The sequence below is a fragment of the Schistosoma haematobium genome, chromosome 5, assembly GCF_000699445.3.
Source record: "Schistosoma haematobium chromosome 5, whole genome shotgun sequence".
In the NCBI taxonomy this organism is placed as follows: domain Eukaryota; kingdom Metazoa; phylum Platyhelminthes; class Trematoda; order Strigeidida; family Schistosomatidae; genus Schistosoma; species Schistosoma haematobium.
In genome coordinates, this window is record NC_067200.1 from 20712060 (window position 1) to 20999158 (window position 287099).

General features: G+C 37.7%; 6 protein-coding genes across 9 annotated transcripts; 5 read left to right on the forward strand and 1 right to left on the reverse strand.

Annotated features, from left to right (window-relative positions):
• Nucleotides 1–34029: 34029 nt before the first annotated feature.
• On the forward strand, nucleotides 34030–37167 carry MS3_00009357 (uncharacterized protein). Its single transcript, XM_051217721.1, has one exon. It carries the CDS (start codon nucleotides 34651–34653, stop codon nucleotides 36478–36480), a length of 1830 nt encoding a protein of 609 aa, XP_051065157.1. The 5' UTR covers nucleotides 34030–34650; the 3' UTR covers nucleotides 36481–37167.
• An 11873-nt stretch (nucleotides 37168–49040) lies between these two features.
• Nucleotides 49041–53021, forward strand: MS3_00009358 (uncharacterized protein). Its single transcript, XM_051217722.1, has one exon. It carries the CDS (start codon nucleotides 51487–51489, stop codon nucleotides 52429–52431), a length of 945 nt encoding a protein of 314 aa, XP_051065158.1. The 5' UTR covers nucleotides 49041–51486; the 3' UTR covers nucleotides 52432–53021.
• A 391-nt stretch (nucleotides 53022–53412) lies between these two features.
• Nucleotides 53413–64278, forward strand: MS3_00009359 (uncharacterized protein). The gene has a single exon (XM_051217723.1). The coding sequence runs from the start codon at nucleotides 54722–54724 to the stop codon at nucleotides 56183–56185; it is 1464 nt and encodes a 487-aa protein (XP_051065159.1). The 5' UTR covers nucleotides 53413–54721; the 3' UTR covers nucleotides 56186–64278.
• Nucleotides 64279–114015: 49737 nt separating this feature from the next.
• Nucleotides 114016–160901, forward strand: MS3_00009360 (uncharacterized protein). The gene is made up of 21 exons (XM_051217724.1): nucleotides 114016–114158; nucleotides 114201–114355; nucleotides 114388–114546; nucleotides 115991–116176; nucleotides 117329–117469; nucleotides 122634–122750; nucleotides 124897–125089; nucleotides 126778–127051; nucleotides 128384–129218; nucleotides 132867–133622; nucleotides 134502–135323; nucleotides 136707–137414; nucleotides 139612–139806; nucleotides 142779–142862; nucleotides 145629–145694; nucleotides 146614–146754; nucleotides 150156–150248; nucleotides 151824–151907; nucleotides 153825–154083; nucleotides 156352–156612; nucleotides 159381–160901. The coding sequence occupies exons 2-21, from the start codon at nucleotides 114215–114217 to the stop codon at nucleotides 159515–159517; spliced, it is 5652 nt and encodes a 1883-aa protein (XP_051065160.1). The 5' UTR covers nucleotides 114016–114158; nucleotides 114201–114214; the 3' UTR covers nucleotides 159518–160901.
• Nucleotides 160902–162315: 1414 nt separating this feature from the next.
• On the forward strand, nucleotides 162316–190587 carry MS3_00009361 (uncharacterized protein). Of its 2 annotated transcripts, XM_051217725.1 has the most exons (9): nucleotides 162316–164643; nucleotides 169392–169599; nucleotides 170498–170690; nucleotides 172533–173139; nucleotides 176540–176692; nucleotides 179358–179681; nucleotides 181201–181597; nucleotides 183011–183199; nucleotides 185870–190587. In XM_051217725.1, exons 1-9 carry the CDS (start codon nucleotides 164336–164338, stop codon nucleotides 185948–185950), a joined length of 2460 nt encoding a protein of 819 aa, XP_051065162.1. In that variant the 5' UTR covers nucleotides 162316–164335; the 3' UTR covers nucleotides 185951–190587. The 2 variants fall into 2 exon arrangements, with proteins under 2 accessions (XP_051065162.1, XP_051065161.1); XM_051217726.1 differs by lacking the exons at nucleotides 176540–176692; nucleotides 179358–179681; nucleotides 181201–181597; nucleotides 183011–183199; nucleotides 185870–190587 and having other exon boundaries at nucleotides 172215–175050.
• A 618-nt stretch (nucleotides 190588–191205) lies between these two features.
• Nucleotides 191206–236315, reverse strand: MS3_00009362 (uncharacterized protein). Of its 3 annotated transcripts, XM_051217728.1 has the most exons (15): nucleotides 235957–236315; nucleotides 221988–222116; nucleotides 221846–221931; nucleotides 217962–218034; nucleotides 216764–216814; nucleotides 214461–214512; nucleotides 210719–210867; nucleotides 206880–206930; nucleotides 204604–204687; nucleotides 201799–202144; nucleotides 198928–198992; nucleotides 196764–197144; nucleotides 194707–194779; nucleotides 192834–193507; nucleotides 191206–191994 (listed from the first exon to the last, which is right to left on the reverse strand). In XM_051217728.1, the coding sequence occupies exons 2-15, from the start codon at nucleotides 222024–222026 to the stop codon at nucleotides 191734–191736; spliced, it is 2385 nt and encodes a 794-aa protein (XP_051065165.1). In that variant the 5' UTR covers nucleotides 222027–222116; nucleotides 235957–236315; the 3' UTR covers nucleotides 191206–191733. The 3 variants fall into 3 exon arrangements, with proteins under 3 accessions (XP_051065165.1, XP_051065164.1, XP_051065163.1); XM_051217727.1 differs by having other exon boundaries at nucleotides 217962–221931; XM_051217729.1 differs by lacking the exons at nucleotides 214461–214512; nucleotides 216764–216814; nucleotides 217962–218034; ... (1 more) ...; nucleotides 221988–222116; nucleotides 235957–236315 and having other exon boundaries at nucleotides 207207–212539.
• Between the last annotated feature and the right edge of the window lie 50784 nt (nucleotides 236316–287099).

Consider the following 287099-nt stretch of genomic DNA (forward strand, 5'->3'; position numbering starts at 1 on the left):
CAGTTCTCCATAAGCTCTCACTCGACCAGTTGTGTTCGAGTAGAGAGCCTGTATAAGGTTAATGTACTTCTTTGGTACTCCTTTCAGTGACAAACACTGCCATAGAACCTTACGATCAACAGAGTCGAATGCCGCCTTAAGGTCGAGAAATACTACCATTGTGGGGCGTCTGAATGTGTGTCTGTGTTCTAGAACCTGACGTAGTGTGAATATCTGATCTATACAACCACGTCCAGGTCGAAAACCGGCCCGGTTTTCTCTAATCTGCTCTTCACGAGCTTTGATTAGGCGTCGAAGTATTATTGAAGCTAATATTTTAGACACTATATTAGTCAAACTGATTCCTCTGTGATTGTCACATGAGGACTTTTGTCCTTTCTTATAGACTGGCACAATCAGTGATTGAGACCAGTCAGATGGGATTGCGTCCAGTTCCCAAATTCTACCTAAGACCTCGGTTAATCTCACTGCTAATACTGGACCAACATCCTTAAAAATCTCAGAAGTAAACTTGTCAGGACCTGCTGCTCTCCCTCGTTTCAGATTTCCTATGGCCTTTTCAACTTCGTAAAGGGACGGAGGACCTACATTAACTTGCCATTCAGGTTGACTGGAGATCGTGGGAAACCGAAGTGTGGCTGAAGGCCAGTTGAACTGATCCCTAAAGTGTTCTGCCCATCGATCCAATCTCCTGGATTGAGAATGAATAATATGTCCATCTTTCTCTGAGATTGTTTCGCTAACGGTCGGATTCGTAATTCCGGTTTCCTTAACGAGTCTGAACAATTGTCTGCTATTACCTATTGCCGCTGCCATTTCCATCTCTCTTGCTTTCGCTACCCACCACTGTTCGCGATCATTGCGTAGACTTCTTGTCAGCTTGCGCTTAAGCTGACTCCGCTCTTCACTATGTTCAGAGCCAGGTGGAATCGGTTTCCGAGCATCTATCAGTGCGATAGATGCTGCTGAGATCCAGTGTTGCTCCCTAACCTTCTGGTTTACCTTACTAGCAGATATCACTGCTGTTTCCACAGCTTTTCGGATATCATTCCATGCTGCCTCGGGGTGGGCATCACATACATGGCTGCCTAACTGTTTTTCTAGTTGTTCCTGAAATATACTCTTAGCTTGACTATCATTAAGTAGTCCCCTAAGAGGTTTCCAAAATGAGCGACAGTCTTCTATCGAGCCCCTTCATCGGTGGCTGGTAGCAATGTGATCTATTTGGGTCCAACATTGGGACGAATTAGGGGGTCGCCATGTCAAAAGATGTTTTTCCTTGTGCTTAAAGTCAGTATTTGTAAGGAACAGGCGGTTATCTGAGCATAACTGCAACAGACGGTCGCCATCGTCTGTTCTTTGAGCCACGATGCTATAAGATCCACCTAGGTGTCTTCCTCTATCGCTTAGTTTACCTACTTGAGCATTAAAGTCACCGGCCACTATTACTACATCAGAGCGCCTAGCTTTTCGGAGAAGGTCGGAAAGCTTTCTGTAAAACTCATCTTTTACATCATCTGCGCTGCAGTCAGTGGGAGAATAGGCAGAGGCAACGACGAGTGTCCTTGTCTTTTCGGATCCTTACTGTTCCATTCAGTCGGACAGCGCACAAACGACTGTCTACTAGGATCCACTCAAAGAGAGCTAGTTCTGCCCTAAGACTCAATGCTATACCTACGCCGGCGAGGCCAAGGGAAGCAGAATCAGGGCTTCCAGATACACGAAGTGTGAATCGAGTCGGTTCTTTATTTTGGCATGGTGAGGTCAAATGAATGACGTTACTTGGATTCTGTATGCGCGTTTCCGAGACGCAGTACACATCAATGGCGTGGGATTCTAAAGTCCTAACTAAATAAGCCTGCTGTTATATTTGGCACAGTGTTCGGACGTTAAAAGCTCCTACGTGTAGTTTAGAGCGTGATTTCAGGAGACCAGGAATAGCGTTTCGCGTACTCGAACCGTTTGCCCTAGCGGTGCGAGGTGATAAAGGGACGTGAGAAGGGTTAGTCACGGAGATAAGAGAGGTATTAGGAAGTGTAGGAAGGATTTGAATGTGTGCTGTTACGGGTATGAGTACTGATATCACTTCCTGGCTGCCCACGCCGTGGAAGGGTATTTCTTGAGGAACGTGAAAAGGAAATTGGATTAGTGTTAGTCTTAACGACCTGGAAGCGTAACCGCAGAGCCCAAGGGACAACTGCTTGAGGCCGGTCGCGCACGGCCTTTTTGTGGGAGGTTTTTAATGTGTTAGCTCCGTTCTTCAAAGAGCCTTACCGCCGGAGACGGAAATCCGTGAGGTAAGGTGAGGTGTTAATTTTTAGGGCCGACCTTTTCTAACCCCACATCTCTTTGTGGGAAGGCAACATCGATGCAGATGCTGGTTGTCTGAGGGAAACACCTTATTGCTGTCACACCCCTCCGCAGTCAGCAGTACGACTTCGCTTTCAGACCTTGAGTTGCTGCTTTTAGTCTTACCGTTCTCCAATCGACCTGCCTGGCATGGTAGAAGCTACAGGAACATATGTTCCAGCCAATATAGCTCGGTTGGGTCATCACGATCGGCAAGCCCGACCACCACGTCAAGGTAGCAGCTTTGGTCGGGTTAAGTATACGACTTTGAGTCCGTCTTTCAAAACCAGGTTCGTAGCCGCCGGTGCATAAGAGTACTCCCTGACCCGGGAAAGCATAATGTACTTTTGGGAGAAAAGAAATTAGAAAGATTACGAGGATCGAATATGCTTCATATAAATAACGGTATTATCGAAGTCTTCCAGATTAGACATTTGATGGCTTTTTTCATTATTTTACTGTCATTATTTTATAACATTTTGTTATCAGGTTTACATAAACTTCAACCTACGGTTTGTCAACTTTCATTTTTAGTTGGTGGAAACAGTGGTGAGGAAAGCTCCGTTTTCGAATAGCTGCTTTGCTAACGATTTTTCAGTAAGTACTTACTTTGCCGTAAGTGAAAAGTTCCCAATCAAAATGTTGGTAACTGGAAATTCGACTGAGACATATGCTCTTAACATTTTAGCAACCTCTAATTCTCCAGAGTTGCACCAGTACTCGCTATTTTTGCGTTTGGAAAACCTGACAATAAATTAGTTGCTCACGTTTGTCAATTGACGTCTTTGGTTTATCTGTTCCACACGGCAGCATGTGATCGTTGGGTGCATTTGTGCTTCTGTAGCCGAGCACTACATTATAAGATAATTTCAGTCCCTCGGCTTTATGGCAGTCATCTGAAAGCAATTAAATCAAAGTGATTACAAAATAGCACAACGATGTAATGCTGTGCACCTTATCAAACAAAAGCGACTATCGCAATCGATACTGTCAGCAATATCAGTTGCAAATACCTCATCACGATAAACAAAAGGTTCGTTTTTCAGCGGCCTCTTATAGGGGGTGACTAGAATTGATTTTCTCCTTGTCGTGAACAAATATGTACTGTCCTGACCGATTCTAAAGATCAATGCTATAGCGTTAAAACTTATAAATCTACTACATTCGTGAACGTTCATAATACGTTCCTGGTGAATGAGGTCAACTTACTAACCGACGAGCATACCTACTACACAAACTATAATATTTTCGACAGACCTTGGGAAATGATATCACGTTATCCATTGAATTGTATATAACATGGGAATGGCAACCTCATAATGCTGTGTCGGTACACAGATACACATGAAAGCATATCTCTCGGTCTAATCCATGTCTATTCGTTGCTTACAATAGAACACCTGAATGTACCTATAGTGCTAAAGCAAAAGAACTCTATAAAGAATTCCTAAGGGTTAAAGAATGCCTTAAACCTAATCCTACCTCCATCATTAATATGTGTGATGAACCCCGATTGACGGCTTGCCATTACCACAATGTCAGGTCTGGTAGTTGACAGTTTTGAGATTCTGCAAAAGATGATTTCTCTAGAGAAATCATAACTTACCTCGGACTCAGTCACACTGTCTGACATGTTCTGGTTCAGTAGACTTTAAAAGTAAACTTCGACATACTGCTGTGCAGTTTGTTAAGCCACTGTTAGTCGTCAGTTTATTGAACGCCTAATTTTCCGCATATATTATTCAGAAGTAAAGGCAGAAAATGACTGCCACGATCAATCAAAAATGTGCTTCAAACTATGCACATTATAGACTAGGTGTTCCCTAAAGTAACAGTATTCGTAACTCAATAAGAAGATTTTCAGATTAATGTGAACACTGTTGGAAAGTTAGTGTGCAACTTTGGGTGTAATAAAGAATTACCGATGAATATAGACGTTCGACGTTTCTGTACAGTGCTAACAGTAACCTATCATGGAGAAAAACAGGACCTGAGTATAGTAAAGACCTGAATCGCGTGATATTTTTGAAAAACTGGTGTGAAGCCGACGCTTCATTGTCTCGTGTCTGTTTGACACACTAAAACAAAACCTGAACATCGGTGATGCAATAGTGAACGAACTTCATGACAATATTAGAAATCATATTATTTGTAATTTCATCCTAGAAGGTATAAAAATCACACTGGTTGTTAACAGTATGTCCGGAAAACTGCGCAGCGCGGAGTTGGTGGTATTAGACCAAAATTTCCGCAATTTATGAAGGAAGATCATTGGACGTTTGAAGATTTCCCCAAAATAGGTAGATCTGTACTGCCAACCGAAATTTATGATAACGATATGGACTGTTATCAGTGTTATGCTAAATTCGACAGTGATGTTTTCAGTTTGCAGGAGGTTTGCTCGACTGCTTACATTGATGGCCTGCTTCAGTATCTGGGCTACCTGTTTCTGCCGTCTAGATATTGCATAGTTATGTGTTTACTGTCTGTTCGAACACGTCATTATGTCTATTAATCGCATAACCTATCAAGGTGTATTTATGAAACGACTTGTCACTGTACAATTGACAAAATAGCCAAAACAGAGACATCGTGGTTGCTAGCGACATGCATCGAAAATATTGTGCATCGTTCAGATGTCGATTCCTGGACTGCTGACATCTAATTGGAGATCACTAAGTGTTTGTTGTCAAAAACGATCAACTAATTATGAGAAAAAGCTTGTTGAAATATCTTGTGATAAAATTCTATATTGTGTCAGAAATATAATATTGAATAAAGCTAACAATAATAATAACAACAACACATTGATGACTTGCACGAACGATTGTGACCCTATGCATTCAGTGAGACGGACGGAGTTCTAAGCTGTTTACTCGATGGGAAACTGATAGCAAAACATACTGAAATCATCCATGTTAGATAAAGAAGACCACAAGGAAACAATACCCTTCCGTGACAACTAACAGTTCGATTGACGATCGTGTTGTTATTGACAGGTTGATCAATTTCATCAATCGTGTTACGTGACTGTCAAGTCGATACAGTGCCTTGCAACGATGATGAAATACCGTTATGAATAACTAATCAGTTTTTAGTTGCTTGGACGTCAGCCAGTGGGAATTCGGTAGTGCTATTTTGATCCACGATTAGTGGTCCGCAAGTGTCAGAAATTTAAAATGGTTTGTGTAACAAATCATGACGGGGTGCTGAGTTTCGAAGTGCATCTCACTGTTTCTGTCATGAGCAGGTGTACTAGAAACAACTGTGTTATAGTTTAGTCATTACATTCGTGTGGTACGATAGTATTTGAATGTGGTTACTTTGATATCACCCTTGATTTCGGCTGCGTATATTATACACAAAATCATGAACGCCGTCTCCGTCGTTTGTCTTCCTACTTTATTTAACACGGTCTGCGATTGTAGACATACTTTTAGGCCATTCTACATTACATTTGAGTTATGTCCGGGATTATCGTCGAATCAAGCCAACGAATTTAATCGGTGAGACTATAATTTATGAACCTTTCAGTGACGCTAATTTGACCTTGAGAGTGTCTATCTATTTACTTGGACTACATGAGGGTTATAAAGCAGTTAGACAATAAGGATTATGATTTACAGTTGATGATTAGGGTCAGGAATTAGATTTAGAGATTTCATCACGAACTGACATCACCCATGATGCCAAGACTATATTTAGCCAAACGGGTGGATGGATTTATCGGCAGAATCTAAGACCTATTATTTTATACCTGACTGGTTCGTCCATCAATTATAGTCTCGCCACTTAATCTTCCTCATTACGCTGTTAGTGCCACCACGTACAACGGAACCCTCGTTTATTAAGTGACCTCATTTGTGGTTATTGCCTCAGAAGGAGCTTACAAGTAACATTCATTTTTAAACAGTTGTCATCATTTCACTACTTAATATACCACTTTGTTGTAAGTGCGATTTGTTAACTTTTGCTTTATTCATGAAAAGACACTTCGGTTTGTAGTGTTTCTTTTGGTATATCAATAATAACTGTGTATTGTTATATCTTGAATAAGAGTTTACTATTATCCACTACAAATATAAGGGGAAGATCAAATAATAATCAAATCCGAATGGCATACAGATAATATAATGTAGCGTAAATGTAAGCTAGGTTAACGTGTATGTTGATGTGGAACATAAAGTTAAAGGCCACTTTACAACAAAGTTTGAAATTTAAGACGACTTTTGGAACTAAAATTAGGAACATGGGAAAAATATGGAATATTCATGAGAGGTTTCCATAGTTAGCTTATCAAAATCTATGTGAAGTTAAAATAATATAAGAAAATAGTACTATTCCCAATTAGTCTAGAACTACGACAAGACACGATCAAGAAACTGAATTCAAAGTATGCGAGCGCTTATCACTTCTCGGTTAGGTATTATTAGGTAATTTTTTACTGTCTGATACTATGTGAATACCATATACTCCATTCCAGTTTTTGGTTATTCCAAACTATCCGTCCTTGCTAATTATTTGCTTATTAACCCTGAGGGTGTTTGTCACCTAGTACTTTTTTAGTTGCCCACCCCATTCGTCACATGTCTGCTATTTATTTTTGTTTAGGCATAAATATTGAGTGACGCCATGTCAAACAGAGTTGGCTCACCGCGTGTCATTTAGTCTTGCTCCATTTCGGTTACTTGGTTGTCTATTCAACTCAATGGGTGTACGAAATGAAAACAGTGGTCTTGAGAGGTTTAAGAATTATGAGAGCGCTTATCAGTTCCTGATTGCCAACACCGTAGAGGGACTCTTAAAGACGCTCCTGAAAAGAAAGTCTTGGTAAAGTTGGTCTTAGTGACCTGAAAGCGTGACCACAGTACCCAGGCGACCATTGCTTGGGGCCGGTTACACACAACCTTTTTGTTTGTAATTTTTGTATCATCTCTGTTCTTGTTGAGACCGTACAGCCGGAATCGGATATCTATGGGATAAGCCAAGGTGTGCGTTTTTAGGATTGACATTTCCTAACCCCACTCTTCCTCCGTGGAAAGGCAACATTGATGTTATGCTGGCTGTATGAAGGGAAATACTTGCTGACGTCAAACATCTGTACAGTTAGCAGTACAGTTAGGACCTCGGACCTAGAGTTAGACGCATTTGAACTTACCATTCTTCAACCGAACTGCCTGGCATGGTAAGACGTCAAGGTACGATTGTTTTAGCCAATATATCTCGAATGGTACATCACGACTGGCAAACCTGACCACCACATAAAGAGAGCAGCATCAGCCGAGGTGTATGAAATATACATATTCAAACTTCATCCTCATGTTCGACTCTATTCCTAATATCCTTAAACGTGAACTAAGTCTATAATAAATTACAAAGGTTGACAGCATATATATTTTGATAACCTCCATATGATCCAGCTGGAGTCAGATATAAAGCCCCTAAAACCTACATAATACCATGAGGATCAATCCAATACATAGTGAATTCATGGAATCATGCCAAGTTTGAATTCGCACATACATAGTATTCTTCCAAAAAAACCCATAAAAATCCACATTTAATGTGAGGTGAAAGGAGGTTTAGTTACATGATACATATTACATACAACGTGGTCAATGAACGTGGTCACTACAGCATCAGCATTGTCAACCAATTTCCAGATTTACTCATTACTCTGCATCTCACTTTAATATTGATTGATAATAAGGAGTATTTGAATTATAGTACAAACTAGAAATCCCAGAAATAACGCAATTTAATCAAGAAGTCGTGATAAGCACGAAAGAATATATTGTATTTAGAATTCAAAATCAAGCATTCAACAAGTACAAAAAAATCGTTAGTTCATACAGACACTACATCCTTGACAGCTTAAATTGGAATCTAAGTTTCTGTAATCGATTGTGGGTCTTCTTAAGTTTATCCTGAGTCTATTCGACAGTGTATTGTTTAAAGACCGTATAATTTAGAAAGTACTCATTAGTAATAGAATTAACAACCGAAATGAGAACAAACTCACCTGGTTCCCGGTGGGGATGCCATAGGTATTCGGAGTTTGACAACGCTTTAACCAGTAACACCTATTATGAAACGTACACAACAAGTGAAATCAAAAGACGGAAGCGAGGAGGTTCGAAGATATATTTGATGGGCTATCAATATATCGAGAATCGTCTGAACTAATCTGACTAACGATTGCAGTAGATGTTGAGCACGGCTTTCTCACTCGTGATCTGGTGCGGATGCATGACCGAGCGCCTTCAGTTATGTGAGTCCATTAAAACTAATGTGGTCAGTATTCAATGTCGAAAACTTACAGGACTATTTAGTTGGGGACCTATTTACCGCTACGCTGTAATTGTATTTCATCAACATGTTGGTTGTGTACTTAAATCACTGATATCTAGAATTCGTACCATAGATTTTCCGAAATTCTTCACTACAATCCCCATGGCTGGCCGAATATCATTTCCACAATAATATGTAACTTCATCAGACTCCAAAGACCTCATAATCGAACGAAGAATTCTTCCTTTTAGTGGCTTTAATGGAGTCTTTTTCGTCACAGAATGTTTAGCATTTCCATAATGCAGTAGAGAAGTATCTATTTGAAGTTATGAAACAAACTTCAGGCCACTTCGACAAATAATCAATGACTACATGTGCATAGTATTTGCCAAGAAATGGACCACAATAGTCTGCATGAATTCTCTGTCAGGTCTAAGACGACACTGGCAGTGGAGTCCACTTCGGTGACTGGTTCTCAGACTTATGACATTTTTCACAATTGCTCGCTGTACGATATATCTGCATTTATCTATGGCCACCAACATGTGAGCATTGCCAAGTACATAATTTTCTCAACACCTAACTGTCCGCTATAAAGATCACCGACGATAGATTTACGCAATGAAGGAGGAATAACAAAACGATCATTTAAGCACAAAATACCATCAGTAGTAATGGATAACTCATCCCGCATTGGAAAACAGACAGAAAATCTACGTTTCAGATTAGCATTCCATTTCCGTGTAGCACTGAGTATACATCCAAAGTATCTACGAGTTCCCCCAATGAGATCTGGACGTCTCATCGGTAAAGGCTGCACTGACGAACAGTCTGAAGTAATAAAAGGTCTATGTTATAATGATTGTCGAGAAAGTTAGTCAAAGTGTTGAATTTGTTTAGCACCTCTGTGCTGAACCGTATAGTCAAAGACACTCATAACAATGCTCTATCGTCGAACCATAACAGCTGAGGAATGTGCTAAAGATTTTTCAAGATGACAGGTGAATTTTAGAGCTTCATGATCAGTCAGTCAGCTACATCGTAGGACCAGGCACATATATGCATCAGTCCAAGTTGCCATACCTCATCAACACAACAAGATGGACACCGGATTCATAAAAGTAGTTAATTCGGAGGTGGTAATATATAAAACAAAGACTGCAATAAGGATACAGTACAGGAAGAAAGAATTAGTTCGTAGAAATAAAGATATGAAGCAATTTTAATCTCATGGTTTAAGGGGAGACAGGAAGTGTATACATCTACACCATTGTGATTGATTCTGAGCCATGTCACACACAGTCTCCAACCATTGGTTCCGATAGTCACGCGGACTACAATCAAGTAGTCTGCATCTACCAACATGGCTCAGACTGGAAGTTAGTGATTTTACGGACTTATGCCACGTTATGGTTTGGTAGCCCCTTACTTTCTTCCAACCATCCCGAACGACGGTTAGCGTTGCACGTCGTGGTAATCTGTGTTCGGGCATACGCAACACGAGTCCCAACCATCTCAGTCGATGAAGATTCACAACCTCATCGACTGATTTACCATCACTCCCTAATAACCTGCGTCGAACCTCACTATTACTTATCCGGTGATCCCAGCAAACGCCAGCAATATTTCTGAGGCATCTGTGGTCAAATACTAGTAGCTTACGAGTGTCTTCTACTCTTAAAAGCCATGTTTCGCTGCCGTAAATTAAAACAGAACGGACTGCCACGCAGTATACTCATCCTTTTAATGGTATATCTCACCTTCGCCATAGGTGACGTAAGTTGGCAGAAGCCAAGCGAGATTTTCGAATCCATGCTGAGATTTCGTCAGACACAAACCCATTAGGGCTGACCAGACTTCCGAGATAAGTGAAGTTGTCAACGCGTTCGACTACTTCACTCCCTATCCTTAGTTCAGGTGTTGACGTAGGCCAGTCCTGAAGCAACAACTTGCATTTAGAGGGAGGGAAGCGCATTCCAAACATTCTGGCATTGTTGCTTAGTGCTACCAGAAGACTCTGCATTTTGTCAGCGTCTTCACCAAACAGGACTATGTCATCTGCGTATTCCAAGTTGATAAGTGGACCTTCTGGAAGGATATCAATACCCGAGGATTCAGTAGACGAGAATGTTATTTCCATCAATAAGTCTATGATGAAGTTAAACAGAAATGGAGAAAGTGGACAGCCTTGACGGACACCACTTGAGGTTGCAAAAGCAGATGACAGTTCACCATAAGCTCTGACTCGACTGGTAGTGTTCGAGTAAAGAGCCTTCACAAGGTTTATGTACTTCTGAGTTACGCCTTTCAATGACAAACACTGCCACAGAATCTCGCGGTCTACAGAGTCAAATGCTGCTTTTAAGTCAAGAAAGACCACCATTGTCGGACGTCGATAAGCATGCCTATGTTCTGGAACCTGACGAATGGTGAATATGTGGTCGATGCAGCCACAACCAGGTCTGGAGCCCGCTTGATTCTCTCGTGTTTGCAGTTCACGAGTCTTAGTTAGGCGTCTGATAATTATTGAGGCTAGTATTTTAGATACTATATTATTTAAAGTAATCCTTCTATGGTTGTCACAGGATGATTTTAACCCTCTCTTATATATTGGGACGATAAATGATTGTGACCAGTCAGATGGAATAACGTCTAATTCCCAGATCTTAGCTAAAATATTAGTCAACTTATCGCTAAAATTGGACCACCATCCTTAAAGACCTCTGGAGCCAATCCATCTGGACCAGCTGCCCTTCCTCGTTTCAGATTCGCTATAGCCTTTTGAACTTCTACTAGAGTTGGGGGACCTACTTCAATGTTCCATTCACATTGTCTGGGAATGGAGGGTAGTTGCAGAGTAGCTGAAGACTAGCTGAACTGTTCTCTGAAATGTTCCGCCCATCGTTCTAAACGTCTGGACTGAGAGCAGATGAAAGTGTCGTCTTTTTCCGAAATAGTCTGACTTACACTTGACTTATTAATTCCAGTTTCTTTTATTAGTCTGTAGAGCTGTCTTGTGTTCCCTATAGCCACCACCTTTTCCATCTCTTTTGCTTTCGTTGCCCACCACTGCTCACGGTCGTTCCTTAGACTTTTGCCTAACCTAGATTTGATTTGTTCTTGCTCTTCATCGTGTTCAGAGTCTGGTGGGATGAGTTTACGAGAATCCATCAGTGCGATAGACCTTGAAGAAATCCACTGGTTCTTTGTAACCCTGTGGTTTAAATCACCGATAGATGTCACTGCTGTTTCCACAGCTGTTTGTATGTCTATCCAAGCAAAACCTGGGTCAGCCTCGTTTTCAAAACTACCTAATTGTGACCTCAGTTGTTCCTGGAACCTACTTTTGGTTTTCTCGCTACTCGATTCAGTTCTAATGAGTTTTTATACTGAGGCATTTTGCGTCCAGTGAGGCGCAAGCAGATGCGTGCCCGTATTAGGGTATGATCGGAGTCCAAGCAGGTACTCCAGAATGAGCGACAATCTTCTACCGACCCTCTCCAACGATGACTGATGGCAATATGGTCTATTTGAGTCCATCGTTGGTTTGTTGTAGGGGATCGCCATGTTAGGCGATGTCTCTCCTTATGCTCAAAATTTGTGTTTGCTAAAAATAAACGATTGTCTGAGCACAGTTGCAGCAGACGATCACCATTATCTGTTCGCTGAGCCGGAATACTAAAATACCCACTTTAACGCCTTTCTGTTTGGTTGAAACTACCTATCTGGGCATTAAAGTCACCTGCTACGAGTACTATGTCTGAACGTTTAGCTTTCGGAAGAAGTGCTTGTTCCGCCCTCATGCTTAGTGCTATCCCTACTCCTGCCAGTCCACGAGAGCTGGCCGTCGGGTCACCAGATACACGGAGGGTGTATCTCGTTGGCTCTCCGTTTTGCCGAGGTGAGGTCACGTGAATGACACACAGGGAACCTGTATGCGTGTTTCAGAGACACAGCATACATCAATGGTATGAGATTCTAGGGTTCTAGCCAAGGAAGCTTGTTGACCGATTTGACATAGGGTGCGTACGTTGAAGGCTCCATTGTGTAGTTTGGAATGAGGTTTCAGTAAACCTGGGACAGTGTTTTGAGCACTAGAATCGTTGGCTATGGTGACACTTGAGAGGGAAACCGAAAAAGGAAGTTTAGAGGTGAAAGTCGATGTAGGAGCAATAATGGGAAATGAAGACGGGGGTTGATTATGAATACAGTGGTCTTGAGTGCTATTTAAAAAGGACAGTAGTATTTTTCCTCGCTGAGTGAAATTCATTGTTTAGATCGTTTATTACGTATCAAGACTACTGTTTTCACTTTAATTGAATTTATTTCAGTTAAAGTATTCGACCAGAGTGCCGTTTTTACTGTTCTCTCAATTAGTTTTGTCGTTGGTACTGTTGAGTACCTCTTTTTCAACTGTATTTGTTAGTACTTTTGGTCCTGACAATCTACAGTTCTTTACTTTTTGGTCATTGATTTTTTTTGTTTCTGAGCACCATCGCATCTCGTTCCTTTTTGAAAAAGACTCCTTTTAAATGACCGGACAGTGTAAAAAAAGCAGTTGCCAACGTCCGGGTTGTCGTTATCCTGTTGAAAGCGGCTTGCAGTGTGACGAGTGCAATGGCTGGTATCACGAAGTTTGCACGAACTTAACGCCTGCGGCTTTCAAACGGTTCAGTAAGGAGGGTTGCGTACGGCTTTGTCATCAGTTCTGCTCGGATGCAAACAGCTTGTTAACCGAGGCCATCTCGCTGGTTGATGCTGCAAAGAAATGTTTCAGCAAGGGTAGTCGGAACACGTCAAACAACACTCGATCTGTCGACACACAAATCGACATGAAGCAAACTAAAGTTAGTTCGATAGTAGATGACTCACGCCGGTCAAAGAAGGAAAAGCAACCTCCAAAGAGGCCTGCGTTAAACAAAAGCCCAAGGAAAGTAGATTCTTCTGTTCCCCGTCTCCCAGATGGGATCCAACTGGAAACGCCTAGAAGCCAAAATCGCAAAGCTCGATCGGTTTCAAGCGGTAAACATAACCTGACCTCTCAGGTCGTCGACAACCCCTCAGAATCCAACACCAGGTTTGATGCAACTGTTGTTGCTTCTCCCAGCACCGTTGAGGAATGGGTACAGGTTGTAAGGAAGAAAAGTAGGGATATAAAAAAGAACCCTGCCTTCGTAAAAGTAGTTGAAAAATCGAAAGCTGATCATAGCGATAGATCAGCTATTTTTCATAGAATCAAGGAGAGCGAGAGCTCTGAACCTAAAGCTCGTTTTGGGCATGACATTGTACCGATTAGGCAGCTGCTTAATCAACTCATGCCTCAAAATATGACCGGGGTCACCTTGCTAAAGGTGTACAGACTAGAGAGTCTAGCGGACTTGAAACCTAATCATTCCAGACTGCTTAAAGTATTATTCAACTCTTCGAACGAACGTGACCTAATTTTACAGAATGGACACAACTTAAAGGGTTCAGGAGTCTTTATCCGAAAGGACTTACCGTTGGCAGACTGTGTTAAAAGACAGGAAGCCGAAAAAGAACTACAACTTAGGTTAGACGCTGGCAAAAGGACTTGAAAATTGTAAATTTTCAGGTTGTAAGACTTCGACAGAGAATGATGCCGAAGCCACTCTGGGTGAAGCACGAAGGCACTTAAACAGGCTTCGGATCTGTTGCACCAATGCCCGAAGCTTACTTAAAAAGTGATCGGAACTAGGTGTACAGATTGACTCTACAAAGCCAGACATAATCGCAGTAACAGAAACCTGGCTGACACAGGCTATAGATAGTATGGAACTTGATCTCCACGGTTTTACGTTAGTAAGGACCGACAGAATACAAAAGCGTAAAGGAGGGGGAGTAGCTCTATTTATTAGGAATGCTATCCCATTTGCCATTGTCGACAGTGTATCCCATGAGAGTGGGACGTGTCAATTAGTTAGTCTCCGCTTGAAATGCTAGGGACAAGAGCTGCTGATTGGTTTGGTCTATCGCAGTCCAAGCTGTGAGGCAAATGAGATCCTTTTAAGCAGTCTCAATACTTGATCTCAAAGTGGTCGTTGTCTAATCTTAGGGGACTTCAATGCACCTATGGTAGACTGGGAAAATCTGCGAACTAAGTCGTCGGAGAATTCTTTCGAGCAGGAACTAGTTGATGGGGTTATCACATGTGCCCTAGTGCAATATGTGAGAGAAGCGACAAGGTACGATCCGGACACTGAATCATCCTTATTAGATCTTATACTGACTCACTATGAGGATGACGTTGCAAACCTCCATTATATGCCACCCCTAGGTAAAAGTGATCACGCAGTTTTAACTTTCGACTTCCATATACCTGTCAGTCACGAGCACGCGTCAGCCCGATCCAGGCCCAACGTTTGGAAAGCAAACATACCAGACATCATGCACTCAGCCTCGTTAGTAGATTGGAAAATAGACCCAGAGTCCTCAATCGAAACGGCTTGGGACGCATTTCGAAATTCACACTTAAAAGTTACCACACCCCACATCCCTTGGACTATACCAAGTGGGCCGAGAAACTCACCACCATGGCTCAGTAGGGAGGTCCGCGTCCTTCTCCGTAAGAGAAGAAAAATGTAGGATAGATTTAGGTTACTGGGGTCCGATGAGACAAAATCTCAGTATCGTAAAGTTCGGAATACCTCTGCCTCGACCCTCCGTAAGTCTAGAAAGTTGTACGAAGAGGAAATTGTTGAGGAATCAATAGAATGTCCCAAACGCTTGTATTCTTAGATAAACCAGAGGACAAAGAGAAGAGGTAATATTCCTGCTCTATGGGGAGATAACACTGCCGCATCATTAGTGGAGGACGACTTTGGTAAGGCTTGTAGATCACCAACGTATATGATCTATGTCGAAATGATTGGAGGCCTACTCGAGTTAGACGTGAATAGTGTGACGAACCAACTAACGTCGAAGTCACACCTCGTGGTCAGCACCTTAAGTGGACTACCCCCATTGACGTAACAAGGTACTATAGATGCTTTGAAGACTGTACAACACAAAGGATGTTATTACAGAAATATATTAGTTAAAGTAGATACAAGCGAAAGTAAAACCACTGCCGCATGGGCCAGTCCATGGCATACCATTAACTAATGCGCGTTTGTTGTACATGACCTTGGCAGGGAGCGACGATCTGTTCGACATTCAGTGATCCAACTGCCGGATGATTTGGCTAGGGCTCAGTGACATTTCACTGGCCCTACAGGCTCAAGTGTTCTCGAACTACTTTAGCAACGTATATACCATAGAAGCACCCTTCCCGTCAGCGTATACAGATCCCCCCATACATACACTGGAAAGCGTGACCATTAAAAAACTGGATGTCTTCGGTCTGCTAAATAAGCTTGACATAGGTAAATCTACGGCGCCCGATGAATTACATCCTAGGCTACTGAAGGAATTATCTAACTTCTTTGCAAGCCCTTTAAGTACATGCTTTAACCTATCCGTTACGCAGGGTCGTTTACCAAAAGACTGGAAAAACGCCATAGTAAGTCCTGTCTTCAAAACAGGTACGAAACATAAACCTGAGAACTAACGCCCCGTTAGCCTGACTAGTGTGGTTGTTAAAATCTTAGAAAAGATTATTCGGAAGGAGCTGTTTAGGTATCTCGATAAAAACCGGATCCTTTCGGAGAAGCAGCACGGCTTCAGAATAGGCTATTCTTGTCTCACTAACTTATTAGTGGTTCGTGAAACCTGGTGCGCTCTTAAGGAGCAAAAGCTACATGTAGACGTAGCCTTCACAGATTTCAGCAAAGCTTTTGACAAAGTCCCGCACAATCGGCTGTTATATAAGTTAAGAAATGTCGGGATTGGAGGCAATTTATTGATGTGGATAAAAGACTTCTTAGTTGGGCGTCAACAAAGAGTAAGGGTGAACTCAAAGCTATCTAGCTGGGGAACTGTGCGTAGTGGAGTGCCCCAGGGTACAGTTTTGGGGCCAGTGCTATTCCTCTTGTATGTAAATGACCTTCCTCGTCTCCTATCATCATCAGTCTTGCTATATGCTGACGATGTCAAGATATGGAGAACGATACGATGTAAGAGTGATAGCTTAGAACTCCAAAATGACCTGAAGAAAATATCTGAGTGATCTCAAACCTGGCAGTTGCCGATAAATACTTCCAAGTGTGTCGTGATGCATATCGGTCATCAAGGTACAGATACATACACGATGAATAACACCGAGCTACCTGTCGTCCAGACATATAATGACTTAGGAGTTATCGTTAGCCAAGACCTTAAGACTACTGCACACTGCCGCTCAATAGCCGCCAAAGGTTTTAGAACCTTATGGTCAATATGTAGGGCTTTTAGTCATGTCGACGCCAAGACGTCTTTGACTTTGTATACAGTGTTCATACGTCCTAAACTTGAGTACTGCATACAAGCGGCTAGCCCCTGCTTGAAAAAGACAGTGAGCTTCTGGAAAAGGTTCAGAGATCGGCGACTAAGCTGATTCCCGGAATAGCGAAGCTTCCGTATGAAGTTCGACTGGTCAAGCTGAACCTTTTCCCCGTTGTCATATAGCAGGACTAGAGGCGACGTGATTACAGTCTTGAAATTGCTTAGTGATAAATTTGCACCTAATATGCCCTCATTTTTCTTGTCTTCCAAAACAGAGAATTTACGAGGACACTCCAAAAAAGTTCACAAGCCCAGAACAAATTACTTGTCAGCTGACTATCGACTTTCCCATCGAATCATCAACGAGTGGAATTCATAACCTCAGCACGTGGTTGAGGCTCCATCCGTCGACTCATTCAAAAGAAAGTTGGATCAACTGAGAGACCACCATTGCCAGGATTAACATAGGCCGTCAAGCCTCTTATCCTTCTCAAAGTAAAACTGAAACCTAAAGTGAATTATCACTTCGTCGTATCAGGATTCTATGGCTGCTTTGAAGACCACATAACGCAAACGACGTTATTACGGAGATGTATTGATAAATGTAGGTAAGGGGGAGAAGTCGCGATCACCACCTCATAAATCAGTCCATGGCGTGCAATTATTGGTTGATCTTGACCTTGAAGTGGATCGATGAATTGTTCGACATTCAGTGACCTAACTGCCGGATTATTTGGCTAGGGTTCAATGCTATTCCACTCACCCCACAAATATAATGCTTGACATTTGATAATCAAGGGTCACGCCACTGGGACAAATGCATACGTTTTTACTCAAACCTCCAAATAACTCAGAAATGAGATTCAAATAGTGTATTCGGGTGACTAGACTAAGTTTACTGGGAGCCACGAAAGCCATGAAAAACGTATTTGAGAGAAATATATTCGTGCGAACGAACCAAGTGATATAGATTAACTTGTCTCAAACATCTTGCATTATGAGTCGAGGTGAATGGCGTTTGAGCTCACTGTGGTATTCTGCCGCGCAGTTTCGAATTTCTTGTTCCTCAGCTGTACAAATGGCCTTAAGGCGTATATCTAAAGTAAGAACGTGTTCAGTGTTTTGTGCAGCAGAATTGTTTTATTAAGGAGTTACAGGACTTAAGTGTAGATCCTCCAACTCAGTGTTCAGCTGGACCTATTCACGATGATCGTAAGTCATTATATGTTGTATTAGTTTATATTTAGTATTTGCCTGGCAAGCCACTATTATGGGACCTGTATGTTCGTTTATTCCGTAATAATGTGCCTGTAGGCCGATAGTCCATATGAAGGTGGAGTCTTTTCCCTGAAAATACTATTTCCCACAGACTACCCTTTCAAACCCCCTAAAGTAAGCGTTGTATCACTCTCAAGCCAGCCTTGTGGCAGATCAGTTTCATGACGAAAATATATCATCCAAATATAAATCCCAGTGGTAGTATCTGCTTAGATATCCTCCGTGGACAATGGTCACCAGCCCTTACAATATCGAAAGGTAAACATTCGTATATAAATACTCAATTTGTGTCTAAATTAGTTCTACTCTCAATTTGCTCACTATTGACGGACCCCAATCCAGATGATCCTCTATGCCCAGATGTCGCACGTCAGTACAAAACAGATCGTAAGAAATACGATGAGTTAGCTCGAGAGTGGACACAGAAATATGCTATGGATCCTTGATACGGCACTACACAAAACATTTCGATAAACGTATTTTCTCCTTTCTTCTTGTACTCATTGATGACGTACGTGTTACATTTAAAGTCGGTTGTTTTTTTTCAGCCCTCGAGTAACCTTACTTTCTTATTCTATTCTTATTGGTTTGTCAGTTGTGCGTTTGTGAAAATGCTCTTAAGGTTGTCACGAGTATTTCTTCTTTTTTCGAACTAGACTTGTGCCGTGTTTAGTGACAGTTGGCGGTACAGGTTGGTTCACTCAGACGTTTTCATTTGTTTAAATATTTAATTGTATCAATTCACTTTACGAGAAATTCACTACTTGAGCAATTGCTGCTCGTGATACTCATAATCTAATCTTCTCAGAATTTAGTAATATGTTTATATTTGACCAAAGCTATTAAAACTTGTGTTTATTCAAGGGATTGATTTAAAGAAAAGTCTGATTTCATGTTGGGAAGAAGATAGCATCAATGAGAGTATCGGATTTTACGGCAGTCTAATCTTGTTTTTAAGTAGTAGTCTGTTTACTCGTGTTAAGGCGTGTATTTTCGTTAGCATAATACGCTTATTAGTTTGTATGAGGTTTTTAGTGACGATCCTAAGCATAGTTCTCTAGTTAATTCATATAACTACTGTTTCCAATTAATGTCCCTGCATGACTATCGTATTCTGACAAAATTAAAGCGGTTCATTATCTCATGTTGACTGCCATAAAACGGCCATTACTACTGTAAACTAATGTATCGTAGCGAGTCGAATAATAACTGAATCCTTTCATGGTTAGCAATTCTACTTCAGTAGACCAAATATTATAGCTTTGAGAAACGCATCAGCTCTGTTGAGCCCTAATAGAAATAGTTTAGCATAATCTAGTTAAGGATATTGTTACCGGAAAACCTTATCGAGACCTACTTTGGTACTTCTGATTTGTTTTGTTGTTAGCATCGGTTCGAAATAGTGTAGTTGCAAGTGGATTTTTGAAATCTTGCACCCATCTTCTCACCTGTTTTATAAACATAAACAACTACTTTCTTCATTTGACAGTATTTTGCCGTAGTTGTATATTTTATGGATAGTACTGTCGACCAATACAGTCCGTAATTTTTGTTACTGTGTAGTTACAACATCGTTTTTCACTCCTCAATGTAGTTATTTCTACTCAATACACAATTGGACCTGATACTTATGGTAATGTAAGCAATTTGTAACAGTCTTCCGTGTTGATGCACACCATTTGAGATGTGATTTCTAAGCTCGAATCTTTTGTTTGTTGAGATCAGAATCCACAAGTTCAAATTTTACTCGGTGATCCGCATATCTAGAACTGATTATCATCATGTTGTCTATGTATAGCTTTAACGGTCTTGCTTAACAAGTTAATTCAGGACAGGCTTTGGTCCTCTGATAGTTATCTTGCCCATTTCTTCACGCGAACTCTTGGTACTTTCGTTTCTGAAGTAGGCATAAATAGAACTTCCAGTACACTTGAAATTACGTTAATGAATATTGTTGGTTATTAATAATATATTTATGGACAAGAGAACCATGTAGTGTGCATTTCCGAGCCTTACCAAGTCCTGTCATACTGCTAATAGTTAGATTTTAGGGATCTGACGATGCTATAATGCGAGTTGGATGTCAGCACGAATGGAAGAACTTATTGTGGGTAGTGAGAACGGTAACGGCACATTTATGTTTAGGAAATAATTCTGTCTTAGCATGAGGTCGTTTGTACTTTCCGAATTGAAATATATATTTTATGCAATTCAAGGAAGTTTGTTTTGCTTATACTTTTTCGAAATCCATAGATTATAAGCTTCTGTCATGCGGTAATTCATCCACGAAAATAGCCGTTATTTTAAAGATTTCACCGTCATTAGAGTGCGACCACCCATAAGTCATGTGTCTGGAGGAAGTAATTTCCTCGAAAATCTGTAACCTACGCATGCCCTCTACTCCCTAAGATCGTTTTCTAACTATAAACTGTGCAGAGGACTAATGAGGAATATGCTCGTCCTTTGCTTAGCAGACGGTTTTCTCGCCTACGCGAAGGCTAACCAACTTTTCTGAATCCTTGACATGATTGTCATTTAACAACCGACTATGGTTCATGAGACTCCTGAGATAAGTAATGTATGTATGTTTCATCTATGCATATTTGACCGGAATAATAGCTTTATAGTGAAGAGGTTTTCAGCAATATAATTAGAATGAGTAAATTTATGGCACCTCAAAGTAACGGTAATTTTGTCACTGAAGTAAGTGGTGTATTTCCAAATTATATTGTTGGTGCACCGAAAAGTGTGATGAGATGATTCTACCACATCCTGACACTTGTTAAAGTCTCTTCGTCCGAATCTGAGTACACAGTGTTTTAGATTCGAACAAAACAGTCAGTCTATTTTCCGAACTTTGGTAGCGTAAAGTAAGAAGACAATTTCACTCGACAATGAATATTATTTATTTGCCCAATGCACTCTGAATAACAATCTGATCATATTTATTTGCAATTGATTGATCACCGGGTAGTGATCAGTGCTATGTGAGTCAAGTCTTTCTTAGTAGTGCTGGTTAAATGTGGTCACTAGTGTAAGTGGTTCGACATCGCGTGCATTATGTTAAAACAGGATGGTGTTTAGAGGTGGCCGTCAGGAAACGCTATACTTAGGTTTTGTGATGCCTGGTACTCTTCAATAAGGTGTAACTGTAATGTCACCGGTAGCCCGAATTGCGTGGTACTAATGTCCTTGATTGTGAATTTAATTGTAACTGGTGACCGGATGTGTTTTTGCAGCATCAGTCCCTTCAAAATTGCAGGCACACCTTGTTCGAGGGTGTAAGATATCACTGGACTTAGGTTAGGCTGTGGATCCTGCCGACTGCTTTCGGCTGCCACCTTAAATGATGTTACGTATATTTGTCATTTATATATGGAAGCTAACGAAGGATGAGTAATTGTGTAATGTGCTGTCATTGTGAACAACGGAGAGAGAGAGAGCGTTGTATGATGTCGATAAAATAAGTTTTTATATCATTCTAAGCATTGAAGTTGATTTACCAGGTTATGGGATGCAAGTTTAGGACAAATTATTTTTGTACTCATTGTCCTATAATCCACTCATCCTTCGATTTGCATTTATCTTTTAGTCGGTTGACATTCATTGTTTCTTCTCGCTGTGTATGTGTAAATGCCTTGAGTATATATGTGATCTTTGATGGAAATGTCTACTGTACATATATATAACACCAGGTTTTCACTGTGAACTGTCTTTTTAATAGTACTAGAAGTGGGAATTTGTGCTTACTGTCTGATAATCCCAATGGATTATTATATTAAAACTGTAAGCATTTAATTTCTAGACTTAATTGTATTTTGAGGATTTCAGAGTACTGGTGAACAAACTGTGCAGACTGTGGTTAATTCATTGTCTATATACTCTATAATTTATTTTAAACTTTACTCGAGTGGACAGTATTGAGGCGAGTTTCAGAATAATGAGTAAATCTGGAAATTGGTTGACGATGTTGGTGCTGTAGTGAAGCTTAATTGACCACGTTGTATGAAATATGTATCATGTAACCGAGCTTCCTTTCACCTCACATTTAGATGTGGATTCTTATGTAGGTGTTTTTGAAGAATGCTAAGTGTGTGTAGATTCAAAAGTGGTATCATTCCATGAATTCACTGAGTGTTGGACTGAGTTTAACGTGTAGGTGTAGATTACTTAATTAAGGTTCGAGTGGTTATCGTGACCGGCGATTAGAATTGTTGAATGACATAACTGAGAATCGGTCGCAATGATTCACGTAGGTGGATTGACAGTTCGCTTACCCATTGGATTTGCAAACTATTTTATGCTGCAATTTCATTCCTTCTACTCGAGTCATAACGTCCATGTCTAGTGTTTCGTACTCTCACTGATACTGTTACCACTTTCTTGTTTGTCTTCATAATTTCATCTGATTGTACAGACTATTAATATTTCTTTGTCTATGTACTTTGTAATTTATTTTGGAATTTAATCGAGCGTAGAATAATGGTTTGAGATTCAGATATATATAGGTCGGTAAAAGTCACAAAATGTTCTGTCGGAAATAAAAATAATTTAGGGAATCAATACTTCAATAGCAGGAACCATCTATCAAGTTTAATTTTGGTGGTCAGCTTCATGTCCAGCTTCGTGATCAATCAATTATAGGAAGCAACATGCCAAATCTGGAGGGAGAGCTTATAGAAATGCCGAAGTGTCCCTTTCAAGACGCTAGGACTGTGTGTGTTGATTATGATTCAGTGGATGAAATCGACTTCAAGGACATTAAGAATTCTGCTACATAACTTAATTATCCTAATCCGATTCATATTCAACGTCATACAGGTAGGCTTTTAATTAACGCAAATTGTCTTTCTCATGAAAATGTAGATAACAATAGATTGAAGAGTCATGAAACAGGTTACAGAGGTGATCACATGTATGGTAAATGTTTATCTTGTGGTTAATTTCACTTACGTAATTCGTCCATCCTGCGTCATGATGAGTACTTTAGGTGTGGTAAAATAGGGCTGTTCAGTTAGACGCGAGTAATACTGAACCTTGTAATTCGGATCGTATTAATTTAGGTGATTCCGATAATCATATACTATCCTTATTTAAAACTTCCAGTGGTTCACTTCACTCAGACCATGAATTGGTGCTGTTCAGTTGTGTCCCGAATTTATCCGTAAATTTACATAGTATTGTCTTGTATTTATGCTCATTGATGATTCCTGTGTACTTGATTGTGCTCTCATTACGAAGAAAATATATTCATTTTTGCTCATTTAGTTTCACATTTCTTTAATATTACTATCTCAAATATTCTTGGTTAGTATACCATTTGGAATGCTTCTGAATATCAGATTGGCATCATGATGGGGCCTGTGATTGGACAGTTGGGTACATATTCCAATTTCGAGGATTGCATAGTATGGTTTGAAATATGTAGCATGACCAAGACCGATGTCAGAGATGATAAAATTATGGCTGATACCCTCATATTCATCGGAAAGGATGACTACAGCTTCCTGAAAACTTTGTAGTTCCCAGATGAGCCCATTTAACTTCCTGACACAACTCTCAAACAACTACTCCAAAACCATGTAAAGCTTACTAATTTAGAATACCGTGAAAGAACGCAATTTCATAAAATGATCCGTCAGAATTACCAGAAGGGTAGCGAGTCAATCCTTGAATTGTAGTTACTACTTGCCTTAATGTTGTTACTGAATCGGCACCTTTCTAGAATTATATTGATTTGACTTATAATGTTTATGTAAATAGTTTAAAACAATCGACCAATCACTCACTAAGTATACGAAATATAAACTTTTCCGTTTTTACCATGTTTAACGTTTTTGGAATGAACCAATCAAATTAAAATAATATTAAAAGGAGTGAGGTAACATTCATTAGAAACCTTCTACGTAGTGAAAGTGAAAACAAGATGGATAGGTTTTTGATTATTTGACCACAGTAGCATTACCATGCACAATACAAATGAGAAAGAAACAGTTACCTAATAGCCTAATTAAATTATCTGTAGCGTTGTAAAGTCTAACATTTTGAACGGATACATCATTGTATACGATTGTACATTGATTTTAACCAATTGACGATCCATATACCTAAAGTAAAATGTTATCCTTGGTATGAATTGGCTAAATGGACAGTGATGTAGAGTTTGAAATATGGCAAAAAAACATCCGCTATAGACGACGCAAGTGACCACTTTTAAATGTTACCTTAATATGAAACAAAAAAAACTTATTCGGTTCAATGTATCATCTGTGTATTAGCGATATGTTTACTGCGAATAGTTATGGGTTGTTCAGTTAATTACATATTTTAGACTCACAAATTATGGTTATATGTTCTGCATATTTACAATTTATTTGATGGAGTAATTTGATATATTGACGCGCTGCATAACCAACACATACAATTTACAGTTAAATGTTACATCAACCAATCATAATAATGCAATGCAGTTTCATACTGTATACTTCGAATTTGAGTTTTTGATTGTGTCTTGTTGAGTTTCTGGATTTATTTTGATTGGTACTATTTCGTTATATTAATTTAAATTCACATCTACCATTGCAACACGAATGGATCCAAATAACTTGGGGAAAATGCCCATCAGCGAGTCGCCCCGGGAAGTAAGAGATTATTTGGAATACTTTAATGTTTCATGTTTGTGACATAACTTCAAGGGAGATATTATTTCAGCTCATCTTATTATTGCGATTGTGAGAGAAGCTTGTAGTTTGTTAAAGAACCTTACTTATCCTGGCAAACATATTCTACTTCCGTACAACCATCTAAAGAGGTTATCAACAGATCATTTTCACGTAACATTCGGAACATGTGAAATAACTCAGTGAGACAAGTTAGTTTATGCTCCAATCTGACTACTAGAGATTTCATTCCACTTCAGACGCTAGCTTCTGGGTGCAATCTTAGTGAACAACTCCATATACAACTTTATGACCGTGTGATTGCTGATATACATGGTCTCAAACTAGAGGACAAGGCCAACCAAATTGATTCTTGAATGACAATTCACCCAGTACATTTAGAAGTCAAGGATGATCTCATCTTCTTTAACTGTTCCAAGCAACCAATAAAGGGAAAATTAAACGGATGAAAGCGTGAGTAAACGGAAAATTCGATTTTTCTCTTTGACGTTGATTATGTAGGGGAAACGTTGATTTTCCTCCCTCATATCCTGTGTTTGGGGGGAAACTTGTGAGGAAGTATATGTAAAATACCGTGTTACGATATGCCACTTCCTGTACTTAGATCTTCATAATTATCCATAAAATGAGGTACTGTTCAATAACACGACAATAACTATCATTAGCACATGTTAAAAAATACAGACGCAGGGAATTCTCCTGGATGCATGTATCCAAGCTTCGTTGTTTGTTTAAGTAAATTGTTCCGACATGCGTGGTGGTCATCACAAATATTTCGTGAGATGCAAGTGAGTGGCGTGCTCTCTGTTTTTATGTTCATTATCACTAAATACCTTGTTTGTCCTGTAAGATTGGTCCAGTAAAAGTCAGTGAGAGAGCTTGTAGACGTAGGGCAACATTGAGCTTGTCAAGCGTTCTTGGTTGCTATAAATCGACTTATATCACATGGTGGGATAAAATGCGAACAGCTTTCATGAAAAAACCACACTCCCTTTCGATTACTCAGTTCGTTAACGAAAACTGTTTTTAGGAGTGATTTATGTTGCATTGATAGCAGTCAACACTGTGTAGCCGTAAATAAATCCCCAAAATAAATAGCTCTGTAAGTTTTCGACATTGGATGATGACCATATGTTTTAGTGGACTCATCAAGCTGAAGGCGCTCGGTCAGGCATCCGCACCAGATCACGTGTGGTAACGCCGTGCTCAACATCAACCGCAATCGCTAGCCAGATTAGATCAGAGAATTCCGGTATTTTGGTTATCGCCAAATACACTCTTCCGATCTCCTCGACTCTGTCTTTTGATTTCTCTGGGTGGTTACGAATTATATTAGAAGGTGTCACTGGTAGAAGCGTTGTCAAACACTGATTACCTTTGTCATCTTCATTGGTGAGCCCGACGTGATCTGGTACACCTTATTGCAACTGTGAGTTTGTTCCTTTTTGGGATTTTTATATATTATTGCCTTATTTTTTTAATTTTCATACATTGTGATATTTTTTCCAGGTGTCTCAGTATATCTATATTTTTCCCTCGTATTCTCGTACTTAATATACCCCTATGACTGAACAGACTCCTATGGTATTTAAGATTAAGACTATATCCCCATCCTCGTTCCAGCTCATGCCCTTCTGGCCCGACAATATCGAAGCCTGGTTCTGTTACACAGAAGCCGACTTCCACGAGCACGGCGTTAACGACACACGTGCACAATTCCTCACAGTAGTCAAGGCACTGCCGCGCGAATTCAACAGGTACGTAACACCTAGTATGTTTACTAGCGACGTTTCCGATCCTTACGAAATCTTAAAACGCTCGATTCTTAAACGAGGAGACCTATCCGATCGACGAAGGTTAGATCAACTCTTCAATAACATCGACCTGCAACACGGTTCTGCGACGGACATGTTACAAAGGATGAGAGAGGTTATAGGCCTAAGAACTTTCGACGAAGGTCTATTCAAACAACTCTTCTTGTCTAAACTTCCCCAAGAGGTGCAAGCGGTTCTGGTTTCGTTTCAGAACAACGCCTTAGACGAACTGGCCGCATCTGCTGATCGTATCTTAGAAATTACGAAATCCTCTACTACCTAGGTATTTTCAGTCAAAGAAAAGCCTCAAACGACTCAGAATGACATAACCGAGTTATATCATACACTCACGCGTTATCTTAATCTTCGTACCGACCGTAATCGCTCGCACACCCCACGTAGAAGCATTTCACGTAAGCGATCTGTCTCTAGACCACGAGAGACAGATAACCCCGACTGGTGCTGGTATCATAACCAGTATGGAAAGTTTTCCAGAAATTGCAGAAAACCCTGCAATTTTCCCAACACGAAACCGAGTGACTCGAAAAACAACTCGGGAAACTTCGAAACCGGCACGCGTTAACGGCAACCGTAGCCGGCGAACATAGCCGTCTGTTGTACGTCACAGATGTGACAACGAGAGTTCGCTACCTCGTCGACACTGGCGCAGAAGTTAGCGTTCTCCCAGCAAATCCTAACGACCGACTTCACGAATCGACCCTAAACTTACAGGCGGCAAACGGAAAACCGATCGCTACGTATGGCAAAAGGTACGTTTACCTTAACGTGGGTTTACGCAAACCCCTTCACTGGATCTTCGTTGTTGCAGATGTTTCTATGCCAATTATTGATATGGACCTTCTACAACACCATAATCTAATCATCGATACTCGCAAACGGAGGCTAGTAGACGGGAACACTAATTTATCCGTTTGCGTAACTTCTTTTTCTGGTTGCAGATTATCTACATTCACGATTAAGAATACGATAGACCCATTCTATCAACCACTACTCGATAAGTATTCTGGGATACACCAAACGCAACCGAAATTGCCGTGTGTAACCAGCAACGTTGCGGATCACGTCACTACTACAGGACCACCTGCATTCTCAAAAGCACGCCGACCAGCTCCCGAAAAGCTAAGGTTGGCCAAAAACGAATTCGACCACATGATAGACTTAGGTATCATAAGACCGTCAAACAGCCCATGGGCATTTTCGTTGCACATGGTTCCTAAAAAGGACAGCAACGACTAGCATCCAACTGGTGACTATCAGCGATTGAATGCGTAAACCATTCCCGATCGTTACCCGTTGCCTCACATTCACGATTTGACAGCTACCTTGAAAGGTACAACTGTCTTTTCGAAAATCGACTTGCTTAAAGCGTATAACCAAATCCCTATGGCTACTGACGACATACCGAAAACAGCTATCATAACTCCCTTCGGACTCTATGAAATTTTGCGAATGCCTTTCGGTCTAAGAAACGCTGCACAAACATTCCAAAGATTCATAGACGACGTTTTTCGAGGTCTCAACTTCGTACATGCGTATGTTGACGACTGCCTAATCGCAAGTCCGGAGAGAGAAACACATCTCAAGCATCTGGATCTTGTTTTCGAACGATTACAAATACATGGCATCACTGTAAACGTTCAGAAATGCCAAATTGGAACCGACTCATTAGACTTTCTGGGACACACAATAGATGCGCAAGGTATTCGACCCCTTAGGACCAAAGTGGCGGCAATTCTGGATTACCCAGAACCGACCACCGTCAAGCAACTACGAACGTTTAACGGCCTCGTAAGTTTCTATAGACGTTTCATACCGAAATGCGCATTACTCATGAAACCTCTTATCGACCAACTTCGTGGAAATACGAAATCGATTAATTTGGAGGATACCGCACGAAAAGCATTCTCCACAGTTAAGGAACTGATCGCTAAAGCAACAATGCTTGCTCATCAGGACGCTGAAGCACCCATTAGTATCGCAGTAGACGCATCCGACTCAGCAATCGGAGGAGTCTTACAACAATGGGTTAACAAATCTTGGCAACCCTTAGCATTTTTCTTTAGACGGTTGCTAGACACCGAATCGAGGTACAGAATATTCGGTAGGGAACTTCTAGCTATGCATTTTGCTGTACGGCATTTTCAGCACTACATCGAAGGCCGTGAATCTACCCTTTTCACTGACCATAAACCTCTTACTTTCTCTTTAAGTTCCTCTTCAGACAAGTACTCATCACGTGCGTCTTGACAACTGGAATACATTTCGCAGTTTACTTCAGACATTCAACACATTTCTGCAGCAAACAATGTAGTCGCAGACGCCTTGTCTTGAATAACTTCCTTCAACAGTTTCCAAGGCATCGACCTTATGAAACTCGTCCAGCTTCAAAAAGAAAACACTGATCTTCAGCACGAGTTATCCTCTACAACCCCTAAACTACGCATCAAACCGATGAGAACAGGTAAGGAAACCTTACTTTGTGACACATCTACAGGTACGGATCGCCCAGTTGGGCCGAAACTTTATCAACGCAACGCATACGAAGGACCTTTCAAAGTTCTTCAACGTGAACCGAAGTACTATATAATCGATAAGAACGGAACCAACGATAGCATCAGCATCGATCGCCTCAAAGCAGCGTATTTAGAAGGAAATCCTATCTACGTCGATTTTCCTTCGGTAGAATCGAACGACACGACTCCACTCATAATTCCTCGATCGATAACCAACACACGCGATGATACTCCGAATGTATCTGAAAATAAACTTAAAACGACGCATTCTGGAAGAAGAGTTAGATTCCCAGTACATTTAAACGACTATTGCACGTAAGGCACTACTAGACATTTGATATTATCTCGATCTTTCTTTTTACGATATATAATATATTTAAAAAAGAAAAAACAATTTTAATATGCTTATATATTTTTATTTCAAAAAACAAAAAATTTTTTCAACGATATTACGTGTAAATTAGTTTATATTCCATTTTTTCGCCGACATTGTGTTTCTACGCACATACGAGTGTATTTCGACATGCACTTGCATTTTCTTTTTTCCTTTCCAGGACGGCTGGAAAAGACGATAAAAAGAACGATGACGTTTATGAGGAGCTGAAATTTTCATTGTACATTTTCTTTTTTTACTATGTTGTACCACGGTCCCATATAGTAAGGAAAGACGACCAGACGCTGCTACACTTAGTAAGCTATCAGAAGAGTGTTTACCAACGACAAACTCGCTGGGTTTAAACTTCTAGCTGGCCACGTCTTAGGGTCATCACTAACCCACTAGGGGGAGTGATCTGTAGCGGTAAATAAATCCCCAAAATAAATAGCTCTGTAAGTTTTCGACATTGGATGATGACCATATGTTTTAGTGGACTCATCAAGCTGAAGGCGCTCGGTCAGGCATCCGCACCAGATCACGTGTGGTAACGCCGTGCTCAACATCAACCGCAATCGCTAGCCAGATTAGATCAGAGAATTCCGATATATTGGTCATCGCCAAATATACTCTTCCGATCTCCTCGACTCTGTCTTTTGATTTCCCTTGGTGGGTACAAATTATATTAGGAGGTGTTGCTGGTAGAAGCGTTGTCAAACACTGAATACCTGTGCCATCTTCAGTATCATTAGTTTGTAGTTTGTACGAATACTGCATCCACTGCAGCTTAGTTGGTGTCTGAGATTCCTGTGATTGATTGTACGTCTTCTCTTTGGGTCTGTGCCGTGTTGATACGGCTTCATATGAATAAATATAGTCTATATGATCTAGCATGCACACATTGGAAATGTAACTAACAACGGGAGTTGGAACAGGCACACTTGGACCATAGTGAACTTTTCTCAACCAAAAACGTTTTTTAGTGCCTGAATCGCAAAGCCAAAATTTGGTGAAGTTTTGAAGAAAACTTCAAGTCACTTAGAAAAAGAATCAATGACTACAAGTGCAAAGTACTGTCGAAAATTTGACCATGATAGTCTGCATTTATATACTCTCAAGCCGTGAAGTCCTCTTCGAAGGGTGATCTTTCAAAATTGTTTGTTGTACGGCATATATTTGCATTTATATCCTGCTGCCGACATTGAGGCTCTGCCAGGGATTTCGTGGAGCTGTGATATAGCTCGGCATGAGAGCATTTTCGTTTGCTACCATAACAATAGAACTGATACCAGAATTGTGGGCCTGTCACAATGTAACCACCTAGTCTATAAAATCTTACCTAAAGGTCACACCAATGTCTATACTGACTCGTTAAACCTAACAATCAGTGGTTTCATGTTCAGCATTTCTAAAAATAACACTTGGCCTGGGAATAGAATGAGATGTTTAACATTACGAGGAATGAGTCGCAAAAAATGACTACACTTGCAAGGCCAAACGGTGCCATACTAAACCTGTGTTCACGCGTAAACATTTTTGACTTCGAAGTGTTTCATGTTGAATGTCAATCTTCTCAGTATTTATATGTTCAGATTGAAATTCCATGAGGTTAATAATAAGCATACTTTTCTTCATATGCCAATAAGAAGAAAGATCATATTTCTGATGTTTCGTGACTTAATAAAAGCCACTTCGTGAGGTTAGGAACAAACACTACTGCATTTCACACCGTCAGATTCAACTTGACAATGAACTGATACTAAATCATGTATGATTGTCGCGCGCCGGGTTTTACAAAACGAATAACAAGAGTCCTTCAGATTAACTTAAAGATAAACCAAAGATAGCAAAAGAGTTACTGTAAGATCCATTTTGAATGCCTTGTGTGTTTGTTAAAATCCCTCCATGTATATACTTGCACTTTGTTCCTATTGATCCTCTTAGTTGTACATTGTTAACTTTTGGACTACATTTGAATTGTTAATCTTTGTATTTTATTATAGTTTTTGTTTTTACCACACCTTCACTAATTCCCCATGTTTCTTCCCGAACTGCACTTATGTTGTTTTACTTTATACTAAGTCTGAGCGGCAGTCATTTTGGTTGGTTCCTGCCTTTGATTGCTTGACCTGTGTTGACTGGAATTGTGCATTTTGGTTGTGAATTGAAGCACTCTTCCAGAATTGAAAACACTGTGTTATAGAGCGACCAATTATTACCTTTTGAACGAATCTGTACGTGATCTATCCAGACAGGATAGAATAACATTTATTTGTGGTGATTGGTAATTTTCTTGCATTCTTTATCAACTTTCTTATTTATTGTAGTTTAGATTTGATCAATTAAACAATTATTGGTTGGATAGCTGTGTGGTTATATTTGTTTAGGTAATAATGTATACTTAAATTTATGATAAATTATAGAACCGCTATTTTACCCAATTACCTTGTTTTGGTTTCAAACGGGCGAGGGCGCGTATCGAACTTATCCAGGCAGCTGTCCAGCAGTCCAAACGTGGTTTGGATCCTACAGTTACAGGCTGCAAATTTCAAATATTTGATTTGATTCTTAATGTGCACAGGACAAAAATCTAATCGAGGATCAGTTAATCGTCAAACCAATCGAAATTACAATCAAGGACAATGGTTTAGTATGAAGCTATTATAACAAGTCACCCTAAGATGCATAGTAATAACCGATGGTTAATAGTTTAACTTATTTAGGCGTTACGAGAGAACTGGAGACATTTGATTGATTGAGAACTTTTGTATTTGATTATAATTTTGTTGTATTTTCGATGTATCTGTTTTACTCAACATCTGAAGTTGTTTATTTATATCTTTGTCTTCGAGCATTTTGTTTTCCCTTTGTCTTTGTTTCGGTATTTGGAAGTTTTTGCTCCGGAATCTAATAAATTGAAGGTTTATTCTATAATTGTTATAGATATTACTACAACGATATTTCGGTCAATTACTTGTAATTTGCGAATAAAGTTTGGTGCCTGAATTGGAGTTTGAGTCTATTGTTATTTTTTTCGTAAGTTACAAGAGGATCGATTTAGCGTGCTTTGATAACGGAAGAGAGCAAACACGTGAACGTAAGAGAATGGTACAAGTATTTTGTATTGAGATGTAGGGCTATAAGATAGAAAAACAATCAATGTTGTAGAAATACAGAAAGTCAGATAGCCTTTATGCAAACGCTCTGTCAGTTTGTTGATTCCCAGATGCATATGGATTAGTAAGCTAACTGAAGAAACAGAAGTATAACTACGGAGAGAAAAATTGCCAACTACTTTATTAGTTAGCTGATCAAGCTTTTGCTATCTGTATAGTCACGGGAGATTCTCTCTACCTCACCACTGCCTGATTGCGATAAAAATATGTACTACTACAAATCCATATAAATTATTATCATAAATCCTTCTATTACTTAAATATACTGATAATCAGGAGAATTTCGAACAGGCGATTCGTTGAGAATGAGTGTATGCGCAATAAAAATGATCTAAGCTCATTGTTCTTATGTCCAACAAACCAAAACTTCATACTCATACTTCCCCAAATGTGGAATAAAGTAGAAATTGACTCATTTCAAATGGAGGGATTATGAGTAGTTGAATTTGGTAAAACTTATGTTCCACAAGACTTTGCATGTTATCAGTTAAGTAAATCTTTGCAAGATGGCGAACAGTAAGCAATGACTATATGATTGTTGGGGAGAGCATAAGTTGTAACCAGGGATAGGTCAACTGGTTTTGTTGAAATCAGATGGTTTTACTACACAACCATAGATCCCAACGATGAATACTTCACGAAGTAATAGACCTACTAAGCGACCTAGGATTTGCCACAGTTGTTGGTTAGAGCTTTTGAACAAAGATAGACCGTCGTAGTTCAGTTGAAGCTTCAGTTCGCTGAAACTGATTTTACGTAGGCAATTTTCTGAAACCCTCAGGAAACTTGTTTTTTTTCACTATGGTAGTAGACTCCTATTTCCAGAAACATTGGTTCTACGTTACGGCAATGATGTAATATACTTATGAAAGACATGGGAATTTTGGAATGTACACTCGAAGAATATCTAGAATTCTATATGTAAGATCCATTTTGAAGGTTTTATGTGTTGGTGAAAATCCCTCCATGTATATACTTGTACTTTATTCCTATTGATCACATTAGTTGTACATTGTTGTATTTTGATTACATTTGAATTGTTAATATTTGTATTTTTGTTATAGTTTTTGTTTTTATTACGCATTCACTAAGTTTGTGTTTCTTCCTGAACTGCATCTGCGTTGTTTTACTTGACACTTGTTCTTGGCGGTAGCCATATTGATTTGTTCCTCCTGTTGTGTGTGATCTATCCAGTCAGGATAGAATAACGTTCATTTGTTGTGATTGGTAATTTTTCCTCATCTTCTATCAACTTCTTTATTTATTGTAATTTAGATTTAATTGATTGAACAATCATTGGTTGAATAGCCGGGTGATAATATTTGTTTAGGTAATGATTTACATTAAATTTATTATGAATTATAGAACCGCTAGTTACCCGATTACTTGTTCTGATTTCGACGGGAAAGGGCGCATGTCTAAAGTCCCTGGTAGGCTATTCTTCAACATCCAAACCGTAGTTTGGATCCTACAGTTCTAAACAATTATTACTTGGCCGAAATCCTTTGGTAATCGTTCACGGATTTTCTGGAAATAATTGGTCGTGTCGCTTATAATGCCAGTTAATCGTCGAAGGAGATCAGGCTCAAAGTTCGTCGATGTTAACGAAGAATCCCCTATTGTCAAGCAAGTGCCTTTTGACGTCCTTAAGGGTCATGGTTCAGACTTAAATAGGGTTAATTATCATGGCAGTGATTCTAGCCTTAATTCGATGTCAGATGATGTAAAAATCTTAGTTTAAAGGAGGAGCAAAGGCCTGAATTACTAGGAAAGAGCATGTCGCCTATAGTCCACGTTGTTGGCCCAGAGCTACCAAAGGTTGAATTGAGTTATATCGATGGAGAGCCAAGAGGTTATTGGAAATTTATAAGGCAATTTGAGACGTATGTAGCATCAAGAGTCACGGATGATAGCCAGCGCTTGCTCTATTTGATACACTACTGTAAGGGCAAGGCTAAAACAGCTATTGAAGGTTGCGTCATGATGGAGGCATCCTCTGGCTATAAAAGAGCAAGGGAGATTTTAAAACGTTTTTTCGGACAGCCTCACGTAATTGCTCGAGAAACACTAGAGGACTTATTCAGTGCTGTGAATTTTGAGTATATTGACGGGGAGCAACTATCAAATTTGGCTATTAAAATGGAAAACTGTGCCATGGTCTTGGAGCAGATGAATTATACTTCTGATCTAAATTCCTTAGTTACCTTGGAAAGAATAGTGAGACTCTTGCCTCAACCTATGCAAGCCCAGTGGGCGGACTGGGTGGATAAATTGACTGAAGATAACAGGGAACCGACCTTCGACGAGCTCACTCAGTTTATCGCATCGCGTGCGAGAGTGGCTTGTAGTAGATTTGGACGGTTAGCAAACCGTTCTAGAAAAGGACATAACGTGAAGACGAACTGTCACGTGCAATCAGAGCAAGGGAATAGTTCGACAATGAAAACTAAATGCAGTATGTGTTCGTACGACCATGCCATTGATAAATGTCCACAGTTCTTAGTGCTTACAGTTCAAGACCGATGGTCTCACGCTAAAAGCAAGGGTATCTGTTTCGTCTGTCTTAGACAAGGACATAAGGTTAATGAATGTAAGATGACAAGGCTCTGTAAGGTTGACAGTTGCGGGAGGAGACATCACGCTCTGCTGCACACTGACTCGACAAGCAACGTCGTAAATGATAAGCCATCATGCCCGGAATATAGGAAAAGAGTTATTAATCATACCAGTAAGATACAGACACTAGAGAACGAAATACGTAAGCCTTATGACGTAGAGTTTTCAGATGCTTATTCAAGTGATAAATCATTATCAGTAGACGACAAGGTGGCTATAAAGATTGTGGAAGGTGGCACGCGCTTCGGCAACGGTCATTTTGTAGTTTCTATACCTTGGAAAAAGAATCCAGATATGAAAGTGGATAACTATGAAGTAGCAAACCGTAGATTACAAAGTTTGAAGGGTATGTTGTCGAAGGATGTCAGTCTGCACATCAAGTATATCGAAAGTACTGAAAGTGATTTTACTAAGACTTATGCGGAGAGGGTCTTTGAAATATATCTGCAGTCTTATTATCGCCCTCGATGGTATTTACCTCATCGTGCAATATTAAACATGAAAAAACCAGATCTTAGAGTGGTCCTTGATTGTGCCGCCCAGTTTGCAGGGGTTCCCCGAAATGATATGATTTATCAAGAACTCGATACTACCGTTGAGTTAATGTGTATATTATTAAGTTTTCGCAAGGAGGCAGTTGCAATCCCTGCAGATGTTGAAGAAATGTTCATGCAAGTGAATGTCCCTGAGTCTGATCGAGGAGCTTCAAGATTTCTGTGGTGGCAGGAGGGGGACATGTCGAGAGGACCGTCTGAGTTTCAAATGACAACTCATGCATTTGGTGCCACATCATCGCCCTTTCGTGCGAACCTTGCCTTGAATAAGACGGCCCAAATATTCTCTGACGATTATGATAGTTATGTCGTAGATACTGTCAAGAATAATTTCTATGTTGATGATTGCTTGATATCTATTCCCACTTGTGATCAAGCAAAGAGTTTCGTTAAGCATATAAGTGAATTATTATGTAGAGGAAGTATGCAAAAATGACCGATCTTGAATCTTGGTTCAAATGTCCTATTTTATTGCATGGCGAGTTTTATATAACAATCACTGACTGTACGGAACCTACTCTTGACGATATTGAGTTTAGAAAAACTGCTGTGGTTAACTTGAGTAGTATAAAGTACAACAAGACACCTGTTCTCTTTTATTATTCCGAGTGGTTGAAATTAGTCAGAGCTGTAACCTGGTTTAAAAGGTTCATCGAATTCCTGATGGTACTTCGTTTGCCGAGTTGTGAAGGACCCGTTCATCTAGGATGTTTAAAGGTCAAAGAGCTTGAGATTGCCAAGCGTAAGATTTTATTGATGGCTCAGAGAGAAGTGTATGGAGAATTACTTAGTGAATTTAAAAACAGCAGTAAAGTAGTAAGCCATGATGGTCTGAAAGGTTTATCGTTGATAATGCTTGATGGGTTACTCTGCGTTGGAGGTCGACTAAGATACTCAGATTTCCCAAATGCTTTTAGATATCCAGTAATTTTACCTAGTCGACACTTAGTGACGGAAATGATAATTAGACATTGTCATAAAGAACAAGGACACGTAGGAAGATCATTAGAAAAAGGGTATGGATATGTGTTTACTTGTTTGCAAACATGGGCAGTACATATTGAAATGATGTGTAGTTTGATTACTGATTCATTTTTAATGGCTCTATTACGTTTTATTGGAAGAAGAAGGAAACCTCCAGAGATTTACAGTGTCAGTGCGTCAAGCTTCGTGGGGACAGTTTCTGAGTTAAGCAAGTTTGTGCAGCAGTCGAATCAGAAGATAAACATTGAATTGTCAGCGAGGCCCTCATCCAACAGCATGGGTGGAGTTTGGGGAAGAGTGATTAGGTCTATATCACGACTGTTATTGTTCATCATCAGAGAACAGGTGAAGCAGGCCTCCTTGAAGCTTTGGATTAGTCTTTGTTGTTATTAATGTAGTTAGGTCGAGTAGGCGTACTGTTGTAAGTCCTACTCGTTCCTATGGTGTGATATGTTATATAATGAACCATGACCGTAGGCATCAAGGTAGCTTGTGTGATATGGAGGGATTTTGGGGGCCGGTGTAAGATCCATTTTGAAGGTCTTGTATGTTGGTGAAAATCCCTCCATGTATATACTTGTACTTTATTCCTATTGATCACATTAGTTGTACATTGTTGTATTTTGATTACATTTGAATTGTTAATATTTGTATTTTTGTTATAGTTTTTGTTTTTATTACGCATTCACTAAGATTGTGCTTCTTCCTGAACTGCATCTGTGTTGTTTTACTTGACACTTGTTCTTGGCGGTAGCCATATTGATTTGTTCCTCCTGTTGTGTGTGATCTATCCAGTCAGGATAGAATAACGTTCATTTGTTGTGATTGGTAATTTTTCCTCATCTTCTATCAACTTCTTTATTTATTGTAATTTAGATTTAATTGATTGAACAATCATTGGTTGAATAACCGGGTGATAATATTTGTTTAGGTAATCATTTAAATTAAATTTATTATGAATTATAGAACTGCTAGTTACCCGATTACTTGTTCTGATTTCGACGGGAAAGGGCGCGTGTCTAAAGTCCCCGGTAGGCTATTCTTCAACATCCAAACCGTAGTTTGGATCCTACAGTTCTAAACAAATATTACTTGGCCGAAATCCTTTGGTAATCGTTCGCGGATTTTCTGGAAATAATTGGTCATTTCGCTTATAATGCCAGTTAATCGTCGAAGGAAATGAAGCTCAAAGTTCGTCGATGTTAACGAAGAATCCCCTATTGTCAAGCAAGTGCCTTTTGACGTCCTTAAGGGTCATGGTTCAGACCTAAATAGGGTTAATTATCATGGCAGTGATTCTAGCCTTAATTCGATGTCAGATGATGTAAAAAATCTTAGTTTAAAGGAGGAGCAAAGGCCTGAATTACTAGGAAAGAGCATGTCGCCTATAGTCCACGTTGTTGGCCCAGAGCTACCAAAGGTTGAATTGAGTTATATCGATGGAGAGCCAAGAGGTTATTGGAAATTTATAAGGCAATTTGAGACGTATGTAGCATCAAGAGTCACGGATGATAGCCAGCGCTTGCTCTATTTGATACACTATTGTAAGGGCAAGGCTAAAACAGCTGTTGAAGGTTGCGTCATGATGGAGGCATCCTCTGGCTATAAAAGAGCAAGGGAGATTTTAGAACGTTTTTTCGGACAGTCTCACGTAACTGCTCGAGGAACACTAGAGGACTTATTCAGTGCTGTGAATTTTGAGTATATTGATGGGGACCAACTAACAAATTTGGCTATTAAGATGGAAAACTGTGCCATGGTCTTGGAACAGATGAATTATACTTCTGATCTAAATTCCCTAGTTACCTTGGAAAGAATAGTGAGACTCTTGCCTCAACCTATGCAAGCCCAGTGGGCGGACTGGGTGGATAAATTGACTGAAGATAACAGGGAACCGACATTCGACGAGCTCACTCAGTTTATCGCATCGCGTGCGAGAGTGGCTTGTAGTAGATTTGGACGGTTAGCAAACCGTTCTAGAAAAGGACATAACGTAAAGACGAACTGTCACGTGCAATCAGAGCAAGGGAATAGTTCGACAATGAAAACTAAATGCAGTATGTGTTCGTACGACCATGCCATTGATAAATGTCCACAGTTCTTAGCGCTTACAGTTCAAGACCGATGGTCTCACGCTTAAAGCAAGGGTATCTGTTTCGTCTGTCTTAGACAAGGACATAAGGTTAATGAATGTAAGATGACAAGGCTCTGTAAGGTTGACAGTTGCGGGAGGAGACATCACGCTCTGCTGCACACTGACTCGACAAGCAACGTCGTAAATGATAAGCCATCATGCCCGGAATATAGGAAAAGAGTTGTTAATCATATCAGTAAGATACAGACATTAGAGAACGAAATACGTAAGCCTTATGACGTAGAGTTTTCAGATGCTTATTCAAGTGATAAATCATTATCAGTAGACGACAAGGTGGCTATAAAGATTGTGGAAGGTGGCACGCGCTTCGACAACGGTCATTTTGTAGTTTCTTTACCGTGGGAAAAGAATCCAGATATGAAAGTGGATAATTATGAAGTAGCAAACCGTAGATTACAAAGTTTGAAGGGTATGTTGTCGAAGGATGTCAGTCCGCATATCAGGTATATCAAAAGTACTGAAAGTGATTTTACTAAGACTTATGCGGAGAGGGTCTTTGAAATATATCTGCAGTCTTATTATCGCCCTCGATGGTATTTACCTCATCGTGCAATATTAAACATGAAAAACCAGATCTTAGAGTGGTCCTTGATTGTGCCGCCCAGTTTGCAGGGGTTTCCCCAAATGATGTGATTTATCAAGAACCCGATACCACCTCTGAGTTAAGGTGTATATTATTAAGTTTTCGCAAGGAGGCAGTTGCAATCCCTGCAAATGTTGAAGAAATGTTCATGCAAGTGAATGTCCCTGAGTCTGATCGAGGAGCTTCAAGATTTCTGTGGTGGCAGGAGGGGGACATATCGAGAGAACCGTCTGAGTTTCAAATGACAACTCATGCATTTGGTGTCACATCATCGCCCTTTCGTGCGAACCTTGCCCTGAATAAGACGGCCCAAATATTCTCTGATGGTTATGTTGTAGATGATGTCAAGAATAATTTCTATGTTGATGATTGCTTGATATCCATTCCCACTTGTGATCAAGCAAAGAGTTTCGTTAAGCATATAAGTGAATTATTATGTAGAGGAAGTATACAAAAAATGACCGATCTTGAATCCTGGTTCAAATGTCCTATTTTATTGCATGGCGAGTTTTATATAACAATCACTGACTGTACGGAACCTACTCTTGACGATATTGAGTTTAGAAAAACTGCTGTGGTTAACTTGAGTAGTATAAAGTACAACAAGACACCTGTTCTCTTTTATTATTCCGAGTGGATGAAATTAGTCAGAGCTGTAACCTGGTTTAGAAGGTTCATCGAATTCCTGATGGTACTTCGTTTACCGAGTTGTGAAGGATCCGTTCATCTAGGATGTTTAAAGGTCAAAGAGCTTGAGATTGCCAAGCGTAAGATTTTATTGATGGTTCAGAGAGAAGTGTATGGAGAATTACTTAGTGAATTTAAGAACAGCAGTAAAGTAGTAAGTCATGATGATCTGAAAGGTTTATCGTTGATGATGCTTGATGGGTTACTCTGCGTTGGAGGTCGACTAAGATACTCAGATTTCCCAAATGCTTTTAAACATCCGGTAATTTTACCTAGTCGACACTTAGTGACGGAAATGATAATTAGACATTGTCATAAAGAACAAGGACACGTAGGAAGATCATTAGAAAAAGGGTATGGATATGTGTTTACTTGTTTGCAAACATGGGCAGTACATATTGAAATGATGTGTAATTTGATTACTGATTCATTTATAATGGCTCTATTACGTTTTATTGGAAGAAGAAGGAAACCTCCAGAGATTTACAGTGTCAGTGCGTCAAGCTTCGTGGGGACAGTTTCTGAGTTAAGCAAGTTTGTGCAGCAGTCGAATCAGAAGATAAACATTGAATTGTCAGCGAGGCCCTCATCCAAAAGCATGGGTGGAGTTTGGGGAAGAGTGATTAGGCCTATATCACGACTGTTATTGTTGATCACCAGAGAACAGGTGAAGCAGGTCTCCTTGAAGCTTTGGATTAGTCTTTGTTGTTATTAATGTAGTTAGGTCGAGTAGGCGTACTGTTGTAAGTCCTACTCGTTCCTATGGTGTGATATGTTATATAATGAACCATGACCGTAGGCATCAAGGTAGCTTGTGTGATATGGAGGGATTTTGGGGGCCGGTGTAAGATCCATTTTGAAGGTCTTGTATGTTGGTGAAAATCCCTCCATGTATATACTTGTACTTTATTCCTATTGATCACATTAGTTGTACATTGTTGTATTTTGATTACATTTGAATTGTTAATATTTGTATTTTTGTTATAGTTTTTGTTTTTATTACGCATTCACTAAGTTTGTGTTTCTTCCTGAACTGCATCTGCGTTGTTTTACTTGACACTTGTTCTTGGCGGTAGCCATATTGATTTGTTCCTCCTGTTGTGTGTGATCTATCCAGCCAGGATAGAATAACGTTGATTTGTTGTGATTGGTAATTTTTCCTCATCTTCTATCAACTTCTTTATTTATTGTAATTTAGATTTAATTGATTGAACAATCATTGGTTGAATAGCCGGGTGATAATATTTGTTTAGGTAATGATTTACATTAAATTTATTATGAATTATAGAACTGCTAGTTACCCGATTACTTGTTCTGATTTCGACGGGAAAGGGCGCGTGTCTAAAGTCCCCGGTAGGCTATTCTTCAACATCCAAACCGTAGTTTGGATCCTACAGTTCTAAACAATTATTACTTGGCCGAAATCCTTTGGTAATCGTTCACGGATTTTCTGGAAATAATTGGTCGTGTCGCTTATAATGCCAGTTAATCGTCGAAGGAGATCAGGCTCAAAGTTCGTCGATGTTAACGAAGAATCCCCTATTGTCAAGCAAGTGCCTTTTGACGTCCTTAAGGGTCATGGTTCAGACTTAAATAGGGTTAATTATCATGGCAGTGATTCTAGCCTTAATTCGATGTCAGATGATGTAAAAATCTTAGTTTAAAGGAGGAGCAAAGGCCTGAATTACTAGGAAAGAGCATGTCGCCTATAGTCCACGTTGTTGGCCCAGAGCTACCAAAGGTTGAATTGAGTTATATCGATGGAGAGCCAAGAGGTTATTGGAAATTTATAAGGCAATTTGAGACGTATGTAGCATCAAGAGTCACGGATGATAGCCAGCGCTTGCTCTATTTGATACACTACTGTAAGGGCAAGGCTAAAACAGCTATTGAAGGTTGCGTCATGATGGAGGCATCCTCTGGCTATAAAAGAGCAAGGGAGATTTTAAAACGTTTTTTCGGACAGCCTCACGTAATTGCTCGAGAAACACTAGAGGACTTATTCAGTGCTGTGAATTTTGAGTATATTGACGGGGAGCAACTATCAAATTTGGCTATTAAAATGGAAAACTGTGCCATGGTCTTGGAGCAGATGAATTATACTTCTGATCTAAATTCCTTAGTTACCTTGGAAAGAATAGTGAGACTCTTGCCTCAACCTATGCAAGCCCAGTGGGCGGACTGGGTGGATAAATTGACTGAAGATAACAGGGAACCGACCTTCGACGAGCTCACTCAGTTTATCGCATCGCGTGCGAGAGTGGCTTGTAGTAGATTTGGACGGTTAGCAAACCGTTCTAGAAAAGGACATAACGTGAAGACGAACTGTCACGTGCAATCAGAGCAAGGGAATAGTTCGACAATGAAAACTAAATGCAGTATGTGTTCGTACGACCATGCCATTGATAAATGTCCACAGTTCTTAGTGCTTACAGTTCAAGACCGATGGTCTCACGCTAAAAGCAAGGGTATCTGTTTCGTCTGTCTTAGACAAGGACATAAGGTTAATGAATGTAAGATGACAAGGCTCTGTAAGGTTGACAGTTGCGGGAGGAGACATCACGCTCTGCTGCACACTGACTCGACAAGCAACGTCGTAAATGATAAGCCATCATGCCCGGAATATAGGAAAAGAGTTATTAATCATACCAGTAAGATACAGACACTAGAGAACGAAATACGTAAGCCTTATGACGTAGAGTTTTCAGATGCTTATTCAAGTGATAAATCATTATCAGTAGACGACAAGGTGGCTATAAAGATTGTGGAAGGTGGCACGCGCTTCGGCAACGGTCATTTTGTAGTTTCTATACCTTGGAAAAAGAATCCAGATATGAAAGTGGATAACTATGAAGTAGCAAACCGTAGATTACAAAGTTTGAAGGGTATGTTGTCGAAGGATGTCAGTCTGCACATCAAGTATATCGAAAGTACTGAAAGTGATTTTACTAAGACTTATGCGGAGAGGGTCTTTGAAATATATCTGCAGTCTTATTATCGCCCTCGATGGTATTTACCTCATCGTGCAATATTAAACATGAAAAACCAGATCTTAGAGTGGTCCTTGATTGTGCCGCCCAGTTTGCAGGGGTTCCCCGAAATGATATGATTTATCAAGAACTCGATACTACCGTTGAGTTAATGTGTATATTATTAAGTTTTCGCAAGGAGGCAGTTGCAATCCCTGCAGATGTTGAAGAAATGTTCATGCAAGTGAATGTCCCTGAGTCTGATCGAGGAGCTTCAAGATTTCTGTGGTGGCAGGAGGGGGACATGTCGAGAGGACCGTCTGAGTTTCAAATGACAACTCATGCATTTGGTGCCACATCATCGCCCTTTCGTGCGAACCTTGCCTTGAATAAGACGGCCCAAATATTCTCTGACGATTATGATAGTTATGTCGTAGATACTGTCAAGAATAATTTCTATGTTGATGATTGCTTGATATCTATTCCCACTTGTGATCAAGCAAAGAGTTTCGTTAAGCATATAAGTGAATTATTATGTAGAGGAAGTATGCAAAAATGACCGATCTTGAATCTTGGTTCAAATGTCCTATTTTATTGCATGGCGAGTTTTATATAACAATCACTGACTGTACGGAACCTACTCTTGACGATATTGAGTTTAGAAAAACTGCTGTGGTTAACTTGAGTAGTATAAAGTACAACAAGACACCTGTTCTCTTTTATTATTCCGAGTGGTTGAAATTAGTCAGAGCTGTAACCTGGTTTAAAAGGTTCATCGAATTCCTGATGGTACTTCGTTTGCCGAGTTGTGAAGGACCCGTTCATCTAGGATGTTTAAAGGTCAAAGAGCTTGAGATTGCCAAGCGTAAGATTTTATTGATGGCTCAGAGAGAAGTGTATGGAGAATTACTTAGTGAATTTAAAAACAGCAGTAAAGTAGTAAGCCATGATGGTCTGAAAGGTTTATCGTTGATAATGCTTGATGGGTTACTCTGCGTTGGAGGTCGACTAAGATACTCAGATTTCCCAAATGCTTTTAGATATCCAGTAATTTTACCTAGTCGACACTTAGTGACGGAAATGATAATTAGACATTGTCATAAAGAACAAGGACACGTAGGAAGATCATTAGAAAAAGGGTATGGATATGTGTTTACTTGTTTGCAAACATGGGCAGTACATATTGAAATGATGTGTAGTTTGATTACTGATTCATTTTTAATGGCTCTATTACGTTTTATTGGAAGAAGAAGGAAACCTCCAGAGATTTACAGTGTCAGTGCGTCAAGCTTCGTGGGGACAGTTTCTGAGTTAAGCAAGTTTGTGCAGCAGTCGAATCAGAAGATAAACATTGAATTGTCAGCGAGGCCCTCATCCAAAAGCATGGGTGGAGTTTGGGGAAGAGTGATTAGGTCTATATCACGACTGTTATTGTTCATCATCAGAGAACAGGTGAAGCAGGCCTCCTTGAAGCTTTGGATTAGTCTTTGTTGTTATTAATGTAGTTAGGTCGAGTAGGCGTACTGTTGTAAGTCCTACTCGTTCCTATGGTGTGATATGTTATATAATGAACCATGACCGTAGGCATCAAGGTAGCTTGTGTGATATGGAGGGATTTTGGGGGCCGGTGTAAGATCCATTTTGAATGTGTTGTGTGTTGGTGAAAATCCCTCCATGTATATACTTGTACTTTATTCCTATTGATCACATTAGTTGTACATTGTTGTATTTTGATTACATTTGAATTGTTAATATTTGTATTTTTGTTATAGTTTTTGTTTTTATTACGCATTCACTAAGTTTGTGTTTCTTCCTGAACTGCATCTGCGTTGTTTTACTTGACACTTGTTCTTGGCGGTAGCCATATTGATTTGTTCCTCCTGTTGTGTGTGATCTATCCAGTCAGGATAGAATAACGTTCATTTGTTGTGATTGGTAATTTTTCCTCATCTTCTATCAACTTCTTTATTTATTGTAATTTAGATTTAATTGATTGAACAATCATTGGTTGAATAGCCGGGTGATAATATTTGTTTAGGTAATGATTTACATTAAATTTATTATGAATTATAGAACCGCTAGTTACCCGATTACTTGTTCTGATTTCGACGGGAAAGGGCGCATGTCTAAAGTCCCTGGTAGGCTATTCTTCAACATCCAAACCGTAGTTTGGATCCTACAGTTCTAAACAATTATTACTTGGCCGAAATCCTTTGGTAATCGTTCACGGATTTTCTGGAAATAATTGGTCGTGTCGCTTATAATGCCAGTTAATCGTCGAAGGAGATCAGGCTCAAAGTTCGTCGATGTTAACGAAGAATCCCCTATTGTCAAGCAAGTGCCTTTTGACGTCCTTAAGGGTCATGGTTCAGACTTAAATAGGGTTAATTATCATGGCAGTGATTCTAGCCTTAATTCGATGTCAGATGATGTAAAAATCTTAGTTTAAAGGAGGAGCAAAGGCCTGAATTACTAGGAAAGAGCATGTCGCCTATAGTCCACGTTGTTGGCCCAGAGCTACCAAAGGTTGAATTGAGTTATATCGATGGAGAGCCAAGAGGTTATTGGAAATTTATAAGGCAATTTGAGACGTATGTAGCATCAAGAGTCACGGATGATAGCCAGCGCTTGCTCTATTTGATACACTACTGTAAGGGCAAGGCTAAAACAGCTATTGAAGGTTGCGTCATGATGGAGGCATCCTCTGGCTATAAAAGAGCAAGGGAGATTTTAAAACGTTTTTTCGGACAGCCTCACGTAATTGCTCGAGAAACACTAGAGGACTTATTCAGTGCTGTGAATTTTGAGTATATTGACGGGGAGCAACTATCAAATTTGGCTATTAAAATGGAAAACTGTGCCATGGTCTTGGAGCAGATGAATTATACTTCTGATCTAAATTCCTTAGTTACCTTGGAAAGAATAGTGAGACTCTTGCCTCAACCTATGCAAGCCCAGTGGGCGGACTGGGTGGATAAATTGACTGAAGATAACAGGGAACCGACATTCGACGAGCTCACTCAGTTTATCGCATCGCGTGCGAGAGTGGCTTGTAGTAGATTTGGACGGTTAGCAAACCGTTCTAGAAAAGGACATAACGTGAAGACGAACTGTCACGTGCAATCAGAGCAAGGGAATAGTTCGACAATGAAAACTAAATGCAGTATGTGTTCGTACGACCATGCCATTGATAAATGTCCACAGTTCTTAGTGCTTACAGTTCAAGACCGATGGTCTCACGCTAAAAGCAAGGGTATCTGTTTCGTCTGTCTTAGACAAGGACATAAGGTTAATGAATGTAAGATGACAAGGCTCTGTAAGGTTGACAGTTGCGGGAGGAGACATCACGCTCTGCTGCACACTGACTCGACAAGCAACGTCGTAAATGATAAGCCATCATGCCCGGAATATAGGAAAAGAGTTATTAATCATACCAGTAAGATACAGACACTAGAGAACGAAATACGTAAGCCTTATGACGTAGAGTTTTCAGATGCTTATTCAAGTGATAAACCATTATCAGTAGACGACAAGGTGGCTATAAAGATTGTGGAAGGTGGCACGCGCTTCGGCAACGGTCATTTTGTAGTTTCTATACCTTGGAAAAAGAATCCAGATATGAAAGTGGATAACTATGAAGTAGCAAACCGTAGATTACAAAGTTTGAAGGGTATGTTGTCGAAGGATGTCAGTCTGCACATCAAGTATATCGAAAGTACTGAAAGTGATTTTACTAAGACTTATGCGGAGAGGGTCTTTGAAATATATCTGCAGTCTTATTATCGCCCTCGATGGTATTTACCTCATCGTGCAATATTAAACATGAAAAACCAGATCTTAGAGTGGTCCTTGATTGTGCCGCCCAGTTTGCAGGGGTTCCCCGAAATGATATGATTTATCAAGAACTCGATACTACCGTTGAGTTAATGTGTATATTATTAAGTTTTCGCAAGGAGGCAGTTGCAATCCCTGCAGATGTTGAAGAAATGTTCATGCAAGTGAATGTCCCTGAGTCTGATCGAGGAGCTTCAAGATTTCTGTGGTGGCAGGAGGGGGACATGTCGAGAGGACCGTCTGAGTTTCAAATGACAACTCATGCATTTGGTGCCACATCATCGCCCTTTCGTGCGAACCTTGCCTTGAATAAGACGGCCCAAATATTCTCTGACGATTATGATAGTTATGTCGTAGATACTGTCAAGAATAATTTCTATGTTGATGATTGCTTGATATCTATTCCCACTTGTGATCAAGCAAAGAGTTTCGTTAAGCATATAAGTGAATTATTATGTAGAGGAAGTATGCAAAAAATGACCGATCTTGAATCTTGGTTCAAATGTCCTATTTTATTGCATGGCGAGTTTTATATAACAATCACTGACTGTACGGAACCTACTCTTGACGATATTGAGTTTAGAAAAACTGCTGTGGTTAACTTGAGTAGTATAAAGTACAACAAGACACCTGTTCTCTTTTATTATTCCGAGTGGTTGAAATTAGTCAGAGCTGTAACCTGGTTTAAAAGGTTCATCGAATTCCTGATGGTACTTCGTTTGCCGAGTTGTGAAGGACCCGTTCATCTAGGATGTTTAAAGGTCAAAGAGCTTGAGATTGCCAAGCGTAAGATTTTATTGATGGCTCAGAGAGAAGTGTATGGAGAATTACTTAGTGAATTTAAAAACAGCAGTAAAGTAGTAAGCCATGATGGTCTGAAAGGTTTATCGTTGATAATGCTTGATGGGTTACTCTGCGTTGGAGGTCGACTAAGATACTCAGATTTCCCAAATGCTTTTAGATATCCAGTAATTTTACCTAGTCGACACTTAGTGACGGAAATTATAATTAGACATTGTCATAAAGAACAAGGACACGTAGGAAGATCATTAGAAAAAGGGTATTGATATGTGTTTACTTGTTTGCAAACATGGGCAGTACATATTGAAATGATGTGTAGTTTGATTACTGATTCATTTTTAATGGCTCTATTACGTTTTATTGGAAGAAGAAGGAAACCTCCAGAGATTTACAGTGTCAGTGCGTCAAGCTTCGTGGGGACAGTTTCTGAGTTAAGCAAGTTTGTGCAGCAGTCGAATCAGAAGATAAACATTGAATTGTCAGCGAGGCCCTCATCCAAAAGCATGGGTGGAGTTTGGGGAAGAGTGATTAGGTCTATATCACGACTGTTATTGTTCATCATCAGAGAACAGGTGAAGCAGGCCTCCTTGAAGCTTTGGATTAGTCTTTGTTGTTATTAATGTAGTTAGGTCGAGTAGGCGTACTGTTGTAAGTCCTACTCGTTCCTATGGTGTGATATGTTATATAATGAACCATGACCGTAGGCATCAAGGTAGCTTGTGTGGTATGGAGGGATTTTGGGGGCCGGTGTAAGATCCATTTTGAATGTGTTGTGTGTTGGTGAAAATCCCTCCATGTATATACTTGTACTTTATTCCTATTGATCACATTAGTTGTACATTGTTGTATTTTGATTACATTTGAATTGTTAATATTTGTATTTTTGTTATAGTTTTTGTTTTTATTACGCATTCACTAAGTTTGTGTTTCTTCCTGAACTGCATCTGCGTTGTTTTACTTGACACTTGTTCTTGGCGGTAGCCATATTGATTTGTTCCTCCTGTTGTGTGTGATCTATCCAGTCAGGATAGAATAACGTTCATTTGTTGTGATTGGTAATTTTTCCTCATCTTCTATCAACTTCTTTATTTATTGTAATTTAGATTTAATTGATTGAACAATCATTGGTTGAATAGCCGGGTGATAATATTTGTTTAGGTAATGATTTACATTAAATTTATTATGAATTATAGAACCGCTAGTTACCCGATTACTTGTTCTGATTTCGACGGGAAAGGGCGCATGTCTAAAGTCCCTGGTAGGCTATTCTTCAACATCCAAACCGTAGTTTGGATCCTACAGTTCTAAACAATTATTACTTGGCCGAAATCCTTTGGTAATCGTTCACGGATTTTCTGGAAATAATTGGTCGTGTCGCTTATAATGCCAGTTAATCGTCGAAGGAGATCAGGCTCAAAGTTCGTCGATGTTAACGAAGAATCCCCTATTGTCAAGCAAGTGCCTTTTGACGTCCTTAAGGGTCATGGTTCAGACTTAAATAGGGTTAATTATCATGGCAGTGATTCTAGCCTTAATTCGATGTCAGATGATGTAAAAATCTTAGTTTAAAGGAGGAGCAAAGGCCTGAATTACTAGGAAAGAGCATGTCGCCTATAGTCCACGTTGTTGGCCCAGAGCTACCAAAGGTTGAATTGAGTTATATCGATGGAGAGCCAAGAGGTTATTGGAAATTTATAAGGCAATTTGAGACGTATGTAGCATCAAGAGTCACGGATGATAGCCAGCGCTTGCTCTATTTGATACACTACTGTAAGGGCAAGGCTAAAACAGCTATTGAAGGTTGCGTCATGATGGAGGCATCCTCTGGCTATAAAAGAGCAAGGGAGATTTTAAAACGTTTTTTCGGACAGCCTCACGTAATTGCTCGAGAAACACTAGAGGACTTATTCAGTGCTGTGAATTTTGAGTATATTGACGGGGAGCAACTATCAAATTTGGCTATTAAAATGGAAAACTGTGCCATGGTCTTGGAGCAGATGAATTATACTTCTGATCTAAATTCCTTAGTTACCTTGGAAAGAATAGTGAGACTCTTGCCTCAACCTATGCAAGCCCAGTGGGCGGACTGGGTGGATAAATTGACTGAAGATAACAGGGAACCGACCTTCGACGAGCTCACTCAGTTTATCGCATCGCGTGCGAGAGTGGCTTGTAGTAGATTTGGACGGTTAGCAAACCGTTCTAGAAAAGGACATAACGTGAAGACGAACTGTCACGTGCAATCAGAGCAAGGGAATAGTTCGACAATGAAAACTAAATGCAGTATGTGTTCGTACGACCATGCCATTGATAAATGTCCACAGTTCTTAGTGCTTACAGTTCAAGACCGATGGTCTCACGCTAAAAGCAAGGGTATCTGTTTCGTCTGTCTTAGACAAGGACATAAGGTTAATGAATGTAAGATGACAAGGCTCTGTAAGGTTGACAGTTGCGGGAGGAGACATCACGCTCTGCTGCACACTGACTCGACAAGCAACGTCGTAAATGATAAGCCATCATGCCCGGAATATAGGAAAAGAGTTATTAATCATACCAGTAAGATACAGACACTAGAGAACGAAATACGTAAGCCTTATGACGTAGAGTTTTCAGATGCTTATTCAAGTGATAAACCATTATCAGTAGACGACAAGGTGGCTATAAAGATTGTGGAAGGTGGCACGCGCTTCGGCAACGGTCATTTTGTAGTTTCTATACCTTGGAAAAAGAATCCAGATATGAAAGTGGATAACTATGAAGTAGCAAACCGTAGATTACAAAGTTTGAAGGGTATGTTGTCGAAGGATGTCAGTCTGCACATCAAGTATATCGAAAGTACTGAAAGTGATTTTACTAAGACTTATGCGGAGAGGGTCTTTGAAATATATCTGCAGTCTTATTATCGCCCTCGATGGTATTTACCTCATCGTGCAATATTAAACATGAAAAACCAGATCTTAGAGTGGTCCTTGATTGTGCCGCCCAGTTTGCAGGGGTTCCCCGAAATGATATGATTTATCAAGAACCCGATACTACCGTTGAGTTAATGTGTATATTATTAAGTTTTCGCAAGGAGGCAGTTGCAATCCCTGCAGATGTTGAAGAAATGTTCATGCAAGTGAATGTCCCTGAGTCTGATCGAGGAGCTTCAAGATTTCTGTGGTGGCAGGAGGGGGACATGTCGAGAGGACCGTCTGAGTTTCAAATGACAACTCATGCATTTGGTGCCACATCATCGCCCTTTCGTGCGAACCTTGCCTTGAATAAGACGGCCCAAATATTCTCTGACGATTATGATAGTTATGTCGTAGATACTGTCAAGAATAATTTCTATGTTGATGATTGCTTGATATCTATTCCCACTTGTGATCAAGCAAAGAGTTTCGTTAAGCATATAAGTGAATTATTATGTAGAGGAAGTATGCAAAAATGACCGATCTTGAATCTTGGTTCAAATGTCCTATTTTATTGCATGGCGAGTTTTATATAACAATCACTGACTGTACGGAACCTACTCTTGACGATATTGAGTTTAGAAAAACTGCTGTGGTTAACTTGAGTAGTATAAAGTACAACAAGACACCTGTTCTCTTTTATTATTCCGAGTGGTTGAAATTAGTCAGAGCTGTAACCTGGTTTAAAAGGTTCATCGAATTCCTGATGGTACTTCGTTTGCCGAGTTGTGAAGGACCCGTTCATCTAGGATGTTTAAAGGTCAAAGAGCTTGAGATTGCCAAGCGTAAGATTTTATTGATGGCTCAGAGAGAAGTGTATGGAGAATTACTTAGTGAATTTAAAAACAGCAGTAAAGTAGTAAGCCATGATGGTCTGAAAGGTTTATCGTTGATAATGCTTGATGGGTTACTCTGCGTTGGAGGTCGACTAAGATACTCAGATTTCCCAAATGCTTTTAGATATCCAGTAATTTTACCTAGTCGACACTTAGTGACGGAAATGATAATTAGACATTGTCATAAAGAACAAGGACACGTAGGAAGATCATTAGAAAAAGGGTATGGATATGTGTTTACTTGTTTGCAAACATGGGCAGTACATATTGAAATGATGTGTAGTTTGATTACTGATTCATTTTTAATGGCTCTATTACGTTTTATTGGAAGAAGAAGGAAACCTCCAGAGATTTACAGTGTCAGTGCGTCAAGCTTCGTGGGGACAGTTTCTGAGTTAAGCAAGTTTGTGCAGCAGTCGAATCAGAAGATAAACATTGAATTGTCAGCGAGGCCCTCATCCAAAAGCATGGGTGGAGTTTGGGGAAGAGTGATTAGGTCTATATCACGACTGTTATTGTTCATCATCAGAGAACAGGTGAAGCAGGCCTCCTTGAAGCTTTGGATTAGTCTTTGTTGTTATTAATGTAGTTAGGTCGAGTAGGCGTACTGTTGTAAGTCCTACTCGTTCCTATGGTGTGATATGTTATATAATGAACCATGACCGTAGGCATCAAGGTAGCTTGTGCGGTATGGAGGGATTTTGGGGGCCGGTGTAAGATCCATTTTGAATGTGTTGTGTGTTGGTGAAAATCCCTCCATGTATATACTTGTACTTTATTCCTATTGATCACATTAGTTGTACATTGTTGTATTTTGATTACATTTGAATTGTTAATATTTGTATTTTTGTTATAGTTTTTGTTTTTATTACGCATTCACTAAGTTTGTGTTTCTTCCTGAACTGCATCTGCGTTGTTTTACTTGACACTTGTTCTTGGCGGTAGCCATATTGATTTGTTCCTCCTGTTGTGTGTGATCTATCCAGTCAGGATAGAATAACGTTCATTTGTTGTGATTGGTAATTTTTCCTCATCTTCTATCAACTTCTTTATTTATTGTAATTTAGATTTAATTGATTGAACAATCATTGGTTGAATAGCCGGGTGATAATATTTGTTTAGGTAATGATTTACATTAAATTTATTATGAATTATAGAACCGCTAGTTACCCGATTACTTGTTCTGATTTCGACGGGAAAGGGCGCATGTCTAAAGTCCCTGGTAGGCTATTCTTCAACATCCAAACCGTAGTTTGGATCCTACAGTTCTAAACAATTATTACTTGGCCGAAATCCTTTGGTAATCGTTCACGGATTTTCTGGAAATAATTGGTCGTGTCGCTTATAATGCCAGTTAATCGTCGAAGGAGATCAGGCTCAAAGTTCGTCGATGTTAACGAAGAATCCCCTATTGTCAAGCAAGTGCCTTTTGACGTCCTTAAGGGTCATGGTTCAGACTTAAATAGGGTTAATTATCATGGCAGTGATTCTAGCCTTAATTCGATGTCAGATGATGTAAAAATCTTAGTTTAAAGGAGGAGCAAAGGCCTGAATTACTAGGAAAGAGCATGTCGCCTATAGTCCACGTTGTTGGCCCAGAGCTACCAAAGGTTGAATTGAGTTATATCGATGGAGAGCCAAGAGGTTATTGGAAATTTATAAGGCAATTTGAGACGTATGTAGCATCAAGAGTCACGGATGATAGCCAGCGCTTGCTCTATTTGATACACTACTGTAAGGGCAAGGCTAAAACAGCTATTGAAGGTTGCGTCATGATGGAGGCATCCTCTGGCTATAAAAGAGCAAGGGAGATTTTAAAACGTTTTTCGGACAGCCTCACGTAATTGCTCGAGAAACACTAGAGGACTTATTCAGTGCTGTGAATTTTGAGTATATTGACGGGGAGCAACTATCAAATTTGGCTATTAAAATGGAAAACTGTGCCATGGTCTTGGAGCAGATGAATTATACTTCTGATCTAAATTCCTTAGTTACCTTGGAAAGAATAGTGAGACTCTTGCCTCAACCTATGCAAGCCCAGTGGGCGGACTGGGTGGATAAATTGACTGAAGATAACAGGGAACCGACCTTCGACGAGCTCACTCAGTTTATCGCATCGCGTGCGAGAGTGGCTTGTAGTAGATTTGGACGGTTAGCAAACCGTTCTAGAAAAGGACATAACGTGAAGACGAACTGTCACGTGCAATCAGAGCAAGGGAATAGTTCGACAATGAAAACTAAATGCAGTATGTGTTCGTACGACCATGCCATTGATAAATGTCCACAGTTCTTAGTGCTTACAGTTCAAGACCGATGGTCTCACGCTAAAAGCAAGGGTATCTGTTTCGTCTGTCTTAGACAAGGACATAAGGTTAATGAATGTAAGATGACAAGGCTCTGTAAGGTTGACAGTTGCGGGAGGAGACATCACGCTCTGCTGCACACTGACTCGACAAGCAACGTCGTAAATGATAAGCCATCATGCCCGGAATATAGGAAAAGAGTTATTAATCATACCAGTAAGATACAGACACTAGAGAACGAAATACGTAAGCCTTATGACGTAGAGTTTTCAGATGCTTATTCAAGTGATAAACCATTATCAGTAGACGACAAGGTGGCTATAAAGATTGTGGAAGGTGGCACGCGCTTCGGCAACGGTCATTTTGTAGTTTCTATACCTTGGAAAAAGAATCCAGATATGAAAGTGGATAACTATGAAGTAGCAAACCGTAGATTACAAAGTTTGAAGGGTATGTTGTCGAAGGATGTCAGTCTGCACATCAAGTATATCGAAAGTACTGAAAGTGATTTTACTAAGACTTATGCGGAGAGGGTCTTTGAAATATATCTGCAGTCTTATTATCGCCCTCGATGGTATTTACCTCATCGTGCAATATTAAACATGAAAAACCAGATCTTAGAGTGGTCCTTGATTGTGCCGCCCAGTTTGCAGGGGTTCCCCGAAATGATATGATTTATCAAGAACTCGATACTACCGTTGAGTTAATGTGTATATTATTAAGTTTTCGCAAGGAGGCAGTTGCAATCCCTGCAGATGTTGAAGAAATGTTCATGCAAGTGAATGTCCCTGAGTCTGATCGAGGAGCTTCAAGATTTCTGTGGTGGCAGGAGGGGGACATGTCGAGAGGACCGTCTGAGTTTCAAATGACAACTCATGCATTTGGTGCCACATCATCGCCCTTTCGTGCGAACCTTGCCTTGAATAAGACGGCCCAAATATTCTCTGACGATTATGATAGTTATGTCGTAGATACTGTCAAGAATAATTTCTATGTTGATGATTGCTTGATATCTATTCCCACTTGTGATCAAGCAAAGAGTTTCGTTAAGCATATAAGTGAATTATTATGTAGAGGAAGTATGCAAAAAATGACCGATCTTGAATCTTGGTTCAAATGTCCTATTTTATTGCATGGCGAGTTTTATATAACAATCACTGACTGTACGGAACCTACTCTTGACGATATTGAGTTTAGAAAAACTGCTGTGGTTAACTTGAGTAGTATAAAGTACAACAAGACACCTGTTCTCTTTTATTATTCCGAGTGGTTGAAATTAGTCAGAGCTGTAACCTGGTTTAAAAGGTTCATCGAATTCCTGATGGTACTTCGTTTGCCGAGTTGTGAAGGACCCGTTCATCTAGGATGTTTAAAGGTCAAAGAGCTTGAGATTGCCAAGCGTAAGATTTTATTGATGGCTCAGAGAGAAGTGTATGGAGAATTACTTAGTGAATTTAAAAACAGCAGTAAAGTAGTAAGCCATGATGGTCTGAAAGGTTTATCGTTGATAATGCTTGATGGGTTACTCTGCGTTGGAGGTCGACTAAGATACTCAGATTTCCCAAATGCTTTTAGATATCCAGTAATTTTACCTAGTCGACACTTAGTGACGGAAATGATAATTAGACATTGTCATAAAGAACAAGGACACGTAGGAAGATCATTAGAAAAAGGGTATGGATATGTGTTTACTTGTTTGCAAACATGGGCAGTACATATTGAAATGATGTGTAGTTTGATTACTGATTCATTTTTAATGGCTCTATTACGTTTTATTGGAAGAAGAAGGAAACCTCCAGAGATTTACAGTGTCAGTGCGTCAAGCTTCGTGGGGACAGTTTCTGAGTTAAGCAAGTTTGTGCAGCAGTCGAATCAGAAGATAAACATTGAATTGTCAGCGAGGCCCTCATCCAAAAGCATGGGTGGAGTTTGGGGAAGAGTGATTAGGTCTATATCACGACTGTTATTGTTCATCATCAGAGAACAGGTGAAGCAGGCCTCCTTGAAGCTTTGGATTAGTCTTTGTTGTTATTAATGTAGTTAGGTCGAGTAGGCGTACTGTTGTAAGTCCTACTCGTTCCTATGGTGTGATATGTTATATAATGAACCATGACCGTAGGCATCAAGGTAGCTTGTGCGGTATGGAGGGATTTTGGGGGCCGGTGTAAGATCCATTTTGAATGTGTTGTGTGTTGGTGAAAATCCCTCCATGTATATACTTGTACTTTATTCCTATTGATCACATTAGTTGTACATTGTTGTATTTTGATTACATTTGAATTGTTAATATTTGTATTTTTGTTATAGTTTTTGTTTTTATTACGCATTCACTAAGTTTGTGTTTCTTCCTGAACTGCATCTGCGTTGTTTTACTTGACACTTGTTCTTGGCGGTAGCCATATTGATTTGTTCCTCCTGTTGTGTGTGATCTATCCAGTCAGGATAGAATAACGTTCATTTGTTGTGATTGGTAATTTTTCCTCATCTTCTATCAACTTCTTTATTTATTGTAATTTAGATTTAATTGATTGAACAATCATTGGTTGAATAGCCGGGTGATAATATTTGTTTAGGTAATGATTTACATTAAATTTATTATGAATTATAGAACCGCTAGTTACCCGATTACTTGTTCTGATTTCGACGGGAAAGGGCGCATGTCTAAAGTCCCTGGTAGGCTATTCTTCAACATCCAAACCGTAGTTTGGATCCTACAGTTCTAAACAATTATTACTTGGCCGAAATCCTTTGGTAATCGTTCACGGATTTTCTGGAAATAATTGGTCGTGTCGCTTATAATGCCAGTTAATCGTCGAAGGAGATCAGGCTCAAAGTTCGTCGATGTTAACGAAGAATCCCCTATTGTCAAGCAAGTGCCTTTTGACGTCCTTAAGGGTCATGGTTCAGACTTAAATAGGGTTAATTATCATGGCAGTGATTCTAGCCTTAATTCGATGTCAGATGATGTAAAAATCTTAGTTTAAAGGAGGAGCAAAGGCCTGAATTACTAGGAAAGAGCATGTCGCCTATAGTCCACGTTGTTGGCCCAGAGCTACCAAAGGTTGAATTGAGTTATATCGATGGAGAGCCAAGAGGTTATTGGAAATTTATAAGGCAATTTGAGACGTATGTAGCATCAAGAGTCACGGATGATAGCCAGCGCTTGCTCTATTTGATACACTACTGTAAGGGCAAGGCTAAAACAGCTATTGAAGGTTGCGTCATGATGGAGGCATCCTCTGGCTATAAAAGAGCAAGGGAGATTTTAAAACGTTTTTTCGGACAGCCTCACGTAATTGCTCGAGAAACACTAGAGGACTTATTCAGTGCTGTGAATTTTGAGTATATTGACGGGGAGCAACTATCAAATTTGGCTATTAAAATGGAAAACTGTGCCATGGTCTTGGAGCAGATGAATTATACTTCTGATCTAAATTCCTTAGTTACCTTGGAAAGAATAGTGAGACTCTTGCCTCAACCTATGCAAGCCCAGTGGGCGGACTGGGTGGATAAATTGACTGAAGATAACAGGGAACCGACCTTCGACGAGCTCACTCAGTTTATCGCATCGCGTGCGAGAGTGGCTTGTAGTAGATTTGGACGGTTAGCAAACCGTTCTAGAAAAGGACATAACGTGAAGACGAACTGTCACGTGCAATCAGAGCAAGGGAATAGTTCGACAATGAAAACTAAATGCAGTATGTGTTCGTACGACCATGCCATTGATAAATGTCCACAGTTCTTAGTGCTTACAGTTCAAGACCGATGGTCTCACGCTAAAAGCAAGGGTATCTGTTTCGTCTGTCTTAGACAAGGACATAAGGTTAATGAATGTAAGATGACAAGGCTCTGTAAGGTTGACAGTTGCGGGAGGAGACATCACGCTCTGCTGCACACTGACTCGACAAGCAACGTCGTAAATGATAAGCCATCATGCCCGGAATATAGGAAAAGAGTTATTAATCATACCAGTAAGATACAGACACTAGAGAACGAAATACGTAAGCCTTATGACGTAGAGTTTTCAGATGCTTATTCAAGTGATAAACCATTATCAGTAGACGACAAGGTGGCTATAAAGATTGTGGAAGGTGGCACGCGCTTCGGCAACGGTCATTTTGTAGTTTCTATACCTTGGAAAAAGAATCCAGATATGAAAGTGGATAACTATGAAGTAGCAAACCGTAGATTACAAAGTTTGAAGGGTATGTTGTCGAAGGATGTCAGTCTGCACATCAAGTATATCGAAAGTACTGAAAGTGATTTTACTAAGACTTATGCGGAGAGGGTCTTTGAAATATATCTGCAGTCTTATTATCGCCCTCGATGGTATTTACCTCATCGTGCAATATTAAACATGAAAAACCAGATCTTAGAGTGGTCCTTGATTGTGCCGCCCAGTTTGCAGGGGTTCCCCGAAATGATATGATTTATCAAGAACTCGATACTACCGTTGAGTTAATGTGTATATTATTAAGTTTTCGCAAGGAGGCAGTTGCAATCCCTGCAGATGTTGAAGAAATGTTCATGCAAGTGAATGTCCCTGAGTCTGATCGAGGAGCTTCAAGATTTCTGTGGTGGCAGGAGGGGGACATGTCGAGAGGACCGTCTGAGTTTCAAATGACAACTCATGCATTTGGTGCCACATCATCGCCCTTTCGTGCGAACCTTGCCTTGAATAAGACGGCCCAAATATTCTCTGACGATTATGATAGTTATGTCGTAGATACTGTCAAGAATAATTTCTATGTTGATGATTGCTTGATATCTATTCCCACTTGTGATCAAGCAAAGAGTTTCGTTAAGCATATAAGTGAATTATTATGTAGAGGAAGTATGCAAAAAATGACCGATCTTGAATCTTGGTTCAAATGTCCTATTTTATTGCATGGCGAGTTTTATATAACAATCACTGACTGTACGGAACCTACTCTTGACGATATTGAGTTTAGAAAAACTGCTGTGGTTAACTTGAGTAGTATAAAGTACAACAAGACACCTGTTCTCTTTTATTATTCCGAGTGGTTGAAATTAGTCAGAGCTGTAACCTGGTTTAAAAGGTTCATCGAATTCCTGATGGTACTTCGTTTGCCGAGTTGTGAAGGACCCGTTCATCTAGGATGTTTAAAGGTCAAAGAGCTTGAGATTGCCAAGCGTAAGATTTTATTGATGGCTCAGAGAGAAGTGTATGGAGAATTACTTAGTGAATTTAAAAACAGCAGTAAAGTAGTAAGCCATGATGGTCTGAAAGGTTTATCGTTGATAATGCTTGATGGGTTACTCTGCGTTGGAGGTCGACTAAGATACTCAGATTTCCCAAATGCTTTTAGATATCCAGTAATTTTACCTAGTCGACACTTAGTGACGGAAATGATAATTAGACATTGTCATAAAGAACAAGGACACGTAGGAAGATCATTAGAAAAAGGGTATGGATATGTGTTTACTTGTTTGCAAACATGGGCAGTACATATTGAAATGATGTGTAGTTTGATTACTGATTCATTTTTAATGGCTCTATTACGTTTTATTGGAAGAAGAAGGAAACCTCCAGAGATTTACAGTGTCAGTGCGTCAAGCTTCGTGGGGACAGTTTCTGAGTTAAGCAAGTTTGTGCAGCAGTCGAATCAGAAGATAAACATTGAATTGTCAGCGAGGCCCTCATCCAAAAGCATGGGTGGAGTTTGGGGAAGAGTGATTAGGTCTATATCACGACTGTTATTGTTCATCATCAGAGAACAGGTGAAGCAGGCCTCCTTGAAGCTTTGGATTAGTCTTTGTTGTTATTAATGTAGTTAGGTCGAGTAGGCGTACTGTTGTAAGTCCTACTCGTTCCTATGGTGTGATATGTTATATAATGAACCATGACCGTAGGCATCAAGGTAGCTTGTGCGGTATGGAGGGATTTTGGGGGCCGGTGTAAGATCCATTTTGAATGTGTTGTGTGTTGGTGAAAATCCCTCCATGTATATACTTGTACTTTATTCCTATTGATCACATTAGTTGTACATTGTTGTATTTTGATTACATTTGAATTGTTAATATTTGTATTTTTGTTATAGTTTTTGTTTTTATTACGCATTCACTAAGTTTGTGTTTCTTCCTGAACTGCATCTGCGTTGTTTTACTTGACACTTGTTCTTGGCGGTAGCCATATTGATTTGTTCCTCCTGTTGTGTGTGATCTATCCAGTCAGGATAGAATAACGTTCATTTGTTGTGATTGGTAATTTTTCCTCATCTTCTATCAACTTCTTTATTTATTGTAATTTAGATTTAATTGATTGAACAATCATTGGTTGAATAGCCGGGTGATAATATTTGTTTAGGTAATGATTTACATTAAATTTATTATGAATTATAGAACCGCTAGTTACCCGATTACTTGTTCTGATTTCGACGGGAAAGGGCGCATGTCTAAAGTCCCTGGTAGGCTATTCTTCAACATCCAAACCGTAGTTTGGATCCTACAGTTCTAAACAATTATTACTTGGCCGAAATCCTTTGGTAATCGTTCACGGATTTTCTGGAAATAATTGGTCGTGTCGCTTATAATGCCAGTTAATCGTCGAAGGAGATCAGGCTCAAAGTTCGTCGATGTTAACGAAGAATCCCCTATTGTCAAGCAAGTGCCTTTTGACGTCCTTAAGGGTCATGGTTCAGACTTAAATAGGGTTAATTATCATGGCAGTGATTCTAGCCTTAATTCGATGTCAGATGATGTAAAAATCTTAGTTTAAAGGAGGAGCAAAGGCCTGAATTACTAGGAAAGAGCATGTCGCCTATAGTCCACGTTGTTGGCCCAGAGCTACCAAAGGTTGAATTGAGTTATATCGATGGAGAGCCAAGAGGTTATTGGAAATTTATAAGGCAATTTGAGACGTATGTAGCATCAAGAGTCACGGATGATAGCCAGCGCTTGCTCTATTTGATACACTACTGTAAGGGCAAGGCTAAAACAGCTATTGAAGGTTGCGTCATGATGGAGGCATCCTCTGGCTATAAAAGAGCAAGGGAGATTTTAAAACGTTTTTCGGACAGCCTCACGTAATTGCTCGAGAAACACTAGAGGACTTATTCAGTGCTGTGAATTTTGAGTATATTGACGGGGAGCAACTATCAAATTTGGCTATTAAAATGGAAAACTGTGCCATGGTCTTGGAGCAGATGAATTATACTTCTGATCTAAATTCCTTAGTTACCTTGGAAAGAATAGTGAGACTCTTGCCTCAACCTATGCAAGCCCAGTGGGCGGACTGGGTGGATAAATTGACTGAAGATAACAGGGAACCGACCTTCGACGAGCTCACTCAGTTTATCGCATCGCGTGCGAGAGTGGCTTGTAGTAGATTTGGACGGTTAGCAAACCGTTCTAGAAAAGGACATAACGTGAAGACGAACTGTCACGTGCAATCAGAGCAAGGGAATAGTTCGACAATGAAAACTAAATGCAGTATGTGTTCGTACGACCATGCCATTGATAAATGTCCACAGTTCTTAGTGCTTACAGTTCAAGACCGATGGTCTCACGCTAAAAGCAAGGGTATCTGTTTCGTCTGTCTTAGACAAGGACATAAGGTTAATGAATGTAAGATGACAAGGCTCTGTAAGGTTGACAGTTGCGGGAGGAGACATCACGCTCTGCTGCACACTGACTCGACAAGCAACGTCGTAAATGATAAGCCATCATGCCCGGAATATAGGAAAAGAGTTATTAATCATACCAGTAAGATACAGACACTAGAGAACGAAATACGTAAGCCTTATGACGTAGAGTTTTCAGATGCTTATTCAAGTGATAAACCATTATCAGTAGACGACAAGGTGGCTATAAAGATTGTGGAAGGTGGCACGCGCTTCGGCAACGGTCATTTTGTAGTTTCTATACCTTGGAAAAAGAATCCAGATATGAAAGTGGATAACTATGAAGTAGCAAACCGTAGATTACAAAGTTTGAAGGGTATGTTGTCGAAGGATGTCAGTCTGCACATCAAGTATATCGAAAGTACTGAAAGTGATTTTACTAAGACTTATGCGGAGAGGGTCTTTGAAATATATCTGCAGTCTTATTATCGCCCTCGATGGTATTTACCTCATCGTGCAATATTAAACATGAAAAACCAGATCTTAGAGTGGTCCTTGATTGTGCCGCCCAGTTTGCAGGGGTTCCCCGAAATGATATGATTTATCAAGAACTCGATACTACCGTTGAGTTAATGTGTATATTATTAAGTTTTCGCAAGGAGGCAGTTGCAATCCCTGCAGATGTTGAAGAAATGTTCATGCAAGTGAATGTCCCTGAGTCTGATCGAGGAGCTTCAAGATTTCTGTGGTGGCAGGAGGGGGACATGTCGAGAGGACCGTCTGAGTTTCAAATGACAACTCATGCATTTGGTGCCACATCATCGCCCTTTCGTGCGAACCTTGCCTTGAATAAGACGGCCCAAATATTCTCTGACGATTATGATAGTTATGTCGTAGATACTGTCAAGAATAATTTCTATGTTGATGATTGCTTGATATCTATTCCCACTTGTGATCAAGCAAAGAGTTTCGTTAAGCATATAAGTGAATTATTATGTAGAGGAAGTATGCAAAAATGACCGATCTTGAATCTTGGTTCAAATGTCCTATTTTATTGCATGGCGAGTTTTATATAACAATCACTGACTGTACGGAACCTACTCTTGACGATATTGAGTTTAGAAAAACTGCTGTGGTTAACTTGAGTAGTATAAAGTACAACAAGACACCTGTTCTCTTTTATTATTCCGAGTGGTTGAAATTAGTCAGAGCTGTAACCTGGTTTAAAAGGTTCATCGAATTCCTGATGGTACTTCGTTTGCCGAGTTGTGAAGGACCCGTTCATCTAGGATGTTTAAAGGTCAAAGAGCTTGAGATTGCCAAGCGTAAGATTTTATTGATGGCTCAGAGAGAAGTGTATGGAGAATTACTTAGTGAATTTAAAAACAGCAGTAAAGTAGTAAGCCATGATGGTCTGAAAGGTTTATCGTTGATAATGCTTGATGGGTTACTCTGCGTTGGAGGTCGACTAAGATACTCAGATTTCCCAAATGCTTTTAGATATCCAGTAATTTTACCTAGTCGACACTTAGTGACGGAAATGATAATTAGACATTGTCATAAAGAACAAGGACACGTAGGAAGATCATTAGAAAAAGGGTATGGATATGTGTTTACTTGTTTGCAAACATGGGCAGTACATATTGAAATGATGTGTAGTTTGATTACTGATTCATTTTTAATGGCTCTATTACGTTTTATTGGAAGAAGAAGGAAACCTCCAGAGATTTACAGTGTCAGTGCGTCAAGCTTCGTGGGGACAGTTTCTGAGTTAAGCAAGTTTGTGCAGCAGTCGAATCAGAAGATAAACATTGAATTGTCAGCGAGGCCCTCATCCAAAAGCATGGGTGGAGTTTGGGGAAGAGTGATTAGGTCTATATCACGACTGTTATTGTTCATCATCAGAGAACAGGTGAAGCAGGCCTCCTTGAAGCTTTGGATTAGTCTTTGTTGTTATTAATGTAGTTAGGTCGAGTAGGCGTACTGTTGTAAGTCCTACTCGTTCCTATGGTGTGATATGTTATATAATGAACCATGACCGTAGGCATCAAGGTAGCTTGTGCGGTATGGAGGGATTTTGGGGGCCGGTGTAAGATCCATTTTGAATGTGTTGTGTGTTGGTGAAAATCCCTCCATGTATATACTTGTACTTTATTCCTATTGATCACATTAGTTGTACATTGTTGTATTTTGATTACATTTGAATTGTTAATATTTGTATTTTTGTTATAGTTTTTGTTTTTATTACGCATTCACTAAGTTTGTGTTTCTTCCTGAACTGCATCTGCGTTGTTTTACTTGACACTTGTTCTTGGCGGTAGCCATATTGATTTGTTCCTCCTGTTGTGTGTGATCTATCCAGTCAGGATAGAATAACGTTCATTTGTTGTGATTGGTAATTTTTCCTCATCTTCTATCAACTTCTTTACTTATTGTAATTTAGATTTAATTGATTGAACAATCATTGGTTGAATAGCCGGGTGATAATATTTGTTTAGGTAATGATTTACATTAAATTTATTATGAATTATAGAACCGCTAGTTACCCGATTACTTGTTCTGATTTCGACGGGAAAGGGCGCATGTCTAAAGTCCCTGGTAGGCTATTCTTCAACATCCAAACCGTAGTTTGGATCCTACACTATATGCCTTCTTTACAGCTGTCACATTTTATCGTCTGGATTAAAAATTTTCCTAGCTGTTGCTTTGTTGAGAGATAAACAGGTGGAGACATTTCAGTAATTGCACCATCTACAATTTCTTAATAAAGAAACCTAGACTGTGCCGCTTGCTGGACTCTGTGCACATGGGACGTAATTACATGAGGCGGTGGCTGATTGAGAGATTACTGCCACATCGTTCTGTAGCCGCGGCGTTGCCTACTTCTTCACCAAATGAACGGTAGTCTTCACAGCCATTGGTCGTTTACTGATACATTTTCGCAAAATAAAATCTTAAATTTCCTAACTTTCTGCAAAGGCCGATCTAGGAATGCTTATCAGGTTTGACGCTCTATTGACTCTAAGCCGTATTTTATCACTTTTATTACGCTCTACATACAGGGACTGAGTATAATAACACTTGAATTTACCTATGGTGCTGGAGCGAAAAAAGTCAATAGAGAATTCCTAAGTGTTAACGAATGCCTTAAACCTAATCCTACCTCCATCACTAATATGTGTGATGAACCCCGATTGACGGCTTGCCATTACCACAATGTCAGGTCTGGTAGTTGAGTTTTGAGATTCTGCAAAAGATGATTTCTCTAGAGAAATCATAACTTACCTCGGACTCAGTCACACTGTCTGACATGTTCTGGTTCAGTAGACTTTAAAAGTAAACTTCGACATACTGCTGTGCAGTTTGTTAAGCCACTGTTAGTCGTCAGTTTATTGAACGCCTAATTTTCCGCATATATTATTCAGAAGTAAAGGCAGAAAATGACTGCCACGATCAATCAAAAATGTGCTTCAAACTATGCACATTATAGACTAGGTGTTCCCTAAAGTAACAGTATTCGTAACTCAATAAGAAGCTAAGGCTACACTGATAGATACGAAAATAAAATTGATTCATCCTATTTATTCACTTACTAACTAGATACGCTCACAAGGAAATCAGTTTTTCGGTGGTGCCTAAATATATCGTGTGCATCGGTTCTGATTGAAAAGCTCTTGACATATCTAGTGGTGGTTTTTCAAAGAAACTCCTACCGTGATGATGGATCGATTAGGACTTATTACGAAAACCGACATCACATCTCGAGTCGTCTTCACTATTGGAAAAAGTCATCTGACCACACAGTCGTGTCCCTGAAACCTGACATTTACCAAAGTCAGTTGTACCATTGTGTCCAAAAGGAACAATTAGCTGTCGTCAGACTGAACAGATGCAATAATTGAAGTTCTGGATAGTACAAACAACTGACATGAATCGCGTGATATTTTTGAAAAACTGGTGTGAAACCGACGCTTCATTGTCTCGTGTCTGTTTGACATACATCGTTCAGATGTCAATTCCTGAACTGCTGACATCTAATTGGAGATCACTAAGTGTTTATTGTCAAAAACGATCAACTAATAATGAGAAAAAGCTTGTTGAAATATCTTGTGATAAAATTCTATATTGTGTCAGAAATATAATATTGAATAAAGCTAACAATAATAATAACAACAACACATTGATGACTTGCGCGAACGATTGTGACGCTATGCATTCAGTGAGACGGACGGAGTTCTAAGCTGTTTACTCGATGGGAAACTGATAACAAAATATACCGAAATCATCCATGTTAGATAAAGAAGACCACAAGGAAACAATACCCTTCCGTGACAACTAACAGTCCGATTGGCGATCGTGTTGTTATTGACAGATTCATCAATTTCATCAATCGTGTTACGTGGCGCTGAGTTTCGAAGTGCATCTCACTGTTTCTGTCATGAGCAGGTGTACTAGAAACAACTGTGTTATAGTTTAGTTATTACATTCGTGTGGTACGATAGCATTTGAATGCGGTGACTTTGATATCACCCATAATTTCCAATGTGACCAAAGTTTTCTTAGACAACTAATGGGACGAGTGAACTGATAAATTTCAGAAGATGCACGATAAGAATCAATTTCAATGTTATCAAAGTCGATTGAAATCATGGACTTCAGTCATCCTCATCTGTATTTGGTGGAACCGTGAATAAATGCGGCATTTAGTATCATTCAGCCATCTGTTGAAATCTGTTTCTGTGAAATGAGTTCCATTATCCTTCGCTAGTCTATTGAGTGTCCTTCCTCGTCGCTCTGTGAATGAATTATCCATTAAGACCATTCGTGAGCATCATGTCTGTCCATTTCGAATGAAGAATAAAATGAGATTTTAAACGTGCCACAGTAATCCGCATGAGTGCGTTGCCACAATTCATAAAATGCAGGTGAAGAATTTCAATTAGGTTTATTATATGATCACTCATGTAAACAAGTACGACAGTTTTTCGATTTCCGGCTAATATCAGCATTGTTAGGTGGTCTTTTGAAATATGTGTAGCGTGATAGAAAATCCGCGTGTGTTATGCTATTAGTCACTCAGTGATCAATGATGAAATCATAACCACTGAACTCTAAACCCCATATACGGTCCATGGTGGCGGATGACCGATGAAGTGACTAAGTTGGATGGTAGATAAAGTATAAGACGAGGCGATCAGCTAAATTTGAAATGTTGCACCAAAGTGCAGCCTACGCCACACCATCCTTTGACTTCTGAGAACAACCCTACTTACTTCTTACTAATAGTTTCGAACAGGTTTCCCATTCTGCTCTACAACCGCATCTGACACCAATGTAGATGCGCTTGTAGTAAGAATAAATAATTGCTAGTATCTGTCAATCATTTCAGACAACAATGTTCCTGAATTTCCGTACCAATTTCTCACTGTTCCCGTTCTTTTATCCTCGATCTTCTTGAGCTTCTACTGCTAGACACTCAATTCCTGGCTAGTTTAATACACTTCTCATATCGATATAAGTAGCACACACCACAATACGGTCCTACCCTATCAGGTCCAGTGTTAATGTAATTTATAAACTTATGCAATATCGTAGAAAGGGCGCTTAATCCGAACGGTGGGAATTCGTATCTAAACAGCCCGAATTGTGTATTAAAATCATTAAGCTCATTGGAGATTTCATCCAATGGAATTCGCAAACGAACATTTTCAAGGTCAAATATGGTGAAGTATATTGACCCTCCTAATTTATATACAACATCGTCGATAGTACTGTGGTCTGCGCTACTTATGCTGACAGATATAAATAGTATGGTACGGGAATTTGGGGTAGAATGCTGATCAGCAGAAGAATGGAGTAAATATATAATGTGTGAGCGAGGATGATAATGATTGGTTGTCTGCTTGGTCAGATATACAGATGGCCTAACAGCTGTCAGATGAGCTTTATATTCCCCTATCCTTTTTATTATTATGACTCACTCATTATTGATTCTTCATTGTTGTTAGATTGTGTCGGGTTTCGGTGTGGAAATATATTTACGTTGTGGTCAGGCTAATCACGTGTTCTTGATCTGAGTTGTGTTGAAATCCTATAGAACAGACACTGGGAGGGAATTTAGTGTAAATAATCGTTTAAGGTAAATTAACGTCCCATACGTGTAAACCTTGGGAAACCAAACGTTATAACATTAGACGAAGTAAAATCGAGCGTTATAACAAAATAAGAGGGAGAAAAACAAAGGGCAGTCATAATACAACATGATCGGAAAGATGTTGGCCTATGTAAGGTATGTTGCGCCCGAGATTTTGATTTTCATTTATTGAGGCACAGTATGTCAATCTACTTGTAACTTACGAACCCAAATTAGCAATAGAACGGAACTCCAACTTAAGTTCCAAAGTTTATTCGCAAATTTTAAATAGACAACCCAAATGTCCTTCTCCAGTTTTTTAGGTTCCTGGAGCAAAAACTTCCAAATACCAAACCAAAAGGTTCGAAAGGAACGATGCAAACAACCAAGTCCAGAAGTTGAGTACAAATACATCCAAAAACGCATTGAAATAATTAATATTCAATATGAATTTTTTTATCAGTCAAATATTTTCAGTTCTCCTGTTAAAAAGGACAACTGAACAAAGATGTGATTAATGTAGGATTTTCATGTATCAAAAACGTATTGTTTGATTTTGCTCGAAAGAATAAATTGGTTTGCCGTATTTGAGTTTTTATCTACTAAATTAAAACTCTGTTGTGAAATCAGAGTATTCAGTTTCAAGTGGTAATTATAACAAATTCTAATTGTTTTCCATCCTCGTTCAATGTATTCACACTGAGAGTAGCCCAACCGTACAAAAACGTGGGATTATTAACCCATTCCCAACCACCTTGTTAGACTCTTTCTTAACAGCCTCTTATAAATCGTATGGAATTTGTCTACCTAGAGCAAATTACAAATATGTTCCATATGTTTTCTTGCTAACGACGTGTGTCCAAAGTTCCCACCTCCTCTTCAGGTGACAAAGGTAACTTGCTAACTTGATAGTCTGAAATCCAATTGCCACGGATGTTCACACCCAGCAAACCTCGGCAGTAGCTGCCTAATGTTAGCACTCAAGTCTGAAATAGCCGACGATATGTTCTGCAGTACAGCACACAGTCTGTCAGGACTGACCAATTATCATCTGGCTGGTCACTGACTTACAGGTGTATATCAACAGGGTCTGTTGGACAGAGAAAAAGTTCTATCCACACAAACATCTGTTTAACCGCAACCATGTGCTGCCTATCGCATAGTACGTCTATATGCTACAGTGACCAGCTTAAGAGCTATGTATTTATTGAACTTGACACTAAACAGGCCCATGTCCGTCATTTCTTTTAATTCATAAATGATATCCACAGAAATTTCGCCGAATTCTGCCGGCCCGATATTCCCTCAACATATACCTACCAATAACACGTCACTGAAACTTGGGGCAACGATGCATCTTAATACAGGCCATAAGTGTTGAAGTAGAAATTCCATCTGCATTAATATACAAGTCCAAGGTATAAAGATCAAAATCACACAATCGAAGTTCAACATATCTTAGCAGGTCGGCTTGCAATCCGAAATAGTAATAAACCCCACTGCTGATGAACTACGGTTGGACAATTGTGCACGTCCACAGGACACTTTTGATGCTGCTCGATAAGTCCAGAACGACATCTGGAAAATCATAAGGAATCCAGACAGCATTCTTGATGCTCAGACAACTATTTGCCATCAAAATCATAAATATCATGTTGCTCTGCTCTTTACGGTTTATGGGCATTTGAGAATACAAATTGACGTTATGACATCCTAGAAGAAACATATTCACGAATTCACTACCTTCACGTACAACTGTCATCCAGAAGCTTTTCACTGATGTAGCTACTGGATGTTATCATAAATGATGGAATCTCATTGCAATGAATTTCAGTTGAAGATGACACAGGTATTCAGTGTTTGACAACGCTTCTACCAGCAACACCTTCTAATATAATTTGTACCCACCAAGGGAAATCAAAAGACAGAGTCGAGGAGATCGGAAGAGTGTATTTGGCGATTACCAATATATCGGAATTCTCTGATCTAATCTGGCTAGCGATTGCGGTTGATGTTGAGCACGGCGTTACCACACGTGATCTGGTGCGGATGCCTGACCGAGCGCCTTCAGCTTGATGAGTCCACTAAAACATATGGTCATCATCCAATGTCGAAAACTTACAGAGCTATTTATTTTGGGGATTTATTTACCGCTACAGATCACTCCCCCCCTAGTGGGTTAGTGATGACCCTAAGACGTGGCCAGCTAGAAGTTTAAACCCAGCGAGTTTGTCGTTGGTAAACACTCTTCTGATAGCTTACTAAGTGTAGCAGCGTCTGGTCGTCTTTCCTTACTATATGGGACCGTGGTACAACATAGTAAAAAAAGAAAATGTACAATGAAAATTTCAGCTCCTCATAAACGTCATCGTTCTTTTTATCGTCTTTTCCAGCCGTCCTGGAAAGGAAAAAAGAAAATGCAAGTGCATGTCGAAATACACTCGTATGTGCGTAGAAACACAATGTCGGCGAAAAAATGGAATATAAACTAATTTACACGTAATATCGTTGAAAAAATTTTTTGTTTTTTGAAATAAAAATATATAAGCATATTAAAATTGTTTTTTCTTTTTTAAATATATTATATATCGTAAAAAGAAAGATCGAGATAATATCAAATGTCTAGTAGTGCCTTACGTGCAATAGTCGTTTAAATGTACTGGGAATCTAACTCTTCTTCCAGAATGCGTCGTTTTAAGTTTATTTTCAGATACATTCGGAGTATCATCGCGTGTGTTGGTTATCGATCGAGGAATTATGAGTGGAGTCGTGTCGTTCGATTCTACCGAAGGAAAATCGACGTAGATAGGATTTCCTTCTAAATACGCTGCTTTGAGGCGATCGATGCTGATGCTATCGTTGGTTCCGTTCTTATCGATTATATAGTACTTCGGTTCACGTTGAAGAACGCTTGCAGCTGATAGTGAAGCTTTTAGTTTTCGGTGAAAGCGTTCTAGCAACCCGTTTGCTTGTGGGTAGTAGGCAGTTGTTCGGAAGCGAGTGGTTCCTAAAATTGTGGTCAGACGACGGAAAAGATCAGATTCAAACTGACGTCCGCGGTCTGTAGTGACAGTTGAAGGGCAGCCGAAATTTGCTACCCATCGTTCGGCGAAGGCGCGAGCCACTGTTTCAGCAGTGATGTCCTTGATAGGTACTGCTTCTGGCCATCGAATGAAACGGTCTACGCAGGTTAAGAGGTTAGCGTGTCCATTTGAATCTGGTAAAGGTCCTACCAAATCCAGATGAACATGGTCGAAACGAGCATCGGGAGTTTTAAACGAGCCTAAGGGACATTTATTGTGCCTGATAACCTTAGATTTTTGGCAGCTCACACAGGAGCGTGCCCACTCTCTCACGTCCTTATTCATGCCAGGCCAGCAAAACCGTTCTGCTATAAGCTTGATGGTTGCACGAACACCTGGATGAGAAAGTTTGTGCAATAGTTTGAAGACATTGCGTCGATAATGTTTTGGCACGACTGGGCGATCCCTACCTGTAGATTTGTTAGACAATATCTCCATCTGTTTGGTACGCAGTTTTAAATTGTCGAGGATAACTTGTGCTGAAGACCAGTGTCTTCTTTTTGAAGCTGGGCGAGTTTAAGAAGGTTGATTCATTGAAAACTGTTCAAGGAAGTTATACAAGACAATGCGTCTGCAACTACGTTGTTTTCCCCAGGAATGTGCTGTATATCTGAAGTAAACCGCGAAATGTAGTCCACTCGTCGAGACTCTCGAGGGGAGTACTTGTTTGAAGATGAGCCTAAAGCGAAGTTATGAGGCATGAGATCGGTGGAAAGAGTGAATTCTCAGCCTTCGATAGAGCGTTGAGAGTGCAGTGCAGCATAACACATGGCTAGAACCTCCTTAATGAAGGTGCTATACCTCTATTCTGTGTCTAGAAACTGTCTAGTGAAGAATTCCAAAGATTGCCATATCTGTTTAATCCATTATTGTAAGACTCCTCTGATTGCGCAGTCGAATGCTTCTATCGCAATGCTGATAGATGTTTTGGTGTCGTAATTTGCAAGCAATGTTACTTAGGGTGTGAGCTCCTAAACTGTAGAATGCTTCTTTGGCGATGTCGTCCGTATTGATGTATTTCTCATTTCCACGAAGTTCGGCGTTTAGGGTTACCATAAGAGACGCTCTGTTCAGTGCGAATCGTCGAAAGACACCAAACAGGTCATTGAACGTACGTAATTGTTGATTTTGGTCTGTTATGGGTAATCCAGAATGACCGAGATATAGCCAGTTCTCTAGCGTTGTTTTGGAATAGGGCAAGCACAACCTGCCACTAAAGATGCCAACAGTATTAGGAGCTTGACAAAGCCTTAAGCAGTAACACCTTTACAACCGAGGTATGTCAATCCAGTCAAATCAGAAGTCAGGAATGAAAGAGTTTGAATATATATTTTGAAGCTTACAGATATATCGAGGAACTTTGGTTCAAAGCTGGATATTGGTTAAAAGGAATGTGCAATACGGCGCATCCACTCGTGATCTGGTTCGAATGTGTGACCGAACGCCTTCAGCTAGGTGAGACGGTGGAAACTAATGCAGTGGGCACCAAATGTTGAGGACTTACAGAACAATTGATTTTGGGGAAATATTCATTGATAGACTTCAACAAAACCATTTAATAACAGTGAGCAAATATGAACAAGTATATTATTTTGCTCATATTGTTTACCGAGATACTGAATGAGAACTGCACAATAGTGAAAGAAATTTAGCGGAATATGTTTTCCCATAACGTCAATGTTGTTGTGAAACGAAGCAATAAAATGAAAACTGTACCTTACTTGTACCGGGATTCTTCACAATAGCCATGAGCTGAAATTACATTTACAAGGGCTTCTGATATAATAATCTTGCTTAACCTTTGATAATTAAAGACCAGACGACTGGGACAGACGCATTAGTTTGTACTAACGATATGTCAACCTACAAATAACCCCAGATCAGCTTATACTAATGTTTTCGAGTGACTAAACTGCCCTCATCGAACTCTATTAATGTAATAGAACCGTGTTTTAGAGCGATAACTTCGTGAAAATAAACCAAATGGCTCATATAAACACGTTTCGAATATCCTGTATATTGAATTGAGGAAAATGGCGTTGGGGCTTACCATGATCTTCTGCCGCGCAGTTTCGAATTTCTTGTTCCTCAGCTGTGCAAATGGCCTTAAGGCGTATATCTAAAGTAAGGACATGTCCAATATTTTTGTGCAGCAGAATCGCTTTATTTAGGAGCTAAAGGACTTACGTCTTGATCCTCCAACCCAGTGTTCAGCTGGACCTATTAAAGATGATCGTAAGTCAATATATGTTGTATTAGTTTACATTTAGTGTTTGCCTGGCAAGCCACTATTATGGGACCTGTATGTTCGTTTATTCCGTAATAATGTACCTGTAGGCTGATAGTCCATATGAAGGTGGGATATTCTTCCTGGAAATACAGTTTCCCACAGACTACCCTTTCAAACCCCCTAAAGTAAGCGTTGTATCATTGTCAAGCCAGCCTTGTGACAGATCAGTTTCATGACGAAAATATATCATCCAAATATAAATCTCAGTGGTCATATATGTTTAGATATCCTCCGTGGACAATGGTCTCCTGCTCTCACAATATCGAAAGGTATACATTCATATATAAATACTCAACTTGTGTTTAAATTAGTTCTACTCTCAATTTGCTCACTATTGACGGACCCCAATCCAGATGATCCTCTATGCCCAGATGTCGCACGTCAGTACAAAACAGATCGTAAGAAATACGATGAGTTAGCTCGAGAGTGGACACAGAAATATGCTATGGGACCTTAATGCAGTCAATACACAAAACATTTCGATAGACATATTTTCTCCTTTCTTCTTGTACTCATTCATGACGTACGTGTTACATTTAAAGTCGGTTGTTTTTTTTCAGCCCTCGAGTAACCTTACTTTCTTACTCTATTATTACTGGTTTGTCAGTTGTGCGTTTGTGAAATTGCTCTTAAGGTTGTCACGAGTATTTCCTCCTTTTTTCTAACAAGACTTGTGCCGTGTTTAGTGACAGTTGGCGGTACAGGTTGGTTCACTCAGACGTTTTCATTTGTTTAAATATTTAATTGTATCAATTCACTTTACGAGAAATTCATTACTTGAGCAATTGCTGCTCGTGATACTCATCACCTAATCTCAGAATTTAGTAATCTGTTTATATTTGACCAAAGCTATTAAAACTTGTGTTTATTCAAGAGATTGCTTTAAGGAAAAGTCTGATTTCATGTTGGGAAGAAGATTGCATCAATGAGAGTATCGGATTTTATGGCAGTCTAATCTTGTTTTTAAGTAGTAGTCTGTTTACTCGTGTTAAGGCGTGTATTTTCGTTAGCATAATACGCTTATTAGTTTGTATGAGGTTTTTAGTGACGATCTTAAGCGTAGTTCTCTAGTTACTTCATATAACTCCTGTTAATTCATCCGTTTTAATATCGTCCCTGTATGACTTTCGTTGGCTGACGAGATTAACGCCTCTGGATTTGCTTCATTGTACTGGATCATGAACAGAATAATTATTTATCTTTCAACTTTTCTGAAATTCGTATTATGAATTAGAATTCGTTCCAATCTATGCAGTTAAGTAGAAGTGTTGGTAGAATATGTTAAACTGTTATTAACCAGCGTTGTTCCACGAGCAACTATTTAGCCAATACCAAATCTCCATTTATTACTTAGAGCCTTCTTTTGATTGCCTATTGGTTACTTTCATGACCCTATTACTCTTATGATCGCGTTGTACTCGATAAGAAGATGCTTTGGATCACATAATAAACGAGAATGTTTTTATCGCGGAACATATGTGAAAAGAAAGCTGAAGTCTGTAGTTTATGTTACTATATGGACAGTTGTTCGTTAATCAATAAGGTAATCGGTAATATTTGATACTGACTGCAAAGCTTATTTTCAGTAGTGGTTGAGAGTGTTTACAGTTCGTATCTTAATCTTCATGAATGATATTGTTGCTTATGTGTCGTCCCTTCGTCTTCGATCGTTTATTCATTGGTACACGAAAAGGTACAGGAAATCACAACTTTTATAATTGATTTGTCAGTAATTTGTATGCCATGTAGTTTCTGTCTAGTGATACTGGGTCCTTGCCATGGTAATCGATGACGCTTCACTATCTCATTAAGCGATTTGTAACATTTGACTAGTATCCTATGCTTAACCTTGAAACAAGCAATACATACAGGAAACCTATGGTCAAAATTATGTAACCTGCGCCGTCACTGAAGTATGTGGTGTATTTCCGAATTATATTGTTGGTGCACCGAAAAGTGTGATGAGATGATTCTACCACATCCTGACACTTGTTAAAGCCTCTTCTTCCGAATCTGAATGCACAGTGTTTTAGATTCGAACAAAACAGTCAGTCTATTTTCCGAACTTCGGTAGCGTAAAGTAAGAAAACAGTTTGATCCGACAATAATTATTATTTATTTACCCAATGCACTCTGAATAATAATCTGATCATATTTATTTACAATTGATTGATCACCGGGTAGTGATCAGTGTTATGTGAGTCAAGTCTTTGTTAGTGCTGGTTAAGTGTGGTCACTAGTGTAAGTGATTCAACATTGTGTGCACTGTGTTAAAACAGGATGGTGTTTAGAGGTAGTCGTCAGGAGACGCTAGACCTAGGTTTTGTGATGCCTGGTACTCTTCAATAAGGTGTAACTTTAGCGTTGAAGAGTCACCGGTAGCCCGAATAACGTGGTACTAACGTCTTTGATTGTGAATTTAATTGTAACTCGTGACCGGATGTGTTAGGGAGCATCAGTTCCTTCAAGATTACAGTCACACCTTGTTCGAGGGTGTAAGATATCACTGGACTTAGGTTAAACTGTGGATCCTGCCGACTGCTTTCGGCTGCCACCTTAAATGATGTTACGTATATTTGTCATTTATATATGGAAGCTAACGAAGGATGAGTAATTGTGTAATGTGCTGTCATTGTGAACAACGGAGAGAGAGGGCGTTGTATGATGTCGATAAAATAAGTTTTTATATCATTCTAAGCATTGAAGTTGATTTACCAGGTTATGGGATGCAAGTTTAGGACAAATTATTTTTGTACTCATTGTCTTATGATCCACTCATCCTTCGATTTGCATTTATCTTTTAGTCGGTTGACATTCATTGTTTCTTCTCGCTGTGTATGTGTAAATGCCTTGAGTATGTATGTGATCTTTGATGGAAATGTCTACTGTACATATATATAACACCAGGTTTTCACTGTGAACTGTCTTTTTAATAGTGCTAGAAGTGGGAATTTGTGCTTACTGTCTGATAATCCCAATGGATTATTATATTAAAACTGTAAGCATTTAATTTCTAGACTTAATTGTATTTTGAGGATTTCAGAGTACTGGTGATCAAACTGTACAGACTATTGTTAATTCATTGTCTGTATACTCTATAATTTATTTTAAACTTTACTCGAGTGGACAATATTGAGGCGAGTTTCAGAATAATGAGTAAATCTGGAAATTGGTTGACGATGTTGGTGCTGTAGTGAAGCTTAATTGACCACGTTGTATGAAATATGTATCATGTAACCGAGCTTCCTTTCACCTCACATTTAGATGTGGATTCTTATGTAGGTGTTTTTGAAGAATGCTAAGTGTGTGTAGATTCAAAAGTGGTATCATTCCATGAATTCACTGAGTGTTGGACTGAGTTTAACGTGTAGGTGTAGATTACTTAATTAAGGTTCGAGTGGTTATCGTGACCGGCGATTAGAATTGTTGAATGACATAACTGAGAATCGATCGCAATGATTCACGTAGGTGGATTGACAGTTCGCTTACCCATTGGATTTGCAAACTATTTTATGCTGCAATTTCATTCCTTCTAATCGAGTCATAATGTCCATGTCTAGTGTTTCGTACTCTCACTGATACTGTTACCACTTTCTTGTTTGTCTTTATAATTTTACGGTCTTCTCGTATATGCTGTGGGGATTCTTTCTTCCTGTACTATGTCCTTATATGGAATCTTTTATATATTACGACCACTGAATTAACTACGTTTATGATTTTAGTGTTCTTCTGGTTGTGTTAATATGGTATGGTAACTTGGACCGATGTACATGTGTGCTTGGTCCTACTTTTTAGCTGACTAACTGGAGATTCGAATTGATAATCTCATGTTTCTTTCTACTGATTTCCAAGTGTTATTTGTATGACATTTTAGCATTTTTCATGAGATTATTTTATCAAATTTTCATACATGTGTTCACTCCATAGTATTTTTTGTATACCAATTGTATCTTCTTGCTGATCAAATTCCTGCCGTTATATTGTGTTGTGTATTCTAGTTCGCTGTGTCATTAATATTTACTTGTAATTATGAAGGACATGATGCTCTTTGACTAATTTTATTTCTTGTCACCACGATCTTTAAATTCAAAGATGTTAACATTGGGTCCTTCAGACCAAGAGTAACCTTCTGTAATACTAATTTCCACTCACAATTGATTGTTTATTGAGTACTGATTCATTTATTCCTAATTTGTTAGGTTAATACTACAAATGTAAGCATAGTTATTTTGATTGCCTCATTGACTAACTGATAATACATTTCACTTATAATATCAACATATTAGAACGTCACTTTAAAGAGGGAGTTTATTTAGTCACTTATGTTAGAATGGTTGTATGTTGTTTCTTTTTTCTCCCAAGATTTGGGAAGTATGCCTCATTTATCTCTACTATCAACAATAGATGTTCATCAATATGATAGAAAAAGTGTTTCACAATGAAAAATATGATGCTTTTATTTGAATAATCCGATTAATTTCAAAATGTTTCACCTTATGATGAAACCCTTCATCAGTAGTATACTTATGGTGAATCTCATAATTTCTAATCAATCAATCTATCATATTTTAATAGTAATGAATTTTTCAATGAGAGTCAATTGTTATGTTTTTCTTCTATCGGTGGATAATATTTAATATGTGTTCACTAGGCGAATCACTAGTCGAACAATGTAAATGGTAGCATAAAGATAACGATAATTAAGGATTTATTTGTCGTGTGAAATGAATCAGAAATTGACAGATTTATATGAATTAAACTAAACAGTAATTGACAGTCATTATTTCATAACATATTGTATGAATACAAATACACAATATCATACAATAAGAGGTAGTAAACAGATAACCCTAAACCTAAGTTTCATGCTACTTGGCACTTGTCAGCATGGTGTACTTGTAATCTTAAGGGAACTGATGTTCCTTGACGGATTCGATCCTATTTCACTCAGCTTGGTCGATAGGATTCGATTCGCACCAAGAAGGACCTGATATACATAAGATTGATCAATCAATTTGTAAATATCATACAATTAACCAACGATAACCAATAGATATAAATAATTTGCTAAGTTATGGAATTGCTTCGTACTTCATTGCGTCAATTTTGTTTAGTAATTGACAATAATGTTTAAAATCTATTGACTTGGTATAGTTCCCGTTATATCTTCAATTACATTACTCATCAACGCTCCGATTTGAAGCAGTCAGTAATTTATTTAACGAGACTAACTGATTATTTATTGTTCCTGGATTTGATTTTTGAAAGATACATCCTAATATTGTTTCCTGAAGTGTATAACAGCTGTAAGATCTAAAACACGTGTTTCATCTTACTTTTTATTCAAAATTGTATCTGTTGTTTTGTCGAATTACTGAAATTTGTTTAAAAGTCCTAGATAATTCACTTGGCATCAGTGCTTGAAGTCACTAAATTCTGGTCTGAGCGATGTTGGTAGATGCAGACTACTTAGTTGGGGTCCGCGTGACTATCGTAACCAATGATTGGAGACTGGGTGACATGATTCAGAATCAATCACAATGGCGTCGGTGTATACACTCTCTGCTCCCCTTAAATTATGAGATTAAAATTGCTTTATATATTTCTTTCTACGAACTAATTCTTTCTTCCTGTACTATGTCCTCTTTCTTTTATATATTACTATCACTGAATTAACTGAGTCTATGAATTTGGTGTTCATCTTGTACTAATGAGGTATGGCAACTTGGACTGATGCATATATGTGCCTGGTCCTACGTTGTAGCTGACTGACTGATTTAATATTGTGATCGTGATCAAGTATTAATTTGTCCAAGGAATATGAATCCCATTCTTGCTTATATATGTTATGTTCGATAAAAATTTGAAAATGTTTTTTATTGATTGTCACCTTAGTAAATATCGAATGTTTGATATGATCCTAACACCAAAAAAACACTACTTATTACATGTCAGGAGTGACATATGACTTTAAGGCACTAAGTTGTATCCCGGACCAAGCCCCAATCGTTATTATTTGGGTGATTAAATAGGACCATGTACTCATATATGCACTGAGGGTAGATAATCTACACTTAATGATACAATCTGACGTCGGCTGGATAACTATTTGAAACTAAGGTACATTGAACAATTAAGTATTTGCATGCAAAGATGGATAGTGGCTAGCAGTGTAATCCAAAACGCGCGTTTCGTCCCATTTGCGACTCGTCAGCTGGATATATCTGTATCTTAGTTGCAGTCCTAAACACCAATGGTAAGATTCAAACAAGCAATATCAAGTGAGTTAACTATTTGGTTCTTTTTGCAAACTTCGTCAGTGCCAACACCTGAATCTAACACAGGACCTATAATTCTATTATCTCGTAAAACACTAGACAAGATTGTATTGTTTAACATCATTAACCTTCACTCAACTGTGAAACCATGATCTTAATCCAACGGTTGTTGAAAGAGTCAGTCAGTAACAACGTGGAACTTCGTACGTACGTACATCAGCTCGAGTTGCCATACCACATTAGCACAGAGTTGTAGTTGTCGACTCAAATTCCGTAGTGGTAGAGGTAGTAAGGGTAGAAGCAGTAGTCGGGAAGATTAGGGTTTGAAGATGTTATTTAAAGAGTATAATACAGTGAAATAAATTTGGAAAGAGGAAAAAAGGGACATGAAGAATTCAGAAGATTAGAATTTGGGAAAACACAAAGAGTTCATGCACTTGAGCCATTGCAAACGATTTCGAACCATGTCTTTCAGGGTCTCTAACCATTGGTTGCTATCATCTCGCGGATCCCAACAAGGTAGTCTACACCTACCAACATGGCTCAGTCTACTTGTCAGTGACTTCATGGACTTATGCCATGTTTTGGTCTGGTCGCCCCTAGCTTTCTTCCAACCTACTACTATACCAATGAGCATCGCGCGTCGAGGCAGTTGGTGGTTGGGCATACGTAACACGTGTCTCAGCCATCTCAACTGATGAAGTTTCACTACTTCATCATTTGTTTTGCCATCCTTACCTAGTACCCGTTTCCTAACAACTGCGTTACTTACTCGATGGTCCCAGGATATACGAGCAATGTTTCGAAGACGCCTATGATCAGATACTAGTAACCTACGAATATCCTCTACTCTTGCCGGCCATGTTTCACTGCCATAAAGTAGGACGGAACGAACTGCTGCGCAGTAAACCCATCCTTTGGTTGATAGACGGATATTTCGCCTACGGTTCTTGAAACTTCAAGAATGAATTTCAAAAATCGATCGCTAGTATATACATAGTTGTTCAGATAAAATTTAGTTATCATTTACAAGCTAATTTCTATAAATATAACAATTCCTTGATATTCCATCGAAATTCTCAGTGTTTTCATATTTCTTAATATACACACATATCTATTACTAAATTGTCATTTGATTATTGATTTATGAATAGGTAATTGTTTGTAACTCTATAAAATTACGTAATTGTTATCGTTTCCTACGAATATTAAAATACAAAAATGTTGGTTGGTACTTATCAATTTATTATGAAAAAACAAACAGACAGACATGTAGTGTGTATTAATGTATTGAATGGTTTACTGAGTGATTGATGATAGAAATATGGTAACAAATGGTTAGTCAGATGGTAGGTAATCGATAGATAAACAAACAAAGAATATTTAAACAAAATAGACTTAGTCTACCCATAGTTACTATGCAAGAATTTATTGACGTTGATTTGATGAATGATTCCTTTGCTAACCATAATTTTCCTACATACTAGTGTCTTTTTGCATGTCTTGATAGGTTTTCTGATTGAACGGTTGAATCGGTTTCCTAAGCTCTTTTAATGAACCCAAGCCGAATTTATACGACAACTTGAACTCTAGAGAAAAGGTGCGAAACGAGAAAAGAACTCCTTACTGTAAACTTAGTTTTTGTACAGAAAAACCGAGGGTGTTAATAGCGTTTCAAATGGCCTTTGGCTTCTGGAAGGTTCTGAAATTCCACTAAACATAGTAGCAGGATAGGTAATTATCCAATCAGATATGTGACAAGTGATGTCACTTTTTAAATGTTTATAAGGAGATTTCACGCAATGCTGACTGGATAACATGTTTCCCAGCCTTTTCAGGTCTCCTCTGGACTTTGAATCTCCCCCAACAGTACTGTATTGAAACATGTAGTTTGTTCACCTTTGTCTGTTATATCATTTCGAATGTTCGACATTTATGACATTGGAGAATATGCACACATAACACTGCATCTCCTCACGATGCTTCACTGCCTTGCGAGTCAGATCTTTAGGTCAGATGCTCCGGGTGTGGCCCCCTAAGAAAACCACCTGTTTCGGTTCGGGAGCCCGGGCAGTGTTACAGCCCTCACACAAATCTGATGAGGTCTGTGCGGCTCATATGTATGTGGTGCCCCCTTGTACTAATACCTTGGTGTTCAAATAAATAGATATTCTTGCTTATTCACATGGTATTCGTGATTGTCTGACTGACTAATGAAGTGCTAAACGCTTTAAATAATTAAATTGACGGTGACCAACAAGACTGATTTTTTCTAAAACCGGATCGCAGAATATAGAACCAAAAGTCAACCGATTGAATGTTTATAAAAAGGATCTTTAAGTTTATCACTAATATGTATTAAATATCCTCTCAAAAGTTTGTCAGTTAGTTGTCCGATGTAGAACTTGGCATACGTGTGCATCGGTTTCCATACCATGATTTCGAGTGATGTTAGAGGTATGAGTGGAGTTGTTACTCCCTTATTTATCGATGTTATGTGAGTTCCTCAAATGAAATAATTGAAAGAGTTTTGTGAGTGGTTGTGCGCGGACCAAATTGCGACACTACAGATCATCGTGGAGTAATAAATTGAATGCAATTTGTCACAATAGATAAACTATGAGAAAGAGTTATGTAACCCACTTCGACCCTGTAATCTACCTGAAAATATCTTCAACATCATACAGAATTCATACGACGGAGTACATTGCAAAGTCGTGCATAGATGACAGCTGATAGATACATCCCAAGTGAAGACCGGAGTCAGACACGACTGCTCACTCTCCCCATTTCTCTTTCTGGTGTCTGACTAGATAAAGAAGACCACATCTAAGGGGAAGCACGGAATACAATGGACAACTTGGAAGCAACTAGACGATTTGGACCTAGTCTTTTTATCAAAAATATTTATTTGAACATTGGTACAAGAAGGCACCAAATACACATGCGCAAAACAATAACAATTAGGCCAGTAGTAGTCGTCGTTGACTTATGTGAGGGATGTGATACTGCCTGGGTGTCAAAACCGAATCAGGTGATTTTCTTAAGAAGCCACACCTGAAACCTTTGGCCTAAAGCTCTAAACCATAAGATAGTAGGGTAATGTTAGGAGAGACGGTCCCATGATAGCCAGCCACAAACAATAGGTTCATAAGCCATTTGTTCATTCAGGATCTTGGATCCCGTGTGCACCATTGGTTTGGAATCAGAGTTTCCCAACTCCCCCAGGTGGACTCTCAGTATCCACCAACCCGGCTAACGTGCCAGGCATCCGCTTTTCGTCATCTTAATTTCGTAAACAATAATTCTGCCTTGAGAAGGTAGTGAGTAGGGCTTCCCTGACAGTATTTATATACCTGTAGTCATATGAGAGCATTTCGAGAGGGAGAGCAGACTTATCTCGCACTCTGCCGTACACACCAACAAATGCAGATGAAGACAGCCAGTGTAACAGAAGTTTGTGCATCAATTGGCGTCAACATACATAAGGGAAAAACCAAGGTCCTCAACACAATAAAGAGAACACTAAGCAAGTCACACTTGATGGAGAAACTCTGCAAGAAATGGAAACATTCACGTACCTGCTTCGGTTTGGGCACCCGGGCAGTATCACAGCCCCCACACATATCGAATAAGATTTGTGTGGTGCATATGTATTTGGTGCCTCCTTGTACCAATATCTATGTATTAAAATAAAATAAATACCTGGTCAGCATCATCGATGGGCAAGGAGGATCCGATGCAGAAGTAATGGCAAATATTGGGAATACAAGGGTCTCATTCCTGCAGTTGCAGAACTTATGGAACTCAAAACAGCTGTAAGCTCACATCAAAGTCAGAATCTTCAATAAGAAGGTGAAGACAGTTCTACTGTACGGAGCTGAAACTTGAGAAGTACTACAGCCATCATCAAAAAGGTACAATTATTTATAAACAATTGTCTGCGCAAGATAATCTATCCGTAGGCCGGATACCATCACCAACAGACTACTGTGGGAGTGGACAAACCAGCTTCCAGCTGAAGAGGAAATAAGGAAAAGACTATGAAAGTGGATAGGAGATACATTACGGGAATCACCAAACTGCAGCACGAGGTAAACCCTAACTTGAAATCCTGAAGGGAAGCGTAAAGAGGAAGTTCAAAGAACACATTGCACCAGGAATTGAAGGTAGATATCAAAAGTATCAAAAGCAACTGGAAAGAATTGCTTAGGATAGAGTTGGACGGAAAATGGAGGTGGGGGGTCCATGCTCCTCCATCAGGATTAGAAGGTTTCAGTTAGTAATACCATGGTAAATGTATATGGTGGTAAAGTTTTAGGTCCCGATAAACATACTTACTTACTTACTTACACCTGTTACTCCTCGTGAAGGAGCATAGGTCGCTCACCAGCATTCTCCATCCAACCCTGTCCTGGGCAATCCTTTCCAGCTCCTTCCAGTTGTAATTCATCCTTTTCATATCTGCTTCTATTATCCGACGTAATGTGTTCTTTGGCCTTCCTCTTTTCCGCTTCCCTTCAGGATTCCAAGTTAGAGCTTGCCTCGTGATGCAGTTTGACGATTTGCGTAATGTATGTCCTATCCATTTCCATCGTCTTTTCCTAATTTCCTCTTCAGCTGGAAGTTGGTTTGTTCTCTCCCACAGAAGGCTATTGCTGATGGTATCCGGCCAATGGATGTTGAGTATCTTGCGTAGACAGCTATTTATAAATACTTGTACTTTCTTGATTGTGGTTGTTGTAGTTCTCCAAGTTTCAGCTCCATACAGTAGAATTGCCTTGACGTTCGTATTGAAGATTCTCACTTTGATATTGGTTGGAAGTTGTTTTGAGTTCCATATGTTCTTCAATTGTAGGAATGCGGCCCTTGCTTTGCCAATCCTCGCCTTTACGTCTGCATCTGAACCTCCATGTCTATCGACGATGCTTCCCAGATATGTGAAGGATTCTACATCTTCCAGAGTTTCGCCATCAAGGGTGATTGGATTGCTGTTCTCCGCTTTGAATTTGAGGACCTTGGTTTTCCCTTTGTGTATGCTGAGGCCTACTGATGCAGAGACTGCTGCTACATTGGCTGTCTGTAGCTCTTCTAGAGTTACTGCCGGTCCCAAGCCCGGATAAAGGAGGAGGGTTGGGCATGGGGTTAGCGTCCCCATCCCGTAGAAAACTAACTCGCTAAAAAAACGCTTACCAGAAAAAATAATTCAAACCGATAAACATAATGAATGGTAACTTTGGGATTCTTTTATGGACCAATATGAAACGTATATTTTTATCGTATAATTGTTAAATAACTAGACTATTCATATTTATGTCCCTCTTATTATAAGTTTGATTTTGACCTATGAACTATTATTGTACGACTTATCATCCTTGAGTTATGCTCAGTCTATCAATTACTACCTCCCACATTCACAACCATATTGGGCTAATTCTTATACAAATGTTGTTTCCTATTTTATGGTAGGATGTAGTCTGTCTGATTGGTATATAAGCTCAGTATGTTTGAAATAAACGATTTCATTTTGCAGAGGCTGAGATTGGTATTCTGGACTTAACTGGCTGGGTTAGTCAGAAAACAGGGTCAATCAGAACTCTAGGCTGCTCATACGGGTTTACGCGTCATTGATCCGATCGATAAGTCACTGCTCTCTAATTGGCGGTCACAAGATATAATATAAATTTGTCTAACACTTTACGATGCTTTGATGATATGAGTTACACAGATTAGAATAAAGTTTATCTTAAGTAGTATAAAATACTACTCACTTGTATAAGTAATATAACAAATTAAGTGTTCCTTAAATCTTCTCTATTCTTATTAAATGAAAATAATATACGTGGATGTCACTCAACTCCGTGGATTGGTTGAAGTTAGACATTAACACTGTTGGATACCGGCCGGCTCAGTGGTCTAGTGGTTACGCACAGGACTGATAGTTCCTGGGTTCGAATCCCACGAGACGGAATCATGGGTGCGCACTACTGAGGAGTTCCATAATAGGGCGAAACAGCCTTCCAGTGCTTCCAGGTTTTCCATGCTGGTATAGCTTCAATTGACTCATGATCTCAACCATTGAAAATAACATATATCTCATAAAATAAGAAAATCGAATTAAATGTAATTATTTAAGTATATTTATTAAAACAAAAATCATTTACGTTATATTAATGCATATTAGTCTTTTCTGTTCACTTATATTAGTGTTGTAAAGTTATTTGTATGTAAGATTAGAATGTTCTAGTAATTCTGAAGAACTATTGTGGTGTGTGTTACTTATATTGACATAAGTAGTATATGATGTTAGTCATGAATAGAAGGTCTGACAGCAGAGAGACAAGAGGATCGAACAGTAAAGAATGGAAATAGGATGTAATTTGTATGAAAATGCCAGAACAATGAAGTCTGAGTAATTTTGAGACAATCGATTGACATTTTGCAAATTACGTATTTACTTTATGATTGTTAGATTTGATTAACAAGTGTTGTAATTTCGTGATAACTACAGTGGATTGTCCTAGCTGGTGTTCTGTTCATTACACTGTCTTTAATGAGACTGTAATTTAAGATCGACCTTAAAGCGAAGCTAATGTGACAATGAGAATATCCGCCTACTTACTAAGGCTAAATGAGGATTATAAAGCAATGTGAAGAATAAAGATTATGATTTACAGTTGATGGTTAACGGTTAAGAATTAGATTTATGGTTTTTATTACGAAATGATGTCAGTTAAAATGTCAAAATTCTACTTGGACAAATAAGTGAATGAATTCGATGCCGAAATCCAAAACCTTTTATCGTAAATCTGATTGGTTTGTCCATAAATTATAGTCTCACTCTATCTTCTATTTGGAGTTCATTCTCATTACTAAGGTTGGTTAAACTATTACCGGGATCAAGGGATTATATGACAAATGTTTTATTTTTATCTATTTTTTTTAGCAAGGTTATTTTCTACGGGATGGGGATGTTGACCGCATGCTCAACCTTTTACTTTTACCTGGGCTTGGGATGGGCAATAACTCTAGAACAGATTGTAGTGATCGGTATTCCATATAATCCTTAAACTTCGTATATAGTTCATCCTGATAACCGTCACTAGATAACACCCTAACGGTGTATTAATCAGGAGAATACGAAGTGTTGATTACATTTATTACTGCACCACGCACGAATAACCAAAATGACAGGCACGCTAAACAAGCATGAAATAGTAGTGACGATAAGCAAGTGAGTGAGAGTTTGAGTCGAATGAGCCAATCGAGTCAATGAACAGGATACACATGAATATATACATACATAGTGAAATCAATGAATCATCGAATCAATTAAGCGATTAATATTAAGGCTAGCAGAACGACTATATGCGTAGGCAGTAAGCAATGCTCAAGCATACATATTCATACAAGTGCAACAATACTAAAGACACAATGATAGAAGATAAGTTGTTATGGTACGAATAGCTCTATCCGTTAAATAAGTTAACAAAAGGGCTTAACCCAAATTAAATCTGAACAAACTAAGTTGCTTGTGAGCTTCTATAACATACATGCAAGTGCTAACTTAGAATCATGAAGGGAAGAGAACGATCAAGGAACACATTGTGCCGAGAATTGAAAGTAGACATTTTAAAAAAAATGAATAGCAACTGGAAATGATTGCCCAGAATAGAGTACGATGGAGATTCGTCGTGGGCAGCGTATGCTCTTCCATTAGTGGTAAACGGCATAAGTAATCAAGTTTTATTTCTAACCTGAAACTCTTTAGCAATTGACATATACACACACTCATTAAGTGTAAATTAAAACTGATATTTAAAAAATATACATTTTATTTGGACATTAAATGGGCATCATGGAGGAAAATTTGTAGTGTATGATACGTGATTAGAATCAAATTTCATTTTTCACAAACGATTTATATCAGCTCCCCAATGCTCTAGTGCGGCCGAGAGTGGGGAGAGTCAGGTCTCTCTCTCGAATCTCTCTCACATAGAGAGAACCGCTGTCTCCTCGTAATATTACTGGTGTTTACGATATTGAGATGACGAAAAGCGAATGTCCGGTGGTTGGTGCACACAAACAATTCATCTAGGGGAGTTGGAAAATTGATTCCAAACCAATGGTGCACATGGGCTCCAGGATCCTGATGGAACAAATGGCATTTGAACCTATTGTTAGGTCCGCACCTCCTAACATTGCTCTACTGCCTTATGGTTTAGAGCTTTAGGCTAAAATCTCTGAGTGTGACTCCTTAAGAAAACCACCTGCTTCGGTTTTAACACCTGGGCAATACCACAGCCCTCATGCAAATCGAATGATTTAGGTGGCGCATATGTATTTGATGCCTTCTTGTACCAATGTTTATGTGTTTAAATAAATAATAATATATCAGCTAGTGAGGAACCAATTTAAAAGAAAGAATCACTAGACAAATTCCTTCATCCTAGAATTCAGTGGTTCTCTTCAGTACTATCCACTTATAACATCACAAAATCATCCTATGTATCGCTAACATTATATCACTTTTAAAATCACAAAATCATATTTAGAATTTCAATATTCAATGTTCACAATATATATATACCGTAAAATACTTCGGATCCGTTGGCCGGACACTATTAGCAACAACCTACTCTGGGAGAGAACAAACCAGATCTCAGTGGGGGAAGAAATCAAAGAGAGGAGCTGGAAGTGGATAGGACACATATTGAGGAAAGCACCCAACTGCGTCACAAGGCAAGCCCCCATTTGAAATCTTCAAGAACACATTACGACGAGAAGGAAGGAAGATACAGGACAGAGTGGGTTGGAGAATGCTGGTCGGCGGCCTATGCTCCATTAGGAGTAACAGGCGTAAGTAGGTTTAATTCCTTAGTTACTAATATGATTAATGTAATCACTTAACGAATGGTCCATAATTAAATTGTTTGCTTAAGTTTAAACATTAATCAATAGAAAATTGAAACTCTCGATGTTTCGTGACTTAGTATAAGTTGCTTCTTCAGAAAATACCCAAGTAACTGAATTGAATTTACAAAATTTTATAAAAGATATAAGAAACAAAATAGAATATCTTTAGTTTAACCAAAATCAGTTTAATTATTGGTAATATCATCCAAATCAAATGAGATTCTTTGTTAGATTTATTTGTATGTATGTTAGTGAATGTAAGAAAATATGGAAGTGGAAAGTTAAGTTTATTTGTCAGTATTAAAGGTATAAGATGTGAATGAATCTAGAGCGATTGTAGGTTCGTACTTAATCAGTCATAGACATTGTAGAGCTTAACATAAGTTACTACCCTGTAAGCAGTAGCAGATTAACACAGCAAGATGTAAATATTGCAAGACGAATTCATTAGTAGTAGAAGTAGGAATGGTTAAGGGTAGAAAGAATGTATCAAGAGATTGTGAGGCTAATGAACTAACGGAATATAAAGGTTAAATGTAGATGACTATAACTAGTGTCAACTAAAATTTCTTTGGTTAAAATAGTATTGCAGATTTCAACCACGTAATGGGGATACACCTACAGGGATCAGTTCAACAGTTTACAACCAATGCCTTTGCATTGAACAGATTTCTCGGAATGTTATAAGCAGTGAAATCCAGAATGCGCGTATCATCCTATGTTCCTGCATCTCAGAGTTGATGTTCATTCTGGGACTCAAACCCAGTACTGTTCGCTTCAAACGTCATCGCGTTGTCTACTCACCTACTGAGTCCTGACAGCCATTTGCTTATCCATTAGGGTGATTCTAGTAAACAATACCAAATGAACTTTCGAAATATTGTTTTTATCCACTTGAACCTTCAGGAGTATTTAAGTCTATTTACGAAGATATACATTTTCAATTTCATCAAATGAACTCCTTTTATGATCTATTCACAAATTTTTGAACATGATGCATGTTTTGTAAAGGTGAGTTTTATACGAAATTTATTTGACTGATTGACTGATGCAACCTGCAAAGACAAACAACATCGTTGAGGTCTAGGCAGAATTATGCAACCATTTTTCTTACCTGTTTCTAATAACACTTGAATTATACATTTCTTAAACGAGATTATTTTATATTTTGTATGTATTTACCAATTCATGTGTATATACGGTCATATATATACATCTGACCGTTGCTTCTACCTTGACGTGGTGGCCGTGCTTGCCTATCGTGATGAACCAATCGAGCTGGCTGTAACAATCGTTTTTCAAGGTTCTACCATGCCAGACAGGTCAGTGGAAAAACGGTAAGGCTAAAAGCAGGAAACCCAAGTTCCGAGGGTCAAATTGTACTGCTGATTGTAGAGACGTGTGATGTCAATAATTATTTTCCGCCAGACATCCAGAATAACAGCGATGCTGCCTCTCATCGGAGGAAGAGTGGGTTCAGGAAAGGTCGACCCTAAAAACCCACATCTCAGCTTATCCCATGGATATCCGTCTCCGGCTGTACGGTCTCAACAAGTATATGGTTAACACAAAAATAGCCAACAAAAAAGTCGTGTGTGACAGGCCACAAGCAATTGTCCCTTGGGCACTGCGGTCACGCTCTCAAGTCACCTAGACCACTTGTAACCCAGTTTTCTTCTCAGGTACCTTCAGAAGAACCCTTCCACAGTGTGGACAACCAGGAAGTGATAACTGCGCTCATAACTCTAACAGCACTCACGATCGCTGTAGCTGACTGCATAAATGAGCTATACAGTTGTTGAAATATTCATTAAAACTGATGATCCAGGCTTGATATTTTTTTTCTCATATCATAAAATCAGAATTCAAAGATATTATCATAGAACTTAAGTTTTTATCAAATTATCAGCTAAGTTAGTCTTCAGCATACTCAACTCCCTTCTAGAAGTATGATCGACCTCAGGGAATTTTTAGAACAGTCCGTATGATTTTATAACAAACGTCTTAGGAGAAAGATGATAGAAAATTTCTCACAATGTAAATTCAATGTGATCAGTTATGTAATACTATGTACTTAAAGACTGATTAACTATGCATGCTTCAAATAATAAGAAATGAATAAATAATTAAATAAAGAGGGAGCTCCCAATTTTGGGGAAATGGCACAAAAAACCCCAAAATTTCCCCGAATTCGGGAGCTTGGGAATGTACCACAAATTACTATTAAATCTGCGGTCATAAGATCAAGACTGAAAAGATGGTTCTTTTTTTTCATGTAAAAAATTGATTAAACCTTTAGAGAATAATTACGTCATGAAAGTACATTACATATGATATCATTTGTTTATTGATGACTTTGATAATGAAGTTGTAGTGTGGCATCGAGTCACAGTTGACGATGATCACCACTACAGGAAAACTACGTGCTAGATAACCGATAAGATCCCCTTTTAGGCCAAATATCAGAAGGCAGTTGATGGCTGTAGTCGAGATGTATTTGTTGGCGATCTCATGGTATTGAAAGAATACCGAGATCGTGCCAGGTTACAATCAACGGAAGAATGTATGTCTTTAGTACAGTTAAGCAAACAGGTACAGTAAAACAATCCTTGGTACAATTGGTTATAATAATAATTGTTTCCATTACACCAATCGCGTTCTTTTCATAAAAGTAGGTCACTACAACGTAAATGACAAGTAATTATACTGTTTATAATACGTTGACTGTTAAGCCTTAATTTCCAGGGTGATTGAAAATATGCAAAGTACAAATTATTTTCTTTGTAGGTTAGAGTAGATAATATATTGAATAAATTTAGGCCATTCATGTGATACCTTCATCATGTTGTCATGTGCTCAATATTGTAATTACTTTATCAAGTTCATCCATCTACAACTTTAAAGTCAAAATCATTATGAATGTAAATAGAACAGTTAAATCTACATTATCATGAAGAACGTGGTAACACTGAACGGTCATTTCTTCATAGTATGGGACTTCTCAGTAATGCGCATCTACGATCCCACACGCACGAATCGAACCCAGAACCTAACGGTCTCACTGACGAACACTTAACCTCTAGACTACTGAACAGGTCTAGTTTCAATTGACTCACGAATTCAACTATTATATTACTAAAATCTCCACAAACCACCTCTCTCATTATAATAATATTCATCATGTGTTCACTAGTGACTGGGTTCATTCAAGATGTATTTTCTGGAGTTCTAGTGAGAAACCATAACCAATGGAGTTCAACTAGGTTCGTTGTGAAATAGTAACTAACTGAATACATTAGTGAACGCTGGCTCAATTTCGTGAATTGTTTGAAGTTGGACATGAACATTGTTGGATGCCGACCATCTCAGTGATTTAAATGTTAAGAGTTCGAGCGCAACACCGGATATCCTGGTTTCGAATTCTTTTGGTGAGGGATCGAGAATAGACACTGATGTGAAGTTCCATAATAGAACGAAATGATCATTCAGTGCTTCCAGGTTTTCCATGGTAGTCTAGCTTCAATTGACTCATGAATTCAACTATTAAACTACTTAAATCTCCACAAAATAAATATTTTAAAATGAATAAGTGCTCCAAAGGTACACTGATGAATGAATACAAATGTTAACATCTTATTCATACATAGTAAAGATCAACTTTCAATCAACCAATTCTAATCACAAGAATTAAATATCAACAATCAAAAAATGATGCATAATGGATTTCAGGTTTTCTTAAGGGTGAAATTATCCACAATATTAATGTCCAATACGTGTGTCTTCTACAAAACTGTTGGGCAACTTTCATTTCATCTATTCAATTCCTGTAGAATATTGAAGTGTAATTGTCGTCCGAGATTTTCTTACAAGTCCTAATGTTCACGGTTTATACCGTCAAGTAATCTTAAACTTTCAACGAGATAGCTATCAAATGATGTTTTTCTTTTTTTGTTGTTGCTTGAGATCATCAATCTATAGATATTAGACCACCATTGAAAACCTGCAAGCACTGGAAAGTCATTTCGATCTGGTATACAACTCTTTGATAGTGCGCACCCACGATCCCATACGAGTGATTCGAATCCAAAGCCTTTGGTCTCGCATGAGAACTCTTAACCTCTAAATCATTTAGCCGGCATCCAACATCGATCAATTCGTGGTCTCAATCAAAAACTTAAAAAATCTCCACAACTCCATACTGAACTTTTGTTTTTTTTTAAAAGTTTATAAGAACCATATTGAAAAGTATTGATCTAATCTAGTTGGATGTGCTTATCAATAACACAAATTAAAACTGTTGAAGTTATATTTGTGTTGTGGATGCGCAGGAATAGACCAGTAATTATCATGTTAAGTCCAATGGTGTCCTTGGACTTTAAATGGACATTTCCTATTGGTCGATATCTGTTCACTTGTTGAATATTGTACAAAATGTTGTTCTCTATTTTATGGTACGATGTGGTATGCTTGATTGGTATATAAACAAAGTATGTTTGAAATATAATGATTCATAACTCAGAGGCTGTGACTTGCGTTCTTGACTCAACTGGCTGGGACAGACAGCGAAGCAGGGCCAATCAGGGCACTAGGTCGTCCGTACATGTTTTCGTGTCACTGTCCACTGTAATCGATCAATAAATACGCTGCGCATCTATCCTGCAGTCCCACGCGTTACAACAATTGGCGACGGGGTAGAGAGAATTTTGAACCCTGTAATTGGACGAGATTCAGTATAATTGTTCTGACCAGTCAGTATCCAGATTTGTCATCGGCATCCTTGGGAGTCATTGGTTGTTAATTGATTACAGTATTTCTCATTACTCTGCTGATTCAGAAAATGACTATCCCCTCCGATCAATTGCAGGTACTACTAGGTCGCCAGCAGCAGCGTTTCAGAGAGAGCCAGTTGAGTGTTTTGGACTATATGCGCACGCGACTGCTAAGTCTCCCATGTTTCGGAGATGTGAAAGAGGTTGACGAATTAATTTCTCACCTGCATACTGAACTCGAGAATGACTGCAGGACATATCAAGATGAAAACAAAAGCCTCTATGAATCCCTTATGATCAGTAATGCAAACGTGGCAGTCGCTCATGATCCGTCCAGCGATCCAGAAGTGCCCAATTCAGAAGCATGCCCTGTTGTGGGTTCAAATCCCGCTGTGCCTGAAACATGTGAGGTATCCAGCTTACAAGAAGAACCTCTCGTGCCAGAAAATGTTTCCCGTGCATCAAATGATGGTCAGAAATCAAATACGAATTTCAAAGATGCTGTTTGTTTTAGTGACCTATTATCCAGTGATAGAATTTTGACGAGGTCTGAAGAATATGTTGCACAAGAATCAAACCTTAATGACCTCATGTCTGGTGTCGCTAATCCTCATCATCTAGTCAGTTTTAGTGAACCCTCTACTCAATGCGCGAAATATGCTTTAATTCGAATCAGACTAACTGTTACTTGGGTATATGAGGACCCAACGTTATTTCGTGGGGGAGGATGAACCCAGAAAATTTCAAAATCCGGATATCAACTCCGGATCTTCAAAAAAAGGGGAGGTGTTGTGGATGCGCAGGAATAGACCAGTAATTATCATGTTAAGTCCAATGGTGTCCTTGGACTTTAAATGGACATTTCCTATTGGTCGATATCTGTTCACTTGTTGAATATTGTACAAAATGTTGTTCTCTATTTTATGGTACGATGTGGTATGCTTGATTGGTATATAAACAAAGTATGTTTGAAATATAATGATTCATAACTCCGAGGCTGTGACTTGCGTTCTTGACTCAACTGGCTGGGACAGACAGCGAAGCAGGGCCAATCAGGGCACTAGGTCGTCCGTACATGTTTTCGTGTCACTGTCCACTGTAATCGATCAATAAATACGCTGCTTATCTAAAACCTGCAGTCACACCCGTTACAACAATTTGTATCACCATTATGTTTCTTTCTTTTCAAATCTATATATACAAAATAAATTGGCAAAACGAAAAACAACCACACTTGTGTAGTGACTCACATTTATCCCGAGAACACGACTGGTTTAATAAAAACAATTATTATTATAACAAACTGTTCCAGTGCTTGTTTTAATGTGCTTTTGTTTGACTGTGCTAATGACAGCTATATTTTGCTTCCATTCTTTTTCTTACACTTTGATTGTGACTTCGCGCGAATTCGGTTACGTTCTGTAACCAAGCTTGTATCCTGGCACGATCTCGGTATCCTTTCGATGCCACGAGATCGCCAGCAAATATATATCTCGATTTGGTCCATTAACTGTCTTCTGATATTTGGCTTCTCGAAGATTTTATGGATTTATTTGGTTACGTCCAACCTTCGCCTTCTGATTAACTTGGCACGTGTTTTTTTGGTAGCGGTGTACATAGTCAATCACGACTCGACACCACGCTACACTTGATAAACACACCTTTTATTTTAGTGCTGATTTAAATCATACGATACCTATGTGTATGCGTACTTAAGAGTGAGGCAGAATTTAGCCACGGAAGACAATGTGATTGAGCAATATCGTGGATTGATTAAGGTGAGACATTAACAGAGTTAGATGACGTCTTAGTGGTCTAGAGGTTAGGTATTCGTGCATCAGGTCGAAGGCGTTGGGTTCGAATCCCGTCTGCCAACAACAACACCACCATTTTCATCACACTACTCATGTTTGTGCGCAGTGTATTTCGACTCAGCTAGCGCATAATCTATCACTAACAGGCATCACGTTGGTCGATTGATGATTTGAATGATGAAAATAGTCAACAATCTCCACAACCCTATACTGATAATTATTATGATATACTGACTGACGACTAGTGACTAGCTTGGAGGAGTGAATTTCGGAGTTGTAGTGAGAAGTTGTGACCAGTGGAGGTAATCCGTGTGGTGTGTGAGCCAGCAGTTATCCATCAAAGACAATGTAAAGTGGATGGGCAATATAACTGAAATGCCTAAGTTCTTTTTTAAAAAATCTTTAACCAAAAGAAACCCATAAAACACCACTAGAATAAATGAGAGTGTTGTTCTCTTCAAAAACATCATTTTGACTATTGAAAATTATAAAAAAGCCCCTTCTATTTCAACTGTGAATTTTAACATAAGATATATGGAATATTGAGATTAGATGGTGGTTGGAGGTAGTCGACACGAAACCCTGGACCCGGATGTCGTGCTACTTGGCACTCGTCAGCAAAGTGTACCTGTAATCTTGTGGGAACTGGTGCTACCTGGCGGATTCGATCTCGTGTCACCCAGCTTCACAGTCAGAGACGTTACCAACGAGCTATCTGGGCCGCCATTGACCACCCGTAGGACTGAGATGTAATCACAATTGATTGATTGCAACATGGTCGATAGCATTTGATCTGCACTAAGTAAGGACTTGACACACATGACACTGATCACCACTCAGTGATCAATCAATTGTGATATATGGAATATATTTAGCCGTGGAATTCAGTAAACTAGTTTTGTCCTACATTGAAGTTATCGTCTAGATCGTAGGCAGAAGTATTCATTTAAATTCAGCCTTAAAATGATTAATATTTATCATTGTTATTTGTGTACACCTCAACGGAACTAATCAAAATCAAAGTGGTTATCAAATGTGAAAATGTGATATGTTTTTGAGAACTGACATTATTTTGAATATCTTTCATAAAGGATCTTTTATACCAATAAATAACTAGTTTCCAGCAAAATTTATTTATCAATGTGACACCGAAGGCCATTGGGTTCGAATCCCGTGGGTAGAATCATGGATGCTCGCTTCTGAGAAGTTCCACAATAGGACGAAATGGCTTTCTAGTGCTTTCAGGTTTTCAATGTGGTCTAACATCAATCAGTTCATGATCTCAATCAAAAACTTAATAAACTCCGCTACCCCATACTGATATTGTGGAATAGGTGAGGAGTTTATTAGACCTACTTATAAACGTGTCAAATCATTATTAAAGTTTGCTTTAGTATCAGGTAGTCAGTTAGATATCCTAGTCGACCGATGTTATTTGCTAGTTAGGACTTATTACGAAGTCATGTACTGTATACAGTACACTCTTAAGGAAGTGATACTGTCTGTCGGATTCAAACTTGCACTATTTAGCTCTATTCTATGAGCCGTTATCACTGAGCTATTCATTTCATAACAAACAATTTGTTAAACGGAACTATTTAAAACCGATTGTTCATTGAACAATGAAGTATGCCATGATTCTCTAATCATTCCATTCTATTAAAATTCCATTGATATTTGACCATAGTAAAATACATATTAACAATCTCGAATTCATCATCTTATAATGAATGTAATAATAACAAATAATTAACTGTATTATTCATTTCAATGATCAATAATACGTTTTACCATTGTCTTATTGTATTTATATATATGTGTTCAGTATCCAATGTTAGAAAAGGACTAGAAAGAAGTGGTAAGATCATGTGATTCAATGAAGTGATGATTAATTTGTTATTAATTGTTAAATGACATTTTGTTACTAGGTTATATTTCGTTTTGATCTTATTGTATTATGTATATATTACTTTTTGATTGAAATCATGAGTCATTTGAAGCTAGAGCACTATGGAAAACCTGTAAGTACTGGACGGATGTTTCGTCTCAGTATGGGACCCCTCAGCAGTGTATATCCACGATTCCGCAACCCGCGAGATTTGAACACAGGACCTATCAGTCTCGCGCCAGGCGCTTAACCAACTAGACCACTGATCCGGCATCCAATGGTGTTAATGTCTAACCTCAACCGTATATATTATTGATTCAACAGTGTTTACATGTAAGCGATACATATATAACATCATAGATGAGGAAATATTAAGTGTCATATACTGAATTATAGTCAGAGAGGGGTTTTGTAAAGATTTTAGTAGTTTAATAGTTAAATTCATGAGTCAATTGAGGCTAGACTACCATGGAAAACCTGGAAGCACTGAATGATCATTTCGTTCTATTATGGGACTTCTCATCAGTGTCTATCCTTGATTCCTCACCAAAGGAATTCGAAACAAGGACCTCCGGTGTTATGAGCAAACTCTTAACACCTATATCACTGAGATGGTCGGCATCCAACAGTGCTCATGTCCAACTTCAAACAATCCACGAAATTGATCCAGTGTCCACTACTGTCTTCAGTTAGTTACTGTTTCATAACAGACCTGGTTGAACTCCATTGGTTATGGTTTATCACTAGAACTCCAGAAAATACATCTTGAATGAACCCAGTCACTAGTGAACACATGATGAAAATCATTATAATGAGAGAGGTGGTTTGTGGAGATTTTAGTAATATAATAGTTGAATTCGTGAGTCAATTGAAACTAGACCTGTTCAGTAGTGTAGTGGTTAAGTGTTCGTCAGTGAGACCGTTAGGTTCTGGGTTCGATTCGTGCGAGTTGGATCGTAGATGCACACTGCTGAGAAGTCCCATACTATGAAGAAATGCCCGTTCAGTGATATGATAACATTCTTTCAAGTTCGAACGACATTTCCTGTTAAATCATCAAAATGAGGATGTCGTTGAAATGTGAATAGATGACGGCATACATTATCAGAAAGCCATCTGTTGAAATCTGTGTCATAATACATTGGGTGTACACTTCACGAACAAACGTCTTTTTCATCGCACTTTGAGTGATGTATCCTCTAGGACTGCTCGTAAGCACCATATCTAGCCACAATTCATAGAATGCAGGGGAAGAATTTCAAGTAGGTTTATTACACACTCACTCATGTAAACAAGTACGACAGTTTTTCGATTTCCGACTTATATCAGCCTAAATGTCAGGACGTTAGCAAGCCTGACGAACAAGTGATTTCATTTTTACTGCACTCAAATGGGCGCAATGAAGGTCGTCCCATATTGCAGTTCTGTGTGGGAGGGGGGAGCGGTTATTCCATCACTAATGCACAAAATAGTTCAGGATGTGAAGTTATGTCTTCTCTGCTTTTATAAAATTCAGGAAACCTTCTCTTCCACTGAATATTCCAACCACTTTTCACTTCACTTATGAGAGTTTTACGATTCTTACGAGTACCCTTCAGAAGTTCCGCCACATCAATAGGTAACAGTTGAATCAACGTACACTCACTCTCGTTAGGTGGTCTTTTGAAATATGAGTAGCGTGATAGGGAATCCGCGTGTGTTATTAGTCACTGGGTGATCAATTAAATCATAACCACCGAACTCTGAATTCCATATATGGTCCATGGTGGTGGATGACTGATGAAGTGACTTAGTTGGATGGTAGATAAAGTTTAAGACGAGGTCGTCAGTTACGATTTGAAATGTTTCATCAAACAAGTGTATGAAGTTTATGCAGTCGTTTTATGCACATGCGACAGCCAAAACCTTCATTTAGGTCCGAGAATAGCCCTATTTACTTCTTATTAATAGTCTAAAAAATAATAGGTTTGTCACTCCACCTTGCAACCGCACATAACACAAATGAAGATGCAGCTGTAGTAAGGATAAACGTTTCCCTCGGTGAAAACGGCCTGGAGAAAGCCTCAACACTTAAAAGCTGCTTGTTAGAAACTACTCAGATAATACTTTTGTAAAGTCGGGAACAAATCTGGAATGAAATCGTAGAGCACTAATTCTTAATCTGAGTGCTGAGATATTCGCAGGTGGCGGTAGATTTATGTCCACTTGTGTATCACAAAGGCATCTAAGTAACTTTAAAAGACGTAAACTATGAGATTTCATATTTTCAGCGTGAACTATGATATCTTACTGATGCAACTGTACACCATTATGTTAAATTTGTGCTGATTTTATACAAAGCTTTTCTAAATACATAATATTTACAAGTTGGAGATGAACCATCTATTGTAGAATTACGGTCTACTTCGTTATTAGTACGGCTTTAATAATAGACCTTATCCTAAAATTGTAGATTTATCATTGATGTAACTACCTAATATATAAGATCTTATGTGGAAGTCACTTCACTGTCTACACTGACTTATCGTATCGTAACAATCATCAATATATGATGATGAATACATTTAGGCTGGAGATAGAACAATATATTTAATATGGATAAAAGTTACACACGAATGACCACGTCTGCAAAGCTGGGCTATACCATCCGGTTAATTCATTAATTCCTCCCGCTTTTTCCATTGTTGCATTTTTCTCCGCTTTATATGTTGAATATCTATTTTCCCGGCTGTCTTGTGTTCAGCTTTGAGGAGTGTATGGTTAGGACCTAATACCACTACACTATTATCAATTGAAATTTACAATGTAACTTGGAAATTTAGGAAAGACTAATTGTTGATATGATCTTTGTAAGCTAGATATTTCAGTTAATATGTTGAGAATATCAGTGAGGATTTGTAGTATGGCATCGAGTCGCGTTTGACTATGAACATCACTACAAGGAGGTTGCGTACCATATATCACAAGGCAATTGGAGGTTGTAACGAGATATATTTGTTGGCGATCCCGTGGTATCGAAAGTATACTGAGATCGTGCCAAAGGAGTACAAGCGGAAACACTGAGCAAACGTAAGTGCGTGCAAGGTCACAATCAACGAAAGGAAAAATGGAAGAATAATGGACGTCTTTAGTACAGTTAACCAAATAAGTACAATAAAACAATCACTGGTACAATTGGTTTTAATAATAGTTGTTTCCATTAAACCAGTCGCGTTCTCTTCATAAAAGTAGATCACTACAGATTAATGTAAATCTAAACAGAAATCTTTGACTAGAATAAGTTTTATAGTTTCTAGATGTATACCTACTAATTATTAAGTAGCTGAAAGCATTTCTCATTGATCTTATGATGAATAGTTATGCTGTAATATTAACTGTTCGTTTTATCTGGAAAGTTGGAATTCACTAAAGTATTATGTTCGTAATAGATATATGTCGATGGTCTTAGATGATTGAAATGTACTCATATGTTGATATTGAAAGATTAAATGAATGTAAAAGTACTCAAAAATACTACACATTACAATTTTATTGAACACTCAAAAGATGAATGGTTTGTAGTGACCTACTTTTATCAAGAGAACGCGATTGGTTTAATGGAAACAATTATTATTATAACCGATTGTACCAGTGATTGATTTACTGTACTTGTTTGCTTAACTGTACTAAAGACATACATTCTTCCGTTGATTATGACCTTGCACGCACTTACGTTTGCTCAGTGATTCCGCTTGTACTCCTTTGGCACGATCTCAGTATTCTCTCGATACCTTGAGATCGTCAAGAAATACATCTCGATTACAGCCATCAACTGCCTTCTGATGTTTGGCTCACGGGGGATCTTATCGATAACTGGTACGCAACCTTCTTGTAGTGGTGATCATATTCAATCGCGACTCGACGCCATACTACAGGATATCTACATACTTATAACTTATTCAATAAGAATAAAAAGAAATTATATGATAATCAACTGTAATAAAGAGTACAGTTTTTCAATCTGGAGATTTTCATCAACTGGATTGTTATTGACATTCTGTAAATCATTTATAATCTTATTGATCTTGGCTATGCATTTACTTAAAATAAGACATCATATGAACTATGAGACATTCTAACCGTTATTGTTAAAAACAATTTAGGTCATTCATATGATAGTCTTGATTGTACTGTAAGTCGACTATTGACCGCAATCATGTGACCTATTTCATCATTTCATAATTGTGTAAACCTCTTTTTATTATAAAAGCCAATAAGAATATCATCAAATTTACTTGACTTACATCTTGGAAATTTAACTTTTTAGCTTTCAGTTCATTCCATTGTAATGAATCATGTTAACTCACTGGTATATCTGACAATTTTCAGATACAGTATCTGGGTGGAATGAATAGTGTGAGTTAATCATCAATCACTTTTCAACTATAGTTATCTAGTTTCATCAAATGTATAGGTGATTTACGGCAAAACTATGATTTATGGACGAACCAATCAGGTTTAAGATAATGGGTCTTGGATTTTGGCGCGAAATGTATCCATCCATTTGGCTAAATAGAGTTTTGGCATTATAACTGATGTGATGAAAATCTTAAATCTTATTTCTAACTCTAACCATGAATTATAAATCATAATTTTAATTCCTCACGCAGGTCTATAGCCATCGTTCGGTTCTATTTACTAGATGGACACTCTGAAGATCAGTCTAGCATCGCTCAAAGGTCGTCCATGAATTATAGTCTCATCCTGATTCATAACTTTGTATTCGTATCCTTATTGAAAACTGAAATTCATGGCTTCTGAAATGGTGAAACTTTGAAACACAGATGAATGAATTGTGCGGACATTTTTTTTCTCTGAGTTGTGTAATTTGCTTGTGAACAGAAGAACAGTGAAAGCTTCATTATTAAATCATTTAGCTCAGAGAAAGAAACTTGACGAAAACTTATGAACTTAATGAAGATTTCAGTGAAAGTAGAAACAGTCTCATAAAAAATTCTGTTAACTAGAATGATTCATTTCTGATAAATTAGTTACATGCCATTTTTACCGGTATAATCAATAGGGTATAACAAAGTTTTGCAGATAGGATAGAAGCCCAGAAGAGTTATAGAAAGATGACATTAGTAAACCAGTAAAGATTTACATCAAGATGTTCATGAAGATTTACCAGTTAAGTGTTCGTAGAATGGAAGTGTTTATTAAGTTTATAATTGTGATAAAGTAATGAGTGAAAGGTTCGTGGTATAATTTATGATAATGAAAAACGCTTACGTTAGGTTCATGTTCCAGGAGTTAGGAGATGCTTCATGAATGTGTTCTGTAAACATGGTGGTGAAAAAAAAGAGAAAGAAGGAGTAGCAAACTAGTTAGATGTATAACTTAAACAATGCTCAACCATTCGTAGTATAACAAGAAAAGGTGTGTTAACTTAGTCGATCAAACCTATACTAGCCTCCATTACTGAAATTAATCGTAGTTAAAGCGTTCAGATAAAAGAATACAGTAAGAAAGGACAATGTATTGTGACGTGTGACAAAGTGGAATAGGTTTAGATAATAGAGAAAAATCGGATTTAGAAACGGGAACACTGTTCATTAAAATAGAACATGTATCAAATCATTCATTTACCACCAAATGCCGACATCAGAGAGTGAGTTAATATGTTATAAGTTAACTTAGTAAAATAACGAAGCCAGTATAAAGTCGGAAACATGAGTCTTAGGAGAACAACATCAGTATCCCTGATTAAGCACCTTGTTCTTAATCATGCAGAGTCTGAAACTAACAAAAGTTTATATTTCATAAACATTGGAGGGTTGAAATAATCTCCCTTACCACCCATACTTGCTGGTCAGTGGCTTGATAATCAGCCACCCGTGTTCTTGTCTACACCATTATTAGCTATGATACTATATTTGTCACATAAATGATTACTTACTTACGCCTTTTGCTTCCAGTACAGCATAGGCTGCCGACCATCATTCTCCAACCAACTCTGTCCTCAACCTCCCTTTCTGCTTCTATCCAATTCTTGTTCATTTTTCTAATGTCTGTCTCCATTTCCCGGCGTAATGTGTTCTTTGGTCTTCCTCTTCTATTTTGGCCTTGATGGTTCCATGTGAAAGCTTATCTTGTGACGCAGTTGGATGCTTTTCTCAATATGTGTCCTATCCACTTCCAGCTCCTCTCTCTCTGATTCCTTCCTCCACTGAGAACTGGTTTGTTCTCTCCCATAGTAGGTTGTTGCTGATAGTGTCTGGCATTTTGCGTAGACAACTGTTAATAAACACCTATATCTTCTGGATGATGGATTTCGTAGTTCTCCAGGTTTCCGCCCCATACAGTAGAACTGTCTTGACATTTGTAATGAAAATTCTGACATTAGTGTTGGTTGACAGTTGTTTTGAGTTCCAGTTCCTGCTGTTTCATCAGATCCCCCGTGCTCATCAGAAAAATTATTTCACATAATTGATAGACCGTATTAAGTTGAACATCTATTAAACCTACTATGAGTATACAATAAAACTAGATAATTTGTTACAACAATCCATTTTACATTTGATTATACAAGTAATACACAGAACCAGAAGTCACAGCAGTAGAAATATAATTGAGTCATTTTTGATGTTAAGCTGAATAATTGATGATTGCATAATTAATTACAAATTATCAACTTTAAAAGATGTATTCAATGAATGATAAAACAAAAGATAAGATGGATGGTGGCGTGTTTCGTCATATTTGGGACTCGTCAGCTTGATGTAACTGCATCTCAGAGTTGGTTTTAACTTTGGGATTCGAACCCAGTACTGTTTGCTTCAAACCCCATCGTGTTATCTACTTATTTACTGAGTCCTGAAAGTCTCTTGCTTGCGCAATGGGGTGAAGTTTAAATTCACTTTGTATTGTTTACTTTAATCTTCTGATTGATGTTAAGGACTGCAATTGATCAGTTTCTTATTAACATATGTGCATACTGTGTGTATTGCCTCGACACTGCCCTAATTCACAAGCATTCTAAACAAAGATTGATAGTGACTAGCAGTGAAATTCAGGAGGCACGTTTCGTCCTATTTGAGACTCGTCAGTTGGATGTATCTGCATCTCAGAGTAAACAATACCAAGTGAATTTAAAACAAAAGTTAATTTACAATAATGGCTAAACCATTTTTGTAACCCGAAATTATCTGTCATCTAACCTGTTGTTTATATCTTTCCAAATACTTTAATAATGTTCACATATTCATATTTTATTGCGAATTCACTTGCTTATCCCCTATTTAGTTATACAAAGTGTAGATTTCCCGATTTTGTTTAAATTAACTGAATTCTAAATAAAAAAAACTATCCAGTATCACATATTGGTTTATATTAATTGAACAAACAACGGTATTTAAATACGACTGGTTTATAAGAAAAGATAGTGTTGTGTGACTTACTTATATTGATATGTGTAGTATATGTCGCGAGTTAAAACGTAATATCTGGCAGCAGAAGATGTGGTAAAGATCAAGAAAGAAAGAGCGAGAGCACAATGGAATTTGTAAGAAAACGCATGTACAATGGAATGGGAGACAATACATTAGTGTTTGCAACGGAAACAGTCCAGTTTGATATGATGCATTAATATTTTGCAAATTGACAATTTACTATATGGTATTCGGATTTTATTGAGATAGTCTATAAGTATTGTGTTCAGTACATTCAATTGTCCCCACCCGTGTTCTTGTTCACTACAATAGTAGTACTTCATGAATCCATTCTATATTCATTATTGAATATGTTTCTGTCATATAACAATTAGAATAATCAATGGTTACTGTTGGGGTCTATTTATGAATCAATACGATACAGGTAATTTTATGGTATACTTGTTAAGTAGCTAGACTATCTGCATATTCATGTTCCTCTTATTATAAGCTTTATTTTGACTTATAGACTATTAGTGTACTATTTGTCGTTCTTGAGTTGTGCCCAGTCTATTAATGACAGTCTCCCAATATTCATAGCCATATTTGGTTAGAACTCGTACAAATGTTGTTTTCCTATTTTGTGGTGCAATGTGATCTGTTTGGTTTGTATATAAACCCAGTATATTTCAAGTAATTGATTTATATCGCGAAGGCTGAGACAGGTGTTCTGAACTTGACAAGCAGGGCAAAGCAGGTAGGAAGACCGATAAAGACTTCAACTGCTTGTACGGGTTTTATGTATTACTGGTTCGGTTAATAAGTCCCTGTTCTGTAATTGGCGGTATCATTGCGTCATGTATTAACAGAACACAAAACCACAATTTATAACGGTTTCATTTTGATAGACTTGTTTATTTGTTTCAAATGAAATAAAATTTTGATGATGTATGATTTATCTCAACTACAAAATAGAAAGCAGAGAAGAATGGAATTCCAAACATGCATTTTGTTCAATTTGAAATTCGCCAGATGAATTTACCTACATCCCGATGCTGATGTTCACTCCTACACTCGAACGCATTAGCACTCACTTCAACCGTTATCACGTTATCAATTTAGATTTCAAGTTAAAATAGCTGTTCGCTTGTACAATACGGTGTAGTTGAAACAAAGTATGGACTTATTAGCTAAGTAGGTAAAGCGATAGCAGTGGGAGTGAACGATGCTGAGTTCGAGTCCAGGAGTGGGTATTAATGCTGTTATGCAAGTATATCCAGGTAACGATTTCTAAATAGAACGGGATGCACGTACATGGTCTCAATGCTAGCCGCCATTCATATATTCTTAGAGTGCTTGTGACCTAATAGCAATACTCAGCAGTCAGCATGGTATGCACACATACTTGAAAGAAACTGATCAGTTACAGTTCCAAATTTCAATAGAAATATTCAAACAACTGATGCATATAGTAACAGTTCATTTGATAATATCCAGTCAGTAAAAGTTCAACTAGTATAAGGAGATGAGATTAAGTACTCATTTTTCAACTTGTTTGAGACTCGTAAACTAGACTCGTCAACTAATTGTTTTCAACTCAATTAGATCAGACGATGTTATCGATGGACTCATCACTTTGGTAACCCGATATCTGACTCTAATTGATTACTATTGATATATATATCGACAATCCTCGTATATAGTTATCGACTTAACTCATGTTAGTGAATAACGGAATTAAATAAGTCAAATACGAGAATGAATATTTGAATAAGTACATTTTGTACACTCGTTGATCTGGACAGACAATCAGAGGGACGAAGGAAAGAGAAAAGAACAAAGTGAAATGACGCTCAGTGAAGAAGGTGTGTGAGCCAACTCCCTTTAATCAGGCGTTAATCGATATTTATAGTCACATAAAAAGAAGTTACAGACATGTAATGAGTAAGATAAGAAGTGCACACATACACACGCTCATATAAAAACACTCAAAGTTGATAAGTGAATAATTAACAAGGTCAAAATGTGACTTAAGTAGAATGGGTAAATTGGCCAGTATTTACTTGAAAGTATAATCAACGTGTAACTACAGGGAATATAAAGCCATTTGTAAAAAGATCGCACGTACTGAAGGATAGTGATCAGATGTAATCCTAAGTACTAACGTTGTGGAACCATAAATCCTCAAAATTAATTTTTATTCATTTGATGTCTTAGATAACCATGTAGGGAGTTTCAAACATGCCTTCATTTGTTCCAGTGGTATGAAAATCTACTAAGTTACCAATAAATCTTTTTTTTAAGATAGTGAATGTGCAATAATAAACATTCCATTCTGACACTTGGTTTACTGATTTTTTTGGTATTCTGTAATAAGCCAACGTTGAATTCTTAGGTTTGTAGCATATACTATTATATACCTATGGAATTCATCCCAGCTTTTAAATGGACTGCAATAAATCAGATACCATGTGATTACTGGGTCATTTATACCTTCACAATGACTATTCTTTTCATAGAATACTGTGATCTTAAGCATATAAACGTCTTATATTCATGTCCTTGTAAATTTACGCCTAAACGATGAATGTGAATTCATCTTTAAGCTGTATTGGTTTTGACATTTTTGCAAGCTGATAGTTATTGTTCTTGATCGCTCTCTTATTACAAACTCCTAGTATAACACGTCCAGTTGCGCACATGTAGTTCTACGTGTCTTAAATCTCGCTTTTTGAAAATTCTTACTAAGTGAATCAATTCTTTAGTTCCTTAAGTCCATCATGTTTCTTTCTGACCATGTATTGATCATAGATTCTTGATAATCTAAAATAAACACCGTAGTATTACAATTAAAAACGGAAGTTGGAACAGCCTCACCTGTTACTGGAATTGTATATGTTCAACATGTTGGTTGTGTGTAGTTAAAAATTCGGTTACTAGAATTATTATCACGGATTTTTCAACATACCTCACGACAATTCGCGTGACTATTCGAAGTGCGTTTCCACCATACTTTCGAAGTATCAACACATTATTCTATAGAGATCTAGACAATTCACCAGCGGAGGTGTACAAATACACAATCTGAAGTTTCGACAGGTTTATTTTTTAATGGTTTTCGAGATATGCAATTAACATGTTAAATTTGTTTGACACTTCTTCGGTGCATTGGATGTCCAGGTTTGCAATGAACAATTGGCACAACAAGAAAAATTAGGAATAAAATGGACATAGTATCAAAGGGCACCTACTCATAACAGGTTATACGCTTCTCAGGCCTTGTTCAAACTAACTGACAGAAGGAACCATCAATCAAAGTCATTCCTAAAATTTGTAAATTCGTCAAGAAACGGTGTATTCAATTTGTCCGTGTCCTACTGTGTTCTACTCTGAGATGATTGCCTCTACGTTATTTAGTGAATGAGATTCTAAGTAGAGTGAACCATTTTATTGTTTAATGCCAAATTACATAGCGGCCTACGGCATTATTCCTCTAATTCTGTTGTTATGTGACTGCTCTCCGATTTCTTTCCTGTTTTAGTGGCTGGCACTATGCCAAGCCCACACAGGTTATTCCAGCTTGTGTTTATATGTTAATAACTTACTCTATTCACATGTATCTGCAGCGCATTTTTGTCGAACTACAAATATCAAGTTACGCCTTGCTTCGTTTCCTTCATTTTCTGTCCACAATCACGATTATATGGAATATACGAAGTCAAAATTCACTCTCACATTTGATTTATTTAATTCTGCTATTTACTAACGTGATTTAAGTAGTTATTCATATAGAAGGGTTTTCGGTATGTAGATTTCAGCGGCAATTATCATATGATCTGACTGGATTTAGATGGAGGGCCAATAAATTGTTTTATTTAATCCGGTCTTCTGCTTCCAGGCATTCCATTTCCGATTAGTGCTACACAATACATATATCTGTCAACAAGCGTGGCCTACACCACAGTGGGACTAAACAGCGTTATTCATTTTTTCATATCACCAGCCAATCTTACGTATGTCATCACTAAAAACCGGGAAGCACTGGAAAGCTGTCTTTTACAAGTATGGAACGAATTATTACACGTCTAGCACCCACTGGAGGGAATCGAACCCAAGATAAAACGGACTAATAGACCGGAATAAACTAACAGATCTGACTTCAGTATGTATAAACAAAAAGCATTCGACCGAAGCTATGAGTTCGTTGACTGTGTCTGAAAATCGTTATCGCAGTCCTTTGTTATCAGAAAAGCGAATGAAGACTCGTGGTCCAAATATTAGACCTTGCATTATACGATATGGCTGTACAACAACACCAATTTTTATGTGTTGGCTCCCAGGCTTCTAGTGTAGAATTTATTGACCCAATCAATCAAAAGCCCAATAATACAATTTTATCTCAGCCCAACCTGTGAACCCAGCGAAACTTATGTTTAGCTGATAAATATTTTGCATCAACTAGTCCTGGTATTTTGGGGAGACTGACACCATTTTGTCAACTGAATAAGACGGATTTTCAGACATAGGTTGCTTTAGAAAGGCCAATTATTGAAAATTTGCCTAGGTAATACTACCGCTATATGCGGTGAAATTTATCATAATAGAATGCTCCCAAAATATTGGACTGACTGTACTCGTACGACGATGGCACTAAAGAAGCAAATACATGATGTAACGGGAAGATAGCGTTTTACGAAAACAATCATAACAGCAAGACAAATATGAAATCAAATGATGATTTTTTTGTGTTGAACCGTTTAGTCAATCAACTTATGAATAAGGACGACAATAAATGGGACACAAACGACTAAACAGTCATATACAGAAAATCACATAAGTAATGATGTATAAGTTTGGAGTGTTGCAGTTTTTATTAGTGTAGAATTATTAAGAAGATAAAAGTGAGTTTGTGGTCACATATTATTGTGAGTATTAATATCTACACGAAAGTTCACAAATTTCGTGTTAGCACATGATACTGTTACTCTGTATACAGGAACGAACATAATTACTTTCTAGTCAGAAGCTCGTTCTGCCTCAGTGAATAAACACCCAAAGAAAATATAGAGCTCACGCGACAGAGACCTACTATTTACTGAGAGTGTTGTAAGCTTACGTATACAACGACATGACGTTTAGACGAAACTCCATTTCACACAATAAAGCCCTTGTTTATGCATCAAAAATGGAAGAAATGGCGAGTGTGAAGCGCCTTGGAAGCGACAACTCTAAAGAGCTAATTGCTTCTCACTTCAATATGGGATGTGGAGATTGTTAAATTCCATTTATATCACGAATCATTCAAAGTTAAAAATTCAGTAAAAATTTTAGAGCACTAGACAGCTGGCCCGTACTAGTATGAGACTCATCGGCCAAGCGCATACAAAACTTTGAATCCGGGAACCAAATCTAGGTCTTCAACTTCTAACTCGAACTCTTAACCTTCGGACCTCTGAGAAGAGGTATAATGGCGTACTGGTTCAACTTCAGATTCAGATTTGTGTAGTTAGGACAGAAGGCTTATGGCCTATGTTATTCCTTTTCTAGTATGCATCTGGGAGTGTCCCGTCCTCTCCTGAAAGAGTCAATTGAAGGTGCGGACACCACTGCTTCGGGCAGGAGGTTCCAAGTATCGATGAAACGGTATGAAAACCTGTATGCCACGGGTATTTTGTTCGTTCTTGGCTTTTATACTCGCCTGCTATGTCTTCTGAGGTGTCCCGATCTAGTGGGGAGAAAAAGAGAGAATAAGGTAGGTCCGAAATCATTTCTTAGTATTCTGTACATCAACCTTAAATCTCTTCTTAGTCTGCGATAGGACAGAGTAGAGAGGTCCAGATTTTCAAGCCGCCTTTTTTATGGTAAAACCCGAAGTTCTTGAATTGCACGGGTAGCTGCCCTCTGTACTTTTTCTAGGATATCCGAGTCACATTTTAAACAGGAGCTTGCAACCTGAACGCAGTTCTCAAGCTTAGTTCTCACTAATGATGTGTATACTGTGGCGAACGTGGTAGTATCTAGCTTGGTGAATGTCCGCTTTAAAGCCCAGATGGTTCGAAACCCCTGGACTGCGACCTCCCGGTAATGAGCCGTCGTCTTAAAATCCTGACTCACTCTCACCCCTAGATCCTTATGAGACCGGACTACGGGCGATGGCACTTCCCCTATATTGTACCTATTAACCATTGAATTCCCAAAGTGCATGTAGATACACTTTTACGCGTTAAGAGGCATTAGCTACCCTTTAGACCAGTTAACCATATTAAGTCTCCCTGAAGAGCACATGCGTCTGTGTCCCCAGTTATTGCTCGCCAGATTTTTACATCGTCAGCGTATAATAACATTGGAGACTGTACTATACTTGGAAGATCGTTAACATACATTGTAAACAGTAAAGGACCTAGAACGGAACCTTGAGGTACTCCACTAAGTACTGGTCTCCAGATGGAGCACTTGGAATTTGTTCTTATTTTCTGTCTACGACCTACTAGGAAATCCTTAGTCCATTTTAAAAGAGGGCCGGCGATACCAAGGTTTTTTAACTTCAATAGCAGTCTATTAGTTGGCACCTTGTCAAAAGCCTTACTGAATTCTATGTATACAACATCCACTGAGTTTCCGTTGTCTAGCGTCTTTATCCAAAACTCCCTTACTATAAGGAGGCTCGTTGTACAAGATAGACTCTTTCTAAAACCATGTTGTTCTATGTTTAGCAAGTTATCGGTTTCCATAAATGCCGTTATTGTCCGTTTGACTATTCTATCCAATATTTTCACTACAACACTGGTTGGGCTCATAGGTCTGTAGTTCGCTGGAACTTGTCTCGGTTCTGTTTCATGTATGGGAGTGGCGATTGCGTCCCTCCAGTCCATAGGTAACACACCTTGGTCAAGTGACATATTGAATATCATAGTCAGTGGGGCCGTGATATATTATGCAATATATCTCGAGATTTTGGGGTGTAGTTCATCTGGTCCTATTGATGTTTCCATGTTTAAGGTGCTAAGAGCCTTAAGCACATCGTCTTGATCGAAGTCTACGGTGAGCAGGTGGTTTGTTGACTGTTTATTTTTGTTTGGTTCTCTGTCTAGAGGAGGTTCCTGAGTGAAAACTGTCCCAAAATAGTCAGCCATAGCCTCTGCTTTTTCCTGATCTTCCTCTATTATTTCAGATTCACTTCCTTCTTTAATCAGTTGGGAATCCAATGATGCATCCTTGTTCTGTAGTTTGTGTACGAGAATATTCTCTTGGGTTGCTTGATTGCAGATTGTGCCAACTGCATTTCATATTTTATTTGAGCTTACCGAATTTTTGTTATACACTTATTTCTTACCGATCTGTAGCGTTCCATCTTACCTGATGTGCTAAGGCGGATAGCAACATCCCAACATTTCTTCCTTTCTTTTAGTAAACGTCTAATATCCCAGCCTATCCAAGGATTACCGTGCTTCTTCTTCTTCTTTGGAACTGTTCAGGGTATGTACGGTTGAGTTGTGTGATTGTGTAACTGCCTGAAAAGAGTCCGTGCCTCTTGTACTGATGCCCTCGAGTCTATCTCTCAGTTTTCAGTCGACGCTGCGGAGTTGATTGCCTCCATATCTGCCTCCCATATATTAGGACGGGCCGGCGCGACTGTCTGACAGGCAATCTCAGTCATGAATTTGAATAAGATGACTGCATGGTCACTTCTCCCTTGTGGTGGGAGAAAAGACATTTGACCGACGTCATCACTATGTGCAAAGACTAAATCTAAAAGAGAAGAAGAGTTCCTTAAGTCATGTCTCTTGGGGTTTCTAATGTGTTGGATTAAAGTTAATCCAATCGAGGTTTCTAACAGTGTGTAGTCGAACGACATTATCGATGACCCTACTTGTAAGTTAACCCAGTTTATATATGGTGTACTAAAGTCGCCTACTACAAGGCTTTTACCCTTGTTACACCAGGACTTAAGTTTACTTAGCAGAACATCATCTGCTACACATTCTAGACTGCGATATACTAAAACAAATTCAATATATTGCCGTCTACATTTCAGCTTACATCACACCAGTTCATATGCCCCTGAAACATGTGCTACTGTCTCAGCTACTCTTATGGTTAAGGTACTTTTCGTGTACAGGATAACCCCACCTCCCCTACGGTTTAATCTATCAGCCCCACTGGTTAAAATACCAGTCAACTGAATTTCATTATCTAATACTTCTGACGTTAACCACGTTTCCGAGACAGCAATAACATCTGGTTTTTCTTTATCTACCACTGACATGAGCTTCGCCATTTTATTTAGTAGGCTGCGAGCATTTGTGTAGCATACCTTTCAGTCTGTAGAGAACTTTCCCTTACCACGCAGAGTGGTTTGGGGATCGTTTTGCTCTTTGAAAACCTGAAGTACGAGGTTTTTTTCGCCGTTTAGGCGACGCTCATTTATTTCCACTTCTGCAGCTCGTTTCCTAATTCGATCAGCTAGGCTGAGATCCTCACGGGCGTATATTCCGGATCCAATCAGTTTACGTGAGTTACCTAGAATCAGGTTTCTTTCTTCGACAGTGGCAAATGTAATCTTGAAGAGGCGGTTTTTTCGAGGACTTTCAAACTCCACCTTTTTCCTATTCTATAAAGTTTACAAATATTAACTGAAACTGTATCTGGGAGTAGTTTGCTTATTAAGGACTTAATATGACTGATATCGTGTTCGAATCTAGCCTTTGGCTTCTTATCGGAAAATTCTCCTAACTTATGAAAAATGACTGACCTCTCAGAAAGATCTGTCTTGACACGCAGTAGAGTTTTTATTTCTGTTACCGTCTCTTCCAATGACTTGCTAACCAGCTGTGTCTTGGTTACGGCTTTTTTCGTCTCATTTCTTTTTCTCCGTACTGAAGTCCATTTTTCATCACTCAGGATAGCCACAACGGCACTACTTGGAACGGTGACAGTCTTATCTGGGTCTTCAATTTCCACTAGAGGTGTATGATTAGCGATGTCAATATCAAGACGCACTTCTTTCCTCGTTAATGTTAACGGAGATTTCACTTTCTCGTCAATAACAGTCGTGTGTTTAGCGGGTCCGGTAACAGCACGTACTACACTGACACCGTCAGTGCTCATGTTATCAGCGCAACCGCCGGCGTTTTTCTTACAGGCCAAATCCAATAGGCTCGCAGCCTCCTGATTTAGTAACTTCTTATTTGTATAACAAAACATACAAAGCCAATGCGAGTTAGGCTTCGAGCATCTTTTGTATGCCGTAGGACGTGTACACATCTTATGGTACCACTTTTTACATTCATCGCTTTGCATTTCTTCCTCAACAAGGAACAAGCAGTTTGGTTGTACACATTTATAAGTCTTACTAACCATTGCATTTTGATTAAAAAGGTTTAAAACGCAATATGATCACAATGTGAACATGAGTGTCAGTCAATGAGTAAAAAAAAGGTACCACAGGACAAAGTTTAGCAAAAATTTCAAACCTTAATCAAGGTACTTTTAGCTAAAGTAGACCAGGAATGCTTTTTGGTGCAACAAATACACATAGCAAGGATAATGACAAGTACAAAAATCACTGCTCTTTTTGAAAATCGCGCATTTGTGTGCAGTAATTGACAGATTTGACATCACATATGACAACAGGAATCGGCACTTCCCTTCCGAAACTTGTGTAGATTGGATAATAAATTGTACAAAGTACATTTCAGCCTTCACAGGCTCGCAGTCAAATTTCTGCGGTTTCAAGGTCGACATGAACTATTGTGATTACCAACGGGTTCGCCGTGCGTAGTCAGTTATTCGAAAGCTAGTCAAAAAGAACGTCTTGAACCTTTTTGGATACGTTAAGGATATAAGTAAGAAGTTTCGCAGGACTTATAAACCGTCGTGTCACATAGACTCAGTGTGAAGAATGTTAAACCCTGAGATGTTTCTTGACTCGGATACAGAAAATGATCTTATACAAGACACAGTTGTTGCTTTCACTTCACGGCACTTGACAGAAGCGATTGAGGGGCAAGTGTTGTACCAGGAAAAATATCACAAGGAAAAGGTAGTCTTTCCATAAATGTTCGCATTCAATAGATCAAAACCCTAACAGTTGCTCTGGTTATTTGCCTAAATATTGATATTGATCCTCCGGATGTACAAAAAATTCCACCTTTCTCAAGAGTGGAAGCATGGGTCGACCCAACCGATGCTAACAGTCTACACGCTCTAGGCAATATCGGAAAAAATCTTCAGGTAACTAAGTTTTCCCATTTTTTTCCAATAAGTTGTGAATGTCTTGCTTTAATATTATTTATTTTGATTGATATTTATGGATTTCCTGACACGCAATGATACTTTCCACGTTTTGGTCGCTTTCGCATCGTAGAACGTTTTAATTTTTAAGCGTTTTAGTTGACATGTACCCTAAAAATTCATGTGATCGATCGCTTGGAAAGCAATAATTAATCGCTCACTAATCAGCCATCTGGCTTAAAACGTTTACGTGGATAATTCAGAAGCAGAACACTTTTCGTCTAGTTCAGATTATCTTTATTGATCAGTTTTTCTAGCTCACTAAATTAAGTTGTTGATTAGTAGCTAGTGTATCTGATTTTCAGTTATTTGGTCACATGTTTTAATCTCGATTCGTCTTTTACCTGTGTGTGGGATTGTATCTTGACGTGGCCCTACTGTCTTGTGGATCAAACCTTTACGTCAAAGTTTCCGGACGTGGTCCCCTAAGAAAACCACCTACTTCAGTCTCAGCATACGGGCAATATCCCAGCCCGCACACAAATCAAGTGACTTGTGTGGCGCATATGTATTTGATGCCACTTTGTACCAATATTTTTGTTCAAATAAATAAGTAATACCACGTCTGTTTTTCGTTTTATCGCTTGTTTCACATGGTCGCGACACATTTAATCATTATACCAGGTTTTAATTCTTCCTAATAATCTGAACTTTTTGAAATAGTATTGGATTCAATTGTTATGATCTTTGGGATTTTACAGATTAGTGATTATAAACCCTATATGTCAATACACCAAATCAATCATTATAGTTTAATTGCGTTCATTGTTTTAGTCTCGCCATCTGTTCTGCTATCAAAAATGTTTAACTTCAAAATGGAACACCATTCTACTAAATTCTTTATTTTTGTTCATTTACTCTTCGTAACTTCGTATCCAGATATCTTTTACACTAACAAACAGGTTTTACCACCTAGGTCAAAGTTGTCTGGATATCAGACATATTTGTCCACCTTTGTGAACAAACTCATTAGCAGCATGCAGATATCTGGTTAGAATGATCGTAATTGTGCATGTACCCAATGGCCATTTCCTAGTTATTATTACTGACGGCTTTGTTGTAGTCCTCATATTGCGCTCGTGTAATTTTTATCCACCTTAGTTGAGATGTCAATAGAATTAAAGAACGACATTGTATGTCCATGGAATGAAAATTCACGTAGAAACATTTCAGAAGTCATTTTCTTTGAATAAGTATTATAAAATTTAATGTACAATCAACCCAATGCTCAATTTATTCGAAATTATCAAATCAAACCTTGGTAATGATACCTAAAAAATTTAATGTAGTTCAAATCATTGTTAGCCTTCCTGTTTTATTAGTTTTAGTAGTAGTACTTACTATCTCTTTAGTTAATTGAATGTTCTCTACTTTAATTTTTCAGGCCCAATACGAACGATGGCAGCCTCGTGCCAGATATAAACAGTGCCTTGATCCAACTTTAGATGATGTGAAAAAATTGTGCCTTAGTTTAAGACGCAACGCAAAAGATGATAGAATTCTATTTCATTACAATGGACATGGTGTCCCTAGACCCACCGAGAATGGAGAAATATGGGTTTTTAACACGGTAAGTATAAAGGGATCTTTAAATTTGTTCCTTGGACATTTTTATGCTTTGTGTCGTACTTTAGACTATTGTTATGGATTACTTGGTAAGTTTAATTTTAACCTCGACTATCTATATGTTAGTCGTCCAGGATTGTCATTTTTCAATATAATAACGAAAAAACTTGTTTATGTATTCAAACTTAAGCCACACGTCTGGTGGTTCTGGGCTACTAATATTTGTTGACTTTGTGAGTAGTTTTAAATGTGTAAACCTTAATTTTAAGTCTGTGATACCTCGGTTAGTCAGGTGTGAGTTTTGTAGGCCTGAACTTTTCTAGGTCTGTCGACCACTACCTCGCTGATATATTCACTCTTTGTGTTCTTCTAGACCTTGAGTTCCAGTAATCCTTCATACAAACCTTTACATGCCATTATTTTATTTGTTATTGATCTTGTTAATTTAATCTCGTCGTGCTAATGTGCTTATAGGAACTTAGATAAATACACACGTATGCCAATCTCTACATTGGTTTTGGCTGACTGATGCTCTTGTTCTCGTCTATCATCTCTTATTTACCAATCAAATAATAATAATGAGCACTTAGTATTCACGTTTTTAGTAACAATTAGATATTTTGGCAATTAAACATAACTACGATACTTGTTTTTGATGGCGATAAGTTGTATTTTGTGTCTAAATTCATTTAATTGTAGTTATTATTATTCTTGTTCTTACTATTATTATACTGGGGAATCATTCCACATAATTACAAAACATTTTTTTCATATAATCATGTATGATTTTTTGAAAGATCAACTTCGTTTTACCTTATTGTACTAATCTCAGGTATGTGTATCCTATAACACAATCTCTTTTGACTCTTAAAAACTAATGAGTTAATAATGAAATCATTCGAATTCTAAACAAATAAGTCTTCAGTTTGAATCCGATTTCATCCAATTCAGGTTAGTAGGTCGGATAAAGTATGATTTATCTACGGACAGCAAAATGTATCTTTAAGCTGAATAAATCACACTGAGTATTGAGTAAATAATTTGCATCAAATAATAGATTTAATCTTTCTGAAAATATTCAATAGTATTTATTTTGATATATGCTTATTATTAATTAACTTTCATTATCTTGTTCAAAATTGTTTTTATTTTGTAGAAATTTACTAAATATATACCGTTATCATTATATGATCTACAAAGATGGTTAGGTGCTCCAACCGTTTATGTATTAGATTGTCAAAATGCTGGGAGAATAATACATATGTATGAAGTTTTCTGTGAACGTCGAAAAGCTGAAGTGAGTAATATACTGAAAAGAAGGAAAAATGATCAAATGTTTTGTCATGACTTGTAGCTTGTGTGCCCTGTTAATGTATAACGTAACGATACCGCCAATTAGAGAGCAGTGAATTATCAATCGGATCTATGACACGTAAACTCGTACGAGCAGTCTAGAGTCCTTATTGGTCCTACTTCCTGCTTAGCTCAACGAGTTACGTCCAGAACACCAATCTCAACCTCTGCAATATGAATCATTTATTTCAAACATACTGTGTTTTTATACCAATCAGACAGACCACATCGTACCGTAAAATAGGAAACAACATTTGTACAAGATTTAGCCAAATGTGGCTGTGAATATGGGAGGTAGTAATTGATAGACTGGACATAACTCAAGAATGATAAATCGTACAATAATAGTTCATAGGTCAAAATGAACCTCATAATAAGAGGGACATAAATATGAATAGTTTAATTATTTAACAATTATATGCATAGTATTGGTCCATAAATGGATCTCAAAAGTTACCATTCATTCTTCTTATCAGAATATAACATGTTTTTAGATAATTTCCTTATAATACAAGTCTATGCATATTCAGTCTTTTTAGCTATATATTTTTTAATTATCCGGCTCAGGGTATATATATATATATATATATACCTTAAGTTCAGAGCTTGTGCTTATGAGGATCCTCTGAGAAAAACATTTGTTTGGTTTTCGGCGTTCGAGTTTTATCCTATCCCTCACATAAATTATAAAGCATAAATCTACAGTTAGCTACTGAATTACACTTGAATCTCACCTAGGTATGTTTCTTTAATTGCAATAATACAAGGTCATAGAATGAAATATTATCTAATATATTATGTTATAGTGCAAAACATCTATATCTATCATATTTATTGTTCTGTGTACGACAGATGTATTGATTTTCATTCATTCATGATTGACTACTGATTAATTTGACAAAGTAACAATACTATGTAAATAACTACTGCTAAATTCACTTTTGAAGTATAGTTCATAAAATTGACCTACATTAATATATTAGAAAATGAGTTGTTTTGTATTTATAAACCCATTAGCATATTTCATACTGATGTAATGAAGTTCTGATTTCAATTAATTTTTTAAGGTGAAAATATACTGCTGAAATCCATGCAGATGACGTTAAGATTCAAATTTAAACGTTGACAATTTCTTGATAGTTGAAACATTCGAATCACTAGTCTCTGGTAAAATGAATCACATTTTGAATTGTCGACTATTGAACCTACTATGTTATTGATCTCAATGAAGATTTTTGAAAAATTCGTAATTCTCGTGACTTCATTTAATGTTGCATAATTTAATCCAGAAGTAGTTGGGACATGCGTTACTTATGCCGATTCATCGCCTACTTCGACACGGAATGTTTGTCGACATGGAAGTAGGTTGGAAGAAAGCTATGGGCTAACCAAAGCAAGACTCAGCATCAATCTATGACAACATTGACTATTGAAGTGGACCGTGTTTTTGGGGCTAGACTGCCTTTTAAGAGTTCGCGCGATAACCACGACCGGTGGTTGTAGGCACTATTTGATATGCCTCAGAATCAATCTAAGTATCCCAGATGGTTTCAATCTTTGTTTATCCTTGAGTTTGAAAGTTTATTTTAAAAGTAGACAATTCATTTTGTGGATTCCTTTTTTCTTCTTAAATCATGTTATCAGTGCCTAATCACTTGCACACTCCACCCCTTTCAATCCTCTTCGTGTAGTTTTGTTCTCGGAGCTGAATGGTTTGGTCGTGGAGCTTTCACTGTTCTTCTGAACAACATCATCATCAAAAACTTCAGGCAGAAGTGCAGTGTTCGAATTTCTCCACATATGACTCAGCTTGTCCTAAAGACCTCGATCTTGACTGGCTATTGTTTACTTCTCTGTTTTGACTATATCTCCCATTGATTTAATTCTTGGTCCTTTGTTTTTATCAGAGTGGGGGTTTGTGGAGATTGTAGTAATTTTAATAGTTAAATTCATGAGTTTGAGTGGTTGATAGACTGGATCGATTTCAATATGTTTATTGATTGCTGTTTTACCTGGGTGCCAAGCTTCTAAAAAATTTAGTGTTTTAGGATTCCCTCTATCCAGTATCTTAACATTTTTTCAGTCGAATATGTGTTCACAGTTGTTCACATGCATTGATATATGCGAGGATACGTCATGGAGTTTGACCGCTAATTGATGTTCGTGCAGGTGAAGGTGAAGAGGGCGCCCACTTTCTCCGATGTAATGTTTTTCGCATTTGGAACAATTTATTTTATAGATGATGTTCGGTTTTTATTCTTTTATCATTTCGTTCTTTGGTTTGCATAGGATTGATTGAAGTGAATTTGTTGGTTTGTGTGCTACACCTATTCTGCTTGAGCTACAAATCTTCATCATTTCAATCCTCTCTTTGTTCTCCTTCCTCTTTTTATTTCAATCTCCTGCTGATAAACATGTCAGTTCTTACTACATATACTATTTATATCTGTCCATATAAGTAGCGCACACCACACTACCACTGATGCTGTTATTTCACTATTTTAGCTGTGCTGATGTGGTAGTGTAGTGAACGTGAACACTAATGGGGGCAATCAAATGTATTTGAATACAAAATTACGGAACATCTTAGTGAAATCTGAGAACTATACAATAAATAGTTCATTTCCAAAATGTCAATCAATTGTCTCACACCTTGATTGTTCTTTCGTTCCCACACCAGTCATTCTCTGTTCTCATTCTCTTTTCTTTGGTCCTCTTAACCTTCTGCCTTCAGACATTTCACTTTCGATTGATGATACATACTACTTATATCTGTCGGTATCACACCACAGTAGGACAACGCAAACCGATACATCTGTGTACCAGATTCATAATGTTTATAACTGATTGACTTTAATCCGAATAATTTATGGCGAATCTTTCATTGTCGCTATTGGATAATAGTTTCATCTGATCGAAGTGATCTTTACAGAATTATTTCACCCCTATCAAATCCACTCAATCTAATCATGTTATATTGGATTGATTGTCTTTGTAAATTTTGTTAATACTGTTGTTAGATTGACCTTTAATCATATGATTGATCATTTCACATCAAAGTTCATTGTTGTTGACTAATTCTTAATAGACACAATTAACTAAACATAATGTGGATTCGATACCTTTTTCAAACTACAAATGCATGATAGTGAAATTTTAGATATTAGTTGTAATATATATATTGTATACTAAGTGTCATGATCATCTGATTGCGAATCAATTAGAATCATGCAGTTTGTAAATGGCTAATTATGTAAAATGAGAATATGTGCATATGTTTATGCTAAAGGTTCAATAATAAATGTATATAACTCATGTTAAAGTGATCCAGATTTTGAGTAAATGAATAATCTACTTGTTCATAGTATTCCTCTCATACTTTTGTTTCATATTTACAATGTCATCCTGAAACAGTTTGTGATTTCTTTGGAATTATTTGGTTTATCACTAAACAGAAATTTCATCTAACCTTCCATGTATTAATGCATACTCTGTTGTGAGGTAGTAACTCACTGAAGACAATGGTGAATGTGTCGCTCAATTTCGTGGATTAGTTGAAGTTAGACATTAACACCGTTGGATGCCGGCTCAGTGCTTTAGTGGTTAAGTGCTCGGGCGCGAAACCTGTAGGTCCTGGGTTCGAATCTCGCAGGGGGCGAGGTCGTGGATGCGCACTGCTGAGGAGTCCCACAATAGGACGAAACGGCCGTCCAGTACTTCCAGGTTTTCCATAGTGGTCTAGCTTCAACTGACTCATGATCTTAACCATTGAAAATACTCTGAAATGTTTGTCCTGTAGTTGATTGACAAATATATCTCAGGTTTCCCGGAAACTATTAGTGTTAGGAAGCCAATAATCAATCAAACTGAGTCTCTCATTTTTCACAGTGTAGATAGGAGAACATTACGGAACCTTGTTCAGGACTATGGTGTTCCTAAGGAAATCGTCAACGTCATACAGAATTCATACAACGGACTACTGTGCAGAGTTGTTCATGAAGGATAGCTGACAGATGCATTCCAAGTGAGGACCGGTGTCAGACAAGGTTACCTACTCTCGCCCCATTCTATTTCTTCTGGTGGTTGACTGGATTACTACAACCTTCAAATCTGATGGGAGCCACGGAATACAATGGACAGCGTGCATGCAACTAGACGATTTAGACTTTGCAGATGACCTAGCTCTTCCACCCCATACACACAAACAAATTCAGGTGAAGACAGCCAGTGTAGCGGCAGTTTCTGCATCAATAGTCCTCGACATACACAAGGGAAAAAGCAAGATCCTGAAATATAACATGAAGAACACCAACCCTGTCACAGGTGAGGGAGAAGCTCTGAAAGAGATGGAAACTTTCGCGTACCGGGTCAGCACAATGGATAAACAAGGAGGATCCGATACAGATGTGAAGGCAATGATTATTAAAGCAAGTATATCTTTCCTACAGTTGCGGAACATATGGAACTCAAAACAGCTGTAAGCTCACATCAGTCATAATCTTCAATAAGAAAGTCAAGACAGTTCTATTGTACGGAGCTGAAACTTGGGAAGTACTGCAACCATTATCAAAAATGTACAAGTATTTACAAACAATTGTCTACATAAGATACTCAATTTCCGTTGATCGGAAATCATCAACAACAGACTACTGTGGGAGAGAACAGACCAGCTTCCATCTGAAGAGGAAATTAGAAATCCTGAATGGAAACGGAAAAGAAAAAAATCACAGAACACACTGCACCGGGAATTAAAGGCAGACGTCACAAGTATGTATACCAACTGGAAAAAATTGCCTAGGACAGGAGTAGATGGAGAATGCTGGTGGGCAGCTTATGTTCCTCCACGAGGGGTAGCAGGTGTCAATAAGTAAGTAATTCATCTATCGACTATATTTAGCATAGATGCATAGAGTTTTAATTCTATATAGCAAATAGATTAGTAAGATTGTGAAAATTCATCATCTCCAGTTGGATTATTATGAAATATGTATGTATTAGTTCACTATCTTCTCCAACTTGCAATAATGATTTGCATCTGATTGAATTAAATACAATCTTTTTTTGTTTTGTTTTAATAATAAATATATTAAATGAAAATTTGATTTTAGGCAGCTGTAGTTGAACAAAGACAAATGGAATGTGATGGTAAAACTGATCAATCAGAAACATTTCAATGCAATCATCAAACATATTCTGGATCAAATTTTCCAAATATTCATAATCAAGTAATATTTAACGAACGTTTTAGTGTTTAAAAGTAAATTTGGTAAACTGTCAGTCAATCAGTTACAACAGAATCATATATATATATACGTATGTCCAACCACCGACTGCCTCGACGTGCGATGTTCAATGGTATAGGAGTAGGTTTGAAGAAAGCTAGGGGCGGCCAGACCATAACATGGCACAAATTTATGAAGTTACTGACAAGTGGACTGAGCCATGTTGGTAGGTCTAGACTGCTTGATTGGGATCCGCGAGACGATAGCAACCGATGATTAGAGACCCTGAATGACATGGTTCAAAATCGTTTGCAGTGGCGCAGGTGCATCCATTCTTTGTGTTCTCCAAACTTATAATCTCCTGAATTCTTCATGTCCCTTATTTTCTTTCCAAATTTATTTCACTGTATTATACTCCTTGAATAACATCTTCAAACCCTAATCTTTCCGATTACTGCTTATACTCTTACCGCCTTTACCACCACAGGATTTGAATCGACAACTGCATCTCTGTGCTAATGTGGTGTGGCAACTCGATGCTTAACGGTTCATCAATGATATAAAGTCACGTTATTATTCAGTGCTGTAGCCAGAGATGTTTATCTTATTTCGAGGATATCTAGTTATAAATCAAAATATTTACATGAATGTCGATTACAGTATTCAATGTCTCCAATTTAGCAGATGGTTATCAAGCATGTACCACATTATTTTATTTATCTAAACACTTAAACATTGATACCAAGAGCCACTAAACTATGTATACACCACACAATCATTATATTTGTATACAGGTTTAGATGCTGGCTAGGTGCTCAAACTAAAGCAACTGGTTTTCTTAGGGGGCTATTCCTTGAGTTGTTTGACGTAGAGGTCTAATCCATAATTCAGTGGAGCAACGTTAAGATAAGTGTTCTTATGGTAGCAAGTGACCAACAATAGGTCCATACTCGATTTGTTCCATGTAACACATATGGACCACTGATTTGAAATGAATGTTTTCGGATTCCCCTAAATGGATCGTTCGTATCCATGAATCTGGTTTAAGTCCACATCGAATATTCGGTTTTCGTCCTGTCAATTTCACAAAGAACAAACCTGTCGCTAGAAGATAAACAATTAGTAAGCGTTTGCTGATAGTATCTAGGTGTGGCTATATGAGAGGATTTGTAAAGAAGAGGGAGAACGGACTCTTCCCACTTTCAGCCGTATCAGGTCATTTGGGGGCCTACTACATGAATATTTTTAGATAATTGAAATATCATTGTAACTCTATTATCAAGTACAGATGCATTTACGTGGCTATTTAACAGACTATGAAGGTCTACTAACTGCTCAGTTAATCATGATTATGCGTAAAAGTTAATGTAAAAGTACACAGAATCAGTCATTTTGTGTTATGCATGGACGAGATAAATTGTATTACAGTTAAACGTATATGTGTGGCTGACACTTCTTGGTTGTGCCCACTCTGAAAGCGAAATTCATTTTGATTTGCTGTCTAGATGCACTTGGTTCGTGGATAACACGTTGCCGTCTTTAACGAAAGAAACTGAATTCAAGTTCCAACGTGAATATCAAGACTGGAATCCAGGTACATCTAAAAGTGATGAACCGAAAATAGAATGAAACACCCATACTGATCTACAATACTAGCCACTGTTCGTCTATTTTATAAAATAGTTTTCCATGTTTTATTATTTCCCTTATTATCTTACCCATTCTTAATATTAAGTTAATGTTGTGTATACTCTGTCAGCTTAGATTGACTTTTCTTTTTTCCACTTTTTTTCTTCTTCATTAATATATTATTTATATTGAATTCATTAGTCGATTTCAGCCAGACCACCACCTTCTAAAACCTGGAAGCACTGTACGGTCGTTTCGTTCTAGCATGAGACTTCTCAGCAGTGCGCATCCAAGATCTACCATGCGGGACTCGAAGTTCCTGGGTTGGGGTCCCTCATGCGCGATCTTGGATGCGCACTGCTGAGAAGTCCCATACTAGGACGAAACGACCGTACAATGATTCCAGGTTTTAGAAGGTGGTGGTCTAGCTGAAATCGACTCATGAATTTAACTATTAAAAGATTCGAAAAAATTATCACAATCTCCACAAACACCCATTCTAACTTATTTATATCTTTAGGCCACATTACCATCATCCTCCACTGCTCATGTTGTCAGTATGGAAAATACATTTATGTTGGCTGCATGTAGTAAAGATGAAGATTTACCACAGAATCCAAATCTTCCAGCAGATTTATTTACTGCTTGCTTAACTACACCAATCCGTATGGCACTTCGTTGGCACTGGTTACGTCATCAAGAATATTTTCCCGGTAAATCTTATTCTCTTTTTCTTTTTCTTAAGAGGTGGGTATTGATGTTAGACAAATGGAATTAACGTGAACACGTTATTTCAAATGGGTTTTCTATTAGTGTAAAAGTAGATTAAGAAAAAGCTACTGTGTGTTCCAGATCAAGACGTGAAGTTGTTGTGATTGTTGATCTGAACCACATTGAGGTATGTGAACCAACTTGGTTGGAAGTACACACATTGATGCTCAGTCAGTCGCGATCAAGTTAGAGAGTGGCAGATATATGCATTAGGCTAAGTTTTCATGCTACATTATCATGAGATGAATTTCGGTAGATGAATAACAAAAGAATCGAAATAATTTAGCCGCCATAGTAGTGGGGAAGATTTAAACTTGATATTGTAGGTCGAAAAAATGATGAAAGTCATAAACGAAAGAATATTAGAACTCGTGACCTTGAGTAAGATAATGAGTGCATCTGTCCCATTTGTGATCCATTATGAACCATCTCACTTAACATCTCGAACTAATAATATGGTATTTATATCGCGGATATCAACCAATTGGTCTACATCTTCCAACATAAACCAATAGCCAGTGGTTTCATGAAATTATGTCGTGTGTTGGTTTAATTTCTTTAACCTTTTTCCAACGCATTCCCATCTCAGCCAACATTACCGTATCGGGGTAGACGATGATTATGAATACAAACGATTGTCCTGTTAGTTATGGAGTTAACAAATGGCATAGATTTTTACCAAATTTTACATCAGTCAATGATAATGAAGATGAAGCTTTGATTACAAACGAGATGATCTTGGTGGCTGTTAGCGATATGAGGGACGTTGTTACTTTCCAATAATCTATACTGTGGCCTAAAGAGAATACTAGGTTAAGGGTGGTCATTTAAACTTAGGAACATGATAACAGTGCCTAGAGGACAACTATACATAGAATAGGTTGTGAATGTAATAACTCCGGTACATTTTTAAAGGTCTTACCTATTTATTTATTTGAACACATAAATATTGGTACAAGGGGGCACCAAATATATATGCACCACACAACAACAATCGGTCCAGTAGTAGTTATCATTGATATGTGTGAGGGCTGTGATACTGCCCGGGTGCCCAAACTGAAGCAGGTGGTTTTCTTAGGGAGCCACGCTCGGAGCCTTCGACCTAATGGTGTGATCCATAAAGCGATGGAGCAACGTTAGGAGATGCAATCCCATGGTAGCCGGTCACCGACAATAGGTTCATACGCCATTTATTCTCTCAGGATCCTGGAGCTCATGTGCATCATTGGTTTGGAAACAGGGTTTTCTTACTCCTCTAGGTGTCCACCAACCCGATAAACGCATGAGATATTCGCTTTTCGTCCTGTCAATTTCGTGAACCACAATTCTGCCTCGAGAAGGCAGTGAGTAGGACCTCCCTGACAGTGGCTGTATACGCGTGGCCATATGAGAGCATTTCGAGAGGTGGGCGGGATCTCTTCACCCTCAACGGTACCAGGGTATTTGGGGGCTTATGACCGGCGAGACTGCGATCCGCAAAAAGGGTATGGTTTTCTTTATCTCGGGTCAACTAACTTATTGACTATGATTAATCAAATTATTTGGTTATTTTAAATCATAAATTCTTTTAGCCTTAATGTTTTTTTCCTCGTAACTTTTCGATCACGTTATCACCAATAATTGTATACAGGCTACCTAGACGAAGCTTTATTAGATCGTATACCTGGCTCTCATTCAAATCGTATGTCATTACTTGGTGAAATTAATTGGATATTCACTGCAGTAACTGATACAATAGCATGGTGTAGTTTTCCATTGGATATATTTCAAAAATTATTTCGTCAAGATTTATTAATTGCTAGTTTATTTAGAAATTTCTTATTGGCTGAACGTATTATGAAATATTATGGATGTCATCCAGTGTCAGCTCCTCTGTTATTACCAACTTATCAGCATAGTATGTGGTAAGTATTGATAACAGTGCTAGTATTAGTTGTTGTTATTTTCTTTTCTTTAATCATATTTAACACTATGAATAGAACTGTGTTGTCAGTTGAATAAATTTGGATCCTTTTTGTGCTGAATGAGATCTAAATACTGATGGTTGTCGGGAGTTTGATTAACCGGTTATTATTTAATGGTGGTTAAATGGTATCAATTATCCGCTCCCAGTGAATTATTTGCATTATACAACACAATTATTAATGAGCAACTAGACCTTCATTCACTCCCCTATTAAAACCTTAAAAATATACTACTAGTGAGTGGTATAGTTAGATTTGTTTTTCGTTACGTGTTTAGCCATTTAAAATCGTTTTTTATTTTCAGGTCTTTTGGTGAAAATCAAACTAGTCTTTGAAAATTCGAAAATGTTGTAGTAAGACATCATGATTACTGAAGTTCAGCCGTATTAAGCGTGTTAAATTAAGCAGTTTCCACATTACTGGTAAATGACCGTTGTGAAATAATCTTGAATTGATTGAAGTTTAAAACAAGATGGATCGTTAAAATTCAAATCAATATTAGTATGAAGATAATATTCTCATCACTGAACATTATGATCGTGGCTTCGGTTTCTTGCGAAAAGATTCCTAACATCTCAATTCACTATCTCTTCCTAGGGATTGGAACCTAGGTCTTCTAGCGTAACAGCAAATATAATACGATAGTACCTGAGAGTTGGCATTCAACCCAGCTAAAATTATTTTTATGAAGTTGAGATGCGGTCGTCAGCCTAATTGATTCTATAATCTGATGCTTTCTATGCGGATGGTTAGGGGATTGAAGGCGGCCGTTATTAGTAGTCCATAGGTTCGTGCTAGTGACTCACATCTTGATTCTTAGTGGATAATGATCCTGCCTTCGTGGGATAGTCATAATTTAAATATTTTGGATTAGTAGATACTCGTTAATGTAAAGTTTGAATATCGTTCTGAGGATGACATGTATTACTAACGAGTAGTACTAATTGGGACGAGATTTCTGTGTCAAAGAAAGCCTCTTATCGATTGGCTCCATTTTATTTATTTCCCGTTTTAATTTTACCTACCTCTATGATGAGAAAACTATACTGAATAAGAAGTACTAGTCAGTGATGACTAAACTACACTTTTTCCTTATTCATTAGTTTAAATCTGAGAGGTACAATTTTTCGTTTCTACTGTATTTAATCTTTCGTTTTTCTTTGTGTATCCATGTGTTGTTAACTCGATCTTTGTTTTGTACTGTATTTATTCCCCCCTTTCTTTCTGTACATGTGTCTGCGTGTTATTCTATTTGTATCCGAAATAAAAAAGGGATGCATGGGATCATACTGTAGATCGTGTGATACATTATCTACCAAAAATGTTAAAAATCATTGAAGGTGGTAGCCTATACACTGAGAAATTATTGCCAATAATAATTCCCAACTCAAATACGGTTGTCAATAATAATAATGGTGGACTATTAATGAAAACAGTCAACAACAATTATCCAAATTCAAACAAAATTACTACCACTACTACTAATAATAATAACAATGGTAATAATAATAATAATAATAATAATAATAATAATAATAATAATGGTAATAATAATCGTATACCAGGGCCACCTTGTCCAACTGGCAATATTCCATTGGATGTGTGTACAAATCGTGCTCGTCATTTTTCTACACAACAACAAACTCACCTATTACAACAACAGTATCAACGACAGGAAATTCCACAAGGAATCCACTCAGGGTTATTACCATTGAAACCAGTCAAATCAACTGTTCCTTCAGTTTGCGTATATCCACCAAATAAGTCACATAGTGATAATAATAACGATGGCAATAATATCGCTATTTCACAGCAACCATTGACGAATCCAACTAATCCTGACTTGATTACGAGTTGTGATGTTGCGTCAACCATGACATCAAGTACGGTGTCCAATGTGACTGTGTCGTCGACTTTCGTGTCTACAACAACAACGACAGCTGTTACAAAATCAAGAGCAGTTGGTAAAGCTGATCATTTGAGAAATCATCCAACCAACCAATTGATTGATACTCATGAGAAGAAATCTCAACTGAATCATGATTGTCTTCAGTGTGACAATAATGATCGTTCTACAGCTAATGTACTACAGTATGGATTGCCTCCTGTAAGTATTTATTTTCATAAAGTGCCAATTTTATTTTGAACTGGTAATTTGTCTAATAAATACATAATTTAGGCTAACATTAGTTTGTTTTATCATTATAAGTATAATTTCACCTCTGTTGTCCTATCTCCGTTTTCATTGTTCAAAATATCTCTGAAAGTCTTCAAAAATCAGACTCCTTGTTGTCTTGCATTTGTTTATCTCTGCGTTATGCTATTCCTGTCCTTGTGTTAAGGATGTTTTACATTTTGAGAACAAAATATAATCTTAGGTGGGTTAAGTTTGTTGATGAGTAGTGATAAGTCGTGCTACTGACACGCGTAGAATGTTGGTTCCTATAAGCCCGACTACATCTACCTGTTAAGTGGAACAATGGAGAAAAATATGAATTGTGAGCGAATGCTTTATTTCAAAGTTTGTTTATGTACAGAAAAAAAAACGAGAACATTCCTAGAGTTATGCATTATACTAGGCTTCTGGAAATTTCTGGAACCATACCCAATATAGTAGCAGCGTAAGTAAGTATTTAATAAAAGCTGAAACACGTGATTCTGCATTTTCCAAATATTTCTCTGAAGACTCTATTCAACTCTGATTGAATAAAACATTTCCCGACGTTTCTGGGCCTCTAGAGACTTTGACGAGGGATATTTCGAGGTTCTCCCGACAAGCAAAATAAAGTTACAGCAGGATCGCCACTGGCTTCTATTCTGAGCCATATCTGATAAAGTCTCGAGCCACTGTCTTACACCATCTCTAGGACCCAAACCACGGAGTCATGAAGGTCGGACAGAAGCCAGTCATGTACAGTTTTCTTTCATACCACGAAACCACGTCATACACTGACCACCTCTCCGCTTTCTCCAGCCAGTCCCAGCGCCGGCAAACAATGCACGACGTGGAATTCTCTGGGACGACATTCGGAGAACATGTTCAAGCCACCGAAGTCGATGTTTCAAGATGGTGACACGAATTGGATGATCGTCTCTGTGCCCGAACACACGATACCGAACTTGTGCATTACTAACATGGTGTTGCCACTGGATGTGAGCAATCCTTCGGAGACAACGATGATGAAACACAGAGAGTCGTCTAGCATCCTGAACTCAGAGAGGCCATATTTCACAAGCATAGAGCAGAACTGCTCTCACCGACGCGTTGTAGATCTGACCTTTTACAGTCAGACTAACATCACGAAGGCGCCAAAGATGGCCCAGATTGGCATAAACCGCTATGGCTTTCATTATACGTGAATCGATCTCATCACTTACGCCACCATCAGAACTTATGAAGCTACCCAGATACACGAACTTCTCGACTACTTCTCTCTGCTCACTGCCCAGGGTGAGTGAAGGTACAATGCGGTTATTTATTTACTCATTTATATCCACAACCAAAAACCTTAGTATATCAGTTCGCGTATTTATTGGAGAAAGCATTGTGTACTCATAGATTTATTGGAATTTTTCACCTTACAACTTATTGTGAGGTCGGATGCTTCGATAATGTTCATTTGACTTTCGGGCTGCTTAATCTGTAAAATGGTAGGGTGTTGTGTACTAGTGTGTGCTACCTATAAACAAGGGTTGTGTTCTCTATTAATGTTCTCTGCCCCCCTTTGTTAGTCAACCTGAATGGCAAGTTAATGTAGGTCCTCCGTCCCTTTACGAAGTTGAAAAAGCCATAGGAAATCTGAAACGAGGGAGAGCAGCAGGCCCTGACAGGTTTACTCCTGAGATTTTTAAGGATGGTGGTCCAGTATTAGCAATGAGATTAACCGAGGTCATAGGTAGAATTTGGGAACTGAACGTAATCCCATCTGACTGGTCTCAATCACTGATTGTGCCAGTCTATAAGAAAGGACAAAAGTCCTCTTGTGAGAATCACAGAGGAATCAGTTTGACAAATATAGTGTCTAAAATATTAGGTTCAATAATTCTTCGTCGCATAACCAAAGCTTGTGAAGAACAGACTAGAGAAAATCAGTCTGGTTTTCGACCTGGACGTGATTGTATAGATCAGATATTCACACTATGTCAGGTTCTAGAACACACACACGTTCAGACGCCCCACAATGGTAGTATTTCTCGACCTTAAAGCAGCATTCGACTCTGTTGATCTTAAGGTTCTATGGCATGTTTGTCACTGAAAGGAGTACCAAAGAAGTACATTAACCATTTACAGGCTCTCTACTCGAACACAACTGGTCGAGTGAGAGCTTATGGCGAACTGTCATCAGAATTGATTACCTCAAGTGGTGTTCGTCAGGGCTGTCCACTCTCCCCATTCTTGTTCAACCTTGTGGTCGACGTACTTTTAGAGATAACACTCTCCTCATCTAAATTTCCAGGGGTTGAACTTCTACCGGGAGGTTCACTTGTTGACTTAGAATATGCAGATGACATAGTTTTATTTGGTGAAGACGCTGACAAAATGCAGAGTTATCTGACCACTCTAAGCAACAATGCAAGCATGTTCGGGATGCGATTCTCTCCCTCGAAATGCAAAATGTTGCTTCAGGATTGGGTTACATCGACACCCGAACTAGTGATAGGGAGTGAAGTAGTTGAGTGTGTCGACCGCTTCACTTATCTTGTAAGTCTCATCAGCCCTTGTGGTCTGGTGTGTAACGAAATCTCAGCACGGATACAGAAGGCTCGACTAGCTTTTGCCAACTTGCGTCATTTATGGCGTAGGCGAGATATCCGTCTATCAACCAAAGGACGGGTTTACTGCGCAACAGTTCGTTCCGTCCTATTTTATAGCAGTGAAACATGGCCGGTAAGAGTAGAGGATATCCGTAGGCTACTAGTATTTGATCATAGGTGTCTTCGAAACATTGCTCGTATATCATGGGACCATCGAGTAAGTAATGCAGTTGTTAGGAAACGGGTACTAGGTAAGGATGGCAAATCAATTGATGAAGTAGTGAAACTTCATCAGTTGAGATGGCTGAGACACGTGTTACGTATGCCCAACGACCGACTGCCTCGACGTGCGATGCTCAATGGTATAGGAGTAGGTTTGAAGAAAGCCTGGGGGCGGCCAGACCAAAACATGGCACAAGTCCATGAAGTCACTGACAAGTGGACTGAGCCATGTTTTTAGGTGTAGACTACCTGGTTGGGGACCACGGGATGATAGCAACCGATGGTTAGAGACCTTAAATGACATGGTTCAAAATCTTTTGGAATGACACAGGTGCATCCACTCTTTGTGTTCTCCCGAATTCTAAGCTTCTGAATTCTTCATGTCCCTTTCTTTTTTCTCTTTCCAAATTTATTTCACTGTATTATACTCCTTGAATAACATCTCCAAACCCTAATCTTCCCGATTACTGCTTATACTCTTATTACCTCTACCACTATGGAATTTGAATCGACAACTGCATCTCTGTGTTAATGTGGTGTGGCAACTCGAACTGATGTACGTACGTACGAAGTTCTACGTTGTTACTGACTGACTGACTGACTGACTGACCCTTTGTTATTGCTCCTATTATTAAGTATATGCAATATTAATAAGATATGCTATAGGAATGAAATATTTCATATTTTAGATTTTCAGTGTGTATTTATTTTTTGTTTTGATCTCATCAATTGAATGCATCTTCTTTAATAAATTATATGCATCATATTTTATTTATAGGAGTGTCTTCAAACTCAACATTATCCAGTTACTGTTACTACTATTACTACTAATACTGTGACTACTGCCACTTTTAATACATCTAGTCGAACTTCTGAGTTAGTATCAAAATCAAAGGTATTCAATCTATTGAGCTCGGATTTAGTTGCCCCACCTCCAGGATTTAATAATAATAATAATAATAATAATAATAATAATAATAGTAATGCTGATAAGCTTCAGTCGCAACCGCTAACAGCCATGTTGATTGATTCAGAACAAAATAATCATCCTCCTACTACCAATACTACTGTTGAATTTATCAGTAATGATACTAATGATAGTAATAAGGATTCGATTGATATAAAATCAACTCTTCATAAAGTGAAGCAGATGAATCACTTAGAAATTACTAAGTTTACTAATCAAAATACTAATGACGAATCCCACTTTACCAATGATGATAATAATGATAATGAACCGAAATTTCTCACTACTACTACTATTGCTATGAACAATAACGATTCTGCATCAATTGTTCACCATACCATAACAAATGAAACAGAAAAGTCAGTTGAACAAGCGGATAACCAAATCTCGAAGACAACGATACCGAGCGGTTTTCATCCTTTTCAACAACAACAACAACAACAACAACAACAACAACAACAACAACAACAACAGCAGAACACATCAAATACTCATCACGATCATCGTCAAAAAGATTCATCTAGCCGGAACGATAAGGTTAAATATTTTGAACACGATGATAACCAGGTATTTTTTGTGCATTTGTACGTGTGTGTGAATGCATGAGTCCATCTTTAAAAAAGCTTTGTTAGTTTTTTTTATCAGGTATAAATTTCTATGCTTAACTTCGAGCCATACTCTATGCATGTATTCAGCCGTTCAAACGAAATTATATCGAGTGAGACTCTTACTTATGACTTAGTGGTTTAGAGCTGAACTATTTAACCACTAAGCCACATTTCAAAGTTATTCATATTGATAATTCGTGTCAATTGAATTCTTTCTAATCATCAACACTGATTTCGTATTAATGATTCGGGATTATGTATGTATTTGCTATGTTAGTTGATTGAAAGTGAATCGATAATTATACTGCCTCTGGAATTAATACTGAGTGATAGAGAATCGATTTGTTGAAGAAATCATTGTGATATTGCGAAACTTTAGTCATTCAGAGCTTCTTATCTGATTGGATATAATCGTTTAAAATACATAATTTATAGGATGTATCTGTCACAGATTGATCTGTTTTGCGATACCATTAAAGACGATGAAGGCGTAGATAACTGTTTAGTACCAGTATGGAACTACTCACCAGTGCACACTCACAACCATAGCTCTGATCAAACTTAGAACCTTTAGATTTCATGGTAAACGCTTCACCATTAGGATTACTGAATCTTTGTCCAATTTCATAGTGTCAACTTCTATAAATTTGCGATATAGCTCAAAGATCATCTATTGTCTATTTTTTTCGAACTTCTTTCTTGTCCTATCCATTCAGAGTATCACTGGTAATCCTCATTTTAGAGATCTTAATACTCATATTCAAACATTAGATTTTTAAATCAAAGTCATTTTCATTTGAATTCCTCACTTAATTATTTGATTCTTTCTATAAACTAGAATAATGAAACCAGTCAAGAAAAAATCTGTCATGAGAATAATGGTAACGATGATGATGATGATGTTGGTGATGACGATGATTCGACAGACAATTCTGAAACAGATGACGACGACGATGATGATGACATTGATGTTGACGAGGAAGACGATGATGATGATGATGAAGAGGACGATGATGGTGGTGGTGACGAAGAGGAAGAAGATAATAGGGCGGAACAATACAAATGTAATAAAACTACTTTAAATGTTCCAAATATCATCGGTTCAACAGGAATTGTTGACAATAGAACTAACCTTTGTAGTGGTATTGGTAATAGTAAATTGATGAATAAAAAGCATGATAAACAACTTTCTCATAGTATATCCTGTTCTGATTTATATACACATACAAATTGTAATGATCAGCATGATTCACAACCACAAATTACACGTCAACAACAACATCAACAACCTCATTCGAAATTAACACATGAACAAGTAAACATGAACACATATGATGAGAATAATACTACTAATCGATGTCAACACTTACCACCAGGAGTAGTAGTAGAACATCAACAAACACCATTAAACTTGAAAAATAATAATCATGATGGTACTGTAACTACTGAAAAGGCGACATTAATCAAATTAACAGAATCTACTAAATTGATGAATATGACTTGTAAAGGTATAGTACTAAGTGAAACTAATAATCAAACACAGAAACAATCACATGTTCATGTACAAAATAATGAACTAAAACAACAAGATATAGAGAATAGTGTAGTAGTTTCTGCAATAAAATGTAAATTAAACAATGACCTATCATCAATGAAACAAGTAAGTTCATTTTGTTTTGATTTGTATTTATCTAAACACGTGAACATTGATACATAGAGCCACTAAAATATGTATAGGTCACACAATAAATCATTAAATGTGTGTAAAGGCTGGAATACTGCCTAGGTACCAAAATCGGAGCAGCTGGTTTTCCTAGGGGGCAACTCCTCGAGCCTTTACCTAGAGGTGTGATCCACAAGGTAGTGGAGCGAATTTAGGGGATGTGTTTCCACGGTAGCTTTTATTATTATTATTTATTTACTTTAATACATAGATATTGGCACAAGGAGGCACCAAAGACATATGCGCCACACAAATCTCATTTGATGTGTGAGGGCTGTGGTACTGCCCAGGTGCCCAAACTGAAGCAGGTGGTTTTCTTAGGGGGCCACATCCGGAGCCTTCGACATCAAGCTCTGATCCACAAGACAGTGGAGCAACGTAAGGAGATGCAGTCCTATGGTAGCCGGTGACCAACGATTGGTTCACACTCCATTTGTTCCTTTAGGATACTGGAGCCCATGTGCACCATCGGTTTGGAATGAGGGTTTTCCAACTCCCCCAGGTAGAGAATCCGTGTCCATCAACCCGGTTAAAGCGCCGGACATTCCATGGTAACAAGTAACAAACATGAGGTCCATACTCTGTTTGTTCCCTCAGGATCCTGTAACTCATGTAAACCACTGGTTTGCAATGAATGTTTCCTAACTCCCATAGATGTGTCGGCCATATCCATCAACGGACTCTTCCCACTCTCAGCCGTACCGGTGTATTTGTTTTATTGATATTCTTTATTCTTTGTAAAGTACAATGAAAATATTACCACTGTTAAATTTAATGGTATATATTCCGGATTGACCTTAGCTATTGACGATCAAGAAGTGATATACAGAAATTTCATCACATCATGGGGCTGTTCAACAGTGAGCATCCGTTAACCTACTCGGGATTAAACTCAGAACCTTTCAGGTCTTGCGTTAACCATTCAACTTTTTGACCATTTATCTAGCATCACATAGTTTAAGTATGTAACTGCAGTCGTTTCGCAATATTGTAGTCATCTTTTCGTGTTATTGGTGGATAATTACCTCACATCCACGTGGCTGAACTCCACTGAATATGTCTCATCATTGCAACTTTGTGAAATATGTGTCGAAGTTGGTTGCTGATCAGTTTACGTTCTATGGATTATTGCTGAAAAGGAAGGCGGGAAATAGATCTACTAATAGATCTATAATTCTAAACCTTTTATTGTCCCCGTCGTCATAGATCTGCTGTCTGTCCAACTCTATTTCTTTCTAACTTGTTGCAATGTCTCGATCGATGTTTTCTGACGAAAACTCTCAATCCTTCCCTTTCGTATGCATTTTTTTTGAAATTCAGGCTGAAAATTCTAAAAATTCTGGAAACTCACGTATTTCCACTCCAATGAAACCTCGTCAACCACCGATTCACACACAGTATCCACATGGTTATGAAAAGTTGTACCTGTTACCAAATAGTGGTGATATTCAGAAAGTGACTGGAGCCTGTCGGCATCGAGTTATTAGCAATCACTCCAGCAATAAATCAGCGACAGTAAGCCAACAACTAGGAGGACCAATAACAACAACTACAGTTTCATCCGCACAGATCAAACATATCAAACAGTATTTTGACTCTAGAACTTGTACAAAATTACCAAATGCAAATGATCATTGTAACAATAGAGTTATTCTACCAAATAATGTTAATTATCAAAATGAACATTACCCGGATCCAAATAAATCTCAGTTGAATTATTATTCCGACACGTTATTATTACCACCACCGTCATCTAACCAACGAATGAATACATCATCTACGTTACCACAATTGTCTCATTGTCAACAGTCAATGACTAATCAATTCGTCAGTCCCACGGTGTCGACGGCTTCTACTACAGCTGCCACTACTGCTACCACCACGACTGCTACAGTTTTTTCTGGATCAGTGATAGGTGGAAGTGGTCCATCGTCATTTTTCACTAGTCAAATGACTGCATTCAAAATCTGGTTACAAACGGCTGATGAACGACGTCCTGTAGCTACGCAATTACCAATTTTATTACAGGTTAGTGAGAGATGAAAACAATTATGTTGTATTTTTTTAGACAGTTCTGTCTATTTTGCTACGATTGTTGTTCTGGCTTTATTGACCCTTACTAGTGTGTACATTTGTAAACGGTCTATCAAGAGTTTACATCTGATTTGATTGATATTTTAGAGGGATTTTTACGTGATTCTGTGTATTTAACGTAAATTTGGCTTTCAATTATCAACTTCTAGAACTGTATAATTATAAGCACCAACTTAACGCCATAGAGTGAAGTTGTGCTACTGACTGTACTGAGGTCTGACTATATTTAGGTGCTTCATTCAAACAACCATCATCATGTTGAGCGATGTTGCTTCCCTGTAACGGAAAAAAGTGTTGGTAAAAAGATCGAATAAAAAATAGCACACCTCCCTTTGCCCTACTGATTTTTATCGCTATAACCTTGTGAGTATTGTGCGTTAACATATCGAAAACTGTCTCCAAAAAGCCAGTTCTCGACCAGTCCTAATCAGTTGTTTTTTGACATTTGTGATCACACTTCTAAGTATCTCATAGAGAAATATCTTTCCAACCACTTGCGCATCATAAAAAGTACTCGATAACAGCTTGTTGATAAACAAACGTTTTGTTTGAACCGTGGCCGGCGCTAGTATCATTAATTCCTTGTCAATGAGTTGCTGAAAGTTGAATGTATGAATGCCTGTTGTGCTCGGCGAATGAGTTGAATCGTTATTAATAATGTCTTGATAATTTTAAGGGTGTGTTTACGTTAGTTAATTACCAATTGAAGCTGTAAATTCTTACACATGTGATTATAGAATAATAGTTTTTAGATAATTGTTTTTTCAAGTCAACTATATCAAGCTTCCTCTGTCATAGATATCTACTCTCTTCAGGGATAATCCTCGTCGTCATATTTGGGGACTGGTCTGGATAGCATTTAAAGGTCCAAATTGATACAGGTGGTTTTTTGTGACCAGTTCCCGAGCTTTTGATCTAAAAGTCTAATTCACAATGCATCGCAAGCAACATCAGGTGATGCAGTCTCATCGTATATAATGACCAAGATAGATTCGTATGCTATTTCATTCCCATAGGTTTCTGCGACCCATATACCCCATTGGTTTGAGGTTGGTATTTCCCAACTCCGCGTAAAGGGAGTGAATATTGAATATAGAATCATTCATTTATTGATTACGCATATGTTTATTATTTACTGTACTTGGATGTGCAGTGATTTACCCGTGACAGCGGGAACTATGATTCATTTAGCCTTAATCGATGCGGATTTTCTAATATCTGGGTTCCTTATTCCTGCCATCTAGGTATTTCAACAAGTTATCTGTTTTTGTACGTTTTAAAACATTATCATGTCTATTAATCGCACAACCTGTTCAGGCGCGTTTATGAAAAGTTTACGAACTTTCGCTATACGAGTTACAAAAAAGTACAATCTTAGTTGGGTGTCGACTGCCGTTGAAATTCAAGGATGTTATTTCGCTAGTTGAATGTGCACAAGGACTGTAATATTGGTATTCATACCAAGACTGAAACCTAGTATCATTCGCCTCAAACCCTCTCTCGATTATCATTTAAACCGTTGGTTTCAAATTACCCTCCTTAATAACCGTGAATAAATAATTACTAGGCCTTACAAGTAGCTTCATTCCCGTTGCCACATGGGTTTATTAACTTTTTCAATAACGCATTGAACAGTGAGTTCAAATCTTAGCGTCAATACCATAGCTGAGATGCAAACACACTTAACTACCGAGTCCCAAAAAATCTGAAATCTGTGTTCAATGTCTCACACCTTGTCCCAATTAAAATTTACCACATCATCAAGAGTAATCATCTATAGATTACGATGATTGTTCGAACAAAATAGTTTTTACCTAGTTTACACTTAGTTTTTTCCTATCAATCGAAAGTAATCATCTGGAAACCTTCGTGGACCTAGGTTTATTTGTCAGTTGACGACACACATGTCAGCAAAGTGTATGTCTAGTTTTACTTGGTCTCTGTCGTCACATCGTCACTGCCACTGATCTATTCAAGTCGTGATCAGTTTCTCTCATATATTTACATTGTTTGATTATTGAGTTTTGTTGCTGTTTAAATTCTATCGTCCAAGTGTCAATGTATTATTCCTAGCTTATGTTTTTCTCTTATTCATCAAATATGTTTTTATTTCCGTTATTTTTGTTTATAGATTTTACTAAGTCAAAGTCATCGAATACGTGCAATGCAATTACTCAGTGAATTTCTTGACTTAGGACCATGGGCAGTAGCGCATTGTTTAACAGTTGGAATATTTCCTTACATTGTTCGTTTATTTCATTCACCAGTTTCAGAAGTGAAACCATATTTGGTATTTATTTGGGGCAAAATTATTGCCAGTGCACAAGTGAGTAAAACATTGTTTTTTTTTGTTTTGTTTAGTTAATCAAGGCAGTTTGAAAATGATGGAAAAGATTTTATGTAGCTCTAGTGAATGTTTTTCAGAAATTGTTACATTCCATTAGAGAGGTTCGCTGTTTTCAAAAATATCTTCGTTAAGTTTTCAAGCCACGCGTATACAACCACTGTCAGAGATGTCCTATTCTCTCTGTTTTCTCGCGGTGGGGGGTGTTTTACGAAATTGAGGGGACGAAAAAACTATCATTAGCGTTTCACCATTTCGTCAATTATAATTTGTAGTTCAAATGGATAATCAGTCGTTGAGGTAAACATGATCGGTAAAATTTTACTCAAGAGACATGAGCCAATCAGCATCGAGAACGCGACTATAGGGGTTTGCCATGCCATGCATAATGAACAATAGAAATACTTTCCTATATTTCTGAAAATGTAATAAACGATAGCGAAAAAATTATTTCTTTTTTGCACCCGTAGAGTCATAAGTGACAGTATTGAACATATCAAATGCTTAACTGTCTCTGTAGGTTGTTTGTATGGGGTAAACCTAAACACGGTGGCAGTAAATTGTATGGCTGAACTAATCAAATAGAGTCCCCTGTATTTTCAAGCTAAATTCATTCATCACTACACGTTGTTGCGCAGTCCTAAACATCATTGAGAAGATTCCAACAACCGACACAAATGAATTTAAATGATTATTTAAATTATCATTTCTTTCTTACTTACCCCTGGTGTAACCCTTGTGGAGAAGCATAGAACATCCTTACCTTTTACCTGGCCTTATGACCGGAAATAACCGTAGAAGAGTTGCAGAGGCGGTTATTATCATTTCTACTGTTCATTATTTCGATTTCTGTATTTAATTATTCATTTATCTGGTTGTACTGACGTGATACCGTAACTTGGACCAGCAAACATTTGTGTCAGGTTGTTTTTATTTATTATTTATTTTAACACATAGATATTGGTACAAGGAAGCACCAAATACATATGCGCCACACAAATCTCATTTGATATGTGTGAGGGATGTGGTACTGCCCAGGTGCCCAAACCGAAGCAGGTGGTTTTCTTAGGGGACCACACCCTGAGCCTTCGACATGTAGCTCTGATCCACAAGGCAATGGAGCAACACAGGAGATCCATTCCCATGGTAGCCGGTGGCCAACAATTGGTTCATACTCCATTTATTCCTTCAGTATACTGGAGCCCATGTACACCATTGGTTTGGAATGAGGGTTTTCCAACTCCTCTAGGTGGACTCTCCATATCCACCAACCCGGTTGCAGCGCCGGACATTCGCTTTTCGTCCTCTCAATTTCGTAAACAACAGTAATGCCACGAGAAGGCAATGAGTAGGACTTCCCTGGCAGAGGCTATATACGCGTGTCCATGTGAGAGCATTTCGAGAGGGTGAGCGGACTCTCCCCACCCTGTGCCGTACCAGGGCATTTGGGGAATTTGTACTTTACTTATGACTGAATTCATTTTTGTTTCACTCAGTGGGTTGACTAATTTTAAAATTTAATTCAGTTTTAATAATCCGTTTAGTACAATTAGGGCATCTAGAAATTATTCACCACGTAATCCTGAGGAGATGTGATGCATCTAAATTCAGTAATTGTTCATGAATATGATTAGTATTTCAGAAGGGAAGGAATGTCTGCTCAAAATGAAGTATGGTATATTCCTTCTCGTTGATCAATTTAATAAAGAAGCTATATTAGCGTTACCACTGATCCCTATACCTAGTTATGCGTCTGAACATCTGAAGACTCTAAGTTGAATGATCTATGTGACAATAATTGAGAAGTCTCCTTTTATCTGTTTAGTCAGTCAGTTAGTTATCATTAACATAGAGCCTGGTATGGATGTGCATTGATCACACTACATTAGCACATGACGAGATTAAATCAACAAAATGATAAGCAAAATAATCGAAATAATTGTAATAGGAATGATATGAGAGACATTGGACATGGAGAATATGGTTTGAAAACACCGAGTAGAAAGATATATACGAAGTAACACTGGAACTCAAGAGCGAGAGGAAGATAAAGGACAAATGCACACATACTATCGTGAACAATTTCGAACTATGACACCGTTATCGCGTAGACCTCAAGCTATGGTTACCAGTAGGACTCGAACCGAGAAACAATGATTTCAGCGATTGATGTGAGGTTCACGAACAGCTACCATCTTTCCTTTAACCATTTCCAACGCCAGATGGTGTTCCGTGTCGAGTTATGTGGTGGTTGGTCATACGTAGTACTTGCCAATCATTTTAGTCGGTGAAAATTCTTAAGCTTATCATCAATCGACTTGGTATCTTACATCGGTAAAGGCGAGAGCTGGCAAAACAAGGACAGTATTTCCACAGTTGGATAACATATGGAACTCAAAACAGCGGTAAGCTTACATTAGAGTGAGAATCTTCAATACGAACGTCATGACTGTTCTACTGTACAGAGCTGAAACTTGAGAACTACTACAACCGCCAGCAAAAAGGCACATGTATTTGTAAACAGTTATCTGCACAAGATACTGAATGTCAGTCGAACGGACAGCGTCAACAACAGACTACTATGGGCGAGAACAAACCAGCTTCTGTCTGAAGAGGGAATTAGGAAAAGACTGAAAGTGGATAAAACATACATTGCGGAAATCACCAAACGGAATCACGAAGCAAGTACTAACTTGTAATGCTGAGTGGAAACATAAAAGAGAAAGATCAAGGAACACACTGCACCGGGAATTAAAGACAGACATCAAAAGCATGAATGGCAACTGGAAAGAATTGCCTCGGACATAGTTGGATGGAGAATGGTGGTGAGCGCCCTATGCTCCTCCATGAGGAGTAACAGGCGTAATTAAGTAAGTACTTTACATCTGTATTCACGTGTTCTCTCCATGTTTGTGTAATGTTTTTCTCTTTTCAATGTTTCTTCATTTTCCTAGACTGAATTCGGTCGAAATGATTCAGTTCGTGATTTCGGTTATAAATATTTCATCGCTTGTTTAAGTGATACTGAAAACCTTTCTGTAAGTCATGTTCGTCTGTTCATATTTATTTTCCATTGATCAAATAACGCTGAATTCCATTATAATTGAGTTGAATTTGTCACCACACTATTTCCCTTATTTCTGTTAGCCATAGAATCTGTGGAGCCAATCAATCTCCGCGTTCCACAGTTATGCTTTTATCATACACCTTGTCATACATTGTGTTGAATAAAGCAGATGTGTTAATGTATGTATTGTTGTGCGCGTAACATTTACAGCTATTTTCCCGTTCGTTTAGTAAATGAGTGTTGTATATTCACCTAAGATTTCATTTCAAGCCTCTGGAGTTGTACTAAACTGTCTACTATAAAAACACTGGATCGAAAACACAAATATTGTAAAGGAATAGGGTTCTAGAAGGGGTTTTGTGGAGATTGTAGTAATTTCACTAGTTGTGATCATGAGTCCATTGAAGCTAGATCGCCATGAGAAACCTGGAAACACTAGACGGCCGTTTCGTCCTATTGTGGGACTCCTCAGCAGTGCGCGTCCACGAACCCGCCAAGCGAGATTTGAACCCAGGACTCTTGCGCAAGCGCTTAACCACTAGATCACTAAGCCTTCAGAATGTATATCTTGGAGTTCAAGTGAGTAGCAGTGACCAGTGGAGATAGTAACTCACTGATGACAATAGTGGATGTGTCGCTCAATTTCGTGGATTAGTTGAACTGACATTAACACCGTTGGATGCCGATCGGCTTAGTGGTTTGGAGATTAATCGTTCTCACGCGAGACTGATATGTCCTGGGTTTGAATCCCGCGTGTCGGTATCGTGGATGCGCACTGTTAAGGAGTCCCACAATAGGACGAGTCGGCCGTCTATTGCTTCCAGGTTTCCCATGGTGGTCTAGCTTCAATTGACTAATGATCTCAACTATTGGAATAGGGTTCCGAAAATGAAATCTCCTGTAAAATTTCCATGCTAATATCCTGCAATCATTCAATAAATAAACGGGAAAATGTCCGACAGTGCTGTTCACAACATCGTTATTGAACACTGAAGTCTTTACTGATTATTTCAGGGTTAGAAGCTGTCATCCGTTTCGTGTCACAGTGATTAGCCAGTATTATACCAGTCGACTGATCAAAATGTTTCACGGTTCCATCTAATCTTTGTACATAATGAATGGATGAGGTATCTATATTGTTGCTATTGTTTCCTAAACTGAACATCACTCAACTCTACTATTTGTAGTCTTTACTGAATGTGTATAAGATCATTGGATCTGATCCTCTTTCAAAATCGTTTTTTTTTTAAAAAAAGATAGAAACTAAACTGTTTGCTTCAATTTGTCCAATCTGTACACACTGTGCACAGTTCTTTCTCATCTATGTAAGAAACGCTTTGTTTTTTTAAAATTTATTTATCGACTTCGTCGGTGTTTTAATGAAATAATCAAGTTTAAATGACTAGTGTATTTGACTATTAACTAAGTTTTCACTCTATTAGATCGAATTCAGTCTAGACAATAACCAAATGATAGTATCATTAATTATTATATAATTACTGTGTAAGTTGGTGTCATTATATCTGAATCGATAAATAGGTTGATTCTAATTGTTATTCGATGTAAAATTCTTTCGAGCTGGTTTACAGAAACGTTTTTCCATCTAATTCATATCCATTTGAATTATTCTTCAAAATAAAATGAATTAAGACTAGGAAAGTGGATAAGATCAATTTATTTTTGTTCATTGTTCCTGATAGCTTCTTGGAAGTATCCGTGTTCCTTCATGATATTAGGTTATTATGATTACTACTTCAGAATTCATGGTATGTACACTTTCAAATAAAATATTATCAAAAATTGGTTTCATTGTTTGGTCACTCCATGCGGCAATGAAATTCTGATCTGATTGTTTCTCTTAGGATTTGTTCTTACGGTGTTTCAACTATTTGAAGTTGATGAATCCTCAGTTCTATACGTTTATCTGGATTAGAATCCGCTTATCGAGGCTTACGAATCCACTACGTGAATGTGATTTTATGGGGAAATCGTCGGAACCTCCTAGTCGTGGTTTGCGGGCGTCACATATAAGTTTTCACTCATGCATCCATTGAGATACACATAGTTATACATACCATGTGAGCAAACATCCGCTACATGACCACCGGTAACACTAATTTTTACTCATACATTCCATAGCATACATATAGGTATATTCACTTACGTGGGAGAGTAGATGGTCTCCACTCCCTTTGAACGTATGTGCTACAATTGACTCTCTCATGCATTACATCCATACCACCGGTACAAAGACTTTGATCCATGCACTTTATGACATAAATATAAGCACAAGCACTCTCTCAGGAGGGTTGGTAGTCACCTCTCCCTAGTATTTGCTGGTATATCTTTTTATTATGACTTCAATATGACGGTTTAGGGGGTTGATTTTGTTAGACATACGACAGATATTTCTTTAGTTTACGTTACTTGTGCGAGCCCAGCGCATAGCTTTTGCATATACTTAAATACGAAACTAAACAAGTCGAGATCCATGCGATTCGTACACATAAGTAAACACATCGGACAGCTCGTCGCAGTCTTCTCAAGTCTCGAAGAGTGAACTGCGAGTAATCCAAGTACAGAATAGGAGTGGTCTGATCTCTTCATTGTTTATTCTTAAGTTTTTTTTTTAACACCGTCAGGCCTATTCATAATATCGCGTTATCTTTTTTTCCCCATTACTCTCTATACCCTAACCTATTTTTCATCTCTATACATTATTTTAACCAACTCACAGCCTCTTACTAGAACAATCACAGCGTTTGCATTAGCTAAAATGTTGGAAAAAGATGAATCTGAAGAGGTTAGTACAAGGACATCATATTTTGGTTTTTATATATATATAATAACATTTTACACTTATGTGGATGAGATGATACGCGCTTTTATACAAATATCTGTTGTTGTGACTATATCTGGCGCATTGAATTCATATGATATTGATATTTTAGCTTGATTCCTTAAACGTGCACAATTGAATTCTCGAAAGAGGAAAAGTTTTTCATTTCAAGTTTAATTCATGTACACAGAAAGTTAAACCAAGATACACTATCAGTTCATGAAATCATTCATTGTTGATCTGATCCATATGACTAGATTTAAACTACTTGGTTAGGGTCTAAATCATAAAGGCTATCAGTGGTTGAAGACATTGATTGACACTAATCATAATTATTCTCAATAACTCAAATACGTTCAGATTATTTCCATTCTTTGATCTTGAGTTTTGAACTATTTTTTTTAAAAAAGAACTGTGAATTCATCCTTTCTGAAAATTGTACACTAGGTTAATTGAGAATCGTTAAAAGACTATACATTTGATCAATATTAGACCATCATGGGAAACTTGTAAGCAATGGATGGCTCGGTTCATGATCTCAATAAGAAAACTCAACAATCTTCAAAACCCTATAGTGATGATTATACATCCCTTATTCTTTTCAGTCTCATTGACCGATATATATATATATATATACATACTGGAAACTGAAGACCCTGGGTTCGAATCCCACGAGCTGGATCGTAGAGGCGCACTGCTGAGGAGTCTCACAATAGGACGAAACGGCCATCTAGGTTTTCAATGGTGGTTTAAAATCAATTAGTTCATGATCTCAATGGAAAAAAAAATATATATATATATATATTTGTATTTGTATTGAAAAATTGTTTCCACAAATTGTCTATTTTCTTTAACTTATTTCTTCATTTTGTATGGTTTGTAGCCTGATCCATTTTTTCAAGATGTTTATTTAAAACAAAATTTCTTACCAATTGTACAAACACAATTATTTGATAATACTCCAACAGAAAATGAAGAAATGCTTATCCGTATGAGATTATGGCTTATTCTTGCATTAGCTAAAGTAAGTTATTCTATACTTATTAGATTTATTCTATACTGATCCCAATGGTTATACAGTTAGTATTTACTGTTTATTATCATCTCATCTTTGATAATATCATTTGAATAATACCACTGGTACTTGTTAACTAATGTGATATGAAAGGCTAAAAAACGAAGCAGTTGTTATTAGTGATCGAAAGATGATCATTATAGAATCATTGAAAATTGATCCTAGTCGTTGTATCAATTCATTGATTGTTTTTCTTCTCTTTGAACTTTGATTGAGTAATTTTTAATGCTGTGAATTCCACCTTTTATTTCAAAGGTTTTTTTTTTAAAAGTTGTAGCATGTCTTTTGAGATTTGTTTAGTTTACAGGTTGTATTCGTCACAGACCGGTACCGTTGGAAAGTCTTTTTTTTTGTCTTAGTATGAGGCTCCTGAACATTATGTATGTACAAGTCTCCCATATTCGTTCATTCTTTGTTTATAACTGATTTATTGACTGACTTTAACGTTTGATTTCAATGATGCCCGTAGACAGAGAACTATTATAGTTTGTAGTTTGAATATATTAATTACTAACTTTATACTTATCAAAATAATCATATATATAAAATCCTATTTGTGTATGTGGTGTCCTATTTACTGTAAAGTTATCAATTTTAACGGTCCTGGATTCAAGTCCCATGTGAGGGCTCGTGGACGAGAGAGTTCAATAAGACCTAGTTGACGTTAAAGTCTATAAACATTCTCGATTTTCTGTACATAAAGTAAATGCAAAATATTGCTGTTATTTTCATTTTACTCATTTTATCTCCTGTTCGAGTTGACACGTAGAAGTAGTCTTGGGTTATAAGAAACGACTAGGAAGGCATTAATAATCGATCTGTTAATAGATCTACCAGGTTTATAGAGTCGGTTCGATCACTGAAATGTGACCAACACCATGTTTGCCTGATCTTTTAGCGATGTGCGATCAAGTTGCACTATGACCACTAGTCTTAGTGAATTGAACTCATTTTCAACATATTCTGAAGTTCGGTGGTTGGAGGTAGTCAGATGGAAAGTATCAGTCAGTCAGAGGAGGAGGAATAATAGGAATTGGAGAGGGAGGTTGATTATGAAAGTTTGCTTGATCTAGTTTTCGTGTCCGTAAGTAGTGACCAGTTAGAAGTCGTCGAAAAGTTTGTGCACTTCAGAAGCTCCATAAGTGGTCGTGGTGGTGTGAGATATGAGATCAGTTCACGTATAATGAAGCTTATGCCAGTGTGGGCCATCTTGCCCCCAAATGCCCTGGTACGGCCGAGAGTGGTGAAAGTCCGCTCTCCCTCTCGAAATGCTCTCACACGGCCACGCGTATATAGCCTCTGCCAGGAAAGTCCTACTCACTGCCTTCTCGTGGCATTACTGTTGTTTACGAAAATGAGAGGACGAAAAGCGAACGTCCGGCGCTTTAACCGGATTCCAAACCAATGGTGCACATGGGCTCCAGTATCCTGCGGGAACAAATAGCGTATGAACCAATTGTTGGTCACCGGCTACCATGGGACTGCTTCTCCTCATGATGGTCCACTGCCTTGTGGATCAGTCCTTCATGTCGAAGGCTCCGGATGTGGCCCCCTAAGAAAACCACCTGCTTCGGTTGGGGCACCCGGGGAGTATCACATCCCTCACACAAATCTCATTCGATTTGTGTGGTGCATATGTCTTTGGTGCTTCCTTGTACCAATATTTGTGTTAAAATAAATAATTGGGCAATCTTTGGTGCCTTCGTGATTTTAGTCTGGTTGAAAAGGTCGGATCTACAATGCATCAGTGCTAGCAGTTTTGCTCTGTATTCGTGAAACCTGATCTCTCCAAGGTGAGAATGTTAAATGGATCTCTGTGTTTCGTCTTCGTTGTCTCCGGAGGATTGCTGACATCTGGTGGCGAAACTATTTTTTGTAATACAGAGGTTCATCATCATGTGTTCAGCCACAGCGACGATAATTAATTTGATTTTACCAACTTGAAATACCTTTTTCGGTTGCTCGAACATGTTCTACGAATGGCGTTTCTACAGACTTCTTAGGGTGCATTATTTTCCGACTCTGGGACTGCTCCCGGGAATGGTAAAGCGGTCAGTTTATGACACGGTGCCATCGTATAGAACATCTATGTACAGGACAGACTTCTGTTGTTAATCACCATTTCCATGAATTTAATACAAACAGGTTCTAAATTTTTTTAGCTTACTGGTGTGTAGTATGTGGTTTATTGTCAAGTTTATGCATTTTACTTTAAACATCGTAACTGTAAATTTTCATTGTGTGATTATATTGTGATATCTTTCAGTCGAAATCTTGTTTTACGCATAACTTATTCTCCATGTTAAAATTTTTCCAATGGATTGTTCTATTGAGATATATTTGATATGAATGGTAGTCATTTACTTAATGACACTTTGGTTTCAATTCTGATTACGTCACAATTTCTTAAGCTTACATTCGAGGTCGGTCAAAGTCATAGGAGTGGTTTTGCTTCTTGGATTATTTATGCATCACTATGTGTAAATAGTGAGTGGTTGTACACATTCACAGCAATAAACTGAGTGTAGACATCTAAAGCAATTGTCTACATTTATATAGTGGAACAGATGACGAAGTGTACCATCGAATAAGATAGTATGTAAACCATTCGATTGTCCCCGGTGGTCTAGAGGTTGAGCATTCGTGCACGTAACCCAAGGTCCCTAGTGGTAGAGTTATAGATTAGCATAGATGTGGAGTTCCATAATAAGTTGGTGCACTTATCCTCTGCATCTTGGCTTCCAATTATTGTTTAACTGTGATCATCCCTTAATGTTAACCATGAAGTAAGAGAAATCACCACTTAACAGTGAAGTGGACGAGAGAAATTATGCAACAAATACTGGTTACTCATAAGTAATATAGATATATAAATGAAGGAATATTTTAATTCACATACATTGGTTTGATCATTTCTTTGGTTAGGAGAATCATTCATAGTGTTTGAGTTTAAATTGTACATAAACCGATTTGTACTTGGTGTGAACTGATGTTAAATACGCCCCTAGCTCTTCTTTGATTACTGCCGGTCTCAAGCTCGGGTAAAGGAGGAGGGTCAACAACCCCATCCTGTAGAAAATAGCTGCTAATAAAACGCTAACCTATATATATATATATATATATATATATATATATATATATATATATAGTTCACTCTATCTGCTCTGGAAACCACATGAAAGGATTGCTCAGGACAGGGTTAGATGGAGAATGCTGGTAGGCGGCTTATGCTCCTCCATGAGGGGTAACAGGCGTAAGTAAGTAAGTAAAGTGATGTTGCATAAAAATATATCATTCATTTTCGTTAGCCTCTTGTTTGTTTGTTTTACTTTTTTATTATTTATTTATAGTTGTGGTGTAAAAATGATGAAGCTCGATGGTTTGGTATACGACATAATTTACCAGAAGTACTTCTGGCTTATTTAAATGATATTTCACCGGAGGTATGTTGTGTATTTTGTCAAGAGAGAGGAGTATTTAATTTACACTAATAAGTTAGATATATTTGTTTATGTATATTCACAACAATACTTTATTTCATATTATGATGAGTCGATGATAAGATTTCATTTATGTTTGTGACTAAATGTTCACGTGTTGTTTTCACCTAACGCGTTGGCTTATGGCCTTTGTATAAGCTTGCCACATTTAGACAGGGATTATTGACGTTCCATTTGAAACGATTATGTTTAATAGTTGAATTCACGAGTCAGTCTAAGCAAGACCATCATTGAAGATCTGGAAGCACTGGATGGCCGTTTCGTTTTAGTGTGGAACTCCTCAGCTATGCGTATCCACAATATTGCGCACGGGATTCTAACCTTCGGTCTCGTGCCTAACCTGTAGATCACTGCGCCGGCATCGATTATTTATCTTGCGCAACTCATCATCTGTTGTCTGAGGTGGACAACTGTTTCCATTTGACACGGATTGAACTCCACTGATCACGGCCTTTCACTAAAACTCCAGCAGTTCCATCTTGAATCTAGTAACTCGTGAGCACGTATTCATTATCAGTTTAGGAGATTTGTGTAGATTGTAGTTCGAGTCATGAGTGTAGGATTGTCTATCGGCAATACTAAGGAGTCCCAGGCTAGGTATTGTTATTATTATTATTATTATTATTATTATTATTATTATTATTATTATTATTATTAATTTAACACATAGATATTGGTACAAGTAAGCACCAAATACATATGCACCACACAAATCTCATTTGATTTGTGTGAGGTATGTGATACTGAGATGCAGTCCCATGGTAGCCGGTGACCAACAATTGGTTCATACGCTATTTGTTCCCGCAGGATACTGGAGCCCATGTGCACCATTGGTTTGGAATCCGGTTAAAGCGCCGGACGTTCGCTTTTCGTCCTCTCATTTTCGTAAACAACACCCCTGCCACGAGAAGGCAGTGAGTAGGACTTTCCTGGCAGAGGCTATATACGCGTGGCCGTGTGAGAGCATTTCGAGAGGGAGAGCGGACTTTCACCACTCTCGGTCGTACCAGGTCATTTGGGGGCCCCAGGCTATGTAGAAACGGCCGTCCACTGTTTTCAGGTTTTCAATGGTGGTCCATCTTAAATCGACTCTTGAATTCAACTGTTAAAATACTACGTTTTTCACAAATCCCCATACTGATTATGTTTAAGACCTAAGCTGCTAAACTCTTCAGTTCATCGATACGGTAACAAAAGAGATTTACAGTGTTCAGTTCGATTTTACTTTAAGTGAAACAATATGCGTTATGAAATCGACAGTAAAGCATATCCACTTTGTTTATTTTAACTGGTGGGTCCTAGCGTTTTTTCTTATTTTAACAAGATTGTTTTCCACGGAATGAGTTTGCTAATCCTATACCCATATTTTCTCCATTATCTGAATTGGAGATTCTCAGTAATCCTGGAAGGTGGTTAGATTCAGAGTTATTTTGACAGGTAGATTATTAAAGATAAACCCTTGTTATTTATCATTAATCTTAAACCAACTCTCTCTTAATGTTTATGTGGACATTTCAGGTTCGAGCAGCTACAGTTTATGCTCTTGGCAATCTCATTGAAAATCAAACTACTGATTCATCGAAACAAAATCATGCAGATCAAGTGAGCTACATTTTTTAAAAATTTTGTTTACGAGTTGAGTTTATTTCTTTTAGCTTGATTTAGTTTAATCACGTAAGCTTTTCTTGTCCTTCTAGATAGCATAATCAGTATAGATTGCTAGACTTTAAGCTATCACGAGTTCACTTTATCTGCGAACGAGAAACAAGACTCGGTGACCGAAAACCAGTAAGCTAGCTATTGATGCGTCCCAGCCCCGCTAACTAGAGGGAAAAGTCCAAGCTTGGAATGGGGAAGCATATTCTGCAAACAGCCAGAAACGAGCGATAACAACAAACACAATTCAAAACATATATATATATATATATATATATATATATATATATATATATATATATATATATATATATATATATATATATATATATATATATATATATATATAGTTGTTCCCACTTGCTATTCATCCTTTTCATGTCTGTTTCCAATTTTCGGCCTTCCTCTTTTCCTTCCCTCTTCATGATTCCGAGTTAACACTTGCTTCGTGATGCAGTTTGGTGATTTCCGCAGTGTATTTCCTGTCCATTTCAGAGTCTTTTCCTAATTTCCTCTTCGGCTGATTTATTTATTTATTTATTTGAACACATGGATATTGGTACAAGAGAGCGCCAATATATATGCGCCACACAAAACAATGAGAATTCGAAGAGAGATAGAAAAAAGAAACTGAGGAGCGCAAAAGAAAAAGAGAACAATAACGAAGAGATTGGTGTAAGGTAGTGTGGTATTAACGAGAGAACGGAAAGGTACAATCAGAAGAAATCTTTCAGGTAAAGGAGACACAACCACTTTTTATGAAGAAAGTAAAAGAAGGTTACAGCAGGATCGCCACTGGCTTCTATTCTGAGCCATATCTGATAACGTCTCTAGCCACTGTGTCGCACCATCTCTCAGACCCCAACCAGGGAGTCGTGAAGGACCGACGGAAGCCAGTCCTGTATAGCTTTCTTTCATGCCACGACACCATGTCTGACACTGACCACCTCTCCGCTTCTTCCAACCAGTCCCAGAGTCGGCAAATAATGCACGACGTGGAATTCTCTGGGACGACATTCGGAGAACATGTCCAAGCCACCGAAGTCGGTGTTTCAAGATGGTGACACCAATTGAATTATCATCTCTGTGCCCGAACACACGATGCCGAACCTCTGCATTACTGACATGGTGTTGCCACTGAATGTCAGCAATCCTTCGGAGACAGCGATGATCGAACACAGAGAGTCGTCTAACGTCCTCAACTCGGAGAGACCAGGTTTCACAAGCTCGTTTGTTCTCACCCACAGTATTCTGTTGTTGATGCTGTCCGTTCGACTGACATATAGTATCTTGCGTTGACAACTGTTTTTAATTGTGTGTTTTTGATGATGGTTGTAGTCGTTCTCATGTTTCAGCTCCGTACATTAGGAGTGTCCTGACATTCGTATTGAAGATTCTGGATGACCAATCTTATGTTATTTCCAATTCTTGTATTTGTTCTTTATGAATTATATCGTTTAATAAAGGAGTTTTTATTGTTTTTCTGAACAACTTCTTCATCGTCTACTTCATGTAGAAGTTATTCAATAAGATTGTGTCCGTTCATTCTATTGGACTTGTTTATGATGCATCGTTTTTATGCATTTTGTTGTCTTCATTTATTTTTCTCGGCTTTTCAGTTGAATTCTAATCTTGTGATTGTTTGTTCTTTCTCATATAAGTTGATAGATTGTCCCTATTTGACATTAGCAATAGCATATCATATCATATAACCTTCATATCTCTCAAACAATAAGGACAAAGCTTAACACAAATAAAACATCTAAGCTGCAAATCTTTTCCGTCATTACCTTCGATTCCCTGATTGTGTTGAATGATTTTGATCGAACTCCTCATTTCTTTTTCTTCTTCATTATTTTATAGATAAGTCATGAAATTGGTGGTCAATTAGTCAAATATTCATCACGTGATGCTTGTCCATTAGTACGTTGTATGGTTGTTGAAGCATTTCGTGGTTTAGTGAAACAATTCGAATCACAATTATGCGCTATTGGTATACAATATATACAAGAAATATATAATAAACAATCTCAACAAAAATCACACCAAAATTCTACAAAATTATCATTACATTCAATAACATCATGCCCTGCAAAAAGACCTATGCGTCATAGTACAATAAGTAAGTGTATTTATTTATTCTTAATATAAGACCAACGATTGGTTCACACATCATTTGTTCCTTAAGGATACTGTAGCCCATGTGTATTGGTTTGGAATGAGGGTTTTCTAACTCCCCTAGGTAAACTCTCCATGTCTACCAACTCGATTAAAGCGCCAGACATTCGCTTTTCGTCCTCTCAATTTCGTAAACAACAGTAATGCCACGAGAAGGTAATGAGTAGGACTTCCCTGGCAGAGGCTATATACGCATGTCCATGTGAGAGCATTTCGAGAGGGTGAGTGAACTCTCCCCACCCTGTGCCGTACCAGGGCATTTGGGGGACAATAAACATACATCATAACATTCGTTGAGAAATGATTAGAAATGAAATTGGTTACTGAATATTAACAAGTAGTATAAAACAATACACAAAAAATGAGTTGGATAAGCAAACGGTCACGTCTGTGAATGCTAGCTCACCTGTTCATATACTTTACTATAAACACTTCTTGTATATAAGACGTTTAGTGTTATTAATACTAATTTACTTTAAATGGAGGAGCCATCAAATACTTGGTTACGGTGGAAGGTGGTTGGAGTCCTTTCTCCCTCTAAAAATGCTCTCATTTGGCTACGTGTATTCAGCCAATGTCAAAGAAGTCCTACTCACATCCTTTCCACGGCGGGGGTTTTGTTTACGGAATTGACAGGATTATGTTTCACTTCTGCAAAGGAATTTTTTTCGATCTTTTATTCTGCTAACTGTCTTTTTTACATTACGTTATTTTTATCTGGAACATGATTGAGTTTCATCGTATGTCTTGTAATAACAACAATACAACCTACACTTTGTCGTACAATATTCCGTAAATCTTCAAACATCCTTTTTATATGTAAACTCTTCATTAGCCGTTTAAAAAATCATGTTTTTCATCAAATAAGAACTTTCGTCTAAATTTGAACGAATAGTTTCACAATATTTGGGCGCCGAGTTAATTTGAGACATTAAAAAGAAGAATATATTTGTAAAATCTCAGCGAATGAATTTTAAGTAAATCCAACGTTTCGCCTGGCAATCTGGTCCAAGCTTTTTCAAGGAAAATATAATCAAACAACAAAATTCATTCGCTGAGATTTTACAAATATATTCTTCTTTTTTTAATGTTTTTCATTAGTTTAAAAAGTGTAATTGGAAAGAGAGCGTGAATGTAACAGATTTCATATACCTTCTAAAATTTTAAGAACTACACTCTAATCATGAGGACTTGTGGCACTACCTAACTGCCCAAATGGAAATGCCTGAGATGTAGGTTCGAATATGTGATTGAAAATCGAATACCTCTAAATACTTTCCCTATGTCTGCGCCTCTCCCAAATATCTTAATAAGAATGATATTCTAATGGTTTATTGTTTTCAAAAACGAAGGGATCGCTTTAAACACAACGAGTAATATTTTAACCAGACTGGTAGTATTTTGGCCCCTTAACTCCGTCAAAGAAATCTTACAAGTATAGTTTACCTCAAGTCAAACGTTTTGTATCTGTGTGTGTCTGTGAAAGTTACTAATCGCAACCAACTGTCCAAACCGAAATAGAACGATTTTAACTGCCAAAGATTCGACTTCATATATTTTAAATGTAAAAAGTCGTTACACTTCAAACAGCAAAAAAAAGACTAGAGTATTTTTAATACAGAACATAAGATACCAAGGAATTTTGAAGTTTGCATTTTGAATAAAAACTAAACGTCTGATTTTATGCTTTAAAATGATTTAATGTCAGATACTGAGTTTCTAGTTCCGGCTATTTTTCCCATCATTAGTTTTCTGCGTATTGATCATGCTATTTACTGTCACACTTTTTATGAAAGGCATGAAGCCAACTCTTCGGAAAAGTCATGTATTCATAATTATTATTATTATTGAAACAGCTAAATATTGATACAAAGGGGCACCGAATATATATGTGGCACACAATTCACTTGATGTGTGTGTGTTGCGATGCAGACTGGGTGCCCCGGCCGAAGTAGGTGGTTTACTTAAAAGGGGCCACGTCCGGAGCGTTTGACTTAGAGGTCTGATCCACAATGCAGTGGAGAAAATATTGAGGTATGATATGTTCATGCATATATAATACATATTCAAATAAGCTTCAGTTGTCTGTATTTTTACATACAATATTTAAGTTATTGAGTTTTTAAGAATATAAATTTATGTATCCATTGCGTTTCTTCGTCAAGACTATTCATCTATTCTTGTTCTCCTTAATCTTTTTTTTTAAACACAGGTGTAATTACTCCACCAGGAGGTACGGGGAACGGCGGAGGTGGAGGTCTACTCATATCTCGTCAATCAGAGTTAACTTCTAATCATATCAATTTACATAGTGGTTGGTTTTTAACAAAATCATCAAGTCGAGAAGTTGATCAACAACATAACTACAATTATTATTATTCTCATCATAAATCTCATTTAATCAATACACAACCACAAGCTTCGCCAATTTTACGTAAATCTGTTTTCAATCCTGGTTCAGTGTTTTTCACTGGTTAGTTAGTTAGTATGGGTTATTTTGTTACAGATGATTGTTTGTTTTTTCTTTGTAAATAGTATTCCTAACATCTCTTTTTATGTGTCTTTTTCCCCCCGATATTATTCTACTGTAATTACTAACCACGGTTAAACTTAAAGTGATATTGTAGTGGTGATATTCGTAAGTATAAGATTTATGGTTAAAGTTTATGGACAGTTGATGAAGCAGATACGTCTCCTAGTACTAGAGGGTGTAACGTGATATAACATGATCAGTTTATGGTGAACAATAATTTTATGAAAGTTAGAATAGAGTAGTCGATAATAAATTGTGCTAGTTGGTATCTGTCAGCAAGATGTATGTACCTGCTATCTTCATGAAGCTGATACTCTTTCGCGGATTCAAACCTGGGTCGTCTAGTTTTAAATTACTGTACACCTTGCATGAAGCATATGTCGAGAGTTTACTACTGAATCACTTCAACTGCCGAACATTTACTCATAGTTCATGGAACGTTGAGTCATTTAGATCATTGACTATATTACAGCTTGATCAATAATATTCATTTAGCTATAGTAAGTACCCGACAAACATGGTATCCGAGGTTACTTCGTGGCCAATCAGTTTAATAAGAGGGGTGTCTCTTATAATCCTAAAATCTACGTACCTTATTGGTTTGAAGTCAGTGTTTTCCTCATTCCCTATGTAGGCGGATCATTTTTATCCACCGATTCAGTTCAAGTGCCGGACGTTAACTTTTTACCCTTTTACTTTCGTAAAAAACACTACTGCTACATGAAAACAGTGAGTAGAATTTCACTGTCAGAGACTATCAACTCACAACCATATCAGGACATTTTGGGAAAGAGAGAGAGCAAACCATACTCACTCTTGGCCCTACCAATTCATCTAGTAAGCAGGTATGGATTGCAGCCACATTTACCAAGCTATATTAGTACCAGGTTGCGACGCGTCGTTGATTGTCTTTGATTTTATATAAACATATTTAATATCCAGTGCATTCATTTAGTTGACTTTTTCGTCTATAATTCTCTCATTTTCCTCTTATGTTATTTGAACAAGTGTATATTGATCGTTTTTGTAAATAACATGTCTTTTTTTAAGCAAAAAATAGTTCCCAACTTGAGTGTATATAGTGTTGACTATTGAAAATTGAGGTCTAGGTCTGGGTGATTATTTTAAAAATGATTGAGTGACTGAGTGATATGAATGCGAATTGATTGGAATGGCAAATATGCCTTAACTTTTTATCCCTCTTCAAAATTTGAGCGAATTCCTCCTTACTTTCCTCTATCATATTGTCTATCTTTAATCCTTTTCAGTATCATTATTATTAATATTATTAATGGTACTGTTACTACTCTTGTCACTGTGGCATTTCTGTTGATAAGTTCATTTCACATTACTGATTTGTTACATCTATGTCTCATGCTTCTTTTTTTTCTTGGACTGACTGATTGATGTTGCGAAACGTTGTGAATCATGGCTAACATCGTTGAATTATAAGTGGATTTTTACAATATTTTGTGTCTATATGTGTTTGCGTGTATGTGTAATAGGGAAGTAGAGAGAAACCTCTAAATGGTATGGCGTCAACCAACTGAAGATAATATTTGACTATAAAAGGGCTAACGATCCAACGCACCAATGTGTCCTGGTATGGTAGAGGCCTCCAAATGCTCTGGTATGGCCGAAAGTGGGGAGAGTCCGCTCACGTGCTCTCACGTGGACACGCGTATATAGCCTCTACCAGGGAGGTCCTACACACTGCCTTCTTGTGGCGGGGGTGTTGTTTGCGAAATTGAGAGGACGAAAAGCTAATGTCCGGCGCTGTAACCGTGTTGGTGAACATGAAGAGTCGACCTACAGGAGTTGGAAAACCCTCATTCCAAACCAATGGTGCACATGGGCTCCAGTATCCTGCGGGAACAAATGACGTATGAACCAATCGTTGATCACCAGCTACCATGGGACTGCATCTCCTCACGATCCTCCACTGCCTTGTGGATCAGACCTTCAGGTCGAAGGCTCCAGGTGTGACCCTTCAAGAAATTCGGTTTGGGCATCCGAGCAGTGTTACAGCCCTCAGACATCTCAAATGAAATTTGTGTGGCGCATATGTATTTGGTGCCTCCTTGTACCAATATTTGTGTTAAAATAAATAAATGGTATGGTCGAGAGTGTTAAAATTTCACTGTCCCTCTCATCAATAATTCCTCTCATATGACCATGGGCATATACTCACTGTCAGCAAACTCCTACTTTTATTCCGTCTTTTGGCGATAAGGCTGTTGCTTAAGAAATTGACAGGACAAAAACCGATCGTTCCGTGTACCATTAAACTCGATTAATGAATAAGGACGATCCATTTAGAGGAGTTCGAAAACATTCGTTCCAAATCAGTGATTCACATGAATTACAGGTTCTGAAGAAACAAATAAAGTATAAACCTATTATTGGTCACTTGCTATCATGGGTAAACGTCTCCTTCTGTCGCTCTACTGCTTTATGAATTCGACCTCTAGATCAAAGGCTTAAGAAATAATCCCCTAAGAAAGCTAATTGTTTCAATTTGGGCATGCACATAAATTTAACGATTTATTGTTTATATGCTTGTATATATATACATGATACAATATACTGTGTGCATTTATAATGAGAAATGTTAGTTTTTCTTTATGCTCAATGTATTCAGTATTTTGTTCGTTTAACATTATTCTCTTTCTCTTTTCCTCTCTTTTTCCAATTACATTTTATTTAAGGTAGTGGTAATACACCTAGTACAAATATCTACGTTCAATTTTGGCTTACATTAGTTCAATTAGCTCAAGATCCTCATCCAGAAGTTTCTCGTCTTGCTACAATTTTAATACAGTATCTATATGGAAAGGTAAATTAAAAAGAAGACAATCTTATTTTCACTACCTTCTATTAATTTTGCCTATTGGTTCCATTTACGTATCATATATGTCTATTTAAATAGTGAAAAAGAGATAGATTGGCCAAGGCAGTGAACTCATTTACATCATTATGACCGATGATGAACCATGTCTTTCAACATCTCTGATCATCGGTTACGATCATCATAAATTAATAGTCGGAACCTATCAACATTTAATGACTTTATGGATTAATGCCACTTTTTGATTTTTCCCCACCTAGTTTTTTTTTCTTAACTAATATTTAATCAGCAGACATCAGATGTTGAGATTGGCGGTTGTTGAGTTTAAATAATGATCAGTATACTTACAACATCCTATGAAGTTTAAAGTCAAATATCGACCTCTACATAAGTAAGTTTGAAAACTTACTTAGGATGTTATGTATATATTAGAAAAAAGAAGCTTGTTATATGAAATTCATTAGATAGTAATGACTATAAGAAGTAACATTGTGGTGTGTGCTACTGATATCGACAGATATAAGTAGTATGCATCACTAATCGAAAGTGAAACGCCTGGTAGTAGAAAGTTAAGTAGATGTTGACGTCTACATGGTCCAGTCGATCACCAGGTGAATGACAAAGGGTGAGAGTAAGCAACCTTACCTGACACCGGTCTTTAATTTGAACGAGTCTGTCAGTTGTCCTCCACGCACAATTTTGCAGTTCAATCCATCATAGCAATTCCGTATGATGTTGACTATCTTCTCAGGTTCAACGTAGTGTCGAAGAAGTTTCCATAGTGTTGTTCTGTCCATGCTATCAAATGCTTTCTCGTAGTCGATGAAATTGATGTAGAGTGATGAATTCCATTCCATTGATTGTTCCACGACGATTCGTAGAGTTGCGATTTGGTCTGTAAACGATCTATCCATACGGAATCCAGCCTGTTGGTCCCGAAGTTGGGCGTCTACGGAGTTGTTCGTTCTGTTTAACATTACCCTGTCGAAGACGTTTCCTGGTATTGAGAGAAGATTGGTACCTCTGTAGTTCTCACACTTGCCGAAATCGCGTTTCTTTGGTATATTGATCAGGTGACCTTCTTTCCAGTCTGTTGGTACCTGTTCTTCATCTCAAATCTTGCTGAGTTGGGTTGGTATTCACTGATTTATAAACTAATTTAATATAGTGATCAGTTTTAATTATTATGACAATACAACTCAACTTTTTTAACTGGACCACTTCATTCTGTAGGTCATACAATATGAGTAAACAAAATGTATTACTTTCATTTTCCCAAGTTGTGATTCTTTCACATTCTATTGTAGTCTCTATAGTATCATTCCCACTGACATCACCGTCTCATGAAATCAGGCGAATAATTAAGGCGCTATACTTTCCCTCTTGGTTCTCAGATTTATAGTATCACTGAAAGACTTGAAAAATGCAGAGCAAATATGTTGTTCATTGTTCACAAAAACTATTGTACTTGACGTATATTGACTAGTTAAGTTCTTGTTATGACAAGTTCTTCAGTAATCATTCAGATGTTGCCAAATTAAGGTCTTTGAATATAGATTAAAATATCAACCCCAACCATTGTTCACCTTTCTGATACATCTTAATTCAACGGTTAATGATTTTATGCTCTAGCACCTACTACTGTGGTGAACGAAGACTAGATGGAAATAACTAATTTATTGTTAAATGCAAAATTACAGTATGCCTTTGTTAAATATGAAAACTATACAATAAATACATCATTTATCCATCTTTCTTCCATTGTCCTTTATACGCTTCATGATTCTTTCAATTCTGTTATTAGAATTACGTTCTGTTTACAATCCTGTTCTCTTCAACTCGATTTTCTAAGCTAGGCATTGCACTTCGGATTAGTGCTACATACTCCCATCTGTCAATATAAGTAGCATACACCGCACTACTACTATTACCACCATGATCTCATCAACACTTTTTTTAGACTACTGATATTCTTCTAGCCAGTGACTGGGATTACGTAAGTGGTCACTCGTGTGTGTGTGTGTGTGTGTGTGTGTGTGTGTATAAAATACATGGGTATCATTCAATGTAGTTTACAATGTTTCTCAACTCATGCTCTTTAAATAAGTTCTGTGATTTTGCTTAGTTTGGTTTTTGAGTAACCTTGGCTTATTATAACTATTCTTTACTTTGACTACAAACATGATAGCATTAGAATAAGCGTGTGTGTGAATTAATAGTTCAGTCTTGAGTGCTGTTGGAGGTATAAGGGCAGTTATCACTTCCCAGTTGCGCACACCGTGAAAGAGTTCTTCTGGAGGTACCTGAAAAGGAAATTGGATTAGAGGTGGTCTTAGTGATTTGAGAGCGTGACCGCAGTGCCCAAGGGACAAATGCTTGAGGTCAGTCACACACGACTTTTTTATGGGTAATTTTTGCGTTAGCTCCGTACTTGTTGAGACCTTACCGCCGGAGACGGATGTCTGTGTGATAAGGCGAGGTGTGCATTTTTAGAGTCGACCTTTTCTAACCCCACCCCACCTTGTGGGAGGGCGGCATCGCTGTCATGCTGGTTGTCTGAAGGAAACACCTTAGTGCTGTCACACCTCTGTACAGTCAGCAGTACGACTTCGCCTTCGGACCTTAGGTTTGTTGCTTATAGTCTTAACGCTTTTCAACCGACCTGCCTGACACGGTAGGACCGTGAGGAACGGTTGTTCCAGCCAGTATAGCTCGGTTGCTTCATCACGATAGGCTTGCTCGACCACCACGTTAAGGTAGCAACAACGGTCGGGGAATTAATAGTTAATAGGTAAAAGAGATTTCCATCTCACATTTGTACCTTCAACTTTAAATGACTATTTTCAGTATTCAGTTAAACATCAATCGGGATTATACTGTGACCAAATAAAGTTTTAGCTTTTATTTCTCTAATGTTGTTAGTTTATTTATTTATTTTTCTTACTTCTCCTTTTTCCCTCTGTATAGATTCGTGAAAAGGTATGTAATATGTTGATTACGTAATGAAATATTAATTTTATTAATTTAATGTTATTGTTGTGTTGTAAATTAATTGTAGAATGCACCATATAAGTCACTTGATTTATATGCAGACTGTGATACTACCCAGATGCCCAAACCGAAGTAGGTGGTTTTCTTATGGGGCCACATCCGGAGCCTAAGACCTAAAGGTCTGATCCACAAGGCAGTGGAGCATCGTGAGGAGATGCAGTCCCATGGTAGCTGGTGATCAACGATTGGTTCATACGTCATTTGTTCCTGCAGGATACTGGAACCCATGTTCACCATTGGTTTGGAATGAGGGTTTTCCAACTCCTGTAGGTGGACTCTTCATATTCACCAACCCGGTTACAGCGCCGGACATTAGCTTTTCGTCCTCTCAATTTCGTAAACAACAACTCTGTCTTGAGAAGGAAATGAGTAGGACTTCGCTGGTAGAGGCTGTTTACGCGTGTCCATGTGAGAGCATTTCGAGAGGGTGGGATGACTCTCCCCATCCTGTTCCGTAACAGGGCATTTGGTGGCAAGTTCTCGCACCTCATTATCACAAATGTAGAAAGCTCAGTCGATTTTCTCTTATTTACTTCATTTGTGATGTTGATGAAATAACTTTACGCCAACTGATGACGTGTTTGTTATGTAGCAGTTTTCTTCGTTCTATTCTATAACTGTGAAATGTGGTCTTTGAAAATGGGAGATATTCGTAGGTTACTGATATTAGATCATAGATACCTTCGAACAAGTGCTCGTGTACTTTGAGGCTATAGGGCCAGCAGTTCTGAAATCAGACATAGAGTACTAGTTACGCACTACAAGTTTATTGATGAGGTAGTGAATCACTATCGAGAGTGAGATGTTTGGATCACGTATTATTTATTTCTATTTAACTACCTCGACGCGTTATGATTGGTGGTGTTAGAATGAGTAGATTGGAAGAAAGCTATGGATAGCCAGACCAAGACAGGGGATCAGTCCATGAAGGTGCTAATTATTGGACTGAGCCATGTAGTTCGGTCCCAATTACATAGTTGGAGCTTACGAAATTATCATAATTATTGGTTTGAGACTTTGAGTAACCTGTTTGATAGTGTCACTATGGACTGGTGCCACATTTTGGTGTAGTGATTCTTTGCTTCCTTTTAACATATTCCCATTATTTCTTGAAATCGGTGGTAGCTGTTGCTACGTAACACATAGTCTGTCACTTTGGTCTATAAAGAATAGGCCAAATGATATTTAGGAAATAAATTGATTAATCAGTAAGTAGTCCCAAGTGCGACATTTATTCATTGGTTAATAAAACAGTTGTTTCCTTGTAACATGAAACTTCTTAAAAGTTCACATTCATGATCTGATTAACGAATGAGTTGTAGAGGAATTTCATATATTTCCAGCTTCAAATCATTGCATGGTATTAAAAGACTATAATCTCTTTAGTATCGATTACATCTTTCCATAACTTCTTATTCTGACTTTTGGAATTCATCTCAAAATTAGTCAGTCACTAAATAACCGTATGGCTATTGTCATAAGTCTATTGGTATTGACTCATCCACCGTACTTGTCTTTAAGCTATCAATGAGGTATAATAACTAATCTTACCTCTTAGTTACGTAAACAGGAATCGATTAAGCCATCTATTCAAACTTGTTGCTTAGTAGCTGAAGGTCTAGCTCCTTAACCACTAAACCACCGCTTCAACTACTTTTCGGAATAAAGGTCTTTGCAGCGAAATTAAGTAATTTGATCAAATAAGTTGTTCATTATTCCCTGAATTACCTGAAATCAGTTCAAGTTGTGAATTACAAATAATTCATGTTGCATTTTATTGCTTTCCAAAACTTTGATTTCACCGACTGTTTTTATATTTACTCATTGTTTGTTTTTCTTATCACTTCGCTGTTGGTGATTGTCAAAAAGGCTGAATTTCAAGCTATTTGTTACAATTCACCAAATAATAATGATAATAATGATAAATTTATAACAAATGAAGATACAACTTTAATCTCATCATTGAATACATCATTCACAAGTAGTAATACATCTAATGACAATGCATCAAATACTGTAAACGAGTTGAATTCTACACCTGATAACAACAATTCAAGCCGTTTTTCAGAAAAGTAAGTTGTTTTTTTTTACTGACAAAGATTTGTTTAATTCATATCGATTAGGTTTACTTTATGAATCAGAAGTTAATTGAAGTTAGAAATCTGTACCATTGAAGATGATCATGTTTTGGTCCTTAATGTTATGACTCATAAAGCCGCCGATTATAGGGCAGTGACTTGTCGATCGAATCAAGGAATTCAGAGACTCAATAGGCTATTCTAGTCCGTTGTCCTCGACTCAGCTAACTCGATCAAGAAGTCTTGATAAGACGTAGAAAGTGTATTCTACAGGCAACCAGCAGATACCAGGTCAGGTCAGGCCAGGTCAATCAGGCGTATTTATACAAATATTTATGATCGATATCGTCATAGTAAAATGTTTTTAAACATTAATCAGTGAGTTCATCAATCGGCAGTCATTCAAATATTTAATCGATAAGTCAGTCAGTCAGTCAGCTACAACGTAGGACCAGGCACATGTATGCATCGGCCCAGGTTGCCATACCTCATTAGCACAGCAAGATGAACACTGGATTCATAGGAGTGGTTAGGTCAAATGTGGTAGTATATAGGAGAAAGATTGCATATAAGGATACAGTACAGGAAGAAAGAATTAGTTAGTAGAAAGAAAGATATGAAGTGATTTTAATCTCTTAGTTTAAGGGAAGACAGGGAGTGTATACACCTACGCCATTGTGATCGATTCTGAGCCATGTCACCAAGAGTCTCCAACCATCGGTTACGAAAGTCACGCGGACCCCAACCAAGTAGTCTGCATCTACCAACATGGCTCAGACTAGAAGTTAGTGACTTCAGGCACTGATGCCACGTTTTGGTTTGGCCGCCCCTAACTTTCTTCCAACCATCCTTTACACCGGTTAGCATTGCACGTCGCGGTAATCGGTGTTCAGGCATACGTAATACGTGGCCCAACCATCTCAGTCGATGAAGATTCATAACCTCATCAACTGATTTACCATCATTCTCTAATACCCTGCGTCTAACCTCACTATTACTTACCCGGTGATCCCAGCAGATGCCAGCAATATTTCTAAGGCATCTGTGGTCAAATACTAGTAGCTTACGGGTGTCTTCTACTCTTAAGGGCCATGTTTCGCTGCCGTAAATTAAAACAGAACGGACAGCCGCGCAGTATACTCGTCCTTTTATTGATAGACGGATATCTCGCCTCCGCCAAAGGTGACGTAAGTTGGCAAAAGCCAAACGAGCTTTACGAATCCGTGCTGAGATTTCGTCAGACACCAACCCATTAGGGCTGATCAGACTTCCAAGATAAGTGAAGTTGTCAACACGTTCGACTACTTCACTCCCTATCCTTAGTTCAGGTGTTGACGCAGACCAGTCCTGAAGCAACAACTTGCATTTAGAGGGAGAGAAGCGCATCCCAAACATTCTGGCATTGTTGCTTAGTGCTACCAGAAGACTCTGCATTTTGTCAGCGTCTTCACCAAACAGGACTATGTCATCTGCATATTCTAAGTCGATAAGTGGACCTCCTGGAAGGAGATCAATACCCGAGAATTCAGTCGACGAGAGTGTTATTTCCATCAATAGGTCTATGATGAAGTTAAACAAAAATGGAGAAAGTGGGCAGCCTTGACGGACACCACTTGAGGTTGTAAAGGTAGATGACAGTTCGCCATAAGCCCTGACTCGACTAGTAGTGTTCGAGTAAAGAGCCTTCACAAGGTTTATGTACTTCTGAGGTACGCCTTTCAATGACAGACACTGCCACAGAGTCTCGCGGTCTACAGAGTCGAATGCTGCTTTTAAGTCAAGAAAGACCACCATCGTCGGACGCCGATATGTATGCCTGTGTTCTAGAACCTGACGAATGGTGAATATGTGGTCGATGCAGCCACGACCAGGTCTAAAGCCAGCTTGGTTTTCTCGTGTTTGTAGTTCACGAGTCTTAGTTAGGCGTTTGATAATTATCGAGGCTAGTATTTTAGATACTATGTTTGTTAAACTAATCCCTCTGTGGTTGTCACAGGATGATTTTGACCCTTTCTTATATATTGGGACGATAAGTGATTGCGACCAGTCAGATGGGATAACGTCTAACTCCCAGATTTTAGCCAAAATATTAGTCAACCTAGTCGCTAAAATTGGACCACCATCCTTAAAGACTTCTGGAGCCAGTCCATCTGGACCAGCTGCCCTTCCTCGTTTCAGATTAACTATAGCCTTCTCAACTTCAGCAAGAGTTGGGGGACCTACTTCAATGTTCCATTCACTTTGTCTGGAAATGGAGGGTAGTTGTAGAGTAGCTGAAGGCCAGCTGAACTGTTCTCTAAAATGTTCCGCCCATCGTTCTAAACGTCTGGACTGGGAGCAGATGAGAGTATCATCTTTTTCCGAAATAATCTCACTTACACTTGACTTATTAGTTCCAGTTTCTTTTATTAGTCTGTAAAGCTGTCTTGTGTTCCCTATAGTCGCCGCCTTTTCCATCTCTTTTGCTTTCGTTACCCACCACTGCTCACGGTCGTTCCTTAGACTTTTTCTTAACCTAGATCTGATTTGTTTACGCTCTACATCATGTTCAGAACCTGATGGGACGAGTTTGCGAGAATCCATCAGTGTGACAGACCTTGAAGAAATCCACTGGTTCCTTGTAACTCTGTGGTTTAAGTCACTAACAGATGTCACTGCTGTTTCCACAGCTGCTTGTATGTCCTTCCAAGCAACATCTGGGTCAGCCTCGTCTTCACAACTAACTAAGTGTGACCTCAGTTGTTCCTGGAACGTACTTTTGGTTTTCTCGTTACTCAACTCAGTTCTAATGGGTCTTTTTAATGTGGCTTTTTTGCGTCCATTGAGGCGCAAGCAGATGCGTGCCCGTATTAGGGCATGGTCGGAGTCCAAGCAGGTGCTCCAGAATGAACGACAATCTTCTACCGACCCTCTCCAACGATGACTGATGGCAATATGGTCTATTTGAGTCCATCGTTGGTTTGGTGTAGGGGGTCGCCATGTTAGACGATGTCTCTCCTTATGCTTAAAATTTGTGTTTGCTAAAAATAAACGATTGTCTGAGCATAGCTGCAGCAGACGATCACCATTATCTGTTCGCTGTGTCGGAATACTAAAATATCCACCTAAATCCCTTTCTGTTTGGTTTAAACTGCCTATCTGAGCATTAAAATCACCTGCTACGAGTACTATGTCTGAGCGTTTAGCTTTCTGAAGAAGTTCGGACAGCTTTCTGTAAAATTCATCTTTCACTTCATCTGAGCTGCAGTCAGTGGGAGCGTAGGCAGAAACGACAAAAAGGCAACGACGTGTGTCCCTATCCTTCCGAGTTCTTACGTAGCCGTTCAGCCGAACAGCACATAGACGACTGTTGACGGGGATCCACTCTAGCAGTGCTTGTTCGGCCCTTATGCTTAGTGCTATGCCTACACCTGCCAGTCCACGAGAACTTGCCATCGGGTCACCGGACACACGAAGGGTGTATCTCGTTGGCTCTCCGTCTTGCCGAGGTGAGGTCAAGTGAATGACCACACTGGAATCCTGTATGCGTGTTTCGGAGACACAGCATACATCAATGGAAAGAGACTCTAGGGTTTTAGCCAAGGAAGCCTGCTGACCGATTTGACATAGGGTGCGTACGTTGAAGGCTCCAATGTGTAGTTTGGAGCGAGGTTTCAGTAGACCTGGGACAGTGTTTTGCGCACTAGAATCGTTGGCTACGGTGACACTTGAGGTGGAAGCCGAGAGAGGAAATACAGAGTTGAAAGTCGATGTAGGAGGAATAATAGGAATTGAAGAAGGAGGTTGATTATGAATACAGTGGACTTGAGTGCTGTTAGAAGTATGAGGGCGGTTATCACTTCCCGGTTGCCCACACCGTGGAAGGGTTCTTCTGGAGGTACCTGAAAAGGAAATTGGATTAGAGGTGGTCTTAGTCAACTGAGAGCGTGACCGCAGTGCCCAAGGGACAACTGCTTGAGGTCGGTCACACACGACCTTGTTATGGGTAATTTTTGTGTTAGCTCCGTACTTATTGAGACCTTACCGCCGGAGACGGATATCCGTGGGATAAGGCGAGGTGTGCATTTTTAGGGTCGACCTTTTCTAACCCCACCCCTCCTTGTGGGAAGGCAGCATCGCTGTCATGCTGGTTGTCTGAAGGAAACACCTTACTGCTGTCACACCTCTGTACAGTCAGCAGTACGACTTCGCCTTCGGACCTTGGGTTTATTGCTTTTAGTCTTACCGCTCTTCAACCGACCTGTCTGACATGGTAGGACCTTGAGGAACGGTTGTTCCAGCCAGTATAGCTCGGTTGCTTCATCACGGTAGGCAAGCCCGACCACCACGTCAAGGTAGCAACAACGGTCGGGTAATCGATAAGTTAATCGATATGATAAAATTACAAAATATGAGTTTTGGGGATCTATTGTCCCCGACACTTAATGAGATGATAGACTATTGCTATGTTTTCTGTTCGATTGTCCTGATATTTTCCTTTCATATTTACTTCTAGACTAACAGGCATTTCCTATTGAGGTTGATGATGGTTGGAAACAATATTCGTAATAAGTCTTTCAAATAAACATGTCTAAGATTATGATAATAACCATCTTGGACATCAGTTTTAAGAAATCCTTCTATCAGTTTGATATGTTTACACTTTTTCCTAGGTATCCAGCAATTTACATACTTAACCTTAAATCATTAATATATTAGATAATGTGATTTTGTTCTCAAAATGTTTTGTCTGTTTACTTTAGTGCTTCTATTAAAGAACTAAATTCTAATACTATTACATCAATTACTACTAATTCTGCATTACAAATGACAACTACTAATCCCTCTTCTAGTTCCCTTATTCATTCTGCACAATTCCCTGGTCGACGACATCAACAAACTGATCAACGGTTACGTGTATCTGTCACAAATTCTCCACAATCACCTAATACAATAATCTCTAATAACACTGTAAGTTCTTTCCTGTAAATTATATTACTAAATAATTGTTTTTCAATCAGTTGACTGGTAATATTTATGTTTAGTCTGGTGTGTGATCAGATCATCTAATCATCAGGGATAGTTATATATTTCTATGTTTGTTTAAAGAAGGTAGTGTATTGGGGAATGGGATTAGAATTAAAACAATTAGGTATAAATAGAGATGAAGGCATGAAACGAAATGGCTTTGGTTCACCGTGTTATAACTTGAGGGTTGATGCCCCTATTACGTAATGATACCGCCAATTAGAGAACAGTGATTTATCGACCGGATCAATTATGCATAAACCTGTACGAGCTGAGAAACGTGGCCATTAAGGGTAGAAGATACGTGTAAGCTACTGCTATTTGGTCATATAGATCTTAAATGTATTGCCAGCATCTGCTGGGGTTACCGGGTAAGTAACAGTGAGGTTAGACCAAAATGTGGCATCAGTCCTTGAAGTCACTAGCTTCTAGTCTGAGCCATGTTGGTAGATGCAGACTAAATAGTAGAGGTTTGTCCGACTATCGTAACTAATGGTTGAAAAGTTTGGGTGACATGGTTCAGAATCGATCATAATGGCGTCGGCGTATGCACTCCTTGTCATCCGTTAAATCGGGAGAATAAAACTGCTTTATACCTTCCTTTCTACCAACTAATTCTTTCTCCCTGTATTATATCCTTATATGCAATCTTTTTATATATTATTACCATTGAAGTAACTACTTCTATGAACTTGGTGATCATCTTGTTGTGCTACTTGAATCGATGCATATATGTGCCTGGTTCTAGGTTGTATCTGACTGACTGACATCGTTTTAGCATACATTGACACTTAATTATTGAGTAATGTTTGAAAATATTTTTTGTTTTTATTATGATTAGGTAACATGTGAATTACCGGCTACTACTACTAATAGTAGTGGTAGTAATAGTAATTACCCGTCATCACTAGATACTGTACATACGCAGTTTTTTGCTTGGTCTTGTCGATGGTTTACTCGTCCACTTTTATCTAAATATGGACAATTGAACAATGGACAATCGAAAAGTCAAACTACCTCAAAAAACTCCTTCGGTAAAAATTTGAGATTTTACTTTATCTTTTGTATATGATTTTTGATTTCATCAGTCGTTGTTGATGTTAGGTGATCAGTTTCTGTTAGATAACGACAGTGAATCGGCTGATTTTGTTGGGAATTTTTATCGAATGAGCTACTATTGATGTTAGGGGAATGTGTTACACGTGCCTAGACACTATATCCTTCAACATGTGATGTTGGATGATGTAAGAATAAGGTCATGAAGTCAATGACTGTTGTACTTATCTGTATCTGTATGTAAAGAACACTTGGTTGGAGTGTACTCAATGGATAGAGACATTGGTTGATTTGGGACAGTATCCGTTTTAATTAAATGAATATATTCATTCCTATTTTTTTTCTAAATCTTGAATGGTAAAATTGCCTTTTAGTTGTTACTTCAGAAATATATTCCGTCTTGAACTGTATTGTAGAAGTCTGACATTGACTACTTCCACTACTCTTACATTTGTTTTCATTTTATCATCTCGTTTTACTGATATTTTGGGACAATTCGAAGCGATACACTTACGTTACCTATGACTTGGTGACTGCTAAGTATTATGTTTCATTCTTTTTCACGTGAACACTATGATGGTGATTAATATACTTGATAAGCACTTGCAAACCTTTTCGCTGCAACCTGACGCCATACTCATGATCAAATTTTAAATGTGTTAGATATCGTGATCTAAATTCGGTCACATTTGGATAGTTACACTCATCGTGCCTTATCTATTTGTTCCGACTTGAGACGTGGAGTCTTGATTCCCGTTTAAACCCAGTGCTTTTATCCGCCATAAAGAGATATATCTATATATGCCGATACACTTTGATAGACGGCTCCTAAGTTGTCTTCAATGGTTTATTGATCATATAGTGGAAAGCATTTACATTTCATGTAACTAACTTACATTTTGAGTTATGTTTCATGTATTTTTGTTTAACAAGTGGGATTAGTAGTATGATCACTTTCTTTCATAATATGCGTTCGATTATATGATTGTCATCATTTGAAAACAAATTCTATAATGCTTGTTTATTCCTATTACGTATGTAAGTTTCTTCTGCAGCTAACAAGACTTTTGCGTTCATTTTAATCGAATGTAGTGATCACTACAAGATTATCGTCTATTTGTTTATGAAAATATGGTATTTGGAAGTAACATATAGTGAAATGACTTATATCTGAACAGAGATTGTTGTGCTTCTTGTGTTGATATAATCTTGATTATTGTTAGAGGTATGTAAGTGATTGTCATTTTTCAGTCGCTCATATCGTGTATAGTTACTTCTTGAGGTACCTGAATAGCGAACTGGATTAATAGTCGGGGATAAGGTTGTTTGTGCAAAGGACAAGTGTTACAAGCTGTTAAAAAAAATGATCTTAATATGAATAGATCTTGATATGTTAACTCCATACATTTAAGTTCTTTCTACAGACGAAAGCAATTGGTGAGGTAAGATGAATTCTGTTACCTCTATGGTCGTACTTTTATAACCTTTTCCTTCCATTGTAGGAAGCCAACATCTTTGTATGAGTTGGTTGTCTGAAATTAACAGCTTACTAATGTTACACCACAGATCTCACCTTGGTACTTTTAGTTTCATCGCTTTCCAATTGATCCACTTGAGACAGAAAAACTTAAGAAAGTGAGTATTCCAGACAATATTTCTTGGTTGTCCCATCATGATAGGGAAATCCTACGATTAGTTCAAGTTAGCAGCCCATGGTCAATTATTTTGATGGTAATGTATTTATATTAGTGTTGGTATGACTAATGCCTTTCATTGTACTGCTAACCAACTTTTGTTATTCTTGTAACAATTATCCACAGATTATGAACCAGTCTCATTGGGTACAATCTCTATTGATCCAAAAGCAGTCGCTTATACAGATCGTGTAAATCGTTTAAAAAAACAACGAAAAATTTCTCATCTAGGACGTTTACAATGGGAACGTGTTGCTGGACAAATTTCACATCCAATAGTTACATCTAATTCAAATGTTAACACTACAACAACTACAATCAGTCGAAATATTTCATTTTGTAATTCAACACCTATCACTACTACTACTTATAATAATAATATTAGTAGTAGTGTTGGTATGAGTAACATGAGTAGAAGTCGTATTAGTCTTCGTAGCAATGATAGTGGTGATAATAATATAAATAATTCCCTAGATAATTATTGTTTACATCCTATAGCTTTTTATAATCATCATCTCAATCATGGCAATAATAATAATAGTAATAATGATAATTATTGTTCTATATCAAGTCAAATGAAATTTCATCCATATCAATCTCATTTAGTGATGATTAATTCAGAACGTAAAGGTGTTACAATACATTCAACGAAAAATTTAAAACTTTTACATTCAATTAATACATTCACTACAAAATCATCATTATTCCCTGATTTTCCTTCAACTATAGACGGGTACGTTGAGTTTATTGTTGATTTGGTTTGATACGATCTATTGCAGTTGTAAGAAAATATGCTCTACTCTTTATTTGATCACTTTTATTTATTTATTTTCGTTTAGAAAACAGCTGAACATTGGTGCAAGGAGGCATCAAATATATGTGTACCACACAAATCATCCAATTTTTGTAAGGGTAAGGGCTCAAACGGAAGCAGGTGGTTTTCTTAGGTAGTCACGATTGGAGCTTTTGATTTAGAGATCTAATCCACAAGTCAGTGGAGCACCGTTAAGGTATCCGGTCCTATGATAGCTGTTGTTTAACAACAGGTTCATACGTCATTTGTTCCCTCAGGATCATGGAGAGCACATATGCCCCATTGATTTGGAATGAGGGTTTTCGAACTCCCGTAGGTAGATCCTCCACTATGCAAGATACAAGGTTGACGACTAATCGTGGTGAGATTATGATTTATGGACGACCTTTGAGCAACACTAAAATGACCTTGGAATATCCAGCTACTTACTAGAGGGTTAAATGAGGGTTTGTGTAAGGAATTAGGATTACGATTTACATATGAATATTGATACGAAGGGCGACCAAATACATATGCACCACAGAATAACAATCAGATTGTGAAGAGATAGAGAATGTAAGGTGCGTATAAGCAAAATGGGGACGATAACTAACAGAAAGTATACGATTGTGTAGCGATAATTTAAGAGGCAGTTCAGTTAGCAAAGGTACAACCAGAAACAACTCTTACAGTTAAGGAAGTTGCGTCCATTTTTTATGGAGAAAGTAAAAGAAGGTTACAGCATGATCGCCACTGGCTTCTATTCTGAACCGTATCTGATAACGTCTCTAGCCACTGTGTTACACCATCTCTAGGACTTCTAACACAGAGTCGTGAAGGTCTGACAGAAGCCAGTCCTGTATAGCTTCCTTTCATACCACGAAACCATGTCATACACTGACCACCTCTCCGCTTTCTCCAGCCAGTCCCAGAGTCGGCAAATAATGCACGACATGGAATTCTCTGGGATGACATTCGTAGAACATGTCCAAGCCACCGAAGTCGATGTTTCAAGATGGTGACACGAATTGGATGATTGTCTCTGTGCCCGAACACACGATGCCGAACTTGTGCATTACTAACATGGTGTTGCCACTGGATGTGAGCAATCCTTCGGAGACAACGATGATGAGACATAGAGAGTCGTTTAACATCCTGAACTCAGAGAGGCCATATTTCACAAGCATAGAGCAGAACTGCTCTCACCGACGCGTTGTAGATCCGACCTTTTACAGCCAGACTAACATGACGACGGCGCCAAAGACGGCCCATATTGGCATAAACCGCTATGGCTTTCATTATACGTGAATCGATCTCATCACTCACACCCCCACCAGCATTTATACAGCTACCTAGATACACGAACTTGTCGACTATTTCTATCTGTTCATCATCTAGAGTGAGTACAGGATTAGAATCCTGCCAGTCTTGTAGAAGTACTTTGCACTTCGAAGGTGCAAAGCACATACCATACCTACAGACACAGATTGCCAACAGATTAAGCGCGGATTACATGCCTTGGGCATTATCGCACAGTAAGACAATATCATCCGCATACTCAAGGTCGAGAAGTGTTTCTCCAGGCAACAGATCCACACCGCCATTAATTACATCCATCAGAGCTGTTTCCAGAATGTCATCGATGGCAAAGTTGAAGAGGAATGGTGAGATTGGGCAACCCCCCGTTAGTTGTTGTTTAGGTGACGTTAATTCTTTTTATAGATAGGGTCGATTATCGACTCATTCTATGACGTTGGAACACTGACTCCGAAACTTTTGTGAACAACTCAATTATTTACTAAACCAGAAAGTCACCGACATCAATTAAATTTCACTTATAAAATGCCCTGGTACGGCCGAGAGTGGGAAGAGTCCGCTCTCCCTCTCGAAATGCTCTCACACGGCCACGCGTATATAGCCTCTGTCAGGGAAGTCCTACTCACTGCCTTCTCGTGGCAGGGGTGTTGTTTACGAAATTGAGAGGACGAAAAGCGAATATCCAGCGCTTTAACCAGTTTCCAAACCAATGACGCACATGGGCTCCAGTATCCTGCGGGAACAAATAGCGTATGAACCAATTGTTGGTCACCGGCTTCCATGGGAATGCATCTCCTTACGATGCTCCACTGCCTTGTGGATCAGACCTTCAGGTCAAAGGCTCGGGTTGTGGCCCCCTAAGATAATTACCTGCATCGGTTTGGGCACCCGGGCAGTATCACATCCCTCACACAAATCTCATTCGATTTGTGTGGCGCATATATATTTGGTGTCTTTTTTTTAACCATTATCTATGTGTTGAAATAAATAAATATAGAAGTGAAACATTAGAAGTGAATTTGTTTACAAATGTTTTGTGTTATATGTGGAACTCAAGGGTGTTTAGTTGTTGATGTTGCAAACAAACAGATGGAAAGTTATATATATATATATATATATATGACTTGTAATATTTCCTACTCTTTCTATTTAGTCATAAAATATGTTTTGCTCATGTGAGATCCACCCGGTGTTATCAATTGTTAATTAGTCGAAATGTAAAAGGTGGTTAAGTGTTGTTGTGTGTACAACTAATTGAATAAGATACTTTTGACAAGATAGAATTGCTTGCTACTTAGACGGTGAGTGAACAGTACAGATGTTTTACTCATCCATTGATTTAATATCTGCAACTGAAGTGTTCTGTCCCAACGTGTTATTTAGTCATTTACGATTGACCTATAATCTCTCTCTTTCTCTATGCTGTTGGTTGCAAACAGCTGATCTGTCTACAGTAGAATAATTCTAATTTACAATTCTTAAGGTTGTAAAGTCACCAGCTGGTTAAACTATGTAGAGCTTTGATTGTTGTTCAAGAAACGACCACAAAGTAGAAGTCAAATGACACTTTATGTTATCACTATATAGTACTAGTCAACATGTGTAATCACAAACATGAATTCGACTGTGAAGAAGTTGAGATCTCGGAACTTAGTAATCCTAAGAAATGCTTAAGCATTTTCAAAAACATGATCCAACATATCAGTTTTAATACAGAAAACCGGTTAGTTAATCACGTAATCGAAGATCAATCAACTTAACTAGTTAATAAGAATACAAAGACAACTACATTTACGAATTAAACTAATTACAAACAGGATTGCCAGTATAGATTGATTCAGAGATTAAGAAATAACTGATAACGCACTTCTACATGAATTAAATTGTGAAAATATTGTTTAGAAAGAAGAATAAATACTTCTCAATTAGACTATTTCATTCAAAGAACCAAAAGAGGAGATCCATCTGAATTGTAAATTATATTCGTCATATATTTTATACCTACTATGCTTAATTGTTTTAGATATTCACGTGTTGGATATGTCACTGATATTGAATTTATAAATGCAGATGAAGAGGAAAGTTTATTGTTAACTGCAACCGATGATGGTTACATTCGTATATGGCGTAATTATACACATCATCTTGGTCAAGATCCTGAAATTCTTACTGCTTGGTAAGTTTATTACTTTGTGTATATATGTGTGTGCGAGTTAATAAATCTGTTTTACACTGTGGAACATTAGAAAAAGGATATTGTTCATTGAAAAAATTGATCATTTTCGATTTGAAAAATTCCCTTATTGTGATTTAGAACAATAGATGTTAGCGAACAATAGGCTTTGTGTATATAGCCTCTACCAGGGAAGTCCTACTCACTGCTTTCTCATGGCGGGGTTATTGTTTACGAAATTGATAGGACGAAAACCGAATGTCTGGCGCTTTGACTGGGTTGGTTGGTTGGTGTACATGGGCTCCAGTATCCTGAAGGAAGAGATGACGTATGAACCAATCGTTGATCACCAGCTACCATGGAACTGCATCTCCTTACGGTGTTCCACTGCCTTGTGGATCAGACCTTTAGGTCTTAGGCTCTGGGTTTGATCCCCAAGAAAACCACATGCTTCGGTTTGGGCGTCCGGGAAGTCTCACAGCCCTCACACAAATCAAATGGGATTTGTATGGTGCATATGTATTTGGTGCTCTCTTGTACCGTTATCTATGTTTTCAAATACATAAATAAAAATAAGGCTTTGTTATAGTATATAATAATATTTGTACAAGATGTCATACGACTTTTATTTTCATCGACTTTCATCTCCACGACCAATAATCTCAACTCATGTAGTAACAATACATCCTGGATCTTAATTATCTTAAACGTTAGAAGTAATTTTCACTAGAAAGACTTTTGAGTTTAATGTATTGGTTACTTTTGTAATGATAATTATGGTGCCATAGCTTCTATATATTTACAATGTATTGGCAAGAAATAATGCTATCACTCCCTTACATCTGTCACTCCTAGTAGAGCATAGGCCACCGACTAGGATTCTCCAGCTAGCTCTGTCAAAGGCTCTTTTTTTCAATCTTCCCCAAATCCTATTCAGTATTTTGATGTCTCCCTCTGATTGCCAACTTAATGTGTTTTTTAAAACCTTGAGCTCTTCTAGGGTCACTGACGGTCTCAAGCCTAAATAAATAAGGATGTTTGGGCATGGGATTAGCAACTCTATTCCGTGGAAAAGGACCTTTGTTCGTTATATCTCAATGAGTGGAAAATTCTATTTCCGATGTTTCGTCACTTAATGTTAACCACCTTTTCATAGTAAATAATAAACCGGCATTGTTACCTATAAATTTCTGTGTTCTAAACTAAATGGACTCTATGAAATTTGCATAGTACGTTTGAGACAGTAGTCATGTATTTATTGGAAACTTATTTCGAGAGTTTATTCTCGGAATTCTAGTGAGAATCCGTTACTGGTGGATTTCGATCATGTTCGGAACTGAGGTGGTTATCTATGAATGGGATTAGATGATAGTTACGCAATACCATAAGTAAATTGATATTAGATGTGTGAACTATTGGATCTGAACTTGGTGGTTTGTCAGTTCAACACTTTCTGTATGATTTGGAGATCCTGAGTACGATTCAATTTTCTGGTCATAGATACACGGACTGGCATTGATAATCTTTCGTTTAAAGTTTTGTAAACTTTAGTTCAAGTTGGATTGTAACATCATCTACACAGTTCCGTTGAATTAATTTTGTAGAGAACAATATACACACCTTTTATGTGGATGCAAAAAACATTTAAGAAGTTATTAGATTCATCTGTTTCCTTCAGGTGATTTTGGTTACAGTTGGTGAATCCAGTCAAGTTCTTTTCTTATTTCTGTCTTCTAATTTTGTCGCGGAGATAAATAGTCACGTTCAAGCACGATATGGTTTTATAGAAGACAGAATGTAGAAATCACTTAAGAAGTTAACGTTGCCATCATTCAATGTTTTAAGACGATGGTAACATATTTTTTTGACTGTGTGGAGTGGAGACTTCGAAATATACCAATATTGTTATCTCAATGAAAACTCTTGCAAAATTACTCTTAAACTAGGTTCAGGAATGATCTAGAACCAGAGGAGTGGCTGATGATCGGTTACATAATAGTTGTAAAGAATGTCATCACGGTGATTTACTATTATAACTTGTGGTCTGAGTGTCCTGTTAATGTATACGTAGTGATATCACCAATCAGAGAGCAGTGAATTATCGATCGGACCAATGACAGCTAAAACCCGTGCGAGCAGTCTGGAGTCCTTATTGGTCGTACTTCCTGCTTAGCTCAGCCAGTTAAGTCCAGAACGCCAATCTCATCCTCTGCAATATGAAATCGTTTATTTCAAACATACTGGGTTTATGTACCAATCAGACAGACCACATCGTACCGTAAAATCAGAAACAACATTTGTACAAGAATTAGCCCGAAGTGGCCGTAAATATGGGAGGTAGTAATTGATAGACTGAGCATAACTCAAGAATGATAAATCGTACAATAATAGTTCATAGGTCAAAATGAAGCTCATAATAAGAGGGAAATGCATATGAATAGTTTAATTATTTAACAATTATACGCATAGTATTGGTCCATAAATAGATCCCAAAAGTTACCATTCATTATGTTTATTAAGATATAACATTTACGCAGATTTTAATAATTGGCCATAAGCTTCAGAAAGTCATTCGGTTTCGACAATTTTATGTTGTAATTGATTATTTGTCTTCATTTCATTAACTTTTCTATAGTGATAATAATAAATTGAATCTTTTCCTTTAAAGGAATGGAATAACAGATTTATATCAAACTGATTATCCAGTTGGTGTTGTTGTACATTGGAGTCAACAAGCAAATCAACTTATTGTATCCGGTGATACACGTATTATACGTATATGGGATTGTTTATGTGAATCTAGATTAAGAGATATTAATACAGGATCAGATACATCAGTGACATGTTTAACAAAAAGTATAGATAATCATTTATTAGCTGCTGGATTCAATGATGGTGGTATACGTGTTTGGGATGTACGTATACCATCTTTGAATCATATTAGTTGTAATAATATTAGTGGTAGCAGTAGTAGTAGTAGCAGCAATGATAGGTAAGTGAGTTATATTTTAACTCTTACTTTTTTTCTTTACAATATTTTGCAAAAATCATTCTAAATCTTAAAACAGAGTTCAGCTCCTTAGATTGACAGATTTTATAGTAGTGTGTGTGTGTCATTGAAAGGCATACCAAAAGGGAGCATTAGAGCTCATTACTCAAACTTGTAATTTATTTATTTTATTTCAACACATAAATATCGGTACAAGAGGGCACCAAATATATGTATGCGCCTCACCATATTTGTGTGTGTGTGTGGACTGTGATACTGCCCGGGTGCCCAAGCCGATGCAGGTGGTTTGCTTAGGGGGCCACTCCCCGAGCCTTTGACCTGAAGGTCTGATCCACAAGGCAGTGGAGCATCTTGAGGAGATGCATTCCCATGGTAGCCGGTACCAACAATTGGTTCATACGCCATTTGTTCCCTCAGCATACTGGAGCCCATGTGCACCATTGGTTTTGGATCCGGATAAAGCGCCGGAAATTCGCTTTTCGTCCTCTCATTTTCGTAAACAGTACCCCCGCCACGAGAAGGCAGTGAGTAGGAATTCCCTGGCAGAGGCTGTATACGCGTGGCCGTGTGAGAGCATTTCGAGAAGGAGAGCGAACCCATCCCACTCTCGGACATACCAGGGCATTTGGGGGCCTCAAACTTGTAAAGAGAACTGTCATTGGAATTAATAACATCAAGTGGTGTTCTTCAAAGTTGTCCGCTTTTCCTATTTCATTTAACTTTGTCATAAACATTCTTTAAAATATCTCATCGTTTGACTTTTCAAGGGTTGGTCTTCTAATAGAAAATTCTTTTGTTTACATAGATGATATTGTTCCATTTAGTGACAACTGTGTCATCATACACAAACCTTAGTAAATTCTCTAGTGCTATTATTCACTATGCTCAAAAAGTTGACGTGATTGGATGTAGTCATGATAAAGTTACCCACTGAAGACACTCATCCACTGCGGACAGCGAATGAGGATTGCACGATATTTTGTGTTGATTGGTTTTAGACATTGATACCTTTGAACGTCTGCTCAGTGGTCTGGAGGTTAACCAGTCAGTCAGTTCACTCGCAACGTATGTAAATCAGTTCAAGTTGCCATACACTATTAGCACAGAGATCAAGTCGTCTGACTAAATCCTATAATACTACAGGATTGATGTCACGTTTTCGTTTGACCCTCTGGTATACTTTCAGACTACTGTAATACCAGACACCATTACTCCTCCAGATAGGCAAAGGGTTAACTGCTCGCACATGAAACTGAAGGTGCTGAGTTTGACTCCTAGACAAGGAATCGTGTATATCTAATCCGTACTACTTGAACGAAATTGTCACACAGTTCATGATTTCAATGAAACTCAGCAACTCTAAACTGTTATAATCGAATATTCTTAACTGACTGATAATGATTCCCTTGAATAATAATATTTTACTATTTAATCTATCAATATTTATCATATTCGGAAATGCAATTGTTGTTATGTGTTCTGTATTTTTGTACTTTTCTAGTCTTATTTTCAACAGTCAAGCTGATACTGCTAGAATTTTCAAAGTTGTCTTTTCATCAACTAATCGATTATATGCTGTTGGTGCTATGGGTGGAATTGGTGCTTGGCATTTATCATTTCCAACTGAGAATAATAACACTACCCCTACAACAATCACTTCAAATACTCCACTTTTATCAAATTCATTGAATTCTAATAACAATAATAATGGTGACAGTATTTGTCATGATCATATCAATCTATCAAATCATCCACGTCGATATATATCCACAGTGGTTAGATCATCAACAAATAATACTATTAATAATTCTTCAACAACTCGACGATTTCGACGTTTACCTTGTCCACCACGTTTATCTTTACCAATGAATTCATCGGTTAATTGTGCTGATTTATTGGTAATTTGTTTAAAAATGATTAATATTTCGGCGAATCTTTTTCTCATTTAAGTTTTCTACGTTTCCAGCATTATTAGAAAAGACAAAAAACACGTCATTCACTGTTAGCTGATGTACGAGTTGGTTGAAACCTTGCGTCGTGCACAAATACATCAGTGCATAAAGTCATAGACTATTCATGGTGAATGATTTTTTCTCTCGTAAACCTGGGTGTTGTTTGCAAAATTTAGAGGCTGAAAAGAATATTTAGTGCTCTAATTGGGTAATTGGTCACGGAAAATTCATTTAGGAGGAGTTGGAAAACCGTAGTTCCAAACCGATGGTACACATTATCTCCAAGATATTGCGGGAACAAATGGCGTATGAACCTATCGTTGATCACCCGCTACCATGTGACTGCATCTCTTAACATTGTTTCACTGCCCTATGGATTTAAGCTTTAAATCACTGACTGGTTGAAAACTTATTGTTTTGATTATCATCACTCCACTGGAAAATAACACACGAGTGTTTTCAACCCTGTCACCCTCTTAATTTGCTTACTGTCAATCTTGCTTCATTATAAGCTTCACACTACAGAATGGCTTTTGAAGCATATGATAACGGTTTCTCGACCATAACAGGGCATTTGTGTCTGTGATAATAAATTACTTACTCACTCCTGTTACTTCCAATGGAGCATAGGCCGCCGACCACCATTCTGCAACCCACTCTGTACTGGGTCTTCTTTTCCAGTTCTATCCAATTTTTGTTCATTTTCCTCATGTCTGTCTCAGCGTAATGTGTGCTTTGGTCTTCTTCTTCTTCTTCTTCTTCTTTGGCATTGAGGTTTTCAAGTGAGGGCTTGCCTTGTCATGCGGTTGGGTGCTTTCCTCAATGTGTGTCCTATCCACTTCCAGCGCTTCTTCCTGATTTTTTCCTCTTCTGGGATCTGGTTTGTTCTCTTCCACAGTAGGTTGTTGGTGATGGTGTCCGGCCAACGGATCCAAAGTATTTTGCATAGACAACTGTTAATAAACACCTGTATATTCTGGATGATGGGTTTCGTGGTTCTCCAGGTTTCCACCCCATACAGTAGAACTGTCTTGAGATTTGTATCGAAAATTCCGACCTTGGTGTTGGTTGAGAGTTGTTTTAAGTTCCAGATGTTCTTCAGTTTTAAATATTCTGCTCTTGCTTTGCCGATCCGCGCATTCACATCTGCATCAGATTCATTGTGTTCATCAATGATGCTGCCCAAATATGTAAAGGTTTTTACATCTTCCAAATCTTCTCCCTCAATTGTGATTAGATTGGTGCATGATAATAAATAATAATAATAATAATAAATACGTAGATCTTTTTGCCGAATTTCCAAACTTCATTTTATTATGTGTGTGTGTGTTTATGTATTGTTAATTTGTTTTTACTTAGGTTAATCTATCATCACCACATGCACATCTTGCGTTAGCTGGTATTCGTGGTCAATCAAGTATTTCATTACATCGTATTCAAGATGGTAGTTTACATTCTTCTATCAGAAATTTTAATATTACTAACAATAATAATTTTGGTCGTGAACAATTTGGAACTCCCATATGTTGTGCTTTTCATCCAAACGAGGTTTGTATTCGTGTTGATGTAATGCTTATTTCCTTTTGTTTATTTTTGATAGATTTATTGTTATTGTGTTTATGAAGTTAAAATGCTTCAGGGTTTTGATTGTGAACACAAAGTGATCTCTCTACTGGAAGTGATTGATGCATATGAGACTGATCAGTTCACGGTTACCTACATTGTGAGGAGATACTCTTCTATGAGGTACGAGGGTTGGAACTCGATTAGAAGTGTTCCTAGCGACCTAGATGAGACTGTGCAGTCGAAAAAACAACTTTCTGGTGTCTGTCACACATGGTTGTATTACGAGTAGATCTTCATCTCTTATCTCCTTACTTTTAATGCCTCACTACTTGAAAGAGAAATCTATAGAGTCAGATCAAGTGTGCTGCTATTAGCATCTAACTTAAGTGGTCATAACTCTAAACTTTATCATCTCTGTGTATGATGCTTGTCTGAAAGAAATAGCAGTGCTGTCAATTAACAGTACAACTTCTCTCTTGAATCTCACTATTTTCTAATCAACCTACTTCGTATGGTAATATCCTAAGTAGAGAGTGTTCCACTCAATATAGCTTAATGTGCAATCTCATCTATTACATCAGAATTGCCGATTAGGATCGTGAGATGTTAGAGGTAATTAATCTAAACTGATGTCAATAACTAGATATCTCCAGTGATTATGACAGCCAATTTACCAAACACCCCTTCCTAGAAGAACTATCCCTTCATATGGTTATACACTTTCTCAATATAATTAGTTAAAATTAAAAAGAATTTTAACGTTCTTTTCAGAATTTCAACATTTACTTCCTATCTTCCAGTTAATCTCTGAATCAAACGTAAAAGGTTGATGTTATAGACATTCCTTATTCGAAAGCATCAGTTAAACATGCTTTGAATTTGGATATTTTGAACCAATCTAGTATAGGAAATGATAACAGAGACGAGAACAACTAATTGTATTTAAACGCAAAATTACAGAATCTTAGTAAAATCTATAAAAACCATACAGTAAACACTGCATTTGAAAAAAAAAGTCAATCAATTGTCTCAGACTTGATTGTTCTTTCGATTCTACATCAGTCAATTTCTGTTGTCGTTCTCTTCTCTTCGATCTTTTTAACTTTCTGCCATCAGGTCTTTGACTTCTAATTGATCATTAGCACACGCCACAATTGTACGTGTGATTGATTCTAGTTATAGACTCCTTAAAAGTCAATATATAAGATAATATTTTCTGTATAGTTGTCGGATCACTTCAGGTTCACTGACTGATTCTTTCTCTATCTCCGTCTTACTACTAAAACATTTAATGAATTTCAAACTTGTTCAGAAATGAGGTCAAAGGTCGTCCATAAATTGGAGTCTTGCCAGAATTATCTATATACTCGTACCACATGTCTTTGTGGTGATATTTAGATTTTATCACTTATATCACGAATGAAACTTCGGCATACATTGAAAACATTGTGTTATGTCTTTTGGTCTGTCTACCCACTTTTGGTGCTGAGGATACTTATGCAGTCCAGATTAAGACCTTGGCGCGATAGGCTGACCAACCTAATTTTGAGGCTAGTATGCGTGAGTTCGAAATGGAGTAGAGAGAATAAAACTATTTTATCACCAGATTGGCTGACAAGCACGCGAATGAGAGAAGACAAGACAAATGGAACACTACTCGATCTATTCCCCATATCCTAATGTCAGTTTAGTTCAGTTAGTGTGAAAAGGTACATGAATAAATAGGTGAATAACTCGACCACAACGTACAATAATTAGGAAAAATACAATTATGTCGAAAGCTGGGAATTAGAGTAGAAAATAAGGTGCAAAATATTATGTTTAAATTACAATAGCTTCCGAACAGAAAAGGGTATGGCAATCAATCATACATCAAACGAAAGCTTGTGTTCTGTAAAATAGATGAGGGACAAAAATTAATGTTAGTGTTTTACAAGCTTGCATAAAATGGAATAATGTACCGAAAATCGACTATCGTAGTTTGTCACGGCTTCTTGTTCCCCTTTTCACATCACATTGATAACACTGAATAACTGTATTGGGGCCACTCAGTGGTTCCCTAATTACCCTAGAAAGCTAGGGGCGGCCAGACTAAAACATGGCACAAGTCCATGAAGTCACTGACAAGTGAAATGAGTCATGTTGGTAGGTGTAGACTACCTGGTTGGGGACTGCGAGATGATAGCAACCGATGGTTAGAGACCCTGAATGACATGGCTCGAAATCGTTTGCAATGGCGCAGGTGCATACACTCTTTGTGTCCTCCCAAATTTTGATCTCCTTATTCCTCCTTGTCTCTTTTTTTTCTCTTTCCAAATTTATTTCAGTGTATTATACTCTTTAAGTAACATCTCCAAACCCTAATCTTCCCGATTACTGCTTATACTCTTATTACCTCTACCACTACAGGATTTGAATCGACCACTGCATCTCTGTGCTAATGTGGTATGGCAACTCGAACTGATGTACGTACGTACGAAGTTCTACGTTGTTACTGACTGACTGACTGACAGCACTGAATATCGACTTAGTGATCTAAAGCCTATTGAAGTGTTTTGTGTTAGGAGAAAACATCTATCTAGTGCTTTGAAGTTTCCAATAGTTGTTTCTAACTATTGTTAGTTCATGTGTTTATATTTTAATTTTATTTAGCCATTGATTGCAGCCGGTTTCCATGATCGAACACTTGTTCTTTTAAATGTTCAAAATAAATCCATAAACAAAGAAGTATAAAATCAATTGAAGACTATTTTATCACGCATAGAGACACACACACACACACACTTTGTACATGATTCATTTCTTTTTTCATTCATTCTTTGCCAACTATTCAATTATTATCAATGATATGTTTATTGTCTATTTGTATGTTTGTTGGTTACATAATAAACAAGAGTAGATTATTATTTATTGATTTCAGTTCAATAGAAATGAAAAGAATCATACTTATCAATGTTTCATTATTTATCATTGTGAATATCCCTGTGATCATTATCATCATCATGAATATTTTTATCGTTTCTCATCTAAATGAACAGATTACATGAATGAATACTCTTCATTGTTTAGGAATCTACACACACACACACAGATAGACGAAGATAAGCTTATTGTTTCCATATTGTCCATAATTCTTTTAACTTGTAATTTCTGTTCTAGAATTGTTTATATCGAAAGAAGAAAACAAAAATGAGATGACAAGTTTTTATGTTGATTAAATTGTTCTTTTCATTGTTCACTATGTATGTATCTACGTTATGAACAAACACTTTCTTGGTAGTAGTCATGGTGCTCTGTGGTGGTGGTGATGAGGTTGGGGTTCTCATTTACTTAGTCGATATGTTTAACATGATAAAATTGTCATTATTTTTTATTGAACACTAATATTCAATGTAATTCATACATCATTCATTCATTACCATTGTAGATAGATACTGTTCTAGTTGTGAAGTTTATATAGAAAAGAATCTTTTTTTTTTTGTAAAGATAAATCCAAGTCGTTGGATTCATATTTGGAAGTGCTTTTTAACTAAAACATTAAAAGCAAAAAGATAATTGAATTATCTTTGTAAGTGTGCATCAATTAGAATGACATGTTGTGTTTCATCACATGCTGTTCTGCTGCAATTTATTATAATCATGATGTTAAAAGTGTATGTATGTATGTACGACATATGAATGTGTATAAACACTAGTGTTCTTTTTTTTAAAGTTATACTCGATCTTCTTGACAACATTTCTATCTATTTGGGATTGTTTCGTTTTACAACTATTCTGTTCATATACAATGAGAAAAGAATTCACATCGATCAAACGGTTTTTGTTTGCATTAAGTCAACTTGGCAAGATTTCCAACTTGATTAACCCGATTTGGGGAACTGCATATGCCTTGACGTGTGACGTTCGAGAATAGATACTGATATTGTTTCTGACTGGATAAGTGTTATATCTAGAGCTTAGATTCTTAATATGCCGCGTATAATTTGAGCACTGGAACGCTAGAACCCTCTCAAGTCGCAAATAAGTCAACATAGTCTGTACCGATGAATAATATGTCATCGAGATAGGCCGCAGTACCTGGAATACCTTGTAGCATGGCGTTCATAACTGTTTACTGTCAAGTAATGCTTACACTCTTCCGCCAGTGTAATCTGTAGGTCCAGTTTTGCAAAATACTCCCCCCATTCAGTTTCGCAAATAAGTCTTCTGGTAACATTGAAGTGTACTGATAGGTTTTCAAGTAATTCATTTCATCCAGTGACATAATCTGCGCATAGCCATATACCTCCAGTATACTATTTAACAATCACTATTGGTGCTGCTCAATCAGAAAAAATCACTGGTTCTATGGTTGCACTTCTTTGTAGGCGTTCTGATTCTTGTTCAACAATAGGTAGCGCTGCATATTGTACAGGTCTTTTGGATAGAGAGTTGCTCCATGTTTGAGGGTTAATAATGCTTTAGTCTTCGTACATTCTCCCATTCCTTCTTTAAACCGGTGTTCGTTTACAACATAAATTTGGTCATGCAAGTTCACTAATTCCAGATGAAGAAGCAGATAATGTAGGAGAGGTCTTACCTTAATCGAACGGGGAAAAATCATACGACGTATCAAAGCAAGCAGTGATAAAAGCCGTTTAGTTAACAGACCGGCAAACCGCCAAGCAGCTGCTCAGTCGAGTGCGATTTGGAGATAGGATTTGATCGCAGTCAAAAAATTTATGAGTAGTATAATCGGGGACAGAAAGTCAATGGATCCGACGACTCCCACTGAATGTCCAACAGATCCTTGCATTCGGGATAGCGATGCAGACATAGACAAAACTAAAATAGCCGATAGGATTTATGAGACAAAGGCACAACTTCACAGATGAAAGAGTCGATGCATTACAAAAACAGATGTTATGTTATGTGCCACAAACTGAACCTAAATCAGAACGACAGTGAGATGTGGTCGCGAAGTTGATCGAGAGATAGAAGCCGATTATGCTCTGGGAGACGCTCAACTCCTACAATATGCCGGTAGCACCAATCGTCCGACGTCAGAGCGCGAAAATATAAATCATGCAAATTTAAACGATCTCATCGGTTGTCGGAAAAGGCTGCGACATCTAGCACAGGTCCTAGAAACAATAGTTTATGTACAGGACAGTAACAGGAGATCGATTCTTAGTAGACACGGGGGGAGGGATAAGCGTCGTGCCCTCAGTGAGCGACAAACATTAGTACGACACTAACCCTGATGCAGCAAACAAATCCGATATAAAAACACATGGAAAGCGACAACAAACCTTGAATTTTGGTAGTAGTACTTCATTTTGCTGGGAATTCATTGTCGCAGATGTATGCGACTAGTAGATTCCCGACGAAAACGGGCTGGTGAATGGAGACCATTCAGTAGCTAGAAAAAGAGTGACCACCGATCACGTATCTATGAATTTAGTAGGGTGAAAAGACGAGAGTGATATAGGTAGTAGGAGTCAACAGATTTGGCGAGGGCATCATGAGATAATATAGATCTTAAACATACTGTGCAGCACCATATTTTAACGAAATACCCACCGACAAATGCAAGACCACGAAGGTTAGACCCAAAAATGGCTAAACGAGAACTCCAAAGATTGATGATCATAAGGCTATCTAACAGTCCCTGGTCATCCCCGTTGCATACGGTTCAGGCCATGTGGAGATTGTAGAACCCTCAACAGACAAACTGTGGCAAATAGATATCCGGCGCCGCACATCCACCACATTACTACTGATATGGAAGATTCCTCGAACTTTTCAAACATTGATCTTGTTCGGGCTTATTACATTCCCATGGCGCCAGAAGATATAACAAGAACGGCGAATGCCCTTTGAATTAACTAATGCAGCCCAAACCTCCCAGCAATTTATTGGTCAGGTTGTTGGAGGTTTGACAGAAGTATACGCATATATCGATGATATACCAGTAGCCAGCGCTACCGTAGGAAATCTACGACAGTTGTTTCTGAAACTTCAAGAACATGGCGTCACTATTAACGTGGAAAAGTGTGAGTTTGGAAAGGAATCATTGCGATTCCTGGACCATACGATAAATTCTCAAGGTATAATGCCAGTTCCAACAGACGGTGCTTCTATTCGTAGTTATCCGTTTCCCGAACCACAAAAGAAATTACGACGATTGTTGGGACCAATAAATTATTACGGAAAATTTATTCCAAACTGCGCAATAATATTACAAACATTAACGGACACTTTGCGAGGACATACCCGAAAATTTCATCTGTCAATAGAGGCTATATAGGCGTATAAGAACGCTAAGCAAGTGCTATATAGGACGAAGTTAGTACCAGCCGTGATGACAAACGCATAGAACATAGCAATGGGGGCCATACTGCAGCAGTTGGTAAACGGCACATTGAAACCACTTTCGCTTTCGGAGAATTTTTATCGATTTACTTGGCAATAAAGCATTTCCGACATATGATAGAGGGTACCATTTTCACAGTGTATACAGATCGTAAACCCGTCACGAAAGCATTAAATGTCAGGCAGGATAACTATTCGTCGAGGGAAATTCGAATTTATTTCCCAATTTATGTCTAGCATACAGGATATTAAAGGTAATAATAACGGAGTGGCACACGCGTTTCCCAGAACAATGATAAACGCCCTCATCCAATATGAAATCCTTTATCAAAAATTACCAGCATTGCGAAATATGGATGTTGAGCTAGACAGACTAGGGTCTGCCAACACAACCACTTTGGCACTAAAAGAAATTCCATTCGAAAAAGTAAACATCACGTGTGCTACTTCTACGGGCCGACAACTACCACTTTTTCCTAAGCCACTAAGATAAAAGGTTTTTGGAGCTATGAATAAAAGCCACAGTCAAACTAATCAGCGAGTGTTTTGTATGGCTAAATTAAGATATATCGTTACATTACTTCCGTAGTAGGTCTTTTCCGTCATCATGATAGCACGTTCAAGCATATACATGTCGATATTGTCGAACCGCTGACGATTTCACATGGTTTTAGTTATATTTTCACCCGCATTGATAGATTCACGTGATGGCTTATAGCAGTGTCCATGAAAGACAAATTCAGCTGAAAGAAGAATCCAGTAACGACAAAATATGGTCACAACGACACATAGCTATTATTCGTATAAACTTCTAAAAGCACTTACTGTAATTTATTGATCTTACGTTATTATCTTATTTGGCCTCACAGCCATAAAGGAACTGAAGCTTACACTTAGTTGTAATAACTTACATGATATTTACTATCATACCTCTTAATTTCGTAAATTTCGAATATCACTTGGTATTAAACTGGAATGGATTGCCTAAAACAGAGTACGAATTGACATTTTCATGGACGGCACTCCATGAGGAGTAACAGGAATATGTATGTATGTAGTAATGTATGTATGTATGTATGTATGTTGTATGTATGTATGTATGTATGTATGTAATGTATGTATGTGTATGTATGTATGTATGTATGTATGTATGTATGTATGTATGTATGTATGTATGTATGTAGTATGTATGTATGTATGTATGTGTATGTATGTATGTATGTATGTATGTATGTATGTAGTAGTATGTAGTATGTATGTATGTATGTATGTATGTATGTATGTATGTATGTATGTATGTATGTATGTATGTATGTATGTAGCGTAAGTAAGTAAGTAAGCAAGAGTAGCGGCAAGGCAAGGCAAGGCAAGTAAGCAAGCAAGGCAAGCAAGGCAAGCGCGGCGTGGCAAGGCGCGGCAAGGCAAGCAAGGCAAGTGCGCAAGCAAGCAAGGCAAGCAAGGCAAGTAAGCAAGCAAGTAAGCAAGAGCAAGGCGGCAAGGCAAGGCAAGGCAAGGCAAGCGGGGCAAGCAAGCAAGGCAAGGCAAGGGCAAGCAAGCAAGCAAGGTAAGTAAGTAAGTAAGTAAGTAAGTATATATTATCAATGAGTAATTACAAAAAATGAATTAAACAGAAAGTGTAACAGTAAAATTAGCAACAACAACAAAAACAGTCGTTTAAATAGAATAGAAAAGGAAATATTATTCAGTTATCCAATTCTTTATATGTACAATGATTCATGTAAATATGAAGTGAGAAACAATTTAGAATCCACATGAATCTGAAAATCAAATTACTAAATCAATAATGAGTAATTGAACTGACAATGATCGGGATCATCACTTTTTTGCATTTTAAAGATCACTTCAAGAATAATCAATCAGATCAAATTTCAAGGGTTTAAGTATGAAATAATCATGATATAAAATATATTTGATGAATTTGTAGAATAGCTGCATTGAATGTAAGATGATCTTATTTCAGAGGGTAGAAGAGAATTAAAACATTGAAATGCGGAAAACAAACTTGATTGTAATCCTGAAAAAAAATAGAATTCAATTATCATCAATCCTAGTGAAATGCACAAGGATGAGAGAAAATATAATGTGAACCAATGAGTAATGAAGGTATATATGGGTACAAGAACAACAAGAACAACCAATTACTATTTTGTTGCCATCACTAATGAAGTTAAATCAGTCGGAGGTTTCAAATGAATATTACGTTGTCGAGTTAAAAATGATAAATTATTCTCTGTATTATAACATGATAGAAAATTATTGAGTTTTTCAGGAGAATTATGACAATTTTGTTTTAGATTTGATTCAATTAGGTTTTTAGTTGATTTAATTACTAAATTATACCATGCAGTTAAAAGAATACGTTGCTCAGCTTCATGATGACGTCTCATTTGTTCATGATGAGTCTATAAATATTATAAAAAGCAATACAATTCAAGAATGTAACAAAACACAAATAATTGAAACAAAATGAAGCAATGAACAATGAACACAAGAAGTTAATACTAATCAGTTTCATCATATATTTATCTATTGGGAATCTTCTAGAACTCCTGAGACGCCTAGAAATCGTTAATTTATTTATTTTACCACATAGATATTGATACAAAGGGGCACTGAATACATATGCGCCACACAAATCTCATTTGATTTGTGTGAGGGCTGTGAGACTGCCCGAGCACCCAAACCGAAGCAGGTGGTTTCATTAAGAGGCCACACCCGGAGACTTCGACCTGAAGGTCTGATACAAAAAACAGTGGAGCATCGCAAGGAAATGCACTCCCATGGTAGCCGGTGACCAACAATTGGTCCATACGCCATTTGTTCCTTCGGGATACTGGAGCCCATGTGCACCATTGGTTTGTAATCAGGTTATTTCAACTCCCCTAGGTGGACTCCCCATGTCCACCAACCCGGTTAAAGCGCCGGATATTCACTTTTCGTCCTCTCAATTTCGTAAACAACACCCCCGCCACGAGAAGACAATGAGTAGGACTTCCGTGGCAGAGGCTGTGTACGCGTGGCCATGTGAGAGTATTTCGAGAGGTAGAGCGGACTCTTCCCACTCTCGACCGTACCAGGGTATTTGGGGGCATGATTGACTTTTAACAGATCATCACATGAAATGAGTACAGAAGTACCTAATACTCGTATAGAAATTGATTTGGTTCTAGCGAGAACAACAAAATGTCAATCATTTATATGTGAACTGATCATTTTTAGAATAGTAAACAACACTACTTACCTCTAATTTCTCAATAACACGTTCTTTTTCAACTAATAACGTACGTAAATAATTAATCTCTTCATTCATTTTATCACTATTTATACTGTTGTTGTTAACATCAGTACTATTAGTAGTATTGTTTATATCAATGATTATTTTCTTTTTATATTGTGGACAATTATGTTGATGTTGTCGATATTGACGTTCTAACAATCGTATCACTTCACGTGCTTTCCATAAATAACCTCGATATTTTTGTTCCATTTCAATGAAATCTGTTTCTTTTTGAGTTAATTTTGTCATTAAATTTGTATATAACAATGTAGTGGCAGCAGATGGATTACTCATATCTTTATCAACATGAATATGATAAGAATTTGTAGATGGTGTTTGTAAATTATGTGTACTAGAAGAATCATTATCATTGACAGTTAATGAATGACAATCATTATCATTAGTATTCAATTGGTTTTGTGATGTTAAAGACATATTGAAATGATGAACATCATTATCATCAACAAAACCAGTATCATTGTCTAATATACCAGTCGTAATAGTAGTAGTAGTAGTATTGCCGCCAACTTCGTTCATATTGCTACCACTACTCATATCACTAACATACATTGATGTACGTAAACGACATAGTTCTTCTTGTAAATTTAACATTTGTGATTCCATTATTGGTGTATCATCTAGCAGACAAGTAACGGAAAACAATTTACTTAAGATTATAATGAATATCATTAACAAAGATAAAAACACATGTAGACCTTTTAGAAATTACTGATTAGTAAAGAAACAAAGAAGAGATTGAGTGTACTAAATTCAATAAGTAACTGAACAGAAATAGTAGTTAGTTAAAAGTTTTAGTTCAGTTAGAAATGTAGCAAAAGAAAAACTAACTCAATATCATCATCATCACATGAATGAGTGTATAATAAAAACAATACAATATAATAGAAGAAATGAGGTCAATAGTTTCTCTTCTAAACTATACTGTAATCAGTTAAGTTATGCAATAACCAAAAATGAACTCAAGTTAAGTACATGTGAACAATTAGATAACTATTGATTGATCTGAATGCTAAGCTTTCGGTGCAATGCCTGAAGATAATGGGCTAGATGAATGGTAAGGTCATAGATGACCACTGCTAAGAAACACAATATTAGGATGGACACCCGGTGAACTCAAGAAGGCCCTAAGAAGCTCGAAAAGAGTCGAAGACATTCCATTCAATCATGTTTTCGAAGAACATTCCACAGTCTTCACGTACAACTGTCCGATTGGATAGATACTAAAAATTACTGCACATAGATTGGATCATTGTAATGATGATTTCGTTTTTATTGTAAGCTATAAATACCTAAGTAGTTATACCATAAGTGACACTGTTTGGAAAAACATTTCTTGCCACTAGTCTTTTGTCTTCAAACTTGCGACTTACAGAGTTCTACAGCTCAAGTTGGACACAGTAAAGCACGATGAAACACATATCCAATGCTCAACAGTTGCCTGATTTACATTGGTTCATGATTTCAATAATAACAAATTGCTGAATAGCCGTAAACGCGTGACCATGTGAGAGCATTTTGAGAGGGACGGAGGACTCTCCCCACTCTCGTTTGTGCATGGGTATTTAGGGTCAGGTTGATAAGACCACTAATCTCAATTCAGTTTCTTTTTCAAGTCCTTGAAAACAGACATCGTTCAACGGTATGAGTTACTGGAAAGTGAAGTCCGCCTCTATAACCTCTTAACAGTATTCGAAATCACCAGATCTTAAAATGTATGGAATAAATGCGAAATTCATTCACGAAGTACTCATAGATAAGTAGGATACTTTTTAATTAAAAAGTTAATTAATAAGTCAATTCCACAGGATAAACTTACAATTTGATGCTTGTGCACATGATTGAAGACCTTCACAACAAGATTTAAGACGAGTAAGTTCAGAGAAGATACACTGAAAAATAACGGAGAAGCAGAAACGGAAACGTGCTAAAGTATCAATATATTTGTCATGTAGGAATGAATATATTTCACGTTGATATATTAACACAACAAACGAAATAAACGTTTGAGACATAACCAGGCATTTTTAAATGAATATATACATGTACGGATCAAAGAAGTAATCTCATAGGCAAAACAAAATCAGGGTCAAAACACTAAAACATGCCATTCATTTATATTCTTAATGTCGTTTGTCCTATAAAATAGAGATGGTTGGGCTATGTGTTGCGTATGCGTGAACACCATTTACCACGACGTACTAAGCTAAGCGGTGTTGGGGATGGTTGGAAGAAAGTTAGGGGCTGCCAAACCAAAACGTGGCATCAGTGCTTGAAGTCACTAACTTTTAGTCTGAGCCATGTTGGTAGATGCAGACTACTTGGTTGGGGCTTGAAGATGTTATTCAAGGATTATAATCTAGTGAAATAAATTTGGAAAGAAAATAAGGGACATGAAGAAATCAGAAGATTATAATTTGGGGGAGCACAAAGAGTGGATGCACTTGCGCCATTGCAAACGATTTTGAGCCATGTCATTCAGGGTCTCTAAACATCGGTTGCTATCATTTCACGGTCCCCAACCAGGTAGTCTACACCTACCAACATCACTCAGTCCACTTGTCAGTGACTTCATGGACTTGTGCTATGTTTTGGTCTGGCGCCCCTATCTTTCTTCCAACCTATTCCTACACCGTAAAACATAGCACTTTGAGGCAGTCAGTGGTTAGGCATCTCAACTGATGAAGTTTCACCACTTCATCAATTGAGTTGCCATCCTAACCTAGTACCCGATTCCTAACAACTGAGCTACTTACATATTCCGAAAGTATAAAGGTATTTACAAAGATTTGCATTTTCCCGTTATTCGATTGATTTGTTTTGTTAATCAAAAGCCTTTAAATATTGATAATCAGTTTGATAATTCCACATGTAATGTAGACAAATGTAGCCTGAATAGCGGGACCCTTTAATTAGTCAGTAGTCAATCAGCGGCAACGTAGGACCAAGCGCATATATACAAGTCCAAGTTGCCATACCTAATCAACACAACAAAATGAACACCAGATTCATAAAAGTAGTTAATTCAGAGGTGGTAATATATAAAAGAAAGATTGCATATAAGGATATAGTACAGCAAGAAAGAATTAGTTCGTAGAAAGAAAGATATGAAGCGATTTTAATCTCTTAGTTTAAGGGAAGACATAGAGTGTATACAACTATGTCATTGTGATCGATTCTGAGCCATGTCACCAAGAATCTCCAACCATTGGTTAGGATGGTCACGCGGACCCCAACCAAGTAGTCTGCATCTATCAGCATGGCTCAGACTAGAAGTTAGTGATTTTACGGACTGATGCAACGTTATGGTTTGGCAGCCCCTAACTTTCTTCCAACCATCCGCAACACCGCTTAGCTTAGTACATCGTGGTAAATGGTGTTCACGCATACGCAACACATGGCCCGACCATCTCAGTCAATGAAGATTCACAACCCCATCAACTGATTCGCTATCATTCCCTATTAACCTGCGTTTAACCTCGCTACTACTTACCCGGTGATCCCAGCAGACTTCAGCAATATTTCTAAGGCATCTGTGGTCAAATACTAGTAGTCTGCGAGTGTCTTCTACTCTTATTGGCCATGTTTCGCTGCCTTAAATGAAAACAGAACGGACTGCCGCGTAGTATACTCATCCTTTTATCCTGATCGATGTAAACCAAGAAAATGAGTAAATGATATCATGAATGAACATTGTCGAGGAGCCCATACTAGGAAGACAAAAAAGTTCACAACTTTATATATACTGATAATAATAGAAGTACTTTGAGAATTGTGAAGAACTATTCAATAACATCAATAATGTATCAAATGCTTTATCAAATTGAAAAAGAAAACATAAAACATAATCTCACACTAAAATAGAAACATACATACCTCTTTTTCACGATTTACATTAATTAATTCTTGTCGAACTTTTAATAAATTTTGTTCAGCTAATTCAGCACGTTTTATTGCTTCATTTGCTAAGAATTGTGCATCTTCTATTTGTAAACGTGCTTGAGCTTTTACTTTTGATCGTATATTCCCATCTAAACGTGTTTCTTGTTCTAATTCAGTTAAACGTTGTACACAAATTTGATTATCATTTTCTAATTGTGAACAACGTAAACGTAAACTAACTACTTCATCAGCATGTTTACGTAATTGTTCAATAGTTGTAGATAAACGTAATATATTAGATGCTTCTTCACGAGCAATATCTAATTCATCTTTTAAATGAATACTTTCTTCTGCTTTTGCCGTTAAAATGGTACACTACAGTGGTTGAATGAGAGGGAGAGAGAAAAGATACAACAACAAGAAGACAGTTGAATAGAGCATCTATGTGCATGAATAACATTTCAATGCATTAATGTTCCGTTGTAATGTATTGATTTAAATTATTTACCAAGTGTTTGTGTAAATTAGTTTGCTAAAGTTGTTGAATTCTACAGATTGGAACACGGATTGATCATTGAACACAAGGAATAACTGGATAGTTGTTTTAACTTAGCATAAAACTCCTCAATGGTGGTAGGCATACATGACCTCAACCTAGTACCTTCATGTTTAGAAGAACGTACAATCAGAAGAGATCTTTCAGTTAAGAAAGAAGCAACCACTTTTTATGAAGAAAGTAAAGGAAGGTTACAGAAGGACTGCCACAGGCTCCTATTCTGAGCCATATCTGATAACGTCTCTAGCCACTGCGTTGCACCATCTCTCGGACCCCAGCCAGGAAGTCGTTTGGCGGAGGGTGAATATATGATCAATACATCCTCGACCGTAACAAAAACTAGCCTGCTCCTCGCGAGTCAATCTTTCTCGGGTTTTGAACAACCTACGAAGTATGACGGAAGCCAATAGCTTGGTCGCAATCGGAAGTAGACTTATCCCCCAATAGTTGTTACAGCAACGACGTGAACCCTTTTTAAAGATAGGGACAACTATCGACTCATTCTATGACGTTGGTACCCTCTCTACTTCCCAGACCTTTGTTCATATGACAACTGACTTTCAGACATCCTATAGTTGTATGTGTACGTGTCCAGGTTTCTTAATACGACTATTCGGCGACTAAACTAAAATATCTGGAGCAATATAGAAACTTAGAATTATTTAAGCATTCAACTAATGTCTAACTCTACATACTTTATTAATTTGCTTTATATAATTACTATACTGGAAGTTTAATTGTTTGTGTTCGTCTAATAAGTGATAGAATCATATTTTAACAATCGTATTAATTTTACAGCTCAGTATTAATCCAATGGACAGATGTTTTACATAGAAATATTCAATCTCCATACTTTGACTCAAATCCAGTATCTTTCATTTGACAAACTATTGCATTATCCACTGAGTGACTAAGTCAAAATTACCGCTAAATTATTGTTGTAGTTATATACAATTTTTTGTTTTATTAAACATACATTTTATTAAGAGTAATCATGACAGTATTGATACTTAGGAAAATCATGGTAATTTGCATGAATGAAGGGGATATGATCAACTGTCAAGTATATGTATATATGCGCCATACAATGTACCTACAGATTAGTGGATCCAACAAATATACACGTGATACACCAGTTGTATCTTGTGTTACTCTAATTGGATAGCTATCAAACTGCATACATACATAATCATTATTCGTTCCAAATAGTCAGTGTTATCAAGATATTTGACACTGGTAACATGTGTTATCAACACAAACTCACATGCATATCTCTCTTTATCTCCTCCTTGACACTGGATGACGGAATTTATATTCTATTATGAGTTTTCATGTCGTTTATTTAAAAGAAGTCGACAAATTCATAATGGTAATATAACTATCAACCATAGGTAAACATTCAATGTAGATCAGGAAACAGTAAAAGACTGTTACATCTTGACAAAGGACTACTCAATCGCAGTGAATATGAACATCACATACACTAACTCACAAAAAACTAGCAGGTACCAAGTGTATAACTCTCAGATCAATGCAGAGTAAGCGCGTCAAAACAGTTTAAATTCAATAAAAGTTGAACATTAATAACTATTATTTACCTACTTTTTGTTTTAATTCAAGATTTTGTGCAGTGACTTCGGTTAATTGAATTTTTAATTCTTCTTTATCTAAATCATTATTTTGTAAAATAGAGCAAAAAAAGACGTAAAAATGAAGTAAAGAAAACAACCATTAAGTGACTATTAAGCCCAAGGAATAGAATATGTGATAAAAATAATGAATATCTTATTACGGTTAAGTAGCGTTACTTTAACTGGATGGTTTAATAGTAAGTAGATCAGTCCGATATACACCGAATCAGGTGCAGTGAACAAGAACCCAAGATGGGAAAATCAATTTAACCCTTTTTACGTAGTTTTACTCAAAGTCAAAAAGTATGTTTGTAAAATATAAAAAACGTGCATTAAATACATTATTTGAATATCTTCCTCCTTCAGTTGTCCTTTACATATTCCATCACTTTTCCAATCCAGTTGTTATTCCAATTGCCTTCTTTTTTCTTTGCTCTTCACTTTATTCCAATCATCTACTGATATACATATCATTTTCAATTTCTGTTACATACTACTACTGTTCGTATAAGTAGCACACACCAAACTGACACAAGTGTGTAAATAGATCTCAATTACCATAACGCGGATAAGTACAGTGATATGAAATTTCCAGATCACATAACAGAGTAGTAGAGGTAATAAACAGTATATTAATGACAATAGAAAAGATTAGACATCGAAACTTTCAGTAAAAAGTTGAGGAAATTATTGAAATTCATTGAAATTATGAACCGATCTAAGTTGAATTGCCATTGAAGGCCTGGTAGCGCTGAGTGGCCTGATATTTAACTCCTACGCGGGAATAGGACCCAGCACCCTTGGTCTTGAGTATTGGGTCGAGGACAACACAGTTGAGGGGTTTAATACTAGAACGAAACAGCCTTTCAGTACTTCCCAGTTTCCTATAGTGATCTGACAAAGATCGGTTCATGAGTTGAGTCCCATTTACTGACTTTTTAGATAATAACATCATTATCAGCATAAAATTAAAAAAAATAAGCTCGATAAATTTCATTACAATTGACTACAAGCATCTTGTTTTGTCAATACTAACTTCGATTGATGTTTACTATTTTCGATCAATGTCCTTTCATTGTTCATACATTTTATTTTGATTATCTTGTTTATTTGATCTGATTCTAAGTTTTATAGTTGTTTACGATTTGACTGAACATATTTTTCTTTACAAAGATAAACTTCTCCAAAACTACAAGGAAGATTACAGTGGAAAGTTGACAGAACAAACTGTTTGTCACATACGAGGAGATTTGAATAGTTCACTGGCATATAAAGATTGTACTGATTTCGTTTGGAAATTTAATGAAGATTTCACGATTAAACTATAATGCTCAGAGAACACAATTCCACTAAAATCATCTACATGAACTACAAACCATGCCCTCCATTTCAATGAATTATTCGTGTTATAAATTGGATCATGGTGTGCACTACTTATATGGACATATATAAGTAGTACAAGGCAAAAATGGAAAATAAAATATCAATAGGAGATTGGAATGAACAGAAGAGGAAAGAAAACAGAAAACAATCGAAATAACGACTGGATTGGAAGAACAATGAGTATGCAAAGGGCAACTGAAGGAAGATATACAAATGATGTACATAATGCACGATTTTCATATTTTACAAAGGTAGTTATTTTACTTTGAGTAAGACCACATAAGAAGGAATTAATTGGGTTTCCTTTCCTGAATCTTCGTTCACTACAGTACAAGTAGAAGGGAACTTAGGTTGAACAACCTTTAAGAAACAGGATACACTATACAACTGTCATATCTTAATATGGCATTTGTTAGAAGTGAGTGTTCACAATCTTCCCAGAGACCTACAGGTTATATAGCGAGTACAATTTCCACAAACCGTCATCCTAAAAATTCTCAAAAAAAGATACCCGTAAGATAACAGTAGCTGACGGGTAGAACGAATTCCACAGGCGTATAAATTCTTCGCTGTTTCGACAGTATCATATGATTGGTTGAACTATTTGGAAGCAAAAACAACCTACTGTGAGAAAAAAACTTGTTGATTGATACTGTTAAGTCAGAAACAGTCATTTACCTAAGGTTTTCATTTCAGCTAAAAACAGACAACAATATACGCTTTATCGCGAAATGACAGACGTAAATATTCAAAGCACTGGATGCAACACCAGGAGTTCTAAGGTTCAATACTTCCATCCGTCGAGACCTGGAGTTTTAGGATTTAATCTCTAATGTTCTCGTGAAAATGCACACGTTGAGTAGTCGCAAACTAAGATGAAGCAGCTTTCTAATGCATTATGGTTTTCAGTGGTTATATCCAACAAGAGACAAACATTGATGAAGAAACTAGGAGATTCCACAATCATTACAATTTCCCGCGCACTAATCATTAATTACGATTACTCCAACTAGCCTCAAGATGGATTTCCTGTAGTTCTAATGAGAAGTCATGACCAGTGGAGTTCAGCCGTGTCTGTTGTGAAGTCAATGGTGGACGGCTGCGCAATATCGTAGATTAGTTGAAGTTAAACATTAACACCACTGGATGCCGGCCCAGTGGTCTAGAGGTTAAGCGTTCGCGAACGAGACCGAAGGGCCCGCGGTTGAGTTAGACATGTAGAATCGTTGGTGAGCACTACTGAGAAGTCCCATACCAGGATGAAACGGTCATCTAATGTTTCAATAGTGATCTAACATTGATCCATTCATGATATCAATCGAAGCTCAACTATATGCACAACTCTATACTGATGATTATTCAAAGGGAAATTAAATCATTTATATGAAACATAAACAACTAAATAACAGAGAGCAAGTGAAAGAGATAAAGAATCAGAAAAGCAACAAACAAATCTTACCACACTCAGTTCTATACAATTCATCACGTAATTTACTTAATTGATTTTGTAAATGATTTATGCGTAAATTAGCTATAGTTGGACTCATTAGAACATTATTACTACAAGTAATTGCAGAAATGGAACTAGCAGATTGATTTAACAGTTCTGTATTGATTGAATTTAAGTCACTTTCAATTGATTCAACTCCTGTTGTAGCTGTAACTACTGAAGATGTTGGAGATGATTGAGAATTAATTGATGTTGTTGCCAATATCGCTGGATTTAAACCCAATGAATTGAAATAAGTTTTAAAACGATTCAATTCAGATTGTTGATGGGACTTTTCATCTTGTAAATTTAATACCTGATAATAATAGTAATAAAAAAAAATTTAATAATATAAAGATGGTAAGTTCATTAATGAAATAGTTGTCGACTTTATGGGCACCATATTCCTACACCAACGCGTACACAAAGCCACATGGATCTCACCGGATCACACTACACAGAACCAAATCGACCATATCTGATTCAATAGAAAGTTCACAAGGACGATGGAGGACGTGAGAATCAAGCGAGGAGCCGATATAGCATCAGATTACCACTCGCTGGTTGCCAAGATGAAATTAAAACTCAAGAAGCACTGGACAACGGGGCGGACTCCGTAGACGCCCCAACTTCAAGACCAACATGCAGGATTCCGTAAAAATAGATAGTTTACAGACCAAAACGCAACTCTACGGGTCATTGTGGAACAATCAATTGAATGGAATTCATCACACTACATCAACTTCATTGACTACGAAAAAGCATTTGGACAGAACAACACTATGGAAACTTCTTCGACACTACGGAGTGCCTGAGAAGATAGTCAATATCATACGGAATTGCTATGATGGATTACACTGCAAAATCGTGCATCGAGGACAGCTGACAGACTTGTTCAAAGTAAAGACGGGTGTCAGACAAGGTTGCTTACTCTCACCCTTTCTCTTCCTTCTGGTGATTGACTGCATCATGAAAACGTCAACACATGGGAGGAAACAAGGGTTACGATGGATAGCTAGGATGTAGCTGGAAGATCTAGACTTCGAAGATGATCTGGCTCTTCTGTCGCACACGCAACAATAAATACAGGAGACGACAGGTGTAGCGACAGTCTCAGCAGCAGTAAGTCTCAACAAACACATAGGAAAAAGCAAGATTCATCGACACAACACAGCATGCATCAATCGAATCACACTTGACGGAGCAGCTCTGAATGATGTGAAAACCTTTAAATATCTGGGCAGTATCATTGATGAACACGGTGGATCTGATGCAGATGTGAAGGTGCGGATCGTCAAAGCAAGAGCAGCATATCTACAACTGAAGAGCATCTGGAGCTCAAAAATAATGTATACCAACACCAAAGTCACAATTTTCAACACAAATGTCAAGACAGTTCTACCGTATAGAGTGAAAACTTGCAGAACTACGAAAGCAATCATCCAGAAGATATAAGTGTATATTACCGCTCGTCGACGCGAAATACTTCGGATCCGTTGGCCAGACACTATTAGCAACAACCTACTATGGGAGAGAACAAACCAGATTCCAGTGGAGGAAGAAATCACAAAGAAGCTTTGGAAGTGAATAGGACACACTGAGGAAAGCACCCAACTACGTCACAAGACAAGCCCTCACCTGAAACCATCAAGGCAAAAACAAAGGAGAAGAGGAAGACCAAAGAACACATTACGTCGAGAAATGGAGACAGACTTGAGAAGTATGAACAACAATTGGATAGAATTAGAAAGGAAGGCCCATGGACAGAGTGGGTTGGAGAATGCTAATCGACAGCCTATGCTACATTGGGGGTAACAGACGTAAGTAACTTAATGACTTTATCGCCGAGCCATCCTTTAACTCAATTCAAAATGTTGTATGAAGTTGGAGTATATTGGAAAAATCATTTGAATAACCAAACTATGATATGGTATCAGTCCATGAAGACAATTACTATTGATTTGAGTCGTTTAGGTAAGTGTAGGCTAAAAGGTTAGAGTTTATGTGATTGTTGTGATCAATGATTGGAGATGTTTGATAAAGTAGATCCAAATGGATTCCAATGGTACAGACACATTTATATGATGTTTTCCCTTTAGATTTTTAGTTTTAAAATTATCTTATACATTTTCTTGTACAAATGAATTCTTTCTTTACGGGTCACGAGGTCTATACTGGATCCTTTTTACTACGACTATTACCGTTACTAATTCTAAAACTCTGGTGTGGATTTTGATAATTTCAACTTGGCGTAGTTAACATAATATGGCAAAGCAGTGGAGCAACCTTAAGAGATCCAGTTATGTTGTAGCTGGTGACCAACAATAGGTTCATACGTCATTTGTTCCTTCAGGGTCCTGGAGCCCATGTCTACTGCTGGTTTGAAAGCAGAGTTATTCAACTCCTCTAGGTGGAACTTCCGTGTCCACTAACCAGGTTAAAGCGCCAGACATTCGCTTCTCGGCCTGTCAAGTTTGTAAAGAACACCCACACCACGAGAAGCCAGTGATCAGAACTTCCTTTACCGTGGATGTGTAACGTGTGGATATGTGAGAGCATTTCGAGAGGGTGATCTGATTCCCTCAACCTTCGACCATGCCAGGGCATTTGGGAGGAAAAATATCATATGTAAGTACTGTTAACGTGAACGATTAAAAAAAGTATTATCCAATGCAAGTCGACTTTTAGTAGTTCTCTATTAACAGATATCAATCAATGGCAAGATATTAGATAATTCATAAACCACCAGAGACGTAAGAATAAACACTGACTTACTTCTTGCTGAAGATTTTTACACTGTTCAGCCAATTTCTCTTTTTCTATTAATAATGCTTTGCATTGTTCCACTGTCTTACATAACTGCAATAGATTTGAAATATTTATAACAGTAAATAATTTTGATTGATGATTGCTTTACGAATAATGAAACTTAATTAATCCAATAGAGTCAACTCTTAATATATTCTTCCTTTATTGTGATTGGTCACATATTATAGTTTATCATCACTTTTTGGAGGTTCCTGGAAACTCAAAGCTATTAAAATAACTTACATTGTATGTAGAGATTGTCTTATGCAATATAACTGTTTAACATGTCAATAATACGCTCACTAGAGCATAAGTTTGAAATACCAGTCAAAATTCATAAGACCAACTACGTCGGAAATAAGAAATCTTGCAAAGATGAAGCAGGGTGAGTTCAAAGTGATACACCAGTCGCAAGACCCGATCTTTGTGGGTTTGATCCCTGAAAAACTGGTCAGTAGGACTAGTTGAGAAGTCACAAACTAGGATGAAATAACTTTCCAGTGCCCACTAATTTTTAACGATTCAAGAGGTAAGTAACTTTGAGTAGTACTAGTAATCTCAAGATATAAGGAGTTTATCTCAGGAAGCCCAGAATAGTTGTTTGGTCTTTATGATTACCTAAGTTGTTTGTAATAACCGAATAAAGATTATTTTTTACTGAAATACGACGTCAAACACCGATAATCAGAAGGTGATTTCATACCCTATTCAGTCCTCCATAAAATTCGAGTTGTCTAACACAGTAACAACATCAACTCTTTTTCTTCCACTACCAACCACTGTTCATGATTGTTGTAGACTTTATATCAGTCTACATTTAAGCTGCCTTCGCTCTTCTTCGTATTTAGAGCGAGACGGGATCAGTTTTTCGAAATTTTATCAGATCAGTGGGCACCGCTGAAATATATTGATTTTTCTTTATGTTTTAGATATCAAACAAAACTACCTCAGGCTAAATAATACTTGTTTTCTAGTTTTAAAAAAAAATACACTTCACTTTTTCGAATCATTTCTATGTCTTCCTTTTGTGGCTAATCGCCATCCAGTAAGACAGATGGTGGACGCGTCCTCAGAGCAGAATGGATAATAATAAGTTGCAGCGCTGAATACGACGCCTGCTTAGTTTTATTCAATGAATTCATTCCATACAGCTACTAAGTATACATCACGAACAAATTAATTTTGTACTAGTGAATAAAATACCTAAACAGTGAAGCAGCTACACACATTATATACCGATTAGTTGCGACTGAAGGCTATGTTCAATGACATGGATAATGGAACTTTCATCACGTCTCTAGAACTGCCTAAAAACACTCATGGAAAGTTGACGGACTAGTTGGCAAATTTATTAAAACAATAGTAATAATAAATTAAGCATGAATAATGTATTTGTAAAGATGTTCGCGTTAGGCGTTGCTGAGGCGGATGAAATGGCTATTTAATGGTTCCAGACTTTCAATGCTTGTCTAACTTAGATTGGTTAGTGATAGCAATAATATTCGACAGTTTCAACAACCATATACTGACAATAAATGAGTGTTTAAAAAAAAAGGAGCAAGTTAGTTTGAAACCACATCTCGCTGAACTAAGCAGTAACTTTGAAGTCAAATATACAATCGAATTTATGCATTTAAAACCAAATATCACACACAATTTATGTGTCAAAAAAGAAACAGTCCATTGTTTCAACTTTAAAGACAATGAATGTTATCTTCATTTCTAAGAACGAGCCTCATAATTCAGATAAAAAACAATCATGCATCATTAAACTTAAGATTTCTATACAAAGAAAGTACAATATAAAAATGTTTCACATCTTGTAGTGTACTGGTTTAAATTCTAATACTTAGTTTGTAAATAACGATTTGTAATTTTCCATTGTTCATATTCACAACTTTAATCGGACCAGTCCATTTATAACAACATAAACTAATCGATTGAAGCACTCAACATCAACAACTAGAGAATATAAACACCTTAATAAAGTAATCATTCTTATATGAATGAAGCGGTATAGTAGATAATGTATAACTGTGTTTCAAATGAAAGGTGTTTAGTTCAAGTTTCAATGTAAACCTTAATACTAGAACCCAGATACAACCAATGAGCAAGTTCTAAACAAGATGAAACACGCTACTAGCTAGTCGGAATGTTTATGAATTTATATCCATAAAACACAAAAAGAAAAACATAATAAAAAAATAGGCATGGATACAACAAAATTTCCAACTAAGACTTACACGATCTTCATAATCCATAGTATCACTCATATTTAAACGAGTTGACATTAACTAAATCATTATAACAAAAGAATAGAAATAAGGATAAAGAAGAAATCAAATCAAAACGATCCTCTATTGAATTCATCTATCCATATAGAATGTTAATAATAGTAATATGTAATGGTAACAAAGATTATTGTGTAAAGAACATACATTTCTAATCAGGAGCATAATCGATGAAATGATCAAATCAATAATAATAATAATAATAATAATAATAATAATAATAATAATACATAAGTATACTATCCAGTAAACAATGAAACAACTTTCAGAATTGAATACCTTTCATCAGATGAAGAAAGGGAAGTAAACAATTTTAACTATTCAAAACAACTGACGATGATGATCGTAAAGTAAAGAATTTACAAATACCAATCGACGATCTCTTCATCAGAGTTGTAATACATATATAAATATATATTTGTGAGCGTGTGTGTATGTGTGTGTGTGTGTCTGTATACTTCACAGAAAGAAAGAGTACTCAAATTACTTTTCTTTTTCAAAAAAAAACAATAAATTCAGGTCAAATCGATAGAGAGTGCAGAAACACACATATACAAAAAAAATAGAACACAATAGAAAAGTAAACACAATACGTAGTACACGTGTGCACATACCTACTGAGGTATGCACATATCACATGACTAGGAACACACAGATAATAAATGGGGTAGACATGTACTAGTGACATGTATGTTGGAACATATAAGAACTGAATGATAGACACACACATACGTGCCCATATACATGAAATAAGTAGTATATGACAAGAATGATTATGATTTGAAACGAACTCTAATTTAAAAAGGGCAATTAAATTAACTTTTATGGGAACAGAGTATACAAGTGAAAATGTATTGACCGGGAACTAATGTAAAATGAAATAAGAATTTCATTCATATGATCTTTACTTATTATTTCTAAGAAAAATCTTGGTCCATTTCAAGAGAAGTAAGAAAATATGGCGGATTCAGTTCATAGAGTTGAGTATTTTCATAGACTGAGATGTTTCCGATATACATATAATTTATCCTGAACAACCATCTACCTCTAAATGAGATATTTTCTAGCATAGGATTATGTTAATAGTAAACTAAATATGATCAAACAAGAATATGCCATCAGACCACGATGACATTGTGTCATGTTGGTCGATATAAACTTTCTAGTTTGTATTCACATGACAACCGCGATCAATATGGTTGGAGACTTTGGACTATTTTTTTCCATGAATATGATAATGTAGACAGTTGTTTGTGAAAACTCGGTTAGTCAGTCAGCTACGATGTAGGACCACGTAAAATATATACATCGGTTCAAGCTGCCATACCATATTCTCATTCCCGACCGTTGTAGCTACCTTGACGTGGTGGTCGAGCCAGCCTATCGTGATGAAGCAACCGAGCTATACTGGCTGGAACAACCGTTCCTCAATGTCCTACCATGTCAGACAGGTCGTTTGAAGAGCGGTAAGACTAAAAGCAACAAACCCAAGGTCCGAAGGTGAAGTCGTACTGCTCACTGTACAGAGATGTGACAGCAGTAGGGTGCTTCCTTCAGATAACCGGCATAACAGTGATGCTGCCTTTCCACAAGAAGGGGTGGTGTTAGAAAAAGTCGATCCTAAAAATACACACCTCGCCTTACCCCACGGATATCCGTCTCCGGTGGTGAGATCTCAACAAGTACGGAGCTAACACGAAAATTGCTCACAAAAAGGTCGTGTGTGACCGACCTCAAGCAGTTACCCCTTGGGCACTGCGGTCAAGCTTTTTGTGACGACGTTCTATGACACCTGTATCCCACTTCCTATTACCTTGATACGATCTGACGAGTACCATTTCACCCACCTGGAAGCTACGAGTGACCGTACGATATTCATTCGGGGGGTTATTTTTCTCTCTGGCCGGCAGCATACTGTTAGGTGGATCCGAGAAAGAAGTCTTACTCAACAGACTTTAAAAGGGGGTGTGATGACGGACCACGGGTGAGCTCGAGGAAGCTGTAGGAGGCTCAGAAGGAGCTGCAGATATCCCATCCAATCACCGTTCAGAAGAATATTCTAGAATTCAACGTGTAGCCTCCTGATTGGTCAATGCTAATAATCCCATGTACGCGGATCGGTGGACTGTAATGATGATTTCGTTCTTACTAAAAACTATAAATACCTGACAATTTTGTACTATAATCGACACTGTTTGGAATAATATTCCTTTCGTTAGTTTTCTGTCTTCTTACTGAGACTTGGAAGGGTTTTGGTGTTCTAGTGCTCTGTTATACGCAGTATATCAAGAAATCAGCCTTCAAGATATAACAAAAACATATTTAAAGAAAACTATCCTTCTTCAAATAATAATCTTAGTGAAAAATCCTGGATCGGTACTATGGTTTTACCTCACAGCCAACGTACGACTGAAGAATTACAACGGATCTTGAAAAATTACAAAATTAGATTTTTCTACACTCTAAGAAACACATTAGTTAGAATCAAAGATCCCGTTAACATATACAAAAACTTGTGTCTAAAGATTAGGTTTCCGTGAGATAAGTCCAGGCTTAGAAGAGAGAAATGTATTCCACAAGCAGCCAGAAGCACGAGCAACAACAAGCACAACTCAAGTGTACATATACAGCATACAAATGTCCTTGGTGAACTTTACAAAATAGTATAACAAAAGCGACAACGAACCAATAGCATTCAAGATCCTCTCAAGTGAAAAATACAACATGAATGTGAAAGTGGGTGCTTTTGGCGTGAAAACAATACCAAGTGAATTTAAATTCACCCTATTGCACAAACAAGGGGCTATCAAGACTCAGTAGCTGAGTGGATAACTCGGTGGCGTTTAAAGCGAATGGTACTGGGTTCGAGTCCCAGAGTGAACATCAACTAAGATGAAGGTGCATCCAGCTGACGAGTCCCAAATAGGACGAAACGCGCATACCCCATTCCACTGCTAGTCATTATCCATCTTCGCTTATAATGCTTGTGAATTACGGCAATATCGAGGCAGTATGCACATATGCCAATAACAGACTGATCAATTGCAGTCTTAAACCTCAAAAGGGAAGATTCAAGCAAACAATACCATGTGAGTTCAATAATATTCAATATCAACGATATCTCTCTGATTAGATATGATTGTCCACTTATGCCAATTAATATAATAAAACTATGCTTAAACTCTCTAACTTCAGTTAATTTTAATCATCTATACACTCATTAAATGTTCTACATCGTTATCTTACTTCTATGAATAATGATTTCCGTATCGTCTTTTTCTTACTAAAGACAGTTCAAGTTATTTACTCATGTTATCATAAAACGTTGCATCTTTCTTTAAAGGACAGACTCGATGTAAATGACTTGATTCGAATCTCCACAAAATCATTTGTTGTTATCAGATTAATTGCTATGGATTTTAATGTTACGATAAAAAACAGAGTTGTTCCTTTTCCGATTTCCGACTTCTGTACGGAATACAAGGTTATTCTGAAAGTTCCATCTTCATTATATGAGTGTTGACTATGAACGTTGAAGTGTTGTGAGACAGACATTCAGTCTATTAGAGATCTTATTGGTTGACTCTTACTAGAGGGATCCTCAATCGTCCGTGAATAGAATATACGCGATATTACTGGAGTCTTGAAAAAGACCAATATACTAGAATTAAGCTTTCTATCGAACACAATCAACACATGTACACTCTATTACTTGATGGGAAACCGAAATAAGACGAAATAAAGTTCATATATAAATTTTTTTCAAAACAATGAATAACATTAACACATACTTGTTGAATCGCTTCCATTATAGCTTGTTGCACAGTTTCTTCCATCCCCATAATTGTTTGAATATAAGTTTGTTTATTATCACAATTTACAGCGCATGCAAGTATTAATTGTAATAAACGAAATGTCGACTCTTCATTTTCATGTTCAGCTTGAGATAAAAGCACACAAAATTATGTCATTATTATCAACAAGATTGTTGGAACACTAATGGAAAAATCGACTTAATCCACATCACATTACTAATTACATGAATCAGTAATACAATGATTCTCCAAGAGTAATATTCCATTCAACTTCTGTGTCATCATGACGATACGACAGCAGCAAACCGTTAACTACTTATGAGCAAAATGATCAGGATAAAACATAATAAAATTGTTATAGTCAGATAAATACATATGAGCGTTTCTCCGCCCCACGGGTGAGGTTAAGCCCATCACTTTTCAAAGTATATTTTTTCAAGATCAACACTTCTCAAGACATTGAGTCGATTTCCATGTAAGAACAACACAATTTGCAAAATAAAATGAATTTATCTTACTCTGCAAACCTTGTCGTTCTTGGTCTGTTTAAATTTATCATGGAATCTGGTTAAACGATTGTTAACTGAGTGTTCCGTGCGGAGTTAACCAGACTAGTAACGAGTTACAGATCAGTTATGCAGCAAAACTTCAAACAAACAAAAATTGAAAATGAACTACGTAATATTAGATGACAGTCTATAGTAGTCAATTGTTTTCACTCCATATGAGTATATACGGGAATATCCTATACCGATACAAAGCTTTCCAATATAGGGGTATATTGATTATTTTTCCATAACATTATTTCAATGTTGAGTGGAAATTTGCAGTTCATGTGAATTATTTTGGTGGAGTTTCGTTCTCTGAGCAGTGTGAATGTAATTATGAAATATTTTATTGTCCTTCTGAACAACATCATAGACAGCACGAATGTGATGGTACTGTTATCTTATCTTCCCCACTAGTTCGTACATGGATATGCAGAAAGAGAAGTTGTCTCGAACTAGTTAACGGCTTATTGTGCTACGTTACTTGGTATGTTGAAGACTGAATAGCGTACGTTTGACTTGTGAATGATCGGCCTTGAGAGGAGAGAGGAAAAAGCTACCGTATCACTGACAACTTGATGATTTATTAGTAGAATACTTTATCTGACTCATCCAACACGAAAATGTAGGACTAACGAGATCGCAACACACAATGAATACAATTATATTAACCGAGACTATTACAGTACGAAAATTTAATACAATGATCACGTTTGAATTACATTAACTTTGGAATAGAAGAGAGTATGACAGTAAGTTATAGATTAATCGAAAGCATCTGAATTATAGAGTAAGGTAGATACATTTATATGTTAGTAGTTCAAAGATTACGAATTAAGTCAGATAATGCCTAAAAGAAATCTTGGATTGTTTGTCACTTCATTGTTTTTCTTCTCTTCACAACACAACGAGCTATTCATATTTCTTCAAACATGACTGACAGCTGGTTCTGTTGACCTAGATCTTTACTGGTTATTGAGGACTATTGTGTCCTGTTATCGTTCATATACTTATTATGATTAAGTTTCTCGTTCACCCGATTTTCAAATTTCTGGAAGTTGTTCATGATCTTTTTTACTTGGTTAAAAAATTCGATCAAACTTATATCGACAACATAAGATGTTATTCAATTGTAGGAAGATTTTTATAGCTCACTTTTGTCTGAAGTTTGTGATGAAGATGATGATTTCGTCTGGAAAGACAATGAAAGCTTCACGATTAAATGGTCCGGATCAGAGAACAAAACTCCACTAAGATTACTTTTATTTATATATATATATATATATATATATATATATATATATATATATATATATATATATATATATATATTATTGAAAAATATTGTTTTAAGGAGGCACTTTACTGAAAATCATATGATATGTGTGGTGTTTGAATGAACTGATGATTCTTTTGTACTTGTTGAATACTTGATTTCGAATTCGAAGTGCAGTACATTCGTTTGTGGTTATCTAGTATTTGATTGGATTACGTTATCTCTGGGATTCTTAGTTCATACTATAATTCAAATACTCGTAATTATCACATTGGCGTCGCGATGGAGCTTGTGATGGAATTGTTGGATATACATTCAGATCTTGACACTTTTAAGGATTACCTTGAAAGGTTCGAAATTCGGGCTATGACCAAGGCAGATGATGAGGATGTTAATATTGTAGCACATTTCCTCACATTCATCGGCTTATTAAAAACTCTGGCTTTACCTTAAAAGCCCATTTCGCTTTCTTATACAACTCTGAAGGATCTACTGCTAGACTATGTTAAGTATACAAATTTCGAATGCGGTAAAAAAGGAAGATTTTGTAAAATGATTCATGAGGATATAAAAAATTCCACTGCGTTACTACGTCATCTCAACCTAGTGCATATTCAAGGTTATGCAGATAATTCATTCAGGAGTTGCGATGCAGTTCACGAAGATGGACACAGGTTTGGTTAATGTTTGTCGTGTGGCAAGTTCCACTCTTTTAATTCACGTAAATTTCGTAATTCTAAGTGCTTTAAATGTGGTGATATTGGACATATTCAGTCAACTTGTAATACTAATGTTAATCTTATTGCAATAGACAGTGTAGAGTTACATAGCAGTTCAGAGTTAAATGAAACTCAGAATTCCTGCGAGACAACGGTTTCTAATCAATCAACCTATCAGATTTCTCATGTTATTGTACCAGATATGGTTTTTCCTAATGACTCACATATTTCTGACGAAATTCCTTGCACGTCTGAGGAAAATATGTTTAGTGAACCAACTCATGGTCGAAAACCTGATGCAGTCTTGATAGATGCTGATTTTTCTAATGATTCATTACTCTGCAATGACATTCTTAATAAATTCGAGGAAACTATTTCAGAAGAGTCAAAGCTTGTTGTTCTATCAAATATTATTTCTCCTCATAATGCATATGTTTCTTGTGGGAAACTTGTTCAATGGGAAGCACAAGTACTAAATGACCTCGATCTTGATTACAATTCGGATGATTTCATATCAACTACTGTTTTTCCTTATCACAAAAGCACTTCTAATGTTTACTCTAATCAATGTGAGAAATGTGTTTTAAATGAAACCACATCATTCGTAACTTGAGGATATGAAGATCCAACATTATTTCGCAAAGGAGGATAGTATTGGGAAATCTGTGCTTTAAATTCTAGATAGTGGTTTCGGTACACAACCGACACGACGATTGTATACAATCCCAGGAACCAATTGAATCTGTTCCGATTTCGGTTGTTAATTCGAATACTAATGAGCACATTCTAGATAATACAGAGTTTTTATCCAATACAATGTCGGACAGACACAGGACAAACTAAAGAAGAAGAAGATGTATAATCGATTACAGACACTTAGACTCTAATTTAAGCTATGGCGGATGTGGTGTTTCAATGAACTGATGATTTTTTTGTACTTGTTGAATGCTTGATTTCGAATTCTAAGTGCAGTACATTCGTTTATGGTTATCTATTACTTCATGGTCCGATTATGTTATTTCTAAGATTTCTATTTCATACTATAATTTAAATACATCTAATTATCACAATATGATATTTGTTTTAGAAAGAGAGAAATAGGAATGAAAACTATACAATCGACTAACAGAAAATTTTATACACATAAAAAGTTAAAAAAAAGAAATTCAACTTACCAATTTCTTGTAGATTTGGAAGGCATTGAACAGATATCCTATCTTCAATTCCCTGTATGGATATGTTGTATTGTTTTCAACAACAACAAAAAGGCATATAATGAAAAATGTACAATGTTGAATTACATAAATAGATAAGATGATAAATAACTTAGAACTTTATTTTCAAACAGTATTTTATATAAACTTGAACTTTGATTCAATCTCTTTCAATTGGATGATGATCAACATTGTGTCAAGTCATTACTAGCTATTAAACATGAATATTATTGCACAAAGTGAAGTTATATTATTTAACAAGTGAGCAGTTGTATAAAGAATAATTTTTTTTTTATCTTTGAAGATGCAAGAGAGGTCGTCAGATTGGTTTGATGGAAAATTATTAGAATAGTTAAAATTGTTAAATTGGATGATTTAGTTCAAGTCATATATGATGAACTGATTTCAATTAGACAATTATAGAAAACTAAGAAATACCAGAAAGCTGTTAATTTTTAGTGTGTATCCATGACTACATCAAGTGTTAAACATACCAATCATTCGATTAGGATTTATTCATTTACATTCTTAACTTCAATCGTTTGATAATGTTGATCAACTATTTTCCAATATGATCAATGCATGGAACGTCACACATCGCACATGAATAATTTATTTAAGGAATAGATATGTGAACTCCAGCTGAATAGTCAGTGGTAAGATAGAACTATTGGCTAATGAAACTAAGTATGACATTACATCATAGAAAAATGATAGAGAACAATTGCAGTTCAAATGGATGATTTTACAAAGTGTAGTACTTTTTGAGCTAGATTGATTTAATTGCAAAGTTCTGATTGTGGTGACGTAGTACTTATTCATCAGTACAACACAAAGGTAGTATGTAATGTTTGGTTTTCGGGGAAAGTTAATCATTTAAGATGATGTAATAAAACAGACGAAGAAAAGCTAGATCGGTAGTCAGTTTATAATTACGGCTGTATTTATAATGATTTTTTCTCTTCATTAAATTTTGTTGACCATTACCATTAAGTAAAGTATAGATTAGAAAATATTACAAATTGAGAGGAAAGAAAGATCAATCAATAGACTATACAGACACTGTTACGTAATAAAGTTGAAAGAAAATATGAATCTGGTATTCACACTATAGGTTGACCTCAGTTGCGATATCACTGAAAGTCAAGCGGAACATTGGACACTTATTTCCTTTGAATATGGGACAACACCTCAGGATTGCATACCACACCAAAATTAGACTAGAATGCCTTTGACCATCGTTTATTACCGGCGATGTGAGCGAGATGTTCATCTGCCAAATGAAAAGCAGTTTGTGCAGTAATCTAATGTGTATTACTTTGTATTTGTGAATCATGGCATACGAAGGTAGAAGACATACTTACGCTGAAAGTATGTGACCATAGGTGTCTTCAAAGAATTACTCGTGCGTTGTCGAACAGATTGAATTCAGGCATAAGTTACAACTTAAGTATAGTAAATTGACTGACGAGGCTATGAATCTTCATTAGCAGAGATACCTGGACACGTGTTATATACCCTTAACCACTCTGCGTACTTTGAGAAGCAATGTTGGCTGACATAGGAGTAAGTTTGAAGAAAGGGACGGTCAGATAAAAGTGTAGCATCAGTTAGTGAAATCATTGCCTAATGAACTAAGCAGTGACGTAAACCCAGATGACCCGGTTACAGACCTTAGGTGACTGGTCATATGCTATCTGAAGACAATATGGTAGATGATAGATAAAAGTTCGGAGTGAGTATTGTAAGTGAATTACTCACCTATCCAACATCACGACCCACATTTTTTTGACTAGATCAACTGACTTTAATGCATTATTATTAAGCCTTGGCAGCACAGTTTCTTTTGCACACTTATTTTATCACTATAAATAAGTGATTGACCAAGTGTGCATTAGTCACAAAATCAAACTGCTGGAACAGACAACAATGAAATATCTCAGAATAGGTTTCAATAATGCAGATGCATTCACGCCTTGTCTTACCATCCCATCCATAGATCATGGGCTTTGGTATACCTGTATCATCATTATTTTTATTGGCTCAATACAGTGACAACTTGAACCACTTAGCTTCACAATTTTAAGAGTGTAAAAATCATACTGAAACTGTTGTTTGGCAATGAATAAATGATTTATAAAATTTCTGTTTAATTCCAGCATATTACTAAAATGATACACTCTGTTCACAGACATTATCAACAATAACCATGTGCTTTAAACGTGAAAAAAGCAAAAGAAATTAATCTTATTTACCAAACTAACCTCATTTAGAAATTCAATAACAGCTTTCAATATCTTCTTAAGATTACTGACCTTTAGAGAGAGAAAGGATGGAGAAAAAAAGAATAATGGGGAATATTTGTAGATGAGGATAACGATGCTGGAGATGTTGTGTGATCCACCACTCAAAGTTGCACAATAATAATCTCACACATCGGTTTCTTAAGTGCATAGAACTAATGGTGAGCTCACCAATCTCTTCACGAGTGCAGAAGGTTGAATGGATTCAGGTTTAGTTAACCCGCTTAGTGGTAAATATCCTAGACTGCAGTGTTTACTATTAGTTATATACACTCGAGAAACCAATGTGTATGATTATTGGTGTACAACTTTAAATGGTGGATCACTGGGCACGTATATTGATGAAGAGTCCAGCCAACTGGGTGAATTAGTGTGCACTGCATGTTGCTTGAACATTGGGATCTTGAATGCACATTGCGACTGCACAATATACTGAGGCCGCGCTCGGCTGAGAGCTGAATTTTTATTTTTCACAAGATACATCAAGTTGTGGGTCGAGAAAGTGTCTGCTGGCCTAAATAGCCGCAAATCAACTGCAGTTGCTGGTCAAAGGCTCAATCCCAATAGTTCAACCACAGTCCAATCCGGTCTAAATAACCGGTTTGAGACGTTGCGATGGGTTGTGTTGTTGTCGCGGCTAACACAACTGAACCATCAAGCCCAGAGTACGCAACATCTCTATATATATCCACTAGGATACTTGTTACAAAAACAATGGACAATTTCAACAAGGAAATCTTTTTTCAATTTACACTATGGACTGATACTCATTGTGAGATCTTAACACTTGTAACGGAAACTCAGAGCAGACTTTTCCTAACCTGGTATTTTCGCTATGAGAAGGACATATCATTGCAGATTATGGTTATCTGAAGAAAACACCTCACTACGGTTAAATCCCAATACAGTCAGTAGTACGACGTTGAACTCGAACATTAAGTTGTTGCTTTCAGTCTTAACGTTTTCCAATTGACCTCTGCGTAGCACAGTAGGATCTAGAGGAACAAGTATTCGGCCCAATTATAGCTTTATCAGATCATCACAATACTCAAGTTCAACCACCATGTGGCAAGGTAGCAATCAACTACGACCAAGTCAAACGTACGATAATAAATTTGTGAAGGCATATACACACATTCACAAAAATTACATAAATCACCTTCAGCCTCCAATTGATTTCAGCATCATAATTTAATTTTTGCAACCATTCATCAGTGAAATGATTTGGAGCACTGAAATGAAACAGAAAATATAAGAAAAAATTAGGACAATTTGAAATTCTTATGATCATAGGAATGAGACATCATTTATAAAAAAAAAACGAAAAATACTGTCATTGACCAACCGATTAAAATTGATTGATCACTGAGTAACGGCAGTTTTAGGTTTGTTCAATGCGATGTAGCCACTAATCTAAATGACTCAACATCGTATGCGTTATGTTTTGATGTTAGATAATTAGAGATTCTTGGTGGAAAGTCCTGTTTGAACAACATTTCGCGCCAGTTGGTGTTCATCAGCAAGACATACTTTTAACCTTGTAGAAACTGATGAAACGTGTGTGACTCTAATACGAGTCATCCACTTTTACAGTCTGAGACGTACTCACTTAGCTGTTCTGACATTTAATTCCAGTCTCGACCATCTGGAAAGTATAAACCATTACGAATAAATTCACACTAGTGGCTATCTGGACTCAGCAGCTTAGTGGATAAGGTATTGGCTTTCAAAGTGTTAGAGACTGAACTTTAACTGGAAATTAAGTGTGAGTCACATCCGAAGTGTGAGGGTTGATGATACTACCCTGATAACTATACCGATGTACGCAGAGTAGGGTTTGAATCCGCAGCTTGGAGGTTAAAAGTCGACGACTTTAAACATTGACATCGCAGATCTACTACTATACACAATCTAAATATAGCATAACCATTCATTTCACAAGTCTCTTTTTAATTTAATCCGTATTTTATAAAGACCTTAACAAATAATATGTGTATACTGCTGTATAAATGTTAATTGTCATTGTAACGTTTTACGTTCACATAGTTACACACACACATACACTCAATACGTAACTATGGAAACTCTAGATAATTTGAAGACATGATAATTTTCTTTTTAAAAAAAGCCCAAGTGAACTGCTTACCAAAAATAAAATCAATACAGCATTAACTCTATGTTCACTTGTAATGAATAATGAATGTGATCTGAATATTAAATTAATACTTTTAATAACTTCATTAAATGTTTGTGCGTGCTCGTACAAGTAAAAACGTAGTAGAATAATCCGAAATACAAATAAACGGAAGTTCAGTACTATGGTTGTGATGATGATAATAATAACATTGTTGATAGAAATAGTTTTCTGTTAACTAAAAACCAAAGTTATTTGATGAATACAATGAAAATAAAAAAGATTTGTTCATTATGAACTTGATATGTCTTTGGATTAAATTAATACTAACCGATCTGTTATTTAGGACAGAAGTAGATGAACGTAATCAGTTCCAAAATTATGGAACGATTTATTGCTAGTTGATTGATTATTCATCAAATGGAAAACTTAGACTGATATAATGAATAGATCGATGCTAGATCACCAATGAGACCCTCGACGGCCGTTTCGTCCTAGAATGGGACTCCCTAGCAGTGCGCATCCACGATTTCACACATCAGACTCAAACCAGAATCTTCGATGTCACACGCGAACGATTAACCTCTAGACCACTGAGCCCAGATTCAACCGTGTTAATGTTTAACTTCAACCAATCCACGATATTACGCGACCGTCCATCATTGTCTTCAGTGAGTAACTGTCTCACAACAGAGTGAGTAAATCCACAACAATTCTCCGTACTAGATTTATTATTCGAGCTGTTGACTGGTGAATTATTATGTAACAGACAATGCTGTCTCTTTGAACACCTATCAACGTTACAAAGCCTTGTCAATCTGCATTCATTAGTTATATGTCTTTGCCTAAGACAGCATTAAACAAGATTTGTAATGTTTCTCGAGCGACTACATGTGATTGTCTAAACAACCGTTTCAAAATTCCTCCAGCTTTCCGACAACTACCACAAGTGTTCATCTTAACACATCATTCGATGACTGCATTCACTTTACTCCTGCAGTAGTGTATCAAATATAACAAACGCTGAACATCACCAATGACCGTTGTCGCTACATAGGTCTCAAAATGGCCGTATAAAGTTTCAGTACACCTTTGGCTGTCCATCAAGGTAATTCAGTCAAGCTTTCAAACAGGGTTGGTGTATTCAGATGATTTTCATCTAGGAGATTTGAAAAATCGTTGTTCCAAGACAACGTACTCTAAGTCTACTCCGTTTATAAGGAAAGCCAGAATGGGTTTATTTTAGTCTCATACATCTTTGGTGTTGTCTTGATGTTATTCGAGCTGTAAAAGACGCGTCCAACAACACAACATTTCATCTAACTCCTCTTAATATAAGTGAGACCAGGCTCATTCAATGTAAGGATGCTCAGAAACTCACTCTATTCAATGATCGTTGTCACAGAAATCCAGATCCAAAAATATGTATTCGGATAAAGTGACAGTATTTACACTGATAACACCATTTACAAAACATTGACTTCAGTGGTTTGAATAATATATTTAATGAATATTATTAAGAACCTTCCACAATTTACGTCATTTCCGAACTTCGAGGACTTAGTAGTCAAAACTCAAAAATGGTCAGTCAATGGTATTGTAGTGAACAAGAACACGGGTGGGGACAATCGATTGTATTTAGCACAAAAATTACAGACTATCTCAATAAAATGTGAATACCATAAAGTCAATCGTCAATTTGCAAAATATCATTCCATCATATCAAACTGTACTGTTCCCGTTGCAAACACTAATCCATTGTCGCCCATTCCATTGTACATGCGTTTTCTTACAATTCCATTGTGCTCTTGCTCTTCCTTTCTTGATCTTCGCCATCTTCTGCTGCCGGACATTACGTTCTTTTAACGCACGTTATATACTACTTATATCAATATAAGTAGCTCACACCACAGTATGACTACACGGAATCAAATATAGCTGTGTAAAACTGGCTCATGTTGTCCCATAACGACTCTATGGTCGGGGTTCTAGAGACAGTGCAATTCAATGAATTGAGACATAGTACTAATGCAACTTACCATTACGTTTTTCACAAAAATTGAGCTTCCTTAACTGATTTTTTTTCTTGGCTGTAATTCTAGCTGGACTACTTTTCCTATCAATAACTGTTCTTATTCGTTTATTGGTTGGCTGTATTAGCCCAATCATACCATTATTTCTTCACAAACTATCGTCTTAGTTCTATAGTTAACAGTCAATTATCCAGATCACCAAACATGTGTATATATGTGCAAAGATACAATGCCTTAAAACCAAAAGCTTTTCTCATTTGAGCAACAATTATGTCTTTTCTGTAATTATAATGGAATGTGACTCGAAAGTTACGAAAATACTAAGCTGCCAAATAAATATGAATTCATGACGCTTTACAGTTATTGGAAATTGTGTTAATAATCAAAAGTCATTTCTACATTAACAATAAAAATATACATTACTACTGTTAAACTGTTGAAGCTAGTCGGTAGCAAACCCTACCTGACCTAAATCTCGTGCTAGCTGACACTTTGAAGCAAGATATACTTGCAATTATGAAGGAACAGGCGCTCCACATGGAGTTCAAACTCGTATCGCCAAGACCCATGGTTTGAGGCATTACCACTGGAGAATGATAGGCGGTGTGAATTTGTATATACCATGGGTCGAAAGTTTCAAAAAATTACAGGTATTCATTATTAATGTTTTAACTAACACGAAACATAGGTTCAGGATTTCCTGCCGTCTACCTTAAGTCACCTGATATCGCAACATAGTGCACACAATGTAAAGTTGCATAAATGAGTGGCTACATTCCGAATTATTCAATAGAATTCAATCACTACTGAAGGACTACAAAAACAATAAATCAGTCACTATTGTGACTAATCAGTAATACATAAAATAATACTTACATGGTATGCAAAACTTTACCTAATACAATCCCATCCGTAACATTATGTATAGAATAAACATTTGTTGCTATGTTAAAAGTTCTCAACTAGAAAAGAAAAAAAGGTTTTAAAAAATTACACAGTACAGTGCAATAGAATATACCCATTCAAAGAGATTTTCAATCGGGAAATTTAGAGACATTCGTAAATATGAAGCAAGAATGTCGATGTTACTGATAGACGTTTAGCAAACAAATGAAATCCAATAACTTGTTTGAAAGAAACGAACAACCTACAATACAGAAGAATGTAGTAACAATCGTAAAAATCAGTATAAAAAAAGTTCATAGAAATTACTGAATTTGTAATCTATATTACAAGAGGAACTTGCCTACATAATGGTGTGTTATCGATAGCAGTGAATGATGGTCGCTAAACATCATCAACTGACTAAAGTTAGAAGTATGAACTAACTGATACCAACGATGAAAGCTCCACGACCAAACCATCCAGCTCAGAGAACAAAGCTCCATCAAAACCAACTCATCCGTTTGAAAACCGAATGTTCGTTATAAGCGCAAAGGTATATTGATATCTCATTTGTGTGTACACGAGGATACCGCTGAAAAACCAAGCTGAAGCAGGGAAACGTTCTGACTAAAGACAGTAGCGTGACTTCAGAAGATGCAGCTCGATAGTAGCGTCTAGCCGAAATGTGATTGTATGCAGGGGTGTTGTTTGCGAAATTGAGAGGACGAAATGTGAATGTTTGCTGTTTTACTGGGTTGATGGATATAGAGGATCCACCTGAGGTAGTTGGAAAACCATGATTCAAAACCAATAGTGTGAATGGGCTCCAGGATCCTGAGGGAACAAATGATGTATGAACCTATTGCTGATCATTGGCTACCGAGGGACTACATCTCTTAACGTCGCTCCATGGTCTTGTGGACTAGACCTTTAGGTCAAAGGCTCGCAGTGTGGCTGCATAAAGAAACTACCTGCTTCGGTCTGGGTACTCAGGCAGTATCCCAGCCCTCACACAAATAAAATGATTTGTGTGGCGCTTGTATATTTGGTGTCTCATTGTACCAATGTTTGTGCTTAAATAAATAAACAACTAGTACGGGTATTAGATAGACTACAGACGATGATGTTGACATTTTGTAAGAAAATGGCCAACCCAATCTGTTGTCCAGTATGCACCACTTTGAGAACGAGGGAGAAGGCGAGTTTGAATGACATACGTCGTTGACGTCGACAAATTGGTAACAGCTTCTCTTGCAGCTAAAATTCAAACCGAGCTAGTCTCAACACTAGCTATTAACCCGTCGGAAATCAGAGATGAGCATTGGCTGCAGTCGCATGACACCACGAAGACTGAGAGCAAAGTCCCTTTCGACTTCGCGAAACGTCCCACTTACAAGCACTGCATTTCTACAAGCTCCTTACAACTCATTGGAGCACGTCGGTATACTACAGTAATGGGTAATGGTGGTGTGAATCTGTTGCCTGGAGAAAGACTCTCAGACCTTGAGTATTCGAATGATTTTGTCTTAATGTGCGATAAAACCCTAGCCACACAATCCGCACTTAGTCAGTGTCCGTAAGTACAGCATGGACTTTGCACCTTCCAAATCGAAAACACTTTTATAAGACTGACAAAAGCCTGTGCTTGTACTCACTCTTGGCGACGACCAGTTAGAGGTAGTTGAAAAGTTCATGTATCTGGGTAGTCATATATTACTAAAATTCATGTAACTACTATCAGTCAGTCAGTCAGTCAGCTACAACGTAGGACCAGGCACATGTATGCATCGGCCCAGGTTGCCATACCTCATTAGCACAGCAAGATGAACACTGGATTCATAGGAGTGGTTAGGTCAAAGGTGGTAATATATAGGAGAAAGATTGCAATAAGGATATAGTATAGGAGGAAAGAATTAGTTCGTAGAAAGAAAGATGTGAAGTGATCTTAATCTCTTAGTTTAAGAGAAGACAGAGAGTGTATACACCGACGCCATTGTGATCGATTCTGAGCCATGTCACCAAGGGTCTCCAACCATTGGTTACGAAAGTCACGCGGACCCCAACCAAGTAGTCTGCATCTACCAACATGGCTCAGACTAGAAGTTAGTGACTTCAGGCACTGATGCCACGTTTTGGTTTGGCCGCCCCTAACTTTCTTCCAACCATCCCCTACACCGGTTAGCATTGCACGTCGCGGTAATCGGTGTTCAGGCATACGTAATACGTGGCCCAACCATCTCAGTCGATGAAGATTCATAACCTCATCAACTGATTTACCATCATTCCCTAATACCCTGCGTCTAACCTCACTATTACTTACCCGGTGATCCCAGCAGATGCCAGCAATATTTCTAAGGCATCTGTGGTCAAATACTAGTAGCTTACGGGTGTCTTCTACTCTTAAGGGCCATGTTTCGCTGCCGTAAATTAAAACAGAACGGACTGCCGCGCAGTATACTCGTCCTTTTATTGATAGACGGATATCTCGCCTCCGCCAAAGGTGACGTAAGTTGGCAAAAGCCAAACGAGCTTTACGAATCCGTGCTGAGATTTCGTCAGACACCAACCCATTAGGGCTGATCAGACTTCCAAGATAAGTGAAGTTGTCAACACGTTCGACTACTTCACTCCCTATCCTTAGTTCAGGTGTTGACGCAGACCAGTCCTGAAGCAACAACTTGCATTTAGAGGGAGAGAAGCGCATCCCAAACATTCTGGCATTGTTGCTTAGTGCTACCAGAAGACTCTGCATTTTGTCAGCGTCTTCACCAAACAGGACTATGTCATCTGCATATTCTAAGTCGATAAGTGGACCTCCTGGAAGGAGATCAATACCCGAGGATTCAGTCGACGAGAGTGTTATTTCCATCAATAGGTCTATGATGAAGTTAAACAATAATGGAGAAAGTGGACAGCCTTGACGGACACCACTTGAGGTTGTAAAGGTAGATGACAGTTCGCCATAAGCCCTGACTCGACTAGTAGTGTTCGAGTAAAGAGCCTTCACAAGGTTTATGTACTTCTGAGGTACGCCTTTCAATGACAGACACTGCCACAGAGTCTCGCGGTCTACAGAGTCAAATGCTGCTTTTAAGTCAAGAAAGACCACCATCGTCGGACGCCGATAGGTATGCCTGTGTTCTAGAACCTGACGAATGGTGAATATGTGGTCGATGCAGCCACGACCAGGTCTAAAGCCAGCTTGGTTCTCTCGTGTTTGTAGTTCACGAGTCTTAGTTAGGCGTTTGATAATTATCGAGGCTAGTATTTTAGATACTATGTTTGTTAAACTAATCCCTCTGTGGTTGTCACAGGATGATTTTGACCCTTTCTTATATATTGGGACGATAAGTGATTGCGACCAGTCAGATGGGATAACGTCTAACTCCCAGATTTTAGCCAAAATATTAGTCAACCTAGTCGCTAAAATTGGACCACCATCCTTAAAGACTTCTGGAGCCAGTCCATCTGGACCAGCTGCCCTTCCTCGTTTCAGATTAACTATAGCCTTCTCAACTTCAGCAAGAGTTGGGGGACCTACTTCAATGTTCCATTCACTTTGTCTGGGAATGGAGGGTAGTTGTAGAGTAGCTGAAGGCCAGCTGAACTGTTCTCTAAAATGTTCCGCCCATCGTTCTAAACGTCTGGACTGGGAGCAGATGAGAGTATCATCTTTTTCCGAAATAATCTCACTTACACTTGACTTATTAGTTCCAGTTTCTTTTATTAGTCTGTAAAGCTGTCTTGTGTTCCCTATAGTCGCCGCCTTTTCCATCTCTTTTGCTTTCGTTACCCACCACTGCTCACGGTCGTTCCTTAGACTTTTTCTTAACCTAGATCTGATTTGTTTACGCTCTTCATCATGTTCAGAACCTGATGGGACGAGTTTGCGAGAATCCATCAGTGTGACAGACCTTGAAGAAATCCACTGGTTCCTTGTAACTCTGTGGTTTAAGTCACTAACAGATGTCACTGCTGTTTCCACAGCTGCTTGTATGTCCTTCCAAGCAACATCTGGGTCAGCCTCGTCTTCACAACTAACTAAGTGTGACCTCAGTTGTTCCTGGAACCTACTTTTGGTTTTCTCGTTACTCAACTCAGTTCTAATGGGTCTTTTTAATGTGGCTTTTTGCGTCCATTGAGGCGCAAGCAGATGCGTGCCCGTATTAGGGCATGGTCGGAGTCCAAGCAGGTGCTCCAGAATGAACGACAATCTTCTACCGACCCTCTCCAACGATGACTGATGGCAATATGGTCTATTTGAGTCCATCGTTGGTTTGGTGTAGGGGTCGCCATGTTAGACGATGTCTCTCCTTATGCTTAAAATTTGTGTTTGCTAAAAATAAACGATTGTCTGAGCATAGCTGCAGCAGACGATCACCATTATCTGTTCGCTGTGTCGGAATACTAAAATATCCACCTAAATGCCTTTCTGTTTGGTTTAAACTGCCTATCTGAGCATTAAAATCACCTGCTACGAGTACTATGTCTGAGCGTTTAGCTTTCTGAAGAAGTTCGGATAGCTTTCTGTAAAATTCATCTTTCACTTCATCTGAGCTGCAGTCAGTGGGAGCGTAGGCAGAAACGACAAAAGGCAACGACGTGTGTCCCTATCCTTCCGAGTTCTTACGTAGCCGTTCAGCCGAACAGCACATAGACGACTGTTGACGGGGATCCACTCTAGCAGTGCTTGTTCGGCCCTTATGCTTAGTGCTATGCCTACACCTGCCAGTCCACGAGAACTTGCCATCGGGTCACCGGATACACGAAGGGTGTATCTCGTTGGCTCTCCGTCTTGCCGAGGTGAGGTCAAGTGAATGACCACACTGGAATCCTGTATGCGTGTTTCGGAGACACAGCATACATCAATGGAAAGAGACTCTAGGGTTTTAGCCAAGGAAGCCTGCTGACCGATTTGACATAGGGTGCGTACGTTGAAGGCTCCAATGTGTAGTTTGGAGCGAGGTTTCAGTAGACCTGGGACAGTGTTTTGCGCACTAGAATCGTTGGTTACGGTGACACTTGAGGTGGAAGCCGAGAGAGGAAATACAGAGTTGAAAGTCGATGTAGGAGGAATAATAGGAATTGAAGAAGGAGGTTGATTATGAATACAGTGGACTTGAGTGCTGTTAGAAGTATGAGGGCGGTTATCACTTCCCGGTTGCCCACACCGTGGAAGGGTTGTTCTGGAGGTACCTGAAAAGGAAATTGGATTAAAGGTGGTCTTAGTGAACTGAGAGCGTGACCGCAGTGCCCAAGGGACAACTGCTTGAGGTCGGTCACACACGACCTTGTTATGGGTAATTTTTGTGTTAGCTCCGTACTTATTGAGACCTTACCGCCGGAGACGGATATCCGTGGGATAAGGCGAGGTGTGCATTTTTAGGGTCGACCTTTTCTAACCCCACCCCTCCTTGTGGGAAGGCAGCATCGCTGTCATGCTGGTTGTCTGAAGGAAACACCTTACTGCTGTCACACCTCTGTACAGTCAGCAGTACGACTTCGCCTTCGGACCTTGGGTTTGTTGCTTTTAGTCTTACCGCTCTTCAACCGACCTGTCTGACATGGTAGGACCTTGAGGAACGGTTGTTCCAGCCAGTATAGCTCGGTTGCTTCATCACGATAGGCAAGCCCGACCACCACGTCAAGGTAGCAACAACGGTCGGGATGTAACTACTATGGATTTGGTGATCATCTTGTTGTGATAATGAGGTGGCAATTTGGACCGATGCATATATGTGCCTGGTCCTACATTGTAGATGGCTGACAGTTGTGGTGGCATGAGTGATGAGATAAACTAACGTATAGTGAAAACCAGAGCAACTTATGCTAATATGACTCACCTTTGTTGCCTTAGTGATACTAGTATGTCTGTGAAAAAATGGATCGACAATGACTCAGTGGGAGCAGTTTTTCTCTATCCTGATGAAACCTAGCCTCTCTGAGTTGAGGGTATTAAACAACATTCTACATCTGGTCATCATTGTCTCCGAAGGATTGCTGACGTCCACTGACAATACTATATCAGTACTGCAGAGGTTCAGCAATATGAATTCAAGAACAGCGACGATAATTTAATTGGTATTACCACATTGCAATACTGAGTTTGGTGGCTTGGATATGTCCTAAAAATGTCGTCCCAGCGGATTCCATATCGAGCACTATTTATTTATTTAAACACATAAACATTGACACAACGCACAAAATAGATATGCGCAACATAAATCATTCGATTTGTGTGAGGGCTGAGATACTGTCCAGGTGCCCAAACCAAAACAGGTGGTTTTCTTGGGGGGGGACACATGGAGCCTTTGGCCTAAAGCTCTGATCCACAAGGCAATGAAGCAACGCCAGATGCAGTCCCATGGTAGCCTGTGACCAATAATTGGTTCATACACCATTTGTTCCTTCAGGATCCTGGAACACATGAGGAACATTGGTTGGGAATTTCGGTTTTCCAACTCCCCTAGGTGGATCCTCCATATCCACTGACCCAGTTAATTCGCCGGAGTTTCGCATTTTGTCCTCTCAACCTCGTAAACTACACCCCAGCCGCGAGAAGGCAGTGAGTAGGACTTCCCTAGGAGTGGTCATGTAAGAGCATTTCGTGAGGGGAAGCTGATTCTCACCACTCTCAGCCGTACCAGAGCATTTGGGGGCACTATTTGTCGACGCTGAGACTGATTGGAAAACGAGAAGTGGTCAGTGCATGATATAGTGTCGTGGTATGAAAGAAAGCTGTACAGAATTAACTTTTGATGGTCATTCATAACTCCCTGATTGGGGTCCTAGAGACGGTACAACACAGTGGGTTGAGACGTTATGAGAGATGGTTCAGAATAAAAACCAGCGGTCAGTCAGTCAGCTACAACGTAGGACCAGGCACATGTATGCATCGGCCCAGGTTGCCATACCTCATTAGCACAGCAAGATGAACACTGGATTCATAGGAGTGGTTAGGTCAAAGGTGGTAATATATAGGAGAAAGATTGCAATAAGGATATAGTATAGGAGGAAAGAATTAGTTCGTAGAAAGAAAGATGTGAAGTGATCTTAATCTCTTAGTTTAAGAGAAGACAGAGAGTGTATACACCGACGCCATTGTGATCGATTCTGAGCCATGTCACCAAGGGTCTCCAACCATTGGTTACGAAAGTCACGCGGACCCCAACCAAGTAGTCTGCATCTACCAACATGGCTCAGACTAGAAGTTAGTGACTTCAGGCACTGATGCCACGTTTTGGTTTGGCCGCCCCTAACTTTCTTCCAACCATCCCCTACACCGGTTAGCATTGCACGTCGCGGTAATCGGTGTTCAGGCATACGTAATACGTGGCCCAACCATCTCAGTCGATGAAGATTCATAACCTCATCAACTGATTTACCATCATTCCCTAATACCCTGCGTCTAACCTCACTATTACTTACCCGGTGATCCCAGCAGATGCCAGCAATATTTCTAAGGCATCTGTGGTCAAATACTAGTAGCTTACGGGTGTCTTCTACTCTTAAGGGCCATGTTTCGCTGCCGTAAATTAAAACAGAATGGACTGCCGCGCAGTATACTCGTCCTTTTATTGATAGACGGATATCTCGCCTCCGCCAAAGGTGACGTAAGTTGGCAAAAGCCAAACGAGCTTTACGAATCCGTGCTGAGATTTCGTCAGACACCAACCCATTAGGGCTGATCAGACTTCCAAGATAAGTGAAGTTGTCAACACGTTCGACTACTTCACTCCCTATCCTTAGTTCAGGTGTTGACGCAGACCAGTCCTGAAGCAACAACTTGCATTTAGAGGAGAGAAGCGCATCCCAAACATTCTGGCATTGTTGCTTAGTGCTACCAGAAGACTCTGCATTTTGTCAGCGTCTTCACCAAACAGGACTATGTCATCTGCATATTCTAAGTCGATAAGTGGACCTCCTGGAAGGAGATCAATACCCGAGGATTCAGTCGACGAGAGTGTTATTTCCATCAATAGGTCTATGATGAAGTTAAACAAAATGGAGAAAGTGGACAGCCTTGACGGACACCACTTGAGGTTGTAAAGGTAGATGACAGTTCGCCATAAGCCCTGACTCGACTAGTAGTGTTCGAGTAAAGAGCCTTCACAAGGTTTATGTACTTCTGAGGTACGCCTTTCAATGACAGACACTGCCACAGAGTCTCGCGGTCTACAGAGTCAAATGCTGCTTTTAAGTCAAGAAAGACCACCATCGTCGGACGCCGATAGGTATGCCTGTGTTCTAGAACCTGACGAATGGTGAATATGTGGTCGATGCAGCCACGACCAGGTCTAAAGCCAGCTTGGTTCTCTCGTGTTTGTAGTTCACGAGTCTTAGTTAGGCGTTTGATAATTATCGAGGCTAGTATTTTAGATACTATGTTTGTTAAACTAATCCCTCTGTGGTTGTCACAGGATGATTTTGACCCTTTCTTATATATTGGGACGATAAGTGATTGCGACCAGTCAGATGGGATAACGTCTAACTCCCAGATTTTAGCTAAAATATTAGTCAACCTAGTCGCTAAAATTGGACCACCATCCTTAAAGACTTCTGGAGCCAGTCCATCTGGACCAGCTGCCCTTCCTCGTTTCAGATTAACTATAGCCTTCTCAACTTCAGCAAGAGTTGGGGGACCTACTTCAATGTTCCATTCACTTTGTCTGGGAATGGAGGGTAGTTGTAGAGTAGCTGAAGGCCAGCTGAACTGTTCTCTAAAATGTTCCGCCCATCGTTCTAAACGTCTGGACTGGGAGCAGATGAGAGTATCATCTTTTTCCGAAATAATCTCACTTACACTTGACTTATTAATTCCAGTTTCTTTTATTAGTCTGTAAAGCTGTCTTGTGTTCCCTATAGTCGCCGCCTTTTCCATCTCTTTTGCTTTCGTTACCCACCACTGCTCACGGTCGTTCCTTAGACTTTTCTTAACCTAGATCTGATTTGTTTACGCTCTTCATCATGTTCAGAACCTGATGGGACGAGTTTGCGAGAATCCATCAGTGTGACAGACCTTGAAGAAATCCACTGGTTCCTTGTAACTCTGTGGTTTAAGTCACTAATAGATGTCACTGCTGTTTCCACAGCTGCTTGTATGTCCTTCCAAGCAACATCTGGGTCAGCCTCGTCTTCACAACTAACTAAGTGTGACCTCAGTTGTTCCTGGAACCTACTTTTGGTTTTCTCGTTACTCAACTCAGTTCTAATGGGTCTTTTTAATGTGGCTTTTTGCGTCCAGTGAGGCGCAAGCAGATGCGTGCCCGTATTAGGGCATGGTCGGAGTCCAAGCAGGTACTCCAGAATGAACGACAATCTTCTACCGACCCTCTCCAACGATGACTGATGGCAATATGGTCTATTTGAGTCCATCGTTGGTTTGGTGTAGGGGGTCGCCATGTTAGACGATGTCTCTCCTTATGCTTAAAATTTGTGTTTGCTAAAAATAAACGATTGTCTGAGCATAGCTGCAGCAGACGATCACCATTATCTGTTCGCTGTGTCGGAATACTAAAATATCCACCTAAATGCCTTTCTGTTTGGTTTAAACTACCTATCTGAGCATTAAAATCACCTGCTACGAGTACTATGTCTGAGCGTTTAGCTTTCTGAAGAAGTTCGGATAGCTTTCTGTAAAATTCATCTTTCACTTCATCTGAGCTGCAGTCAGTGGGAGCGTAGGCAGAAACGACAAAAAGGCAACGACGTGTGTCCCTATCCTTCCGAGTTCTTACGTAGCCGTTCAGCCGAACAGCACATAGACGACTGTTGACGGGGATCCACTCTAGCAGTGCTTGTTCGGCCCTTATGCTTAGTGCTATGCCTACACCTGCCAGTCCACGAGAACTTGCCATCGGGTCACCAGATACACGAAGGGTGTATCTCGTTGGCTCTCCGTCTTGCCGAGGTGAGGTCAAGTGAATGACCACACTGGAATCCTGTATGCGTGTTTCGGAGACACAGCATACATCAATGGAAAGAGACTCTAGGGTTTTAGCCAAGGAAGCCTGCTGACCGATTTGACATAGGGTGCGTACGTTGAAGGCTCCAATGTGTAGTTTGGAGCGAGGTTTCAGTAGACCTGGGACAGTGTTTTGCGCACTAGAATCGTTGGTTACGGTGACACTTGAGGTGGAAGCCGAGAGAGGAAATACAGAGTTGAAAGTCGATGTAGGAGGAATAATAGGAATTGAAGAAGGAGGTTGATTATGAATACAGTGGACTTGAGTGCTGTTAGAAGTATGAGGGCGGTTATCACTTCCCGGTTGCCCACACCGTGGAAGGGTTGTTCTGGAGGTACCTGAAAAGGAAATTGGATTAAAGGTGGTCTTAGTGAACTGAGAGCGTGACCGCAGTGCCCAAGGGACAACTGCTTGAGGTCGGTCACACACGACCTTGTTATGGGTAATTTTTGTGTTAGCTCCGTACTTATTGAGACCTTACCGCCGGAGACGGATATCCGTGGGATAAGGCGAGGTGTGCATTTTTAGGGTCGACCTTTTCTAACCCCACCCCTCCTTGTGGGAAGGCAGCATCGCTGTCATGCTGGTTGTCTGAAGGAAACACCTTACTGCTGTCACACCTCTGTACAGTCAGCAGTACGACTTCGCCTTCGGACCTTGGGTTTGTTGCTCTTAGTCTTACCGCTCTTCAACCGACCTGTCTGACATGGTAGGACCTTGAGGAACGGTTGTTCCAGCCAGTATAGCTCGGTTGCTTCATCACGATAGGCAAGCCCGACCACCACGTCAAGGTAGCAACAACGGTCGGGAAACCAGCGGTGATCATGATGTTATTTTCATTATAAGAGTGAACGTAACTTCTTTAACCGAAAGAATTTTTTATGGTTATATTTCTGATAATTGAAGTGCTCCCTTTATTGCTATCGTTCTACTGTAATATATTAATTTCTATTATTTGCTATCCACATCTCGAAAACCATAGGATTTTGTGCACTGTTTGAGTATCGACGTAATCTCACAGGCGACCGATTAATAAATGAAAACCGGTAGTTTCACCCCTGTCCATCGCACCTTACGACCACCATCGATTTCCTATGTAAAGGTCAATGGGTAATAACTTATGTCCACTGTTCTCTCTTTTCTATAGATGGTGAACATGGAGATGAAGAACCTGGTGAATCAGATGGCTAACTTGTTGGTTACCATATTTCTACCCATACGAGATTGCAGCCGATGATCCAACACCGATTTTGATGATCACATGGCTGGAATTACTCGTGCTTATGGTGAGAACTTCATCACTTAATGAAGCGTTTACACTAAGCGTTCAGAATCCTGTGTGATCGGTTTTTAGCGCACTTCTCTGAGATTTGTTTCGTAGCCTTGGTTTTTAATTACATTGAAGATTCTGGTTAGAGGCTGAGAAGCATGATATAATATTAATATATGAAGGGGTCACTTCTATTGTTATATAGTATTAACTAGTGGAGGAAATGCTATCACGTATATTACTCGATAGAGAGAGAGTCCAAAATGGAAAGTGGTGACACTTAAAATATGAGGAAAAATGTAGACGTACTATACAGCAGTGAGAGCTTTTGAAGCAGTCAAACTTAAATCTCCGCTTTTAACCGCCCTACCAGGCGATTTACTATACTTCCAGCAACCGTTCCATTCACAGTGTTTGCAATACGTACGTAGGAAGATGTTCCAGCACAAAATAGAAACCGTTAGTCGAGACAGAATCAACTATCAGTGTTGTCGGTCACAAAATCCACTGTCCAACAACAAACGAACATACAACTCACATATCAAGAGGGGACAGACGATCTGAATTTTAAACTAAAGTTAGTGATTTATTTTTAATGATCGGTAATTTGAGAAGTCACGTCAGTACTCAAACAGCGCGCAAAATCTTATAATTTTCGAGGTGTTAAAAAATGAAGATTGCATATTTAACGACTACCAGTCTCTGGCATATGATGAGATACTCGCTCAGCTTTTGTAACCTCAGTACTTTTATGCTGAAAGACTGTATAAGAAATTCAGACGTCATCGCACAAACAATACCTGACGATACCTACGACTAATAACATTATCAACAAGTTTGTCACGATTTCTCGTGATTGATATTCACCATTTTATGGACAAAATGTAAAATCGCTACGTTTCAAATGGCTGTTTAAAAAATTGACAATCAAACACGATTCTCAACGCTGTATTATCCACTATAAACATCCCGGTGTAAAATATGACGAGACTCCAATTTAGGGACGAGCTAATCAGAAGCATTCAAGCGATTTCAAGGTCACGGAACCAAGTTCAACACGCGATGCTAACATACGATCGGTTCACAGCGGATTTTAGAGAGGAGGCGATTAATGAGAGGCTACAAAAGATGGGACAGTGAGACTAATTTAGGGACAAGCCAATGAGAAGCGTTTGAGCAAATCCGATTATTAGCCGATCAGAAGACAGTATAAAGTAAAAATATATTACAAGAAAGTAATGAATTACAGTGGACATTCTTGTTGGTGAAACTCTATTTTATGGACGACCTTTGAACGTAATTTTAAGTGACCTTGAGAACATTAGCCAATCAGAAAAAAGCTAGTATAAAGCAAAAATATATTATAAAAAACTGAATTACAAAGGATATTCTTCTTTTACATGATTTAAGAACTTGTTGAGGTTTGATAAAGGTTCAGAAGTCTTGAAATCATAGTGCATGCGGTATAAGAACCCGTCCATATGGTTCCATAATAATCGTCTTCTGGAGCCATGGTACGGTTTTAAAAGATACTTCAGCCTAGACCACATGCCTTCAAAAACTGCCGCCTCATCTATTTCCATTATCTTTCCAACTCCTCCAAATGATTCATGTACTCGTGTCATTTTCATTGCGCATATATCAAGACAATATTCACATCACTAAACGGCGGAAATTTCCGTAACATCTGCAAAAGCCGCAGCTAATGTTACTGGAGACTTTATGATCCAATTTGCAACGATCATCATGATTTGTCTTAGCCTTAGCCGTGACCGGGCAAAAAGTGCCAGTTCGGGCAAATATTTTTCTCCAAAATATAGTACGACGAAATACAATGTCATCACGGTAGTCTGCACAACATGCTGCGGTCATTTGATTGCAGCAGTCACAGATACAGGAACTTCTTAATAGTCCCATCTGCTGTAGTTTCTCAACAATTACCTCTTCTCTAAAATCTGCTGTAAAACGATCGAATGTGAGCATCTCGCATTGACATTAGCGTCGTGACCTTGAAACTCACTAAACGCTTCTTATTGGCTCGTCCATAAATTAGAGTCCTATCTTCTTCTTTTACATTATTAAAAAACTTGTTAAGGTTTGATAAAGGCTCAGAAGTTCTGAATTCATAATGCGTACGGTATAGAAAGTCGTCCATGGGGTTAGGGTTAGCGTGTTACATGCGTTCGGTTTACATCGGATTCTAGAGAAGAGGTGTTTATTGAGAGGCTACAACCCTAACCCTAAACCCTAACCTCTAAAATCCGTTGTAAACCAATCGCTTGTTAGCACCCTAACCCTAGCCTAACCTTAACCCTAATTTCTAACTTTAACCCTAGCTCTATGGATGAGTTTCTATACCGTATGCATTATAAATTCAGAACCTTTGAATCTTTATCAAACCTTAACAAGTTTCTTAATCATGTAAAAGAAGAATATCCACTGTAATGCATTAACTTATAATATATTTACACTTTATACTGTCTTCTGATTGACTAATAATTGTCAAAGTCATTCAAGATTCGTTCAAAGGTCGTCGCTAAATTAGTCTTGCCGTAAAATATATAGTGAATTTTCATACGATTGTCAGCCAAAGTTGACAAATATATTGATTCCGTACGCTTGAAATGATGACCAAAAAATCTTAATTAGATTCATTTCAGTTGATGGCCACATAAAGGACGTATGACCGCCATGCATTAATGATGACAAACATTATTAGGATATCGTGAGCGTCCTGAAAGACATTTTTGTATCGACTTCTATTGCTGCTAGTTACAGACAGACATTTTGTTATGAGAACTATTGGGAAAAACTGTACATATGGGAAAACGGTACTTTTTGTCAATAATATAAAATAGCCAACCTACCTCAGTCAGTCGGAAAGTAACCACCGATAACGAACACTCCGCTCAACTTGATTTAAACAATTCTCTATTCAGTTCCCCTAATGTGCTGTCGCTAACATCGAAAATCATTCTATCGCGTTAATTTTTGATATTATTCCCTCTGTAAATATTTTAGGCGATTTTGTTGTGTTCGAAATACAATAAGTGTACAAGGAGCTTGTGCAGATGGATTGTCAGTGTAGCGTTATTGAGATTGTGTTTTAATTTACATCATGGACTTATCAATATTAGCCACCATTGAAATCCTGGAAGATGTGGACAGCTTTTTGTCTCCGTATGAGACTGCTCAACACGTGGGGCCGGAATTCAGAACTTTCGCTCTGGCGCGCGAACGCTTAAATTCTAAACCACCGCCATCTAAAGGTGTTAATTTCTAATCGGAGTGGCCATCTTCCATTGTCTTCACTGGGTAACTGTCTCACTCCCGACACAGCTAAATTCCCCTGTTCACGGCTTCTCACTCGAACTCAGAGAACTACTCATCTAAGATAGTCACTCGTGAACACTGTATAATTATCAGTGTATGGGTTGCAAATTTTGCTGAGTTTTAATGGAGATCAATAACTAATTCGTGTCCGATCACCACTGAAAATCCGCATTGATTAGTCTTCTCACGCTTTTTTTCTTTTTGTTTGATTTCAGATATTTACTCAGCTCAACTGCAGGTATTCTAGTTTCTTAAATGAACTCAATCTGATCAATTCGGCAGCTCTTTGAGGGTTTGCATATCTTGTTATCTCAGTGACTTGGATTGTTACAAGGCTCAAAGGTTTCTGGAAGCAGTAGCAACTATGTTACCGAGCAGAAGTTTGATTGGTTTCAGTATAATAAATCATGTATTTGAGTGAAAATTGATTAAAAGGAGACCACATCATCGAGAGGTTACATTAACACACATCCATTCGGAAAACAGACACATATTTGTTGAATTATGGTTCACTTCGATATTAGTACTGCTCCAATAATAGAACTAATCCTAAAATTGTAGATTTGCTTCGATGTAACTGCCTAATCCATAAGATGTTACGTAGAAGTCACATCATAGTCTGCCCAGATTCACTGCGTCGTAAGAACCACCAATATATGGTGAACAACACACTTAGATTAAAGATACAACAACATATTTAATATGAACAAAAATGAGGCCACACCTGCATGGCCATGTCATACCATCCGATCAACTCGAATTGATTCAATTCATTGTTCCCGCCTTCTCCATCGTTTGGTGTTTCTACGCGTTAAATGCTGAATATCCATTTTCCCATTCGCCTCGTGTTCAGCCTTGAGGATTGTGTGGTCAGGGCCCAATGCCACTAAATATTCTCCATATGGTGAACAAAGTCACCTTTAAACAATCAGTAATTCAAAAGAACGACTGCTGACCACGACTGTCAAGCAAATCTTTTATTTTTTAAAGATACTATAAGGCATTCTGAGGTTTTAATTGTCCTTCATATCTAAAATCGAGTATACCTAAACGTTAAAGTATATTAAGGCCGTCTTCAGTCTCTAAGGACGTGTATATATTACCGAATTATCTAACTGTTTAAGACAAAAATCCCGCTTATCCATCAATTGATCGGCTTTCTTTTCTAGCTACAGGAAAATTGTTGACCGGCTGGTTTTACTGACTCTTTTGATTAATTCTTATGGTTGAATGAAACTTTCTAGCATGAGGCTTCGCCTCATGACATGTGAAAATCAAACAAACATTAGATCACTAGAACATGAATCCTTAAAAATTGCTAAATTATTTTGGAGATGTGTCTTCAATATCCCATCTGTTCTCGCAAACGATGTTAATTTTTGTACTTGATGGCTAAATAATTTCGAATTCTAAACACAATATATTACTTTGTGCTCAGTTCAGTATTTCGAATACTACAATCCATCACATTGATATGGTTGAACAATCGGATATACATTGATATTTTTGTGGCTTATTTCTTCACATTCATCGGAAAAGTTGCCTACAGGTAAATAGAATCTTTGGCATTACCAAACAAGCCTATCGCGCTTTCCTGTGCAACTCTCGAAAATTACTACCAAACCGTGTAGAGCGTACTAATTTCAACTGCTGTGAATAACGAAATTTCATGAAAAGATTATTCACGACGTCAATTATTACGCTACGTTATCTAGTTATTCAAATCCAGTGCTTGCTCAGGGTGATACAGATAACGCTTCATCAAGGAATTGCAAAGCGCATATTTGGTACATGTTGATCCTGTGTTAAATTTTACTGACTTAATTCACGTAAATTTCCTAGTGATGGATGCTTGAAATTTTGTGCAATCGGACACATTTGATCTGTCTGCAGAGCTATTGTCATTTTTGCCACTAACAAAGATAAACCCTGTGGTTTGGATTTGATTAGGCTGGGCGTTTCGGGTGATCATTTATCTCAATCCACGATGTTGGAAGGTAATGTTTCCTATTGTGATTCGACTGTATATCTGAAATGATTCTATCCATGACTTTATTGTTGGCACGGGCAGTATAGAGTCAAATCCCGGTGCAGAACTAAATGAAGCTTTGCTAGCTTAGCAAAGCCCTGAAACTGAACGCTGACCGAAACAATCTTATGTTCCACGTGACATTTGCCGTGAGAGCTAGTAGGACTCCTATCCAGAAAATAATTAGGGCACCACAATAAATACACAAGCATCAGATGAATGTTAGAACAACTGTGTGATGAAAGTTTTTAATCAACTTCTTATCACATTTCTTATGTTATTTTACTTGAGATGGATTGTCCTTATGATTAACAGATTTCGGTTAAAATTTTCTATAAAAGTGAGAAAAATATTTCGAATGAATGAAATCTTGATTGAAAATCTCATGCGATTATGGTTGATGCTAACTTATGATTCATCATTCTCCAATGAGATTCTTTAGAAATCTGAGGAAAATGTATCAGAAGAATCAATTCCTGATAATGTCATATCAAATGTTAGTTTTTCTCATAACTTATTTATTTTTGAGGAGAAACTTGATAAATATAAACAAGTTTAAATAAAATTTAAAACTAATTGCAGTCAGAATGATATTAAATCAAACGTTGTTTATCCTTATATGAAGTCACTTTTAGTAAATCTGCTTGTCAAAGTGAGAAAAATGTTCTGAATCAAATTTCAGCATACGAAGATACAACATTATTTTTAGTGACCTACTTTTTGGAGAGAACGCGATTGGTGTGATGGAAGCATTTATTACTATAACCAATTGTACCAGTGATTGTTTCACTATACCTGTTTGTTTAAGTGTTCTAAAAAACACACTTTTCCGTTGACTGTGACCTTAGGCGAACTCCCGCACGCTCAGTAGTCCCGATTGTAAACTTTGGCACGACCTCGGTATTATTTCGATACCACGAGATCGCCAAGAAATACGTCTTAGTCCAACCTTCAACTGCCTTCTGATATTTTGTCTATTGAGAGATCTAACCTGGTAACTGGCAAGTAGTCTTCCTGTTGTGGTGATTACAGTTAATGACGACTATACTCCACACTACAATTTCACGAGAGAAGACAGTGCTGCTAAACTTATGGCACGGCAAATAAGCCAGGTTTGCTCAAAGCCGCCCGCCGTTTCACCTAAGCGAACCTAAGCAACCTGACATGAGTCGGTCAATTCGAAACCCAGTTGCTGTGGATCTGTTGCGTATTCGTTGGATTTGACGAACGTTGTGTTCCCATTTTTAAGCAGTCTATTTCTGCAGGAAAAACACAAAATTATTATGATGAACATCAATTTTGCTCTTCCTATCTTGTAATGCACACGTTGGTACACTAGCTCGTTCGTAACTTGATCTAGTGAACCTCACAGCCTTTGTTTTAAACTTCAAAAGGTGCAGAAAATAACGTAACGAGAGCCATCGAAAGCTTACTTACTTATTTCTGTTACTTCCAATGGAGTATAGGCCGCCGACAAGCATTCTCCAACCAACACTGTCCTGACTCTTTGTTTCTAGTTCTATCCAACCGTTCTCTATTCTTCTCATGTCTGTCTCCATTTCGCGTCGTAAGGTGTCCTTCGGTCTTCCTCTTCTACTTTGGCCTTGAGAATGCTAAGTGAGGGCTTCGCTTATGACGCAGTTAGGTGCTTTCCTCGATGTGTGTCCTATCCACTTCCAGAGCTCCTTCCAGATTTCTCTCTCCGCTGGCATCTGGTTTGTTCTCTCCCACAGTAGGTTGTTGCTAATAGTGTCCGGCCAACGGATCCGAAGTATTTTGCGTAGACAACTTCTAACAAACACTTGTATCTTCTGGATGATTGCTTTCATAGTTCTGCAAGTTTTCGCAACATACAGTTGAACTGTTTTGACATCTGGGCTGAATTCAATGATGTGCAATAGAAATTCCAAAACGTAGGGTAGAATATTCGTTTCTTTTCCCAGAATACTCATACCCATTACATTCACGCCGAAAGTGTACTTCTTACTGTTTAATTCTGCTATGTAGAAATTCGTTATTTTAGTTGGTAGTAAGAGATAATTTTGACCAGGGTCGTCTTGTTCTGTCTGCTAGGAATAAAAAAGAATGGCAAGTAGATGTCACACGGATCGTGGATCAATACTGGCATGTCTGTGTCCTTGCCATCATATGTCAGTGTCACACATAATATGATGAGTTCTTACAAATATTCTCGACTGATAATGAAATATAAACGGTAGGATTCAACATATTCTTAGACATTGCAGTTCATAGAAGAAAACAAAGCACACGTTTCATAATATAACAATGATCTCAATTCCAATACGAAACAAACAGTATGTACAGATTCAATTTTTACTCAAGAATCATCCATGAGCAAATGGGAACGTAACTTCTCTAACAGCTGTCTTTGTGTGGTATTCTTTATAATATAACGATGGATGGGAATGCAACTGTTCAATATCAGGATTTCTTTGTAGAATTCAATTCCTTGATAAACTGGTAAAAAGCTATGTTACAAGCACAAAGATTACGAAAATTTTCGTGTGTCGGACAAGTGCCATTATTAACTGATAAATAACGACGACCAAAATCCTCGACAACATGTGGTATGTGCGCGAGAACACTTAGCTTGACTTCTTTACGGTCCCTGAATCTATGGTTCCACTAATGAGTACATTTTGTATCTTACTGAGTCTAGATTCAAAACGTAGTCCGATAGACATACAGTAACCTAAATAAAAGAACTACAATCTATTACAGAAAGTTGAACTCTTATTTAAGCTGTGGCAGTAAAGGTATTTGTACGAACTGATGATTCGTTTGTACTTAGCGGCCCATTGATTTCGAATTCCGAATACAACACATTCGTTTGTACTCAATTAATTCCATCGGGCTTAAATCGCATACTTCTGAGAATCCCCAGTTTTTTCAATAATTTGAATACTTCCAATCTTCATGACAACAACTTGAGAATGTTGTCGTTTGGAGACGTTTAGTGTTTGCCGTCCATAAGGAAAACACGCAAACAAATGAATTTGGAAGTTTGAAAAATTTGAAGTGAACTCAGTGATAATCGAATTGTAATCAATTCAAATTATAGGTATATTCATGACTGTTTTTTTAACGTAGATTACAAGTGTAGGCTGAGACCATGATTTGTGACACGATGGACCTACTCAAATAGTGCGTTTCGCTCTTAATTCTCAAGTAATATTTGACTTTGCGAAAGCAAGTGAGCATAGACGAGTGATGTGTATGCACTCACCCAACTTATCAAGGTAATATACGTACTCCGAGGTCTTCGAAATACTGGATTTGATTTTCAGCACAAATGCAAGTGACCACTTCTCAGAAGCGCTATTTTACAATGAGATACGCGTGATATCCATGTCAGTCTATTGCTATCTAATATGCGTCTTTTTAAGCAAAACAGCTACAAATCGTGGACTTAGTTAAGTAGTTGACACGTATGAAAACTCAAATTACTTATTTCCAGTTATCATGAATGAGGGACTGATAGCTAAGTTTATGTGAATAAAGTTTTTCGAGGTTGATAAACAAAACTGGTTACAACAAATTTCCAATTATCAGTTCAGTGGTTCAAGATAACAGTAAACTAACGATAAATTTTACTTTAATTGACCTGGTTCGTAATTAGTTGCTTGCTTTCGCTTGTTACTCCTCATGGAGGATGATAGGTCACTTACAAACATTCCCGTCCAATTCTGTTCTACGTAATCATATTCAGTTCCTGTCGCTGTTAATCGCTGTTAATCCTTTCGATGTTTTCTACCAGTTACCGACTCAATGGCTTTGCACTTTACTGTCTCCTTCTGGATCACAAGTTAGCACTTGCCTTATGATGCAGTTTGATTATTTTCACCCTCATTATCTTTTCCAGCCAGATGCTGGTTTTTCCTCTCACACTGTGAGCTTCTGATGACGGTATCCGGTCAACGGACACTCAGTGTTCTTCATAGACAATTGTTTATAAATACTTGTGCGTTTTATATTATGTATGTAGTAGTTCTCCGTGTTTTAACTTCAAGCAGTGTGACTGTCTTGACGTCCGCGTTGAAGATTCTGGCATTGACGTTGATTGACAGTTGTTTTGAGTTAAATATATTATTCAACTTTGAGAATATCACCAGTGCTTTGACAATCCTCACCTTTACATCCGTATCAGATCCTCCTTGTTCACCGATGTTGCTACTCAGTGACTGTTCATCAGGTTTGGTTCGGTTGATGTTCTCTGTGCTGTATTTCAAAATTTCAGGATCTTGCGAGAGTAAGAAGCCTCGTCTGACAATGTTTCACAATCGAAATGCTTTTGTCAACTGTTCGTTATGCACGACTTTGCGGTATAGTCCGTCGTATGAATTCCGTGTGATGTTTACGATTACAAAACTATCTTGGTCCATCGGTTTTGATTTTTTCACTCGTTTTTATTTTATAACACTGTCCAAACCACCTGCTATTTATCAGTTTCTTATCATGCCTCAAATAGAATTAAAAACTCAAACTTCCAGACGTCATGCTAAACGTAGTAAAACAACACGATCTAACACCACTACTGACACTAGTTCAGGCAGTTTTAACGAGACGAGCTACTCTATTTATCTTGAAGCAGACAAACTTACGCTCACTCTTGCATTTCCAGACTTGTTGAAGACTCTATTAGTAAACACTGATGATAGTCACAACTTCAATTATATGGAAGATGTAAGAAAGTTGCGAGTTGACATGTATATTCACAATCCGATTAGGTATCTCATCAATGCCTAACCTTGCAGAAACTTCAAATCAGAAAAATGACACAAATAATTTCATAGATCATGTTGCTTATGAGGTATGTGAAAGAATGAGGCGATCTAGCAATGCAACTGTGTTAATATACCGGAAACATATGTCCCCAAACGTAGCAGGTCTGATTTGCTTAGAGCTGGCAATATGATACATGCACAAGACTAAAAAGTATTCATCTTTGCATACACTCACCGAAAATATTCGGAATCCTTTCATCTGTAGACGCAAGTGAGATGAGACAAACACAGGTTTTCAAGAATACACGTGACAAAATCCCCATTAAAACTGTAAGGAGTTCTATAACGAAGGCATTTAACCTTCAAGATAGTCCAATTCATTAGACTTAATAAAAAGCAGATTCGGTTCTCATATATAAGCTGAACAGCTAAAAGGATCCGAACGGCTAATCTGCGCGCTTACGAAGTTTAAAAACTTTCGTATAGTCTCAGATAAGACCACCAACTAGAGACTTACATAAAAACGTAACTTCAACGAATATAAAGATGATGAGATCATAACAAATCACGATGTGTCAGCTGCGGGACCCACTGATGCATCTAACTTATATCATGTTCCCCAGTACCATGATTTACCAACGAAGAGTGCTATGTTGCCTATTATGCCTGTAGTGGCATCTGATAACCAATAGACATGTATGTACATAACCTTCTGATTCCAGACACAATAACAAAAATATTACGATGGTCCTATCTCAAAAAATAAGACTATAGTTCCCGATTCCATGCTTTACCCTACTCAACGTAGGGGAGGTTATGGGGACACACTTGATTCAAACGTCTCACAAACGGGCAACACAATAATTGTGTAAGCAGGCCTTATATTAGACAGACCGCAGTGAGCCAACGTGCAACATGGCTACCCTCAAACCTTTTAAAAATAAACCTGCAAGACGTAAATTTTCACGGCACTTCCCCATTGGGCGAGATGGACTACTAGGCTACTCACCATCAGCCTGTCTTGACTGTGTGCCAAGTCAATTTCAAAATATTAATCCACCATATCAAAATAATGACTATTTTGGCCTTCCAAAATCCATGGTCCCACTAGCAATACAGTTTGTTCAAGCGATAGCTCATATAACCAACCAGACATATTAAACCATGGTCCACGCAAATCTAAAATACACAAAATCGATAGCGAAGCTCTCAGTTTTTTACACACTACACTCCTTTTTTAAACTTATTACTTATCAATTCACGTTCACTTCTGAACAAAATTTCAGCCTTGAAAACATTAGCTTTTCTAGCCAAGCCTTCTTTCATACTTATAACTGAAACATGGTGCTCTGAAGCAGTATCTAATTCAGAATTAAATATCCAGAACTATCGACTCTATTGCTATGACAGAGAAACTAAGTGAGGAGGTGGTTGTATTATATATGTTTTGGATACCCATACAACTAATAAAGTTGAAGATAGTGTCCTGAATAGTTTACCGAAACCAGTCTGGATATCAGTCAACACCCTGAATCATAGTCTACTACTTGGATGCATATACAGAGCTCCTGATAGTCCGAATAGTGGGAGTGATCTTATTATCAATGCATTCATACATGTATCCTCTCTAAATTGTAATGCTAAGGTTATCACTGTGGATTTCAATTATCATGGGATTAACTAAAGTAACGCTAGTTGTCCTTCATGAAATGATGAGTTCTCGACAACCTTTAACATGCACTGCTAGTCACAGTGGGTTAGTGCCCCGACTAAAGGCGATAGTATATTCGATTTATTATTTAGCAGAGATATTAACACTTTATCTATAGAAGCATGAGACAAACTAAAGCAGTGAACATAAGATATTAGATATTGACCTAACTATCTGTCATTCTTATAACAGACATATTCAAAAAACCTAACAATATAGAGATTATAAGAATGCCAAATGGGAACTCCTGCAATCTATTTGTGAATTATTGTTATATTATGAGTTATAGTACAATTGATGATAGTTGTCAGTGAATTGAGTATACTCAACTACCGAATGATATTTTTGTTTGTTGCCTCGATCACAGTACAACCAAGCATTCATAAATGATTTGCTATTTGATGTACTCACCAAGCAATCAGTCAATAGAGATCGCCTGTGTTAACCTTTTCAGAAAACGTTGTGAAGTTATAAAGAAACAATCATGCACTGAATAAACCGTTTGTCCGTCGGGCTTAGTTAGTTTGATTACTTGAATCGGACAAGTCTCTGATATACCGCAATTGCGAGGAAGGTGGTTTATAAGATGAAACTGATGAATATGAAATTGTCAATAACAGAATTCCTGAGAACACAGTCTTTTGTAATATGACAACCAAAACCTGATATTCTTTCGACCACACTAGGTTCTGCGTGTTGACCAATTACTTCAAATGTCCTTGGCTTACTTAATAGCATGCGACATAAAAACTATCACCAAGACAATTTATCACAGTCGCACAGACCAATATAATTGGCACGTATGATTATCTCAAACAAAACGACCACTTAACTCATTTGAAATCGGATAGTAGATGATAACAGTGTTTATTCATAACTGAAGCAAGACCTTCTATACATTGACAGGCAAACTACTTGTTTTAATTCCAGTTTGTTTTCAGGAAAGTAGTAGTAGTCAATTGTAAAGTGAATATTTCTATCGTTTTTATAATGTGTGCGTAGTTAGTCATCGATCATATGAATGTATAATTAGATAGCGACATTCCTTATTATAATTTAGATTCATATTATGCTCATCATACGTTATAAAATATCGTATTACTTGATTTATCAGTTAGAACACGGTGATAGACAACAAGAAAGTATATTTATTGATATTTTTACAGAGGAGGACAACGAAGTTCAACAGAGTGACATTTTTCAACGTCACACTCTCACATAATGTACACTTTTATTATCATTATAGCTAGTTTAAGAAAAATATTTCTTGTGTGGAAACGCATATTAAATTAGAAGAACCGAAGTAGATAAGATGCCATTTTGTAATGTTCAAACGCATCATCGTGACTGAATCGTCAATCCACAGTGCTCATCCTAAACTATTTTATGAGGAAGAAAGGAGCACATATTGTGTTCAGGTCATCGAATACGGTTCATCGTGGGTAATATACAGGAGTTCAGTAGTGTTGTCTTCTCAATCAGTTCGACCATACATTTCAGCTGTCAAGCGCATTATGGTGTCGAATAAAGAAAAAATGTGCAAGAGTTAAGTGTTCGCTCAACCAAGGTAACGTATACTCATAAGAGTCATTAGTGATTCTCTGTGATGTGTCACGTTGTATATATTGAAATGTTCAAACGAATGAAGCGCATGAGATGCATGTCGGAAGAATAGATTTTAGTCCGTGATGTCAATAATAATGTGACTGGTATGTTTGCGGTCAGTTGTTTAGTAGCAACAACAATGTGACTCAAAAAATGTGTATAAATTGGTCCTACACCCATAACCTATGACAAGACAAAATCACTACTCAACGGTTTTCCCATACTTCATTTCTCTGAACAACGCCTCCTCAATGGCATGTAATTTGTGAAGACGTTTTTGAACTGTCTAATATATCACTCCTTAATTACAAGCTACTGTGTGTGAGTGAATAATTCAACTGAATGTTAGACCACAAACAGACTGATCTGTCAACAAATCAATCAAGTGACATCCAAACGAATATTTGGGTTTGAGCAAGAACAAACCTAGGCTAGTGCTGTCAGAAATAACAATGATAAACATGATGATGGCAATAATAATGATAGACTTTACAAGCATATTCAAAAGTTTGAATACTCACATGCTGAATAGTGAGAACGTTTTCAATTCTTTTAATTTACGAAATCCAATTTCAATAAAATCGACAGACATATCATGGACGTTTAATTTCCTGAATAATTTGGCCCACTTCATTCGACTGTTCAATATTAATCAATATTCGATTCAAGCACAGACCTAATCAGCAGTAAAGTATATCCATCCACAACTTCAAGTGATGATGATTTTGTCTATCATAGTTTCATATGTCGTGACACGAAAGGAAGAATTGTGTGACAGGCATTTATGTGTGAGTTATTCACAGCAAGGCAATATCGATAACCAAATACTTGAAGATAGATGGAATGGCTTTTAACAATCTTATGTCAGTTGTTTGGGTAACTACACTTGATTCAACGTTCTCTGTTTACTATTCATCTCGATGTACTTTGAGACATCAACACAATGGCCGATATCAAGCAGGTGAGGGCTGTTCCGATGTCATATTATCGAGTGGTAAGCAGATGTTTAGAAACCACGAAATGTTGTGAATTCAGGTTTTCTGACACATCTCTTGTTCTTGCTTTAGTAGAATTTACAAATGGAAAGAGTTGTATAAAAACTATATGTATTGTCAACCTCGTTTCACAGTTGCTTTCCAGCAAATCTCTTATATGCATTCAGTATTCGACACGGAAAAAGTACGTTTGGTTTACAGTTAAGTGCATATATCTAGTTTATTTGCATAGTTGAGTTAACGTGTAACAGCGATCGATATAACTTCATAAACAGAACGTGATGTGAACTTTGTCAACAAAATAATTGGATATAGTCTGGAAGTAAATGTACTTGGAATGCATTCATTAATTGGATGTGAATGAATCAAACTTATTCTTGAGTGCTTCATAGTTTGATACTCTGAGGACAACAAAACTATATGATTCTTTAAGATGATGCTAGTTAGAATAATTTAAAATTAGATGATAATATGTAAGAGTGTTTATTCATTGCCAGAGCAATTTCTTCTATGAATTAACGGACAAGCTATTTGTTTTAACCTCAATGTTTTGAGTAGAAAAGTAGTGATCATTTGTAAGATGAAAGTTTCAACACAATGGCCGATTTCACCAGGTGAGGGCTGTTCCGATGTCATAATATCGAGTGGTGAGCAAATGTCTAGAAACCACGAAATGTTGTGAATTCAGGTTTTCTGCCACACCTCTTGTTCTTGCTCTAGTAGAATTTACAAATGTAAAGAGTTGTGTGAAATTTGTCAATACTTTCAAATGAAGTTATCCATGCGATACTGTCTCAACATATCATTTCGATCATATAATGAAGAACAACTAGTTAGTCGTATGTTTTACAGACGAAACACGTGATAAGCATTATTCCATTGATTCTCGATTACTAGCCAATCATGACATCTATAACTGTGCTGTGATCAATAATTATGAACGTCTTTGAAGTATGACGGGAAGAAAATTCGAAATAAGATTGATTTGCCAAATACGATATATGTTCAATATTGATTTCGTTTTAATTCAATGTGATAACTGCTCTCTATATTGTTCGTCTTGTTTTGTCGTAAGCTAATTAATCTTCATTTGTAACCGTTTTTATGATTCGCAATGGCTCTGTATTAGAGAGGTTAGTTGTGGTTCCACCGAAGATGTAGTAATTGATTCTCATAAGGCGAAATTGAGTGATATGAGATTGAACCGCATAAAGAGTACTTATTTCCTCAAGATTGAGGATACGCTTTATTGACCTGTACCAGGCACCACGATATCAGGCGTCACTATTTTCTGGCGGTAAATTACAAACATCCAACTTTCTCTGATAAGCAATACAGTGGATGTAGACGTTTCAGTTAAGAAACCGTTATTCCTGACGAAATCGTATTGTGAGGCATTACAATCTTATTGATAGTTGATTTAATATGCATGTAATAGTCTTTGATAAAATAGAGGACTTCTCAAAATTATCGAAGATATTCTGGCCCTCTGAATTTGAGAACGATCAAAATTATTTAACGTTCTATGTAGCATTAAACAATTAGTCAAAGTAATCAATAATTTTCACGTGTCAAACAAAAATCTGTAGAGACAAGGGTGATTTTCAATGTATTTGACATTCCCAACTACGGTCAGTTGATGTGCGGTGGAAGGCATAGACTGACTTGTCCGTCTCCGGTCCTTACTTTGGGTTCATCTGTCAACTATATAGAATGTTTCATATACAGATTTTATTTTCTGATTGAATATCACTTGGCGACAGCTAAAAATGGAAGTCGAGTTCAGACGTGGTTCAAGACAGTGGGTCAATATTTAATATTCCACGAAGGGTAACAATGTGCACATAAATATATAACTGTGTAACCACAACTACAAACAAGTCTTCATCACAAGACTGAAGCTCAGATGAGTACAACGAATAGCTTATTGCATTCACTGACACTCACACATCTAAACGAGATTTGCGAGTCATCTAGCAATTTGTTCATAACATTAAGCATACAAATACTAAATCATTCGAAATTGTTTCTCGCTCCTTTCATAATCATGTATTAGGTTACTTGCCACTTTAAAGTATAATAATTTGCATGTTTGGCTTTGTGGATAATTGATCCCATCGATTCCGTGTAGTAAGCAGCTGAAGATGCATCACGAAATTAAAATTAATCCATGTCATTCTGCTTGACCGATTCTTCTTGCTTCATTCAATCTCGAGTGTTGATCGAAATTTCAGTTGATTGACATACCCGAGATCAGTTTGCTTGCATGTTGACATTTGGCTCGCTTTTCCAATGATATAGAGTTGTTTGTGATAAAATGTAGAAGTCACCATGAACAATAGGGGGTCACAGATTGTACAGAATCATAAAATATGGAAGAATGTTATCCAGTTATCTGGCATTCATTAGGAACATGTTAAAATGACAATAGTTCATTGAGAAGTGTTGTTAGCATATTTTAAGTATCCAACTCAGATAGTTGCCCAAATTATTCACACTATCAGCATGCCGATTATTGAACTTCTCGGGGATATGCAAGCTAATAGATAACTCACTTCTCCAACACGTTTTCAATTGAGGTCACACACAGTTTGCAAATCGCCGTTCGAAATCTCCCGAAAACTAAAATCAACCGGATCACAATAGGTTCAAATGAGAGGTTTGTGCACTGACGAAGCTAGAATGGCTCACCATTTCACATCGGAATCCTGTGTACACAAGTGTTACGTTCTACACTTCATTCTTCAGTTGTCTTAGCACACTATCAACTTTTACTGATTAAAATAGTCAATTATTACAATTTACCCATTCTTGTCCATTAGATGCACAGTAGTGTAAACCTGCTGTCACATACATTATTGTTTTCAAGTATTTCAAGCACCGACATCACATAGGCTTTTGCTGTCTATTCCTTAATTTGACGAACGATGCAACCGCTTGCATTGAGCATTCAAAAAGTTTCATTATGAGACTGTGTTTAAGCATCCTGATAACATAATCCATAATACGTTCTTCTTATAGTTTTATGCCAACATCAGTGACAGGTTAATCGGTCGATGCACATTTATCTGTATAGACACACTTGATTGATGACGAAATGTATGTTTGTGTTGAATATTGACTGAAGCTAGATCTCATGGTTAAGGGGAAGTGGTCACATATTACAGCAGACCAAATATATTTTGGAAGTATCATGAGGTATCTTAAGTCGCCCTAATTTTGCAACGGAATTTAAATGAGTTTCTTTTTAACGAAACACTCGTACTTGAATATTTTAATAGCATGTCATGTATGTCTGCCTCAACAGTTTCGAATTCGTGTATTCAGGTAATGCTAATTAGAAGGTATTTTGACTGATTCAGAGAAAGTTGGATGTTTGTAATCTACCGCCAGAAAATAGTGACGCCTGATATCGTGGTGCCTGGTACAGGTCAATAAAGCGTATCCTCAATCTTGAGGAAATAAGTACTCTTTATGCGGTTCAATCTCATATCACTCAATTTCGCCTTATGAGAATCAATTACTACTTCTTCGGTGGAACCACAACTAACCTCTCTAATACAGAGCCATTGCGAATCATAAAAACGGTTACAAATGAAGATTAATTAGCTTACGACAAAACAAGACGAACAATATAGAGAGCAGTTATCACATTGAATTAAAACGAAATCAATATTGAACATATATCGTATTTGGCAAATCAATCTTATTTCGAATTCTCTTCCCGTCATACTTCAAAGACGTTCATAATTATTGATCACAGCACAGTTATAGATGTCATGATTGGCTAGTAATCGAGAATCAATGGAATAATGCTTATCACGTGTTTCGTATGTAAAACATACGACTAACTAGTTGTTCTTCATTATATGATCGAAATGATATGTTGAGACAGTATCGCATGGATAACTTCATTTGAAAGTATTGACAAATTTCACACAACTCTTTACATTTGTAAATTCTACTAGAGCAAGAACAAGAGGTGTGGCAGAAAACCTGAATTCACAACATTTCGTGGTTTCTAGACATTTGCTCACCACTCGATATTATGACATCGGAACAGCCCTCACCTGGTGAAATCGGCCATTGTGTTGAAACTTTCATCTTACAAATGATCACTACTTTTCTACTCAAAACATTGAGGTTAAAACAAATAGCTTGTCCGTTAATTCATAGAAGAAATTGCTCTGGCAATGAATAAACACTCTTACATATTATCGTCTAATTTTAAATTATTCTAACTAGCATCATCTTAAAAAATCATATAGTTTTGTTGTCCTCAGAGTATCAAACTATGAAGCACTCAAGAATAAGTTTGATTCATTCACATCCAATTAATGAATGCATTCCAAGTACATTTACTTCCAGACTATATCCAATTATTTTGTTGACAAAGTTCACATCACGTTCTGTGTATGAAGTTATATCGATCGCTGTTACACGTTAACTCAACTATGCAAATAAACTAGATATATGCACTTAACTGTAAACCAAACGTACTTTTTCCGTGTCGAATACTGAATGCATATAAGAGATTTGCTGGAAAGCAACTGTGAAACGAGGTTGACAATACATATAGATTTTATACAACTCTTTCCATTTGTAAATTCTACTAAAGCAAGAACAAGAGATGTGTCAGAAAACCTGAATTCACAACATTTCGTGGTTTCTAAACATCTGCTTACCACTCGATAATATGACATCGGAACAGCCCTCACCTGCTTGATATCGGCCATTGTGTTGATGCCTCAAAGTACATCGAGATGAATAGTAAACAGAGAACGTTGAATCAAGTGTAGTTACCCAAACAACTGACACAAGATTGTTAAAAGTCATTCCATCTATCTTCAAGTATTTGGTTGTCGATATTGCCTTGCTGTGAATAACTCACACATAAATGCCTGTCACACAATTCTTCCTTTCGTGTCACGACATATGAAACTAAGATAGACAAAATCATCATCACTTGAAGTTGTGGATGGATATACTTTAATGCTGATTAGGTCTGTGCTTGAATCGAATATTGATTAATATTGAACAGTCGAATGAAGTGGACCAAATTATTCAGGAAATTAAACGTCCATGATATGTCTGTCGATTTTATTGAAATTGGATTTCGTAAATTAAAAGAATTGAAAACGTTCTCACTATTCAGCATGTGAGTATTCAAACTTTTGAATATGCTTGTAAAGTCTATCATTATTATTGCCATCATCATGTTTATCATTGTTATTTCTGACAGCACTAGCCTAGGTTTGTTCTTGCTCAAACCCAAATATTCGTTTGGATGTCACTTGATTGATTTGTTGACAGATCAGTCTGCTTGTGGTCTAACATTCAGTTGAATTATTCACTCACACACAGTAGCTTGTAATTAAGGAGTGATATATTAGACAGTTCAAAAACGTCTTCACAAATTACATGCCATTGAGGAGGCGTTGTTCAGAGAAATGAAGTATGGGAAAACCGTTGAGTAGTGATTTTGTCTTGTCATAGGTTATGGGTGTAGGACCAATTTATACACATTTTTTGAGTCACATTGTTGTTGCTACTAAACAACTGACCGCAAACATACCAGTCACATTATTATTGACATCACGGACTAAAATCTATTCTTCCGACATGCATCTCATGCGCTTCATTCGTTTGAACATTTCAATATATACAACGTGACACATCACAGAGAATCACTAATGACTCTTATGAGTATACGTTACCTTGGTTGAGCGAACACTTAACTCTTGCACATTTTTTCTTTATTCGACACCATAATGCGCTTGACAGCTGAAATGTATGGTCGAACTGATTGAGAAGACAACACTACTGAACTCCTGTATATTACCCACGATGAACCGTATTCGATGACCTGAACACAATATGTGCTCCTTTCTTCCTCATAAAATAGTTTAGGATGAGCACTGTGGATTGACGATTCAGTCACGATGATGCGTTTGAACATTACAAAATGGCATCTTATCTACTTCGGTTCTTCTAATTTGATATGCGTTTCCACACAAGAAATATTTTTCTTAAACTAACTATAATGATAATAAAAGTGTACATTATGTGAGAGTGTGACGTTGAAAAATGTCACTCTGTTGAACTTCGTTGTCCTCCTCTGTAAAAATATCAATAAATATACTTTCTTGTTGTCTATCACCGTGTTCTAACTGATAAATCAAGTAATACGATATTTTACAACGTATGATGAGCATAATATGAATCTAAATTATAATAAGGAATGTCGCTATCTAATTATGCATTCATATGATCGATGACTAACTACGCACACATTATAAAAACGATAGAAATATTCACTTTACAATTGACTACTACTACTTTCCTGAAAACAAACTGGAATTAAAACAAGTAGTTTGCCTGTCAATGTATAGAAGGTCTTGCTTCAGTTATGAATAAACACTGTTATCATCTACTATCCGATTTCAAATGAGTTAAGTGGTCGTTTTGTTTGAGATAATCATACGTGCCAATTATATTGGTCTGTGCGACTGTGATAAATTGTCTTGGTGATAGTTTTTATGTCGCATGCTATTAAGTAAGCCAAGAACATTTGAAGTAATTGGTCAACACGCAGAACCTAGTGTGGTCGAAAGAATATCAGGTTTTGGTTGTCATATTACAAAAGACTGTGTTCTCAGGAATTCTGTTATTGACAATTTCATATTCATCAGTTTCATCTTATAAACCACCTTCCTCGCAATTGCGGTATATCAGAGACTTGTCCGATTCAAGTAATCAAACTAACTAAGCCCGACGGACAAACGGTTTATTCAGTGCATGATTGTTTCTTTATAACTTCACAACGTTTTCTGAAAAGGTTAACACAGGCGATCTCTATTGACTGATTGCTTGGTGAGTACATCAAATAGCAAATCATTTATGAATGCTTGGTTGTACTGTGATCGAGGCAACAAACAAAAATATCATTCGGTAGTTGAGTATACTCAATTCACTGACAACTATCATCAATTGTTCAATAACTCACATTGTGACAATAATTTACAAATATTGATAGTCCAGAATTCTGATTCTAATGTGTGAAGCTAACGTTTTGAATAAATGGCCAGATGAATGTGCACCAAATACACATCTGATTATATGCTGAACAAAAGTCGTTGAAGATTTCTTAGGATTAGATTTTGAACCATCGTTACTGACAGTAATTTGAAACTTTTGATAAGTTGAAAAATCTCCCGTCGTTTTATATATTGATTCTTGACGCACTTGAACATTATTGATTATTTATTCTGTATGTAGATTTTCAAACGCAAAATCATATACTTTTGGTCGACCTCAGCTTCAGTGAGTCTGATTATGTTTGATAATTTTGTAAAACGCTTCTATTTTATCAAAGACTACTATATGCCTAATAAATCACCTATCAATACGATTGTACAGCTTCGCAGATTGATGTGGCCAATTGTAAACTGTACATCTGTAAAACATCTCTACTTATTGTCGTGCTATTTGAAGATGGCGAGCGAGATAGTGATGCGTGATTTCAGTTTCATAACGGTGATCATCGACTGTTCGTTGTGTAACTTTTTTTTATTTTGTCTTGTCTATTTCTTTGGCACCAAATTGAATATAATTATAGGTCGTTCATATGATGTCGAATTCTTATCAACAATAAAAACTCACTTCCACTCACATTGATTCTATACTCTGGTGATTTCATTCCACTCTCTGCACAAGTACACAACTAATTTGAAAGTAATGATCACTGAAAATACCATTAAGACACTTTTCTTTGTAAACATTGAAGATAGACAGTTTCATAAAACGGACTATTTTTGCAAAACGCGTTACGAATGGTCTGTTATACGACATTATGAATACACATTACCTCATAATTGTGACCTTATATGCAAAGAGTACTTAATTTTCTATCTTTTTCACTAAATCTATAACAGATGTCAATCGGGGATAAGATAAATCCACAAACGTATTGAAGGAGTAATTCTGAACATCATCACGTAATCTATTCACAGATCACTTTTAAATAGGTGGTTTAACAAGTTATTAATGTCTACAAGAAGTGAACGACTTTTATCAATATGATGTCAGACGAACGTTAAATGAACAACCAAATAAATTCATAAAAAATATTATTTCTGTAGTTTCGTCATCCTTGTAAAAAGAAACTCCTCGTGTAAATCGTGTGGATTCACTCTCGATTTCACGCCTGGGGAAATGAGGAGGGATTAGGAAGAGACAATTCAAAAACGTCTTCACTAATAACAGGATATTGAGTGAGGAATCGTTCAGAGAAATGAAGTATGGGAAAAACGTTCAGTAGTGATCTCATTTTGTCGTATGTTATGTCAGCCCAATACACTTTGATGAAGATGAAAGTAAACCAATTTATACACATTTTGTAAGTCACACTGTCATCGCTACTAAACAATCGACCGCAAACATACCAGTCACATTATTATTGGCAACACAGACTAAATTCAATTCTTCCAATATGCATCTCATGCGCTTCATTCGTTAGATCATTTCAATGTTTACAACTTGACATCTCACACCGAATCACTTCAAAATCTTATAAATATCCTTCCAAGTTCGCTAATGGAGAACAGTGTCCACTACAACATCATATATTTCTAACCAATATATACAAAGCTTTCTGGTCAGTTCAGTTTGCATGGAAGTTAGTTCACGGAAAACGGTTTGAAATTGATGAATTTGAGCTGGTCCAACGTGCGATTACACCGACACAACTTCAAACAAAGTAGGAGTGGGACATTGTCGGTGCATATACTCAATCATATTGACACAAAAAACAGAAGTCCTGTAGCTCATTTAAATGAGAATATAGGTCAATGACTATTTTCACAGGTCATAAACATTGACCGGATCACACTGTCCTAGAACGAATGATTCAAAAAGTATAAGAAAACTAAACTTAACCAGACCTAAATGGACGTCATGAATCGCAAACTTTCTTTTCATACCTAGCGCACATTTTACCGACTCACTGGTACACACTCTCATGCTCAAACCTGTCGAACACTCACACAGAATACGTTTGATCCAAATGTTGTGAAATAATCGGACTCATTTTGATCTGGATTGATCAAAGGTTTCCTTCTTGTTTCCCAGTACCATTCATGATAATGACCGCTACAGTATGGACATTGAGAGGACTGAATAGAAGAAGAAGAAGAACCTGAACAGAGAGTGTTGAAGCTAATGATAAATTTGAAAAAACAAACGAAGTTCATCCATTCGTCGAAAAATAGAATGAACTCGTTTCGGTGAATAACCACATCAAAATAGCACACACAGACCTTCACAGAGATGTCATTCCATCAATGATCGAAGAAATCAGGATATGAATCCGAAAATTAAATCTGACTATGAGCCATTCTATACTGTTGACAGATGCCTTCCATATAAGAACTGGTGTCAGACAAGGCTTTCTTCTTTCCGCTTTCCTCTTTCTTCTGATGTTTGACTTGATTATTGAGACCTCGATGTCTGAGGGAAAAAATCTGATACAATAGACAGCTCAGAACAAATTAGATGAATTTTACTTCGCAGATAACTTATCCCTCCTATCCCATACACATGAACAAACGCAGTTGAAATTAATTCCTGTAGCAACAGTCTCTGCATCAGTAGGCATCAACCTACAAATAGTGAAAACCGTATTCCTGAAATTCAACACGGAGGACGCAAGCCGAATCACATTTTATGTAAACTTTTTGAAGATGTAGAATCCTTCACTTACCTGGGCAGTATCATCGATGAACAAGAAGGTTAAGATGCAGACTAAAAGGCAAGGATTGGAGAATCGAGTGACGCGTTCCTTCATTTGAAGAACATATGGAACCCAAAACAACTGTTAGCCAATATCAAAGCCAAAATCTTCAATACGAACGTCAAGACTGTTCCACTGTACGGGGATGAAACTTGGAGGACCACTATAACCATAATCGAGAAGGTACAAGTACTTATAAATAGCTGTTAACGAAAGATACTGAACGTCTATTGGCCGGATACTTTTAGCAACGCCTAATGTGGGAGAGAACAAACCAGCTTTCTGATTGTGAGTAAATTAGGAATAGGACATGTGTTGCTGAAGTCAACAAACGGCATCACGAAAAGGGCGCTTACTTGTATTCATGAAGCGAAACGTAGATGAGAAATGCTAAAGAAAATACTACAATGAGAATCGGAAATTAACATGAAAAGTATGTATAGCAACTGGGAAAAATTACACAGTACAGAATTCAGTGATGAATGCTGGTGTGAGACATACCTTCCTTCATGAGGGTTTAAATGCGTAGGTTAGTTAGTATTTCGGTTTTTCGCCTTTTTAATGACTGAGCTTTGAATAAAACTGCCAACTTTATACTTTCTGCATTGACAACTTATCACTATAGTTATCTGAAGTTGTCTTCATAAGATCAAGTTAACAGTAGTTTGTCGCTTGGTAGTTACTGAACAGCGATTACACAAGTAACGAATGATGGGAGTGCTTATTATATTCTGATAAGATGTCACGACGGAATACATTTAAACAACGTTCGTCAGTGATGAGAAGGCATCAAGTTGGATATTACCAGCGGACTCGTTGTTGATTGCAGCTATCACAATATAACGTATACACAATTTTACTAATTTCAAAACAAAATTTTGTGAAACTCCGGTGAAAATTCGCGGTTTATATTTTATGAAAACCATCAGGCAAAAATTACATACCATGCTTGATATCTCGTCAAAAAGATAACATCACTTAGTACGTAAGCAAAAATAAGGATATACATAGTCACATAATGAAATTGTCAAACACAATAAAATGAATAATTAAATAATAGAATTCATACTGAAATAAGGAAGATAAACAGTTGTTCAGAATAATGAAAACGGGTCATTGAGTGTTTCTGAGATTCATTTTAAATTGTTACTGAGAACCATTCACTGATTTTCTTCTTTTATACAAACATCTCCCCAAAAAACAAACGATACATAAAACAAAAAAGGTGACGACCACAATTATCACAAAATATAAGCACTGAGGTGTTTCATTCTGTGTGTTGTCTTCAGTTGTTTCGATAGTCATATACTGAATGAAAGAAAAAGTTGGAATTAGATGTCAAAACGCAAATACTCACCGAATATTGATCAGTCCGTTCAGTAGTTTCCATGAGGTTCTCGGCCGGTTTGAAAGTACTAACCTCAACGTGACAGTCATTCACTTTCAAGCTATGAGCATCCTTATCAGTAATAACCATGCACGTGTTGTTTCTTTCACACCAAATACAGGTTGTAGTCAATGTTGACGCGTTGTTGCATGCCTCACTCGAATTGTATTTTGGACAATAGGCTGTGAAAAGAATAATGCGATTTCATTTCAGTTTATCGAATACAAGGTAAGTTAATAACAAAACATGAAACGAGAAATCAACTGTACAATGGTGATTTGGTAGATCACTGAATATTTCATTCATCGGAAATTCAGTTGTTCCTAGACTGAAGATTCATGTTCAATGATGTTGCCCGATTGGAACAACAAACGAAGGATGTCACTGTTTTTCCACTCATCAATGACATTTTTCTTGTAAATTTTTCAGTCAACCTACGATGATGAAATATGTGGAAGTGTGTGGCCGCATTCCACTCTGTGTGTTGTCAGTTAATGCTCCAGATTATTCGGATCGAACAACATTCTTTGATGATAATAGTAACACTTTTTGGTCACTGGAACATTGAGCGATTCTCTCAGAGTGATATAATCTCCTCTTTCATTTTATCACTATGATTCTAAGTGAATTTCATCGAATCAAACACTTCAATATTAGTTCCAAATAGACTCTCAATCATTTGTAAGATTCAACAATGAATTGACGTATTTATTAACGGTAAGTGTAACGTCCGTTGAGACAGATGACTGCATGTTATTTAATAGTAGAATACAGTTACAAATGAAATTTTCAGTTTGATGAAACAAAAGCGATGTATTCAAGTGTGAAAATAATTATTGCTGAATAAACAAGTTTCAACGTACTCCCGATGTATTCAAACTCCACCAACATGCCACTTGTTATCCATTCATCAGGAACAACAAATTCATAATCTTTCATGTGTTGAGTAAAATCTCAAACAGTCACATTTTAAATCGCTATGATTTTTCAAAATCGATCAATGATCAACCAGTCAGTTGGACATCATAATGACCAATTCTCAAATTATTTCACAAAGATATCAGCCCGGCATCTTCCAACATTTCTCGTTCAAATATGAAATCATTTTTTCATAATGCAAATTACAATAGGCAACACAGTATTTTAAAGACCATAGGAGAAATGTGGCTTGAATTGTAATCAGGACGCATGTTAAGTCTTTTTTAAGACTTGTCATCTGCACGTATCTGAACATCAATTTTGATGTTTATTTTGAGACGAGTACTCACCAATTGCGCTTTCAACGACGTACCGTAACACACTGAACTACTCATTTTAGACACAATGGCCTGTGGTACGAGACGAATTTTTCATTTATTTCAGTATTGTTTAACAAATCGCTTCGTTTGATCAACAGTAATGCAATTGATTTCGATGCCAGCCACCATCTATCTTTGCTAGTGATGTTTATGAATCAAGGCAAACTCAAGATAGTCAGCACATGATGCACATTTATCTGGAGGAGACTGATGAATTGCAGTCCGAGGCACCAATGAGAGGGTTTGAGCAAACATCACAAAAGTGTCAATTATCTTCAATGTTCAAAGACTCAAAAATAAATTTCGTCCGAAAAATGTATACCATTTGACCAAACATTAAGTTCATTTTCTCACATTTAATCGTAAAAGAATGTACTCGCCTATCCGCCTACACTAGATTTTCGTCTAGAAACTTAGCTTCTTGTCTCAACAACACATGAATATTTCAGTGAAACATGACGATTGAGCATTTTGCAAAGGAAATATCAGTTCGAAGTACCACTCGTTTATTCCTATCTCACACAATACACACTTTCATTTTACGTTGAGTTCTCACTGTAGTACCATGTGTCGTTATTCATAAACCCCTGTCTCGTTCCGTCAACCGTTAACCATAATCGTGATATTTTCAATAATCGCTCTCCACACGTTCGCGACAAATACATTTAAAAAGCTTGGTTGTTTTACTCGGATTATATGGTTAAATGACAGTGAGCAATATCAATGATGAAATTCATTATCCATGAAATTTCTCAGGAAGAACTAAACTTATTCGGTTAATATGAGTTTTCTTTTGTTTGCTAGACGTAATCACAATATTTGAAAATTTTTAGGATTGGAACTTGTACGGTTTTGTCCACTTGAAACTTACAATTTTTGTTCAGGATTGCAATTGATAAGTCGCTTATTGACATATATGCATACTGTGCATATTGCCACAATATTGACAAAGTGGACATCAAATCTGAGAAGCAGGTACATTCAGCTGACAAGTCACAAATTGAAAGAAACGTGTGTCCTGGATTTCACTGCTAGCCACTATCAAACATTGCTTAACATTTCGGTACTCAGCTACATCGTCATTCATAATCTAGTACGCTACTACAATCACAAGACAAGAAGTGTAAACTTTTGAGATGGTGATTGAATGTTGTCAACAGATGACTCTGGAGTCGGATTTCGTGCTACTTGACACTCGTCAACAAGGTGTACCTGTAATCTTGAGGGAACTGGTGCTCTCTGACAGATTCGATCTCGTGTCACCCAACCTCACAGTCGCAGAAGTTACGCCTGGGCAATCGGGCCACGAAACCCGGTTTCAGTGTCTCCTGTTGGACACCTTCAATCACCACCTCACCTGAACATAGTGCACGTACTGTCGAGTCACCTAGACTAGTGGCCACATTGCAAGTTGGTCGATAGTAATCGATCTGCACTATGAAGGACTTGGCGCATATGACATTTACCACCACCGAATGATCATTCGCTCATGAGTGTGAACTTTTATTTGACATTGACTACTCAATATTCAGTAACATATAGACAGTGTGTACAACAAAGTGTTGAAAACATTCAGTCGAAAGATTCTCACCTCCTTTACGCTCGTCCACATGGGCGACATCCGCTTTCCAATTACTTCTATCAATTTTTGTAGGAATCTGAAAATAAGAATTTGGTGTTCATGTCAAGATCTGCCAGAATACAAACGCTTATATCAAAACCATTTAAATATTGTACTAATGTGTCATCATTCCGATTATCTTAATCAAAGACATATTTACAGACTAACATTGAGCACAATGCTAGTCTCTATTTCCTCAGAAGAATGTTAAAATCAGTCCACATATATATTGTGAATCACTACAGTAGTCAAGTTTAGTCAGGTTTGATGAACTGTTTATATTTCATGGATCAATGAAATGTGACTATGAATAACTGCGAAAATGTTGTTATCAAAATATTCTACAACGATTTCTATGATAGCCGATAGTAAGAATATGAAAAAAATGCTGACAGAATATTACAGTTTTTCCGCAAAGTACTCCAACATACATTATAGTTGTCAAAACGCAAATACTCACCGAATATTGATCAGTCCGTTCAGTAGTTTCCATGAGGTTCTCGGCCGGTTTGAAAGTACTAACCTCAACGTGACAGTCATTCACTTTCAAGCTATGAGCATCCTTATCAGTAATAACCATGCACGTGTTGTTTCTTTCACACCAAATACAGGTTGTAGTCAATGTTGACGCGTTGTTGCATGCCTCACTCGAATTGTATTTTGGACAATAGGCTGTGAAAAGAATAATGCGATTTCATTTCAGTTTATCGAATACAAGGTAAGTTAATAACAAAACATGAAACGAGAAATCAACTGTACAATGGTGATTTGGTAGATCACTGAATATTTCATTCATCGGAAATTCAGTTGTTCCTAGACTGAAGATTCATGTTCAATGATGTTGCCCGATTGGAACAACAAACGAAGGATGTCACTGTTTTTCCACTCATCAATGACATTTTTCTTGTAAATTTTTCAGTCAACCTACGATGATGAAATATGTGGAAGTGTGTGGCCGCATTCCACTCTGTGTGTTGTCAGTTAATGCTCCAGATTATTCGGATCGAACAACATTCTTTGATGATAATAGTAACACTTTTTGGTCACTGGAACATTGAGCGATTCTCTCAGAGTGATATAATCTCCTCTTTCATTTTATCACTATGATTCTAAGTGAATTTCATCGAATCAAACACTTCAATATTAGTTCCAAATAGACTCTCAATCATTTGTAAGATTCAACAATGAATTGACGTATTTATTAACGGTAAGTGTAACGTCCGTTGAGACAGATGACTGCATGTTATTTAATAGTAGAATACAGTTACAAATGAAATTTTCAGTTTGATGAAACAAAAGCGATGTATTCAAGTGTGAAAATAATTATTGCTGAATAAACAAGTTTCAACGTACTCCCGATGTATTCAAACTCCACCAACATGCCACTTGTTATCCATTGATCAGGAACAACAAATTCATAATCTTTCATGTGTTGAGTAAAAAAAAAAGAATAACGGACTTATAATTTTATCATGTTTATTTGTTACAGGTTGTTTGCACCATTTGAAAAACTTGGAAAATAGGAACTTAAGAAATAATTTTGATAAACGATATGGCGGCGATGATGTAAAATCTCAAACAGTCACATTTTAAATCGCTATGATTTTTCAAAATCGATCAATGATCAACCAGTCAGTTGGACATCATAACGACCAATTCTCAAATTATTTCACAAAGATATCAGCCCGGCATCTTCCAACGACTCTCGTTCAAATATGAAATCATTTTTTCATAATGCAAATTACAATAGGCAACACAGTATTTTAAAGACCATAGGAGAAATGTGGCTTGAATTGTAATCAGGACGCATGTTAAGTCTTTTTTAAGACTTGTCATCTGCACGTATCTGAACATCAATTTTGATGTTTATTTTGAGACGAGTACTCACCAATTGCGCTTTCAACGACGTACCGTAACACACTGAACTACTCATTTTAGACACAATGGCCTGTGGTACGAGACGAATTTTTCATTTATTTCAGTATTGTTTAACAAATCGCTTCGTTTGATCAACAGTAATGCAATTGATTTCGATGCCAGCCACCATCTATCTTTGCTAGTGATGTTTATGAATCAAGGCAAACTCAAGATAGTCAGCACATGATGCACATTTATCTGGAGGAGACTGATGAATTGCAGTCCGAGGCACCAATGAGAGGGTTTGAGCAAACATCACAAAAGTGTCAATTATCTTCAATGTTCAAAGACTCAAAAATAAATTTCGTCCGAAAAATGTATACCACTTGATCAAACATTAAGTTCATTTTCTCACATTTAATCGTAAAAGAATGTACTCGCCTATCCGCCTACACTAGATTTTCGTCTAGAAACTTAGCTTCTTGTCTCAACAACACATGAATATTTCAGTGAAACATGACGATTGAGCATTTTGCAAAGGAAATATCAGTTCGAAGTACCACTCGTTTATTCCTATCTCACACAATACACACTTTCATTTTACGTTGAGTTCTCACTGTAGTACCATGTGTCGTTATTCATAAACCCCTGTCTCGTTCCGTCAACCGTTAACCATAATCGTGATATTTTCAAGAATCGTACTCCACACGTTCGCGACAAATACATTTAAAAAGCTTGGTTGTTTTACTCGGATTATATGGTTAAATGACAGTGAGCAATATCAATGATGAAATTCATTATCCATGAAATTTCTCAGGAAGAACTAAACTTATTCGGTTAATATGAGTTTTCTTTTGTTTGCTAGACGTAATCACAATATTTGAAAATTTTTAGGATTGGAACTTGTACGGTTTTGTCCACTTGAAACTTACAATTTTTGTTCAGGATTGCAATTGATAAGTCGCTTATTGACATATATGCATACTGTGCATATTGCCACAATATTGACAAAGTGGACATCAAATCTGAGAAGCAGGTACATTCAGCTGACAAGTCACAAATTGAAAGAAACGTGTGTCCTGGATTTCACTGCTAGCCACTATCAAACATTGCTTAACATTTCGGTACTCAGCTACATCGTCATTCATAATCTAGTACGCTACTACAATCACAAGACAAGAAGTGTAAACTTTTGAGATGGTGATTGAATGTTGTCAACAGATGACTCTGGAGTCGGATTTCGTGCTACTTGACACTCGTCAACAAGGTGTACCTGTAATCTTGAGGGAACTGGTGCTCTCTGACAGATTCGATCTCGTGTCACCCAGCCTCACAGTCGCAGAAGTTACGCCTGGGCAATCGGACCGCGAAACTCGGATTCGGGTCTCTTGTTGGCACCATTAATCGTCAAGTCAACCCAATATACTGCACGTACTGTCGAGTCACCTAGACTGGTTGTCACATCGGAACATGGTCGATAGTAATGGATCTGCACTAAAGAGGACTTGACAGATATAACATCTATCATCACCCAGTGATCAATCTATTTTAACTGTAAACTTTTATTTGACCTTGAATACTCAATATTCAATAACATATAGACAGTGTGTACAACTAAGTGTCGAAAACATTCTTTAAAGAGATTCTTACCGTTTATAGACTTGTTCACATAGGCGATCTTCGACAACCAATTTATTTCACCATATTTTCTAAGAACCTGAAATTAAGAATTTTTGACGTTCGTGTCAAGATCTGCCAGAATACAAACGCTTATATCAGAACCATTTAAATATTGTACTAATGTGTCATCATTCCGATTATCTTAATCAAAGACATATTTACAGACTAACATTGAGCATAATGCTAGTCTCTATTTCCTCAGAAGAATGTTAAAATCAGTCCACATATATATTGTGAATCACTACAGTAGTCAAGTTTAGTCAGGTTTGATGAACTGTTTATATTTCATGGATCAATGAAATGTGACTATGAATAACTGCAAAAATGTTGTTATCAAAATATTCTACAACGATTTCTATGATAGCCGATAGTAAGAATATGAAATAAATGCTGACAGAATATTACAGTTTTTTCGCAAAGTACTCCAACATACATTATCTGGTACTATTCAGAACGAACACGCTAACAATTGGTTGCAGTCTTTAACAAGTACTTGAAGAAAGTGTTTTTGACTACTTTCTCTCGTGTTCAATGGAACTTGTTACATTAAACATTATTGATACAAATAAAATAATAGAGTCATCTAAAGTACTTGCAACAACATGATATTTTCATTCAATTCTACAACTCACATTGTCATAATAAAAAGATATCTTCCCATTTGGATATATCAGATAAGTTATATTGGACGTAACCTCTACAATAAGAAGACTATCGGTACTTACAAATTCAGAAATAGATAATAAACAAGTTAATGTTAGACGTAAAAACTGTATGTGTCTATCTCTAAAGAAATCAGATTTCAGTAGATATTTACTGTGTTATCTGAAATGTATTCTTCAGTTGAATTTGTCATAGATACATTCGAGTAGACATCATGTGAACTAAATGAGCAATAATCTTTCAAGAAACAAATGTAATATGTATAGTTTCTGAAGTTGTACTACTGTTGTTCTGTTCTAGAAATAATAAAAACCCTCAGGTCAACCAGCAATGAACAAGCACATTGAAGTCGATTCAATTTATCGGCCAGTCAGGAAAATTATGCACAAATATAGAAACAAAAATCGAACCAATGAGAGGCACAACCAAAACAAAGAAGTAAACAATGACAAATTTAAGGTCAATAAGAACCAATCAACATCGAGTTGTACGGAAGCTGTGAAACGCATATGGAGAAATTCGAACATTTCACTTCTACTTGAAGTTTGTGCTGATAATGTCGTTCACAAGAACGATGAAAGCTTCACGACTAAACCATCCAGCTCAGAGAACAGAACCCCATCAAAAACAATAAGTCACCGAGATCACCATTAAAACTGGATAGTCGAAGAGATATTCACTTGTACGCAATGTATTCTGTAACGTTTTTCTAAACAATCGAATCTAATTATAAATGGCATTAGTTATGGAGTGCTGGTTTACAAAATGAAATCGGTAACTGAACTAGTACTTTGATATTTCAATGAATCAGCTGACTGTGATTATAACTTTTGTTATGTTATCCTAACGTGTTCTTAATTTCACTTGATAATATTGAGGAATGAGCATAGAATGCGTTTATGTGTAAATGAATAAGTTTTATATATATGAATTGACTTTTTGACAAACGTAAATGAATCTTTGCATTCATTGATCTATGTTGATTAATATATCACTCGTCACATCTGCTCTTTCCCAAATACATTTCAACTGTTCTTCAAGTCTTAATCAACGACATCAAACACTGAGTAGATATCACTTATATTTTTAATATCATTTCTCAGTAAAGTTGAAAAATACTTCATTCTTTGTCTGTTTTGTAGACTTGAGTCTCATAAACTGTGAACAATCCAAGTGGGTAAACATAAAATGGTGTGGATTTCATATGTAACCAAACAATCGTTCAATGGTCACTTACGTGTACCATCCTCTTTTTCACTTTTGACAGACCACTTAGCAGCAAGTAATTCCTCTGAAAAAGTGAAAATCAAAACGAAAATCTTTAGATTTCTGAATAGTGAACAAATATATCTCTCTCACTAAATGTACGTTTTGACACGGACTACCATCACACACAAGTTATCATCTACACTCCGAGGTTTAAATGAACTAATACACTTAAATGCCTATTCATCTCATTTGAAAAAAGTTCAAGGATGCGATTCATTTCGACGATGCAAAGAAAGTCTCAATCAAATCAATGAAGAAAAATATTTCGCTTCTGTCACATTTGTTGTAGGAGCTTTTTCATCGGTAAGAGACATTTAATTTCTAACAGACACAACGCATACAAAATTATTATTTTGTTGAGATTCTGTTGATCATCATTTCTTATAATTGACCAAAAACAATGATATAAACTTGATATTCTATGTGTTCATAGTAGTTCGTTCACAAAGTGCCTGAGTTCGATGTTCGTAACCACATAAATATGATTACAAAGATAGTGTTATATCCTAATGAAGATTAAATTACAGGTAACTTCCGAGGACTATTCTTGGACTAATATTCTATAAATATTCTTATTGTATAACTACTCAACAATTTCACTATGTATATGTATATTCTTTTTATGATAAGCTTTATTTTGACCTATAATTTATTATTGTACGATTTACGGTTCTTAAGTTATGTTCAGTTTATTAACTACTGCCTCCCACATTCACAGCCACTTTTTGGACTTATTTGTGTACAAGTTTTATTTCCTATTTTATGGTACGTTGCGGTTTGTCTGATTGATATATAAACCAAGTATGTTTGAAATAAACGATCTGGTCTGATCTGCTCTGGTTCGGAAGCTGGTATTGTGTTCTGGACTCATTTGGAAGGGCTCGGAGGACAGAGGACCAATAAGGACGCTAAACTGCCCACACCGGTTGAACGTCATTGGTTGGCCTAGTGTGAAGATTCGTATAAGTCGTATTCGGATTGGTAGATAAATCGGGTGATAGAAAAGTCAGACATTCAAGGTCATAAGAGATAGTGTTTAATATTCCGTGGCCAGCTGACAGAAACTCAGAGACATTAAACTTTCATCAATCAAGTAAGTGCTAGAAAAGTATTGGATTAGATCAAATATGCTTTGGTAGTTCATAGAGTTTAACAATCAAAACTCATTACTCTCACAACATTGTTTATCATTGCGCATATGATCTGTTAGATCCATTTAGTCTATGAGGAACTAGTGTGTTAGTGAAACATCTTCTATATTGTAGTATTTATAGACCACAGACTAGGTAATTTTCTCTTTGACAATAACATTAACTGGTTTATCATTTATAATCCAGTCAATAACTGGGTAAATCTCTGTTTTACCAAACATTTTCATTAATACATGTTGGACACAAATGTTGTGGTACGACAACCATGCATATTGAACAATCACTGTGTAATGGTTAAGTTTTGTAAATCAATCAAGTGAAATACTGAATCATTTACATGAAACAAAATGTGAGAAAAAGAAGGAATACAAACAATAACTAGATAATGCAAGAACTCACTGCCATTCAAAACCTCATATTCAGAATTGTAATCGCGTGTTTGGTGACCCACAATCAATCCGAAGTACTTTTCTTTGATTACAGTCACTAAACCTTTGATGAAAACATGAATAAAAACATTTAGAAATCAACTCAACACTGTAATGAATTGCATAAACTGTATATCGTTTGCTGTTAAGCTTAATATTTTTGACAAGTTGATCAAAAGAAGATATCTGCAAAAGTTTCGTATGTTACAAGAAGCACAAAAATTATTCATTCAAGAAATTGAATTAACTTTCATTCGTGAAATGATATGTGAAGAAGGTCACAGTAAATGTTTAAGTTCAGAAAACCATTTAGACGTACCAGTAGAGTAAAAATCAAATCTTTTGACTTCAGTATCAAAATATTTGAACGGGAATTTCGGTGTGAAACTCTAGAATGATGCAATCATATGGATACGCACTTTCGTTAATAATGTAGTCAACTCACTTGAATATCAGTGAATTTGTTGAAACTGCCATTCACAACCGGATGTGGCTGATTAAGACTAATTTTCTGTAAATAACCAAATCGAAAAGACTGAGTATGCGTATTACAAACTGACTAATTACATACATATCGATGTGAACGATTTTCATGAATTACGAACTCTTCTTCCAGTGGGACATTTTCTTCATAAATATCTTGACATTCGAAGAATTTGTTAAGCAACACGATGATCAAACTAAGTGTTATCGACAGAATGAATGAAAATGTGCATCTAAAATGATTCAGATGAAAAAGAAAACGGTATCTCATTGAATTAAATTTAAATGCCTATGATAAAATCAGTGGTTGCTAATGGCACTTCAACACTTACTTCATCTTCTTTTTCAAAGTGGTAAATCAAATTTTAAAAGAACTTCTCAGGTTAATATAGACTTCTTCAGTGTCTTGTTGTTTCGTTCTGATTCGATGTTTTAAAGTGACCATTGAGAAGATGAATTTTGATAAGACCAGAAGTTCATTGATAACCAATCATGGTGATAGATGAACTCATCGCTAATCAATATTCTTCTAGAAATTGAAAACATGAACTAAAATTTATGCACGAGTGGTTTAAATTCTTGACCCCTATTGATGAAACGTTTCTTGAATGTTAATCAGCGTGTTTAAGAAGAAGTGGTTGGTTAACTTGTGTTATGACTGATGTGACTGCAGGTCTTGATACGCAGCGTTTATATCGATCGGTTACAGTGACGCGTAAAACACGTACGGACGGCCTAGAGTCTCTATTGGTCTCGCTTCCCTGTCTAGCCCAGTTAGTTGAAGTCCAGAACACAAGTCACAACCTCTGAGATATGAATCACTATATTTCAAACATACTTTGTTTATATACTAGTCAAGCATACCACAGCGTACCATAAAAATAGAAAACAACATTTTGTACAATATTCAACAAGTGAACAGATATCGACCAATAGGAAATGCCCATTTAAAGTCCAAGGACACCATTGAACTTAACATGATAATTATTGGTCTGTTCCTGCGCATCCACAACACTTCCCCTTTTTTTTGAAGATCCGGAGTTGATATCCGGATTTTGAAATTTTCTGGGTTCATCCTCCCCCACGAAATAACGTTGGGTCCTCATATTTCCAAGTTAGAATTAATTTGACTTTATTTAACACATAATTGTCAGATTGAACAGGGGAGTCACTGAAAGTGATTAAATAGTGGGGAACAATGTCGCTTGATATGAGGTCACCAACGTTTGATTCTTCTGGAACATTGTCACGGGATTTGTTGAAAATCTCATTTGTAAACAGTTGATCACTGCGATAATCAACATCTATCAAAATTGTATTAGATTTCTGATCATCATTTAATGCATTTAACACATTTTCTGGTACAAAAAGATCTAGATAATAAGATTCGTCAGAATCTCCTGTTGTTGAATGATGAGGACCATTTGAAACAGCTGGATTCAGTGTACCGCACGATTTGTTCCCTGTTCCGTTGTGGGCGGGTACTGCAATTAATTTATGAGCATTTAATAAGAGATCCTCCTGTGAGCTGGGTACATCACTGTCTGTACACGTTTCAGGAACAGTGGGATTTGAACCCACGACAGGGAACGTTTCGGAATTTGACATTTCTGGACAACTGGGCGGACCATGAATAACTGTCTCGTTTACATCACTGGTCGTCCGGGATTCACAGAGGCTTTTATAAACAGCTTCATATGTTCTGCAATTGTTTTCCAGCTCAGTCTGCAGATGAGAAATGAATTTACCAACTTCTGTTGCACCTCCGAAACATGGAACATTTACCAACAGTGTGCGTAAATTTTCTAAAAAATTTAACTGGCTATTTTTGAAGCACTGCTGTTGTTGCTCAAGTAGAAGCTGTAATCGATCGGAAAAGGTAGTCATTTTTTTTCAGCACCTGCAATGAAAATTAACTGTAGGAATAATGACCAATGTTGCTCAAGGACGCTGGTGACAATCTGGATGCTGATTGGTCGAAACAATTAACCTGAATCTCGTCCAATTACAAGGTTCAAAATTTTTCTCCATCCCCGTCGCCAATTGTTATGACTGATGTGACTGCAGGTCTTGATACGCAGCGTTTATATCGATCGGTTACAGTGACGCGTAAAACACGTACGGACGGCCTAGAGTCTCTATTGGTCTCGCTTCCCTGTCTAGCCCAGTTAGTTGAAGTCCAGAACACAAGTCACAACCTCTGAGATATGAATCACTATATTTCAAACATACTTTGTTTATATACTAGTCAAGCATACCACAGCGTACCATAAAAATAGAAAACAACATTTTGTACAATATTCAACAAGTGAACAGATATCGACCAATAGGAAATGCCCATTTAAAGTCCAAGGACACCATTGAACTTAACATGATAATTATTGGTCTGTTCCTGCGCATCCACAACACTTCCCCTTTTTTTGAAGATCCGGAGTTGATATCCGGATTTTGAAATTTTCTGGGTTCATCCTCCCCACGAAATAACGTTGGGTACTCATATTTCCAAGTTAGAATTAATTTGACTTTATTTAACACATAATTGTCAGATTGAACAGGGAGTCACTGAAAGTGATTAAATAGTGGGGAACAATGTCGCTTGATATGAGGTCACCAACGTTTGATTCTTCTGGAACATTGTCACGGGATTTGTTGAAAATCTCATTTGTAAACAGTTGATCACTGCGATAATCAACATCTATCAAAATTGTATTAGATTTCTGATCATCATTTAATGCATTTAACACATTTTCTGGTACAAAAGATCTAGATAATAAGATTCGTCAGAATCTCCTGTTGTTGAATGATGAGGACCATTTGAAACAGCTGGATTCAGTGTACCGCACGATTTGTTCCCTGTTCCGTTGTGGGCGGGTACTGCAATTAATTTATGAGCATTTAATAAGAGATCCTCCTGTGAGCTGGGTACATCACTGTCTGTACACGTTTCAGGAACAGTGGGATTTGAACCCACGACAGGGAACGTTTCGGAATTTGACATTTCTGGACAACTGGGCGGACCATGAATAACTGTCTCGTTTACATCACTGGTCGTCCGGGATTCACAGAGGCTTTTATAAACAGCTTCATATGTTCTGCAATTGTTTTCCAGCTCAGTCTGCAGATGAGAAATGAATTTACCAACTTCTGTTGCACCTCCGAAACATGGAACATTTACCAACAGTGTGCGTAAATTTTCTAAAAATTTAACTGGCTATTTTTGAAGCACTGCTGTTGTTGCTCAAGTAGAAGCTGTAATCGATCGGAAAAGGTAGTCTTTTTTTTTTCAGCACCTGCAATGAAAATTAACTGTAGGAATAATGACCAATGTTGCTCAAGGACGCTGGTGACAATCTGGATGCTGATTGGTCGAAACAATTAACCTGAATCTCGTCCAATTACAAGGTTCAAAATTTTTCTCCATCCCCGTCGCCAATTGTTATGACTGATGTGACTGCAGGTCTTGATACGCAGCGTTTATATCGATCGGTTACAGTGACGCGTAAAACACGTACGGACGGCCTAGAGTCTCTATTGGTCTCGCTTCCCTGTCTAGCCCAGTTAGTTGAAGTCCAGAACACAAGTCACAACCTCTGAGATATGAATCACTATATTTCAAACATACTTTGTTTATATACTAGTCAAGCATACCACAGCGTACCATAAAAATAGAAAACAACATTTTGTACAATATTCAACAAGTGAACAGATATCGACCAATAGGAAATGCCCATTTAAAGTCCAAGGACACCATTGAACTTAACATGATAATTATTGGTCTGTTCCTGCGCATCCACAACACTTCCCTTTTTTTGAAGATCCGGAGTTGATATCCGGATTTTGAAATTTTCTGGGTTCATCCTCCCCACGAAATAACGTTGGGTCCTCATATTTCCAAGTTAGAATTAATTTGACTTTATTTAACACATAATTGTCAGATTGAACAGGGGAGTCACTGAAAGTGATTAAATAGTGGGGAACAATGTCGCTTGATATGAGGTCACCAACGTTTGATTCTTCTGGAACATTGTCACGGGATTTGTTGAAAATCTCATTTGTAAACAGTTGATCACTGCGATAATCAACATCTATCAAAATTGTATTAGATTTCTGATCATCATTTAATGCATTTAACACATTTTCTGGTACAAAAGATCTAGATAATAAGATTCGTCAGAATCTCCTGTTGTTGAATGATGAGGACCATTTGAAACAGCTGGATTCAGTGTACCGCACGATTTGTTCCCTGTTCCGTTGTGGGCGGGTACTGCAATTAATTTATGAGCATTTAATAAGAGATCCTCCTGTGAGCTGGGTACATCACTGTCTGTACACGTTTCAGGAACAGTGGGATTTGAACCCACGACAGGGAACGTTTCGGAATTTGACATTTCTGGACAACTGGGCGGACCATGAATAACTGTCTCGTTTACATCACTGGTCGTCCGGGATTCACAGAGGCTTTTATAAACAGCTTCATATGTTCTGCAATTGTTTTCCAGCTCAGTCTGCAGATGAGAAATGAATTTACCAACTTCTGTTGCACCTCCGAAACATGGAACATTTACCAACAGTGTGCGTAAATTTTCTAAAAAATTTAACTGGCTATTTTTGAAGCACTGCTGTTGTTGCTCAAGTAGAAGCTGTAATCGATCGGAAAAGGTAGTCATTTTTTTCAGCACCTGCAATGAAAATTAACTGTAGGAATAATGACCAATGTTGCTCAAGGACGCTGGTGACAATCTGGATGCTGATTGGTCGAAACAATTAACCTGAATCTCGTCCAATTACAAGGTTCAAAATTTTTCTCCATCCCCGTCGCCAATTGTTATGACTGATGTGACTGCAGGTCTTGATACGCAGCGTTTATATCGATCGGTTACAGTGACGCGTAAAACACGTACGGACGGCCTAGAGTCTCTATTGGTCTCGCTTCCCTGTCTAGCCCAGTTAGTTGAAGTCCAGAACACAAGTCACAACCTCTGAGATATGAATCACTATATTTCAAACATACTTTGTTTATATACTAGTCAAGCATACCACAGCGTACCATAAAAATAGAAAACAACATTTTGTACAATATTCAACAAGTGAACAGATATCGACCAATAGGAAATGCCCATTTAAAGTCCAAGGACACCATTGAACTTAACATGATAATTATTGGTCTGTTCCTGCGCATCCACAACACTTCCCTTTTTTTGAAGATCCGGAGTTGATATCCGGATTTTGAAATTTTCTGGGTTCATCCTCCCCACGAAATAACGTTGGGTACTCATATTTCCAAGTTAGAATTAATTTGACTTTATTTAACACATAATTGTCAGATTGAACAGGGAGTCACTGAAAGTGATTAAATAGTGGGGAACAATGTCGCTTGATATGAGGTCACCAACGTTTGATTCTTCTGGAACATTGTCACGGGATTTGTTGAAAATCTCATTTGTAAACAGTTGATCACTGCGATAATCAACATCTATCAAAATTGTATTAGATTTCTGATCATCATTTAATGCATTTAACACATTTTCTGGTACAAAAGATCTAGATAATAAGATTCGTCAGAATCTCCTGTTGTTGAATGATGAGGACCATTTGAAACAGCTGGATTCAGTGTACCGCACGATTTGTTCCCTGTTCCGTTGTGGGCGGGTACTGCAATTAATTTATGAGCATTTAATAAGAGATCCTCCTGTGAGCTGGGTACATCACTGTCTGTACACGTTTCAGGAACAGTGGGATTTGAACCCACGACAGGGAACGTTTCGGAATTTGACATTTCTGGACAACTGGGCGGACCATGAATAACTGTCTCGTTTACATCACTGGTCGTCCGGGATTCACAGAGGCTTTTATAAACAGCTTCATATGTTCTGCAATTGTTTTCCAGCTCAGTCTGCAGATGAGAAATGAATTTACCAACTTCTGTTGCACCTCCGAAACATGGAACATTTACCAACAGTGTGCGTAAATTTTCTAAAAAATTTAACTGGCTATTTTTGAAGCACTGCTGTTGTTGCTCAAGTAGAAGCTGTAATCGATCGGAAAAGGTAGTCATTTTTTTTCAGCACCTGCAATGAAAATTAACTGTAGGAATAATGACCAATGTTGCTCAAGGACGCTGGTGACAATCTGGATGCTGATTGGTCGAAACAATTAACCTGAATCTCGTCCAATTACAAGGTTCAAAATTTTTCTCCATCCCCGTCGCCAATTGTTATGACTGATGTGACTGCAGGTCTTGATACGCAGCGTTTATATCGATCGGATACAGTGACGCGTAAAACACGTACGGACGGCCTAGAGTCTCTATTGGTCTCGCTTCCCTGTCTAGCCCAGTTAGTTGAAGTCCAGAACACAAGTCACAACCTCTGAGATATGAATCACTATATTTCAAACATACTTTGTTTATATACTAGTCAAGCATACCACAGCGTACCATAAAAATAGAAAACAACATTTTGTACAATATTCAACAAGTGAACAGATATCGACCAATAGGAAATGCCCATTTAAAGTCCAAGGACACCATTGAACTTAACATGATAATTATTGGTCTGTTCCTGCGCATCCACAACACTTCCCCTTTTTTGAAGATCCGGAGTTGATATCCGGATTTTGAAATTTTCTGGGTTCATCCTCCCCACGAAATAACGTTGGGTCCTCATATTTCCAAGTTAGAATTAATTTGACTTTATTTAACACATAATTGTCAGATTGAACAGGGAGTCACTGAAAGTGATTAAATAGTGGGGAACAATGTCGCTTGATATGAGGTCACCAACGTTTGATTCTTCTGGAACATTGTCACGGGATTTGTTGAAAATCTCATTTGTAAACAGTTGATCACTGCGATAATCAACATCTATCAAAATTGTATTAGATTTCTGATCATCATTTAATGCATTTAACACATTTTCTGGTACAAAAGATCTAGATAATAAGATTCGTCAGAATCTCCTGTTGTTGAATGATGAGGACCATTTGAAACAGCTGGATTCAGTGTACCGCACGATTTGTTCCCTGTTCCGTTGTGGGCGGGTACTGCAATTAATTTATGAGCATTTAATAAGAGATCCTCCTGTGAGCTGGGTACATCACTGTCTGTACACGTTTCAGGAACAGTGGGATTTGAACCCACGACAGGGAACGTTTCGGAATTTGACATTTCTGGACAACTGGGCGGACCATGAATAACTGTCTCGTTTACATCACTGGTCGTCCGGGATTCACAGAGGCTTTTATAAACAGCTTCATATGTTCTGCAATTGTTTTCCAGCTCAGTCTGCAGATGAGAAATGAATTTACCAACTTCTGTTGCACCTCCGAAACATGGAACATTTACCAACAGTGTGCGTAAATTTTCTAAAAAATTTAACTGGCTATTTTTGAAGCACTGCTGTTGTTGCTCAAGTAGAAGCTGTAATCGATCGGAAAAGGTAGTCATTTTTTTTCAGCACCTGCAATGAAAATTAACTGTAGGAATAATGACCAATGTTGCTCAAGGACGCTGGTGACAATCTGGATGCTGATTGGTCGAAACAATTAACCTGAATCTCGTCCAATTACAAGGTTCAAAATTTTTCTCCATCCCCGTCGCCAATTGTTATGACTGATGTGACTGCAGGTCTTGATACGCAGCGTTTATATCGATCGGTTACAGTGACGCGTAAAACACGTACGGACGGCCTAGAGTCTCTATTGGTCTCGCTTCCCTGTCTAGCCCAGTTAGTTGAAGTCCAGAACACAAGTCACAACCTCTGAGATATGAATCACTATATTTCAAACATACTTTGTTTATATACTAGTCAAGCATACCACAGCGTACCATAAAAATAGAAAACAACATTTTGTACAATATTCAACAAGTGAACAGATATCGACCAATAGGAAATGCCCATTTAAAGTCCAAGGACACCATTGAACTTAACATGATAATTATTGGTCTGTTCCTGCGCATCCACAACACTTCCCCTTTTTTGAAGATCCGGAGTTGATATCCGGATTTTGAAATTTTCTGGGTTCATCCTCCCCACGAAATAACGTTGGGTACTCATATTTCCAAGTTAGAATTAATTTGACTTTATTTAACACATAATTGTCAGATTGAACAGGGAGTCACTGAAAGTGATTAAATAGTGGGGAACAATGTCGCTTGATATGAGGTCACCAACGTTTGATTCTTCTGGAACATTGTCACGGGATTTGTTGAAAATCTCATTTGTAAACAGTTGATCACTGCGATAATCAACATCTATCAAAATTGTATTAGATTTCTGATCATCATTTAATGCATTTAACACATTTTCTGGTACAAAAAGATCTAGATAATAAGATTCGTCAGAATCTCCTGTTGTTGAATGATGAGGACCATTTGAAACAGCTGGATTCAGTGTACCGCACGATTTGTTCCCTGTTCCGTTGTGGGCGGGTACTGCAATTAATTTATGAGCATTTAATAAGAGATCCTCCTGTGAGCTGGGTACATCACTGTCTGTACACGTTTCAGGAACAGTGGGATTTGAACCCACGACAGGGAACGTTTCGGAATTTGACATTTCTGGACAACTGGGCGGACCATGAATAACTGTCTCGTTTACATCACTGGTCGTCCGGGATTCACAGAGGCTTTTATAAACAGCTTCATATGTTCTGCAATTGTTTTCCAGCTCAGTCTGCAGATGAGAAATGAATTTACCAACTTCTGTTGCACCTCCGAAACATGGAACATTTACCAACAGTGTGCGTAAATTTTCTAAAAAATTTAACTGGCTATTTTTGAAGCACTGCTGTTGTTGCTCAAGTAGAAGCTGTAATCGATCGGAAAAGGTAGTCTTTTTTTTTCAGCACCTGCAATGAAAATTAACTGTAGGAATAATGACCAATGTTGCTCAAGGACGCTGGTGACAATCTGGATGCTGATTGGTCGAAACAATTAACCTGAATCTCGTCCAATTACAAGGTTCAAAATTTTTCTCCATCCCCGTCGCCAATTGTTATGACTGATGTGACTGCAGGTCTTGATACGCAGCGTTTATATCGATCGGTTACAGTGACGCGTAAAACACGTACGGACGGCCTAGAGTCTCTATTGGTCTCGCTTCCCTGTCTAGCCCAGTTAGTTGAAGTCCAGAACACAAGTCACAACCTCTGAGATATGAATCACTATATTTCAAACATACTTTGTTTATATACTAGTCAAGCATACCACAGCGTACCATAAAAATAGAAAACAACATTTTGTACAATATTCAACAAGTGAACAGATATCGACCAATAGGAAATGCCCATTTAAAGTCCAAGGACACCATTGAACTTAACATGATAATTATTGGTCTGTTCCTGCGCATCCACAACACTTCCCTTTTTTTGAAGATCCGGAGTTGATATCCGGATTTTGAAATTTTCTGGGTTCATCCTCCCCACGAAATAACGTTGGGTCCTCATATTTCCAAGTTAGAATTAATTTGACTTTATTTAACACATAATTGTCAGATTGAACAGGGGAGTCACTGAAAGTGATTAAATAGTGGGGAACAATGTCGCTTGATATGAGGTCACCAACGTTTGATTCTTCTGGAACATTGTCACGGGATTTGTTGAAAATCTCATTTGTAAACAGTTGATCACTGCGATAATCAACATCTATCAAAATTGTATTAGATTTCTGATCATCATTTAATGCATTTAACACATTTTCTGGTACAAAAGATCTAGATAATAAGATTCGTCAGAATCTCCTGTTGTTGAATGATGAGGACCATTTGAAACAGCTGGATTCAGTGTACCGCACGATTTGTTCCCTGTTCCGTTGTGGGCGGGTACTGCAATTAATTTATGAGCATTTAATAAGAGATCCTCCTGTGAGCTGGGTACATCACTGTCTGTACACGTTTCAGGAACAGTGGGATTTGAACCCACGACAGGGAACGTTTCGGAATTTGACATTTCTGGACAACTGGGCGGACCATGAATAACTGTCTCGTTTACATCACTGGTCGTCCGGGATTCACAGAGGCTTTTATAAACAGCTTCATATGTTCTGCAATTGTTTTCCAGCTCAGTCTGCAGATGAGAAATGAATTTACCAACTTCTGTTGCACCTCCGAAACATGGAACATTTACCAACAGTGTGCGTAAATTTTCTAAAAAATTTAACTGGCTATTTTTGAAGCACTGCTGTTGTTGCTCAAGTAGAAGCTGTAATCGATCGGAAAAGGTAGTCATTTTTTTCAGCACCTGCAATGAAAATTAACTGTAGGAATAATGACCAATGTTGCTCAAGGACGCTGGTGACAATCTGGATGCTGATTGGTCGAAACAATTAACCTGAATCTCGTCCAATTACAAGGTTCAAAATTTTTCTCCATCCCCGTCGCCAATTGTTATGACTGATGTGACTGCAGGTCTTGATACGCAGCGTTTATATCGATCGGTTACAGTGACGCGTAAAACACGTACGGACGGCCTAGAGTCTCTATTGGTCTCGCTTCCCTGTCTAGCCCAGTTAGTTGAAGTCCAGAACACAAGTCACAACCTCTGAGATATGAATCACTATATTTCAAACATACTTTGTTTATATACTAGTCAAGCATACCACAGCGTACCATAAAAATAGAAAACAACATTTTGTACAATATTCAACAAGTGAACAGATATCGACCAATAGGAAATGCCCATTTAAAGTCCAAGGACACCATTGAACTTAACATGATAATTATTGGTCTGTTCCTGCGCATCCACAACACTTCCCCTTTTTTTGAAGATCCGGAGTTGATATCCGGATTTTGAAATTTTCTGGGTTCATCCTCCCCACGAAATAACGTTGGGTACTCATATTTCCAAGTTAGAATTAATTTGACTTTATTTAACACATAATTGTCAGATTGAACAGGGAGTCACTGAAAGTGATTAAATAGTGGGGAACAATGTCGCTTGATATGAGGTCACCAACGTTTGATTCTTCTGGAACATTGTCACGGGATTTGTTGAAAATCTCATTTGTAAACAGTTGATCACTGCGATAATCAACATCTATCAAAATTGTATTAGATTTCTGATCATCATTTAATGCATTTAACACATTTTCTGGTACAAAAAGATCTAGATAATAAGATTCGTCAGAATCTCCTGTTGTTGAATGATGAGGACCATTTGAAACAGCTGGATTCAGTGTACCGCACGATTTGTTCCCTGTTCCGTTGTGGGCGGGTACTGCAATTAATTTATGAGCATTTAATAAGAGATCCTCCTGTGAGCTGGGTACATCACTGTCTGTACACGTTTCAGGAACAGTGGGATTTGAACCCACGACAGGGAACGTTTCGGAATTTGACATTTCTGGACAACTGGGCGGACCATGAATAACTGTCTCGTTTACATCACTGGTCGTCCGGGATTCACAGAGGCTTTTATAAACAGCTTCATATGTTCTGCAATTGTTTTCCAGCTCAGTCTGCAGATGAGAAATGAATTTACCAACTTCTGTTGCACCTCCGAAACATGGAACATTTACCAACAGTGTGCGTAAATTTTCTAAAAAATTTAACTGGCTATTTTTGAAGCACTGCTGTTGTTGCTCAAGTAGAAGCTGTAATCGATCGGAAAAGGTAGTCATTTTTTTCAGCACCTGCAATGAAAATTAACTGTAGGAATAATGACCAATGTTGCTCAAGGACGCTGGTGACAATCTGGATGCTGATTGGTCGAAACAATTAACCTGAATCTCGTCCAATTACAAGGTTCAAAATTTTTCTCCATCCCCGTCGCCAATTGTTATGACTGATGTGACTTCAGGTCTTGATACGCAGCGTTTATATCGATCGGTTACAGTGACGCGTAAAACACGTACGGACGGCCTAGAGTCTCTATTGGTCTCGCTTCCCTGTCTAGCCCAGTTAGTTGAAGTCCAGAACACAAGTCACAACCTCTGAGATATGAATCACTATATTTCAAACATACTTTGTTTATATACTAGTCAAGCATACCACAGCGTACCATAAAAATAGAAAACAACATTTTGTACAATATTCAACAAGTGAACAGATATCGACCAATAGGAAATGCCCATTTAAAGTCCAAGGACACCATTGAACTTAACATGATAATTATTGGTCTGTTCCTGCGCATCCACAACACTTCCCCTTTTTTTGAAGATCCGGAGTTGATATCCGGATTTTGAAATTTTCTGGGTTCATCCTCCCCCACGAAATAACGTTGGGTACTCATATTTCCAAGTTAGAATTAATTTGACTTTATTTAACACATAATTGTCAGATTGAACAGGGGAGTCACTGAAAGTGATTAAATAGTGGGGAACAATGTCGCTTGATATGAGGTCACCAACGTTTGATTCTTCTGGAACATTGTCACGGGATTTGTTGAAAATCTCATTTGTAAACAGTTGATCACTGCGATAATCAACATCTATCAAAATTGTATTAGATTTCTGATCATCATTTAATGCATTTAACACATTTTCTGGTACAAAAGATCTAGATAATAAGATTCGTCAGAATCTCCTGTTGTTGAATGATGAGGACCATTTGAAACAGCTGGATTCAGTGTACCGCACGATTTGTTCCCTGTTCCGTTGTGGGCGGGTACTGCAATTAATTTATGAGCATTTAATAAGAGATCCTCCTGTGAGCTGGGTACATCACTGTCTGTACATGTTTCAGGAACAGTGGGATTTGAACCCACGACAGGGAACGTTTCGGAATTTGACATTTCTGGACAACTGGGCGGACCATGAATAACTGTCTCGTTTACATCACTGGTCGTCCGGGATTCACAGAGGCTTTTATAAACAGCTTCATATGTTCTGCAATTGTTTTCCAGCTCAGTCTGCAGATGAGAAATGAATTTACCAACTTCTGTTGCACCTCCGAAACATGGAACATTTACCAACAGTGTGCGTAAATTTTCTAAAAAATTTAACTGGCTATTTTTGAAGCACTGCTGTTGTTGCTCAAGTAGAAGCTGTAATCGATCGGAAAAGGTAGTCATTTTTTTTTCAGCACCTGCAATGAAAATTAACTGTAGGAATAATGACCAATGTTGCTCAAGGACGCTGGTGACAATCTGGATGCTGATTGGTCGAAACAATTAACCTGAATCTCGTCCAATTACAAGGTTCAAAATTTTTCTCCATCCCCGTCGCCAATTGTTATGACTGATGTGACTTCAGGTCTTGATACGCAGCGTTTATATCGATCGGTTACAGTGACGCGTAAAACACGTACGGACGGCCTAGAGTCTCTATTGGTCTCGCTTCCCTGTCTAGCCCAGTTAGTTGAAGTCCAGAACACAAGTCACAACCTCTGAGATATGAATCACTATATTTCAAACATACTTTGTTTATATACTAGTCAAGCATACCACAGCGTACCATAAAAATAGAAAACAACATTTTGTACAATATTCAACAAGTGAACAGATATCGACCAATAGGAAATGCCCATTTAAAGTCCAAGGACACCATTGAACTTAACATGATAATTATTGGTCTGTTCCTGCGCATCCACAACAACTTGTAGTTCAAAATGTATGCTGTAGTGTTAATGAACAAATATATTGTTGCATTGACAGCTGATTGACAGCTGTCAATGTGACATTGTTTTGATTTGATTGGTTAAAATAAAAATATCACAAACTGTTTTGATTGGATTTTAAAGTTTATTCTGTCACATTATTTCATCATCGTATATTTTGAAATTCCAACCACTGATCAAAGCTTTAGCTATTCTATTCATATCAAAAAAGAAACAGATATGTTCTTATTATTCACGTAGAAACTGAACCGAATATACTGCATGATGTAGGTTGAAGTTGTCAAGGATTGTAATAAAAGAATGACATAGAGTTGTAAAAACAACAGCGATAACTGTAGCACTAGTGTAATAATATTTTTCAATACTTAAGGCGAAGACTGATTTCCACGTCTATGTTCAAACACATGAATAAAGCAATGTGATGAGACAATGTATAATGTACACTGTATTGACGCCAGTTATTAAAGGTTCACCAATAAATAAACGTTGACACCTTAGTAAATGAACAGTACATACAATTAAATATTTCATGAACGATTTTCTGGTTGATAAAATGTAGAAGGGTGTTGTTTAGTTTGACAAAATCACCATGAATAGAACAATAGGGGGTCACAGATTGTACAGAATCATGAAGTATGGAAGAATGTTATCCAGTTATCTGGCATTCATTAGGAACATGTTAAAATGACAATAGTTCAATGAGAAGTGTTGATTGCATATTTCATAACAATGATGGGATAAATGGTCCACTTTACAAATGATCACTACTACATTCCTAAAAACAAACTGAAATTAAAACAAGTAGTTTGCCTGTCAATGTATAGAAGGTCTTGCTTCAGTTATGAATAAAAATGTCGTATGCTATTAAGTAAGCCAGAATTACAAAACTTCAACACAGCCTTCCTTCAAGATTCCAACAAACTCAACGAAATGAAGATAGCTCTTAACAAGAAGTCTCAAGCCTTACAGAATCGACTGAAGGAAGAAGAATCTACCATGAAGTTTAACTGGAAATGCATCGAATATCCATAACGTTCAACGTGTCAGGAGGCTCCACGCCGCAAGAAGTATCATCATGAGGTAAGAATATTCAAAGAACCACTGGACAAGATAAAAAAACGAAGAAAAAAAAGACGGCAATTGAAAACAGCCGAATAATAGCAGAGAATGTCGAAACATAAGCTGCGTATAGAGAGGCAGACAAGCAAGTGAGGAAGAGCACTAAAGTCGACAAAACGAATAACATGGAAGAACCAGCAACAACGGCAGGAGAGCTGCAGAAGAAAAAAATATGAAACAACTATATGGTACAACGAACAAATACAGATGTAGACAACTAGTGTAGCAGCAGCTTCCAGTTGATGTGTAACTTAGGTAATGACTATTGAAAGGGATAGAATATACGTTACGAACATCACCAAACTACATCACGAGATAAGCTCTATCCTGTAATCTTGAAAGGAAGAGGAATGGAGAAAGGTCAAAAAGAATACATTGCATCGGCAAATAGAAGCAGGTATGAAATGGATGGATAACAACTGAAAATAGCTAGAAAGGATTGTCCAGGACATGGTTAGATAGGGAGTGCTAGTGGGTGGAATGTGCTGCTCCACAAGGATCAACAGGCGGAGGAAAACAAGTGTGTTAGTAAGTATTCACTGACTCACACACATCCACACGAGATTTTGACATCATCTAGCGATGTGACCACAACATTTAACAGACAAATACTAAACCATTCAAAATTGTTTCTTAATCGTTTCACATTTGTAGTCTACTTATTTCATCTTCATAAATTAAATCATTCGGGATTTTAAAGTACAAAATTGAAGTATAGCAAAGTATAATAGTAAACAATTGAAACACTTACAATCAACATAAAATCGTAGTTTATGTATTTAGTACATCGAGAGCGTTTCAGCTCTCTTCCTTCTGATGATCAATTGGATTTTAAAGACCATCACAACTCGACTCATGCACAGAATGCAATACTCGAGTTACGTCTGATCGTGTGGTCAGAAACTATCTGCAACGACCTATTATAGGATTCTTCAAACTAGATGGAGAGCCGGCACTCACATCAGAAATCAACATGAGAAGAGAAAAGGGGGCAGACCGAAGAACACGAAGCTCTGAAAAAAGAAGTCAAACACCGGACGAGTGAACAAATGAATGAATATCACTTGGCGACAGCTAAAAATACAATTCGACTTCAGACGTGGTTCGAGACAGTGGGTCAATATTTAATATTCCACGAAGGGTAACAATGTGCACATAAATATATAACTGTGTAAAGACAACTACAAACAAGTCTTCATCACAAGACTGAAGCTCAGATGAGTACAACGAATAGCTTATTGCACTCACTGACACTCACACATCTAAACGAGATTTGCGAGTCATCTAGCAATTTGTTCATAACATTAAGCATACAAATACTAAATCATTCGAAATTGTTTCTCGCTCCTTCCATAATCATAGCTTACTTAATTGGTCTTCATGTATTAGGTTACTTGCCACTTTAAAGTATAATAATTTGCACGTTTGGCTTTGTGGATAATTGATCAAATCGATTCCGTGTAGTAAGCAGCTGAAGATGCATCACGAAATTAAAATTAATCCACGTCACTCTGCTTGACCGATTCTTCTTGCTTCATTCAATCTCGAGTGTTGATCGAAATTTCAGTTGATTGACATACCCGAGATCAGTTTGCTTGCATGTTGACATTTGGCTCGCTTTTCCAATGATATAGAGTTGTTTGTGATAAAATTTGGAAAAGTGTTGTTTAAATTGACGAAATCACCATGAATAGAAGGGTAGTGGGTCACAGATTGTACAGAATTGTAGTGACTCACATTTATCACGAGAACACGACTGGTTTAATAAAAACAATTATTATTATAACAAACTGTACCAGTGCTTGTTTTAGTGTGCTTTTGTTTGACTGTGCTAATGACAGCTATTTTGTGCTTCCATTCTTATACTTACACTTTTTGATTGTAACTTCGCGCGAATTCGGTTACCTTCTGTAACCAAGCTTGTATCCTGGCACGATCTCGGTATCCTTTCGATGCCACGAGATCGCCAGCGAATACATCTCGATTTGATCCATTAACTGTCTTCTGATATTTGGCTTCTCGGAGATTTTATGGATTTATTTGGTTACGTCCAACCTTCGCCTTCTGATTTATTTGGCACATGTTTCTTTGTAGCGGTGTTCATAGTTAATCTCAACTCGACACCACGCTACAATTGGTGATCCCAAAGTTTGGAACACGCCTCAACATCTGGTCAAATCTTCCAAAGAAGCCAATTCGGTGAGTCTGTGATTTATCTATCCACCTCTGTCGTATATTTTCATATTTTTTAATATTTAATATACACGACATGACGGATAACGATAAGAATAGTATTAATATAATAGACTCACATGTACGTGTACCGAATCCTTGTTACTTTTTATTCGCGTGACGATGAATTCCACGCTTTATTCGAGAAATTTTCCCCTATTAACTATTCTTCTCGCTGACCCGGCTGCTTGGTACGGAATGCATACGCACGAGCATATCCATCTACCACCCAGCACCAAATGGTTAAGTAAACGGTTTCACTGCCAACTTAAAATGCTCTACGAGAACACGAAAACGGCAACTGGCACGAAACCTTACCGCTCGTTCTTTTAGCGATCAGAACGAGCTCAAAGGCAGATATCCAATGTTCCGCCCCTGAACTGTCATTCTTGGATATATTGATCACTGGAACAGACACAGTGAAACTGGAAACTCTGGTATATAGGAAACCGACCAATACAGATCAAATCCTCAACTACGATTGCAACAACCCAAGAACTCACGAGATCATCTGCGTACACACTTTGTTCAAGAGGGCGAGGACACACTGCAGCGCACTGACAGCACGCAAAAATGAAGAGAAATGCCTGAAGAACGTACTTCAACAGAACGGCTACCCAAACAAACTCATCAAAAAATACCAACCGCACGTAGCATCAGAACCCAAGTCAAGCAGAGAAATCAACAAAAGGATCACCTTTTCATACACACAAGAAATATCAGAAACCGCAACGAGAATGACGGTTGTCTCCACTCGTGTTTTTGTTCAGTACAAAGGTGCAAAAAACGAGTGTCCACTGACCGAAATACACTAGACAAAATATAAACAAGTAACACAACGAACAATCGATGATCACCGTTATGAAACTGAAATCACGCATCACTATCTCGCTCTCCATCTTCAAATAGCACGAAAATGAGTAGAGATGTTTCACAGATGTACAGTTTTCAATTGGCCATATCAATCTGCAAAGCTGTACAATCGTATGGATAGGTGATTTATTAGGCATATAGTAATCTGTGATAAAATGGAAGAGTTTTACAAAGTTATCAAAGATAATCAG

Bases quoted from the DNA above. Each gene is read 5' to 3' on its own strand.
- MS3_00009357 (XM_051217721.1), top strand. From the start codon at position 34,651: ATGTCGCCTATAGTCCACGTTGTTGGCCCAGAGCTACCAAAGGTTGAA.
- MS3_00009358 (XM_051217722.1), top strand. From the start codon at position 51,487: ATGACCGATCTTGAATCTTGGTTCAAATGTCCTATTTTATTGCATGGC.
- MS3_00009359 (XM_051217723.1), top strand. From the start codon at position 54,722: ATGGTATTTACCTCATCGTGCAATATTAAACATGAAAAACCAGATCTT.
- MS3_00009360 (XM_051217724.1), top strand. From the start codon at position 114,215: ATGTTAAACCCTGAGATGTTTCTTGACTCGGATACAGAAAATGATCTT. The intron at 117,470-122,633 runs GTGAGTAATATA...ATTTGATTTTAG, and splicing joins GTGAACGTCGAAAAGCTGAA to GCAGCTGTAGTTGAACAAAG. The intron at 150,249-151,823 runs GTATGTTGTGTA...TGGACATTTCAG, and splicing joins TAAATGATATTTCACCGGAG to GTTCGAGCAGCTACAGTTTA.
- MS3_00009361 (XM_051217725.1), top strand. From the start codon at position 164,336: ATGTTGCATTTTATTGCTTTCCAAAACTTTGATTTCACCGACTGTTTT. The intron at 164,644-169,391 runs GTAAGTTGTTTT...TGTTTACTTTAG, and splicing joins TCAAGCCGTTTTTCAGAAAA to TGCTTCTATTAAAGAACTAA. The intron at 179,682-181,200 runs GTAAGTGAGTTA...GTACTTTTCTAG, and splicing joins AGTAGTAGCAGCAATGATAG to TCTTATTTTCAACAGTCAAG.
- MS3_00009362 (XM_051217728.1), bottom strand. From the start codon at position 222,026: ATGTCTCTAAATTTCCCGATTGAAAATCTCTTTGAATGG. The intron at 210,868-214,460 runs GTAAGTTGAATT...TTTTATCTCAAG, and splicing joins TCCAAATCTACAAGAAATTG to CTGAACATGAAAATGAAGAG. The intron at 202,145-204,603 runs GTAAGTCAGTGT...TATTATTATCAG, and splicing joins GTAAAAATCTTCAGCAAGAA to GTATTAAATTTACAAGATGA.